The 288,358-nt window shown below is 44.0% G+C and overlaps 1 long non-coding RNA gene across 3 annotated transcripts; it reads right to left on the reverse strand.

Annotated features, from left to right (window-relative positions):
* Positions 1-67,037: 67,037 nt before the first annotated feature.
* Positions 67,038-199,413, reverse strand: LOC130358052 (uncharacterized). 3 transcript variants are annotated; one of them, XR_008889385.1, is made up of 6 exons: positions 199,294-199,413; positions 135,996-136,064; positions 135,715-135,892; positions 78,420-78,577; positions 76,506-76,604; positions 67,038-67,317 (listed from the first exon to the last, which is right to left on the reverse strand). It is a non-coding gene; the product is annotated as an uncharacterized LOC130358052 (long non-coding RNA). The 3 variants fall into 3 exon arrangements; XR_008889383.1 differs by having other exon boundaries at positions 67,038-67,324; XR_008889384.1 differs by lacking the exon at positions 199,294-199,413 and having other exon boundaries at positions 67,038-67,324; positions 135,996-136,079.
* Positions 199,414-288,358: the final 88,945 nt, after the last annotated feature.

Here is a 288,358-nt window from a genome sequence, read left to right on the forward strand (position 1 = left end):
TGAAACCCTCCAAAATTGGCTACATTGTGGTTTTCATTTAAATGTTCTCCCTAAAAATATTATTTTTTGGGTTTGCAATACATATTATGGTAAAATGAGAGGTGTCATTACAAATTACAATTGGTCATGCAAAAAAGTAAGCCCTTATATATAAATGTGTGGTAGCCCTTGGGGGGTGTTGGTAGTGGGGGTATTGTTTCGGTAAAGGAGGGGTTAATGTTAACCCTATAGTTCGTGACGCCAGGCTGAGGGCTAGTATGCTGAGGTAATTCTCCGGCCTATCGCCGCCCTTCCCAGTAACGATAGGTGCATGTAAGAAAATGACTGAAGATCCACAAAGTAGTTGAACTTGAACTTGAAGAACTTTACTTAGATGCTTGCGGTACATCCAATGAACAATAACAGTCTCAGGCAAACAGTCTCTATATTTCTCAATGACTGACAATTGTTGCGGACCTTGAATGAAATTAAAGTCTCTGAATTTAGGGTAATTATTGCAGATCAGTCCGGATTTAGGGGATAGATAAGGTCTGGTGATCCTGCAGACTGCTTAGGGATTGATACACTCACGATCCTGAATATATTAGCCGTTGCCGCAAGGCTCAGGCCTAACTCACTGCGATAGACAGCTGCGCAGATCCTGCTCGTTTGACAGCCTGGGAACAAGAGAGAACAATGGCCGCCGCTCCCTTATCTGGGCAGGGGAGGTGTGAATCTGATTGGTCCGAACATCCGTCATTCACTGTTACACAGTGTGATGGGATTGACTACGCCACAGGGACCTCCAAAGGTCCTTAAGCAGAAATACCATAGAGTTCACCTGGCCCCGTGACCCGAAGGTCCTACTACGCTACAGACAGGTAATTAACTATTTATAGACATTGATATCATATTTACATGCTTCCTAAATAAACTATTAGTGCAATAACTATCTGGATGAGAGGTGACCAGGGGTGAACTAGACAATGGGGACCCCAACGTCCTAGGGACTCTGGCCAAGGGGACCCACACACGCAGGTACCGGATAGGATACGGTACCGGGACACCACAAATGTGAATAAGCCCCTTCCTAATAAAAGTTTGAATCACCCCCATTTTCCCATTTTAAAAAAATGAAAACAAAAATAAACATAAACATTTGTAGTATCACTGAGTGTGTAAATGTCAGAACTATAAAATACGATTTTTATTAAACATTAAACTGTGTATACCCTTGTGTACTCCTAAATATATAAAAAGCGTAAAAAAATCCCAGCAAAACAAAAATGGTACCTGTAAAAATTACAGATCATGCGCGCAAAAAATGAGCCCTTACACATCACCGTACACACAAAAAAAAAAAGGGTTCAGAAGTGGATAATTTTAAACATACTAATTTTCGTACAAAAAGTAATCTTTTTTTTTTAAAAAAAACTGTTAAGGACCAAGGACATACGCGTACGTCATGGATAATTTCGGTCCCTGACGCGCGCCGGGCTGGGACCGGACCGGGGTGACTGCTGATATCGATCAGCAGGCACCCCGCGCAAATGCCCAGGGGGGTCATTAGACCTCTCCATGTCGGCGATCGGCGCAAATCACAAGTGAAATCACACTTGCGATTGTGCCTATTCCGGGTCATACGGGTCTATGGTGACCCGGTGACCCGAAATATAAGGGGGATCGCGGTTGTCTAAGACACCCACGATTCTCCTGAAGGGATAGGAGTGAGGTGGCAGGGGTGGCACCCCTCCTATCCCTGCTATTGGTCGTCAGAGGCGATGACCAATAGCAGATTGGGGACGGCGGGGTTAACTTTCGCTTTCCCCGTGACCCCATTTTGGAAACTACACCCCTCACTTAATGTAATAAGGGGTACAGTGAACATTTATGCCCCACAGGTGTCTGACAGATTTTTGGAACAGTTGTCTGTGAAAATGAAAAATTTAATTTTTCATTTGCACAGCCCACTATTCCAAGGATTTGTCAAATGCCAGTGGGGTGTAAATACTCACTGCACCCCTTATTAAATTCTGTGGGGAGTGTAGTTTCCAAAATGGGATTACATGTGGGGGTCCACTGTTCTGGCACTACGGGGGGCTTTGTAAACACACATGGCCCCTGACTCCCATTCCAAACAAATTCACTCTCCGAAAGCTCAATAGCGCTCCTCTTCTGAGCATTGTAGTGCGCCAGCAGAGCACTTGATGTCCACACATGGGGTATTTCCATACTCAGAAGAAATGGGGTTACAAATTTTGGGGGTCATTTACTCCTATTACCCTTTGTAAAAATGTAAAATTTGGGGGAAAAGCAGCATTTTAGTGAAAAAAATAATAATTCATTTACACATCCAACTTTAACGAAAAGTCGTCAAACACCTGTGGGGTGTTAAGACTCACTGGACCTCTTGTTACGTTCCTTGAGGGGTGTAGTTTCCAAAATAGTATGCCATGTGTTTTTTTTTTTTTTTTTTGCTGTCCTGGCACCATAGGGGCTTCCTAAATGTGACATGCCCCCCAAAAACAATTTCAGAAAAAATCACTCTCCAAAATCCCACTGTCGCTCCTTCCCTTCTGAGCCCTCTACTGCGCCCGCCGAACACTTTACATACACATATGAGGTATTTCCTTACTTGAGAGAAATTGGGTTACAAATTTTTGGAAGATTTTTCTCCTTTTATCACTTGTAAAAATTCAAAAACTGGGTTTACAAGAACATGCGAGTGTAAAAAATGAAGATTTTGAATTTTCTCCTTCACTTTGCTGCTTTTCCTGTGAAACAAATAAAGGGTTAACACACTTACTGATTGTCATTTTGAATACTTTGAGAGGTGCAGTTTTTATAATGGGATCATTTATTGGGTGTTTCTAATATGAAGGCCCTTCAAATCCACTTCAAAACTGAACTGATCCCTGAAAAATTCGGATTTTGAAAATGTTGGTAAATATTGGAAAATTGCTGCTGTACTTTGAAGCCCTCTAATGTTTTCAAAAAGTAAAAACATGTAAACTTTATGATGCAAACATAAAGTAGACATATTGTATATTTGAATCAATATATAATTTATTTGGAATGTCTATTTTCCTGATAAGCAGAGAGCTTCAAAGTTATAAACATGCAACATTTTAAATTTTTTCATCAAATTTTGGAATTTTTCACCAAGAAATGATGCAAATATCGATGAGATTTTACCACTAACATAAAGTAGAATATGTCACGAAAAAACAATCGGAATCAGAATGAAAGGTAAAAGCATCCCAGAGTTATTAATGCTTAAAGTGACAATGGTCAGATGTGCAAAAAACGCTCTGGTCCTTAAGGCTAAAATGGGGGGGGGGGGGGGGGGGTTGTGGTAGATTTTGTACTGAAATGATAGGGGATAAGATGTCTCATCGCGAGGGTCCCGGTACCGCCCCCCCCCCCTCCCAATCTCCTTGCAACATCCAGTTATTTTTAGTACGCTGGGTTTGGGCAGCCGTTGTCATCATGATGTCATGCCCCTTTGTGACATCCCACCATGTACCGTTCATGGGACATAGCATGGTGTGAAGTCAGGACCATGGCCTCCCAAACCCAGCGTTCTGAAAATGATTTTCAGAATGACGAGTGCCGCACAGAGGTCATGGGGGTTCCAACTATATGGATGTGGGCGGAGTTCCCCTTTAAGGCGGTGATATAATGTGGAATTAACTAAGTGGTTTTATCTGAAAATTCTTGCTAAAGAATCCTTTTTCTTCTAAATACTGTACCTGCTTAGAAATTTCTCTATAGTATGGGGGACTATGGTGCTTCATACAATGGATGACAAAGAACAATAGAAAAAAACTGTTCTAATATTTATCTGATGCTACAATGTCATCTGCCACAGATGGAGGTTCAGAACATAGCATGTCAATCAGCGGCATCAGCAATCTCCATCTGTAGTTGTTTACATGCAGACTCAGGCTGTGCGCCCTGAAGCATCATGGTGACTGAAAGAGCAATTAGCAATAAGGATTAATATCTCTCGGACCGTGTGGGCACCGGGAATGAGGGTTTTAATTAAAAAGAAAATACGAAAAAAAACTAATGGCATGAAGATTTTTTTTTTTTTTATTATTATTTTCCTTAAACATTCAGACTAGAGATTACATTTCAGTTTGTCATTACTGAAATTTGTAGCGCACATAAAATAAGTGACAGTATATAAATCACATTTCTACAATCCTAACTTTATAACATGTGCAGACTTTTTTTTTTTTTTACTTCCATTTGACAGACTGATTTAGAGAAATATTGTGCTTCCCAATAATGAACTGTCACTCGGAGATTGTCAACAACAATCGATTGGAAAAATTCCTCCTTAAGTAGTTACTTAATGTATTAGAAAATGGTTTAGGTTGTGGCATAATGCAATTTTGGTTTATTGATAATTTGCTGCAGCCTATAATTTATAACTAATATTAATCTATACAAACTTCATGGAAAATAAATAAATGATGTAAATATTTTTTTTTCATTAGCATAATACTCTACTGTATCTGAAAAACAATCAAAACAACTTTGCAAATGTTCTTTATTAACAATTTCCTATAGATCTGTGCCATGGTAACAGAATGCAAACCAACTCTATGTAGCCTGATTCCACAATCATAGGGAGAATTTATCATTTGTGATTCATTTCACCCCTCTTTACCTTTATGAACCTTCTCCCTTAGGCTAAGTTTCCACTTGTTTTTTTTTTTTTTTCTGGCAGTTTTTGGAAAACTACCACTGCTGTTTTTGAGCCAAAGTCAGAAGTGGATCCATAAGGGAGGAGAAGTGTAAATCCTTCCTTTATATTTCCTATTCCTTTTGAATACATTTCTGGCTTTGGCACAAAAACTGCAGTGGCAGTATTCCAAAAACTGCCAGAAAAAAAACCAAGTGGAAACTTAGTCTTATGAAAGTTTTAGTTGCACAAGATTATTGTATGATGAACCATCCATTGGGATGAGTGGAGCTGTGCAAAAAATTAGAAAATCAAATTTTTTGCATCTAAAAAAGCTTCAACACAAACCAGGCCCCTTAGTTTATAAGGTGAAGGAAGGGAGCCTGGACCATGCTATGATGCCCTATGATTCATAGTCACACTGTCTCTTTGTCTATCTATTTATCCTGACCTTTGGACATGAATTAGACCCATTCAATTAGGCTCATCCTTGTTCTGGCTGCCCGATACTTGTGGAATTAGAGACATAAAATCCTGCATATTACATGCAGCTTCAAGCATTTACCAACATGGAATACATATTGGAATACTTGTGAAAAATACATTGTGTGAAAAGTCTCCATGAAGGGAATCCAGCAACTGTATATTATGCTAAGAGCTGCTAAAATGGACAGAGAGCTGATAAAACAAAAAAATAAAATAAAAAACAAAGAAAGGGAGAAAAAACAAATACCAGACTCTTAGCTGTTGGCTGTTTGCAAAGTTACAAATTATGTTTTTCTTTTAAATGCTGTGATGAGCTGCAGCATAAGCACCCCCTCTCTCTTCCACTCCTCCTTGCACGATTTATGTACAGGGTTTGACTTCCAGACAATGGGTTGGCACTTTAAAGGGGTACTACACCCCTAGACATGTTATCCCCTATCCTTTGGATAGACGATAAGATGTCTGATCGCGGGGGTCCCGCCACTGGGGACCCCCGCAATATTGAATGCGGCACCCACCAGTTTCTGCTCCGGAAGTGCTGGAGGGTCTGGGTCCCGACCATCGGAGCGGAAGTCTGTGACGTCATGACTCTGCCTCCGTGACGGCCGCCATGCCCCCTCCCATAGGACGTCACACAGGGGCGAAGTCGTGATGTCAAGGACTTCAGTTTCGTTGGTCGGGACCCAGACCCTCCAGCGCTTCCGGAGCAGAAACAGGTGGATGCCGCATGCTATATTGCGGGGGTCCCCAGCGGCGGGACCCCTGCGATCAGACATCTTTGGATAGGGGATAAGATGTCTAGGGGTGGAGTACCCCTTTAAGGAATGAGTCTTGGTTGGCATAGCTGTAACAATTCACCTTAATTGGTAAGCAATGCATCTGTTATCTCTTGTCACATTGGTTCTTTACTCACCAGCTCAGTTTGTGACAGTCTTCTATTTATTAACCTCTTAAGGACCCAGGACGTATGGGTACGTCCTGGGTCCCGTTCCTGCGACATAACGCAGGGTCACACGGTGACCCCGCATCATATCGCGGCGGGCCCGACGTCATAGTGAAGCCGGGACCCACCTCTAATAGCGCGCGGCACTGATTGTGGCTGAAAACGAAAGTAAAAGTGCCCGGCTAGCTCAGGGAGCTGTTCGGGATCGCCGCGGTATAATCGCGGCATCCCGAACAGCTGTAGCACAGGAGGAGGTCTTATTACCTTCTCCTGTGCTGTCCGATCGCCGAATGAATGCTTCAAGCCTGAGATCCAGGCTTGAGCATTCAATCGCCGAAAACACTGATTGATCCATTCCTATGGAGATGAATCAACCAATGTAAAAGATCAGTTAATGCAATGTTATAGCCCCCTATAGGAGCTATAATATTGCATAAGAAAAGTGTAAAAAAAATCATTAACCCTTTCAATTATCCCTTCCCCTAATAAAAGTTTCAATCACCTGACATTTCCAAGAACAAAAAAAACAGTGTAAATAAAAATAAAAATAAACATATGTGGTATCGCATCATGCGGAAATATCCAAATTATTAAAATATACCGCTTTTTTAACCGCACGTTCAATGGCGTACGCGCAAAAAAATTCCAAAGTCCAAAATAGCGCATCTTTGATCACTTTTATACCACACAAATAAAATGAATAAAAAGTGATCAAAAAGTCTGATCAGAACAAAAATTGTACCGCTAAAAACTTCAGATCACAGCGCAAAAAAAGAGCCCTCATAGCGCCTTGAACACAGAAAACTAAAAAAGTTATAGGGGTCAGAAGATGACCATTTTAAACGTATACATTTACCTGCATGTATTCATGATTTTTTCTGAAGTGATACAAAATCAAACCTATACAAGTAGGGTATCATTTTAACTGTATGGACCTACAGAATAAAGATAACATGTCATTTTGGCCGAAGAATGTACTGCGTAAAAATGGAAGCCCCCAAAACTTACAAAATTGTGTTTTTTCATCAATTTTGTCACACATTTATTTTCTTTCCCGTTTCACCGTAGATTTTTGGTTAAAATGACTAATGTCATTACAAATTAGAATTAGTGACGCAAAAAAAAAGCCATCATATAGAATTTTAGGTGAAAATTTTAAATAGTTATGATTTTTTAAGTTAAGGAGGAAAAATTGAAAATGAAAAAACGGAAAAAGCCCGGGTCCTTAAGGGGTTAATATATATATTTTTTTTAACAGTGGGCATGAATACATCCCAAGGGACTGATTGAAACAACTTTAGCATTCTTTGTCTAGATATTTGCCTACTCGTCTCATTTACCTTTATGTCACTATGTAAACGACCATACTCTAGTCTTTTCTGCCATTGACATATCTTCATCCTATACTGACATTGACTACTGCTTCTATCTATAAAGACCGGCTGACACCCACTAACCCACTGACACTGTACTAACATCATTAGCATTATCATTCTTTATGTGCCTATATTTTTTGTAATATCTCTGTATTATCAATGCTCTTTGTACCCTATTGTGGTCTCCTTTCACTCCCTGATGAGCCCTGATAATCTTTGGGCGAAATGCGTTGGTAAGAGAGGTCCGCTAACCTGTGTATAATTGTATTATTTATGTTTTTCTCCCAACCCCATCCACACTTAAAATCAGGAGATTCCCACCTAGATAGGTAGGGACTCCAGTGTAGGCACTCACCTGTACCCCTATTCCCCCATTCTAGTACTGTTTTGTACACTCCCATTTTTGAGTAAAATTCAGTTCAAATCCAAAATAGATATTTTATCTGATATTGCACAGTACTGGGAAAAGTCTTTGAAGCTATCACATCTATCAAAATAGTCATTCTTGTAGAAAAATGTGGAAGGCCCCTTTAAGAATTCACTTAGATACGTGCCTTCAGAGAATTCTGACATTGTGCATCACAAAAGAGAAGTAACGCTGACAAAAGGTTCATTGATCTTTTTCCCTGCACAAATCTGCTGTATTCCAGAAAACCACTGGCCAGACACACACATCAGAAACTCATTTTCTACTTGAAGAATAATTGAATGTACCCCAGTACTTCATATAAGCATCATTGTACCTTACTTCAGTGTTTCCTAACCAGTGGGCTTCCAATTGTTGCAAAACTACAACTCCCAGCATGTCTGGGCATGCTGGGAGTTCTAGGTTTCCAACAGCTGGAGGCACCCTGTTTGGAAACCACTGCCTAAAGGTACGTTCACAAGGGCGGATTACCTGCAGAATTTCCGCAGCATATTTGCTGCGGAAAATTCGCAGCGTATTTTGCTACCAATGACTTCAGTGGGTCATCAGAAAATCCGCAATAGAGGCAGTTTTGCAGATTTTCCTTCAAACCCATTGAATTCAATGGTAGCAGATTATCTGCTGCAGATTTTCCGCAGCAATACGCTGCAGAAATTCTGCAGGTAATCTTCCATGTGAATGTACCCTTAGGGTATGTTCACACTGAGGAACTGACGCCGAAATGAGGAGGAATTTATGTGCATAATTCTGTGCCAGTAATCTGTTTTAATTCCGCCTTAAATAAAAAGTTCCATTTATTTTAATGGTCTTACCCGTGCTCTGTTCGCACTAAGGCTATGTTCACAATGCAGAAAAAAATCTGCTGGAAAAATTCTGCTAGGAAATTCTGCTAAATGTACTGCACATTGGGGGAGATTTATCAAAATCTGTGCAAAGGAAAAGTTGTCCAGTTGCCCATAGCAACCAATCAGATCACTTCTTTCATTTTGCAGAGGCCTTGTTAAAAATGAAAGAAGCAATCTGATTGGTTGCTATGGGCAACTGGACAACTTTTCCTATTGACATGTTTTAATAAATCTCCCCCATTATGTTGAATGGGAGTCCTGTTGTCCCATTCACACAGTGGAATTTCCTCTGCGGAAATTCTGCAGAGAAAGTTCTGCTTTCTGGATTCTGCAAAAACATTGAACAAGTCTTTAAATTTTGCAGAATTCCGGGCAAATTCCTAAGCCAATTGGGTTTTGAATTTCGTCAGAATTCTGTGTTTTAAGCACACAGAAATTCTACTCAAATTCTGCTCAAATCCTGCAAAACTGCACAAATTCTGCAGCAAGTTAATCCAAGGAGAAGTTAGAAGATTTTCTGAATTTCCTGACCAAAATTATTTCTGGTCAATTCCTCAGTGTGAACATACTCTTTACTGTAGGCCAAGCACTGCTTCAGGTTGAAGTCCTTGTCATCCAGGGCAATTATCAAGCAAACTGGCCAATTATTGCTCTGCGATCAGGCACAGTGTAGTGGACCACCAGTGTATGGCGAGACCACGGGTGTAGCGGTGTAGGTGGTGCGGCCAGATGGTGTTAACCCCTGGGGCAAGATGTTATTAAACCCTAGTGTTCGTGACGCCAGAGTGTTTTTTGGTACCCGAACCACACAAATGGTATCTCTGTTATTCCATTGGCTAGTTAAGGAAAGGAGAGTGCACAACCAGTTATGGATTAACTGAGGCTTTACTGAGTTCAAGACAGATGGAATTATCTTCACAGCTAGGCCAGATTCCTAGAGAGGTGGCCAGGAACCCAGAAGGACCTCGCAGCTTGCTGGGATCAATTATACTTTTAATAGACTTGAGACAATTATCTTGAGGCTTGACTATATGCAGGACTTGCATACTTGACTATTTGTAGTGACAGCATACATAGACTTTAGACTTACTGGAATGACGGTAGCTTTGTGGCCCTCTTAGATGCTGATCACTAGCACTGAGACATCTGTACTGGCTGGTTCTCAGTAAAGGAATAGAGAGAAGTGTAATGGCCACCCCTTTATATAGTGGGGGGGCTGAACTAAAGCCCATTGGGTAACATCATGTGACAACATAACATGTGACATTTCACAGGTCCTTTAGAGTAGCTATACATTGGGACACTGACTACACATAAAGTAGGATAAATAACATTATAGAAACAGCAGGGGAGCCCCAGGTCACTGAGGGACTCAATCTGGCAGGGCCTAACTGCAGTGCAGGACCATGTCCTGTACTGAGACATTACAACAGCAATCAGCAAATGCTCTGTGCTGATCACAGAGATTGTGGAAGCCCAGAAATCATTGTTTATTGTTGGCAGTGTGGTGACCCCGAGTTGTGGGGTGACCACGGGGCGTGAAAGGTGTAGGTGGATGGGGCAGATGGTATTAACCCCAGGGGCAAGATATTATTGACCCCTAGTGTTTGTGACGCCAGAGTGGTTTTTGGGGATCGCTAACCACCCAAACGATATCCCCGTTATCCCAAGGTTAGGCAGGGCAACAAGAGTCCACGACCAGGTTATGGTTAACGGAGGCTTTACTGAGGTCAGACAGTTGTTACAGTCTTTACAGCTAGGCCATAATCCCAGAGAGTCAGACAGTAACACAGAAAGGGCCCTGCAGCTTGCTTGGGGTTGCAATACTTTTGGATCAGACTTCCATGCAGCCACTCTGACTATAATTGACTTGACTGGTAACTTGGCTTGGTTGCAGGTAGAGACAGTAGACATAGATGGCTGGACTTACTGACATTTGCATGCTTGAGGCCTCCAGGTGTACTGGATGCTGGTTGTGAGGTAAAAGGTCGGCAAAGGTCTGGTGTAAGCGAGAGATTGTAATGGCTCCCCCTCTTATAAAGGGGGGCTGAGCAAGAACCCCACAGGTCAAGCTGCAGGTCATGTGTTTAACTGGTGCTCTCTGGATATCATGTGAATTCAGGTAGAAGAAACAGACATGGCCGAACATCTACAATCTTGTATAATGATCTAATTGCTTCTCAGCATAATTTCAAAAACTAACATGTTGTTAGTATACGTTTTGATCAAAAAGTACAAAGCCCACTCGCCACGTCAAGGCCACCTATTTAGAGTGGGTCCCTAACGTCCCTAGCTTAAAATGGCGTAGCACTGGGCGACGACCACCACCGCCGCGACACCAGTGCCCACAGGGGAAACGACCCACTGGCAGAGCGGCCCAAATGCCACTCAAACCAGTCTATGGGTCGCACCTCCCCACAGACATGGCGCCACGGCAGCAACAGACGCCGCACAGAACCACACCAGTGTAAACAGGGTGCAACAGCTCACTTACCATGCTCTCCCAGTCAGACTCTGCATATCATGTGATAACATAACATGTGATAACTCCAAAGGTCCTTTAGACATTTACATTGGTCCTCCAAAGGTCCTTTATACTCTATATACACATAATACATAATCTTGTACTGGCTAGACATATTAACATTAACTTCATTATGGGGTAGACACTGCAGGAGAGCCCCCAGGACACTGAGGGACTCATCCTGACAGAGCCTAAGTGTAGTACAGGACTATGTTCTGTACTGGAACATTACAGCAGCACATCTATGGGAGAGCCATTCGGCTATCTCCGTCTCTCCCATAGAGATACATGGAGAAGGCATGTTGGCCACGGCTTCATGCTAGGGGTTGACAAGCTTCCTAGAGCTGGGTTCCCATGCAGGAGATGGCGGGAGGTCCCAGAAGTTGGACTCCCGCGATCTAAAACGTATTCCCTAACCATTGGATAGGGGATACGTTATTTGCATGATACTTCTCCTATAAACAAGGCCATGCCAATTTCCCAATAGTCCTTGTCCCATTTATCGTTAAGACACAAAAGTGTATCAAATCTTTCTAAAATACATAAAACATGGGCTGTTTGTCTTTTTTACCATTTTTGGCTCACTTTACACCAGAATTTTGGAACCTTTTCAATAGTTAATTTTCCTCAGTGTATTTTTATTTAATTTCTTGATGCAAAGGATCCTTCTTAGCAGTTTCCTCTTTGCAGCAGCTCTACATTCTGGCTAATAAGGTTCTTCTTGACTTAAGGACTTTCATCTAATATGTCCTAATATTCATGGCAACATCTGCATTAAATGTTTTAGAGGTACTCCCATATGAAGACATTATTCCCAATCCACAGGATAGGGGATAACAAACTAAGGCTACTTTCACACTATGAAAGTGGCTCCGTTACAAATGGACATTAACCCCTTAAGGACTCAGCCCATTTTGGCCTTAAGGACAATTAAATTTTTACGTTTTCATTTTTTCCTCCTCGCCTTCTAAAAATCATAACTCTTTTATATTTTCATCCACAGACTAGTATGAGGGCTTGTTTTTTGCGCGACCAGTTGTCCTTTGTAATGACATCACTAATTATATCATAAAATGTATGGCGCAACCAAAAAACACTATTTTTGTGGGGAAATTAAAACGAAAAACGCAATTTTGCTAATTTTGGAAGGTTTTGTTTTCACGCCGTACAACTTATGGTAAAAATAACATGTGTTCTTTATTCTGAGGGTCAATACAATTAAAATGATACCCATTATTATATACTTTTATATTATTGTTGCGCTTAAAAAAAATCACAAACTTTTTAACCAAATTAGTACGTTTATAATCCCTTTATTTTGATGACCTCTAACTTTTTTATTTTTCCGTATAAGCGGCGGTATGGGGGCTCATTTTTTGCGCCATGATCTGTACTTTTTTTTTATACCACATTTGCATATAAAAAACTTTTAATACATTTTTTTATAATTTTTTTTTAAATAAAATGTATTAAAAAAGTAGGAATTTTGGACTTTTTTTTTTTTTTCGTTCACGCCGTTCACCGTACGGGATCATTAACATTTTATTTTAATAGTTCGGACATTTACGCACGCGGCGATACCAAATATGTCTATAAAAAATGTTTTTTACGCTTTTTGGGGGTAAAATAGGAAAAAACGGACGTTTTACTTTTTTATTGGGGGAGGGGATTTTTCACTTTGTTTTTACTCTTACTTTTACATTTTTTTACATTTTTTTTTACACTTGAATAGTCCCCATAGGGGACTATTCATAGCAATACCATGATTGCTAATACTGATCTGTTCTATGTATAGGACATAGAACAGATCAGTATTATCGGTCATCTCCTGCTCTGGTCTGCTCGATCACAGACCAGAGCAGGAGACGCCGGGAGCTGGACGGAGGAAGGAGAGGGGACCTCCGTCCGGCGTTCTGAATGATCGGATCCCCGCAGCAGCGCTGCGGGCGATCCGATCGTTCATTTAAATCGCGAACTCCCGCAGATGCCGGGATCTGTATTGATCCCGGCACCTGAGGGGTTAATGGCGGACGCCCGCGAGATCGCGGGCGTCGGCCATTGCCGGCGGGTCCCTGGCTGCGATCAGCAGCCGGGATCGGCCGCGCATGACACGGGCATCGCTCCGATGCCCACTGTTACGCCGAGCGCTCCGGGTCCCTGCTCCTCCCCGGAGCGCTCACGGCGTCTCTCTCCCTGCAGCGCCCTGGTCGGTCCCGCTGACCGGGAGCGCTGCACTGATATGGCCGACGGGGATGCGATTCGCACAGCGGGACGCGCCCGCTCGCGAATCGCATCCCAAGTCACTTACCCGTCCCGGTCCCCTGCTGTCATGTGCTGGCGCGCGCGGCTCCGCTCTCTAGGGCGCGCGCGCGCCAGCTCTCTGAGACTTAAAGGGCCAGTGCACCAATGATTGGTGCCTGGCCCAATTAGCTTAATTGGCTTCCACCTGCTCCCTGGCTTTATCACATCACTTCCCCTGCACTCCCTTGCCGGATCTTGTTGCCTTGTGCCAGTGAAAGCGTTTAGTGTTGTCCAAAGCCTGTGTTACCTGAACTCCTGCTATCCATCTTGACTACGAACCTTGCCGCCTGCCCCGACCTTCTGCTACGTCTGACCTTGCCTCTGCCTAGTCCTTCTGTCCCACGCCTTCTCAGCAGTCAGCGAGGTTGAGCCGTTGCTAGTGGATACGACCTGGTTGCTACTGCCGCAGCAAGACCATCCCGCTTTGCGGCGGGCTCTGGTGAACACCAGTAGCCTCTTAGAACCGGTCCACCAGCACGGTCCACGCCAATCCCTCGCTGACACAGAGGATCCACAACCTGTAAGCCGAATCGTAACTGTAGATCCGGCCATGGATCCCGCTGAGGTGCCGCTGCCAAGTCTCGCTGACCTTACCACGGTGGTCGCTCAGCAATCGCAGCAAATTGCCCAACAAGGACAGCAGCTGTCGCAGTTGACCGCCACGTTACAGCAACTTCTGCCTCTGCTACAGCAGCAACCATCTCCTCCGCCAGCTCCTGCACCTCCTCCGCAGCGAGTGGCCGCTCCTAGCCTCCGCTTGTCCCTGCCGGACAAATTTGATGGGGACTCTAGACTCTGCCGTGGATTTCTGTCTCAATGTTCCCTGCATATGGAGATGTTGTCGGACTTGTTTCCTACAGAACGGTCTAAGGTGGCGTTCGTAGTGAGCCTTCTTTCAGGAAAGGCCTTGTCTTGGGCCACACCGCTCTGGGACCGCAATGATCCTGCCACAGCCACAGTCCAGTCATTCTTCGCTGAAGTCCGTAGTGTCTTCGAGGAACCAGCCCGAGCTTCTTCTGCCGAGACTGCCCTGCTGAACCTGGTCCAGGGTAATTCTTCAGTGGGCGAGTACGCCATCCAATTTTGTACTCTTGCTTCCGAATTATCATGGAATAACGAGGCTCTCTGCGCGACCTTTAAAAAAGGCCTATCCAGTAGCATCAAGGATGTGCTGGCTGCACGAGAGATTCCTGCCAACCTGCAAGAACTTATCCATTTGGCCACCCGCATTGACATGCGTTTTTCTGAGAGACATCAGGAGCTCCGCCAGGAAAAAGACTTAGATCTCTGGGCACCTCTCCCACAGCATCCTTTGCAATCTACGCCTGGGCCTCCCGCCGAGGAGGCCATGCAAGTGGATCGGTCTCGCCTGACCCAGGAAGAGAGGAATCGCCGTAGGGAAGAAAATCTTTGTCTGTACTGTGCCAGTACCGAGCATTTCTTGGTGGATTGCCCTATTCGTCCTCCACGTCTGGGAAACGCACGCACGCACCCAGCTCACGTGGGTGTGGCGTCTCTTGGTTCAAAGTCTGCTTCTCCACGTCTCACGGTGCCCGTGCGGATTTCTCCTTCAGCCAATTCCTCCCTCTCAGCCGTGGCCTGCTTGGACTCTGGTGCCTCTGGGAATTTCATTTTGGAGTCTTTGGTGAATAAGTTCTGCATCCCGGTGACTCGTCTCGTCAAGCCGCTCTACATTTCCGCGGTCAACGGAGTTAGATTGGATTGCACCGTGCGTTACCGCACAAAACCCCTCTTAATGTGCATTGGACCCCACCACGAAAGGATTGAATTTTTCGTCCTCCCCAACTGCACCTCTGAGGTCCTCCTCGGTCTGCCATGGCTCCAGCTTCATTCTCCCACCCTTGACTGGACCACCGGGGAGATCAAGAACTGGGACTCTGCTTGCCACAAGAAATGCCTCTCCCCCCCTCCCAGTCCCGTCAGGCAAGCCTCAGTGCCTCCTCATGGCCCCCGTCCTGGTGTCACCCTGCCCCGTGCCAAGCTTCACCCTCTGCCCTCCCTCCCCATTCCCACTCCTGCTGTACTGCCTGCCGTTGAGGAAACCCTCCATTCTTTCCCGGTGTCCTCGTCCCAGGTAAAGCAGTTGTCGGACAAAAAAAGGGGGAGACCTAAGGGGGGGGGGGGTACTGTTACGCCGAGCGCTCCGGGTCCCTGCTCCTCCCCGGAGCGCTCACGGCGTCTCTCTCCCTGCAGCGCCCCGGTCGGTCCCGCTGACTGGGAGCGCTGCACTGATATGGCCGACGGGGATGCGATTCGCACAGCGGGACGCGCCCGCTCGCGAATCGCATCCCAAGTCACTTACCCGTCCCGGTCCCCTGCTGTCATGTGCTGGCGCGTGCGGCTCCGCTCTCTAGGGCGCGCGCGCGCCAGCTCTCTGAGACTTAAAGGGCCAGTGCACCAATGATTGGTGCCTGGCCCAATTAGCTTAATTGGCTTCCACCTGCTCCCTGGCTTTATCACATCACTTCCCCTGCACTCCCTTGCCGGATCTTGTTGCCTTGTGCCAGTGAAAGCGTTTAGTGTTGTCCAAAGCCTGTGTTACCTGAACTCCTGCTATCCATCTTGACTACGAACCTAGCCGCCTGCCCCGACCTTCTGCTACGTCTGACCTTGCCTCTGCCTAGTCCTTCTATCCCACGCCTTCTCAGCAGTCAGCGAGGTTGAGCCGTTGCTAGTGGATACGACCTGGCTGCTACTGCCGCAGCAAGACCATCCCGCTTTGCGGCGAGCTCTGGTGAACACCAGTAGCCTCTTAGAACCGGTCCACCAGCACGGTCCACGCCAATCCCTCGCTGACACAGAGGATCCACAACCTGTAAGCCGAATCGTGACACCCACGGTTATGCACAGGACGTAAATGTAAGTCCTGGTGCGTTAAGTACCACCTCACCAGGACGTACATTTACGTCCTGCGTCCTTAAGGGGTTAAGGTCTTTTTTTTTTTCACTTTGACCGCCCTCAACGTCCGTTTTTGTAACAGAGCCTAACAGTATTCATAACAGGGAAAGAGGATGCCATTCACTTGAATGGGATTCCTCTAACATCCGTTCTAACTCCCGTTATTGCAGCCGAAGATAGCTGGAGAATGAAGATAATGCTTGCTGTGCACGTGTGGTGTGGTCCGTTCTTTCAGGGGACAATTTTTTACTGTTGACAGTATTGGTTGGGACTCCAGGGGTCAGACAGTTACCGATTAGCTTTGAATAGGGGGATAACTTCTTCAGATGGGAATACCCCTTTAAACCCTTATTATTATATGAGAATAAAAAACTATACATTGTACAGTATATTCCATTTTTTTCCCATTGCAGTCTGCACCACTGAATAAGAAGCACACTTGTAATAGTCAGAAAAGTTAATGCAATGAGCGACACAGCTCATGTTTAACCTTTGTAAATCTTAGTAGCCCCTACTGTGCTTCCTCCTTCATATCGAAAGAACTTGTCATCTCCTTGTTACTCTGATATATTCTCGAGCAGCATTTTTAAACATTTATGTCTGCTTCCGCTTCCTTGCTGGATATTTGATACTTCTGTTAATTAAATATTAGGAATATTAGCAGGGAAACAGATTGAGCATTACAGTTTATGTAACAACATTACCTCATGTACTGTATCCTACTGACTCCACATTACAGTGTCACAGGGAGCAAATGCAGCACAGGCAAGTGGTCTAGGCCGGTTGCCTCCAAAAGTCACAATAGTTCATAGGGGAACTATAAGGGGGTTGGGGGATTAAAAACAGTATTCTTTCTACTATATTTATCACAGACAGTCGAATGTGTTTTAATTCTCACAAAGGAATATTATGTTGTCATGTTATACTAACAAGCAATGTAATTCTAGAGTGTAGCAAGAAAGCGATACCACACTGCTACTAATACAAAGTAAGGTGCCTGAGATGAGTCTTGTTCCAAACTGGTTCCAAACTTGTACAGATAAGGGGCACAAGTGCTAGTGCTCATTATTCCTGAAGCCTTTGGAAAATGACTGCAGTTACGTGATAGGTTTTGGGTAACTCTTCCACTTTTCCTGTGCAGAACCTTAATAAATCTCATGATCAACACTTCTCGTTTTGGCCTTGGTCTAATCTATCACCTATTATCTCTAAAGCAAAGCCATCATTTTTTATTGTGGGTCACAATAAAATAACTACACATTAAATATGATCAGTACGGCACGTTCATGGGCTTGTTATTACGTATTGTCCTAGAATAGGATTCCTCTTGGTACCTTTTTCCTATACTTGGTTCACACACAACACCTAAGTGATAAGATAATAATTTACTTAAAGAGGTACTTTGTCCCTAGGGACCCCCCGCAATCTCCAGCCTGGCACCCCAGTAATCTGCATGCACAGAGCGAACTATGCTCTGTGCCGAATTGCAAGCAACCACGGCCCCCTTCATGTAGACATTAATGGAGGGAGCATGACGACCACGGCACCCGAAGCCTATCACAGTTGGCGTTCTGAAGTCGGAGCTCGCTTGCAGTTAAAGACTAAAGATACAAACATTTAAAGACAAGATACAAACAAGCTGTGCACTTAGCTTAAAGGGGTATTCCAGGATTTTTTTTTATTTGACTATGCTACAGGGGCGGTAAAGTTAGTGTAGTTCATAATATAGTGTTTGTACCTGTGTGTGACGGTTTTCTCACAATTCTTCTGTGATTTTCACCCCACTATTTATTTTTAACAGCATACAAAATTACTGTTGTCTTGGATTTTTCCCAGCTTGCAATGTGTCCGAGACCTGACTCACTAGTTAGGTGATGACAGGGATGTCTGCTTCAATGGGTGGATGGATCAATATGCAACTAATTCAACAGCTGTAGGCACCCTGATAGAAAACCACAGGGCTTTTGTTTCAATGGGTGGGGTGGCTGATGTTTGGGAGGGAGGAAAATGGAATTGTGGGATTTGTAGTCGAAAAAAGAAAAGTCAAACAGGAAATACAAGTTCACAAAAAGCTAGCCACAGTGTTATGGTAATCTCATGACAGCCATTTAGCCCCAAGACAAGTCTCTTTATTGGAGACATATGCTCAGTGGACTAAGTCAAACTTTATCAATTGTGATGTAAAATAAAGGAGTACTCCAGGATAATTTTTTTTAAACAAATGTATCATTCTGTCAGGTATTTAAAAAAATGTTAAAAAATCTGCTTACCTTCCACTGCTCCCCGGGTGCCTCCGTTGTCCCGCTACGTTCCTTGGTGCGCTACCCTTCTGGGGTTCCCTGTAGTCAACACGCAGTGATGCCCCCCATTTGTCAGTGATTACTGAGCCGCAATCTGACATATAAAGCCTAGCCAAGATGGTACATTGTTTTGGCCAGCAATGTGCTGAGCAGCAGCATGACGTGTTGACCACAGGAAACCTGGAAAAGGAGCACACTAGGACAATGGAGTCACCAGGGGAGCAGAGGTTGGTAAATAGGTGTTTGTTTTTTATACGTGACAGAATGGTAAATTTGTTAAGCAAATACTCAACCCCGCCCCTTACCCCCAATCCCAGAGAACTCTGTTAATATGCAGGAAGCAAACTTGTTTTCTCCAGAACTATATAAGTTTATGGAGCAAAAATGTTACCAAGTCCTTATTAATCTGAAATATTCTAGCCTTGTATAGTTTCTTTATTACTGACTCGGTGAAGATCTGTCACTTCATCTGTTCAATCTTCCGTGAATTCTGCTTTTATTTCGCAACCTTTTCTAGCATATTTATTTGAATCCCCAAAAAGCCATCTGTGCAATATTTAACACTGGTTTTATACACTCTTTCTACATCTGCACATTTGTGCTAAGCCGCGTTGATGAATTACACCAGGATAGTCTCATTCACATTTACTTCTGATTCTTTGTCACTTGATTAATAGGTTAATTTCAGGATTCAAACTGGAGGAGAACTGAAGTGACCAGAGAAAATGTCACCATCTGAAGCGGCAAACTTCTCAAAAGGTAAAAGGTCATCATGGGAAATGAGATTATCTCTGCCTCCCCCCTCCCTTTTTCTAACATGTGAAAGTCTGAAATCTCTAAGGCCATATGCCATACAACCTTCCATCTTGAGTATATCGGACCTTACTGTACCTGCATTGTTTTTGATTTTATATGGAATTTTTTTCTGTTGGATATTGTATGAATATGACTAGAGATGAGCGAATCGAAGTTGATGAACCCAAATTCGTTACGAATTTCATGAAAAATTTGATTGACAACGAATACGAATATCGCCGTGATTCTATCACGCAAATCACTTCATTAAACTCCATTTACAGCGTTCCAGGCTATTGGAGACCTAAGATGGCGGATCCACATGCGAGTGAATGGGGAAGGGGATTATGGGAGGGCGGGAAACAGCGGCTGAAATGAAGTTAGGCGGGCTGACCCTGAATCACATGTGAGATGCAGCCTATCAGTGTTCACTGACCCCTGTGATGTCACAGCCCCTATATAATCGGCGGCCATCTTGCCTCTCTTCATTTCATCTATGCACTCAGATGGAGAGGACAGGACTACGTGTGTGTGAATAGCTCATACCACAGCGTTACACTGCAACTGCTAGTCACATCAGCATTAGGGAAAGGCAGGAGTGCAGAGTGCTGTGCTGTTACTCTGAGAAGGATCATTGATTGCTAAACCTCCTATTCACGTTATTGAGCATTGCAGCAGAGAGGGGCAGATAGCTGTCAGCTGATCTGTCATAAGAGATCTCCAAGCTGCCTGAACTTTCTGAAACATCTTATCTCCTCATTTTTCAGCCCAATTGAGTTTAATTTTATTTGCTCCACAAATCTTCTGCTGCTCAGAATTTTTTTTTTTTTGGTGGTGCTGCACTGTTGGGTCCTGCTGGTGTTCAGAAATAAGTCATATTAGTGTGGACTTTAGTGCCTTTTTACCATTTTTCACCTGTTACTCTGTCTCTGTGCTAGTTTCAGTGTTATACCACATGTTATACACCTGCCAGTGTATGAAAGAAAGAAAAAAGTTTTTCATGCGTACAAATACGCTTAACAGTGCCCTTATCATTGCAAATGGCCTACATACAAGCAAATAGCCTGCCATATACTAGCTTTTTTTCTGTCTCTGTGCTACATTCAGTGTTATACCACACGTTATACACCTGCCGGTGTATTAAAGAAAAAAAAAGTTTTTCCTGTGTACAAATACGCTAAACAGTGCGCTCATCATTGCAAAGGGCATACATACAACAAGATAGTGTACTATTTAGTACCTGTATTTCTGTCTCGGTGCTAAATTCAGTGCTATTCCACACATTAGTATACACCGGCTGGTGTATACAACAAAAAAAAGACTTTTTTTCTGCGTATAAATACGCTTAACAGTGCGCTCATCATTGCAAAGGGCATACATAGAACCAAGTAGTGTACTATTTACTACCTGTTATTCTGTCTCTGTGCTAAATTCAGTGCTATTCTACACATTAGTATACACCTGCTGGTGTATTTAAAAAAAAAAAGTGTTTTTTCTGCGTAGAAATACGCATACCAGTGCGCTCATCATGGCAAAGGGCATACATACAACAAAGGAGTGTATTATTTAGTACCTGTTAATCTGTCTAGGGCCTATATACTTTGAAAGGACAGCTGTAAATAATCGCCTGCTGCTGTTCTATACCCTCATAAACGCACTAAGTATGTCAGGCAGGGAAGTGCCAGGGCGTGCACAGAGAAGGGGCAGAGGCCTACATATGTCAGGCAGAGTTGGCAGCAGACTTGGGGCGAGTGGCAGCAGGAGTTGCAGCAATAGGCCTGAGCTCCCCTTAATACCCAGCGGTCGTGTCTCTCCATCTCTCCTCGTCAATTGGTTTTCACACTCATCCCCATCATCACAAGCGACATCTGACAACCCCAGTCAAGAGTCGGTGGGTTCCTCGGACACAACCGTCAGTTTGCATGGCCCGGGAGCAGTCCCCGTAATCCCATTACCTTTGTCCTATGCTGTTCCCTCTCCCAAAGAAGTATCTCATGCTTTGGGTTCAGCTCCACTATTTACTGAGGACGATCCAATAGAGGACAGTCAGCAGCTAATGGGCAGCCAAGAATGTGAGGAGACATGCATCGCTTGCTCCGCAAGGCAGGCAAGTATGTATGCGGAGAGTGACGTGGTAGGCGGTGTTTCAATTGTTCAGGGTCCTGAGGCAGACACTGTTGTGGAACACGAGGAGGACATCAGTGACGTGCACACATATTTGGATGATGATAAAGCCGATCGCAATTGGGAGCGGGGTGCAGAAGCCAGGGCTTCATCATCATCAGGAGAAGAGATTTGCTCTTTGTCTATGAGGCAGCAAGGTGGTAGCACGGTTGGCAATCAGCGTGGTGGTGGCAGTAGTGGAAATTCGGGAGCCAAACGTGCCAGGGGGAGACCACCTGCTTCGCGGCAAGCTACCATTCAGGAAAGTAGTGGAACAGGGGTTTCTGGAGACGGCACCAATAGCAGTGAAATAGTGAGGACTGCGGGTGGGAAAATCAGCTACTCTGCGGTGTGGTTGTTCTTCATAAAGAATCCGGAGGACCTTAACTTGGTCACATGCAAAATCTGTCGGCAGAAAGTGAAGCGTGGCCAGGGTCCCAATCTCGGCACCACGGCCCTGCGTCAACACATGATTCGCCACCATAAAGCGGCCTGGGATAACCGTGGCTCCGATGTAGTGGTCCAGCCTGCCGCATCACCCAGTGGCCATCCGCTCCCTCCGTCATCCAGCCAAGGCTCCACCACCTCAGCCGAAGGGAGCATTGTGTCAAACCCTCCTTCTTGCGCTCCTGCTTCTTCCGCTCGTAGTCAGTCATTCCGCCAACAATCGATGGGTGAAGCCATATCCAAGAGACAACAGTATGCGCCCACTCATCCAACGGCGCAAAAGTTGAATGAGCTCCTTGCCAAGTTGCTGGTGTTGCAGTCCCTCCCTTTCCAACTGGTGGACTCTGCAGCTTTCAGGGAATTGATGGCTTGTGCCGAGCTGAGGTGGATAGTCCCAAGCCGTCATTTCTTTTCGAAGAAGGCAGTACCAGCCCTGCATAAGTTTGTACAAGAGAAGGTGGGCCAGTCCTTGAGCCTGTCAGTGTGTTCAAAAGTGCATGGCAGCGCCGACGTGTGGAGCTGTTACAACGGGCAGGGACAATACATGTCAGCCACAACAGCCACAACAGCAACTTGGACAGGTCACACGGCTTCCTCCACGCTCTTGCTCCTAGGCAGTTGGTCCTTTTACAGTGTGCGCCTCCTTCTCCTCCCCCGTATCCTCGGCCTCCACTGCACGTCCAAATCTCGGTGGCCCTTCATCGTACCACATGTGTAGGGCACAGCGGAGTCAAGCCGTCCTTCACATGGTTTGCCTTGGCGAACGGAGTCACACAGGGGAGGAACTGCTAAAGTTCATTAGGGAAGAAATCCGAGTATGGCTTACTCCACGAAATCTGGAAATGGGAACCATGGCGACCGACAATGGGAAGAACATTGTGGTCACGCTGCGACAAGGACGTGTGAACCATTCGCCCTGCATGGCACACGTGTTGAATCTGGTTGTCAAGTAGTTCATCAAGTCTTCACCCCATTTGCAAGACCTCCTGACAATGGCAAGGAAACTGTGCATGCACTTCAGCTACTCGTACACTGCCAAGCACACTTTGCTTGAGCTGCAGTTTCAGAACGGTATCCCACAACATAGTCTCATTTATGACGTTGCCACACGTTGGAATTCCACCCTCCATATGTTGGACAGACTATACGAACAAAGAAAAGCCATCACAGATTTTTTGATGATACAAGCAGATAGGAGTACTCCCCTGTGTAACTTCAATGTGAATGAGTGGCAGCTCATACGTGACACCTGCCGTTTGCTGAGGCCCTTTGAGGAAGCCACCTTTTTTGTTAGTCGCTCGAATTACGCCATGAACGACGTAATTCCACTCCTACATTTACTCCAAAAAATGATTGAAAACATGGCTGGTCAAGGCAATGGAGAAGTTGCGCCTACATCAGAGGGCTACATGAGTCCTGTGGGGGATGAACTGGAGGAGGATGATGAGGGGCAGAGCGGAGCACAGTTTATGGTGGATGAGATGGCCGGTGTTTCTGGTCATTGGAATGGAGAGGAGGAGCAGGAGCAGCCAGAGGAGCAGGAGGGTTATTACGAGGGAGGCGAGACAGAGGAACCAGACACACCGTGGCAGTATGCAGTGGAGATGGAGGCAGGTAGTCCCAGCGAGTCACTGTCACAAATGGCACGATGCATGCTGAGTTGCTTGCGTAGTGACCCCCGAATTGTCAAAATTCGTCAGCGCGATGACTTCTGGATCTCCACTTTATTAGACCCTTGCTACCAGCCCAGAATGGGTGCCTTTTTTACACCCACTGAGAGGGAGGACAAACTGACCTACTTCAGGGAGCTTCTACGTAGTCGGTTGGCCGATGCCTATCGGCCACATGGTCCATCCACTCGCAGGTCTGACTCAGGGGGCCCTCTGCGCTCACCTTCCACTGCCACGGCTGCTGGGGAGGGGAGGGGTGGCAGGAGAAGTACTGGCTCAATCAGCAGCAGCCTGAGTCTACAGTCGCTGATGAGTAGCTTCCTTCAGCCACATAGTGAAGCTACTCATCAGCAGCAGGTGGACATGGAGCAGGACCTGAACCAGCAGATGGTGGCTTACCTCGACATGACCCTGCCAACAACTGTTGAAGATCCGCTGGACTTCTGGGCAGCCAAACTCGATTTATGGCCGCAACTAGCGGAGTTTGCCCTGGAAAAGGTGTCCTGCCCGGCCAGTAGTGTGCCATCAGAGCAGGTGTTTAGTGTGGCCGGGGCTATAGTCACCCCAAGGCAAACTCGTCTGTTCACTAAAAATGTGGAGAGACTGACGTTTGTCAAGATGAATCAGGGATGGATCAGCCAGGATTTCCAGCCACCAATGACAGATGGGTCTGAGTAGATTGACCATGCTCCTACAACAAAATTTTCTCTGTTGTGGTTGGTTATGAAACCCTCTGGGGCAGACCTGGGGATTGTATGGCCTGCTTGACACATACGGCCCTTTGATTGGCTCTGACCGGCCCGCGCTGATTGGGGGACAACTATGCTGACTAATCTGGGGGACAACTATGCTCCTAATCTGGGGGACATCTATGCTGCCTAATCTGAGTGACATCTATGCTGCCTAATCTGGGGGACATCTATGCTGCCTAATCTGGATGACATCTATGCTGCCTAATCTGGGGGACAACTATGCTCCTTATCTGGGGGACAACTATGCTCCTAATCTGGGGGACAACTAAGCTCCTAATCTGGTGGACATCTATGCTGCCTAATCTGGGGGACAAGTATGCTCCTAATCTGGGGGACATCTATGCTGCCTAATCTGGGTGGCATCTATGCTGCCTAATCTGGGGGAAAACGATGCTCCTAATCTGGGGGACATCTATGCTGCCTAATCTGGGGGACATCTATGCTGCCTAATCTGGGGGACATCTATGATGCCTAATCTGGATGACATCTATGCTGCCTAATCTGAGGGACAACTATGCTCCTTATCTGGGGAACAACTAAGCTCCTAATCTGGTGGACATCCATGCTGCCTAATCTGGGGGACAAGTATGCTCCTAATCTGGGGGACATCTATGTTGCCTACCCTGGGGACAAGTATGCTCCTAATCTGGGGGACATGTATGCTGTCTAATCTGGGTGACATCTATGCTGCCTAATCTGGGGGACAACTATGCTCCTAATATGGGGAAAACTGATGCTTCTGGCCTTGGGCCTATAATTTTTTGAATTTTAGCAGTAGCTAAATACATGCTTCATGCAAATGTCAACATTGATCTTTAAATGTAAGGGGTTATGAAACCCTCTTGGGTACTGCGAATGACTGCTCCAGACTCATTCTGTGTCTTTCACAAACTACTTGCCTCCCTGGTGCCTCAGGCCTTGGGCCTATAATTTTTTGAAGTTTAGCAGTAGCTAAATACATGCCTAATGCAAATGTAAACATTGATCTTTAAATGTAAAGGGTTATGAAAGCCTCTTGGGTACTGCAAATGCATGATCCAGACTCATTCTGTGTCTTTCAAAAACTACTTGCCTTCTCTGGCCTTGGGCCTTACATTTTTGGATGTTTAGCAGTAGCTAAATACATGCTTAATGCAAATTTCAACACTGATCGTTAAATTCTCGGCGCTCTGCCAGGGCCTTCTCCTACCCCGCTTGGGCCGATCCGAGGACCTCACTAACCAACTCACTAACTAATCCAATCACTTATAGTGAAGGGCAGTGTGTACAAAGGGGAGGGACTTAATCAACGCCAGTTTATGACCCTCACTTACTGGTAATTCCTTGTTTTAAGGTTAAATAATTGCAATCCCAGATCCCTATCACGAACTGGTTTCAGAGTGCAACACGCACCTGTCCTTGAAAGATAGAGACACGCTAATCCGTTCAGTGGAGCGCTGCTGCGGCCCCGGAAATCTGAGGGCATAACACACCAGGTATTGCTCGATCTCGCAATTGATCGTGCAAAGGTAAGGGGTTATCAAAGCCTCTTGGGTACTGCTGAGGCCTACGCCTGACTGCTCCTGGTGTAATGTATGGGGTAATTAAACACTCTTGGGTAGTGTTTTTTTTTTATTTACTGATAATTTTATCAGTAATAAAATTGAATTTTCCAGAATGCTAATCGTTACACAACGGAACTCTTGTTGCCTGTGATTTTTTAATGAAAAAAAAAATAAAAAATGCGGACAGGGATTAACTCTGCTTCATCATTTTGGGCGAAAAAAGTCCTTTGGTGATCTGATCTTTTGGAGACGGATGCACTTACACACATATTGAATTCGTTTTTGTAAAAAAAAATTCAAACATTGAGTGGTTTATTATTTTTGAGAAGAATGTCTTTGGGTGGTCCACAGTCCTGCATTATAGAGTCTTGTGAATTGTTGGATATGCGCTTGTTCTTACACAAAGGTATTTCTTTAAAAAATGTCTAAAATGTTGTTGTTTTTTGGAGGGGATTGTGAAGCCCGGGTGTGTACTGGTGCATCAGCCAACTCCAGGCTGTGTCCTTCAGGCACTATATGGGTTCCTGATGCCGCAGAGGTGGGGCCTGGGTCTGGAAATTTCTCATTTTTGGATACCTATGAGAAATCTTTGTCAAAAATTTCATATATTGTTTTTTTTTTTTTGGGGGGGGGGGATTGTGAAGCCCTGGTGTGTAGTGTACTAGTGCATCAGCCAACTCCATGCTGTGCCATTCAGCCACTAAATGGTCTCCTCTTGCTGCCAACATGTCTACGCTGTGGCTGTGCCATTTAGCCACTATATGGTGTCCTCATGCTGCCAACACCTTCACGCTGTGCCATTCAGCCACTATATGGCGTCCTCATGCTGTGCCTCCACGCTGTGCCATTCAGCCACTATATGGTGTCTCATGCTGCCAACACCTCCACACTGTGCCATTCAGCCACTATATGGTGTCCTCATGCTGCCAACACCTCCCCGCTGTGCCATTCCGCCACTATATGGTGTCCTCATGCTGCCAACACCTCCACACTGTGCCATTCAGCCACTATATGGTGTCCTAATGCTGCCAACACCTCCACGCTGTGCCATTCAGCCACTATATGGTGTCCTCATGCTGCCAACACCTCCAGGCTGTGCCATTCAGCCACTATATGGTGTCCTCATGCTGCCAACACCTCCACGCTATGTCATTCAGTCACTATATGGTCTCCTGACACTGATGCCACCACCAGGCTCTGTCATTGTGCTGCTGTGCGGCAGTGATTCTAAGAGCGATGCCGGTAATCTGCATGCTATTCTGAATAACAGTATCATTTCACTACCCCAGCACACTCCACATGCGTTTTAGGACACAGCAAAGTGTTCTATACCCCTATAGAGGTTGTATGTAGGCTAGAAATAGCATTTTTTAATATAGATTCGGCGCAAACAAATTCGGATCAAAACAAACTTTTCGGGAAAATTCGGTGAATCGGCCAAATCGAATTTTTGAAAAGTTCGCTCATCTCTAAATATGACAAAAAAAATTAATAAATCAGGTTCTCTCTACTTGAATTGATTCAGGTCCCAAATACTGTATAAGAACTCCTCTGGTACATTATAATGAACATCAGCTATTTTACAATGGATTTTCCAAACGTGTCATCACTTTTATGCTTCCTGAACCACTAGTCATCAGGCTGGTCCCTGGTGATTCTCCCCATCACACCATCCTTGATTGATAGATCTCTCCCTGTTTAGGGATAGAGAAAAATATATCAATCAAGGTCCATGGGGTGGAAAGAAGCTTTCAGGGGCCACCCTGATGACTTTTGGTTCAGGCAGCATGAAAGTCATGATACATTTAGAAAACCCATTGTCAAATAGCTGACGTTCATTATAATGTACCAAAGGAGTTTCCAGGTAACAGACTTTAAGAGGGGTATAAATTTACACTAGGAGGCTGTAACCTAGGTGTTAGAAGGTGGTGGGAGCAATAGTTATGTGAGGGCACGTATAAACAGTGAATAGGCCCTAAATAGTGCTGGCAGGCCACCATTAGGGAGGATTGTTTGATCTATCAACAAGCAGGAACAGTTCCCACAGTTTCCTTGCCCACCATACAGACACAGGTGACCCCTTCATTTCATACCCTGGTTTTTGTCTGGACCATTTCCAGGCTCTTGGCAGAAGCAAATTTGGTGTTGTGATGCAAATTAAGAATCCTACCATTGACAGACACCATCACTTTTACTTGCAGTGGTGTTGGGAATGAGAAACATTGACTGCTATGGACAGTAACTGTATCCAGCCTTTGCTGTGAAGCAACACACTGGCCCTCATTTACTATTGCAAACCCGACATGTTTTGTCGGGTTGTGCGCCAGATTCTGGCACATTGCACCAGGAATTCTGTCTGCGCCAGAATTTGCGCCAGAATTGAAAAAACCCGACTAACTCTCCATTTTGCTAAGAAAAGGGGACGCGGCCGTCTGGGAAAGGGGGCGTGGTCACCAAAAAGGGGCATGTTCCCGACATTTTTACAAAATCCCAATATATTTACTAAGATTTCCATAGAAATTGTGGTGGATTTCAGCTGAGGAAAACCCTACAGATCAGAGCATGTGTAAAAAAAAAAAAAAAAAGGAAAATGTAGGGAAAGTGGAAAATATAGGGAGACCTTAGTAAATACCATGAAAAATAAATTGTAGGGAATTAAAACCCACAAAGAAATCTACACCCCACTCTTAGTAAATAAGGGCCACTGTCTCAACTGCTGGTGTGATGATCGCATACAACAATAACCTCTTGTAGTGATACTGTACAAAGGACAGCTCAATGATAGGTGCAGGACACCCTGCATCCATATGTGTTGAACCTCATGGCTTCTAGGTGGCATTTGACAGCAGGATAATTGTTGCCCACACACAGCCATGGTTTCCCTGGAATGTCTCAGCCTAACTACAATTATCCCTTGACCTGTCCAGTCACCAGATTAATCTCCAATTACGCATTTATGGGACCAGTTTCTGCAACCTATGTGGGAAAGGTCTACAGGCCCAGCTACAAAATCTGTGGGCAAATGTCTTGGGGAATGCCATACGGAATCTGACTGCCTCCCTGCCCAACTGTATTGACTCTTGTATTCAGATAGAGGTGGCACAACATGATACTAACCCTTTACATTTTACAGTTTTCTCCCAAAAATGTATCCTTTCACTCCTTTTAATATTTTTACTATAACATATATATATATATATATATATATATATATATATATATATATATATATGTATATGTATACACATGTACACATCAGTGGAGTGTAATACTTAAATGTTCCTTGAGGGTAGGGTCACATGTGTACGCTGCATTTTTTGATTCTTTATTCTTTTTGCTGTATATTTTCTGCTGATTTTGAGACCCAATGACTTTGATGGGTAGGAAAATATGCATCAGCAAATATGCAGCAAAATACGCAGTGTATAGAGCATGTGTAACCCTACCCTAAATATTTTCATAAACAGTTAAAAATACAGGATTGATTGTCTTTAGTTTAACAGTTATTTAACATTTTAGTCATAGATTGATCTGCTCAATTTAGGAACCTCGATTCACAAAAATATATAAATTCTTTAAAAAACAGAGAAATTCAAGTCTCCAACTTTCTGCTTTCTATTCCGTAAACAATACATAATATTTGCTATAAAGCAAATTCTGCATATTATACTGATATACAAAGTATTATGCATAACTTGAGAGATATGTTTTATAACAATATTAGCAATAAGTGCACAATGATACATACTTGTGCTTGAGGGGTAATGGCACCCATTGAAATAATACAATTACCAGAATGACTCTACCAACAAACAGCAAACAACCTCAAACCCCCGTGGATTCAATTTACTAAGAATAGATTTTTTCATTTTATCCTTCCACTTCAGAATGACTGAATAAACTTTATTGACAACAGAGCGTGGCTTGTGCATTTGCCTGCTGAGTAAATAAAATGTTCCAAAATGAAAGCCGTGTTATATAATATTGTGACTGTAGTAATGCCGCCATGAAATGTTAACACAATTATCAGTATTTCCTTTCAGAGAATTTTTTATTTTAAATTTGTTTTATACGTAATAAAGTGTATAGGGCTCATTGAAGACAAAGACTTTGTTGTTCAGCATCATAATGAAGATAAGTGTGCACAATGAACATTTTATATCACAATACTCTAGTGTTTGAGGTATAAGGTATAAGTTCTATAAACCAAAGTAAAATGAAATGAACAAACATTATACTATTATAACTTTTGTTTAAACTCTCATCATGCACACAGCAGAGCGGTGAGGACAGAGGCAGGCATAGACGCTGGAACACTCTATATGCTGCTGTATGACTATTCTCCCCAAAAGCAACAATAATAGTAAAAATTTTAATAAAACTCTTTTATTTTGAATTTTTTTTTATATAAAATTGAAATATAAATTTGTTATTTGGCTTTAAATCTGGAAAGAACAGAGATCCTGCCGGGGGAGCGGGGGGATCAAGACCACTACACATCCAACAACAATTAAAAGCCAATTTAGAATCTGTCAACTTAGCCACATGCTGGCTGTTAGCATTGGACCCTAGCTACTAAAATCCGCGGGGCTGCCAGGTATGGAGCAGGATGGAGTCAGGATTCCACTCTATAAGTCATGGGGCAGGAAGGGGTTACACAAGTTCTGCCAGGGGGGACACAGAGGTGTTATCTGCTCTTATTTATCATAGAGATGTCAATAGTTCATAAATATTTATGTTTGTGTCTCTATTCTCCTGACCCCTTTTTTAATTTTTAATTTAGAAGGCAGGGACACAGATAGTCACTGCAGTAGCCCGTCTCAGCTGCAGGACCAGCAGGGAATAGGTTCTTTAGCAGCCTACCAGGTAAGATACAAAACTCCATAGAAGTAATAAAATTGCAAGAGTTTGATCAGTTGCAAAGGGTTTAAAGGGGTACTCCCGTGGAAACCTTTTTTTTTTTTTTTTAATCAACTGGTGCCAGATTTGTAAATCACTTCTATTAAAAAATCTTAACCCTTCCAGTACTTTTAGGGGCTGTATAGTAAAGAGAAATCCAAAAAAGAAATGCATTTCCTCTGATGTCATGACCACAGTGCTCTCTGCTGACCTCTGCCGTCCATTTTAGGAACTGTCCAGAGCTGAAGAAAATCCCCATAGCAAACATATGCTGCTCTGGACAGTTCCTAAAATGGACAGCAGAGGTCAGCAGAGAGCACTGTGGTCATGACATCAGAGGAAATGCATTTCTTTTTTGGATTTCTCTTTAGTATACAGCCCCTAAAAAGTACTGGGTTAAGATTTTTCAATAGAAGTGATTTACAAATCTGTTTAACTTTCTGGCACCAGTTGATTTTGAAAAAAAAAAAAAAGTTTTCCATGGGAGTATCCCTTTAAAAGCCAGAATGTCCATCTTACCAGCCAAGAAAATTGATAACAGAGGCTCAGGAGGTGATTTTTGAGAAGAATTAGCAACCCAGAGCGCCTTTGAGAGTCATGAAAGGATAAATACTAAAAAATGGAGCTGGCAGTATAATCCCGGATAGTGGGTTTACATTGTGTACAATTGTTCATCCAATCGCAGTACTTTGTTAAACAGCAAATTATCAGGTCCAGCTGATCGGCCATGAAGGAGTCTCATTCAATGGGCCAATATGTTGTTACTTTAGAGTTTGGCTATTTGAATCAGCTTTGTCGCTTTGTTTATGCTAGTTATTGTATCTTGTACTGTATCCTACCTGATACACTTTATTGTTAGTTCTGAATTCTGACCTCACTGTTGACCGACTACTCTCCAGGGTTAACCCTTACTGTTCTGTATTGGATTGGACCAATGGACTGCCTGATCTCCCTTTTACCTTCCATTCTAATACTCTGGTTCCTCATGGTTATTTTACTTAGTAATGTCCCTGTTTACAAATATATATTCCCTTCGGGTTTGATGTACAGCACATTGTGACTACCTGATATTGACCTTTGTCTCATTTGTGTTTCTCACTTGTCAGCTCCATCAGTAAGTAGCTACTCTACAGGCGCAACCTGGGGGTACATAGCAACAATGTCCAGATCCCTTATAGGCATTAAAGGGGTACTCCACTGGCAAGCATTTGGAACTAAATGTTCCGCATGCAGTTTTTGACCTGCGGGGGTCTGCCCCTCGTGACATCACGCCCCCCGGGGGCCCCAATGCAAGTCTATGGGAGGGGGCGTCATGCCCCCTCCCATAGACTTGCATTGAGGAGGCGTGACCATGATGTCACGAGGGGCGCGACCGACCCGCAGCACGAAAACAGGGTTCAGGACATTTAGTTCTGAATGCTGCATTTAGTTCTGAATACCTGCATTGCCTTAGACCAGTGTTTCCCAACAAGTGTGCCTCCAGCTTTTGCAAAACTACAACTCACAGCATGCTAACCAAAGGCATTCTTGGAGTCAACCGGAGGCACACCTTTTGAGAAACATTGCCTTAGACTCTTCTAACAAGAGTGTCCAGAGCCAAGACAGGCTGTGGAAGCCCAATTGCTTGACAGGTATACCCTAGCATTATATATACTTTGGATATCAATTCCTAAAATTTATAGATAACTGCTTGCTGTCTTTCATTTGGAACCTTCATTGTTTACTTCCAATGGATAAAAGTCTGTCTTGATGATATGATGGACACACAGGTGGATTGTTTGTTACATCTATTTAAATGGTATCATCACTTTTCATTAATGATCAGGACAGATTATTACCAACTGGAAAAGTGAATAGTAATGTTGAAACTTTTAAAATTGCAAAGTTAATAGAAAGGAAAACCAAAAAATATGAACTGGTAACATCCACTTAGAAAATGTTATTATTAGTAAATCTCTGGCGTATTTTTTTATTTTTATTTTTTTCATTTTTTTTTTTTAACCTCTTTAGTTTCCCCACCAAATACTTTTTTTTTGTTTAATGGAAAAGTTATCAGTGCTCAGTTGTCAGAGGCTCGCTGGGGAGATACAGTATTTCAGTCTCTGGCACAGTATCAAAAGTCAGATTGTGATGTTAACTTCAAAGGACCTCCTCATCCTTTGAAAAGCAAACATTATTGATCATTCAATTCACCACTGTATAGAGAGAATCACAAAATAGTGGCTTTTTTGTTGCCTGTGTTCTCTACAGAGTTTAGTTTCATGGCTTAGCAGCTGCAGAGAATGGGATATATGAAGCATCTCGAGATGCACATTGATTTTGTAACATAACAATGGTTTCATGTAGCACATAATTCATAGTAATCATTTCCGGGGACTGCAATACTCTCTACTGACATAACTGAGGCTGGAAAAAACTGAGGAGCCTCATTAAAGGACGAGAGGGCCACTGCTTATATTTTCTATGTATGCTTATATTGTATATTGTCTACAAAAACGTTTATGGACGTAAATATTTTATGTTTGAGTAACTTATTTAGCACCAGTACCCAAACCATATAACAAATGGATTATGAAGGATGACTTATGAACATAACAATATGAACCTCTATGTTCTATGAACTTGCATTGATATAGCTTGGAAGTAGGCTTTTGTGTGCTAAAAAGATATATAGAAGTTTAATGCTATATTTTGTATTTTTTCAGACTTCTGGCAGGGAATAGCTATGATAAGAGATCTTAGTATGACTATATGGTCTACTAGGGTTGTCTTAAAGCGTACCTATTATTTCAGGTAGCCTCTTAGTATAAACTGTTATGTGGTTGTACATGAGAAAAAGCAATACATCTGGCTATTAAGTAACTTGTGGTTAATATTCTTTACCAGATTTCTCTTCTGCAAGTTCCATCTCCATCCCATACATTGCACACACAAAAAAGAGGGGATCATGAGCTTATATGGGGGAGGCTCTGGTGGGGTCCCATTGGTCACCCCTAGGTCACCTGGTCACTGATACCTCCTGGGTAACAATCACGACATATCACATGGTAAACAGTTTTAACCTGTTAAGGACCAAGTATGTACCTGTACGCCCTGAGTCCGCTCCTGTTCCATTGCCGTTAGCTCAGGGGGCTGTTCGGGAGGTCCGCGGCAAAATCGCGGCATCCCAAACAACTGTGACACAGCAGGAGGGTCCCTTATCTTGCCTCCCGGTGTCCAATCGCCGAATGACTGCTCTGTGCCTGAGATCCAGGCATGAGCAGTCAAGCGGCAGAATCATTGATCAATAGTTTCCTATGAGAAACCATTGATCAATGTAAAAGATCAGTGTGTGCAGTGTTATAGAACTCTATGGTAGCTATAAAATTGCAAAAAAAAGTGAAAAACAAAAGGTTAATAAAGATCATTTAACCCCTTCCCTGATGAAAGTTTGAATCACCCCCTTTACCTATTGAAAAAAACAACTGTGTAAATAAAAATAAAAATAAACATATGTCGTATCACCGCATGCAGAAATGTTCGAATTATAAAAATATATCATTAATTAAACCGCACAGCCAAAGTCCAAAATTGCATATTTTTGGTCACTTTTTATATCATGAAAAAATGAATAAAACGTGATCAAAAAGTACGATCAATACAAAAATGGTACCGCTAAAAATTTCAGATCACGGCGCAAAAAATAAGCCCTCATACCACCCCATATGCAGAAAAAAAAAGTTATAGGGGTCAGAATATGACAATTTTAAACATATAAATTTGCCTACATGTAGTTATGATTTTTTATGACAAAATCAAACCTATAAAAGAAGGATATCATTTTAATCGTATGGGCATACAGAATAAGGGGAAGGTGTCATTTTTATCAAAAAATATACGGTGTAGAAACAGAAGCCTCCAAAAGTTACAAAATGGCGTTTTTTTTTTTTTTTTCAATTGTCTCACAATGATTTTTTTTCCATTTTGCCATAGATTTTTGGGTAAAATGACTGATGTAATTACACAGTAGAATTGGTGGCACAAAAAATACGCCATCATATGGATTTTTTGGTGCAAAATTGAAAGAGTTATGATGTTTTAAAGGTAAGGAGGAAAAAATGAAAGTGCAAAAACAGAAAAAACCCTGGTCCTTAAAGGGGTATTCCGCCCCTAGACATTTTATCCCCTATCCAAAGGATAGGGGATAAGATGTCAGATCGCCGCGGTGCAGCTGCTGGGGACCCCTGGGATCCCCGCTGCGGCACCGCGCTATCATTACAGCACAGAGCGAGTTCGCTCTGCACGTAATGATGGGCGGTACAGGGGCCGGAGCATCGTTACGTCACGGCTCCGCCCCTCGTGATGTCACAAGTCTACAAGTCTATGGGAGGGGGCGTGGCGGTCGTCACACCCCCTCCCATAGACTTGCATTAAGGGGACGGGCCGTGATGTCACGAGGGGCGGAGCCATGACGTCACGCTGCTCCGTCCCCCGTATCGCCCGTCTTTACGCACAGAGCGAACTCGCTCTGTGCTGTAATGATAACACGGTGCTGAAGCGGGGATCCCGGGGGTCCCCAGCAGCGGGACCGCGGTGATCTGACATTTTATCCCCTATCCTTTGGATAGGGGATAAAATGTCTAGGGGCGGAATGGCCCTTTAAGGGGTTGAAAGTATAAAACTCTTACATATACAGCGTAACTTAGGGATTATATACAATTACAATAAACAGATGTGGGGGGGGGGGCATGGGAAATTGCAGTAGGATACCTGACAGGGCAACAAGGGTACGGGGTAACACCTCCCGTACTGGGCCACCACAACATCAACCATCTAAGTCCACCTCATCTGAGGCTCAGGTTGCTACTGTGTTTCTACCTTGCGAAATGTGCTGCAGACAATTGATCCCATCAGGGGAAGAAAATTATTAACTAAGTTCCAAATATGAATGTAAGACATAATAAATCACTGTATAGATTATAGTATCATTTTGCATCTATTAATATTTATTAACCCCTCAAGGACCCAGCCGATTTCCCCTTAAGGACCCAAGCATTTTTTGCACATCTGACCACTTAATAACACTGGGATGCTTTTACTTTTCATTCTGATTCCGAGATTGTTTTTTCGTGACATATTCTACTTTAGAAAAGAAAAAAATGTGTGCAGCTCACAACCAGAAAAACCGAGGTATAAGTGGTTAAAAAGAGTTGATCCTCACCGACCAATTGATGAAAAAGAAATATTTAAAAATATTAACCACACCTCAAGGATTTTTGCCATACCAGATGGTACACAATGATAGATGGAAACATATTGTCTGAAACAAATGTGAAAATGTATTACAGAATAATAAAAATGGTTAATTATAAAATGAACACATGACAAAAAATAAAATGTTAAGATGTTAAAATATTGCAATACTTGACTATTTAATTACCATTGGGCCCTAATGGTAAATAATGATACACTGCTATTTTGGATTTACTTTCAGTTGATTATCCGGCAATACCGATTCTCCGGCACTTTGAGATGTATGAATGAATATTGGTAAAGTTCAGCAATGGTGTTAAATGCTAGATGGATATCAGAATGCCTGCCAGTCTGTTTTAGAATTATGATGAACCACACACAGTCTGTTTTAGAATTATGATGAACCACCCACAGTATACTCAGGCATTCTAAAACAGACTGTGGGTAGTTCATCATAACTCTAAAACAGACTGGCAGGCATTCTGATATCCATCTAGCATTTAACCCCATTGCTGAACTTTACCAAAATTCATTCATACATCTCAAAGTGCCGGAGAATCGGTATTGCCGGATAATCAACTGAAAATAAATCCAAAATAGCAGTATATCATTCTTTACCATTAGGGCCCAATGGTAATTATATAGTCAAGTATTGCAATATTTTAACTTCTTAACGGTTTATTTTTTGTCATGTGTTCATTTTATAATTAACCATTTTTATGATTGTGTAATAAATGTTCACATTTGTTTCAGACAATTTGTTTCCATCTATCATTGTGTACCATCTCGTATGGTAAAAATCCTTGAGGTGTGTTTAATATTTTTTAATATTCCACTTTATGTTATTGGTGAATTTTTGTCGATACTTGCATAATTTCTTGGTGAAAAATTCCAAAATTTGATGTAAAATTTGAAAATTTAGCGTTTTTTTTTACTTTGAAACTCTCTACTTAAAAGGAAAATGGACATCCCAAATGAATTATATATTGATTAACATATACAATGTGTCTACTTTATGATTGCATCATAAAGTTGACATGTATTTACTTTTGGAAGACATCAGAGGGCTTCAAAGTTCAGCAGCAATTTTCCAATTTTTCAAAAAATTTTCAAAATCTGAATTTTTCAAGGATCAGTTCAGTTTTTAAGTGGATTTGAAGGGCCTTCATATTAGAAATACCCCATAAATGACCCCATTATTAAAACTGCACCCATCTAAGTATTCAAAATGACATTCAGAAAGTGTGTCAACCCTTTAGGTGTTTCACAGGGATAGCAGCAAAGTGAAGGAAAAAATTCAAAACCTCATATGTGAACATAAAGTGTTCTGCAGGTGCAGTAGAGGGCTCAGAAGGGAAGGAGCGACAATGGGATTTTGGAGAGTGAGTTTTTCTGAAATGGTTTTTGGGGGGCATGTCGTTTTTAGGAAGCCCCTATGGTGCCAGAACAGCAAAAAAAAAAAAAAAAAAAACACATGGCATACTATTTTGGAAACTACACCCTCAAGGAACGTAACAAGGGGTCCAGTGAGCCTTAATACCCCACAGGTGTTTGATGACTTTTCATTAAAGTCGGATGTGTAAATTTATGATTTTTACAAGAAGTAATAGGAGAAAATTCCCCCCAAAATTTGTAACCCCATTTCTTCTAAGTATGGAAATACCCCTTGTGTGGACGTCAAGCGCTCTGCTGGCACACTACAATGCTCAGAAGAGAAGGAGTCACATTTGGCTTTTTGAAAGCAAATTTTGCTAAAATGGTTTTTTGGGGGGGCATGTCGTATTTAGGAAGCCCCTATGGTTCCATAACAGCAAAAAAAAACACATGGCATACTATTTTGGAAACTACACCCCTTAAGGCACGTAACAAGGGGTCCAGTGAGCCCTAACACCACACAGGCGTTTGACGACTTTTCGTTAAAGTCGGATGTGTAAATGAAAATATATATATATATATTTTTTTTAAATGCAGTTTTGTTCCCCCAAATTTACTATCTTTACAAGAGGTTATAGGAGAAAATGCGCCCCAAAATTTGTAACCCCATTTCTTCTGAGTATGGAAATACCCCATGTGTGGATGTAAAATGCTCTGCGGGCAAACTTTATTGCTCAGAAGAGAAAGAGTGCCATTGAGCTATTGGAGAGAGAATTTGTTTGGAATGGAAGTCGGGGGCCATTTTGCATTTGCAAAGCCCCCATGCTACCAGAACAATGGACCCCCCCCCCCCACATGTGACCCTATTTCGGAAACTACACCCCTCACGAAATGTAATATGGGATGCAGGGAGCATTTAAACCCCACTGGCATTTGATAGATCTTGGGAACAGTGGGCTGTGCAAATGAAAAATTAAATTTTTCATTTTTACGGACCACTGTTCCAAAAATCTGTCCGACACCTGTGTCATGTAAATGCTCACTGTAACCCTTATTACATTACGCGAGGGGAGTAGTTTCCAAAATGGGGTCACATGTGGGGGGACCACTGTTCTGGCACCATGGGGGCTTTGTAAACGCACATGGCCTTCAATTCCAGCCAAATTCTCTCTCCAAAAGCCCAATGGCACTCCTTCACCTCTGAGCCCTGTAGTGCGCCAGCAGAGCACTTTACGTCCACATATGGGGTATGTTCTTACTCAGAAGAAATGGGGTTACAAATTTTGGTGGGCTTTTTTCCTATTACCCCTTGTGAAAATGAAAAATTTAAGTTAACACCAGCATTTTAGTGAAAATATAAAGATTTTTCATTTTCATGTCCAAATTTAATAAAGATTCATCAAACACCTGTGGGTTGTTAAGGCTCACTATACCCCTTGTTATGTTCTATAAGGGGTGTAGTTTCCAAATTGGGGTCACATGTGAGTGTTTTTTTTGTGTGTTTATGTCAGAACCACTGTAACAATCAGACACCCCTGTGCAAATCACCTCAAATGTACATAGTGCGCTCTCACTCCTGAGCCTTGCTGTGCGCCCGCAGAGCTTTTTACATCCACATATGGGGTATTTCCATACTCATTACAAATTTTGGGGGTCTTTTTTACCTTTTACCTTTTGTGAAAATGAAAAGTATGGGGCAACACCAGCATGTTAGTGTAAAAAATGTAATTTTTACAATAACATACTGGAGTAGACCTCAACTTTACCTTTCCATTAGGAGTGAAAGGAGAAAAAGACCCCCAAAATTTGTTAGGCAATTTCTCCAGAACACGGAAATACCCATATGTGGCTCTAAACTGTTGCCTTGAAATACGACAGGGCTCTGAAGTGAGAGAGCGCATTTGAGGCCTAAATTAGGCATTTGCATAGGGGTATTCTATGCCAGTGTTTCCCAAACAGGGTGCCTCCAGCTGTTGTAAAACTCCCAGCATGCCTGGACAGTCAATGGCTGTCCGGCAATACTGGGAGTTGTTGTTTTGCAATGGCTGGAGGATCCGTTTTGGAAACACTGCCGTACCAGCCATTTTTATTGGGGGGGGGGGGGGGTGGTAGGGGACTGTGTAGGGGTATGTGTATAAGTAGTGTTTTTTATTTTTTATTTTGTGTAGGTGTAGTTTAGCGTAGCGTAGTGTTTTTAGGGTACATTCAAATGGGCTGGAGTTTACAGTGAGTTTCCCGCTAGGAGTTTGAGCAGCAGTGGAAACTTTTCTGGATCTCAAACTTGCTGTAAACTACATGGGGGGAGGGCAAACCTCCAGCTGTTGCAAAACTACAATAGATTTCCTATTGACCTGCAATGCAAGTCTTTGAGACTTCTGACTATTCGGTATACAGCTTGCTTTTAGAGGTGGAGAACAGAGTTGATGGAGTCTGGAGATGGAATGCTGCTGCCTACCTGAGATGATAGGTACCCTTTAAAGGAGAACTACGGGATTGAAAAATGTATCCCCTATCCTAAGGATAGGGGATAAGTTTCAGATCGCGGGGGGTCCAACCGCTGGGGCCCCCCGCGATCTCCCATACGGGGCCCCGGCTCTCTGGTTAGAGAGGGCGTGTTGACCACCGCACGAAGCAGCGGCCGACACGTCCCCTCCATACACTGCTATGGGAGAGCCGGAAATTGCCGAAGGCAGCGCTTCAACTCTCCCAGAGCAGTAAATGCAGGGCGCATGTCAGCCGCCGCCTCGTGCGGTGGTCGACACACGCTCTCTATGCAGAGAGCCGCGGCCCCGTACAGGAGATCGTGGGGGGCCCCAGCGGTCGGACCCCCCGCAATCTGAAATGTATCCCCTATCCTTAGGATAGGGGATACAATTTTCAATCCCGTAGTTCTCCTTTAATGCAGTTTTCTCCTAGGAAGATGTTGTCTTCAAAGCGAACAGGTAAACCACATATCTCAATATATAAGACAGTTTTCTAGAAGGAAAGATCTGTCCTACAGTTCATTGAAGCCTTAAATTTGTTACATTCATTGCACTATAATATCAAGAACATTTTGTCACATCACTTTTGCTCTTTATCACAGGATCCATCAGAGATAAGAGTTCCATATGGTGCACATATGGCCAGGTTTTTTGTAATATAACTTTGCTACTTTGGTAGGAAATGGAAGCATACAATTTGTTCCCTAAAGGGGTTGTCCAGTGAAAACTATTGAATCCCCTATCCACAGGATAGGGGATAAGTAGCTGATTGTGAGAGGTCCGACCACTAGGAGCACCCACGATCTCCGGAACAGGACTCCAGCTCTTAGTGAGGAATGTGTGCAGTAGACGCCACTTCAGTCATTTCTAAAGGAGTGCCAGTGATGCCTAAGTGCTGCACTCGGGTCATGTCAACGCTCCCATAGAAATTAATGGAGCAAGTGCCTACTACAGCAGGCACTCCTCACTGACAGTCCAATGGGCACAGCAGTTCCCTAAGCCCTTCGTTCTAGCTATTGGTGGAGGTCTAATGTATGCGGAGGTCTAATGTCTGTGTCATCTGAAACCATTCACTGTGACAAATGTGCAGATATAAAAGACATATAAAATGGTATATGGATGAATTTAAAGCATTAAAAATATATTGCATTATTGTTATTTTATTTCCTTGTTTCTAAAATTAAACTTATTTATTGTTATACATTGGAATAACAAAGCTTTGCTTCCCACAAAATCCTAAATAAAGTTGGATAGATGAATAATAAAGAAGCATTTGTCAGTCAATTTATTAAATCAGGAAAATGCTAATAACCCTGCCAGGAATAAAGTGGATAAAATAAGCAGCGCTTTCTTATTTGACCGTTCAGGTACAATTTACTAAAGTCCAGTTACTGGAACTTCTACAGTCGCAGAAGCATTTAAATGTACCAATATAATATGAAATATCCTTCCTGGTGACAGGAAATCAGTACCTTGGATTGCAAAGTGTTTTGTTTATTTTTTTTTCAATTATAGATATTCATTGCTTTACTCAAGATTATTATATTACATATATTATCATTACTACCATTACTAGTTTTGTCACAGAAGTCCTTGACATGCCCTTAATTTGTTAAATATTTTAGGCTACCATTTGTTTTTAAGGGAGTTTTCTCACAAACAACACCAAGCACAAGGGTGTATGAAAACTGTCTGATCAGTTGGGGGATCCGACCGATGGGACTCATACAATCAGGATAAAAGGGGTTTGTGTCCCTTCTGGTTGAATGAAGCTGCAGTTGGGCATGTACACTGGCACCCAGTTTAGCTCTGTGACCACTCACAGTGCCATACTCTTCTAATGTATCTCCACCAGTAAAGATGAGCAAATTGATTTGTCACAAATCAGATTCGGTCAGAATTTAACAAAAAATGTGATATGATAAAATCCAAACCTTAAGTGATTAGTTCCAGAATCCTATCTATCTTCCCTGCTTCTGTACACTGAGAAACCCAGAGTTAGGTGGTGATGCTGGATTTCAGCTTCCACTCACACTACATTCACTGGGCTGGGCACTCTGCACCCAGCCCAGCTTCACAGTGTATTGTACAGGAGCAGGGTCTCCAGCCTTTGACAATTGTCCCTGCTCAAGTACATAATTTAAGTGGGCAATTGCAGAGAAATTGGGGGCAATTATGAATCCAAATTGGCATTTAATCTGAAAGGAATTACCAAATTGGACCCAAAACTAACCCAAGGAGATACGCTCATCATTACCTATCAGTCTCATTTAATTCAATAGAGCAGAAGAAGACATGCACAACCACTGCCTTATTTAAAGGGGTATTCCAGGATTTTTTTTTATTTGACTATGCTACAGAGGCTGTAAAGTTAGTGTAGTTCATAATATAGTGTCTTTACCTGTGTGTGACAGTGGTCTCTCAATTCTTCTGTGATTTTAGCCCAAATATTTATTTTTAACAGCATACAAAATAACTCAGGTCTCGGGTTTTCCCAGGTTGAAGTGTGTTGAGATGTGACATTACTAGTCAAGTGATCAGAGGGAGTCTGTCCTGCTTCAATGGGTGGAGCGACTGATGGGTGAGATAATTTTGCAGCAGCTGTAGGCACCCTGGTTATAAAACACTGGTCTATTGAATGGAAGCAGCTCATTTGTGTTTCAGTGGGTGGGGTGACTTATGTGTGGGAGTGAGGAAAGTGACTTCATATTTACAAGCAAGGAACTATGGGATGTGTAATGTGTAGTTTAAGAGACAGAACTCCAACAGGAAATAGCCAGTTCACAAAAAAGATAACCACAGCGTTATGGTAATCTCACAACATAGCCATTTAGCCCCAATACAAGCACAGATCCTTCCTAAGCATGTCCATGACTGTCTGGTGGATAACTCCTTTAATCCCTTAAAGACAATGGACATAAATGTACGTCATGGTGCAGTGGTACTTAACGCATCATGACGTACATTTACGCTCCGCCATGATCGTGAGCACCGCACCGGTGCTCGCCCAATACGCGGCAGGTCTTGGCTGCTAACAGCAACCATTGACCTGCTGGTAATGGCAGACATCTGCGATAGCATGGATGCCTGCCATTAACACCTCAGATGCTGTGATCAAAACAGATCACGGAATTTGCAGCAGTGCGGTTCTTTAAATGGATGATCTGATCTCCCGCAGAGTGAAAAATCCCCTCACCCAATAAAAATGTAAATCATAAATTTTTCCCATTTTACCCCAAAAAAAGCATTAAAAAATAATTAATAAACATATTTGGTATCACCACGTAAGTAAAAGTCTGAAGTTTCAAAATTTATTGTTAACAGTGTAAACGTAAAAAAAAAAAAAAAAAAAGCCCAAATTGCTGCTTTTTTGTCACATTTTATTGAAAAAAATTTCTAAAAAATGTATGAAAAGTAAGAGTGGTACCAATAAAAACTACAGATCATGGCACAAAAAATTAGTCATCATACCACCCCATATACAAAAAAATTAGAAAGTTATAGGTGGTCAAAATAGGGCAATTTAAAACATACAAATTTTGTTAAAATAGTTTATAATTTTTTTTAAAGCGGTACAATTAAAAAAAAGGCATGTGACATGAGTAGTGTTGAGCGGCATAGGCCATATTCGAATTCGCGAATATTCGCGAATATATGGATGAATATTCGTCATATATTCGCGAATATTCGCATATTCGTAATATTCACGTTTTATTTTCGCATATGCGAAAATTCGCGTATGCGAAAATTAGCATATGCGAAAAGTAGCATATAAAAAATTAGCATAAGCAAAAGTTTGCATATGCGAAAATTTGCATATGCTAGTTTCGCATATGCGAAAATTCGCACACCAGTCTCACACAGTAGTATTAGAGCCTTCTTTACACCACACAAGCTAGAAGCAGAGAGGGATGATCACTGTGATGTGTACTGTGAAAAAAAAAACTAAAAAAAAAAACGAATATTCGTAATTACGAATATATAGCGCTATATTCGCGAATTCGCGAATATGCAATATTCGCGAATAAAATTCACATTGCGAATATTCGCGAGCAACACTAGACATGAGTATCATTTTAATCGTAACTATGTAGAAATAGCGATCGGTATTACCTAACTCCAGCCTGTATTAGCATATCAAGAGATGAAATATGAGTGTTGGACAATCTTCACAGTAGCTAACCACGAGCGGAGTACCAGTCACCAATATTCGGTGCTCTAACCCCTTATGGATAATGGATCAAATCAACAGTGGAAGTCAATAAGAGAAGGAAAGGTAGGGGGAGCACTTACGAACACCCGGTCTCAGTAGTGATGCAGGAAGTTCCTTTATTCAGGTGCTGTACATAAACGTGCGGGACACCAGGGACTCCGGTAAGACAGGTAAGCTTTCACGCCAACACAGGGCGCTTCTTAAGACCACACCTCTTCCGTCACCTGACTCAGGTAAATACACCTCCATGGTCACGTGACGGAAGGAGGTATTAACATAGATCAATTAAAAACAAACAGCTGGAATGCGGACAACTTGAAATATACAAAACTCTTGCTGTACTTAAAAACTTTATAGAAAAACGTTCATGTCCAACCTGTCATTGAGGCCAAGGCTGCCCTGGGCATTCGTCTTCAAAATCCAACGTCCTTCTTTTTGAAGAATAGTCTTCTTAGTGTCCGTCCCAGTTGCAGGGTGTATTCGTTCAATGCCAAACGACTTAATTGCCGCAATGTCGCCTTGATCTCTCCCAGCATCTTTTTCTGGAAGAGATCAAGGCCACTGCCGGGTGTCACCTGCAGGCCAAAAGTAGACTTTTTCCCCCCTGTGAATTCAGGGACCTCTATAACCTCAGACTCGACCTCCCCCTCATCGGGGAGGAAATCCATTAAGGCATACAGACAATCTAACTCAGATTGTGGGGCTTCTCTGAGAACACGGAATCCCAGTGTCCCAATACTAACAGGTAGATCACCCTCAGTACGCTGCTTAATGTTTTCTTTATTGGAGAAAAACTTCTTTATGTTGATCTTGCGTATCGCCCGAAAGAAGTCAATCTCGAATGCCACTTGATCAAACCCATCCACCAAACCAAAATTGAGCCCCTTAGATAGTAAAGAAACAGTAGCTTCGTCTAACTGATAATCTGAAAGGTTAATGATTTTTAAGTCCTGTCCATTGTCCATGGCCTTGATTCCATCTACGTTTTCCAGGTCACTCCCTTCCTTTTTGTTCCCAGACTTTTTTCCCCTTCTCCTGCCCCTTCACATTTTCCACCTAAAGGGGCGGTGGTAACGTCTGGACACGGTTTATGCTGCGGTTTCTCCTTTTGCCTTCTGTCGCTGTTCCCCTTTTCCTCCGATCCGCTGGACTCGGAGTCCATAGTCCAAATGTCCGATCTGCAGCGGCGGTTTCTGTTTTTCCTCTGTGGGCGTTTATTAGAAACCCTGGCAAAGGAGAAGACTCTGTTGGTGTCAAAGTCCAGCTTGTCCCTCAGGTATTTATCTTCTTTCAGGGTTATTTGCAACAGTGTTAATTTATTTTCCAATTTTTTGGTAAATGCCAGAAACTGCTGCTCTGAGAGTCTCACTTTTAGCTTCATTTTAGCCCTCATCAGGTCATTTGTGACTAGTGAGTGCTTTTTTTCGTTTTGTGTATTCGTTCAATGCCAAAAAACGTCATTGCCACGATGTCACTATTGTGACACTCGCGCATATGAGCAATCAGTCAGGGCGACCCTTTGCCTGTTCTGATTGAATTGTCATGCTCTATGAACCGTACATTGATCGCACGAGTCGTGCAACCGATGTAGAACCGATTGCAGATACAGCGTACACAATAGACTACATTCTTCGTTCTACAACAAATGAAATCCCTACAAATTATATCCACACCTCCTACATTAATGTATTTATCTGCGCAAAGAAATTTACACCAATTGAAACTACCGCACATAGAATTACCCTTCGGTCTATCTGCGCTTAACTAGTTAGTACTGGAAGAATTGCTTTTTAAGGTGCTGCTTCCTAGCACATTATTCGGATTTCTACATTTTTTGACTGATTGCTCATATACGCAAGTGTCACAATAGCGACATTGCTTCAATTAAGTTTTTTGGCATTGAACGAATACACCATGCAACTAAGAAGACTATTCTTCAAAAAGAAGGATGTTGGATTTTGAAGACAAATGCCCAGGGCAGCCTTTGCCTCAATGACACGTTGGACATGAGCATTTTTCTATAAAGTTTTTAAGTACAGCAAGGGTTTTGTATATTTTAAGTTGTCCGCATTCCAGCTGTTTGTTTTTAATTGATCTATGTTAACACCTCCTTCCGTCACGTGACCATAGAGGTGTATTTACCTGTATCAGGTGACGGAAGAGGTGTTGTCTGAAGAAGCGCCCAGTGTTGGCGTGAAAGCTTACCTGTCTTACCGCCGTCCCTGGCATCCAGCTCGTTTATGTACAGCACCTGAATAAAGGAACTTCCTGCACCGCTACTGAGACCGGGTGTTCGTGAGTGCTCCCCCTACTTTTCCTTCTCTTATTGACTTCCACTGTTCATTTTAATCGTATTGACCCACGGAATAAAGAAAACATGTAATTTTTGCCGTAAAGTATACAGCGTGGAACAAAACCTTCCAAAATTTGCTACATTGCAGTTTTCTTTTCAGTTTTCCCACATAAATAATATTTTTTTTGGTTGTGCCGTACATTTTATGGTAAAATAAGTGATGTCATTACAAAGTAATATTGGTGATGCAAAAAACAAGCCCTCATATGGGTCTGTGGATGGAAATATAAAAGAGTTATGATTTTTAAAAGGCGAGGAGGAAAAAACGAAAATGCAAAAATAAAATTGGCCCAGTCCTTAACCTATCAAGCAATAAAATGGAGGAAAAAAGCGGAGGTAGCGCTGGGTGCGGTGTAGGTCTTTATCCGGTATAGGTGGGTACCCAGGTGGGGGTAGTGTGTTCCTTGCCGGTGATGGTAGCTTGGTATGCAGGCCAGCAGCGTGAGGATGGAGCCCAGAGGAGAGTCCGTAGAGTAATGCAGAAGTATTGGAGGAAAAAAGCTGCATTGGCGCTCCCAAGGGGCCGGGCAATAAAGACCTAAATAATAAAACATATTCAAAGAAGGTGCATGAAAACCAAATAAAACATGTAAAAAATCATTGGTATAGTCTTTTACAGGAGTATTTGGAAGTTCAAACTGAACCGCGAGAATTGTCCGTAATGGCGACCAATCAGGAAGCTGCCGGCGTGGGTACAATCAGGAGGCAGTAGGATGAGGCTGTCATCGCTGTGCAGGGTTGCTGCTGTGGGGAAATGAATGGAGATGAGCCTCTTGAAGCTGATTGTCCGCTTTCTGCGAGAGGTGAGGAGGTGGCCAATCAGGAGTGAGCCGTAATACGCTGTGTACAGTTAGGATATATTAGGGGAACTTGAGCCATATGGGGATAAGTCCAAAGAGAGTGGGCGGGATGCTGATTGTCTGTCCGAGATATTAGATGAGCCAATCAGAGGGGCGGACGTAAAAGTCCGGGTTGCAAGTCTTTGTTGCTGGTGGCGGTGGAATAAAGTTAAAAAAAGTTCAAAAAAGTCAGCCAATCGCTGTTGGAACGGTCCGGGTGGTGTCCAATCAGAATGAAGACGTGTATATCCTCTACGGGAGATTCCTAGAGGCGTCGGCGGCAAATCCATTTTGAATAATACGACCAATAGCTGCTGTGCAGGACCCGGCGGAAACCAGTCATGAAGAAGGATGTGTTGTAGTACTGTCAAGATGCCGATGTCAGACTTTATCATCGTCCGGGCGGGCTGTCATCTGAACTCGAAGTCCGGAGCACCTGTAAGGGAGTAAAGAGGTAGACGGGGAAGGGAGAGACAGGAGGTATTGGCGGCGGCTTGCTGTCAGCTTGTCCCGCATTGAGGAGGCCTCTGGTACGGCTGTGAGGAGGCATCTGGTGTGGCTGTCATCGAAGCCCGGAACACACTTGGAACTTGTCATGGAGGAGCTGTAAACCTATAGGGGAGTAAAGAGGTAGAAGGGGAGGGGAGAGACAGGTGGTTCTGGATGCGGCTTGCTGTCAGCTTGTCCCGCAGTGAGGAGGCATCTGGTGCGGATGTCATTATGTCATCGGGACGTATGTATTAAGTGATGTTTTCGATGTATTCATTCAGAACAGAGGGTGTCAAAGTTTTGAGGGTGAAGATCCAGAAGTTTTCACGTTTCCTCAGTACTGCAAATCGGTGGGCGGTGTCAGCGGAGATGTGTTCGATGGGTGTGATGGTGTGACCCCTGAAGTCGCTGCTGTGCTTTTCCGCTGCATGCCTGGAGACCCTTTGGAGTTGGTACCCCTTGGTGACATTGGATCTGTGCTTGTTAATGCGCTGATTCAGTGGCTGGATGGTTTGCCCGACGTACTGAAGACCACAGGGGCACTCAAGGAGGTAGATCACGTAGGAGGTGCTGCAGTTGATGAAACTCCTGATGGGGTAAGTGATGTTGGTGATCTTGCAGGTGAACTTGGTGCATTTGTTTGCAATGTTGTTGCAGCATTTGCAGAGGGGTTTGTTGCACTTGTATGAGCCGGTGACAGGTGGGGTGTCCAGCAGGGTAGTTTGTTTCTTTGGTGCTTTGAGTTTACTGGGGGCCAGCATATTCTTGAGAGACTTGTTCTTCCTGAAAGTGATTTTAGGTCTGGGTGGCAAAATGTCTTTGAGGAAGGGGTCCAGCAGGAGAGTTTTCCAGTGGTCAGTGATGATTTTCTTGATGTTTTTGTGTCATTGTTGTAGGTAGTGATGAAGTTGAAGGAGTGGGTATGTTCAGGTGGGTCATTGTTGGTGACCTTAGGTTTTAAACACTCTTTCTGTGAAAATTTGCTAGCCTTGAGTTTGCTCTGGTTGATGAGTAGCCTTTGGATTTGAAACGCTGGTCCAGGATTCTACTTTGGTCCACAAAATCAGTGGGTTCGGTGCAGTTTCTTCTGATTCTTTTGTATTGACCAAAGGGGGATGTTCTGAGTCCACTTCTTAAAGTGGCAGCTGTCATAGTTGAGGTAGCTGTTCCCATTCACTGACTTGAAGTACGTCTTAGTCTGGACCTGGTTGTCCTCAGTGTGGTAGACAATGACATCCAGGTGTTAAATGGAGTCCCCTGAGTGGTTAGAGGTGAATTGGATGTTCCAGGAGTTTTCATTGAGGGGCGTGAGGAAGTTGTTAAGGTTTTCCTTGGAGCTGTCCCAGATGACAAAGATGTCATCTATGCATCTTTTGTGCAGTATGCAGTGTTTGAACAGTTCATGTCTGTACAGTACTGTATCTTCAAAGTGCCCCATGAAGAGGTTAGCGAGACTGGGTGTGCCACAGCACTGGTGGTAGATGCTGCCATTGAACTGAAATGTGTTGTTCTCCTGGATGAAGAGGATGCTGTCCAAGATGAATTGGCGTTGGAGTGGTGGCATGGTGGGATCACTTTGAAAAAAGTGGGATACTGAAGCAATCCCTAGTTGGTGGTCAATGATGGTATACAGTGATGTAATATCCATAGTCAGCAGGCTGTAGTGACTTTCCCACTTAAAGGAGTAGTCCGGCGCGCACTTTTTTAATTTTATCCCGTTCGGGCTGTAAAATAAAAGAAAACACACTTTCTCTTACCTGCCAACGAGCCCCCAGGAGCTTCGGTACACTCCGGTACAGGTGTTCGGTCCTCGGGCTGTATTCTTCTTACTTCCTGTTAGCCCGGAACGTCACACGGAGCTTCAGCCTATCACTGGCCGAGACAGGACATCGCTGTGACCGGTGATAGGCTGAAGCTCCGTGTGACCTGCCGGGATAACAGGAAGTAAGAAGAATACAGCCCGGGGACCGAACACCTGTACCGGAGTGTACCGGAGCTCCGGGGGCTCGTTGGCAGGTAAGAGAAAGTGTGTTTTCTTTTATTTTGCAGCCCGGGGGGGATAAAATGAAAAAAGTGCGTGCCGGACTACTCCTTTAACCTCGAGGATGGAGCTGATGAAGTCTGTGGTGTCCCTGGTGTAAGAGGGTAGCGCTTGGACGTATGGCTGTAGGATGATGTCCACGTACTGTGACATATTTGATGTCAAGGAGTTGATGCCGGCGATGATAGGTCTTCCGGGTGGGTTCTTTTGATCTTTGTGGACTTTTGGCAGGTAGTAGAACAGAGGGGTGTCTGGTTCTGTGATGTTAATATAGTTGTACTCCTGCTTTGTGATGATGCCCTCTGTCAGACCATTGTTGAGTAATTTGCTGAGTTCTTTCTGTTGGTCAGTGGTTTTGAACTTTATTCCACCGCCATCAGCGACAAAGACTTGCAACCCGGACTTATACGTCCCCCCCCACCCTCTTAATGGCTCGTCTAATATCTCGGACAGCCAATCAGCATCCCGCCCACTCTCTTTGGACTTATCCCCATACGGCTCATGTTCCCCTAATACATCGTAACTGTACTCAGCCAATCAGCTTCAAGAGGCTTGTCTCCATTCATTTCCCCACAGCGGCAACCCTGCACAGCGATGACAGCCTCCTCCTACTGCCTTCTGATTGGTCCCACTCCAGCAGCTTCCTGATTGGTCGCCACTACGGACAATTCTCGTGGTTCAGTTTGAACTTCCAAATACTCCTGCAAAAGACTATAATTATGATTTTTTACATTTTTTACATGTTTTATGTGGTTTTCATGCCCCTTCTTTGAATATGTTTTATTATTTAGGTCTTTAATGCCCGACCCCTACCTGGCCCCGGCATCTACCCCACATGATGTCACCAGCTCAACTGGTCTTGGCGCCATTTACTCATGTATTTAAACACATATATCTGTTACCTTGCCATACAGCAACCACCTGCAATTGAAAAAGGGAGCTGTGACTCCCGAAACGCGTCTTGCTTTATATTTATTTATTATTTTCTTTGATTTCTTATGCTGTAAGAATAAATTATTTTGCATCAATACCCACGACTTGGGTTACTTCCTTGGGAGCGCCAACGCACCTTTTTTCCTCCAATACTTCTGCATTAACCTGTTAAGGACCCATGACATACCGGTATGTCATGAGTCCGCTCCTGTACTATAACGTGGGGCCACGGCGTGGCTAATAGAGCGCAGCACTGATCGCCGTGCCGCGCGCTATTAACCCTTTATACGTTGTGTTCAAAGTTGATCGCCGCGTCTAAAGTGAAACTAAAACTTTGCCGATTAGCTCAGGTAGCTGTTCGGGATTGCCACGGCGAAATCATGGCATCCCGAACAGCTTACAGGACTGCCGGAGGGTCCCTACCTGCCTCTTTGCTGTCCGATCACTGAATGACTGCTCAGTGCCTGAGATCCAGACATGAGCAGTCAAGCAGCAGAATCATCGATCAATGGTTTCCTATGAGAAACCATTGAACGATGTAAAAGATCAGTGTGTGCAGTGTTATAGCCCCCTATAGGAGCTACAACTCTGCAAAAAAAGCGCAAAAAAAAGTGAATAAAGATCATTTAACCCCTTCCCTAATAAAAGTTTGAATCACCCACTTTTTCCCATTTAATAAAAAAAAACTGTGTAAATAAAAATAAACATATGTGGTATCGCCGTGCGGAAATTTCCAAATTATAAAAATATGTCATTAATTAAACCGAATGGTCAATGGCGTATGCGCAAAAAAATTCCAAAGTCCAAAATAGTGTATTTTTGGTCACTTTTTATATCATGAAAAAATGAATAAAAAATTCAAAAAGTTCGATCAATACAAAAATGGTACTGCTAAACACTTCAGATCACAAAAAATGAGCCCTCACACCACCCCATACGCGGAAAAATAAAAATGTTATAGAGGTCAGAAGATGACAATTTTAAACGTATAAATTTTCCTGCATGTAGTTATGATTTTTTCCAGAAGTACGACAAAATCAAACCTTCATAAGTAGGGTATCATTTTAATCGTATGGACCTACAGAATAAAGAGAAGGTGTCATTTTTACCGAAAAAATGTACTGTGTAGAAACGCAAGCCCCCAAAATTTACAAAATGGCGTATTTTTTTTGTTTGTTTTTTTGTCTCACAATTATTTTTATTTCCATTTTGCCGTAGATTTTTGGGTAACATGACTGATGTCATTACAAAGTTAGCCATCATATGGATTTTTAGGTCCAAAATTGAAAGAGTTATGATTTCTTAAAGGTAAGGAGGAAAAACGAAAATGCAAAAACAGAAAAACCCCGGGTCCTTAAGGGGTTAAGGCCAAAATGGGCCTGGTCCTTAAGGGGTTAAACACAGGGGAGAAAGGCCCCCATTCTCCTTATAACTTATCTATTAACTTGGTGCTATGCTATTTATGCAACAGCACATCAGCATTTGTTATATAGTGCTACTGCTAACATTCTGTTACAGAAATTCCCTGTATAGCCACATTCTACTGTATAGCCAGATGGACCTGCTAAAAGTACCACAGAGAAGAAGGACTATGAACAGTGGCTGTGAGACTCCAAGTCTAAAGGCAAACATCTTAATAATATAGCATTTAGAGAAACCTTGTTGTTTGGCACTGCTGCTAATCCACAACCCAGGATAGAAGTGACAATATATAGATAGGAAGCTGCAAACTTTCTGGGTGAAGTATATACTGTAGTGGTGCTCTGACTCCATATTAGGCAACAAATGAAACAAGGCTTGTTTGCTGTACACACCCTCTCTGTCCTCCCCTGAAGATGTATGTATGAGTATTTATAAATAAAGAAGATACTACCAAGACGTGGTGAGTGCCAACTTTCTATTTTCCTATTGAAAATGTCTGAACAACTACAGGAGCCACTGAACAGAGTGGGCTGTAGGAACTCTTGCGGTAGAAGGACCACAGAGTACTCAGTGGCGGGTTGCCCTGGGACCTACTCTACAGCTACACCTCCTGCACATAGTGAGTGTGCTTCTAGATCAAATAGATTCTAGTTGCATTATGTTGCTACAATTTTTTTATACTCCATTCCCTTCATCCAGCATATTATCTCCCCTCCCCCAGTCTTCACCTCCCTCTCAGCTTTTTCCCATACACCCTATATTTCTCTCTGACTTTCATCTGCATCCCTCACACTTTCTGTCATTGGTCCCTCTTATTCATCTCCCCCTTTATGTCCAGTCCATACCTCACTCTTCTCCCCTTTGCCCCTTTCCCACCTATCTGCCCATTCAGCTTTCTCTTTCTCCCTTTCCCTCACCTTTTTGCCCTCTCATTCTGTTCTATTTGCAAATTTTCTAATTTATACCCTTCCATATTCTCTCATTCTCTTCTCTTATTTGCTAATTTTCTCATTTATATCTTTCTTCTAACCATCCAGCTTTCCCTCTCTTCCCCAGCTGCACTACTCTGCCCTGGCAATCCCCTGTTTGTTCATACAGCATCATCCCGATACACACAGATTCCCTCCTCCTACACATGAGCGCACGACATTACACTGGGTGCGTTCAAACTGCGGAATCTCCGCTCACTGAATTCAGCGAGTGGAGATTCCGTCTGGCAGCCGCCAGCGAAAATACTTTGGCGCTAGGGCCGCGGGGCACTGAGCCATCACCATTGATGGCTGAGCAGTGCTCGCGGAATCCGCACAAAGAACGAATATGTTCTTTATTTGCGCAGAACAATTTAAACGGTGGAATTGTCTGGTGCTGAAATTCTGCAGTGTGAACAGGTCTCACAGAGACACATTCACGCTAATGTTAATTTCACACCGCGGAACTGTGCTGGGTTGATAATTGACACAGCACACTACTATAGATGACTTGTGGATCTATACACATGCAATGGGTTTACAGCAGCAGGATCACAGTAAGAATCACAGCATTTGTTGTTGCTGCTAATAAGAGTAGATAATATAGTATAAACTAGTATTTACACAAGGACAGCTGCCTTGTGCTTTATGTGTGGTGAAAGATCAAAGGGAAGCCTTGATTTACCTTTAAAACACATTGTAGATCATCTTTTGCAGGTAGACTCTCTGATCTTGAAGGCCCATAGCCCAGTATTTCGCAGTCTCTTTCTCCTGCACATAGCACAAGCAATATCCAATATCTTTTTTTTATTAAAACAAAGCTATTTTTGTATATTTGTATAACAGTGAAAGCTAAATACAATACAAGAAGTCATAATACAGTACAGACACTTATTGGCCAAAACTTTAAAGCCGTTTTTCTGAAGTTATTTTTGGTTAATAAAGGGATTTATAAATATGTTAGGAGGGATCACATTTTCTATCAAATAGAGGGAAGTTGTTTTAACCCCTTAAGAACCAAGCCCATTTTCACCTTAAGGACCAGAGCGTTTTTTGCACATCTGACCACTGTCACTTTAAACATTAATAACTCTGGGATGCTTTTACTTTTCCTTCTGATTCCGAGATAGTCTTTTCGTGACATATTGTAGTTTATGGTAGTGTAAAATTTTTGTCGATACTTGCGTCATTTCTTGGAGAAAAATTCAAAAATATTATGAAAAAATTGAAAATGTAGCATTTTTCTAAATTTGAAGCTCTCTGCTTGTAAGGAAAATAGACATTCCAAATTAATTATATATTGATTCAGATAAACAATATGTCTACTTTATCTTGACATCATAAAGTTGACATGTTTTTACTTTTGGAAGACATCAAAGGGCTTCAAAGTCCAGCAGCAATGTTCAAATTTTTCATGACATTTTCAAAATCTGAATTTTTCAGGGACCAGTTCAGTTTTGACAAGGATTTGAAGGGCCTTCACATTAGAAATGCCCCATAAATTACCCCATTATAGAAATTGAACCACTCAAAGTATTCAAAATTACATTCAGAAAGTTTTTTTAACCCTTAAGTTGTGTCACAGGAATAGCAGCAAAGTGAAGGAGAAAATTCAAAATCTTCATTTTTTACACTCACATGTTCTTGTAGACCCAGTTTTTTAATTTTTACAAGGGGTAATAGGAGAAAAAGCCCCACAAAATTTTTAACCCAATTTCTCTCCAGTAAGGAAATACCTCGTATGTGTATCTGAAGTGTTCAGTGGGCGCAGTAGAGGGCTCAGAAGGGAAGGAGCGACAATGGGATTTTGCAGAGTGAATTTTCTGAAGTGGTTTTTGGTGGGCATGTCGCATTTAGGAAGCCCATATTGTGCCAGAATATCAAAAAATAAAAAATAAATAAACACAAGGCATACCATTTTGGAAACTAGACCCCTCAAGGCACGTAAAAAGGGTTCCAGTGAGCCTTAACACCCCACAGGTGTTTGACGACTTTTCGTTAAAGTCAGATGTGTAAATGAAAAATTTGTTTTTTTCACAAAAGTGCAGTTTTTTCCCCCCAAATTTGAAATTTTTACAAAGGGTAATGAGGGAAAATGCCCTTCAAAAATTGTAATCCTATCTATTCTGAGTATGGAAATACCCCATGTTAGGACGTAAAATGCTCTGCGGGCGAACTACAATGCTCAAAGAAAAGGAGTCACATTTGGCTTTTGCAAAGCAAATTTTGCTGAAATAGTTTTTGGTGGGCATTTAGGAAGCCCCTATGGTTACAGAATAGCAAAAAAATAAAATAAAAAACCATGGCCTACTATTTTGGAAACTGCAACCCTTAAGGAATGTAACAAGGGGCGCAGTGAAACTTAATACCCCACAGGTGTTTGACGACTTTTTGTTAGATTCGGATGTGTAAATGAAAAAAAAATAACATTTTTCATTAGAAAATGTTTTTCCCCAAATTTTACATTTTTACAAGGGGTAATAGGAGAAAATGACCCCCAAAATTTGTAACCCCATTCTTCTGAGTATGGAAATATCCCATGTGTGGATGTCAAGTGCTCTGCTGGCGCACTACAATGCTCAGAAGAGGAGGAGCCCCATTGAGGTTTTGGAGAGAGAATTCGTCAGGGGCCATGTGCATTTACAAAGCCCCCCATGGTGCCAAACCAGTGGACACCCCCAACATATGACCCCTCACAGAATTTAATAAGGGGTGCAGTGAGCATTTTTAAAAGCATTAAAAAAATTTAATTTTTCATTATCACGGACCACTGTTCCAAAAATCTGTCAGACACCTGTGGGGCGTAAATGCTGACTGCATCCCTTATTACATTACGTGAGGGGTGTAGTTTCCAAAATGGGGTCACATGTGGGGGGTCCATTGTTCTGGCACAATGGGGGCTTTAATTCAATTTAATTCACGTGGCCTTCAATTCAGTTTTGGCAAATTTTCTCTCCAAAAACCCAATGGCGCTCCTCTTCTGAGCATTGTAGTTAACCCGCAGAGCACTTTACATCCACATATGGGGCATGTTCTTACTCAGAAGAAATGGGGATTCAAGTTTTTGGGGGCATTTTCCTATTTTTCCTAGGGAAAATGAAAAATTTAGAGTAACACCAGCATTTTAGTGAAATTTTATTTTTATTTTTTTAATTTTCCCATCCAACTTTAATGAAAATTCGTCAAACACCTGTGTGGTGTTATGGCTCACTATACCCCTTGCTACCTTGCGCGAGGGGTGTATTTTAAAAAAGGGGGTCACATGCTAGAACCACTGTAAAATCAGCCACCCCTGTGCAAATCACCAATTTAGGCCTCAAATGTACATGGTGCGCTCTCACTCCTGAGCCTTGTTGTGCGCCCGCAGAGCATTTTATGCCCATATATGGGGTATTTCCAACTCTTGTGAAAATAAAAAGTATGGGGCAACACCAGCATGTTAGTGTACTTTTTTTTTTTACACTAACAGGCTTGTGTAGACCCCAACTTTTCCTTTTCATAAGGTGTAAAAGGAGAAAAAGCCCCCAAACTTTGTAGTGCAATTGTTCCCGAGTATGGAAATACCCCATATGTGGCCCCAAACTTTTTCCTTGAAATACGACAGGACTCCGAAGTGAGAGAGCGCCATATGCATTTGAGGACTAAATTAGGGATTGCATAGGGGTTGACATAGGGGTATTCTACGCCAGTGATTCCAAAACAGGGTGCCTCCAGCTGTTGCTAAACTCCCAGCATGCCTGGACAGTCCGTGGCTGTCCAAAAATGATGGGAGTTGTTGTTTCGCAACAGCTGGAGGCTCCGTTTTGGAAACACTGCCGTATGATATGTTTTCATTTTTATTGGGGGACAGTGTAAGGGGGTGTATAAGTAGTGTTTTTCTCTTTATTATGTGTTAGTGTAGTGTTTTTAGTGTACATTCACATGAGCGGGGGTTTACAGTGAGTTTCCCTCTAGAAGTTTGCGCTGCGGCGGAAAATTTGCTGCAGCTCAAACTTGAAGCAGGAAACTTACTGTAAACACACCCGTGTGTATGTAACTTCACATGGGGGGGGGGGCAAACCTCCAGCTGTTGTAAAACTACAACTCCAAACATGCACTGACAGACCGTGCATGCTGGGAGTTGTACTTTTGCAACAGCTGGAGGCGCACTGGTTGGAAAACCTTCTGTTAGGTTCTGTTACCTAACTCAGTATTTTCCAATCAGTGTGCCTCCAGCTGTTGCAAAACTACAACTCCCAGCATGTACTGATTGTCAAAGGGCATGCTGGGAGATGTAGTTATGCAACAGCTGGAGGTATGCAACTACAACTCCCCGCATGTTGAGACAGCTGTTTGCTGTTTGGGCATGCTGGGAGTTGTAGTTTTGCAGGATCTGAAGGGCCACAGTTTAAAGACCACTGAACAGTGATCTCCAAACTGTGGCCCTCCAGATGTTGCAAAACTACAAATCCCAGCATGCCCAGACAGCAAACTGCTGTGTGGGCATACTGGGAGTTGTAGTTTTGCAAGATCTGGAGGACTACAGTTTAGAGACCACTGTATAATGGTCTCAAACTGTAGCCCTCCAGATGTTTCTAGGCAAGTCACCGGCTTCCATAGTCTGCACCAGGGAGCCAGCTGCGTGTCATCGCCGCCCGCTGCCCGCTCATCGACGGTTCCCCTGCTCTGCCTGGACAACAGTGGGTGGGCAGAGCAGGGGAACCGTGCCTTAACCCCGCCCCCAATCTGCTATTGGTCGGCCGCTTCTGACCGACCAATAGCAGGGATAGGAGTGGTGTCAACCCTCCCACCTAACTCCTATCCCTTCAGGGGGACTGGGGGTGTCTTGGACACCCCCAATCCCTCTTATTTTCTGGGTCACCGGAGACCCGTATGACCCGGAATCACCGCAAATCGCCGGTGTGAATTCACTGGCGATTTGCGGCAATCGCCAACATGGGGGGGGGTCAGGACCCCCCTGGGCATTGGCATGGAATGCCTGCTGATAGATATCAGCAGTCCTCCCAGTCCGGTCCCCACCGAAATGGGGACCGAAATTCCCATGGGCGTACAGGTATCTTTTTACTTTTTTGCTTACTCTTTTCCTTACTCCTACGTGGGCCTAAGCAATGTTTGCGCCTTTTGTGGGTACGCATAAAGTAGCAAAAAAAGCCTTACATTAAGCCTCACCTAAGCAACTTGCAGTTTTTAAGTTATGAAGCGCATATGTCGCATGCAGGAATAAAAAAGTTGCGAACGCCCCTTCAAAATGTTGGCCAGACCTGGCTTACAAAGCTGCCTTTGGAGGGCATTTTTTAAAAGTCTCACAAAAAGTCAAAAGAGAAGAAAGGAAGAAACATATAAAATGGTGTTCTGAAGTGATTAATTGTTTTTGCTTATGGGCGCCAAATTTAGCAACCCTCCTTGATATTATGATAAATATTTTGCACATTAGCAAAACCAAAGCAAACAAAAAAAATGACTTCAAAACTCACTTCTAAAGACAACAATGATAAATGCCACCCAAGTAGAGCATGGCAATATCATGCATGCAAATGTTGCTCTTAGGTTGCATGTATACTATGTTTTGGGCATACGACTGCTGGATCCGGCCTGGAAATGTAAAAAACGGCCACTGCTGTATCCCCGCCGGGCCCGCTCCGCATCCCAATCATTTAAATGAGCCGACCTGAGTCAGATTGTGACTCCGGTCGGCTCATCTTTGCACCGTATCCGGTTTTGTTGCTGGACTGAAACCCGTGGTATGCCACGGGTTTTCAGTCTGGCAATAAAACTGATATGATGCAAAAATGAGCCGACCGGTGTCACAATCTGACTCAGGTCGGCTCATTTAAAAGAATGGGATGCAGAGTGGGTCCAGCAGGGATACAGCAGCTACCGGTTTTTCAATTTCCCTGCCGGCAGCCGTATGCCCAAAACATAGTGTGAATGCAACCTAAGAGCAGCATTTGCATGCATGATATTGCCATGTTCTTATTTGGGGATCCTGTAGCCGTATGCCCAAATTGAAGTGTGAACCCAGCCTAATACAGATTGAAATTCAGGACACCAGTTCTGAAACCCAACACCAAACCACAAAAAAACAAAAAATGCCATGTGCCTCCATGCAAATTCAGTACTACACACAGGTACCTATGGCCTATGGCCTATATGGTAATTATTTTTTATTTCAAATAAAAGATGTAGTTGAGAATATTTAGTAATTTACCACAGATCACCCCATTTTTTGTGACTTTACATAGGACTGCAGGTAAGTATGCTTTACTACAATTAAATGCAGGATGCAAACTCATGGACTTAGATGAACTTGTCATAAGAAAGAAAAATCATATAGAGCATGACTTCAGAAGGCCACCATATAATGATATCACCCAGGAGCCTATTTTCTTCAATTTCAGTATTTTATTTGTGCTCTAGATAGAAATACTCCATCAACTTCTGCGCTTGGCATCTGATTTGCGCCTGCATGTCGATTTGCATGGTTGCACCTGCTCTTATCCACTCTCTTGAGGAACGGTAACCATTGTGGAATAGTGGGGAAGGGATGTTAGTTCTACTACACTACACCTGTCAGTCTTGCAAGAATAATATATCTCCCATAACAGTACTAAGATATATAAAATGTCATTTTTTTTTTCAGACATCATTGCCGCTCAATGAGAAATGGACTACAAGATTTTCCATTGTAAGGAGAGCGTTCTTGTTCAGTCGGCATAATACGAAAATCAATGTAACTCTTGAAACTCTGCAAACTTGAAAGGGGTCTCTACTATACATCTATGACAAATCCTAAGAGTAAATACTATATTAAGGAAAAGTGACATAATGAAGAGTGTCATCACTAGTGATGAGCGGCATATGCCATATTCGAATTCGTGATATTTTGCGAATATGAGGACGAATATTCGTGATGTTTTTTTTCCATTGCGAAATTTCGCCATTTCGAAATTTTGTTATTGCGAAATTTCGCTCGTCTGCGCATGCACGCTATGACATCATGCGAGAACGGAGATCATTTCCTGGATCTTTGCCAGTTGCTTTTCGCATCACGATTTTCTGCTGCCCTGCGAAGCGAAGATGGTGGGGAGTAACTTTTCACCAAGTGAGGAAAAACTGCTGATTTGTATAAGTAATTTCACCACTGTTATTTAATTATATTTAACTGCATTTTAGACTAGTTTAAAAGTTATGATATAAGATCAGATAGCAGTGTTTCCCAAACAGTGTGTCTCCAGCTGTTGCAAAACTTCAACTCCCAGCATGCACTGACAGACCATGCCTGCTGGGAGTTGTAGTTTTGCAACAGCTGTAGGCAGCTCAAACTCTCAGCGGGAAACTACTGTGAACCCCGCCCGTGTGACTGTACCCTAAAAACACTACGTTACACTACACTAACACAAAATAAAAAGTAAAAAACACTACATATACACATACCCTTACACAGCCCCCCTCCCCTCCCCAATAAAAATGAAAAATGTCTGGTACGGCACTGTTTCCTAAATGGAGCCTCCAGCTGTTGCAAAACAACTCCCCAGTATTACCGGACAGCCATTGACTGTCCAGGCATGCTGGGAGTTTAGCAACAGCTGGAGGCACCCTGTTTGGGAATCCCTAGCGTACAATACCCCTATGTCCACCCCTATGCAATTCCCTAATTTAGTCCTCAAATGCGCATGGCACTCTCACTTTGGAGCACTGTGTTATCTGTGGTATTACATAGGACTGCAGGTCACATCTACTACATTATCTGTACTCAGAGAGTTATCACGGTGTTATCTGTAGTGTTACATAGGACTGCAGGTCACATCTACTACATTATCTGTACTCAGAGAGTTATCACTGTGTTATCTGTGGTGTTACATAGGACTGCAGGTAATATCAACTACATTATCTGTACTCAGAGAGTTATCACTGTGTTATCTGTGGTGTTACATAGGACTGCAGGTCACATCTATACATTATATGTACTCAGAGAGTTATCACTGTGTTATCTGTGGTGTTACATAGGACTGCAGGTCACATCTATACATTATCTGTACTCAGAAGAGAGTTATCACTGTGTTATCTGTGGTGTTACATAGGACTGCAGGTCACATCTATACATTATCTGTACTCAGAAGAGAGTTAGCACTGTGTTATCTGTGGTGTTACATAGGACTGCAGGTAACATCAACTACATTATCTGTACTCAGAGAGTTATCACTGTGTTATCTGTGGTGTTACATAGGACTGCAGGTCACATCTACTACATTATCTGAATTCAGAGAGTTATCACTGTGTTATCTGTGGTGTTACATAGGACTGCAGGTCACATCCACTACATTATCTGTACTCAGAGAGTTATCACTGTGTTATCTGTGGTGTTACATAGGACTGCAGGTCACATCTACTACATTATCTGTACTCAGAGAGTTATCACTGTGTTATCAGTTGTGCTTCTTCTGTTTTTAAATAAACAATTGGGTTCTCTTCTGCTTTAAAAAAAGCAATTGGTTGTCACAGGATACAAAGCACAAAAGGACGCAAGCAAAAGCACAGAAACACTCTCCTCTCTAAACCACCATGTGAATCTGCAAAGGAGTGCTGGTGGGGAGTGATGTTATATACTGGTCATGCCAGCAAGTTTCTATTGGTTGCTAGGGATGTTGCTAAGCTCTGACAACTGTGCTTGCAGAACTCTCATTGGCTCACAGGCATAAGTAGGGCGGAATTTCCACGAATATTCGCATGCATAAACCTTTCGCCTCACAGTCTCATCCCTGGGTCTTTAATGATACAAGCATTGCATTTATCAGGCGAAGGAGATCCCTACAATGTGCTCAGTTTTTAAAACAGTTTGAAAAAAAGACGAATATTCGTAATAGCGAATTTTTTGTGCGAAATTCGTAATATTTGCTGTGAATATTCGAAATGCGAATATTCGTGAGCAACACTAGTCATCACTCAAGTATCACACTACACCGGTAAAGAGTTTTATGAGAAAGAAATATCTTTCCACAGCACCAAAGTGTGGCAAAAAATAGATTTATTCCATAAAGGGTGTAATTACAAACAGCACTATGAAAACAGGAAAAAAACGAGGAGCGGACACACCTGTCACTTCTAACCCAAATTGCAGATACACATTGTCGGTGCACTTACTTCACCGAGGGGAGCTAGGTCCGTATTGCTCCCCTCGTGCCGGTTCACTTGTAAGTCCACCTGGACAGCAAAGACAGTCGGTATTTCTTCTGTACTTCTCTTCGACTCTGAAGGCTCATATAGACTGCAAACACTTCTTAAAGGTACAGCATTTATTTTAACAATAAAAAAAACTATAAAACTGGATACATCCAACGCGTTGCGGAGTTGCCTCCTTCCTCAGGGAATGACTGGTGGTAATCCTATCCTGCTTTTTATATCCCGCCCTACTCCCTTCCCCCGGAACTAATTACAAAGAGCAAATTCCACACTTCTTATACTTAAAATTCTAAAATATATAATAAAAAAAAAATAACACAATAAATCATACACGCTCCAACATCTCATTAAAACCTTTTGGAGATAATGTATGTAGTGTGTTTGTCTTTGGAAGTGAACTGCAGCCGCTCCCCAGTGTATTTTTTTCCCAATTGATTTCATTACAAACAGCAGCAATGTTTCAGTCAGCTCTACCTGACCTTTCTGAAGCTGTATACAATCAGTGCAAACAACACACACATGTATATATATATATATATATATATATATATATATATATATATATATATAAGGGTATCAATTAAATAATACCATAAAGTGCAAAATAGTCATTAATCAATAAAGTGCATAATATACAGTACAAAAAAAAATCCACATAGCATTGCAACAAAGTGAAAATACATACAAAGTTAAAGGGGTTTTCAAGGGAAAAACTTTTTTTTTTATATCAACTGGCTACAGAAAGTTAAACAGATTTGTAAATTACATCTATTAAAAAAATCTTAATTCTTCCAATAATTATCAGCTGCTGAAGTTGAGTTGTTCTTTTCTGTCTGGCAACAGTGCTCTCTGCTGACATCTCTGCTTGTCTCGTGAACTGCACAGAGTAGAAGAGGTTTGCTATGGTGATTTGCTTCTACTCTAGATAGTTCCCGAGACAGGTGTTATCAGAGGGCACTTAGACAGAAAAGATCGAGTCAACTTCAGCAGCTCATAAGTACTGAAAGGATTAAGATTTAACTTTCTGGAGTGAGTTGATATATAAAAAAAAAAAGTTTTTTCCTGAATAACCCCTTTAATATACATCAAATGCAACAAAATCCACATACAATACAAGTATACCTATAAGATAAATGCATACTTGCATTTAATTACATCCATGTATCACATGTGTAAATATTAAAAAGGGGTTAAAAAGGTGGGGGGAGCCCACACTCACTGGATATCGTGTACAGAATCGCCATTACAATATTAAGCGTGCACGTCTAGTCCAGAGGGCAGTGTGTAGGAGCAAAGGAGCATGACCAATAAAATTACGGCATTCCGGTAACCATAGTGACGCACATCACCAACTGGCGCATGCGCACATCCCAATGAGTCACCATTCACCATCTTAGGTATGGGATTAGTAAAACAGCGCATCAACAGTGGTAGAATCAAGTCTGTCATGTGCATAATCTCACGGATTTAATAACTAATATGAGGAATAATGCACTTAGCCAAAAGTAATACCCTCTCGGTCCAATAACCATCCAAATTCAACCATACCAGTACAACAAGGGACCCCCTGAAACAAAAAAGGCAAAATACGAAAATGAAAAAAAAACTGAATAAAAAAATATTATAAAACTATGAAAATAAAAGTAAGAAAAATAAAAAATAATAAAAATAATAATAATAATACAAAGTAAAAAATGAAGAGATATCCCCATATAAGCCACGCCCCTACTCACTCCCACACAAATGTCATGAACAAAAATGTACAAAAATCATAATATGTATTCACAATAATTCTAATAAAGTCATCAGATGAGTGTTTCTCATTTTCCACCTAAAAACAAAAAATATATTTTTGGTGGTAACACTAAAAGTATAACAATACCAAGCACAAATAAATCCAGTTCAAGTTAATAAGTGAGGATTCTTTTCTGTGTGTCCCATAGCAGCAACATGACTGGACATTCCTTTTTACAAATTGTGTACCCAGGGCTGCCATCAGAAATTTCGGGGCCCCTCACACAGCTCAATGCCTGTACACCCCCTCTTATCCTCCCACCCCCCATAACCCCCTGCCAAACCTCTCCTCATTATTGCTATAACTCCCCCCCCCCTGCACCTCTCCTCATCACTACTATAACCAGGGGGGGTTATAGGGGGAGATGAGGAGAGGTGAGGGGGACATCTCTCGTCATCACCCCCATAACCCCCTGCACCTCTCATCACCCCCATAACCCCCTGCACCTCTCATCACCCCCATAACCCCCTGCACCTCTCATCACCCCCATAACCCCCTGCCCCTCTCATCACCCCCATAACCCCCTGCACCTCTCATCACCCCCATAACCCCCTGCACCTCTCATCACCCCCATAACCCCCCTGCACCTCTCATCACCACCACCCCACGGCACCTCTCATCACCCCCATAACACCCCCTGCACCTCTTATCACCCCCATAACACCCCCCTGCACCTCTTATCACCTACATAAGACCCCCCCCTGCACCTCTTATCACCCCCTGCACTTCTTATCACCCCCTGCACTTCTTATCACCCCCCCTGCACCTCTCATCACCCCCATAAGACCCCCCCTGAACCTCTTATCACCCCCATAACACCCCCCCCCCCTCCCTGCACCTCTCATTACCCCAACCCCCCCCCCCCCCCCCACACACACACACACCCCTCTCATCACCATTGTAGTCCCCTAACACCCCCCCTCCCCCCGGGCCCCCCGTGCCAGTTTACTTACCCTGCTTGGGATCGTTGCAGCGGCGTGAGGCCTGTCACTGCACGGGGAGGATGCTCTAGAGGCCGCGTGGGGAGGTAAGCAGGGACAGGTAAGGTGATTGAAGTAGACGTGTGTGCCTGCGCAGGGCACAAGACGTCTCTACTCCCATCAGCCCCTGACCTGTCCGGCCCTGCTACAATTCTTAAGGGGCCCGTGCCCCCCCCCCAATAAACGTAATTTTATTGAAATGTGCGGGCCCCCCGGACTATGAGGCCCCTGTCACTCACTGATAGGCCAATTAATTAAAAAATAAAAAAAGTCCTGGGACGTCCGGGCCTCCCTGAAGCTCCGGGCCCCATACAGGTGTATGGGTTGTACCCCCCTGATGGCGGCCCTGTGTGTACCTGTGTTGATTTATATGTGTCTTCAGATCCCATGTGGTCTCCCCAACATAAAGGAGACCACTAAACCTTCCAAAATTAGCTAAATTACAGTTTTCTTTTTTATTTCCCCACACAAATAGTATTTTTTTGGTTGTGCCATACATTTTATGGTAAAGTGAGTGATGGCATTACAACGGACAACTTTTTGCGCAAAAAACAAGCCCTCATTCTAGTCTGTGGATCAAAATATAAAAGAGTTATGATGTTTTGAAGGCGAGGAGGGAAAAATGAAAACGTAAAAAAAAAATTGTCTGAGTCCTTAAAGGGATACTCTGGTGAAAACGCTTTTTCTTTTAAATCAACTGGCTCCGGAAAGTTAAACAGATTTTTACATTATTTCTATTAAAAAATCTTAATCCTTCCTGTACTTATTAGCTGCTGAATACTACAGATGAACTTCTTTTCTTTTTGGAATGCTGTCTGATGACATCACGAGCACAGTGCTCTGTGCTGACGTTATTATAATAATAATAAGTCTTTATTTATTTTTTGTTGTCCTTAGTGGGATTTGAACCCAAGGCCCCACCTTTGCAAGGCAGCAGTGCTAACCACTGAGCCACCATGCTGCCCTTAGCATACATCTGCTATGCACGGTTGCTAAAATGGACAGAGATGTCAGCAGAGAGCACTGTGGTCGTGATGCCATCAGTGTTCCAAAAAGAAAGGAATTTCCTCTGTAGTATTCAGCAGCTTATAAGTACTGGAATGATTAAGATTTTTTAGTAGAAGTAATTTACAAATATGTTTAACTTTCTGGCACCAGTTGATTTAAAAGAAAAAAGGTTTTCACCGGAGTACCTCTTTAAGGCCCAAATGGGCTGAGTCCTTAAGGGGTTAAGTTGGAGAACTTGCACAATCGGTGGCTGACTTTTTTGCCCCACCGTGTGTGTGTGTGTGTATATATATATATATATATATATATATATATATATATATATATATATTTATGTTGTAGTATTATTAATCTTTCGAGATGAATGAATATTTTTATTGTTACTATTTACTATTTTAGGTGAACTATGTGTAATACATCTATGCATGAAGGTTTGTGTATTTTTTGTAGAGGCATCAGTATAATATACAGCAAATTCATTTTTAAGGACTCACACAGTGTTTGTTTAACTAGCCATTTATATAATCTAAGATATCATTTGTTTTTACTTAAAAAAAAAAGACCGGGCTGACAGCTTTTGAACACGAAATACATAATACATAAGTGATTTAATGCAGCAAGTACAATAGATGAGTCTGACAAACCTTTCTACAAAGCTCTTGTTTATTTATTTGCGCTTTAAATCTATGACAGGTCCAGGACATTGTGTTTCTCACACATTGTGACTGGTATATTTATTAAGTCTTCAATTATAGTTGAAACCCGATTTATTTTACATACATTATTAATGGCAGGTTTAGCCATAACTTTGTTTTAAATCTTCTGATTTGCTTGAAGGCTCATATATTGCAGGAGGTCAGTCGCTTCCAAAGACTTTCTGCTTCTAGAATGAATTTATTCTTTCTTCAAACAATCACTTTTGGAATCAACAATTGGTCATCTCCCTGTTATCTTAAAGAAGAAGCTAAAATTAGAAAAAAGTTGAAACTAAAATAGTGTTCACCAATGCCGAGCCATAGTTTTATGGAAACCAATGCTAGAACTGTTTTAATGGTTTTTGATGAGACCAAAGATAAGGTAATGTGGAGCTCACAATAGAAAACATGAGGTTAACTGAAATGCTCTCACCCTCAAAGAGAGACAAATCTAGGAATATCTAGAAATAATTATGTAATCAGTCCTCGGTGTGTAGCTCAATCCAAAACTAAATATATGACGGGTAGATGGATCATATCATGAAACTAGCTAAACAAATGGAACAACAACCTACAGGTGTGGAAGACCACACAATAAAATTGTGAATATACCCCAATTAGAAGTAACTTATGACAAGTATGATCATGTATAAAAGTGATTTTATTGAAATATATACAGTGGTCCCTCAACATACGATGGTAATTCGTTCCAAACGACCCATCGTTTGTCGAATCCATCGTATGTTGAGGGATCCGTGCAATGTAAAGTATAGGAAGTTATACTTACCTGTCCCCGCCGCTCCGCACCAGGTCCTCACCGCTCCCGCTGCTGTTCCAGGGGCTCCCGATGCTGTCCCGCTGCTCCGGTGTCTTCTTCGCAATCCTCCGGTGTCTTGCGCATCTTCTGCAGGGTCCGGGCCTCGCTTTCTGGTGACGTTATTACGCTGCTGTGCCGGCGCAGCGTGCGTAGTGACGTAATAACGACGCCGGAAAGCAAGGCCCGGACCCTGGAGAAGATGCGCAAGACACCGGAGGATCGCGAAGTGGACCCGGAGCATCGGGAATAGGTAAGTGAACCTGCTGGGGCACATTACACTGCTATCCGACAGCAGCTTAAGCATTTTGCGCTGTCGGATAGCAGTTAATGCGATGGCCCCGAAATATAAAAGCATCGTATGTCGACGCTGACATCGACAAGCGATGGCCTCTGAGAGGCCATCGTATGTCGATTTTATCATATGTCGGGGCCATCGTAGGTCTGGGGGTTACTGTAGTTTAAAAAATACATATATGTATATCTGAAATCACAGAATCAATTCATGAAGGGTAGTATAAAAATAAAGGATATATATACATAAAAGAATAAAATATAGGGTGGATACTGGGGTGAGAAAGCCTGTATGCCAATAGAATGGGTGAAGAGATAAAAAAAAGTTACTTGGGAAGTCACAGTGCTGATAGTGAGCTGTAATTAATGGCTATAAATAAATTAATGATTATAAATAAATTAATATCTATAGGGGTTGCATGCACAAGGTAAGGGAAAAAGGGGGGAAAAGGGCATCGTGCAGGATATGCGCAACAAATTGTGCAAAACTTGTGGAATTAAATACCACGCAATGGCCAGTGAGGACAAACAAATATGTGTGATAAAATTATTAGTTAATAACCAAAGCAGAAAAAAACAAATAAAGCACAGCACTCAAGTGAGTTAAAACAAGTGCAACAATTACCGTGCAGGTGAAGTGGGCAAGGACATGAACATGCAACCCAAAAAGAGAGAATGCTGCCTGGGTCACCCAGTATGGTGCTAACAATGAGCAATAACAACCAACAGGCAGATAGCAGCAATAATATGGATAGCAGCAGATAAATAGCAGCAAATTTGAGTAGTGACTAGCAGCAAAGAATGATATACAAAGAAAGACCGTTTGGTATAGGCTGGCACAGGACTCACCCCAGTCCACTTATGCAGCTCCGACGCGTTTCGCCAGAAGCGGCTTTGTCAAGGAGTGAGGTGGACTGGGATAGCCTCGCTATAAGTAGTATATGTGTGCCAATAGGGAGTGAGGAACACACCTGTTAGGAGACGCTAGGTCATGTAGACCGGAAGTTGCGTCAGGTCACGTGAGCGGGTCAGCTCATGTAAATGAAACCGGGATCTCGCGAGAGGAGGGCCTTATAAGCCGTCCTCGCCTAGAGTACACTACTGCGCATGTGTGCTGGCTCAACTTCCATACAGGGAGCCGGAAACACGCAAGAGTGGAGCTTTTGGCGCAGGCCACACCAACATGGCCGTGTGCCGTGGTATTGCGCATGTGCGCCGGATCCGGTCACTAGAGGCAAAAATGCCTGTGGCCTCACTAAAATGGCTGAGTGCCGACAGTGAAATGAGGAAATAAAATGAAGTGATGGGGAATAATTAATAAATAATAATTGATGGGGGGAATGGTAGGATCTAGATTGGATCGATCATATGGGATATATGTAATAAAGGAAATGTGTGAGGATGTGTGTGCGTGGGAATGAAGAACATTGAGCGAAATAGTGGAAGGGCAGGCAGAAAGTGAAGGAGGGGAGAAGAAGGGGAGGTATGGATAGGAAATATATAATGTGAAGAACCTGGTGTGCAGATGTGTGATGGGGATTTGTAACTATGCTATTCCCCTTTTTATTGTTTGTAATTTTCTCCTTTTTTTCATCCAATTGTCTCCTATCTATGTAGGGTCTACAATACATCTTGCTCCTCATCTCATCAACATGGCGGAAGACCCCTTTCCCCTCCCCCTCTTCCTGTTCCCCCCCCCCCCCTTTTTTTCCCTATGTTCCCCATCCCTATGTACCACTCTACATATTTTTAATGTATTGATTGCTATTGTTGTTAATAGTGTTGTCTAATTAATTATCTGTTCATGTATGCATGTTCACACATTATTGATTTGCTGCTCCTGTAATTTTTTTTTAAATTATGTCTAAAGCTATGTTGGGGGCCCCCCACCTTATCATGCATGTTTATTTATTTATAACCTATATGTTATTCATAACTACTAATATTTGGTTATTATATTATTATTTCTTGATGCATAGTCTCACTTATCACGCCCCTCTTTATTGATTCTACACCCCCTCACTTGATAATATCAATGTATTAATTGTCTCCTATATCTTTCACATTTCATTTATCTAATTTATCACTCCCACCCACTCACCCTCTCAGCATCATACCCCATCACACATCCGCACACCAGGTTCTTCACATTATATATTTCCTATCCATACCTCCCCTTCTTCTCCCCTCCTTCACTTTCTGCCTGCCCTTCCACTATTTCGCTCAATGTTCTTCATTCCCACGCACACACATCCTCACACATTTCCTTTATTACATATATCCCATATGATCGATCCAATCTAGATCCTACCATTCCCCCCATCAATTATTATTTATTAATTATTCCCCATCACTTCATTTTATTTCTTCATTTCACTGTCGGCACTCAGCCATTTTAGTGAGGCCACAGGCATTTTTGCCTCTAGTGACCGGATCCGGCGCACATGCGCACTACCACGGCACACGGTCATGTTGGTGTGGCCTGCGCCAATAGCTCCACTCTTGTGTGTTTCCGGCTCCCTGTATGGGAGTTGAGCCGGCACACATGTGCAGTAGTGTACTCTAGACGAGGACGGCTTATACGGCCCTCCTCTCGCGAGATCCCGGTTTCATTTACATGAGCTGACCCGCTCATGTGACCTGACGCAACTTCCGGTCTACATGACCTAGTGTCTCCTAACAGGTGTGTTACTCACTCCCTATTGGCACACATATACTACTTATAGCGAGGCTATCCCAGTCCACCTCACTCCTTGACAAAGCCGCTTCTGGCGAAACGCGTCGGAGCTGCATAGGTGGACTGGGGTGAGTCCTGTGCCAGCCTATACCAAACGGTCTTTCTTTGTATATCATTCTTTACTGCTAGTCACTACTCAAATTTGCTGCTATTTATCTGCTGCTATCCATATTATTGCTGCTATCTGCCTGTTGGTTGTTATTGCTCATTGTTAGCACCATACTGGGTGACCCAGGCAGCATTCTCTCTTTTTGGGTTGCATGTTCATGTCCTTGCCCACTTCACCTGCACGGTAATTGTTGCACTTGTTTTAACTCACTTGAGTGCTGTGCTTTATTTGTTTTTTTCTGCTTTGGTTATTAACTAATAATTTTATCACACATATTTGTTTGTCCTCACTGGCCATTGCGTGGTATTTAATTCCACAAGTTTTGCACAATTTGTTGCGCATATCCTGCACGATGCCCTTTTCCCCCCTTTTTCCCTTACCTTGTGAATGCAACCCCTATAGATATTAATTTATTTATAATCATTAATTTATTTATAACCATTAATTACAGCTCACTATCAGCACTGTGACTTCCCAAGTAACTTTTTTATCTCTTCACCCATTCTATTGGCATACAGGCTTTCTCACCCCAGTATCCACCCTATATTTTATTCTTTTATGTATATATATCCTTTATTTTTATACTACCCTTCATGAATTGATTCTGTGATTTCAGATATACATATATGTATTTTTTAAACTATATATTTCAATAAAATCACTTTTATACATGATCATACTTGTCATAAGTTACTTCTAACTGGGGTATATTCACAATTTTATTGTGTGGTCTTCCACACCTGTAGGTTGTTGTTTTAGTGGCTCTTTTAGAGAATAATAAACCCCCTACCCTATCTATATTATATTATTCTATTTGAGCCCTTGAGGAAAGTCTTTTTCAGTTACATAGCTATATAAATGGAGTAAAAATACAATGTTTACAAAAATAATGGGAACACTAAAATAACACATCCTAGATCTGAATGAATGAACTTATCGTATTAAATACTTTCTTCTTAACATAGTTGAATGTGCTGACAACAAAATCACACAAAAATTATCAACCCATGGGTGTCTGGATATGGAGTCACACTCAAAATCAAAGTGGAAAACCACACTCTGTGTTCTCTCCTGTCTGATAAAACTGTGATGTATTGTCCCTAAAACAAGTCAAAATGAGGCTCAGTAGTGTGTGTGGCCTCCATGTGCCCGTATGACCTCCATACAATGCCTGGGCATGCTCCTGATGAGGTGGCGAATGGTCTCCTGAAGGATGCCCTCCCAGACCTTTACTAAAGCATCCGCCAACTCCTGGACCGTCTGTGGTGCAACGTGGTGGATGGAGCAAGACATGATGTCCCAGATGTGCTCAATCGGATTCAGGTCTGGGGAATGGGCTGGCCAGTCCATAGCATCAATGCCTCGCTCTTGCAGGAACTGCTGAAACACTCCAGCCACATGAGGTCTAGCATTGTCTCGCATTAGGAGGAACCCACGGCCAACCACGCCAGCACATGGTCCCACAAGGGGTCTGAGGATCTAATCTTGGTACCTAATGGCAGTCAGGCTACCTCTGGCTAACACATGGAGAAAAGAAATGCCACCCCACACCATTACTTACCCACCGCCAAACCATGTACTGAAATATTTATTTATTGCATGTGGGCAGGCCATCTATGTCTGTATGGCTTACACATGGGTGGGCGCATGGGGAGCTCCATAATCCTCTATTGCCTGAGCGCCCCATAAATACTAAATAAAGGTAACAATATTAATTGAAACTATATTTGGAATAAGAAAAGGCCCTGACTCCTGAGTAAAAATTTTTTTATAATAATTTAAGAAAATATTTTGATTGGCTGTCTACTCGATGACTTAATTTTTAAAAATTTTACAGCAGTACATTAAATATGCCCCTCCCATTCATAACATTGTCAAGAAAAGGCGGAGCACTGATCACATTAAAATTATACCCCCTCCCCCCTCCCCCCCCCCCTGGAAAAATTTCTGCGGACGCCCATGCTGTCAATATCTCCCATACAGGGAAAACATTGTGGGGGGATTTATCAAAACCTGTGCAGAGGGGGCTCCCTGAGGAAGGAGCGAAAGCGTGCTCGGGGTCCAGGCGTACATCCAGCCATAGACATGGGTAAGTGATAACACATCCTTATTACCTAGCTGTAGTGACAGGAAGGGTAGCAGTTACCCCCATATGGGGATAGGATCATGTTACATGGTGCCTCCAATGATACCCAGTCATTGTGCTATATTTAATATATATAATTATCACTGTATATGGAGAGCTGCATACTTTTGGGTTACAATATTGCAGCTGGTTTTGTTCCTTGCATGTTTTATGTCTGTAATTCTGGCTTACATTTTCACTTTAATGAGATACCGATGTTTTTAAATGTTATTTAATAAAAGCAATTTTTTATAATTTACGTGGAGTCAACTTGGTTTATTGTGTAGTGTAAAGTGTTTGGTGATACCAAGTTGTTATTATATTAAATCAAAATGAGAGTCTAATTAGTTGCCGCACTGGCATATATGGGTGTAGAGGCAACAACAGGTATAGCTGGTTGGAGCCATATAGTGTAATATGTGAGGTATTGTAGGAAGGCAATCACTTAGTCATTTTCTCCTTTTTTCAGGAGCTCTTGTAAGCCAGAGATTGGGTCTTATTACACGGGTCGATTGAGTCTTATTTTCAGGTCTGGATTTTGATAGAATGAAAGGCAGGATTGGAAGTGGGGACATTCCGCTTTTTGGTCCACACCAGGTTTTTAGACAAGCCCAGATCAGCACAGGTGCTGCAGTTTGCTTTTCATTGGGCAACAAAAATAACTGATAGTCTGTCTGGGGAGGCTAAGGGAAACCTAGCCCTCTGATGGGACTTGTACTCATCAGAGCTGCAGCATCAAAAAACAACTTAGTGACTATTGCCAGTTGTGTAAGGTAACACATTTGGGGTTTGTTTTGTCTGGTGGCTGGTAGTAAGTACCTGTATAGTGAGGGAATGTTAAAGTGTTCAGTTATTGCTGGACAAGCAGGTTTATGTCTTGTTTTGTGCTAATGTGCACACGGTTGTGTCCTCTGTTAGAGCATAAAAAGAGCAGAAGTCCTGCATTAGACCTGAGCAACAGTCTCAGACATCTGTTTACTGCCATTTGCTAAACCCCAACATAGGATATATCAGCTGTCAAAGAATATGAGATCCACTCCAGCCATTTACCATTGTGTGCTTTGACATTTATACTCTACGTAATGGTTCCCTGATGAACCCGGCTCTATTAGACAGGAGAGTGGAGGGACTAGTACACAAGCAGAGTCTATTTTTTTTTTCCTACCATTTCTATCTATTTTCTTGATTTATCATTTTATCCCTCACTTATAGTTAAGGAGGTGGGTCCCTCAAAAGATGGGGCCAGAAGGGTGGAGGTCATAGAGACAGAGGGCACTCTACCCTAGCTCTCACTATGCATTGTACCCTCCTATAAGAGGTTTACTATACTTTGTATGTTCACATGTATTTTGAATTCTGTGACTTTTTATTGTCATCTTTTTTGGTCATTATTATTTAATTTTAGCAATCATATAATAAAGGTAATGTTTTAGATTCTAGCATACACTATTAATAAGAGGTCGTGATTACAACACATAAAAAAGAGGATTCAGTCTTCTTGTGATGTTTAGGAGCCAACAGGAAAATAGGCATCATTGGTCGCATCATTATCAAAATCTATTGGTTCCAATTTGACTAAAATCTACAGGATACTCCCTGAGAAACAGCTCCACACCTATCCACAGCTTTTATCTAGAATTTTAGCAAAGCTGCACATACCACGATGCATGATGTTGTGTTGCTGTATTGGAAGAAAGTTGACTTTTTTTCTGTAGACCCCCTTTAAAGAGGACAAGTGCTCAGATTCCAGCGATGTTTATATTTTCTTGCTGTTTCTTGCCCATATTCCTGACATATAAGGGTTTTACCATTTCATTGACTATCTGTGATTTTCACTAAATAGTCAGGTTAGGGAACTTTATATCAAAATAGGGTGTAAATGGCCGGCTAAGGGGGGGTGATTATGAGGTTGAGGGGGCATAACTAATGCTCAGAGGGTGTCATTATGATGTTGAGAGGATGTTTATAGTGCTCAGGGGAATGATTATGAAGCTCCTAATAACACCCCCGGGCATTCACATCCTATTTTTCAATAAAGTTCCTGCCCAACTGACTATTTAGTAAAAAGTATAAATAGTCAACCTAAAATTAAAATAGTCTTGCAATTCTTCTGTGATTTTTGCCCCACTATTTATTTTTAACAGCATACAAAATTACTCAGGTCTCGGATTTTCACAGGGTGCGTGTCGAGATGTGACATCGCTAGTCAGATGAAGACAGTTGAGCCTGCCTTCTTCAATGAGTGCAGCAACTGCTGAGTGGGAGAAAGATCATTTTGCAACAGCTGTAGGCACCCTGGTTAGAAAACACTGGTCTTTTGAATAGAATGCAACTCATTTGTGTTTTAATGGGTGGGGTGGCTGATGTGTGGGAGAGAGGAAAGTGACCTCAAACTTACAAGCATGGGATGTGTAGTTTGAGGATGAAATCCAACAGGAAATACCCAGTTCATAAAAAAAAAAAAATAGCCACAGTGTTATGGTAATCTCATAACATAGCCATTTAGCCCCAAGATAAGCACAGATCCTCCCTAAGCATGTCCATTACTGTCTGCCAGGTAAGAACTAAATCCCCTTATGGTGGATAACCCCTTTAAGGAAAAAAGTGTGTTTTATATCATAAAACCATGTCATAAAGGGGCCCTGGTGTATTGATCAGAATTTTGTATTATTGGAAATCTCTAAATCAATGTGCAGAGCAAAGTGCGAATTCATGGAACCGCACCAATATCATTTTCTGGTATTTCTATAAAACATGTCAGGAAATGAGCTTGGCTGGATATCCTCTCCAAGCATTGTTGCATAATATATGCAATATTCTAACCTATGTAGTGCTTTTCCGAGGCCTTAATCTCGATTAGCATATACATTGTATTATCAAAAAAGCACATTAGGGTTTCGTAGTGAACTAAGAGCTTAAACATGCAACTTTACAATCATCCATGGAATAATTAAGCGTAAAAATAAATACTGAAACACATATCTCTGATTAAATATGAAATGATATCCAGTAAAAAAGGAAACAAAGTGTAATTAGAATCACCAGCATAATGGAGCTCGTGGGATACACAATTATACGGAGAGGCAATATCATAAAACTGTTTGGAAAACTAAACTGTCCATACAAACATACACACATCTCACAAAATCAGAAATTGCAAAAAAGAAAACATAAATAAAAAAGAATTTGGCACAGTCACTCTAATTATGTCACGGTCATAATCCCCAAATGTGGCTGCCAAAGAACCTGGCACATGGTGGAAATTCAATGTGACTAGGCCAAATTCTCTTCACTTGTAAAATGAAAAAATATTGTCTGTGACAAGTCGAAACTCATCTGAAAAATTAGCAATGTCTACCTTGTTCTTACAGATGTAGCATAGCTGAGTTTGCCAATGCGGTAGCCTGTGATTTGGCGCCAATTTAATCACAGCGTGTTATTTTTGGTTTCCATTACCCTGCAGATAAAACCACTGAAGTGAGTTTTTGATGATGACAAATGCTCAGAAGAACAAATGAAAAACTAAAAGAATAATTTAATGAACTTCTTTATCCAAAACCATGCTTAAAAGAGGACATGTGGGCAGTCCAAAGAATTTTAGTTTTTATATCACATTTAGCTTCAAGTTCCCTGATATCAAGGACATTTATCACCGTTGCATCGTAGCAAGCGAGTTCTGTAGTCATACATTTTTTTTTTGCTTTTGGTTTTGCTTATTTGTGACATACTGTATTTTTCGCCCTATAGGACGCACCGGTGTATAAGACGCACCCAATTTATTGGTGCAAAATCGAAAAAAATAAAGATTCTGAACCCAACTTTGGTCTTCAACCTGCGGACCTCCAGATGTTGAAAAACTACAACTCCCAGCATGACCGGACAGCCGTTGGCTGTCCGGGCATGCTGGGAGTTGTAGTTTTGCAACATCTGGAGGTCGGCAGGTTGAAGACCACTGGATAGGAGGTAGTACTCCCCACAGCTCCGGACCCGTCACCACTGCCCTGGATGTCGCTCCATCGCTGTCGCCGCGTCCCCGTGGTGTCCACAACTCTCCGGACGTCTTCTTCCCCGGGATCCACGCTCTCCGTCGCCGTCATCACGTCGCTACGCACGCCGCTCCTATTGGATGACGGGACGGCGTGCGCGACAATGTGATGACGTCGAAGGAGAGCGCCGGCCAATCAGGGGATCCCGGCACGGAGCAGACACCGAGGAGGCAGATAAGGTCCCTCCCGGTGTCCTGTAAGGTGTTCGGGACCGCCGCGATTTCACCACGGCGGTCCCGAACAGCCCGACTGAGCAGCCAGGTTAGTGTCACTTTCCCTTCAGACGCGGCTGTCAGCTTTGATTGTCGCGTCTGTAGGGTTAATACAGGGCATCACCGCAATCGGTGATGTCCTGTATAAGCCGCGGGGCCCAGCCGTTGATGGCCGCAGGGACCGCCGCGATAGGCGTGTATTCACTCCCCCCCCCCCAGTTTTGGGGAAGAAAAGTGCATCTTATACAGCGAAAAATACAGTATTTATTATACTTTCAGAAGTGGTTGATACATTTGCTATATATATATATATATATATATATATATATATATATACATACATATATATATATATATATATATATATATATATATATATATAAACGTGTGTGTGTATGTGTGTTTTATTAAAAAATGTTACCACTTTTTTCACCCTAAATGTACTAACCCATTTTTTTCTCATTTCAGATCCGTGTATCCTGTGGCTTCTAAAGATTTGGTGGACTGCTTCGATGACCAGCATTTTTTTTTTTTGTTTTTGTTTAGTATTAATAAAATGGTTACTGAGGGCTTGTGGGGGAGGGTTTTTTAAAATAAAAGTTTTTTTTATGAAAGTGTTGTTTTTTATTTTATTTTACTTTACAGGCTTAGTAGTGGAAGCTGTCTTATAGATGGAATCCATTACTAAGCCAGGGCTTAACATTAGCCCCAAAAACAGCTAGTGCTAACCCCCAATTATTACCCCAGTACCCACGGCCACAGAGGTGCCGGGAAGAGCTGGTACCAACAGGCCCAGAGCATCAAAAATGGCGCTCCTGGGCCTAGGCAGTAACAGGCTGGCCTTATTTTGGCTCGGGAGGGCCAGTAACAATGGTCCTCGCCCACCCTGGTAATGTCAGACTGTTGCTGCTTAGTATGGGGAACCCCACACATTTTTTTCATAGACAATTCAATATAAATAAAATAAAATGCATAGGGTTCCCCCTATTTTCGTAAAGTACCAATGACCCCTACCTAAGCAATTTTCAGCTTTCACTTTGCAGTGGTCAGGAATTTATGTCCGCGCTGCACCACATCTCCTGCTTCCTGCGCTGCACCACTACAACTCCCAGCATGTCCTTACTCATAGTAGTAGTCTTCCGATTCAGAAGTAGTCCATAGGATACACGGATCTGAAATGAGAAGAAAAAAACACGGAAAATAGGTTAGTACATTGTTAGTGCATGTCCTCAAGGGCAAGCTGGAAGTTGTAGTCATGCGACGGTGGGCATGTGCATGCAGGTGACAAGCAAGTCAGGGAAGCTTGTCACCCACCCGCACATCTTCTGCCCACCCACCGCACAACTACAACTCCCAGCATGCCTTTACAGTAAGGACATACTGGGAGTTGTAGTGGTGCAGCGTGGAAGGCAGGAGATGTGGTGCAGCGCGGACATAAATTCCTGACCACTGCAAAGTGAAAACTGAAAATTGCTTAGGTAAGGGTGATTGGTACTTTATGCTTACACACAAAAATCGCACAATAAGTTGCTTACCCGCACATGCTTTGTACAACTTTTTTAAGCAAAAAAATCCTCTAAATTCTTTCATAAATCTCCTTCATAGGGTTTTACCATTTGATTGACTATCTATCTTTTTTTTTTATCTTTTTACTAAATTGTCAGATGAGTGGGCACTTTATTGCAAAATAGGCAGTGAATAGTAGGTTAAAGGAGTACTCCAGTGCAGTAAAACTTATCCTCTATTCCACCTGTTGAACCCTCTATGATCTCCTGCACGACGCCCCTGAAGTCCCCAAAAAGGGAAAATGTCGACCACTGCAACACTGCATGTATCTCTATGAGAGTGCCGGAGATATCCCCGAACACTGTATCTCCATCTCTCCCACAGAGATACATGGAGCGCGTCGACCGCTTCATGCATGGTCGACACGCCCCCTTCCTGGGGACTGCCAAGGTGCTGTGCAGAAGATCACGGGGAATACAAGCAGTCAGACCCCCACAATCTAAAACTTATCCCCATCCCTTGGATGTACTCTTTTAAATACTCCTTTAAGGAGGTGTGATTAGAAGGAGCAGGGGTGTGATTAAAAGCTTTATAATTTCACATCTCAACATACCCTCTCAGTCACTCATGTCAAAAGCTTTATTGATTGCTTATGATGATCCCTAGATATAGCTGGGAAAAAAGTGCATCAGCTCGTCTCACTCTCCGTCTCGGCACTCAATACAGGAAGCGGGCTCCATTATAGTCTACGGAGGTTGTCTACTGCAGTTGGAGCAGGTGCCAAGTCAGGGAGTGAAGCATATGCAGTGCGCTTCTCCCAGCTATATTTAGAGATCCTGGGGTTCTTAGCACTAAAAGTGCAAAACTATTTGAAGTTATCCATTAAAATCTGTATACCTTATTTACCCAATATAAAAAAAAAAAGTTTCTCTTTTTGGTTTGTGATATAGTTGTTAAAGGGGTATTCCAGGATTTTTTCTTATTTGACTATGCTACGTGGCTGTAAAGTTAGTGTAGTGTAGTTGTGGTCTCGCAATTCTTTCGTGATCTTTGTCTCGATGTTTATTTTTAACAGCATACAAAATTAGTGTTGTCTCAGGTTTTCCCAGGTTGCAGTGCGGCTGAGACATTACATCACTAGTCAGGTGTTCATAAGAGCCTGTCTGCTTCAATGGGTGGAGCAACTGCTGGAAGGGGAGAGATTATTATGCAGGAAATTGTAGTTTATAACATCTGGAGGCACCCTGGTTAGAAAACACTGGTCTATTGTTCACAGCACAGCATATAAGGCAGCTCACCTGTGCTTCAATATGTGGGGTGACTTATGTGTGGGAGGGAGAAAAATGACCTCACACTTACAAACAAGGGCCTTGAAGTTTGAGAGAGGAAACTCCAACAGGAAATTTCACAAAAAGAATCGTGGACTTACAACATGGCCATGTAGCTCCAAGACAAGCACAGATCCTGCCTAAGCATGTCCATTACTGACTGGCAGGTAAGTACTTAAATCACCTTATGGTAGATAACCCCTTTAAACGTTATCACAATGCCAGCCCTCCAGCAGTAACCTGGTTTGATATTGTTCCAATACAACATGAAGAGAAGACCAGTCTCCATCACATGGGTCATGTATCATAGTGTCATACTGTCATAGAGAAAATAACTTTAAATTTCCATAGTCATGTTGTAGTCTTGTCATACAAGGAATTGGTAACGTAAAAGAAGAAAAATAGTATCTAAGGTCATGATTGATGGACAATTTAACACTTCTGAAAACAAAAATAAAGGTACAACTCACTAGATCCCTGTTGGAAATGGCCATCTTGCTGTGCAGCTCTGTTTACAATGAGGCTGGCCAGGTGCACTGCCTCGGATAACCAGTAGGGGTGATTTAACCAAGGTAAGGGAGTTGGACAGCACTCTGTTAAAAGCAGTAACTTTATTAGAATACCATTAAAAATGTAATTAAGAATCAATTTTATAACTGATGCATTTCTAGCCTATCTGGCTTATAGTTGTAGTACTATGACTACTAGCCTGCAACTAAGAGCCAGGCTGGCTATAAAATAAGTCAAATCAGGAAACTTTATTTATTATTTAGTTTTTCAAGGTATTCTAATAAAGTTATTGGTTTCGGGGAATGTCTCACATACTTCATTTTGTATGTTTATTATTTCATATGGTGTAGTTAGTTCCCTGGGAATGGTCATAGACGATGCACACATCTCCTTCCCAGGCTGCCTGTGTAGATAGGGCACCAGGCTATGTTTGCTTTATGGCAGCTGCAATTATTGGGAGTCAATAGTCAGAGATATGTCAATAGGCTGTTACAGTCTCCAGGAAGAGAAAGATAAACATTCCCCTCTCCTAGTGACCATAGAGTGACAGATGAGATGCATACAGGACCCTATCTGTGTGTGTCACATTGATATCTTCCCTTATCTAAACCTCCACCAGTGCAAAAAGAGATAATATCTGCTTACAAGGAGATTAGTGTGAAAACAGGACCATAACAAGATTTATTGTTACATAAAACTTGGCATAAAACAAAAAATAAAAAACAAATATTATAGAGGTGCACCGAAATGGAAATTTCAGAACCGAAACGAAACCGAAATAAATAAAAATGTCCGGCCGAAACCGATACCGAAAATGACTTCTCCCCGTCTTCTGGTAAAATGCAGAGCTCCGCTCATTAGATTAGATTAGATTCCCCCACATTAGATTGCCAGCTCCCCCACATTAGGTCGGGAGTTCCCCCACATTAATAGGCAGCTCCCCCACAATAGTAGGCAGCTCCCCCACATTAATAGGCAGCTCCCCAACAATAGTAGGCAGCTCCCCCACAATAGTAGCAGTTCCCCCACAATAGTAGGCAGCTCCCCCACATTAGGTCAGCATTTCCCCCACAATATTAGGCAGCTCCCCCCAACAATATTAGGCAGCTCCCCCCAACAATATTAGGCAGCTCCCCCCACATTTGTAGGCAGCTCCCCCCCCCCACATTAGGTCAGCAGTTCCCCCACAATACTAGGCAGCTTCCCCCCACCCCACAGACATACAGCTTCCAGCCATATACAGTGTATGGCTGGAGGCTGTATGTCTGTACTGCTGCCCCCACAGTGATCTGGTCACCGCTCCTCCGGCCCGGGTCACATCTACTGCTATGGCCTATGGACCATAGTAGTAGGTGCCGGGACCGGAGGAGCGGTGACCAGAACACTGAAGAAGATAACGCGCCGCCGTTCACTTACCAGGCCCCGGCCAGCGCGCGTTCTCCTGCGACGATCCTGCGGTCCTCCTGCGTCTCTATGGTTGTACGCATGGGACGTCCCATGGTAAGTGACCGGCGGACATCCTTATGTCTCAAAAAGATTTTTCGGGACACAGGGATGTCCGGGATAGGAATACTTTTTTTTATGTGCCCGAGCTGGCTCCCGTGTGTGGCTGCAGGCGGGGGCCGACCAGAGCATATAAAAACGAATACTGTATACTAAAAACCAGGGGGCCTCCAGCTGTTGTGAAACTACATCTCCCAGCATGCCCGGACAGCCTTTACCGGTCCGGGCATGCTGGGAGTTGTAGTTTCACAACAGCTGGAGGCCCCCTGGTTTTTTAGTATACAGTATTAGTTTTTATATGCTCTGGCCGGCCCCTGCCTGCAGCCACACACGGGAGCCGGCCCGGGCACATAAAAAGAAGTATTCCTATCCCGGAGAGCGCGCCCCCCCCAGATGTTGCGCCCGATGCGGCCGGCCCCCCCTGCACCCCCTACGCTACGCCTCTGGCACTGGCAGTGTTTGTAACTTGTGCTGTGGGCAGGCAGGGGAGGTGGGTCATTATTGGCAAATTTTTGGTTGTTTCGGCATTTCCCCAAAATAGCTATTTTCGGCCGATATATCGGTGCATCCATACAAATATAAATCAGGGTTAAAATAAAACCTTGATTTGAATATATGATTATTGATGGTACATTACCCTTAACCTCTTCCCGACGCAGGGTGTATGCATACGCCCTGCATCCTGAGTCCTTAAAGTGGCAGGGGGGAATGATGAGCGGGGGGGGGGGGGGGGTTTGAGGGGGTATTGATGAGCAGGGGGGGTAATGATGAGCAGGGGGGGTTAATGATGAGCAGGGGGGTTAATGATGAGCAGCAGGGGTAATAATGAGCAGGGGGGAATGAGGAGCAAGGGGGGAATGATGAGCAGGGGGGAGAATGATGAGCAGGTGGGGTAATAATGAGCAGGGGGAGTAATAATGAGAAGGGGGGAGAATGATGAGCAGGGGGAGAAGGGGGGGGGATGATGAGCATGGGGGGGTAATAATGAGCAGGGGGGTAATGATGAGCAGGGGGGTAATAATGAGCAGGGGGGGGTAATAATGAGCAGGGGGGAGAATGATGAGCAGGGGGGTAATGATGAGCAGGGGGGGTAATGATGAGCAGGGGGAGAATGATGAGCAGGGGAGAGAATAATGAGCAGGGGGGGGAATGATGAGTAGGGGGGATGATGAGCAGGAGGAGGGAGAATGATGAGCAGGGGAAAACACGGGAAAGGAGGTGTGGGGGGGTTAAATATTGCACAGAGGCTGATAAAAGGGGGAGGAAGGAGGGGGAGCAAACTGAGGATCAAGGGGAATCAAAGTTGCGGGGATGAGGAGGCATATAGTTCAGAGCTATAGTCATTTATTTTTTTCCCCTCAAATTTTCCTGTGAAAATGAGGGTACGTGTTATATGCCAGTGCGTGTTATACGCAGATAAATACTGTAATCCCCCCCACCCTTACATTGAGCAGGTCATCCCTGTGTCCTGAAAGATCTTTTCGGGACACAAGGATGTCCTGGTTACCTTTCTGTGGCCCCGCAATAACTTTAAAAACGCAGGGGCCGCCGGGAGGTAGCGCACACAAGGACATCACTGACATCCCGTTCGTGCACCCATAGGAGTGGAGCAACGAGGATGTATGCATGGTAAGTTACCTAAACGTCGTCTTCAGTGCTCCGACCACCGCTCCTCCGGTCCCGGGACCTACTGCTATGGCCCCTAGGCCATAGCAGTAGATCATGACACCGGACCAGAGGACAGGTGGTCAGAGCACTGAAGTGGGGCAGTACACAGACATATAGTGGGAGATTTATCAAAACCTGTGCAAAGGAAAAGTTGCCTAGTTGCCCATAGCAACCAATCAGCTTGCTTCTTTCATTTTTAACAAGGCCTCTGCAAAAGGAAAGAAGCATTCGGATTGGTTGCTATGGGCAACTTTTCCTCTGCACAGGTTTTTATAAATCTCCCCCAAAGTCTCCAGCCATACACTGTATATGGCTGGAGGCTGTATGTCTGTGGGGGACACTGCTGATGTAATGTGGGGGGACTACAACCTAATGCGGGGGAACTGCAACCTACTGTGGGGGAACTACAACCTGGTGTGAGGGAACTGGGGGTGGGGTTGGTGGAGAAAAATGTAGTGGAGAAGGATCAGGAGGGCATGGGGGGCTGAAGTTAGGTTGTTTGGGGGGGTGAGGTAAGGTAAGTGTGGGTTTGGTAAAGGGGGCAGAGGAGTGTGAAGGGGACTGAGGGGGGGGGGTAGGGGGTGCAGAAAAGTGGAATAGTGGAGAAGGACCAGGAGTGTTGAAAGGGGGGACTTAAAGGGGTACTCCACCCCCAGATATCTTATCCCCTATCCTTTGGATAGGGGATAAGATGTCTAGGGGTGGAGTACCCCTTTAAGGACCAGGGGAGGACTAAGGCTAAGTTTCAAGAGAAGGCAAAAGCACAAGAAAAAAAATGCCATTACCATAACACAGGAAAAAGCAGTAGCAGTTTTTCTGTTTTTTTGCAAGTAAAAAAAAGGGGGAAACCTAGCCTTAGGGGTCTCTGGAAGCAGGAGTCTGGAGGAGGACTTAGGGGTCTGGGGGGCAGAGAGGTCTAGGGGAATTAGGGCTCGTCCACACTATTAACTTCCGCTCACAGCTATCAATCAAGGAAGTGTGTCCATGACATAGGTGATGACGCATGGACACAGCAGGAGTAGTATGTGTTCAAGCAGGCGGGGGGGGGGGGGGGCAGTTTTTTTACTTGCTTTTTCAGTATGAAATTCAGAATTTTTTTTAATGAAAGCAATTGTAAAACCTATTGTTTTTGCATGCTTTACAACATATCGATAGTTTTTGTATCTGACAGTGCCCATTTAAGGATGCAGGGTGTAAAGGTACACCCGTGGGTATTTCGGTGCCCACCGCTCACCGGGCGGGTACCGGACCAGGGTGCCTGGTAAAATCATTAAGCAGGCATCCCCGTACATCGCCGGAGGGGATCCTGAGACCACCCCATATCGGCGATCTGCAGCGATTCCGGGTCATGGGGGGTGCATTTTTTCGTGGGTTATGCGTTTTTAATTTTATTTTTCAGGTATTTTGTGTGGGGGTCTGTGAACATGCCCCCAGCCATTGTTCTGGGCTTAGTGGCCAGATACCCTACTGACTTCTGCACCCCCTGCTGCCACCAAGCGCTAATCACTACTGATTAGGTAAACGTTTTTATTTCCTTTTTTCCCTTTTTAGTTTATATTTTTTCTGTTAGGGCGGGTTTAGTTAGTTAGGTTAGGCGGGTTAGGGAGATAGTCTCGCACCACTCACAGCCTATACAAAAATTAAGTTTTCCTCACACACACATACACACACCCCAATCCCCATTAGAGTAGGGAAATGGCCTGCAGGGCATTTTCGGCGGAGGAGCAATATGCCACACTTGCCTACGACACTGAACATGTCACAGAGGACAAGAAAGACCCCACCTTCCTTATTTCCTCATCCTCCTCATCATCTGGTTCTGATCATAAGCCACCAAGGTGGCGGAGATGCCACCATGCAGGACAGCAAACCTCCTCTGCTCCTGACCCTGTGCCCCATGCCAGTATGAGTACCCCTGGTGCTCATACTAGTCAAGCCCCCCTGCCAAGTTCCCTGGTGCCCCGTAGGAGAACTTGTCTGGACTCAGCAAGCAGACCACCAGTCCGTGATTCTGTAAGTTTGTTGGCGACTCAGGAATCAAGACTGACATAGTCGGGTTCACTGAAATGGACTATTTTAGTTATTATTTCAGTGACGACTTTGTCAGTCTGATGGTTGAGAAGACGAATCTGTAAGCCCAACAGTTCATCGCCACAAAACCCGTGCTCACTTTTGGCTAGGCCTGGTGGCTGATTCCCAGTCGATGCAGCCGAAATGAGGAAATTTTGGGGCCTTGCGCTGCATATGGGCCTAGTAAAAAAACCCAGTGTTAGGCAATTTTGGAGTGGGGACGTCCTTTACCAGACCCCGCTCTACAACATGGCCCGTCCCCGGTTATTATTATGCTAATAATCCGGCATGTCCCCCCGAACTGATGCCGCGTATGACCGCCTATATAAAATCAGGCCAGTCATCAATCACTTAGGGGCCTAACTTTGGGAGGCCTATGTCCCTGGAAGGGAGGTCGCTATTGATGTGTCTCTCATCAGCTTTAAGGGGAGACTGAGCTTCCAGCCATTCATCCCATCCAAGCGGGCAAGGTATGGCATGAAGATGTGTAAACTTTGCGAGAGTACCTCAGGGTACACTTGCAAGTTTATGGTGTATGAGGGACGAGATTCCCTTATTGAACCCCCAGAATGTCCCTCCACTCTGGGTGTTAGCGGGATAATCTTTTGGGGCCTTTTGCACCCATTCCTAGATAAAGGTTACCACCTTGATAAATTTTATACTAGTATCCCTCTCTTCACATCCCTCGCTGCCAGATCCATGCTCACTTGTGGGCCACTCTGGAAGAATCAAAGAGGCCTTCCTTCCTATTCCCTCCAAATTCCTATCCCCCTTGATAACCCATGAAAACCTTTTGCTGGTCAGGAATAAGGACAAGAGGGATGTCCTTATGCTCACCACAATTCATGGGAATGGCAGCCCCCCTGTCCCTGTGCAAGGTACCGTGGGACTGGTCCTCAAACCCGATTGTATTCTGGACTACAATCGGTATATGGGGGAGTTGATCTTTTTGATCAAGTCCTCAAGCCATGAAATGCCATGCGGAAAACACGGCTATGGTACAAAATAGTTGCGGTCTACATGGTACAGGTTGCTATGTATGACTCTTTTGTACTGTCCCAGTACGCTGGGATCACAGGGACATACCTGCAGTTCCAAGAGGACTGCCAAAGAGCTGGTCAGAGCACCTCTGGAACTTTGGGCCCCCGCTAATCCCCAGCCAACAATTTCCAGGTGAGGTCCCCCACACTGGATAGAAGGGACAATCCCAGAAAAAATGCAGAGTGTGTCACAAGAGGGGGATTAAGAAGGACACCACCATTCAATGCGACACTTACCCTGATCATCTGGGCCTCTGTATTAAGAATTGCTTCAGGGAGTATCACACTTCCATGGAGATCTAAATTTTTTATCCTTTCACCTCATTTTAATTCCCCAGAATTTGACTCCAATGTACCAGTCCAGGGTACATTGTCTTCCAAATTTAAAACCAAAACACGCCAAATGGGCGATATCTTTTTTTTAACCCCCAAAAAATGGGTCATGGGACAGAGTCAACAGCATTGGGGGTTTCCAGTTGCCTCAAATGCGCAGAGCTCTCTCCCCACCTGAGCGGGGTGCACATTTGAGGTAACAGAATAGGGACGGCCACACACATCACATTCCCAGAATGATGAGTCAGAGCATAGGGTTTGGGGAGGGCATCATTTTTACAGCTATACTCTGGATCATCATTCCAGGAAAACAATTGACATATCAGTATTAAAATTGCAATTTTCATACCCCCCCCCCCCCCCCCCCATAGTGCACTTCCTCCATTCCTGGAAAATAAATTTAGGGAACACCCATCTGTTAAAAATCTCCACTTTACCCCTATACACCTTCCCTAGGGGGTGTACTGTTTGTAATTAGCTCACACGTGGGTGTTCCTTTCACGTATTTTCCTCTGAATGTATGTAACTGTTAGGTCCGTAACAAACATCCGCCTCAAATGCGAAGAGTTCTCGGTCATGAGCTCTGTCGTATTTCCAGGCGACAATTTGGAGTTACATCTTAGTTGTTCCCAGAAAGATGAAGCAGAGCAGAGGTTGAAAATTGCAATTTTCCAAAGCTACCCTTCATCTATTCCTGGAAAATAAATGTAGGAAACACCCGTGTGTTCAAAATGTCCTCTTTAGCCCTATACCAATTCCTCGGGTGGGTACTTTCTGTAATGGTGTCACATGTGGGTGTTTCATTTTTGTATTTTCCTCTGAATGTATGTAACCGTCAGCTACTAATTTGCCATAGGCCTTAAATGCAAACAGACCTCTATGACTTCTGAGCCTTCATGTGCGCCCGCCCAGCATGTTACCACATATGTGGATGTATTTCCATAGTCATGGGAAAAATCCCTCCAAAATTTGTAACCCAATTTCTCTCATTACCCCTAGTGAAAATGTTAAAAATTGGGTAACCCCAGCATTTTAGTGTAAAAAAATAAAAATTTTCAATTTATGGCCCACTGTCCAAAAAACCTGTGAGGTGTAAGTTCTCACGGTACCCCTTGTTACCTTCCTTGAGGGGTGTGGTTTCAAAATTGTGGTCACTTACGGGTTTTTATTTTTTATTTTATGTCAGAACCTTAACCAGTGCAAAGCACCACTTTAGGTTTCAAATCTCATTGGTGCTGTCTCATTCCTAAGCCCTGTTTTGCACCCGCATACTGCTTTACCACCTTATATGGGGTATTTCCTTATTCTGGAGAAATTGGACTACAAATTTTGTGGAGCTTTTCTTCTCTTATTGCTTGTGAAAAATTTTGGTTAATACCAGTAATTCTGTGTTAAAAATCAATTTTCACTTTTACGGCCCACTGTTCAAAAAACATGTGAGGTGTAAGTACTCACTAAAACCCTTGTTACATTCCTTGAGAGGTGTAGTTTCTAAAATGGTGTCACATATGTGGGGTTACTGCTGTTCTTGCATAACGGGGGCTTTGTAAACGCACATGGCCCCCGACTTCAGTTTCAACAAACGTTTCACTCCAAAAGCCCAATGGCACTCCTTCTATTCTGAGCATTGCAGTGCACCCGCAGAGCCCTTTACATCCACATATTGGGTATTTTCTTTCACTATCAATGTAGTGCGAAAAATCTAATTTTTCACTTTTACGGCCCACTGTTCAAAAAACCTGTGAGTACTCACTGTAATCCTTGTTACGTTCCTGGAGGGGTGAAGTTTCCAAAATGGTGTCAAATGTGTGTGGGAGGGGATGTTCTGCTGTTCTGGCTCCATGGGAGGTTCGTAAATGCACATGGCCCAGACTTCAATTTCAGCTAAATTCTCTCTCCAAAAGTCCAATGGCGCTCCTTCTGTTCTGAGACCTGTAGTGCTCCAGCAAAGCACTTAACGTCCACATATGGGCTGTTTTCTTAATCAGGATAAATTGAGCTTAAAATGTTGGGCTCCATTTTCTCCTATTACCCCTGGTGAAAAAGAAGAATTTGGGGTAACACCATCATTTTAGTGTTAAAAATCTAATTTTTCATTTTCACGTCCAACTTCAACACAAAATTGTCAAACACCTGTGAGGTGTTAAGGCTCACTATACCCCTTGTTACGTTCCTTGAGGGGTGTAATTTACCAAATAGTGTGCCATGTGGGTTGTTTTTGCTGTTCTGGCACCATGGGGGCTTCCTAAATGCAACATGGCCCCCAAAAACCATGTCAGCAAAATTTGTTTTAAAAAATCTGACAGTTATCTTTCCCTCTTGAGCCATGTTCTGTGCCTGCAGAGCACTTTTTCTCCTTATACTACTTGAAAATGAAAAAATGGGGCTACAAGAACATGTTAGTGTAAAAATGCAGATTTTAATTTTTCTTCTCCACTAAACCCTGCTAAAGGGTTAACCCTGCTAAAGGGTTAACAAACCTTCTGAATGTAATTTTGAATACTTTGAGTGAGTAGTTTCTATGATGGGGTCATTTATGGTGTATTTCTCACAGAAAGGCCCCTCAAATCCAATTCAAACTTAACTGGTCCCTGAAAAATTCAGATTTTGAAATTTTTGTGAAAATTTTGAAAATTGCTGCTATACTTTGAAGCCCTCTAATGTCTTCAAAAAGTAAAAGCATGTCAACTTTATGATGCCAACATAAATTAGACATATTGTATTTGTGAATCAATATATAATTTATTTGGAATATCCATTTTCCTTACAAGCAGAGAATTTCGAAGTTGGAAAAATGCAAAATTTTCTAAATGTTCATGAAATTTTGGGATTTTTCGCCAAGAAAGGACAACACAAAAAAGAAATTAAAAAAATAAAGAATTTCCTCTGTAGCATACAGCTGCTAAAAAGTACTAAAAGGATTAAGATTTTTTAATAGAAGTAATTTACAAATCTGTTTAACTTTCTGGCACCAGTTTATTTAAAAAAAAAAAAGTTTTCCACCGGAGTACCCCTTTAACCCCTTAATGACGCAGGACGTATATTTACGTCCTGCGCCGGCTCCCGCTATATGAAGCGGGATCGCGCCGCGATCCCGCATCATATCGCGTCGGTCCCGGCGCTAATCAACGGCCGGGACCCGCGGCTAATACCACACATCGCCGATCGCGGCGATGTGCGGTATTAACCCTTTAGAAGCGGCGGTCAAAGCTGACCGCCGCTTCTAAAGTGAAAGTGAAAGTGACCTGGCTGCTCAGTCGGGCTGTTCGGGACCGCCGCGGTGAAATCGCGGCGTCCCGAACAGCTGATCGGACACCGGGAGGGCTCTTACCTGCCTTCCCGGTGTCCGATCGACGAATGACTGCTCCGTGCCTGAGATCCAGGCAGGAGCAGTCAAGCGCCGATAATGCTGATCACAGGCGTGTTAATGCACGCCAGTGATCAGCATAGGAGATCAGTGTGTGCAGTGTTATAGGTCCCTATGGGACCTATAACACTGCAAAAAAAATGTAAAAAAAATGAGTTAATAAAGGTCATTTAACCCCTTCCCTAATAAAAGTTTGAATCACCCCCCTTTTCCCATAAAAAAAATAAAACAGTGTAAAAAAAATAAAAAATAAACATATGTGGTATCACCGCGTGCGTAAATGTCCGAACTATAAAAATATATCATTAATTAAGCCTTACGGTCAATGGCGTACGCGCCAAAAAATTCCAAAGTCCAAAAAAGCGTATTTTGGTCACTTTTTATACCATTAAAAAATGAATAAAAAGTGATCAAAAAGTCCGATCAAAACAAAAATCATACCGATAAAAACTTTAGATCACGGCGCAAAAAATGAGTCCTCATACCACCCCATACGTGGAAAAATAAAAAAGTTATAGGGGTCAGAAGATGACATTTTTAAACGAATAAATTTTCCTGCATGTAGTTATGATTTTTTCCAGAAGTGCGACAAAATCAAACCTATATAAGTAGGGTATCATTTTAACCGTATGGACCTACAGAATAATGATAAGGTGTAATTTTTACCGAAATATGCACTGCGTAGAAACGAAAGCCCCCAAAAGTTACAAAATGGCGTTTTTTTTTCGATTTTGTCGCACAATGATTTTTTTTCCCGTTTCGCCGTGCATTTTTGGGTAAAATGACTAATGTCACTGCAAAGTAGAATTGGCGACGCAAAAAATAAGCCATAATATGGATTTTTAGGTGGAAAATTGAAAGGGTTATGATTTTTAAAAGGTAAGGAGGAAAAAACGAAAGTGCAAAAACGGAAAAACCCTGAGTCCTTAAGGGGTTAAATATAAAGTGACAGTGGTCAGATTTGCAAAAAAAGGGCTGCGTCCTTAAGGGGAAAATGAGCTGCGTCCTTAAGGGGTTAAAGGATATCCATGAACATAGAAAGCAATGCCAAAGCACAGTCCACAAGCTACGGGGATATCAATAACAAGAAGATACAGAATTACAGGGAATGTCCACACTTAATAATAATTTATAATATGTACACTGAAACTATAACATTTGTATAGGGTTACGTTCACATTTCCTATGTAGTATATTACGTTCATATTTCCATAGACTGCTTGGTATATAATGATGCTCTTAGACAGACATTCTGGTCATTTCAATTACATTTTATCATTAACACTGTTCACCACCAGAAAATAGCAAAACACATAATAGCATTCAGAGATTAAGCCTCGGGTGTTAGGAAGTCAAGTGAGACTAGAAAGGGTTACTGAAGCAGAACAAGAGAAGGTGATGTTGTTAAGAAGTCAAGTTAAGCATGGCACATCTGCAGAGGACATTTTGTAAGAATTGGAGAATCACTGGGGTGCAGACAATTACTGTCTAGTTCCGAATCAGTAAATGAGGGAAAGATAGATGGCAGGTTGATAGATAGATAGATAGATAGATAGATTTTATTGTAGGGTGCCTGGAAACACAGCCATACAATACTCAACTTGCACAAAAAATTTAAAATTGCAGCACTCTCAAGGAATTATAAAAAAACAACAACATATACTTACCTTTCTCACTCCTGTCGGTGCTGCTGTTCACCAGGAGCTGGTCCCATTGGCCAATGTCCCCTGTGTTTGCAGTCCTGCCGCCTTTCCTGACAACAAACACAGTATCGTGCGATAAGACGCGTTCCAGGATAACTGCAGACAACTCGAATTACTCCTTTAATTGATCAACTTAACCCATGTCAATACAACATTACCTATTACAGGGCCTTTTTAAGCAGTGGCAAAGTTCAATAGGGGACAGTGACACAGTTTATTGGGGAGGGGGAGGGGAGCGGTGACACAGGTCATTGGGGGCAGTGGCACATTTCTTTAGGGTACACCACAATGGCACAGTTTATTAGGGGCACATTAGTATTATTCAAAATTTGAGGGGGCACAGGTAGGTGCATCTTTCCTTGTTTGAGAGGAAACAGGGGCATCATTCATTGTTTAAGGGGGCACAGGGGCATAATTATTTAGTTCAGGGCACAGTGAGTGGCAGTAGTGTATTCAGTGTATAAGTAAATGGCTATATTGTACTTCTTACATTTTTAAAGAGACCCATGAATAATTAAAGAACTGATCTGATTGGTTGCCATCGGCAACTGCACCACTCGTCCTCTACACAGGTTTTGATAAATCTCCCCCTATGTGATCTGTAGTGGGATAATGTCTGAGTCCTAGTTTTTAATGCCACATCTCCCAGTATATCCATAACATGTTCCTATCACACTGGATCCGATCACACTGGGTCTAATCACACTGAGTCCGATCACACTGGGTCTAATCACACTGGGTCCGATCACACTGGGTCCGATCACACTGGGCCCGATCACACTGGGTCCGATCACACTGGGTCCGATCACACTGGGTCTAATCACACTGGGTCTAATCACACTGGGTCTAATCACACTGGGTCCGATCACACTGGGTCCAATCACACTGGGACCGATCACACTGGGTCCGATCACACTGGGTCTAATCACACTGGGTCTAATCACACTGGGTCTAATCACACTGGGTCTAATCACACTGGGTCCGATCACACTGGGTCCGATCACACTGGGTCCGATCACACTGGGTCTAATCACACTGGGTCTAATCACACTGGGTCCGATCACACTGGGTCCGATCACACTGGGTCCAATCACACTGGGTCCGATCACACTGGGTCCGATCACACTGGGTCCAATCACACTGGGAGTTTTAGATTTACATCCTACACATGTCACCTCGGACCTCCACCTAAAAGTAATCCTGGATAAGTGGACCTAAACTAAAAATAATTGAGTAACCCATCTCTATGGGAATGACAGAGATAGCCAGATGCACTTGGTTTTCTTCAGCAGTCCAATAGCAAGTGAATGGAGAAGAAAAGTACATGCTTGACCACCACCCCACTCACATCGGAAGGGACTAGGGGTCCTGTTCTTTTTTCGGTGGGGTCCCAGTGGGGACCCCCACCAATCAGATATCATACGTCCTGTATAAGAATAAGAGGGGGAGTGTATCTTTAAAATATCATCCAGCATATTCTAATGCCCACAAAGTGTATGTATTTATAGGTATCTCTTTCAAGAAGCTCAAGAAAAGCATTATTATAAAACCCTGCACAGGGAATCTATAAAGATCTGAGGAGATTTACAGTGCACTTTTTGCTGTCAACCTTTTAATCCTAAGAGCAACTATTAAAAACATGAACAATTAACCTAATTAATCCACATTGGAAAGTCTACACCCCGTGCAAGTTGTGCATGAGTTCTCTGCTGCACAGCATCCATTTAACCTTATTATGTCATTCTTTGAGAAACCAGAGATAAACAGATCCCATGCGAAAGCTGATAAAATACTTCTTTTGTAATGTTAATACCACTGTCTAAGTAAATCCCTGATTTTATCCATAGTATAAGCTTTTTCTTTGCCTTTGATTTATGAGTTAGTTGACCTCAGACTAACCCCGTCAAGTTTATATCACAAACTTGCATGGATTATGGGGTTCTGCTATAGTAATTTGGACGACAAGATAATAATAATAAAAGTTGCTGAGTGCTGTCCATGGCAAGTGAACTAAAAATATTTATCTTTCTGCATAATATAGAAATAAAAAGTTAACTACAGAAAAAAAGGAAATTATTACTGACAAATAGAAAATAATATGTTAAAGGGGTTCTCCACCATAAGGGGATTTTAGTACGTACCTGGCAGACAGTAATGGACATGCTTAGGAAGGATTTGCGCTTGTCTTGGGGCTAAATGGCTATGTATTGAGATTACCATAACACTGTGGCTAGCTTTTTGTGAACTGGTATTTCCTGTTTCAGTTTTCTTTTTTTACTACAAATCCCATAATTCCCTTTTCCTCCCTCCCACACATCAGCCACCCCACCCATTGAAGCATAAAGGAGCTGCGTCCATTCAAAAGACCTGTGGTTTTCATTCAGGGTGCCTACAGCTGTTGCATTAGTGGCAGATTCATCTCTCTCCCACCAAGTGATCCCTCCACCCATTGAAGCAGACAGGCTCCCTGTCATCAGCCACATTGTCTCGGTCACATTGTCTCGGCCACATTGCAACCTGGTGGGAAAAATCTGAGACAACAGTCATTTTGTATGCTGTTAAAAATAAATATTGGAGTGAAAATCACAGAAGAATCACACAGGTACTGACACTATATTATTAACTACACTAGCTTTACAGCCCCTGTAGCATAGTCAAATAAAATACAATCCTGGAATACCCCTTTAATATTTTTTTTAAAAGGGGTACTCTTGCACAAACAATATATATATATATATATATATATATATATATATATATATATATATATATCCTGGTTGCCTGCATAAAAAAAACTGTACATACCAGCCTCGCATCCCTGTAGCCTTGGTTATCAGATCACCCAATTTCTGCTATTCTCCATTTACTGGTGCTAGATGTCAACACATCACATTGCTGCTTTAGCCAGTCACTGGACGCAGTGGTGTCCTGCCTCAACCTGTGATTGTCGGAGTAGCAATGTGACAAATTGACCACAGCACCAGGAAGTTAAGCACAGTGGTCACAAGGGCTATGGTCAATTTGTCACAATGATGCTCAGCCAATCACTGGCTGAGGCAGAACACTACTGTGACAAGTGATTGGCTGAGCATCAATTTGACATATTGACCCCAGTACCTGGAAGTGGAGCATGTTGCAGATTGGGCGCCGCAATAACTGAGGCTAAGGGGGAGCGAGGAAGGTTAGTACAGTTTTTTGCTGGAGAACTCCTCTAAAGGAAACCCCCAAAACAATTTTTATATTAGGCCTAAAATTTTGTGTGTACTAGTCCTATGCAGATATAGGTGTTTTTAAGTCAAAGGCTTGATTCAAACAGAATATATAAAAGGTTTTTCAGTCCTCAGCATACCAACTTTTACAGAATAGATGTATGATGGGATGTCTGTTCTCCATAGAAAAAATGTAGGGCTCACTAGACCAATCTTAAATTTGTATGATTTATTCTAAAATGTTAACAACATATGACAATATGATATAAAATGTTTTAGCACAGACCAAAGGGCCCTACGGTTGTGCACTTAAAATTAGATAACACTTAATACCCCTAATTGGTACACACACAAATACTCAATGATACATCCTAATAATGTCAGATTTTTTCTTACTCAAAAATGTCATATATAGTGAAATATGAAATTGAATGGCAGTTTTTAACCATATATTACATCAGATAAAATGGATGGCAATAGTAATGTATGATTTTGAAATGGAGGATAAACAATTATAGTTATTGCAATCTAGTAAATGAATCAATATTTATCCTGGAATAATAAATACAACAGATATTTTGTTACAATGAATTATGTTCCGTATATGCTGTAACAAATGAAGTCCAGCAAATAAGAACAATGTAGCGTTCTATATATTCAGTCTCATATGGCAGATAGATATTGATGCACTGCGAGTCCTGTAAAGAAAATGATAGTAGCAGGGGTCTGCTATCTTGTAGACTCACCATTCCACATTAGTTCTGTGTCTGTGTTTCCGCTCCAGCTGGAGGCGGTGATGGAATTGCTCACTCCAGCGAGCTTCCCGGTGGCGTGTGACGTGGGCAGTCAGCTGATCGGGTGAGACAGAGGGCGCGTTCTATTGTATTCCTTAAAGGGGTATTCCGGGCAAAAACATTTTATCCCCTATCCAAAGGATAGGGGATAAGATGACTGATCACTGCTGCTGAGACCCCCCGCGATCTCCCTGCATAGAATGCGGGTGCTGAATCTCCGGTTTTGGAAACCTCCGGGTTTCCGGGACTGGGGACGTGACTTCACACCACGCCCCCTCCATTCCTGTCTATGAATGGAGGGAGCGTAGCGTGACATCACTTCCCCAGTCCCGGAAACCCGGAGGTTTCCGAAACCGGAGATTCAGCACCCGCATAGAATGCGGGTGCTGCAGGGAGATCGCGGGGGGGTCTCAACAGTGGGCCCCCTGCGATCAGACATCTTTTCCCCTATCCTTTGGATAGGGGATAAAATGTTTTTGCCTGGAATACCCCTTTAAATAAAGTTTCTTGAAGTTCTTTGGCTCTTCACCTTAGTTAGTGAAGAGACTGGCACCAAGTTGTGAGCTGCCATTTAGGGCAGTTGTGCAAAGAGGGTTCTGGGATAAGCTTAGGGCTCACTCTTCCCTGCCCTACGAGACACATTGTTCATGAAAGATAGATAATCTAATATGATTTCAAGACTTTCTGAAACCAAATCCTCAGCATTTCAGATTTCTTCTGGATTTTTACTCCACCTTTGAAGTCAATGCATAATCCATGGTGTAACCACAGAATAAACTGACATACTGCAGACATCAGATCTCTGCCGCAAGACACATTCTGCATGGACTTTGCACAGATTTTTAAAAATTAAACCTTCGCTATTTTGCTGCTGCTATAAATGCAGAAAATCACAACCAAATAAACCACATGTGGATGTCCCCTATATTTTTATGACAGTGTTATGAATGTTGTGAAACATTCTAGTATCACAGTATATCATTTTGTTATAATAAAAGAGACTACATAGTACTGTTATGCATATTATTATAATTCATGCTCTTCCAAAATATCAAAATTTTAGTGAATGCTGTTTATTTGCTGTTCCTTAAATTGAGCAAATTATATAAAACATATATGGAAATAGCAGAGATTCTGATACAATTTTTATACACTGCTCAAAAAAATAAAGGGAACACTTAAACAACACAATGGCCCACATTTATCATTGTCTTTAGACTGTTTTTTGTGTCTAGAAAAGGGGCAAAAAAGGAGCAAGCAGGGTTTTTGCACCTTGTTTGCCCCTTTTTGTTTACAAATTTCTGCTGATTTTGAGCTGTAATCCACTGATTTTGGCAATACACATGAAATGGAAGGGTTTTATCAACTGCGCCTTTTTGTGAAAAGGAGCAAAAAAGGCACAAAGCCACTGAAAAGTCTCTAAAACTACACCAGCCCAGACTTAGCTTAGCTTTTTGGTGTATGTGAAGAGAGAAATTTCAGAAAATGTGACCTGCACAAAATTTATCAAATGCTCTTTGACCATTTAATAAATGTGGTGCTCCTACACATTACAGCACACAAAAAAAGGTGTAAAAAAATCCTTCACTTACACTACAAAGATAAATGTGGACCAATGTATCTACAAGCCAATCACACTTCTGTGAAATCACACTGTCCAAGGAAGCAACACTGATTGACAATCAATTTCACATGCTGTTGTGCAAATGGAACAGACAACAGGTGGAAATTATAGGCAATTAGCAAGACACCCCAAATAAAGGAGTAGTTCTGCAGGTGGTGACCACAGACCACTTCTCAGTTCCTATGCTTCCTTGCTGATGTTTTGGTCACTTTTGAATGCTGTCGGTGCTTTCCCTCTAGTGGTAGCATTAGACAGAGTCTACAACCCACACAAGTGGCTCAGGTAGCTCATCCAGGATGGCACATAAATGTGAGCTGTGGCAAGAAGGTTTGCTGTGTCTTAGTATCCATGGAGGATTAAGGTGCTACCAGGAGACAGGCCAGTATATCAGGAGATGTGGAGAAGGCTGTAGGAGGGCAACAACAGCAGGACCGTTACGTTCTGCTGCCTGCAACATCCTCCATCATGACCGGTTTGGTGGTGGGTCAGTAATGGTGTGGGGTGGCATTTCTTTGGGGGCCACACAGCCCTCCATGTGCTTACCAGAGGTAGCCTGACTGCCATTAGGTACCAAGATGAGATTCTCAGACCCCTTGTGAGACCATATGCTGGTGCGGTTGGCCCTGGGTTCCTCCTAATGAAAGACAATGCTAGACCTCATGTGGCTGGAGTGTGTCAGCAGTTCCTGCAAGAGAAAGGCATTGATGCTATGGACTGGCCCGCCCGTCCCCCAGACCTGAATCCGATTAAGCACATCTGGGACATCATGTCCCACTCCATCCACCAATACCACGTTGCACCACAAACTGTCCACCTCATCAGGAGCATGCCCAGGCATTGTAGGGAGGTCATATGAGCAAGTGGAGGCCACACACACACTACTGAGCCTCATTTTGACTTTTTTTAAGGACATTACATCAAAGTTGGATCAGCCTGTAGTGGGGTTTTCCACTTTGATTTTGAGTGTGACTCCATATCCAGACCTCCGTGGGTTGATAAATTTAATTTCCATTGATAATTTTTGTGTGATTCAACTATGTGAAGTATTTTATACGATTAGTTCATTCATTCAGATCTAGGATGTGTTTTCTTAGTGTTCCCTTTATTTATTTTTTTGAGTAGTGTACATTTCGCAGTATTGCAGATGTAACACTTCATTGGATGCCGTCCTGCAGCAGCTTGGAGACATATGCCAATATTTAAATATTTAATGAGTTTATTTTAATTATTTATATATTAGTTTTTTTTCCTATCCAGAGAGATTTCCTAGACAAATGACAACCTGTGACAGTTATACAGGGGCATCTCTATGGTGAGTATGATCTGTTGTAGACAATGACTGGAATGATAGCACATACTACAAAAGTCAAAAGAACACTTGAGTCCCCATTCTTGAGATTCTGTGCTCCCCAATTTGGGTGAAACTTGCTTATTAAAGGGTTGTTCTAGGATTTCTTTTTTTGACTGTGCAACAGAGGCTGTAAAGTTAGTGTAGATCATAATATAGTACAGTACCTGTGTTTATGGCTGGCCTCGCAATTCTTATGTGATTTTTGCCCCAATGTTCATTTTTAGCAGCAAACAAAATTAGTGTTGTCTCAGGTTTCCCCAGGTTGAAGTGCAGCCCAAGACATTACATCACTAGTCAGGTGTTGAAAGGGAGCCTGTCTGCATCAATGGTTGGAGTGAACGCTGGGTGGGAGGGACATCATTTTTCCACAGGGCTTCAGGGAATTGTACTTTCATGAACAGCACGCATGGAAGGGGGCCTATCTGTGCTTCAGTGGTCGGAGTGGCTGATGTGTGGGAGGGAGAGAAGTAACAAATTAGGGATCCTGGGACTTGTATTTGGAGGGAGGGAACTACAACAGCTATCACAAAAAGATAGCAGCAGCATTATGGTGGACACACAGCCATTTAGCCCAGACAAGTACGGATCTATCTCCAACAATCCCCATCAAGTCAATATGTAAGTAATGCTTAAACTTACTAATGCCACCTTCCCTATAAATTCATGATAATAATAAGTTTAATGTTTTATTTTTATTTTTTTATGCAGTCAGTGAAAAATTGACTGCAGATGTGTAAAGGGATATTCCAAAAGGAACAACACCTTGTAAAGCACAATGTATCTTTGATTAGATAGATTTACTTACTTTAAAATGCTGAAAAGAGATCTGTGAAGAGATCATGTTTCATAGCGCCAATGAGTTATGAAGCTTTCAGCTGAAGGGCTATTAACTGTAACTGAGCATTTAGGAAAGCTCTATAGACGTGGCAGAGGGACTTGCTGCGTGCATTCATATTGTCACATTCACAGCTAAAAAAACAGAATGAGTCATTTCTGCAGAGACTTACAGTAACTGGAGGAAGAGGATATTCTTGACTTCAGAGGTTTATATGGCCCATAAGGGAATAGAATGACTAAAAGAACTACAAATATATTTATTTATTTTTGTTACCAAACTAAGTTTTGATATATTTTAAGTCAATGCAAATTCAGTAACAGCCATTTAAACTACCATTTAAAATGCAATTTCTTCTTTGGCTTCTCCGATCTCTGCCAATGGCAGAGCTAGAGTGCATCCCCTATAGCTATTCCCATTATATAAATATTTTTGTGTAAAATAAGCAAATAAATTTAATAAATAAATAAATAAATAAAGCTGGATTTCTTATTGACTCTATAGATCCTAAGTTTCTAAACCAGTGGCTTCCGAACTATGGACCCCCTGCTGTTGCAAAACTACAACTCCTAGCATGCCCAAACAGCCGTTAGCTGTCCGGGCATGCTGGGAGTTGTAGTTATGCAACAGCTGGGGGTCCACAGTTTTGAGAGCACTGCCTTATACAATTATTTTGATGTGTAATATTTTTAATGAGTGACCCAAACACATGTGAGGTTTTGACTCGCAACAGATATTAAAGGGGTACTCCATAGGGGAAAACATTTTTTCAAATCAACTGGTACCCGAAAGTTATATAGATTTTTTTATTAATTCTATTTAAAAATCTTACCTGTCTATGCTGTCTATGTACCTGTGGATGAATATGCGATAAAAGCTACGTTTTAAGGGAGCTGCGCTGGACATCAATTCTTGCTTTCTTATCTACTCTACGGTGTAGTCCACACCGGTCCCAGCGCGCAGAGACATGGAGGGGAGCTGGACTCTTTGTATGCTACTTCTATTTCAAAATCTTAATACTTTCAGTATTATCAGCTGCTGTATGCTCCAGAGAAATTTTTGTAGTTCTTTCCAGACTGACCACAGTGCTCTATGCTGACTCCTCTGTCCATGTCAGGAACTGTCCAGAGCAGGAGCAAATTCCCATTGCAAACCTCTACTGCTCTGGACAGTTCCTGACGTGGCAGTCACGCCCCCTCCAATAGACATGAATGGAGGGGGTATGGTGTGACATCACAAGGGGGCTGCACGCTGATTGCGGCGGTCCTGTCGCTGGGACACCCCACGATCAGACATCGTATCCCCTATCCTTTGGATAGGGGATAAGATGTATAAGGCTGAAATCCCCTTTAACCCCTTAAGGACTCAGGGTTTTTCAGTTTTTGCACTTTCGTTTTTTCCTCCTTACCTTTTAAAAATCATAACCCTTTCAATTTTCCACCTGAAAATCCATATTATGGCTTATTTTTTGCGTCGCCAATTCTACTTTGCAGTGACATTAATCATTTTACCCAAAAATGCACGGCGAAACGGGAAAAAAAATCATTGTGCGACAAAATCGAAGAAAAAACGCCATTTTGTAACTTTTGGGAGCTTCCGTTTCTACGCAGTGCATATTTCGGTAAAAATTACACCTTACCATTATTCTGTAGGTCCATACGGTTAAAATGATACCCTACTTATATAGGTTTGAAATTGTCACACTTCTGGAAAAAATCATAACTACATGCAGGAAAATTTATACGTTTAAAAATGTCATCTTCTGACCCCTATAACTTTTTTATTTTTCCACGTACAGGGCGGTATTACCGGCGGTATTACATGTTCGCTCCGGGTCTGATCCGCCCCGTGTGACGTCACGCTCCGCCCCGTGTGATGTCACGCTCCGCCCCCCCTCAATGCAAGCCTACGGGAGGGGGCATGATAGCTGGGACCTCTTAAAAATGTAAAATAAAAAAGTAAAAAAAAATTGAAAAATTCCCTCCACCAATAAAAAAGTAAAACGTCCATTTTTCCCATTTTACCCCCAAAAAGCATAATAAAAATAATTAATACACATATTTGGTATCGCCGCGTGCGTAAAAGTCTGAACTATTAAAATATATTGGTGAACGGCGTAAACGTAAAAAAAAAAAAAATTCCAAAATTGCTGCTTTTTTGTCACATTTTATTCCCAAAAAATTTTATACAAAATTAATAAAAAGTAAAACCACAGCAAAAGTGGTACTGATAAAAACTACAGATCATGGCACAAAAAATGAGTCCTCATACCGCCCCATATATGGAAAAATGAGAACGTTATAGGTGGTCAAAATAGGGCTATTTCAAACATACAATTTTTTTTTAAATGGTTTGAGATTTTTTTTATGCGGTACAATTATAGAAAAGCACATAACATGGGTATCATTTTAATCGTATTGACCCACAAAATAAAGAAAACATGTCATTTTTACCGGAAATGTACAGCGTCAATGCAAAACCTTCCAAAATTTGATAAATTGCGTTTTTCTTTTCAATTTTCCCACATAAATAATATTTGATTGGTTGCGCCGTACATTTTATGGTAAAATAAGTGATATTATTACAAAGTACAATTGGTGACGCAAAAAACAAGCCCTCATATGGGTCTGTGGATGGGCATTTAAGAGAGTTATGATTTTTAGAAGGCGAGGAGGAAAAAACAAAAATTAAATTGGTCTGGTCCTTAAAGCCAAAATGGGCCTGGTCCTTAAAGGGTTAAAAATACTTAGCAAAATGATCATACTTGTACAGGAATCACAGGTTAGTAAGAAGAGCTAAAGGTAATTCAATGTATTTAGTGGGACTAAATACACATGAAGAAATGAATTCTGAGAGAAATAGCAAAAATATATTAATACTGAAAGTATTGATTGACTGCCAAAAACAGCACATGCTTCCCTCCCTAACAATGATGACAATATGTGGCATTTCTCTGGCTTAACTAATACAATTCATTCTTGTACAGGGAAGCGAGACAATCCATAATGATATTTCTACAGACCACGTCCATTGCTAAACTAGATTACATCAACTTAGAAAAAAGGCGAAATGTTTTGGCAAGCGCAGTCATAAATACAGGTGGTAAAACCAAGATATGTTCTATAGCGATTTATCTTCATCATGAAGTTATTACTTACCAAGAGTTTAGCATGTTCAGTCACAGGATTTTATTATAAAGATTCATTTGTGAAGAGTAAAGGTTATGTAACTGTAGGTTATTCACAAAGAAATGAGATATACTTATACTGTAGAATGAAGATGGAAAGTAGAAGTTGTATGCGCCACACAATACAGCAGCTCTGCCATGTTCAGGTGAGTTGCAGTATATTATTTTACTATTCAGAAAGTGGGTGCAAATTAAAAGAAAGAAAGAAAGCAACTATCCTGGAGGCAGGTAAAACACATTTAGAAACCAGAGGAAACTAATTTAAACATAATAATTATCATAAGATGTAAGCATGATAGAACAATTGTACTGCATCTGGCATTCCAGAAGACGCCAACTCTCATGTAAACAACACACTGGTCATTGCAGCCAATCACAGCAGAGAGGTCCTGCCATGTGACTCACAGTGCTAATCGCGCCTGCACGGAGTGTCTAAACGGTCTGTTGCACCATCTTGGAATCAGGCATGGATCAGGACAAACACAATTAATAACACAGAAGAACACTAGCAAGTATAGAAATGTAATGAGTGTTAATAATTAATAAACCAAGTGCAACAATGGTACTATGTACCCAGAAAATGAGACATCTATTGGGGCGATGTGATACAGAGCCCCGATAGACGTCTCATTTTCTGGGTACATAGTACCATTGTTGCATATGGATCAATTACTTGGAAGCCGGAGGGACCTGGAGGCCTTTATATATGCACTCTTAGGGTGCGTTCCCACAGGGCGTATACGCAGCGTTTTTGACGCTGCGCAAAATGTATGGCAGCAGCGGGAAATACGCTGCGTATCCCTTGCTCACTATACACACAGGGCTTTCCGGCGACAGCCCTATGTGTGTAGTGATTTTTGGAGGCGGGGCCGCGCGTCACAGATACGGCGGCACACGGCCCCGCCTCCAAAACTCACTACACACATAGGGCTGCCGCCGGAAAGCCCTGTGTGTATAGTGAGCAAGGGATACTCAGCGTATTTCCCGCTGCTGCCATACATTTTGCGCAGCGTCAAATACGCTGCGTATACGCCCTGTGGGAACGCACCCTTAGATATTATGCTCTCAGTATAACACTACTAGGTAAGGTGCCAACCATCTTACTCCCACATCAATATCTTCTCTTTTGACGATCTGCATGAGGTTTGCACTTTTTCTTTATCTCTTACTAATAATAATTAGTAGGGAAATCTTGAGTAAAATAAACAGGATAGGAGATAAGTGTCTGATCGCAGGGGGTTCGAACACCGGGATCCCCCGCAATCTCCTGCAACTGTGAATATTTATGAATTTGCACAATATAAAATGCACATTAGCACAGTCACTTTATTGTCAATTCTGTACTGTATTTAACATTTGATTTTAAATATTGCACTTTTGCACATTATTGATAATCATGTTCACTAATTGATTTAACGTGTATCCCATGTATGAAGTGTGGATAAACAGCCTCCCAAATATATTGTTGTTAGTTGAAAAAGATCCTGGAGAGGGTTGAAATGTTGCTGTTACACATTTTTCTTGATGGGATAAAAAAATTTTCCCCACCCTTTTCACCTACATGAAGTGCAACATTGATTTTAGATTTTCTTTCAAGTACAAGATTAAAGTGAACCTTTCCCTAGCAATTTCCTGCACCTGTCATCAACCTCTGATTATACTAGTGTGTTGCTGATCGTAGGATTTTAAATATATATATATATATATATATATATATATATATATATATATATATATATCTTAATTGTGGGGAATTTATCAATCTCTGCCCCAGAGCAGAGTTGCATAACTCTGAAGAGTTGGATATCTTTGGATATCTTTTGATGTCTCGTTTTTTTTTTCTTTTGGGGTTAGTATATTTGATGTACCATTATTTTCTGATTGAATTGGGTCCTACTGCTATGCCCTTTACCAATTATACAATTAAAAGTGCTGCAACATTTTCTAGTGCAATACCACCTTTATAGCTTTTCCTGGCACAGTCTTGGCAGTCAGTCACAACAGTGATGGCTAGAGATGAGAGAACTTTTGAAAAATTGGATTCATCCAATTCGCCGAATGTTCCGAATTTTTTTTGCTTTGGACCAAATTTATTTGCGGCTAATTTCTATTAAAAATGGCTATTTCTGACCTACAGAGAGCCTCAATAGGGGTGTAGAGCACTTTGCCTTGTCCTAACAGGCATAGGGAGTGTGCTGTGTTAGTGAAATAATACTGTTATTCAGTATGACATGCAGATTACAGGCATTGCTATTAGAATCACTGCTGCAGAGCATCGATGTGGCAGCAGGGAGACCATATGGTGTCAAAATTGAAGAGAATAAAGAGATTTTTTATGTCATTTTTATTTTATTTAAATTTTTTGAGGAGCCATTCTGGTGAGCATCAAGCGGGTGGTCCTCCGCCAGGAGAGACACCACCTGTTCCAGCCCCTGCCTCTCAGCGCCCCCCTGACTATGAAAGTGCAGATGTTTCATTTAATCAGTTATGGTTCATTGTTATCGCTCCAAGCTGTTCCATTGGATTCTTGTGATAATTCCACAGATAATATGACGTCGTAGATGACCATAAGTCCTCAGTCTTGAAAAGATTACATCGATTTTTTTAAATTTAAAATTTATATTAGATTCCCACGTTTAATGTCCTGGTGTTTACTTTGAACTAATACTGTATGACCACAAAACCCAGTGCAACAAGGAGTCACATGGCGGCACAATGAAAGAGCTTAGAGGTGGCAGCAGCATGATGAGACCATAATCTGGCAGAATAACACATTCTGGAATTGGTGGCAGCACAAGGAGACCATATAGTGGCAGAACGACCCAGTCTGGAGGTGGCAACAGCCTGACAGGACCATAGGGCCTCATAATAGAATAGATTAAACCCTTAAGGATGGACCCATTTTTTTTACCTCAATGACTAGGCTCTTTTTTTTTTATTTGACATCTGTCTCTTTAAATGGTAATAACTTCAGAACGCTTTTTCTGAGCAGAGCGATTCTACTTTTTTATTTTTCATCTGACGCCATTGAAAAAGGACTTATTTTTTGTGGGATGAGCTGTACTTTTTATTAGTATCATTTTTGTGCTATGTGCTACCTTTTGATCTTTTTTATTCCGCTATTTGTACCTAAATTGGCGAATTTTGTGCTTTTTTAATGTTTTTTTTTTACGGCGTTCACAGTGTGGGATAATTTACATTATACATTACATTATATTTTTATAGTACACATCATTACGGACATGGCAATACCTAATATATATATGATTTGTGTTTTTGATCTTTTCTGGTGATAATACAGGGCTTTGATTGGGAAAGGGGCAATTTTTTTTTTTTTTTTTACACTTTATACTTTTATTGAAGAACTTTTTATTTCATTTTTTACACTTTTTACAGGTTTTTACATTTGTACTGCAGCACAGTATGACCTGATGAGCTGCACACACTACAGCCTGTGCGATCCAGCCTCTGGCTGGATCTCACAGGCTTCCATAGCAGACATACAGGAGGTCATTATCTGACCTCCTGCTGCCATAGCAACCAACGGCAACCCGCTATATAGTGGCTGAATGGCACAGCCTGGAGGTGATGAAGCATGAGGAGACCATATAGTGGCTGAATGGCACAGTCCGGAGGTGAATGAAGCATGGAGACCATATAGTGGCTGAATGAGACAGCCTGGAGGTGGCAGCAGCAGCATCAGGAGTCCTGAAAGTGCCCTGGTGACAGAGTGGTGCGGTGGGTGGCAATACCAGTACCCGGTGATGAAGGTGGGTGAAAGAAGGAGAACTTGACATCAGATGTGTGGCATCAGGTGGGTGAAAGGATCAAAATAGTAGCAGAGGCAGATAGGCAGAAGAAAACAGTCTTTTTTTGTCAAAGTATTGGTGTGCACACGTAAGTATTGAGGATATGCATTACGTAAAACTTAACTTTTCTTAAGATAAAATATATGGACCAAATTTTTTTTTTTAAATCTAACAAAAGGAAAGGTGTGCAACAAACACCATGTGCCACCAATACTACCAAGTATTTATGTGATGCAAAGACCTCTAAAAGGTGGAAGAGAACAACGTATGGTCCATTGTAACAGGTGTGGGTAAAAACTTCCCCTGTAAGGCCCTACTCTCACACTATTAATTCCCTTATTGGCAAGTGTTACTCGTCCTAAAAAGGGTGGCCCCATACAGGAACCTCTTCCTATTTCCACCTAAAAACACTGACATTTCCCATGGTTTTTAGTTGGAAATAGGGAGAGGTTCCTGTTTGAGGCTGCCCTTTTTAGGAAGAGTAACACTTGCCAAGAAGGGAATTAATAGCATGAGAGTAGGGCCTTACAGGGGAAGTTTTTACCCTTACCGGTTACAATGGACCATACAATGTTCCCTTCCACCTTTTAGAGGTCTTTGCATCGCATAAATAGGAGCAGCTTCTCTAACCCTCCACTTCCTAAGCCTGCAGCATGCTGAATGATTCTAAAATGTCATCCGTTCAAGAGGTAGGAGGGTCTGGAAGGGAGGGACTGATGCTGATTGGCTGTAATGTGTCTGCTGACTCTGACTCACAGGGTCAAAGTTTACTGCAATGTTAAAGTATAGGGGGCGAATGGAACTTCACATATGTTTGCCCTGCGATGCGAAAGTGAACATGCTAAGTTCGCCGGGAACTGTTCGCGGGCGAAAAATTCACGACATCTCTAGTCCTATCTCTCTGCAGTGTAATGAATGAAGTGACTGGCCGCCATATGGCTACCAATTATATAGGGCTGTGACATAACAGGGGTGACTGGTTGCTGATAGGCTGCATCCTGCATGTGATTCAGGGTCATCCCGCCTTCCCGCATTGCCTTCCCGCCTTCCCCGAGTTCCTTGCCCCATGTCCTCACATGTGGATCCGCCATTTTAGATGCCCTGGAGCCTGGACCGCACTAAATGGAGTTTAATGAAGCGATTTGCGCAATATTCACATTCATTGCAAATCAAATATTTCATGAAATTCCTAAGGAATTCGGATTTGTTAGCTTCGATTTGCTCATCTCTAGTGACGGCACTACTTGGAAACCATGCTACAGGCAATCTGGTTGCTATAAGTAACTGTCCAACTTTTCCTCTGTACAGGTTTTGATAAATCTCCCTCTATATGACACATGATCACTACTTTAGAGAATGAGAGAGATGCAGACTTAGTTCTCTGAATCAAACCTGTTAAATGCCTTTTAAATGAAAGTTATAATCCTTATAATGGAGTGACATACCGTCTATGGAGGGACTACTAAGAAAGTAGTGGCATTAAATAAAAATAATATATGTGATGATATGTTGGAAAAATGGCATCACATTATGAAATGAGAAAACTCCTCTAAGACAAGATTATATTACTATAGTAATGGAAAGTCAAATAATGAAAAAAGTAAAAAAATAAATAAATACAATGAATAAATTGATAACAGCAACAGAACAGTTAAGTGGCCAGGGACGTGCAGAGATATTTTGAGGGAAAGGGGCTCAACTAGAAAACAGTTTGTAAAAACTTTGTCAGCTGAATGAGACCCGCATCACTCCACGGAGGTCCCAATCAGTGAGGGCATCATAGGGTAGATGCATTAAAAGGGCAGAGGTTCAAGCCCCTGTTTGATGTGTGCCCATCCCTGGAAGACGCCAAGGCACTATTAGCTGTATTCTAACTGCCGAAAGTGTAAGAAGAGTCACAGCCTAATCTAGCAATTTACTTTACGGCACATTTCTCTGTAAACAACAGTGATCCCTCCATGTACAATGGCCTCAGGTTATAATATATATATATATATATATATATTTTTTTTTTTAAAGACAATGGATTTTCTTGAGCCATTGTCACTTGAAATTATATTCAACTAACAATTAACAACAACTAACAATATTAGAGACACCGTAAATTTACAGAACATGTGATTTATTAAAACATCCAACCAATCAGCATAGGCTTTTAACTTTGTAAAACACTTAAATTGCTGAAGTGCATGTGCTCAATGGCTGTACAGTGTGGTAACTTGTCCTGTACTGATTAGGTGCAATATTTCATTCAAATACTTTTTATGGCTTATGACATTTACCCCATAAAAAATTATATAAAAAAATCATGCTTGTTCATAAGTAGAGAGCCATAATTGTTTCTAATTATTTATTTTATTTTTCATTGATTTTATTTTTTTATGATGGGGAAAGATTAATTGTGTATTTTTATTCATTTTTAAATTTTTCTTTATTGTGTTTATTTCTACATTTATTTGTTTTTCTTTTACTTTATTTTTACTTTTACTTTATTGTCCCACTTGGGGATTAGACTGTGAGAGATCCTATTTGCTAATTGCACATATAATATGTTGATTTACAGATCTGTCCGGCAGGGTATTATCCTGGCCAGTGCTTCACTGACAGACATAGCTGATCAGACTCTGCCTTGCCTCAGGTATCAGTTCCCAGAAAATCAGATCAACCTTCCCCTGTAACCCTACTAGATGCTGTGGTCACATTGACCCCAGCTTCTCAAGGGTTAACTGTCAGGATCAGAGCACAGCTCTTCTCTTGACAGTTGTTGCGAAAGCTGGTTTTTGCCACCAGGGCCAGCACCACCTATAGGTGAGGTAGGCTCCAGCCTAGAGTGCCCAGGATGTAAAGGCCCTGCTTGGGAATCCTGAGTGGGACCAAAGGGGCAGAGCCAGGGGGGCTGCAAAATGAGGTTTTGTCCAGGGTGGTAAAAATCCTTGTACCAGCCCTGTACACCACAGGTGACAAAGGTACCAATCTTAAATCTTTGTCATCCCGTGGGCATAATTGTAAGTCCATCTGCAGTAAGGGTTTGTGCTAAATTGGATGCACAGTTATGCCCATGCGCAGGAAGAGCATAACTGTCAATCAAATGTAGACTATAGAGTTAATTTTTACCTTGGCCTGTTTGCATGTTTTAGTCATATGTGAAAAAAATTGCAGTTGCTTTATCTTGCTAATTTTTTTTTATCTGATAATTCCTAAATTCAAATGAAAATAATATATGGCACTCTCTTGTATATAAGGTGCTCGAGTAGGGTCTAACTCCTCGATACACACTAGAAATAGACTCGGCACTCATATGCAATTAAGTAAGTGTAGTTTATTCTGCATATTCAGCAATCCAACAAATTATTAACACAGGATTTTTCCGTTTTTGCATTTTCATTTTTTCTTCATCACCTTCTAAAAATCATAAGGCTTTCAATTTTGCACCTAAAATTATTCCATATTATGGCTTATTTTTTGCGCCACCAATTCTACTTTGCAGGGACAATAGTCATTTTACCCAAAAATCCACAGCGAAACGGAAAAATAATTCATTGGGCGGGGGGCTTCCGTTTCTTCACAGTGCATTTTTCGGTAAAAATTACACCTTATCTTTATTCTGTAGGTCCATACGGTTAAAATGATACCCTAATTATATAGGTTTGATTTTGTCGTACTTCTGAAAAAAATCATAACTACATGCAGGAAAATTTATACGTTAAAAATTGTCATCTCCTGACCCCTATAACTTTTTTATTTTTCCACGTACGGGCCGGTATAAGGGCTCATTTTTTGCGCCATGATCTGAAGTTTTTTGCGCATACGCCATTGACCGTGTGGTTTAATTAACAATATATTTTTAGAATTTGGATATTTCCACACGCTGCGATACCACATATGTTTATTTTTATTTACACTGTTTTTTTTTTTAATGGGAAAAGGGGGGTGATTCAAACTTTTATTAGGGAAGTGGTTAAATAACCTTTATTCATATTTTTTTTTGTAGTGTTATAGCTCCCATAGGGGGCTATAACACTGCACACACTGATGTTTTACACTGATCCCTGCAAAACCATAGCTTTGCATTGATCAGTGTTATAGGTGGTCGATTGCTCAAGCCTGGATCTCAGGCTTGGAGCAATCAATCGCCGATCGGACGCGATGGAGGCAGGTAAGGGGACCTCCGCTCGCATCCTAGCTGATCGGATCATCGCAATTTTATCGCGATGGTCCCGATCAGCCCGACTGAGTTCCCTGGAAGCTTTCACTTTCATGTTACATGCGGCAATCAACTTTGATCGCTGCATCTAAAGGGTTAAAGCATGCGGCACAACGATCGGTGCCGCACGCAATTAGCCCAGGATCCCGGCTATCATTAGCCACCGGGACCAACCCGTATGATGCAGGGTCACGGTGTTACCCCGCGTTATATACAGGGACCAGGTGCAGGGCGTACAGGTATGCCCTGCATCGTTAAGGAGTTAACATGACGTTTCGATTCATGAAAGGATCTTCATCAGATATCTGTAAATTAGTCAATATACAAACAGTGAGAAAAGTGACCAAATCTATCTCTCTCTCTCTCTCTCTCTCTCTCACTCTCTCTCTCTCTCTCTATATATATATATATATATATATATATATATATATATATATAAAAAACTCAACGTGTGTGTGTATGTATGTGTGTATGTTCCAGCATCATATCCAAACTGCTAAAGATATTAACATGAAACTTGGCACACATGTTACTTACATGTCAACAACAAACATAGGATAGGTGATTTGACCCTTACTCACCCCCATTTGCCAGGGGCGGGGTTTATGTTTAAAGTCCCATACAAGTCAATGGGAAATATATGTTACTGCATAACTTCCAAAAGGCTGGAGATATTTCAATAATACTTGGTCACATGTTACTTATATGTCCACTTAAAATATAGGATAGTTGATTTAACCCTTAACTACCCCCATTTGTGAGGGTCAGAGTTTTTGTTTAAAGTCCCATGCAAATCAATGGGAAATGTATGTTCCCACATAACTTCCGTACGGCTGGAGATATTTCAATAACTGGTACACAAATTTCGGGTCGGGATAGGAGGTCCGGATAGGAGGTCATGGTATGAGGACGAGATAGAAGGACGGGATAGGAGGTCGGGATAGGAGGATGGGATAGGAGGACAGGATAGATGGACTGGATAGGAGGACGGGATAGGAGGACGGGATAGAAGGACAGAAAAGGAGGTCGAGATATGAGGACAGGAAAGGAGGATGGGAAAGGAGGACGGGATAGGAGGACGGGAAAGGAGGACGGGATAGGAGGACGGGATATGAGGACAGGATAGATGGACGGGATAGGAGGATGGGAAAGGAGGTCGAGATAGAAGGACTGGAAAGGAGGTCGAGATAGGAGGACAGGAAAGGAGGACGGGAAAGGAGGTCGAGATATGAGGACGGGATAGGAGGACGGGATAGGAGATTGGGATAGGAGGTCGGGATATGATGATGGGATAGGAGGTCGGCATATGACAACAATATATGAGGACGGGATATGAAGTCAAAAGCTTCCTCCTTTGTTTATTTTCCTCCCCAACAAGGATTAGGAAGGAAAAAGCGGGCAACGCCGGGTACTCAGCTAGTAAAACAATAAAACATGTTCACATATTTGTGCCAGGGCGAGGCAGGGATCTGGGTGTCAGAAAAAAGGCGAATTTAGCAACAAGTCGGAGTATGCATGTAAATAGCAGTATGGTAACATAAAATCCTGTCCTAAGGGAAGGCCCTCTTGGCACAAAAAAGGCAACTATGTCATGCAAAATATACAGTTGTTCTATTATTCTTTGTACAAGATTTGTAGCACATAGATACTGGAACAAAATTAGATAGTAACAGGGTATATACAGTCCACTGTAATTAAACCTGAGAAAAATATGTAAATTTGAGGAAACTGTAGCACAAGGGTGGCTCAGCATCATATGCAGAGTTGTGTATTGTATCAAAGCGTACTACAAACTGTATAGTGACATAGTGCAATATTGTAATGTAATGTACCCATATATTACCCTCTTAGAGGTAAAGCACATCCTATCAAAGGTTTTTTCACATGTGACTCATCCTACTTGGTTTACATGATCAAGTGCCCGAGCGGAGAAACCACCCAGCATGTCCGAGACCACATCTCACAACACAAGTCTACAATCAGGAGAAAGGACATGCTATTCCCCATCATTTTATTACGGCAGAGCAGACCATTTCACAGTTATGTTTTCAAGTTTTAGAAGTTTTGAGTCAACACACTCAAAAACAAGAAGATTTTTGGATACACACTTTCTAAACACTGGAACCTCAGACCTGAACAGAGAATATGAGATCACACACATGACATAGTTACTATCATTTCATTTGTGCCAATCTAACACTTTTCTTTTTTGATCCTAGGTTGCTTCATTTGGTGTGGAGGCCATCATTACCTGTCTAGATCACCATTTCCTTATAAAGGTATCCTCTGTCTATCTTTTCCCATCTTTCTTCTTGCATTTCAGCCTCTTCTTCTTCCCCCTTCCCTAATTTACCATATTTGTTTCTTCACCTTTGCTTCTTAGTTCATCCCAGTTTTTCCTTTTTTCTAACCCTCCTTTCCCCCTCTTCCTACTACATCCTCTTTTCCATTTACCAATTGACTTACCATCTTCTTGACTCATTTTTGACATACCCCTTATCCTTAATGTGATTTCAATCACATTAGTACACTAATTCTTAGAATGTATTACTATTCTTACATTTAGTCTAATTTTCCCCATACCAGTTAGCTCTACACATACTGTTTATCCATTCTTACATGCTTCCACATGCTGCCCATCTAACACATGTTCTTACATGCTGCCCAGCTATTGTCCGTTCTTTTCGCAATTTTTCATATTTTACCCCACTATCTATTTCTGTTATATTTATCTTTTGTATCTGCTCTATATAGTAAATTTTTCTCTTTTATGCTTATTTACATACTAATCTCTATATATCTTTCTTCTTTGGCTTATATGAGTACTTCCTGCCGATCCACGTGACATCCTCTGGAGCTCAAGCTTGCGTTCCACGGGACTCTCACACTGACAAATGCGCACTATGCCCTCCTTCTCGGGCCCACTTCGAATGCAGAGCACGGCATACCGGAAGTGGACCCCCATTACATCCGGCCGCGACGCTCTTAATAGACGGACCCTTCCTACTCCCGCCATCCACATTGCGATCATAGATTCCTGCACAGACCTTCCAATTATCCCTGCGTTAGGCCTTTTTCCAGCAATAGCCTCTGCAGCAATTATGGGTTAGTATGACAATGTTGTTGAAATATTCGCTGATCTTGTTTCCTCATATTTCTTTCCTTTACCCCTATACTACCTCAGATTCCTATACATCATAACTAGAGATGAGCGAATTTTAGAAAAATTTGATTCGGCCGATTAGCCGAATAAAAAAAAAATTGTTTTGAAAAAATTATCGGCAAATTTTTATTAGTAATGTATTTTAATAATGTGTTTAATAACGTGTTTGTGTGTGTTTCACTTTTGTTTTCTCAATTTTTTCACATTTTTAGGTAGTACTACTACTCCCAGCATGGAACAGACTGTTCCATGATGGGAGTAGTAGTACCTGTGCTAACAGACAGATCGCCCCGGGTGTCACTCCTGACACCCGCTGCGATCATCCTGCATAATGTACTGATGCGGGCGGCTTTCTCGCATCTAGATAGGACAATCGGGCATCAGGTGTCAGGAATGATACCTGCTGTGATCTGTCCTCAGTACCTGCATTAATAGACAGATCGCAGTGAGTTTCACTGTATTATGTATAGATGCGGGCGGGTGGCGAGCGCAGGAGAAAGCCGATCCTGTAGGGGCCCAGTGACGGCGATGTCGCTAGGGCCCTTGGACTGGACAGTAATACCAGCAGTTTATTTCCCCTTCAACCCTTGCAACAGTTAGCTATGTCAGCTTGGCTATAACTTCCCTACTCCTCCCCACCTTTGGGAGGGAGAGATCTCAGGGGGATGTGCAGCTTATCTCTGGCCAAAGTTCTCCCGCCGCTTCTTAGCCACCCCCCTATACCTTATCTGCTAGTCAGGATCTGCAGTGTCATTCCACCCCCCAGCTACGGGTCAGGAGGTTGTCCTGTCAGGAGGGGGGGGGGGGGGGGGGGGCAGACATATAGCACTATACATCTAGCCTCCCAGTGCATTTATGATATGCCCCCCCCGAAGCACACTTATAAAGATGTGACACATGCCTCCCCCCCCCCCCCCCCGGTGCATTTATAAATATATACCCCCCGCAGCGCATTGATAAAGATATGACCCCTCGCCAGAACATTTATAAACATATACCCTCCACATCGTATTTATAATGTCCCCCCCACAGTGTATTTGTCATAATATGCCACTGAAGCGCTATATGTGAAAAGTATTCTATGAGCAGTGCATCGGGCCAGCAGCCGGCCGGCCTGATGATGCTGATAGAATACTTTTTACACATAGTGCTGCAGGGGCATATGTATATAGATGCGCTAGGGGGGCAGACATATAGTGTCATCTGTCCCCCCCCCCCCCAGTTCTTATATATACATACAGTGGGGATCAAAAGTTTTGGCACCCCAGGTAAAAATTTGTATTAATGTGCATAAAGAAGCCAAAGAAAGATGGAAAAACCTCCAAAAGGCATCAAATTACAGATTATTCCTTCTTATAATATGTCAACAAAAGTTTGATTTTATTTCCATCATTTACTCTTTCAAAATAACAGAAAACAAAAAAATTGGTGTCTGCAAAAGTTTGGGCACCCTGCAGAATTTGTAGCATGCACTGCCCCCTTTGCAAAGCTGAGACCTGCCAGTGTCATGGATTGTTCTCAATCATCATCTGGGAAGACCAGGTGATGTCAATCTTAAAAGTTTTAAATACCCAGACTAGTCTGACCTTGCCCCAACAATCAGCACCATGGGTTCTTCTAAGCAGTTGTCTAGAAATCTGAATCTGAAAATAGTTGATACTAACAAAGCTGGAGAAGGCTATAAGAAGATAGCAAAACGTTTTCAGATGTCAATATCCTCTGTTCGGATGTAATTAAGAAATGGCAGTCATCAGGAACAGTGGAAGTTAAAGAAAGATCTGGAAGACCAAGAAAAATATCGGACAGAACAGCTCGCAGGATTGTGAGAAAAACAATTCAAAACCCACGTTTGACTGCACAATCCCTCCAGAAAGATTTGGCAGACACTGGAGTTGTGGTACACTATTCCACTATAAAGAGATACTTGTACAAATATGGTCTTCATGGAAGAGTCATCAGGAGAAAACCTCTTCTACATCCTCACCAAAAAAATCAACCTTTGAACTTTGCAAATTAACATATAGACAAGCCTGATGCATTTTGGAAACAAGTTCTGTGGACAGATGAGGTTAAAATTTAACTTTTTGGCCGGAATGAGCAAAGGTACGTTTCGGAGAAGAAGGGGAAAATAATTTAATGAAAAGAACCCCTGTCCAACTGTTAAGCATGGGGGTGGATCAATCATGCGTTGGGGTTGTATTGCAGCAAGTGGCACAGGGAACATCTCACGAGTAGAAGGAAAAATGGATTCAATAAATTTTCTGCAAATTTTGGATGCTAACTTGATGCCATCTGGGAAAATCTGAAGTTAAAGAGAAGATGGCTTCTACAAATGAATAGTGATCCTAAACACACCTCGAAATCCACGGGGGATTACATCAAGAGGCGTAAACTTAAGGTTTTGCCATGGCCTTCACAATCTCCTGACCTCAACATAATTGAAAATCTATGGATATACCTTAAAAGTGCAGTGCGTGACAGACAGCCCAGAAATCTCAAAGAACTAGAAAACTTTTGTAAGGAAGAATGGGCAAAGATACCTCAAACAAGAATTGAAAGACTCTTGGCTGGCTACAAAAAGTGTTTACAAGCTGTGATACTTGCCAAAGGGGGCAGTACAAAATATTAACTCTGTAGGGTGCCCAAACTTTTGCAGATGCCATTTTTTTGTTTTCTGTTATTTTGAAAGTGTAAATGATGGAAATAAAATCTAACTTTTGTTGACATATAATAAGAATGTTCAATCTGTAATTTGAGCCTTTTGGAGATTTTCCCATCTTTCCTTGGCTTCTTTATGCACATTAATACAATTTTTTACCTGGGGTGCCCAAACTTTTGATCCCCACTGTATGTTCTTGTAGCACTATGTGTGAAAAGTATTCTATCAGCATCATCGGGCTGGCCAGCTGCTGGAATACTTTTCACATATAGCTCGCAGTGGCATATTATGACAAATGCACTGCAAGGGGCACATTATAAATACGCTGCCGGGTATATATTCATAAATGCCCCGCCGGGGGTCATATTATAAATGACATGGGAGGCTAGGTATATAGTGCTCTATGTCTGCCTCCCTGCAGCGCTACATATCTTGCCCCCACAGCGCTTTTAATATACATATGGCCCCCGCTGCCACTCACAATGTTCACTTTGAAAACCCGCCGGAAGCCCTGAATGGCTCCTCGGTACCGACCATTCCGGGCTCCCGGTGGGGGATATAAAAATGAAAGTAAAAACACACGATAGATCACAAAAGAGTGCAGCATGCTGCCTGCTCCCCTGCTTAATAACTGTATAAAAAAATACAGAAGTGTGACCCGGTGCGATCAATCCCTCAGCCCCTGTACTATAACCCCCATCATAGAACAGAGTCTGTTCCATGATGGGGGTACTAGTACAAACACTAATGTAGCTTCCCCAGCCACCGGCAGACTCCAGCAGCCAGGGAACTACTACTCCCATCATGGAAAGAAGTATGTTCCATGATGGGAGTAGTAGTAGTCCCGGCTGCTGGAGTCTGCTGACGGCTGATACTAATGGATGAAAAACTGATGCAAACGAATGCCACTAAATGGCTTCCCTTTGCATCAGTTTGCATCCATTATTAGAATGGTCCTTTTAGGAGGCAATAACGGAGTATGAACTTGCGATCCAAAAAAGTGATGGAGATATCTTTTTTAATAAAATCCGTAGGGTACCATTAAAAAAATATATTAAAAAAGATACAGTAGTGATGGAAAAAATTGTATTTAACGAAATTTATCTTTAGTATAACTACATTTTAATAAATTTTTAAACAGCATCAATTTATGTGGGCAAACGGCACAAAAAATGTAGCCGACAATAATAAAAAAATTTGTGTGTGTGTGTTTCACTTTTTTTTTCTTACATTTTTTTAGGTAGTACTACTACTCCCAGCACGGAACACACTGTACTAGTAGAAGTACCTGTACTAATTTACAGATAGCCCGTGTCACTTCTGACACCCGTTGCGATCCTCCTGTATAATGTATAGATGCGGGCGGCCGCTCTTCTATGGTCCCCTGCACTGACATATATATACACCTATTCATATTTCCCACTGAGAGCTGTGATTGGCCAGATGGTTCCAGCCAATCACAGCTCTCTGTGGGAAATATGAATAATAGGTATATATATGGCATATACTCATATTACAGTGGGACCAGAGAAGAGCAGCCGGCCGCCCGCATCTATACATTATACAGGACGATCGCAGCGGGTGTCAGAAGTGACATCCGTTTCAATCTGTCTATTAATGCAGGCACTACAGCTCCCAGCATGGAGCAGAGTATGCTTCATGTTGGGAGCAGTAGTACCATCAGTTGAGGACAGATCATTCTATCTATTGCAGACATGCGAGCGATCGCAGTGGTGTCGCTAATGAAGAAATTTGTTATTTAGAATCAAGTTGAAGTTCAGATTCGGTCCAAAACAAATTTTTCATGAAATTCGTAACTAATTCGACTTTGTGAGATTCGATTCGTGACCACACAATAAGTTTTCATTTATCCAATAAGAGGATGTCTACTAGTGGGTCTAAAAAAACATTACACTTCAGGAAGGCCAATTTTCACCATCTGAGAGAGGACCTTGGTGACATGGATAGGGACCATGCCCTCAGTAATAAAGGTACACAGGCTAAATGGGACATTTTAAGAGCTTCCTAAATAGATCATGTGAACAACATATACCCTATGGAAACAAACATGTTAGAAATAGGAGAAGACCAATTTGGAAATAGGAAAGCGTTTGGATTACTAAAACAAGAAGGTAGTGGGGAGGCAGTAAAAAATTATAAATGGAAGAATAAATTCTGTAAACAAGAAATAAAATCAGCAAAAATTCAAACAGAGAGAATAATTGCCATAGAAAAAAAAAGTAACAAACTATTCTTCACCTACATAAATAATAAAAAACTAAAAACTGAGAATGTTGGCACCCTGAGAAATAATCTGGATGTAATACTGGAGAAATATGAGGAAAATGTCAATTTACTAAATGCCTTCTTCTCTACTGTATTCACACAGAAAATTGCAATGACAGATGACATGAGTAGGGACAATGTAAATTCTACTGATAATCTCACCTTAACCCAACAAAAAGTGCAGCTCCACCTTAACAACATTAAAACACACAAATCACCAGGACAAGATGGAATTAAACACCAGAGTTTTGTGGGAATTAAATACCGTGTTAGAAAGACCTTCTATTTATATTTAACCCCTTAAGGACCGGGGATTTTTCCGTTTTTGCACTTTCGTTTTTTGCTCCTTGCCTTTAAAAAATCATAACTCTTTAAATTTTGCACCTAAAAATCTAAAATCTACAATTCTACTTTGTAATGACATCAGTCATTTTGCCAAAAAATTTACAGTGAAACGGAAAAAAAAATCATTGTGAGACAAAATTGAAAAAAAAACCCGCTGTTTTGTAACATTTGGGGGCTTGCGTTTCTACGTAGTACATTTTTCAGTAAAAATGACACCTTATTTTTATTCTGTAGGTTCATACGATTAAAATGATACCCTACTTATATAGGTTTGACTTTGTCATATTTCTGGAAAAAATCATAACTTCATGCAGGAAAATTAATACGTTTAAAATTGTCATCTTCTGACCCCTATAACTTTTTAGTTTTTCTGGGTATGGGGCGGTATGAGGGCTAATTTTTTGCGCCGTGATCTGAAGTTTTTAACGGTACCATTTTTGCATTGATAGGACTTATTGATCTTTTTATTCATTTTTTCATGATATAAAAAGTGACCAAAAATGCACTATATTGGACTTTGGAATTTTTTTGCGCGCACGCCAGTGACCGTGCGGTTTAATTAACGATACACTTTTATAATTCGTACATTTACGCACGCGATGATACCATATATGTTTATTTTTATCTTTATTTACACTGTGTTTTTTTATGGGAAAAGGGGGGTGATTCAAACTTTTAATAAGGGAGGCATTAAATGATCTTTATTCACTTTTTTTTCCACTTTTTTTTGCAGTGTTATAGCTCCCATAGGGACCTCGCTGCGGCGGAACATCGCTGCGGCCAGTGATAGGCTGAAGCGCCGTGTGAGGTCCGGGCTAAAGGAAGTAGGAAGCAGGCCGCCCTGCGGACCGATCAGCTGTTGCAGAGCTCCAGGAGAAGTAGGAAGGTAAGTGAAAGTTTGTTTTCTCTATTTTTGCAGCCCAGAAAGGATGGAATAGGAATAGTCCGTACCGGACATCTCCTTTAAAGATTCTATAATGACAATAAATGTTCCACAGGACTGGCGCTTAGCAAATGTGGTACCAATGTATAAAAAGGGGTAAAAAAGGGATCCTTTGAACTATAGGCCTGTAAGTTTAACATCTGTTGTGGGTAAGGTTTTTGAGGGTTTTCTAAGAGACTTTATTCTGGGATATCTCAATGAAAATAAACTAATAATAAAGCAACAAAGTGGGTTTATGCAGGATGCTGGGACTAGGGGAGGATATATGTTAGCAACTGGCTCAGTGACAGGAAGCAGAGGATGGGGATCAATGGAACTTACTCTGGTTGGGTGACTAGTGGGATACCACAAAGGTCAGTACTGGGTCCACTTCTTTTTAATATGTTAATTAATTACCGTATTTATCGGGGTATACCACGCACCGGCCTATAACACGCACCCTCATTTTACCACGGATATTTGGGTAAAAAAAGTTTTTTACCCAAATATCCATGAAAAAATGAGGGTGCGTGTGTGCGCGTGTATACCCCGATATACCCCCAGGAAAGGCAGGGGGAGAGAGGCCGTCGCTGCCCGCTTCTCTCCCCCTGCCTTTCCTGGGGTCTAGAGCGCTGCTGTCGGCCCTTTTCACCCCCTGGTTATCGGCGCCGCTGCCCGTTCTGTCCCCCTGACTATCGGTGCCGGCGCCGATAGCCAGGGAGAGAGAAGCGGCGCCGACAGCCAGGGGGAGAGAAGGGGCAGCGGCACCCATTGCCGGCGCCGCTGCCCCGTTGCCTCCCCCCATCCCCGGTGGCATAATTACCTGAGTCCGGTCCGCGCTGCTCCAGGCCTCCGTCGTGCGTCCCCGGCGTCATTGCTATGCACAGCGCGGAGCATGACGTCAGAGCGCCGCGCCATTCAGCGCATAGCAATGACGCCGGGGACGCGCGACGGAGGCCTGGAGCAGCGGAGCAGCGCGGACCGGACTCAGGTAATTATGCCACCGGGGATGGGGGGAGGCAACGGGGCAGCGGCGCCGGCAATGGGTGCCGCTGCCCCTTCTCTCCCCCTGGCTGTCAGCGCCGCTTCTCTCTCCCTGGCTATCAGGGGGTGAAAAGGGCCGACAGCAGCGCTCTAGACCCCAGGAAAGGCAGGGGGAGAGAAGCGGGCAGCGACGGCCTCTCTCCCCCTGCCTTTCCTGGGGGTGTATCGGCGTATAACACGCACACAGACTTTAGGCTAAAAATTTTAGCCTAAAAAGTGCGTGTTATATGCCGATAAATACGGTACCTTGCCGATGACACTAAACTTGGTAAGGTGATCCCCACAGAGAAGGATAACTTAATATTACAGAGGGATCTGGGGAAGCTGGAGGCTTGGGCACAGGCATAGCAAATTAAGTTTAATGTGGATAAATGTAAGGTGATTCACTTGGGCCATAAAAACAACAAGTACAATTATGTGCTAAATCATAAAACATTAGGTAAAATTTTTACTGAAAAGATGTCTTGGGGGCAATCTGATCACAGTGTATAAATATATGAATGGACAGTACAGAGATCTTTCTAGTTATCTTTTTATACCTAGGCTGATAACCATGACAAGGAGGCATCCTCTATAGAGGAAAAAAGGTTTCACCATCATGATAGAGATTCTTTACTGTAAGAGCTGTGAGACAATTCATAACATATAAGTTGTGATGTTTTTCTGGAAAGCTATAATATTACATTTTACTAGATACTAGAATTATGGGGATAGGAAGATGATCCAGAAATTTGTTCGGATTGCCATATTGGAGTCAGGAAGGGATTTTTCCATACATGGGGCAATTGGCATCAGCCTCATGGGGGGGGGGGGGGGGATAGCCTTCCTTTGGATCAACACAGTAGGGATTTAGGTTGAACTTGATGGACTCTCGTCTTTTTTCAACAATATAAATGTATCAAATACGGTGGCAGGGCATTTTTAACCCTATTCTTAACCTTGCCCCTTAACTTTATGCCCCTATAAGGACCTCAAACATTTCCTTTATTATGTTCAAAAAAGTGTAAAAAATAAAAAAAAAACATTGCTCGCGAATGTAGAGTTGTTGACATCTAGAGACTACACCTGCAAAGGAGTTTTTATAATTCAGCGGCCCGTTTTTTCTTCCAGAGACTAGACTACATTCTAATTTTCAAACACTTAGTATAAATTGCTCTGTCTTCAGAGACTGAACCAATGACCCTGTAAGATCACTTTTCTGTCTTCCTCAGATTAGAAATGGAGAATCTTCCTCGCAAAGAATGGAACACTGTAAAACAGTGAAATACATTTCAAATACTTGACAGAATAACTCTTTTTGCCTTAAAGGGGTACTTTGGTGGAAAACTTTTTTTTTTTTAATCAACTGGTGCCAGAAAGTTAAACAGATTTGTGAATTACTTCTATTAAAAAATCTTAATCCTTCTAGTACTTATTAGCTGCTGAATACTACATAGGAAATTATTTTCTTTTTGGAACATAGAGCTCTCTGCTGACATCATGATCACAGTGCTCTCTGCTGACATCTATGTCCATTTTAGGAACTGTCCAGAGCAGCATATGTTTGCTATGGGGATTTTCTTCAACTCTTGACAGTTCTTAAAATGGACAGATATGTCCGCAGAGAGCACTGTGGTCCAAAAAATAATAATTTCCTCTGTATTATTCAGCAGCTAATAAGTACTAGAAGGATTACGATTTTTTAATAGAAGTAATATACAAATCTGTTTAACTTTCTGGCACCAGTTGATTTAAAAAAAAAAAAAAATGTTTTCCACCGGCGTACCCCTAAATCAATCCCTGAATGTCACCTCACGTCTTCTTTCTTGTATCAGAAAATTCTTGTTTAGTAAGTAGTTGTGAGAGAGTTAAATGAGAGAGTTAAAAATTCCACAAAACAGATACATAGCCCTCATTTACTAAGAGTGTTGTGTAGGTTTCTTTGTGGGTTTTAATTCCCTACAATTTTTTTCCACAGAATTTACTAAGGTTTCCCTACATTTTCCACTTTCCCTACATTTTGCTCTTTTTACACAGGTTCTAATCTGTCTGGTTTTTCTCAGCTCAAATCCACCACATTTTCTGTGGAAACCTTAGTAAATATGTTGGGTTTTTGTAAAAATGTAAGGAACACGCCCCTTTTCGGTGGCCACAGATTCTCTCCCAGCTGCCAAGCACCTTTTTCGTTTTTTTTCCAGTAAAATGGAGACTTAGTAAGGTTTTTTTTTTCGATTCTGGCAAAAATTCAGAAAAAATCCAGAATCTGGAGCACAACCCGACAAAACGTGTCGGGTTTACAATAGTAAATCAGGGCCACAATGTTCACCATGTACAATTGCATTAAGAACTTAAAGGAATTACCAGCCTTGAAAAAATTATACCTAAACTCAGGATCAGTTGTTTGAAGGGACTGTTGTCCTAGTCAAGGGAACAAGACACCACTACAGTACCCTGCATTGCCGCTACTAATGGTATGGAGACAAAAACCACTTGTACACAGTACAGAGGCTGCACTACTATGACCCTTTCAAACAACTGATTGTTGGGGGTGCTGTGAGTCGGACATCCATTAATCTTATCTAGAAATCCCCTTTAAAGTCAGAGTAGTTTTTCTTTTGAAGGTGATGTCCCATAATTAACCTCTTAAGGACCCAGGGCGTACGGGGACGTCCCCGCACCCTGGGCCTTAAGGACCCATGACGTCCCCGTACGTCCTGGCGTTTTCCGGTCTCTGCCGCGCGCCGTGCAGAGATCGGAACTGGATGCCTGCTGAAATCCTTCAGCAGGCATCCAGGGCAAACGCCGAGGGGGGCGATCTGCGGCGATACCGGGCTGATCGGGTCTCTGGGACCCGAACGCCCGGTAATTTCGCATGATCCCGGCTGTCGCAGACAGCCAGGACCATGCTAACGTATAGGAGCGAGGTGGCAAGCCTGCCACCTCCTCCTATACCCTGCGATCTGTCGGTTAGTTAACCGACCAATCGCAGGAGGGGGGGCGGTTACTTCCTCCCGTCCTGCCCGGCCCCTGAAAGTCCGGAGAGGACGGGAGGAAGACCGGAGGACGCGGCGGGGGACGGGGGAGTGCTGGGGACCGGCCCCGGTACTTACCTCGTCCCTGAAGACCCGGATCCCTGCGAGGAAGATGGCGGCGGCGGCGACAGGTGAGTAGATCTTCAGCCGCGGTCAGGCCCTTTACAGCAATGCACGTCGCCGTAAAGCGACATGCATTGCTGTAATGGGACCCTGTAAACTACAACTCCCAGCATGCCCAGACAGCCCTTGGCGTCTGGGCATGCTGGGAGTTGCAGTTTTGCAACATCTGGAGGTCCACAGTTTTTGGACCACTGTGCCCTTCCAGATGTTGCAAAACTACACATCCTCAGCATGCCCTTACTGTCCAGGCATGCTGGGAGTTGTAGTGCTGTAACATCTGGCCCTTCAGATGTTGCAGAACTACAAATCCCAGCATGGCTGGACAGTTTTGGCATACTGGGGGTTGTAGTTTTGCAACATCTGGAAGGGCACAGATTGGGAACCACTGTATTAGTGGTCTGCAAACTGTACTCCTCCAGATGTTGCAAAACTACAACTCCAAGCATGCTGGGGGTTGTAGTTCGGCAACATCTGGCTCTAAAGATGTTGCCGAACTACTACTCCCAGCATGCCTGAGAATGTTTGGGAGTTGTGGTTTTGCAACAGCTGGAGGCACAGTGGTTGGGAAACATTGTTTCCTAACTCAGTGTTTCCCAACCCGTGTGCCTCCAGCTGTTGCAAAACCACAACTCCCAAACATTCTCAGGCATGCTGGGAGTAGTAGTTTTGCAACAGCTGGAGGTCCCCCCCCTTTGAATGTACAGGGTACATTCACATGGGCAGGGGGCTTACAGTGAGTATCGGGCTGCAAGTTTGCAATGCAGCAAATTTTGCGCCGCAGCTCAAACTCGCTGTAATCCCCCGCCCATGTGACTGTACCCTAAAAACACTACACTAAACTAACACAAAATAAAATAAAAAGTAAAAAACACTACATATACACATACCCCTACACAGCCCCCCTCCCCTCCCCAATAAAAATGAAAAACGTCTGGTACGCCACTGTTTTCAAAATGGAGCCTCCAGCTGTTGCAAAACAACAACTCCCAGTATTGCCGGACAGCCGTTGACTGTCCAGGCATGCTGGGAGTTTTGCAACAGCTGGAGGCACCCTGTTTGGGAATCACTGGCGTAGAATACCCCTATGTCCACCCCTATGCAAATCCCTAATTCAGGCCTCAAATGCACATGGCGCTCTCACTTTGGAGCCCTGTCGTATTTCAAGGCAACAGTTTAGGGTCATATATGGGGTATCGCCGTACTTGGGAGAAATTGCCTAACAAATCTTGGGGGTCTTTTTCTCCTTTCACCCCTTATGAAAAGGTGAAGTTGGGGTCTACACCAGCATGTTAGTGTAAAAAAAATAAACTTTTTACACTAACATGCTGCTGTTGCCCTATACTTTTCATTTTGACAAGAGGTAAAGGGGAAAAAAGCCCCCCAAAATTTGTAACGCAATTTCTCCCGACTACGGAGATACCTCATATGTGGGCGCAAACTGCTCTGGGGGCGCACAACAAGGCCCAGAAGGGAGAGTGCGCCATGTACATTTGAGGTGATTTGCACAGGGGTGACTGATTGTTACAGCGGTTTTGACAAACGCAAAAAAAACGAAACCCCACATGTGACCCCATTTCGGAAACTACACCCCTCACGGAATGTAATGAGGGGTGCAGTGAGAATTTACACCCCACAGGTGTCTGACAGATCTTTGGAAGAGTGGGCTGTGCAAATTAAAAATGTTGTACAGCCCACTGTTCCAAAGATATGACAGACACCAGTGGGGGGTAAATGCTCACTTTATGCCTTCTTACGTTCCTCAAGGGGTCTAGTTTCCAAAATGGTATGCCATGTGGGGGTTATTTTGCTGTCCTGGCACCATATGGGCTTCCTAAATGCGACATGCCCCCCGAGCAAAATTTGCTCTCAAAAAGCCAAATATGACTCCTTCTCTTCTGAGCATTGTAGTTCGCCCGTAGTGCACTTCAGGTCAACTTATGGGGTACCTCCATACTCAGAAGAGATGGGGTTACCAATTTTGGGGGGTATTTTCTGCTATTAACCCTTGCAAAAATGTGAAATTTGGGGGGGAAACACACCTTTTAGTGAAATTTTATTTTTATTTTTTTACATATGCAAAAGTCATGAAACTCCTGTGGGGTATTAAGGCTCACTTTATTCCTTGTTACGTACCTCAAGGGGTCTAGTTTCCAAAATGGTATGCCATGTGGGGGATTTTTGCTGTCCTGGCACCATAGGGGCTTCCTAAATGCGACATGCCCCCGAGCAAAATTTGCTCTCAAAAAGCCAAATATGACTCCTTCTCTTCTGAGCATTGTAGTTCACCCATAGTACACCTCAGGTCAACTTATGGGGTACCGTCATACTCAGAAGAGATGGGGTTACAATGTTTGGGGGGTATTTTCTGCTATTAACCCTTGCAAAAATGTGAAATTTGGGGGGAAACACACATTTTAGCGAAATTTTATTTTTAATTTTTTACATATGCAAAAGTCGTGAAACTCCTGTGGGGTATTAAGGCTCACTTTATTCCTTGTTACGTACCTCAAGGGGTCTAGTTTCCAAAATGGTATGCCATGTGGGGGATTTTTGCTGTTCTGGCACCATAGGGGCTTCCTAAATGCAACATGCCCCCAAAAACCATTTAAAAAAAACGTACTCTCCGAAATCCCCTTGTCGCTCCTTCGCTTCTGAGCCCTCTACTGCGCCCGCCGAACACTTTACATAGACATATGAGGTATGTGCTAACTCGAGAGAAATTGGGCTACAAATATAAGTATACATTTTCTCCTTTTACCCCTTGTAAAAATAAAAAAATTGGGTCTACAAGAACATGCGAGTGTAAAAAATGGAGATTGTGAATTTTCTCCTTCACTTTGCTGCTATTCCTGTGAAACACCTAAAGGGTTAAAACGCGGACTGAATGTCATTTTGAACACTTTCGGGGGTGCAGTTTTTATAATGGGGTCATTTGTGGGGTATTTCCAAGATGAAGACCCTTCAAATCCACTTCAAACCTGAACTGGTCCATGAAAAATTGTGAGTTTGGAAATTTTGTGAAAAATTGGAAAATTGCTGCTGAACTTTGAAGCCCTCTGGTGTCTTCCAAAAGTAAAAACACGTCAATTTTATGATGCAAACATAAAGTAGACATATTGTATATGTGAATAAAAAAAAATATTTGGAATATCCATTTTCCTTACAAGCAGAGAGCTTCAAAGTTAGAAAAATGCAAAATTTTTAAATTTTTCATAAAATTTTGGGATTTTTCACCAAGAAAGGATGCAAGATACCACAAAATGTTACCACTATGTTAAAGTAGAATATGTCACGAAAAAACAATCTCGGAATCAGAATGATAACTAAAAGCATTCCAGAGTTATAAATGTTTAAAGTGACAGTGGTCAGATGTGCAAAAAATGGCCGGGTCCTGAGGTGTAAAATGGCTGGGTCCTTAAGGGGTTAAAACATTTTTTTTATTTATGACTAGGAGTGAGTTAAAATAAAAAATAAAAACAACCTATACTTTCCCTTTCTGATCCCGGCGTCCGATTGTTACCACTATTTCCTTTTTCCTAAAGAAGTGAACATTCAGCCAATCACTGGCAGAGGGTGGACACCACTGTTGTCAGTAATTGTCTGAGCTGGGAGGTTCCCATCATAACAACAAAAGTCCTCAGTAAGAAGCACTAGTGAGGACTGGGTACCAGGAGTGTTGGCGTGGCAGCTATACAGGATGGGGAGAGGTGAGTATAGGTTGCTTTTCTAATTTATTATCCAACAACTAGCCTTATATGATTTAAAAAAAAATTCTGGACAACCCCTTTAAACCATAAATAGTACCCATCACTTACAATGGAGCCTTAGAAATGCACCTACATGCCTTACCTTTCACCCCAATTTTTAACATATTTTGGCATATTTCAGATAGATTTTTATGATTGTCACACAATACTTCCATCTTTTAGGTAAAAAAAAAAGTTAGTAACTCTTATAAACAAAAGGAAAGCCATTCGCACTTATCTTAGGTAAAGGTTATTTTTTGCCTTTGGAAACCTCAGTGGATAAAGCCATGGCAGGTGTTAGTTATCTAATGTCAGATAAATAACAGCCCTCAATAATTATTGTACAATGCTGTTTGCAGGCATACAACACCTAGACTGGCACAAATCTGAACTGCCTTTAGCAGAACAAGGCACGCACAATGAGGTATTATTCGAACAGGTATTATTAGACGGCAAACGATGTCAAGAAGACATTTGAAAGGCAAAGTAATGCTGTTCAGTGAGAAATTGCCATGTAGAGCTTAGAGGAAGGTGACTGCAAACCTATTAAAAGCCCAAAAAACATCTAGTTGGGTACACTGAACTCAAAAGGAGCTATTTCAACTGAATAAGTCAAATGTTCATGTAGTTTAAATTACTTGAAATTTTCTGAGCCTCCATATTATCTTGCTATAGTAACATAAGGTTTACTGTGCTTTTATAAATCATAAAAGTTACATAAATTGAAATCTGGAGGCCATTTTAGTGAAATAAAACCATTGAACTGTTTAGGTGTGTGCTTCCCTTAAATGTGTATAGAAGTAGAAAAGAAAAAGGCCTGGGGAGGCACCTAGTGCATTACCCTAAGAGACAACAATAATATTCCCATATAAAGTGGGAGCAGATGGAGGGTCTATGATATGGCCGCTCAACTGGAGCGTATGGTATATACGCATATAGCCTCAAGAAGAGGTACAATACGAGGGGATCCCGTGCAGGCCTGCAGGTCTCAGGACATATCCAGATGGAGATCCTCTAGTCAGACTGAACAGAGCAAGGAAAAGGTGACCTTTGTGCAGGTGCTCAGGTATCCAAAGGAATTTCACAACCAAGTAATGGAGGTGAATTGGAGTTTCAAGTTTTATTGGATAAAACAGCAATAACGCGTTTCAGGGTGTACAAACCCCTTCTTCATATTGACAGATTAATCTGTCAATCTAAAGAAGGGGTTTGTACACCCCAAAACGCGTTATTGCTGTTTTATCCAATAAAACTTGAAACTCCAATTCACCTCCATGACTTGGTTGTGAAATTCCTTTGGATACCTGAGCACCTGCACAAAGGTCACCTCATTCGCTCTCTGCCATGTCAATCATGCAGGTCAGAGCAAATGCTGTGTTCAGGTGTGCTGCATGTCTGCACCGATCTCTCCCTCCTCTCTGCCATACATAGGCAGGGAGGAAGGGAGGGAGAACAGTCTGCAGCGATTGGTTGCCTCTTCTATGCTCCGCTCTGTAGTGGGAGCGCAGCATAGAAAAGTGAAGGCGGATGTTCACCCAGCACTGCTTTAGATAATGTTGCACCTGCCGGGAAACGCCCCCTCCCAATGGCCAGAACGCACACAGAGTGTAAGCCGAAAAAAGGCCCAAGAAGGTATTTTTAAAAAATTGGCTGGGAATGGGTTAGCACTGTGTGTGTGGGGGGGGGGGGGGGTGTACAGGGAGGGGTGGAGTACAGGGAGGAGTACTTGGTGACTGAAAGGTCCTGCCGCTGGGGACCCCCGCAATCTCGCATGCAGCACCCACCTGTGGAAACTGCACACAGCGCTGCAGCCTCCGAGTCTTCCGGGTCATGACTACGGGGCCGGAGTATCATGATGTTATGACTCAGCCCTCGCAATGCTATGGGAGGGGGCGTAACCGGAGGCTGCAGCCCTGCGTGCAGCTCCCGTTGGTGGGTGCTGCATGCAAGATTGCGGGGGGTCCCCAGCGGCGGGACCGCCACAATCAGACATCTTATTCACTATTCTTTGGATAGGGGATAAGATGTCTTCGGCCCATAGTACCCCTTTAAATGCAGGGATTGGGTGATTGACAGAGCCAAGAGCCATTGGCTCCTCGCCCTGTCAATCATTCTTGCGGCCGCCTGCAATATGTAGGCAGCCAACAAGAGGCCCGTGCGTCCGTCCTCTGTGCTTTTTTGCTTCGGCGCAGGAGTGATGTCATCATCATGCGCCATAGCACAGACCTGAGGAGAAGACAAGAAGAGGAGAGAAGCTATGCTGCTGAGGACTACGGGTGAACCAAGGGAACCAGGGGAGCATTTTTTTTCTTAACTTAACATTAGGGGCTGCTGCACTAAAGGGGGCCACTGCACTAAAGGAGGCCACTGCACTAAAGGAGGCTCCTGCACTAAAGGAGGCTGCTGCACTTAAGGGGGCTGCTGCACTAAAGTGGGTTGCTGCACTTCAACTACCTAAAGGGGCCTCCTGTGCTAGAACTACCTAAAGGAGGCTGCTGCACTACAACTACCTAAAGGGGTCTGCTGCATGTACATTTGCCTAAAGGGGGCGGCCGCACCTACATTTACCTAATGGGGGCTGCTGCACCTACATTTACCTAAAGGGGGCTGCTGCACTAAAGTGGGCTGTTGCACTAAATGGGGCTGCTGCACTAAAGGGGGGCTGCTGCACTACGAATATCTAAAGGGGACTGCTGCACTAAAACTATTTAAAGGGGGCTGCTGCACTACAACTACCTAAAGGGCGGTGCTGCACTTACGTTTATCTAAAGGGGGCTGCCGCATCTACATTTACCTAAAGGGGGCTGGTGCAACTACATTTACCTAAAGGGGGCTGCTGAACCTAAATTTACCTAAAAGGGGCTGTCACACCTACAACTATCTAAAGAAAAAGTGAAATGATTTTCCCATAGCAACCAATCACAGCTCAGCTTTCACTTTACCAGAGCTTGTTTGCTGAGTTGTGATTGGTTGCTATTGGAAAATCTCTCACTTTTTCTCTTACACAGTTTGAAAAATCTGGGTCTATATCTTCACTGTAAGGGGGGGGGGGGTATTTCCTCCTTGTATACTGTTGTTATTGGTATTATTAGTCTCAGTATAGTATACAGGATTTAGTCAGTAACAGTAGGATGGTAATATGTATGGTGATAACATTTCCTCCTTGTACCCTGGTATTATTGGTAATATTAGTCTCAGTATACAGCATCAGGTCAGTAACAGTATAATGATGATATGCATGGTGAAAATATTTCTTCCTGTATACTGGTATTATTGGTAATATTGGTCTCAGTATACAGGATTTGGTCAGGTACAGTATGGTGGTAAAGTGTATAGTGATAATATTCCTTCTTGTATACTGGTATTATTGGTAATATTGGTCTCAGTATACAGGATTTAGTCAGTAACAGTATGATGGTAATATGTATGGTGATAATATCCCTCCTTGTATACTGGTATTATTGGTAATATTGGTCTTAGTATACATGATTTTGTCAGCAACAATATGATGGTAATAATTATGGTGATAATATTCCTTCTTGTATAATGGTATTATTGGTAATATTGGTCTCAGTATACATGATTTGTTCAGCAACATTATGCTGGTAATATGTATGGTGATAATATTCCTCCTTATATACTGGCATTATTGGCAATATTGGCCTCAGTACGCAGGATTTGGTCAGTAACAGTGTGACGGTGATATGTATGGTGATAATATTCCTCTTGTATACTGGTATTATTGGTAATATCATTCTCAGTATACAGCATTAACTCAGTAACAATATAATGATGATATGTATGGTGATAATATTCCTCCTTGTATAATGGTATTATTTGTAATATTGGCTAGTATACAGGATTTGGTCAATAACAGTATGATGGTTATATGTATGGTAATAATATTCTTTCTTGTATACTGGTTATATTTGTTAAATATTATATTTATTTATAGAGGTTCATGTGTTTATAGTGGGGAATTCAATTTTGCCCTTCCCTTTGTGGCTCTGCCTTCACCTAGCTACACCCATGACAAAATGGGCTGCTTAGTTTAAAATGCCCGAGCCTATTTTTGGTTCCAGTCCGGCCCTGGTGATAACTATAAAAAAAAGTGGTCAGATACAGCAGTTGTTTTAATTTTTTTTTGGCCATCTCCTCAAGGAGTCTACACTCTAAGGCTGGGTTCATACTTGCGAAGCTCTGGACAGAAAATTTCCATCCGGAGCTTAAGAGCGCGGCGACTGAATCAGTCAGCACTAAGGAAATGTAGACATTTCCGTCCCCATAGCCAGCAATGTCTGTAGAGTGGATTTCATCAGAACACTGAGCAGGTTTTCTGTCAAAAATTCCGACCAGAATATTCTGCAGTGTGAATGGGTTCACAGAAAACCAATTCACCTGCAAGTTAAGTTTCATGCAGCAGAATTCCCATCCAAAATTCCTTAGCAGAATTCCAGTTGGAAATTTTGTAGTGTGAACCCGGTCTATTGGTAACAACTACATCTCTTTGCAGTAGTTATTGTGTGATCTTGTGGAATCTCATCACTCTTGCTATTCCATTCTTGTAAACTTTGTGTTGCTTTCCATTATCCGTCTAATAAAATCCCATCTGGCAGAGTGTCTTTTTTATTTATTTATTTTTTCATTTTTTTCACGTTTTTGAAAGTTTTCTTAGCACAAGATTGAGCAAAGTTATTTATTTGAAGATGATCCTGGTATAAATCTTTGTAAAGATGAACGCATAAGATGAAGTTATTGATTTCTTAGAAAGGTTTTTAAATGTTTTGCAACCAAAATATACACTTGTAGAGTATTAAGATATATTATCGGCTTTCAGGGTAAGACAAGCTTCGCTGCATTTCAGAATGCAGAAATCTTTAAGATTTTAAATATCATTGCTAAGCTAAACTTCAGCTCTTACTCAGAGCAGCTTGGCAAAGGATGCAAAGTCATTATGCTAATGGTGGGTGAAAGAATGCGGGTGGTTTTATAGGACTTAACAGTCCTTAGGGGAAGAGTATTGATGCATTTATTTGTAGGTATTTATGTGAAGACATAATTTGTTAGGTATTGCTATTTCTTCTGTGGTTAATGAACAAATACTGAAAAGTATTATTATGCACTTAAAAGAAGTATGCGTGACCATCAACATTGCAGCTATTGCTGTACTGTAAGTCCATTACCATGACCTTGCTTGACATCTTGTAATGCCAAATAGATGAGAAAATCCATCAGAATATTGTATTTAATTTCTAAAATATAGGGGGGAATCACTAAAGGAGTACTGTGTTACAGGAACAATTATCCAAAGGAAGATGCATGAACACTGTGTCTCCAGCTCTCCCATAAAGGTACATGGCCGCCAATTCGTGTGGGGGTTGATATGCTCTGTTCCTGGGGATACCTTGGTTCCATGCAGGAGCCCCAGACACAAAGCAGTGGTCAACACCATGCATCTCTATGGGAGAGCCAGAAATATAGTGTTAATGTATCTTCCTTAGGATAGGGGATAAATGTTCCTGTACCACAGTACTCCTTAAGCAAAAGGTATCAGAATCTGAGCACAAATAGGCACCTATCAAATTTGTGGAAAGAGCAGTTATAAAAATGCACCAAATTTAGTGACAACGTATGCCATTTCTTTGTGTAAAACATTGGGGTAGACTAGAGTATATCTGCCATGAGTTGGCAAAAGGGAACGCTCCAGAGATTCTCAGCCGAAATGTGTAGTGAATATCCAGGAAAGGCAAGGGAACCATTGTGGGCCACGGTTGTCTGACAGAGATCTTTAACGTGTTTGCGCTGACAGCCGATGGTGAGTACAATCTTTTTCTGAAAAAACTAAATGCAATGATGTTGTCAGTACTAGAAGAAATTTGTTTCACAGTTAAGCATGGACTATGGGGGGCACTTATTAAACCCCCTCCAGTGAACAGGCTCCGCTGCAAGCACACAGGTATGCTGGATTTATATAAAGGGGCACACCCATGCTGAAATCACTGCTACTGAGAGATTTCAACAACAGTTTACGCTGGTTTGCCACAAACTGCCATAACTCTCGTGAACAGAAGCGAAAATGCCCCCTTTGCCCGAAACCATGTCCTAGTGCAGATTTTGTGCAATAGTTTGCCATTTTTGCCAGGAGGCAAAATAATCGCAAATAATTAAATAAACTAATAATAATAATATCCTTTATGAACAGTTCTCATTTCCCAGCTTGCTGCTGTGTGGGATGTTGGTTGCGATGTATCCCTGGAAGACAACATGTGAAGGAGAGGGCGTATGGTCAAAGACAGGGTAAATCACCAATCATTCGTTGCTGTTCACTACTGTGAATTATACATTATACATTTTATACTATCATTATCATCGTCTAAAAGAAAATTTTACCTAAATGAATAGCTTAATAATGCAAGTTTGATAAACAAAACATGACGGACTGTATCTTTTTCTTGGACATCCACTAAGCCCTTAGGTCAATTTTGTATATCATGTATTAGACACTTTTTCTTAGAACTGCATTTTCATGGTATCTTATAGATAACAATAAACATAAAACTTCTTCATCTCATGTTGGAAAGCTGTGAGATCCCATCGGCAATACTGCGTACTGAAATACCCCCATTTTGTCTAAACTAGTCCGCTAGTATTTCCGTAGCGGACTAGTTTAGACAAAAGTTTAACCTTCTGACCAGGATTAGGCTGGTTCTTCATGACTTTTTTATTTTCTTAAATTATATAACACATGAGAAATGAGGTTACCCTATTCAAGGTAACAATTTAGCACTACATTGGCAAGATGACAGGTTATGGATTGTGCCCTCAATAGCTGTTAGAAAATTGCCCTTGAAACCTTGTACCATGTTAGTATTTAGTGAGCATATTTTTGTTCCCAATATAAATTAGGAGAAGCTGGAATTCATATAAACAGGTGAATAAAGTATTATAATATACTACATCTTGAAATACCTTTCCTTAATAGGTGTTTTCCCATTAGCGGTAAGGTTTATGTGACACTGCACAGGTAAATCTGTCATGTTCAAAAAGGTTTTCATTAATATCCACTCTGCAAAATGGTTTTCATCACGTTTATGGTTGGCAGGTAACTAGTGTATTTTCCTAAATCTCTTTGAGTGTGAAGGCCTTACTATACAAAAAAAAAAAAAAAGAGGTTAACCACATCTTCTCATATACATTCATTCAAACAACATCTCAAAGGGTAAACCAAGGATTTAATAAAACTGGCATACCTTTGTGTGCAATGTACTGTGTATTACTCAAATTTTTCCTGTGTTTAGCTTTCGTGGATTGTTTAGCTTCTATGGATTTAGAAAAAAACAAAACATGCATGATCAAAATAGGATACTTGTTACTAGGAATACCCCCTTGGGAAAATATACAATATAATGTAGAAGAAACTTTAGACCTCATTGGATATTATATATTAATCCGTAACCATCCTTAACCATGAACAATATCAATATTTACCTTTTCATTACCCAACATAACCAGGTGTTCTAGGTCATGACCATCAAGCTACCGTAGACCCTCAGGGTTGTTGCTTAAAACTTCTAACTTACTAACTGCTTAGCCACCTTATGTAAAAACTATGAGATGTAGGATGTGTACAAAGTTGTTAAAGTAGCATAGTTGAGGGAATGGAGTTCTGCCATTTCTTTCATTTGCACCAACTCATCTGATAACTTAATATTTGGCAATATTGGAATTCTCCATAAAGAATGGAACACTGGCTACACATACTTCCATCCGATTCAATCAGGGGACATTTGACCTCTGGGACAGGGGATAAGGTATTAGTGCTGGTCCAGTAATTGGTGGTGGTCCCTCAGGTCAGCTAGTTATCCTGTGAATAGTGCATCATTTTTGATGTTGGGACAACCACTTTAAGTTGAGTAATGACGGCAGTAAAGGGAAAAGGAGCTTGACAGAATGAAAATCATGCCATTATCTAAGCACGGGTTATTATAAATCACCGAAAAGGTTGAAGACATAGGAAAGAAAAGGAGAAGGGTAGGAAGAGAAGAGATGATGCTTCAGAGATTTTGTATGAGACTTATGGTGCGTTGACATGTGCGTATTTTTGCTGCAGATCTGCTTCAGTAGATTTTTCTGCCCGTTGAAATCAATGGGCAGCCAAATCTGCAGTAGCAAATCTGCAACAGATCTGCAGCAAAAATGCGCTCGTGTGAACGCACCCTAAAGCTGTAAGTGGGAAGGAAGAGCAGCCGAGGAGCCATCTGGTTAGTCAAATACTCCCCAGCTCAACACTAGGAAGAGCCCACCCATCAGACCCAAGTATAAAGAGAAAATTCAAATGATGAGACTTTTTTATAAAGGGAAGATAAAAACTATGCAGGTTACACAATGATCTAGTACAAATCTACAACTGCCTCAGGAGAGATTCTATAAAAGGACCTTCACTATAAACTGAACTGAGGGTCTGTTTTGTTGACCATGTCTCCACCTCAAACTCAAAGGACTAAAAGTATCTACCTGTCAACTCTATTTTAATCTTTTTTTTTTTTTTATAACACTCGTTTTTCTTCCCTGTCGCCAGTTTAATTAGATTGTGATGTTTATCATCTCCGCATACTAAGTTGATAATTAAATCTGATAGATGTGAATGGGTATCCGAGCCCCTTGGATATGAGTAATATGAGTAATTATGTTTTCAAGTTAAAAACTGTAATACATTGTTATCATCAAACTAAGAGTTTTAAATTACTTCTGATCTTGACTCCGAAATCCTACTTTATTGTCAAATATCTGATACCCTAATAGGTATTCATCAAGCTACTAAGCCATCAATCCATAATAGGAGCCAAAGCTGCATTTACTTTCTCTTCTTTAATCTCCCTGCTCTTAATTGCCATATTGACAAAAAAAGAAACAGTTGTTTACCCTCTAAAATCTCAGGAGTGCCTGCCAAATTAATCCTTCTGAGAAGTGATTCTTCGGCTCCAGAAACAAGTAGCATGCAAAACAGTAAGAGACTTCCTTAAGAGGCAATGAACAACTTAAAGTGTTCTTAAAAATTAACCTTCACCATGAATGCCAACTTAATGGAAAATTACAACAACAGGCTTGTTGTTTTTAGTTGAATTACATTCTGCAACAGCCACAATCAAATATATTGAACTGAAATGGAAACCCAAAGTAAATGAGGTGAAGGAACGTACTTGGTATCCGCTAATACTTTGGAAAATGGTCAATGAAGACATATCTTCGATGTGTATGTTCTGTGATATGATGTTTTACTACATAGGGACAGCATCATTATGTTTGAAATCTAAAAATATAGTTGTTTACCTCATGAATGTTTGAAATGTTGAATCTTTGAAATGTTGAAACCGTGAGAACTAAAAATTTATTGTAAGGGTGGGGTCAAACACAGTGCATCCACAGCGTATTTAACACTGCAGATGCGCTGCCAGCAGTCTCAGAGCAACAGCAGAATGAGCTCCTAGCTCGAGTAGCTCTGTGTGTCTGCTCATAGCACCAGATTTGCCACTGGCAGTCACAAGTGGACACACAGAGCTACCCGACCGCAGCAGGCAGCTCACTCTGTTGTCTCCCTGTGACTGCCAGCAGCGCATCCGCAGTGTGAAATATGCATTTAATGCGCTGTGTGTGATCCTACAACACAAATAGCACATTCAAACACACAAAGTATACACACACATTTAGTCTGCCACTCATACTGCAACTCACTGTTCCTATATTTGCTCTCTTTGTCATCACCTCCCATCGTCTTAACTGTACCTCACAGCAGCTGAGCCTGATGAAACTGCTTCACCGATTGCATATCCCTCTGAAGCTTAAGAATCCTTTACAGACCAGTCTGAGGTTCCTTCTGCTTATGGAACTGCTCAATGAATCCAGCCTAGATCTTTTCTCTAAGCTCAGCATAGAGAATGACCCACAGTCTGCTTACTCCATGGAAAACAGATCTATGTGTATAAATTGCTATTTGTTCTAATCCTTACACATCACATTGAATTATAGTCAAAAGGAAAGAACACAGCCTGAACTTGCACAATATGGTATATACCACATGTACACATAAAAATCTATGTTTACTATCTTTGTCATCACCTCCCATCGTCTTAACTGTACCTCACAGCAGCTAAGCCCAATGCAACGGCTTCACCAATAGCATATCCCTCTGCAGCTTAAGAATCCTTTACAGACCGGTCTGAGGTTCCCTCTACTTATGGAACTGCTCCATGCATCCAGCCTAGATCTTTCCACTAAGCTCAGCATAGAGAATGAGCCACAGTCTGCTTACTTCCTGGAAAACAGATCTACGTGTATCAATTGCTAAGTGTTCTAATCCTTACAAATTGAACTATAGTCAAAAGGATAGAACACAGCATGAACTTGCACAATATAGTATATACCATATGTACACATAAAACTCTACAGTCTTTTATGTAAGGGTGGATGAACAATATGAAGTTTACTCCCCTTTCACTAATCCTTGACTGAAACCAACCTTGTTTACTAACTTGGCAAACTAAGGGTATTGAAGATCAAGACTAGTCTCTAACTCTCCTTTCCCTACCAAACATTCTGTTCCTGAGCTCCATAGCAGTATGTTCTAATGGTTGTTCAATGACTGGATATACACTAGGTAGCATTGACACTTATAGGGGGAGATTAATCAAAACCTGTCCAGAGGAAAAGTTACTGAGTTGCCCATAGCAACCAATCAGATCGCTTCTTTCATTTTTGAAAAGGGCTCTGAAAAATTTAAGAAGCAATCTGCTTGGTTGCCATGGGCAACTCAGCAACTTTTCAAGGATAGGGTATAATATGTCTGATCGCGGGGGTCCAGTTCCTTGGTAAGCCTGTCCATTACTGTATGACACTTATTTATTAAAGTCACCTTATGTTGGACAACCCCTTTACGTGTTGGCTATTTTTTTCTGAAAGGTGTCTCCAGATAAGTTGCAAAGCTTTTGGAAACTTGAGATAATCTCATTCAGCACATGCTTAATCAAAGGTTGTTGTTTCTGCTCTTTCCTCCTCTCTGATTTACACTGTGGCATTACTTCAGCTGGAATAAGCCACTACAAATTTACCAGCAAAGGGAGTCATTTAGACTATAACAACTCAATTATTGCCACCCATATAAATTATTCTCATTAAAGGATGAGCATAAATATATTAGTTTACTTTAAAAAGATCTAAAACATTACTGTCTGTACAAATTATGGTGCCCGGAATTTTAATTTATTGGTTTGGGTTTTGTATTTATTTATTCATTATTTATTGATAGTTTGCTTCCGTTCAATGTGTACTGTAAAATCATTTATTTCCAGCTCAAGATTAAAAAGGGAATGAACTTTTACCTTGAAGAATCTCTTTAAAAACACACACACAAAAGTGAGAAGAGTAAAGTAAATTAACTTGAAATTGACTTGTGAGTTTGATGCTTTAATGTCATCTGAGTTGATGCGTAACGTCTTTGGTCTGAACTGTGCCTGTCTGTAATGGGATTTTGAAATCAAAGGTTTTTTTTTTTTCATATTGGTATTTCAGGCTTGTTCGACTCTATGTGATTTTCCTTCGCTACAATTTATTACTTCGAATTTGATTTCAAACATGGGAATTTCTATTTTTTTTTTATATATTTCCCTTTTATAGTTAGAGCAACAAGAATGCAAATGGAAAATTAGATAATATTTGACCATCTAATAAATAGTGTGTCTTATTGAAACTAGATTTAAGACTTATTTCATTTATTTTACCCGTTTTGTCATCCTTCCAGATCACATCAGTAAATGATTGTTATAGACTTGTGAAATTCTGAAAATGAAAACTGCATTCTACCAGGTCCCAGGATATCAATAATGAGATCAAAATCCTTGAGACTTAGAATATTATATTGGTATTATAAAGGTATAGATAGTAACATCTCCTTTTTATGTGATGCTCTGGGTAAGGGAAAAACACATTTCGGCATTGCAAGCTATATGGAAAACCAGTGGGTAGTAGTGACATAGAAAAGGCTTAGAGGGCAGCAAACTATACAATAGCAATTAGTGCTAGGCAGCTACTGCCAATGCAAATAATATAATGGAAGGCGTCAAAAAAGGTTTGTAAGCACATGATGTTGAGAACATAATTCTATGTCTATACCAATCACTAAGATAGAAAACACGGCAGCACTCCTAGAAGTACAGTGAATGGTGGCTTTATTATCACCAAAGTGTACATAAAGCCACCATTCACTGTACTTCCTGGAGTGCTGCTGTGTTTTCTATCTTGCTGTATCCAGTGGGGCCCAGGACCGGGGTCCAACCACAGCCTGCACCCACCTACATACCGCAGTGTGCTGCATCACCTATTGTTTTGTATACCAATCACTGGTTAGATAAAACATGAAATATTTGTTTATATATGTATGTCTAGTGCAGAGTTTATACCACTTTTTGCTTAAACAGGTTTGCCTGCGCTGCCTGGTAGAACAATTATAACATCACTAGAAAATCTCAGGAAACTGCTGCCAATGCTAATAATATCAAAGAATAGATTAAAAAAAAGTTTAGGTGCACATGATCAGAACATAATTCTATGTCTATATCAATCACTGGTTGACTCGGTCCCACGCCCCCTGATGATGCTGGGTGTCAGCTCAGTAAAACAGGTTGGATACACAGACTGTGATAACTAATATGCTGCTGTTTAAGTTTTTTATCCTTTGAGTGCAATAAAGTACACCATTGAAGTAATTCTAAACAATATTACTCAAGATCCCCTCTTTGTTTTTTAACCTTGCAAGCACATCTCTATGAGGATGGCAGGATCGTGAATCCCCATGAAGCCTAAGGTGCGTTAGCAGAGGAAGCGGCATGAGATGTCGTACAATAAGAGGAAAGTGTGGAAACTCCATGAAGAGTTTTAGAGCTCCAAGTCAATGGCACAACATGTGAGATGACAAGTTCCTAGGATCGGCATGTGATACAACAGATATCAGAGCAGAAGAGAGATTTCCAGCGAGGAGAAATCTCCCACATTTGTACTTTTTGGAACCTCTGGCTGCTCATAGATATTCAGGAGGATTGGAGTTGTGAACGTAATAGTAATTGCCCTTATTAATGACTGCAGTATACTGGTTACACGGTATTAGTACTATAGATTCTGAATACAATTTAAAGGGAAAACTAAGCTTTAACCCCTATAGGACCATTACTGTCTTACAGTGTAGGTGGAAGAATTTATAACCATATACCTTATAACCATGCACCAGTTGTTTAAAAAAAAAAAAAAATATATATATATATATATATATATATATATATATATATTCCATTGGAGTACCCATTTAAACTTGTATCTACCAAATTGCCCAAATTAACAGAAAGAACCAGATGCTCTAACTATTCTGCAAACTTTTAAGGTCACTTTCATAAAAAGGATATGACATTTCTCTCTATGTGCAGTCATTAAAAAGAAATTCAATATCTAATATCCAAGATAACATCAACTTGGCTCATGGTGACAAGTCACATCTATTAGAACGTGTGTGTTCCTCTCCCTCATGTAAATAATTGTTACCTGTGACTAATAGATGTGCCTGAACCATCTAGAGGGATCAGCTCTCTGTGACACCTATACCATGATATGTGATTAGAGTAGGCTCCCTTTATGTACATACAGTAGCAGTTATACTCCCAAGAGTAATTGAACTGACCTCTGAAAAAAGGCACAAGCTTATAAACAATGGGAAGCCCAGATGTAGTGGCCTGAATTATGGCTTGTAATTATTGGCAACGGTTACATTCAGCAGCAGTTCTATTCTGCAAACCTTCCTCAGTATTTACTGCCTAAAGCTAGAAAACATTTGTCTTTTTTTTACAATTTTTAATTACTCTTTCAGTTGCTTGTCTATTTATCTATCTATCTTTCTCATATCTATCTATCTATCTATCTATCTATCTTTCTATCTCATATCAATCTATCTATCTCCTATCTATCTATCTTTCTATCTATCTCCTATCTATCTATCGATCTCCTATCTATCTATCTTTCTATCTCATATCTATCTATCTATCTATCTTTCTATCTCATATCTATCTATCTATCTATCTCCTATCTATCTATCTATCTCATATCTATCTATCTATCTATCTATCTTTCTATCTCCTATCTATCTATCTTTCTCATATCTAGCTATCTTTCTATCTCATATCTATCTATCTATCTCCTATCTATCTCATATTTATCTATCTATCTCATATCTATCTATATCATATCTATCTATCTCCTATCTATCTATCTATCTATCTATCTCATATCTATCTATCTCATATCTATCTATATCATATCTATCTATCTCCTATCTATTTATCTATCTATCTCATATCTATCTATCTATCTATCTTCTATCTATCTATCTATCTAATATCTATCTATCTATCTATCTCATATCTATCTATCTCATATCTATCTATCTATCTCATATCTATCTATCTATCTATCTATATATCTCATATCTATCTATCTATCTCATATCTATCTACACAGGGTATGAAATGGCTTTGCAATAATATGTATAGATGTTTATCCCATGAATGTTATGCTATGCACTTTCTTTCGCCCTAATTGCACAAGGTGTAATATGTTTACTATGATATAGTGTAGCAGGTCTGTGACGCCCTTTCTGTCTAGTCCCCCTCTGTGCCAGCCTCCTCCCCCCCCCCTTTGTTTTGCTTGCAATCATTTTAATCATATCCAATAAAAATATATTTTACATTTCAACAAATGACTCCAAATTCTGGCGTTTGTATATAAGTTCAGGGAGGTGCTCACTGTAGATGGACTTGGTCCCAGAAGTTTCAAACGATGCCAATAGTAGAAAACAGCAGCACACAGTTGACTTGGTGAAGAATATGTGGCTTTATTCACCAAACAATGGCCACGTTTCGGCTGCCTCTCGCAGCCATTGGCTGCGAGAGGCAACCGAAATGTCGCCATTGTTTGTTGAATAAAGCCTGATATTCTTCACCAAGTCAACTGTGTGCTGCTGTTTTCTACTATTGGCATCTATCTATCTATCTTATATCTATCTCATATCTATCTATCTATCTATCTATCTATCTATTATCTACCTACAGTAGCTACCAAATTCAAAATTCACATCCAAAAAAGATTTATTGGTTGAACCAAACACAACTTAGTATTGCCAAAGTGAGTGAGATATTAGGGAATGAGGAACGGGGACCCATGGGGTCGGTGTATAGGAGTGTATGGTATATCATGACCTTCTCAGTCTATGGCAGACACTGACATATTGCCCTGAAATGCTGGCTGTGTTCTCTTCCTCCCTCAGCAGAATGCAAAGTTTCTCTTCCTCCATCATGGACCCAAAAAAGATCAGGCGTAGGAAATGTTCCCGTGTTAGATACAATCGAGGGTATAAAAGACTACTTTTTAGCCTCTTTTATTGAAGCTGAGAAGTTATGTTTCTATTTATCTAACATTTCATTTCTATCTATTTATCATCTTTCTGTTTATTTATTGTATATCTATCTATCTATTTCATATCTATCCATCTATCTATATCATATCTATCCATCTATCTATATCATATCTATATCATATCTATCTATCATCTCATGTCTATCTATCTCATATCTATCTATCTCATATCTGTCTCAGATCTATCAATCTATCTCATATCTATCTATTTATTTATTTATCTATCTCATATCTATCTATCTTTTTCATATCTATCTATCTATCTATCTATCTATCTCATATCTATCTCATATCTATCTCATATCTATCTCTCTATCTCATATCTATCTATCTATCGATCTATCTCATATCTATCTATTTAACTATCTATCATCTATGTATCATCCATGTATCTGCTTATTTTTGATCTATCTTTCTGTTTGTTTGTTTTGTTATGTATTTATTTATTTATAGTATATCAATCCATCTCATATCTATCTATCTCATATCTATCTCATATCTCTATCTCTCTCTCTCTTTCTCTCTCTCTCTCTCTCTCTCTCTCTCTCTCTATATATATATATATATATCTCATATCTATCTCTGTCTCTCATTCCAACTTCCACATAACAGAAGTGAAGGACTTAGCAGCACAGTCTGTTGAGGTGTTGTCACATTACAGTACCGACCATATGTCTTTCATGCATATTAATGGTCTAGGTAAAGAGTGCACAAAAAAAAAATAGAAAAGAAAAAAATCTGATACATTTCTTTTTCTCATTTTCCTTTATGGTTTTTCTGCTTCACTGTGTACATCTTTGCCCACAGAATGAACACAGAAATTATAGACTAGATGTATGGAGGAAGTTGCTTGCATTCATCACTGACAACATTTGTCAAAAAAAGAGACTTCAAGAAACTTCAAGTAAAACTGTGAAAAATAAGTTTTCTGGATTTTTTTTAAGGGATTGGCCACCTTTGCCATAACCTTTAACATAACCCTGCTGTGAGAATGATGTATAACTTACAAATACCACGATGCTTCTATGCGGCCCCGTTCTGTCACATCGGCAAGCTACTCTCCCGCTTGGTCTTCTGTCTCCATACATGACTGCTTATGGAGGAGCATGTAATGATACACATGCCTGTGCCACCTCCACTGTAGTGTACTGCTATGGAGGAGGCACAGGGACATGTATACTCACATGCTCCTCCATATGCAGCCATGTATAGATGATGAGCCATCCGGATGTGTGAGGGAAGAGAAGATCAAGCCTTGGATTATGAATAAGTGACACATCATACTCACCGCAGGATTATGTAAAAAGTCATGGCAAAGGTGATCAACCCCTTTAATTATTCACCAATAAAGCACAACAAATAATAAGTCAGCGACAAAAATGAGCATATAAAAGAATAATATTCTTAAGTAGCTTACAATGTTGAGGAGTTCCCAACAGGACCCCACATTCATACCCTGAATGTTCGGTTGGGTGGAGGCGCTGAGGCAGATATGTAACCCAGCTCCCGGGTAGTAGAGGCTCAGAATCAGTCTGCAGAGCTAGAAGAGGTAACTAGAGTGAAGAACCACAGGGATATAGGTGGACACCTCCAAAACCCTGTTACATACACAATAGCCCATGCCTTAAATTTTGGTCAAATAACAAACCAATGTTGTACGCAGTTTATATCCATCACTGATACTGTCGCCCTACTCATACTTGGGTCCCTTAACTTGGATTGACCTCTATAACAACTTGTGGGATGCAGTTCTGTGGTTTTTGGCTACAACTTAATAAAGGGCTTTTTTATCATTTGTGTTAAACCTTGCCTTTTCACAACAGCTACTTCTGTTTTGACATGCTGGAATGTGTGGTATGGGGTGTGATGCAAAGGGCAGATGGAATTACCCTCGGGCCAGATGGTATTAACCCCTTGTATTCATGATGCCAGGGCGTGGTTTATCCTCAATACCACCCAAAGGTATATCGCTGGATCCTGGGCTAGGCACGGGGGCAATAATGACTCAGATGCCAAGTTACGGATGACGGTTGCTTTACTGAGGTTAGACAGATGGTAAAGTCTATACAATTCAGCCAGGGCCACGGAGGTGACCAGTGACTCAGAGACCTTAAGAGTTTGCTAGGACTTGTAGTAGATGGGGTCAATTTAATGCAGGCCACGTTGACTTGACAAATTAGGACTGTGACTGACTTGACTTGTGACTGATGACTGCTAAGACTGTGACTGAGGCTTACTTGCAGGTTTGTAGCTTGTGGCTGCAGACTTGACTTGAGGCCTCCTATGTCTCTGGACACACACTTAGGCTCCACTTGACTGGACCTCAGCTGGAAGCAGGAGAGTGAGCAGAGGCTACACCCAGGGCTTTTATGGTAGAGGCTCTGGGGGGGATCCCATTGGCCACCTTTAAGTCACCTGGTCACTGATACCTCCTGGGTTACAATCACATGACAAAAAAGACACTAAACCCCAGGGCCAAAGCCCAGGGTAAAAAAAAACTATTGCTTACCCCTAAAAATGAACTTTTATTCAATACAAGTAAAAAGTCCCAAAACTGAAAAATTTTAAAACTGATACCAGGTGTACCTAGTGCTTATAGTATCAAAATAAAGAGAATAGTATCCACCATTTCTCCAGAGAAGTAGCCCTGCAGTGGCTAATCATGTGAAAGGTAACACACTGGTATCGCTTAAAAGCAAAACACTATTGCCACCTCTACATGTTTCGCCACCTCCGCGGATTTTTCAAGAGGCAATGGTGGCAATGGCAGCTGCCAAAATGGCGGAGGGGGTATTTATAAACCACCCTCCCCTTTGTCATCAATGTGCGTCCAGGTTCTCTCCAATGGAGTTGTCTTTTACATCTGTTATTATCCAGGTCACCAATAGAGTCTCTCCCACACTTAAACCCACCTGTGTGAGTAACCTACTCACCAATCACTTCGTGTTCAGGAGTCCGTCATGACCGCGTCATGACCGCATCACCTCTCATCATCCAGCGGTGCCCGTGTTTACTCCCTCCATCATATCGTTGCGCCGCGCATGTCTAATGCCGGCTTTCACGGTCTTAGTCTGTGCCAACGCTATCCAGTCTATTACGCATGCGTTAGAAATCTGCGCATGCGCTAGCACTTAAAAAATCTCAGCTGTCTAGGCTACTACATTGCCTGATGTATAGGGAGAATTTCATGTAGTGCAGCCTAAGTAATATTTTACAATTAGTGATGATGTCTATAAGGCAGTGATCAGCATCACTATAGTGATAGTCCATAATGTCAGAAGTATACACAATGTATCAGGCAATAATGACAATGCACTGAAAGTAATAATCTGTTATGACATAATAGGCAACAATATCTACCTGAGTCTAATGCTACCTACATTGTCAGAAGCTGATGGTATACCAGTTGACTCATTATTGTTCGTCACTATATGTGGCCAGCACGCAATAATGTATGTGGGTAACAAAAATGATAAAGAAATATATATATACATGACCTGGAGTCCCATAATAGCAGCTGCCAAATAATGAAAAAATATATCCTTGGGAAAAATTATGCAATTAATCAAGAATTAAAATGAAGGCATATCATAAAAAGGCTGCAAAAGAGAAGCCTTCATTCAAACCCCTTGGTGATTAACTATGCAGTCGCCAAATCCATCTCGCCTCCTCTTGTAGTAGGCGAGTGTCAAGAGGATTAGACATGCGCGGCGCAACGATATGATGGAGGGAGTAAACACGTGCACCGCCGGATAACGAAAGGTGACGCGGTCATGACGGACTCCTGAACACGAAGTGATTGGTGAGTAGGTTACTCACACAGGTGGGTTTAAGTGTTAACATTTTTCAGTTTTGGGACTTTTTACTTGTATTGAATAAAAGTTAATTTTTAGGGGTAAGCAATAGGGTTTTTTTTACCTAAGGTTTTCTACTAAGGGTATAAAATTGGAACATGTTAAATAACCTACTTATACAGAAATCTCTCCGGACAGCTGTTTCGGGTGATTGCCCCTTGTCAGTATAGGGTGTTGGCTGGCTAGTAGTGCATATCCTTTCTTCCCAGAATTCCCAGTGCAGTGTAAATGGCCTATAAGTCTCAAAATAGCTTTATAAAACTATCCTTAAAAATAAAAATGACCCCTTTAGTCCTATGATGATAGCCTTTAACTAGCTAGCCAATATATTCTTCACTACTGATTAAACAGCTGTATGCAAATGGTTATTTTTTTCTTCTAGAATCATCTCTGACTTAACATACATTTCTAGTCAGTTTCCAAGATTCCTAGTTGGAGTAAAACACAGATTTTTTAAGGAAAATCCCCTTAAAAACAGTGTGAGAGCTGTTGACAAATGCATTAATGTGATTATCTTACCATAGATATCAATAGGTGCATAGCCTTCTCTAAATTCAATCTCTACCTGCATGAGAATCAGGGTTCTGGGTACACTGTTCTCCTGACAGGTGTTTCCCCCACTTATCAGACATTTATTTGTCTGTGTATAGTATCTGTCTGTAAAAGGGTTTTGGGGGTGTCCACCTGTGTCTCTGGGGTGCCTTGCCCTTGTTACCTCTGCGCTTGACAATCTGATCCTGAGCCTCCCCTTCTTGGGAGCTGGTGTACACTGTTACGCCGAGCGCTCCGGCTCCCCGCTCCTCCCCGGAGCGCTCGCTACACTCTCGCTCCCGCAGCGCCCCGGTCAGATCCACTGACCGGGTGCGCTGCGATACCGCCTCCAGCCGGGATGCGATTCGCAATGCGGGTGGCGTCCGCTCGCGATGCGCACCCCGGCTCCCGTACCTGACTCGCTCTCCGTCGGTCCTGTCCCGGCGCGCGCGGCCCCGCTCCCTAGGGCGCGCGCGCGCCGGGTCTCTGCGATTTAAAGGGCCACTGCGCCGCTGATTGGCGCAGTGGTTCTAATCAGTGTGTTCACCTGTGCACTCCCTATGTATACCTCACTTCCCCTGCACTCCCTCGCCGGATCTTGTTGCCATTGTGCCAGTGAAAGTGTTCCCTTGTGTGTTCCTAGCCTGTGTTCCAGACCTCCTGCCGTTGCCCCTGACTACGATCCTTGCTGCCTGCCCCGACCTTCTGCTACGTCCGACCTTGCTTCTGTCTACTCCCTTGTACCGCGCCTATCTTCAGCAGTCAGAGAGGTTGAGCCGTTGCTAGTGGATACGACCTGGTCACTACAGCCGCAGCAAGTCCATCCCGCTTTGCGGCGGGCTCTGGTGAACACCAGTAGTGACTTAGAACCGGTCCACTAGCACGGTCCACGCCAATCCCTCTCTGGCACAGAGGATCCACCTCCTGCCAGCCGGCATCGTGACAGTAGATCCGGCCATGGATCCCGCTGAAGTTCCTCTGCCAGTTGTCGCCGACCTCACCACGGTGGTCGCCCAGCAGTCACAACAGATAGCGCAACAAGGCCACCAGCTGTCTCAACTGACCGTGATGCTACAGCAGCTACAACCCACAGCTTCAGCAATCATCTCCTCCGCCAGCTCCTGCACCTCCTCCGCAGCGAGTGGCCGCCTCAGGCCTACGACTATCCTTGCCGGATAAATTTGATGGGGACTCTAAGTTTTGCCGTGGCTTTCTTTCACAATGTTCCCTGCACTTGGAGATGATGTCGGACCAGTTTCCTACTGAAAGGTCTAAGGTGGCTTTCGTAGTCAGCCTTCTGTCTGGAAAAGCTCTGTCATGGGCCACACCGCTCTGGGACCGCAATGACCCCGTCACTGCCTCTGTACACTCCTTCTTCTCGGAAATTCGAAGTGTCTTTGAGGAACCTGCCCGAGCCTCTTCTGCTGAGACTGCCCTGCTGAACCTGGTCCAGGGTAATTCTTCCGTTGGCGAGTACGCCGTGCAATTCCGTACTCTTGCTTCAGAACTTTCCTGGAATAATGAGGCCCTCTGCGCGACCTTTAAAAAAGGCCTATCCAGCAACATTAAAGATGTTCTGGCCGCACGAGAAATTCCTGCTAACCTACATGAACTCATTCATCTAGCCACTCGCATTGACATGCGTTTTTCCGAAAGGCGTCAGGAGCTCCGCCAGGATATGGACTTTGTTCGCACGAGGCGTTTTTTCTCCCCGGCTCCTCTCTCCTCTGGTCCTCTGCAATCCGTTCCTGTGCCTCCCGCCGTGGAGGCTATGCAAGTTGACCGGTCTCGCCTGACACCTCAAGAGAGGACACGACGCCGCATGGAGAATCTCTGCCAGTACTGTGCCGGTACCGAACACTTCCTGAAGGATTGTCCTATCCGTCCTCCCCGCCTGGAAAGACGTACGCTGACTCCGCACAAAGGTGAAACAGTCCTTGATGTCAACTCTGCTTCTCCACGTCTTACTGTGCCTGTGCGGATATCTGCCTCTACCTTCTCCTTCTCCACTAAGGCCTTCTTGGATTCCGGATCTGCAGGAAACTTTATTTTGGCCTCTCTCATCAACAGGTTCAACATCCCTGTGACCAGTCTCGCCAGACCTCTTTACATCAATTGCGTTAACAATGAAAGATTGGACTGTGCCGTGCGTTACCGCACGGAACCCCTCCTAATGTGCATCGGACCTCATCACGAAAGAATTGAGTTTTTGGTCCTCTCCAATTGCACTTCCGAAATTCTCCTTGGACTACCCTGGCTTCAACACCATTCCCCAACCCTGGATTGGTCCACAGGGGAGATCAAGAGTTGGGGTACCTCTTGTTTCAAGGACTGCCTTAAACCGGTTACCAGTACTCCCTGCCGTGATCCTGTGGTTCCCCCTGTAACCGGTCTCCCTAAGGTCTATATGGACTTTGCTGATGTGTTTTGCAAAAAACAAGCTGAGACTCTTCCTCCTCACTGTTACGCCTAGCGCTCCGGGTCCCCGCTCCTCCCCGGAGCGCTTACGGCGTCTCTCTCTCCGCAGCGCCCCGGTCGGTCCCGCTGACCGGGAGCGCTGCACTGTCATGGCCGTCGGGGATGCGAATCGCACAGCGGGACGCGCCCGCTCGCGAATCGCATCCCAGGTCACTTACCCGTTCCCGTCCCCTGCTGTCATGTGCTGGCGCGCGCGGCTCCGCTCTCTAGGGCGCGCGCGCGCCAGCTCCCTGAGACTTAAAGGGCCAGTGCACCAATGATTGGTGCCTGGTCCAATTAGCTTAATTGGCTTCCACCTGCTCCCAGACTATATCTGACCTCTGCCCCTGCACTCCCCTGCCGGATCTTGTTGCCTTAGAGCCTAGTGAAAGCGTTACTGTGTTGTCCTTACTGTGTACTTGACCTCCTGCTATTACCTTACTGACTACGATCCTTGCTGCCTGCCCCGACCTTCTGCTACGTCCGACCTTGCTTTTGTCTACTCCCTTGTACCGCGCCTATCTTCAGCAGTCAGAGAGGTTGAGCCGTTGCTAGTGGATACGACCTGGTCACTACCGCCGCAGCAAGACCATCCCGCTTTGCGGCGGGCTCTGGTGAACACCAGTAGTGACTTAGAACCGGTCCACTAGCACGGTCCACGCCAATCCCTCTCTGGCACAGAGGATCCACCTCCTGCCAGCCGGCATCGTGACAGTAGATCCGGCCATGGATCCCGCTGAGGTTCCCCTGCCTTCTATCTCTGATCTCACCACGGTGGTCGCCCAGCAAGCCCGACAGATCGCCCATCTAACCCACCAGCTGTCGGAAGTGTCCACCATGGTGCAGCAATATCAGTCGCAACTTCTGCCTCTGCTACAGCAGCAACCATCTCCTCCGCCAGCTCCTGCACCCCTTCCGCAGCGAGTGGCCACTCCTAGCCTCCGCTTGTCCCTGCCGGATAAATTTGATGGGGACTCTAAGTTTTGCCGTGGCTTTCTTTCGCAATGTTCCCTGCACTTGGAGATGATGTCGGACCAGTTTCCTACTGAAAGGTCTAAGGTGGCTTTCGTAGTCAGCCTTCTGTCTGGAAAAGCCCTGTCATGGGCCACACCGCTCTGGGACCGCGATGACCCTGTCACTGCCTCTGTACACTCCTTCTTCTCGGAAATTCGAAGTGTCTTTGAGGAACCTGCCCGAGCCTCTTCTGCTGAGACTGCCCTGCTGAACCTGGTCCAGGGTAATTCTTCCGTTGGCGAGTACGCCATACAATTCCGTACTCTTGCTTCTGAACTATCCTGGAATAATGAGGCCCTCTGCGCAACCTTTAAAAAAGGCCTATCCAGCAACATTAAAGATGTTCTGGCCGCACGAGAAATTCCTGCTAACCTGCATGAACTCATTCATCTAGCCACTCGCATTGACATGCGTTTTTCTGAGAGACATCAAGAGCTCCGCCAGGAAAAAGACTTAGATCTCTGGGCACCTCTCCCACAGTCTCCGTTGCAATCTATGCCTAGGCCTCCCGCCGAGGAGGCCATGCAAGTGGATCGGTCTCGCCTGACCCAGGAGGAGAGGAATCGCCGTAGGGAAGAAAATCTTTGTCTGTACTGTGCCAGTACCGAACATTTTTTGGTGGATTGCCCTATCCATCCTCCACGTCTGGGAAACGCACGCTCGCACCCAGCTCTCATGGGTGTGGCGTCTCTTGATGCTAAGTCGGCTTCTCCACGTCTCACGGTGTCTGTACGGATTTCTCCTTCAGCCAACTCTTCCCTCTCAGCCGTGGCCTGCCTGGACTCTGGTGCCTCTGGGAATTTTATTCGGGAGTCCTTGGTGAATAAATTCCGCATCCCGGTGACCCGTCTCGTCAAGCCACTCTACATTTCCGCGGTCAACGGAGTCAGGTTGGATTGCACCGTGCGTTACCGCACGGAGCCCCTCCTAATGTGCATCGGACCTCATCACGAAAAAATTGAGTTTTTGGTCCTCTCCAATTGCACTTCCGAAATTCTCCTTGGACTACCCTGGCTTCAACACCATTCCCCAACCCTGGATTGGTCCACAGGGGAGATCAAGAGCTGGGGTACCTCTTGTTTCAAGGACTGCCTTAAACCGGTGCCCAGTACTCCCTGCCGTGACCCTGTGGTTCCCCCTGTATCCGGTCTCCCTAAGGTCTTTATGGACTCTGCCTGCCACAAGAAGTGCCTCTCCCCCCCTCCCAGTCCAGTCAGGCAAGCCTCGGTGCCTCCTCATGGCCCCCGTCCTGGTGTCACACTGCCCCGTGCCAGGCCTCGCCCTCTGCCCTCCCTCCCCATTCCCACTCCTGCTGTACTGCCTGCCGTTGAGGAATCCCTCCATTCTTTCCCGGTGTCCTCATCCCAGGGGAGGCAGTTACCGGACAAAGAGAAGGGGAGACCTAAGGGGGGGGGTACTGTTACGCCTAGCGCTCCGGGTCCCCGCTCCTCCCCGGAGCGCTTACGGCGTCTCTCTCTCCGCAGCGCCCCGGTCGGTCCCGCTGACCAGGAGCGCTGCACTGTCATGGCCGTCGGGGATGCGATTCGCACAGCGGGACGCGCCCGCTCGCGAATCGCATCCCAGGTCACTTACCCGTTCCCGTCCCCTGCTGTCATGTGCTGGCGCGCGCGGCTCCGCTCTCTAGGGCGCGCGCGCGCCAGCTCCCTGAGACTTAAAGGGCCAGTGCACCAATGATTGGTGCCTGGTCCAATTAGCTTAATTGGCTTCCACCTGCTCCCAGACTATATCTGACCTCTGCCCCTGCACTCCCCTGCCGGATCTTGTTGCCTTAGAGCCTAGTGAAAGCGTTACTGTGTTGTCCTTACTGTGTACTTGACCTCCTGCTATTACCTTACTGACTACGATCCTTGCTGCCTGCCCCGACCTTCTGCTACGTCCGACCTTGCTTTTGTCTACTCCCTTGTACCGCGCCTATCTTCAGCAGTCAGAGAGGTTGAGCCGTTGCTAGTGGATACGACCTGGTCACTACCGCCGCAGCAAGACCATCCCGCTTTGCGGCGGGCTCTGGTGAACACCAGTAGTGACTTAGAACCGGTCCACTAGCACGGTCCACGCCAATCCCTCTCTGGCACAGAGGATCCACCTCCTGCCAGCCGGCATCGTGACACTCACAGGCCTTATGACTGTCCTATTGACCTCCTCCCGGGCACTACTCCACCCCGGGGCAGAATTTATCCTCTGTCCGCCCCAGAGACTCTTGCTATGTCTGAGTACATCCAGGAAAATTTAAAAAAGGGCTTTATCCGCAAATCCTCCTCTCCTGCCGGAGCAGGATTTTTCTTTGTGTCCAAAAAAGATGGCTCCCTACGCCATTGCATTGACTACCGCGGTCTTAACAAAATCACGGTAAAGAACCGCTACCCTCTACCTCTTATCTCTGAACTCTTTGATCGCCTCCAAGGTGCCCACATCTTTACCAAACTGGACTTAAGAGGTGCTTATAATCTCATCCGCATCAGAGAGGGGGATGAATGGAAAACGGCATTTAACACTAGAGATGGACACTTTGAGTATCTGGTCATGCCCTTTGGCCTGTGCAACACCCCTGCCGTCTTCCAAGACTTTGTTAATGAAATTTTTCGTGATCTCTTATATTCCTGTGTTGTTGTGTATCTGGACGATATCCTGATTTTTTCTGCCAACCTAGAAGAACACCGCCAGCATGTCCGCATGGTTCTTCAGAGACTTCGTGACAATCAACTTTATGCCAAGATGGAGAAATGTCTGTTTGAATGTCAATCTCTTCCTTTCCTAGGATACTTGGTCTCTGGCCAGGGACTACAAATGGATCCAGACAAACTCTCTGCCGTCTTAGATTGGCCACGCCCCTCCGGACTCCGTGCTATCCAACGTTTTTTGGGGTTCGCCAATTATTACAGACAATTTATTCCACATTTTTCCACCATTGTGGCTCCTATCGTGGCTTTAACCAAAAAGAATGCCAATCCTAAGTCATGGCCTCCTCAAGCGGAAGACGCCTTTAAACAGCTCAAGTCTGCCTTTTCTTCTGCTCCCGTGCTCTCCAGACCTGACCCATCTAAACCCTTCCTATTGGAGGTAGATGCCTCCTCAGTAGGAGCGGGAGCGGTCCTTCTACAAAAAAATTCTTCCGGGCATGCTGTTACTTGTGGGTTTTTTTCTAGGACCTTCTCTCCGGCGGAGAGGAACTACTCCATCGGGGATCGAGAGCTACTAGCCATTAAATTAGCACTTGAGGAATGGAGGCATCTGCTGGAGGGATCAAGATTTCCAGTTATTATTTACACCGATCACAAAAATCTCTCCTATCTCCAGTCTGCCCAACGGCTGAATCCTCGCCAGGCCAGGTGGTCTCTGTTCTTTGCCCGATTTAATTTTGAAATTCACTTTCGGCCTGCCGATAAGAACATCAGGGCCGATGCTCTCTCTCGTTCCTCGGATGCCTCGGAAGTAGAGCTCTCTCCGCAACACATCATTCCTCCTGACTGCCTGATCTCCACTTCTCCAGCCTCCATCAGGCAAACTCCTCCAGGGAAGACCTTCGTCACTCCACGCCAACGCCTCGGAATCCTCAAATGGGGTCACTCCTCCCATCTCGCAGGCCATGCGGGCATCAAGAAATCCGTGCAACTCATCTCTCGTTTCTATTGGTGGCCGACTCTGGAGACGGATGTTGTTGATTTTGTGCGGGCCTGCACTGTCTGTGCCCGGGATAAGACTCCTCGCCAGAAGCCCGCTGGTCTTCTCCATCCTCTGCCTGTTCCCGAACAACCTTGGTCTCTGATTGGTATGGACTTTATTACAGACTTACCCTCATCCCGTGGCAACACTGTTGTTTGGGTGGTCGTTGATCGATTCTCCAAGATGGCACATTTCATCCCTCTTCCTGGTCTTCCTTCTGCGCCTCAGTTGGCAAAACAATTTTTTGTTCACATTTTTCGTCTTCACGGGTTGCCCACGCAGATCGTCTCGGATAGAGGCGTCCAATTCGTGTCAAAATTCTGGAGGGCTCTCTGTAAACAACTCAAGATTAAATTAAACTTTTCTTCTGCTTATCATCCTCAATCCAATGGGCAAGTAGAAAGAATTAACCAGGTCCTGGGTGATTATTTACGGCATTTTGTTTCCTCCCGCCAGGATGACTGGGCAGATCTTCTACCATGGGCCGAATTCTCGTATAACTTCAGAGTTTCTGAAACTTCTTCCAAATCCCCATTTTTCGTGGTGTACGGCCGTCACCCTCTTCCCCCCCTCCCTACTCCCTTGCCCTCTGGTTTGCCCGCTGTGGATGAAATAACTCGTGATCTTTCCACCATATGGAAAGAGACCCAAAATTCTCTCTTACAGGCTTCATCACGCATGAAGAAGTTTGCTGATAAGAAAAGAAGAGCTCCCCCCATTTTTTCTCCCGGAGACAAGGTATGGCTCTCCGCTAAATATGTCCGCTTCTGTGTTCCCAGCTACAAATTGGGACCACGCTATCTTGGTCCTTTCAAAATTTTGTGCCAGATTAATCCTGTCTCTTATAAACTTCTTCTCCCTCCTTCTCTTCGTATTCCTAATGCCTTTCACGTTTCTCTTTTTAAACCACTCATCATCAACCGTTTCTCTCCTAAACTTATCTCTCCCACTCCTGTCTCCGGTTCTTCAGAAATTTTTCCTGTAAAGGAGATACTGGCCTCCAAAAAGGTCAGAGGAAAAACCTTCTTTTTGGTTGACTGGGAGGGCTGTGGTCCTGAAGAGAGATCCTGGGAACCTGAGGACAATATCCTAGATAAAAGTCTGGTCCTCAGGTTCTCAGGCTCCAAGAAGAGGGGGAGACCCAAGGGGGGGGTACTGTTACGCCGAGCGCTCCGGGTCCCCGCTCCTCCCCGGAGCGCTCGCTACACTCTCGCTCCCGCAGCGCCCCGGTCAGATCCACTGACCGGGTGCGCTGCGATACCGCCTCCAGCCGGGATGCGATTCGCGATGCGGGTGGCGCCCGCTCGCGATGCGCACCCCGGCTCCTGTACCTGACTCGCTCTCCGTCGGTCCTGTCCCGGCGCGCGCGGCCCCGCTCCCTAGGGCGCGCGCGCGCCGGGTCTCTGCGATTTAAAGGGCCACTGCGCCGCTGATTGGCGCAGTGGTTCTAATCAGTGTGTTCACCTGTGCACTCCCTATGTATACCTCACTTCCCCTGCACTCCCTCGCCGGATCTTGTTGCCATTGTGCCAGTGAAAGCGTTCCCTTGTGTGTTCCTAGCCTGTGTTCCAGACCTCCTGCCGTTGCCCCTGACTACGATCCTTGCTGCCTGCCCCGACCTTCTGCTACGTCCGACCTTGCTTCTGTCTACTCCCTTGTACCGCGCCTATCTTCAGCAGTCAGAGAGGTTGAGCCGTTGCTAGTGGATACGACCTGGTCACTACCGCCGCAGCAAGTCCTTCCCGCTTTGCGGCGGGCTCTGGTGAACACCAGTAGTGACTTAGAACCGGTCCACTAGCACGGTCCACTCCAATCCCTCTCTGGCACAGAGGATCCACCTCCTGCCAGCCGGCATCGTGACATACATTTCTGCGGCAGTGCCTTCACCCATTGGAACATCAGGGGTAGGAATGTGAGGTCCTGTTGGGAACATCTTAGACATGATTATACTCATACAACTTAACTTAAACTAATTTAATATTGCATAAAGAAAAGGAAAAACCATGCATAACATAAAATCAACATCAAAAAGTATACCGTAAACAAGGAAATTTGGATATTGGTTTTCCTTACCCACACACGCACACCTGCGGCCCACCCCAATCTTCGCCCTATCAGCTGTTGGAGCTCATTCAAGAGATGGGGGCCATACAAAGTCCTGCTTTGCAGCATCACTTGGATTTGGAAGAATTCTTACAATTTCTGCCATTGGACCTTAAGGCCTTTACTCTGTGTATGAAGATGGGGTGCCCTGTTGTAGTAGAAAGGCTTTTGGCTTACACTTATGCTGACAGTAGTCAGGTCAGTCCAGCTGCAGTTTCTCTTAACTGTTCACACAGGCTGTAGTGGAATCAGTTCTGATCTCTCCAGCTCTGCAGTAGATCTCTCTTAGCCACTGCTGCACTCTTTGGGAGCAGATCCTTGTAACCTCTTCCCTGCACATCCTTTCATTTAGCTTTTCCTTGCTGGACCGAGGATCTCTCGTAATAGCTGTCACCATGTGATCACAAAACCCCACCTTCCAGTTTTTTAGTCACTGCTCAGTTCATTTGTGGGTACAGTCCGCCATCTACTAAACACTGCAGGTGTTGCAGGGCAATAATAACAAAAATCCCAAGGGTTACATGTCTATAAAGGGAAAGCACAATTAAAGAGCACCTATCGTAACAGAAAAAAAATAATGCTCTTTTTTATGTGTACAGTTTCTGTATTTGGCTCACAAATCCCTCTGTTCTGTTGCTTACTCATTCTGACATCCTGTGCTCAGGAAAGGGCATGTCCGAGGCAAGCACTTAGCCTGCCCTCACTCACCATGCATTTACTTCCTCCCTTAGTCTGCTGTGCTGGGTTTCTTCATTTAATCATTGCAGGCTGCTCTGTAACCCCCTCCTCCCTGTTTTCATACAGGAGTCTGATAAACAGGACAGGAGTGAGCAAAGCGAATTGCTTGTCCCGCACTCACTTATTGGACTTTGTCCCAGCCTGTCCTTCAGCTTGAACAAAGATGATGTTGTAGCCGGATAGGATTACGTTCTAAATAGTAGGGGGACCCCTAGTGGTCTTTTTTATAAGCCATGATTTCTATAAAAAGATATTTTTTATGCAGTATATTAGAAAGGTTTATTTTTTGCCAAGATGAACAACATATAAAAGGTTTTTGATTCTAACAGTTTCCATTTAATATCTCCAGCTCACAACTGTAAATAAATAAATGGTATTATTTAAAAGTGAAATGTCTCAAAGAATAGAACAACTCAGAACTGCAGATTCTCAACTTTTAACATGGAGTTTACATTAGGTATAATAATAAGAATAATGAAGCCGTTCTAAGATAGTTCCTTATATCAGGAACATTGCCTACCAGAAGAAAAGACTTTATCCCCTGCATACCAGAAATAAAGGTAATATTTGATTCTAATAAGGAATAAGTCATCACTTCTTCCTGCTATAAATATTCATTTATCTGATGCGACTGCTAATTGGCAAAGTGGACGCGGTTCCTGCTGACAATTATCTCGCCTGCCGCTAAGGTTAGAGAAGAGTTAGAGAACGCCAACATATTTAGCAGGTGCTGCTTCAAGTAGATCATGGAGAAAAGCCAATGCAAATGATCACAGAAATGCTCTGGCATCCATCATTTGTAATAATAAATGCAGACCGTGCGCACATTCGAGAGGTTTCTGTGCACTATAAATCTCTGGCATCTCTTTGGTCCTAAAAAGTTTGCTGAAACAATATAATAATTCTGCTAACTCTTTTTGTGCCACCATCTTAGATTTGTTTTCTGTGACACCTTTCTGCTCTCTTCCCAAAAAATAGATGATGATAACAGAATTATATTGTCCTGTCAGATTTCAATGGCTTCTAGCCAATGAGTTCTGCCGTGATAAGACACACATTGTATTTTAATTGGATATGTTAGGCAGCAGATGGCAGAAAAAAGCAATACATCCACTTTACTTTACGGATACCTTGTTTAATCAAGCATTTCCACTTGTTTGGGGCTGTTTAGCTACAGCTGCATCAATGTAAAAAAAATTCCAAAAAGAAACAGCACAATTCACTATATATTACTCATTACTTCAGTACATAAAGCTATAGCGCTACTACCATACTTTGTTGTATCGGTTTCTAAAGAGCTTGCCTGAACAGATGTGCTATGATGCTACTTGCCAATTGTATGCTTGTTTTGAACCATTTGCTTTAAATAGAAGACCACAAGAAGGCGGCTATATAGGCTTAGCTTACGGTAAAAGCAAATTGTTCTTCTTGATAAAGCCCTTTGTGGGCACAATCAGGCAGGAAGCTGATAGTCTTATCATAACGGTTAGCGTTCTGCTCCATTATGTTCTACTATCGAGATGATTCATAAATGTCTACGTTTGTTGTATTGTGTAGTATAAGAGGGTATAACTACACATAGTTACATAGTTATATAGTTCATAAGGTTGAAAACAAACCAGAATCTATCGAGTTCAATGTATATCACTTTTGTTTTCCTACTGTGTTGATCCAGAGAAAATAAAAAAATCTCTATGAGACCTATGTCATTTGCCCCATTCTAGGCATCAGAATTAAAGGCGTTATCCACAATAAGGTTGTCTCTGGAATACCCCTTTAATCCCTGGATCAATTTTCTGTCCCTATAAATCTAGTATCTTGTAGTTATTCCTTCAGATGTTCACTATGGCTTAATAATTCAAATAAGGATCTGAAAAGCACCATTGTGTGCAGAGGTTAGCAAATTCAAGATGCAGATATTATACTTGTAATTGTAAAGTGAGAATGACTGGAGGCTATTCTCATTCTGCAGGAATGTCTCAGCACTTAATTAATTACTCTGGATTAAAAAATACAGTTATGGGAGGGACTGCTCCATGTCCATGTATGTAGTCATGGGAGGGACTGCTCCATGTCCATATATGTAGTCATGGGAGGGACTGCTCCATGTATGTAGTCATGGGAGGGACTGCTCCATGTCCATATATGTAGTCATGGGAGGGACTGCTCCATGTCCATACATGTAGTCATGGGAGGGACTGCGCCATGTCCATGTATATAGTCATGGGAGGGACCACACCATGTCCATGTATATAGTCATGGAAGGGACTGCTCCATGTCCATGTATGTAGTCATGGGAGGGACTGCTCCATGTCCATATATGTAGTCATGGGAGGGACTGCTCCATGTATGTAGTCATGGGAGGGACTGCTCCATGTCCATATATGTAGTCATGGGAGGGACTGCTCCATGTCCATACATGTAGTCATGGGAGGGACTGCGCCATGTCCATGTATATAGTCATGGGAGGGACCACACCATGTCCATGTATATAGTCATGGAAGGGACTGCACCATGTCCATGTATATAGTCATGGGAGAGACCGCACCATGTCCATGTATATAGTCATGGGAGGGACCGCACCATGTCCATGTATATAGTCATGGGAGAGACTGCACCATGTCCATGTATGTAGTCATGGGAGGGACCACACCATGTCCATGTATATAGTCATGGGAGGGACCACACCATGTCCATGTATGTAGTCATGGGAGGGACTGCACCATGTCCATGTATATAGTCATGGGAGGGACCGCACCATGTCCATGTATATAGTCATGGGAGGGACCGCGTCATGTCCATGTGTGTAGTCATGGGAGTCATTTTTCTATGGGGAAAGGTAGTATTTATATCTCTGTGTGTATATAGTTGATACAGTCCTGATTTTTGCAGCTCCGGGAACTGATTACAAATGTGGTGCCACGTGCAAGATCCCGGGGGTCCCCAGCAGCGGGACTCCCACGATCAGGCATCTTATACCCTATCCTTTGGATAGGGGATAAGATGTCTAAGCATAGGAGAACCCCTTTAAGTGTGTGTATCATGCCAAGATTAAGGGTCTTGTTGACCCTAACTGTGTCAGAATTTGGTGTCCTTATGTCTCTCACTTGTTGAATGAAGCAATAAACAAATAATTTTACTGCACCGAAGAGCTAGATTTTCCTCTTTGTATATGCACTTCCTTTGGGTTGGAGACGCTGCCACCCTTTCCAAACTCAGGGAGTCAGGAGTGGAGGTGGAAACCGAGATCCTGTTACCCATGCCCAAGTGGCCACTACAATGTGAAACACTGCTGAACAGTTCAAGTCCACTCTTGCATCTCAGTCTGGCTACAAATGATGCATAAACTCGTACCCCATCCAGTCCACACTGCTATAAACCCCAATGCTGCCATCACTGATCTCGAGTCCCCCCCTAAATAACACATACACAAAACAAACTTACTGGTACCAACTGGTATCTATCAGAGATACTTAGGGTTCTTGAACCACTTCCTGACATTGGACATACAAATATGGCAAAGTTGCCTGGGGCATAACACAACATGACGGACATTTATGTCTCAGCTGTATTCTGAGCTGAGCTCGCTTTACAGAGTATGAATGACTGCTGCTGTCGGGCTGCAATGAAGGCAATGTCTGTTATTTCACCACTTAAAGTTGTTAGAAAAAACTTTTTATGCAATGTAGATAATACCATTATTTGTCCATTTGTAATATTTGTACATGTCCGTTGTTTTGTAAATAAAGAATATTGCATTGAGCCTGCTGGACTTCTACTTTCATTGCAGTGGGCTTTAGGGAGGGATTGGAGTATCCAGGTCTGAGATGCAGAGGAGGCCCTTGGCTTGTCAATCAGCCTGATGTGTGAGTGGGGAGTGTGTAATAGAGCATCAGTGTACAGAGCCCTGCTTGTCCTCAGTGCACAGAGCCCTGCTTGTCCTCAGTGTACAGAGCCCTGCTTGTCCTCAGTGTACAGAGCCTTGCTTGTCATCAGTGTACAGAGACCCGCTTGTCCTCAGTGTACAGAGCCCTGCTTGTCCTCAGTGTACAGAGCCCTGCTTGTCCTCAGTGTACAGAGCCTTGCTTGTCCTCAGTGTACAGAGACCCGCTTGTCCTCAGTGTACAGAGCCCTGCTTGTCCTCAGTGTACAGAGCCCTGCTTGTCCTCAGTGTACAGAGCCCTGCTTGTCCTCAGTGTACAGAGCCCTGCTTGTCCACATTGTACAGAGCCCTACTTGTCCTCAGTGTTCAGAGAACTGCTTGCACTCAGTGCAAAGAGCACTGCTTGTTCTTAGTGTACAGAGCCCTGCTTGTCCTTAGTGTACAGAGCCCTGCTTGTCCTCAGTGCACAGAGCCTTGCTTGTCCTCAGTGTACAGAGCCCTGCTTGTCCTCCGTGTAAAGAGCCCTGCTTGTCCTCAGTGTACAGAGCCCTGCTTGTCCTCAGTGTACAGAGCCCTGCTTGTCCTAAGTGCACAGAGCCCAGCTTGTCCTAAGTGCACAGAGCCCTGCTTGTCCTCAGTGTACATAGCCCTGCTTGTCCTCAGTGTACAGAGCCCTGCTTGTCCTAAGTGCACAGAGACCTGCTTGTCCTCAGTACACAGAGCCCTGTTTGTCCTCAGTGTACAGAGCCCTGCTTGTCCTCAGTGTACAGAGCCATGCTTGTCCTAAGTGCACAGAGCCCTGCTTGTCCTCAGTGTACAGAGCCCTGCTTGTCCTTAGTGTACAGAGCCCTGCTTGTCCTCAGTGTACACAGCCCTGCTTGTCCTCAGTGTACAGAGCCCTGCTTGTCCTCAGTGTACAGAGCCCTGCTTGTCCTTAGTGTACAGAGCCCTGCTTGTCCTCAGTGTACAGAGCCCTGCTTGTCCTCAGTGTACAGAGTCCTGTTTGTACAAAGGGCGCACAGAGCCCTACTTGTCCACCCACACTTCCTGTATTTTGTCTCTGCAAAACACAGGTATTAGCTGCAGGAACAAAAATATACACATATTTTAAATAAAGTATATTACAAATATACAGATAGGCTCAGATTTATGAAAGAATGTCTATGGCAGAGTTATTTTCCCACGTTTGTTTGGCTGGTGGGTTTGACTAGCGTGCATCTTAAGAAGGTGCAGCAGGATGATGAATTTTGCGCAGCTCTGCTGTGGTGGGAAAAGCTCAACCACATGTACTTTTTCTAGAGACACTTTCCCGGGACCTGGATTTGGCAGGTTAGGTGTTTTTACTTAATTTCACAGAGCTGCCTGGACATTTTTACTTGCATTTTAGACGCTACTGTGGTGTCCCGGCACCATATTTCATACTGTGCCTTAGTTATTAGTCCCCAAAGTTAGAGTCCCTAGGACTGTCAGGGTTCGCTTCCCTAATTAACCCCTATTCACCCCCTAGTAACTTGATATTCATAAATATTATTTATATAAATATATGTATATGTGTTACTCACTTGTTTTAGTGTAGCAGGACCTGCGGGTCATGTGACCCAGTTCACAAAACTCTATGGTTTGCTAAAAGACCTTTGGTGGTTCCAGTCAGGTGATCACCCAAAATCCATTTTAACGGTGAGTGACAGCTGATATGGACCAATCCAAAACGGCCAGCCCCTGCCCATATAAGGGAGCTGTGCCATTTTGTTGCTCTCTTGTTCCTGCGCAGCAAAGCAAGCAGCATCATAGCTCTGGGATTGCTGACTCTGGACGAGGTAGGACCTCCGCAGCTTTCAAGACAATTACTAGGCCAAAGCCTAGTTCTTACAATTCCCCTCTATCTCCTAATCCAACCCCTAAATCCAGTGGATCTATGCAAATTCAATCCTCCTAATCTTAAAGGGGTATTCCAGGCAAAAGCTTTTTTATATATATCAAGTGGCTCCAGAAAGTTAAACAGATTTGTAAATGACTTCTATTAAAAAATCTTGATCCTTTCAGTACTTATGAGCTTCTGAAGTTAAGGCTGTTCTTTTCTGTCTAAGTGCTCTCTGATGACACCTATCTCAGGAAATGCCCAGTTTAGAAGAGGTTTGCTATGGGGATTTTCTTCTAAACTGAGCATTTCCCGATACAGGTGTCATCAGAGAGGATTTAGACAGAAAAGAACAACCCTAACTTCCGAAGCTCATAAGTACTGAAAGGATTAAGATTTTTTAATAGATGTAATTTACAAATCTGTTTAACTTTCTGGAGTCAGTTGATATATATAAAAAAGTTTTTGCCTGGAATACCCCTTTAAGAGAACTTTCCGGTCCTAAGCAACTGTCAGTCACTGCTGTGCTGTTTATATAGACTCTGTTATCTGGACTGTTGCTGATACTGCATGTACAGAAAATCTTCAGTAAAGTTCCAGCAAGTTTTAAGTTCAGCACTGCTGTGGACAATCCATTTATTTTACACTCAACTATCGCTCTTGGGAAGGGTGGCGATAGACCCAGCATCACTACAGAGTTTTAACCCTCACCCTGGCGTCACGAGTGACAAGGGTTAAGTTAACCCCTCATATACTAAAGCAACACCCCAACTACTCTACAGCCCCACCAGGCTACCACACTACAATCAAATTTGATTGCGGTGTCTAAGGGGTTAAAGCCGGACATCACCGTGATCGGTGACGTCTGGCATTAGAGATGGGTCCTGGTGGCAGATAGCCACTAGGACCACCTGGCTATGACCCACGCTCAGCTCCTGAGCACGTGTCATAGAAGGGGAGTGGGAGGCTGTCATCCACAAGAGGATAAAGGCTGAATTGTGGAAGGTAGAAGTGATTCTCACTGGTAGGTGGTGTAGCTTTGCACCTAAAAATGTACCTTTGTGCACAAAATAGCGACTTTTGACAAAAGTCGCAAATGATAAATACGTGACCACTGCATGGTCAAAAAGAAAAAGTTCTACGGGTAGGCAAAAAGAGTAAAACTGTCTATATCAAAAGACGCATAAAAGTCTCAAAATATGCTGCTTGCGCCTGAACTGCGCCTAAACATAGACAAAAAAAATGCTCGAAAAGCAATGATAAATCTCCCCCATAATGTTATTTTCTACATTATATCAAAAGTTTTTGCTAATGACCGGTACACTTTAAGTACTGTTATCAATAGTGATTACAACACTTGAGAGCCTGATTGACAGCTCTGGTGCCCAATTGACACCTTTGCAACATATTTGAGGGGCTTCTATGGCAGCTGAAGGCCTTCACTAGGCCTCTGTGCCTGCCACTCTGTGATCCACTAATACTCAACTACAGTGTGTTCCATCCAGGAGGTTGTCCAGGCATGCTGGTAGTTGTAGTTTTGCAACAGCTGGAGGCACCCTGATCGGTAAACGCTGCTCTACTAACAAAGCACAGATTGAACTGATTATTGCTAACCAACAGCATCGTTATGATTATTATAATCATTGCAAGCATTCCTTCTCTCAGTTCACTCCCCCATCATGATAAACCACCACCTGCCTTCATTTTTTTTATTTTTCTACATTGATATTGTTCTGCTCACTCTCACTGAGCTCCACAGACTGGGAAGGGGTGTTCCCCAGCAGATGCCCTGCTGTGGAGAACATTCTCCCTTGTTACATACAACCTAACCTACAAATTTGATTGTAGTGTCTAAAATGCAAGTAAAAATGTCCCGGTAGCTCTGTGAAAATAAGTAAAAACACCTAACCATCCAAATTCAGGACCTGGGAAAGTGTCTAGTTCCCTCCCTCACAAGCGTCTAGGAAAAAGTGTATGTAGTAGAGCTTTTCCCAACATAGCAGAGCTGCGCAAAATTCATCATCCTGCTGCACCTTCTTGATAAATAAGATGCACGCTAGTCAAACCTACCACTCAAATAAACGTGGGAAAATAGCTCTACCGTAGACATTCTTTCATAAATCTGGGCCTCTATGTCTTGTTGATTTTTTACCAAACATCATTATTATGCGTACTATATTTGTAATTTTTTTAAGTGGTATTTAATTTTTCTTTAATAAGAATTGTATTTTATGTGAAAGGCTATATTGACTCTGATGTTTTTGAGGTATATAGTATACTAGCTTTTTCCCGCGGCTTCACTCCCGTTAAATTTGGGGTAACATAGATTTACTTTTTACGATCCTATAGTAATGAGGCCACTCTGAGTAAAATCTACGGGCATCCAAACAACCCGAAACATTACATCTGCTGTTTCATGGAATTGAAGATCGACATCCTTTGAGGACTTTTACCAAGTCTGCGCGCAGGGGAACCCGCCTTTTCGCGCTGCTTATATACTGCCAACAGTCCTCATGTCCCATCCTCATATCCCGTCCTCCTATCCCGTCTTCCTATCTCGACCTCCTATCCCAACCTCCTATCCCGACCTCCTATCCTGACCTCCTATCCCGTCCTCCTATCCCGTTCTCCTATCTCGACCTCCTAACCCGACCTCCTATCCCGTCCTCCTATCCCGTCCTCCTATCTCAACCTCCTATACCATCCTCCTATCCCGACCTCCTATCTCGACCTCCTATCCTGACCCCCTATCCAGACCTTCTATCCCAACCTCCTATCTCGACCTCCTACCCCGTCCTACTTTCCCCTCCTCCTATCCTGTTCTCCTATCTCGACCTCCTATCTCCACCTCCTATCCCGACCATCCTGTCCTCCTATCTCGACCTCCTATCTTGACCTCCTATCCCGACCTCCTATGCCGACCTCCTATCCCGACCTCCTATCCCGACCTCCTATCCCGTCCTCCTATCCCGTCCTCCTATCCCGTCCTCCTATCCCGACCTCCTATCCCGACCTCCTATCCCGACCTCCTATCCCGACCTCCTATCCCGAACTCCTATCCTGACCTCCTATCCTGACCTCCTATCCCATCCTCCTATCCCGATCTCCTATCCCGATCTCCTATCCCGTCCTCCTATCACGTCCTCCTATCCCGTCCTCCTATCCCGTCCTCCTAACTCGACCTCCTACCCTGATATCCTATCCCGACCTCCTATCCCGACTTCCTATCCCGTCCTCCTATCCCGACATCCTATCCCGACATCCTATCCCATCCTCCTATCTCGACCTCCTATCCTGTCCTATCTCAACCTCCTATCCCGACCATCCCGTCCTGCTATCTCGACCTCCTATCTCAACCTCCTATCCCGACCTCCTATCCTGACCTCCTATCCCGCCCTCCTATATCGACCTCCTATCCCGACCTACTATCCCGTCCTCCTAACTCTACCTCCTATCCCAACCTCCTATCCTGTCTTCCTATCTCGACCTCATATCCCATCCTCCTAACTCAACCTCCTATCTCAACCTCCTATCTTGACCTCCTATCCCGACCTCCCATCACGCACGACCTCCTATCCCGATCATCCCGTCCTCCTATCTAGACCTCCTGTTTCGACCTGCTATCTCGACCTCTTTTCCCGACTTCATATCCCGACCTCCCATCCCGTCCTCATATCCAGACCTGTAATATGTGTACCAGGTATTGAAATATCTCCAGCCGTACGGAAGTTATGTGGGAAAATACAGTTCCCATTGATTTGCATGGGACTTTAAACAAAAACACAGACCCTCACAAATGGGGGTAGTTAAGGGTTAAATTAACTATCCTATTTTTTTAAGTGGTCATATAAGTAACATGTGACCAAGTATTATTGAAATATCTCCAGCCGTACGGAAGTTATGTGGGAATATACATTTCCCTTTGATTTGCATGGGACTTTAAACAAAAACCCTGACCCTCACAAATGGGGGTAGTTACGGGTTAAATTAACTATCATAAACAACACTTAAGAAGCTTATTTTAACAATTTACTAAAGTCTTACAGCTTGGATTGGCAGCTGTTGCATCGTATATCATCAGTTTTTGTGGATCAGGGATTTGCTTTATATATGTAGCTATCTGTACATAACAGGAGAAGTTTAGGAGGTGTGGATATAAATCTTGGACGCTAATATTAACTATATCGTTTAAGGGATTCTTATATGCCTTGGAGAAACATTGATTCACTTAAGATTTACACCTCCTGTGGTTTCGGCATAATTGTTGGAGCCTGTGATAACAACCTAGCTGAGATACTTGGTCAGTGCTGGATTAAGCAATTTATACCAGGATAATTATATCAACAAAGCACAGAAAAAACTTTTCGGGAGCAGTCCAAGAATTTTTCACCAAAAAACGCAGACTTAAAAAAGCAGAGTGTTCTTGACAAACGACTCACAATCTTAAAACTCCTTTTTCACTATGCCCTGTGGTTCCTTCCACTTTGGTCGGTGCAGAAGCCCCTCCGAATACAGCAATGGGAAAATAAAAAAATAAAATAAAAAATAGGAGAGCGGACATGTTCCACTATAAAGTGCATACATAAAATATGATATTCCAAATGCACTTACTTCACTGAGGAGGGTTCTTACGTCCTAAACCCTCCTCAATCCTGCATGCCTTCAAACACTAGATCTGAACACCGTTTTATGAAGCCGGGCGTTCCCCTCGTTTTCTCTTTCTTTCCACTCCAAAGTTTTTTTTTTTAAGAGATTTCAAATACAGCCGAGAATTCAGAAATTCTCATTCCTTTATCAAATATGAATTTATTATACTAAAACATGCATAAAAAAATATATATAAAAGAGTACTAGTACAAACATCCGACGCATTGAGGGGATCATTCCCCTTCCTCAGGGATATACTTAAATAACTCAGTGAGTTCCTTATATACTCCTTAACTTCCAGGTTACCCCGGATACAGATTCCTATTGGGCCACACCAACACCTGATTTTTTAACCAAAATATTTTTTTAAAACCATTCAAAAGAAAAATTTATAAAATGGAAAATTGATTCTTTCATATTCTAAGGACGTTCAATATTTTCATTAAAACCATTCGGGGATAACGTGTTCAATTTAAAAATATAGAAACTTTCTCGTTTACATAAAGTAGCAAATCGCCGGAGCCCTTCTGTTATCCCTTCTGTTCAATATTAGTGATGAGCACATTCCATCTCGGTATGTGGTACTACCATAACTCCCGGGCAGCAGGCTCGCTGTCTTGGAGTTATACTTGACTCTGATCTGTCTTTCACTCCCCATATTCAGTCTCTTTCACGTTCTTGTCACCTGCATCTCAAAAACATTTCCAGAATCCGACCATTTCTCACTACTGAAACTGCTAAAACTCTCATTATTGCTTTGATTCACTCCCGCCTCGACTACTGTAGCTCTTTACTAATAGGCCTTCCTTTCTCCAAACTCTCTCCTCTCCAGTCCATCCTTAATGCCGCAGCCAGACTCATCCTCCTCTCCAGCCGCTACACCGACGCCTCCTCCCTGTGCCAGTCACTACACTGGTTACCAATTCAGTCCAAAATACAGTACAAAATCCTCAGTCTCACACACAAAGCTCTCCACAATGCTGCACCTTCCTACATCTCCTCTCTCATCTCATCTACCATCCTACACGTTCTCTCCGATCTGCTAATGACCTCACACTAACATCTTCTATAATCCGAACTTCTCACTCCCATCTCCAAGACTTCACTCGTGCTTCACCGGTTCTCTGGAATGCTATCCCTCAATCCCTCAGACTCAACAACAACATCCATAGTTTCAAACGTGGCCTAAAAACACATCTCTTCAGACAGGCCTATAACAGTCTCTAATTGGCCTCAACATATTCCCAACATATCCCCAACATATCCCCAACATATACCCAACATATCCTCAATATATCCTCACACCTCTTGTTTGAATAGTTATTGTGTAATTTTATGTCTGATACTTGTCTTTGTTTGTACCCCATAATTGTAAGCGCTGCGGAATCTGTAGGCGCTATATAAATAAATAAATAAAAATGAGCGGCATAGGCCATATTCGAATTCGCAATATTTTGTGAATATATGGACAAATATTCGTCATATAGTCGCGAAATTCGCATATTCGTTATATTCATTCTTTTTGTGCATATGAGAAAATATAAGCGCATATTTGCGAATATTGAGCCCTCCATTCTTTAATGGTATACGGAACTATGACTGGTGCATTAACTCTGTGATTTTTTTGCCAATTGAAACCAATAGGCACATTGGGGTCTATGGGCATCTTGTGGCATGTAAAACAGTAAGATAAGCAGGACTGTCTTGGCAACACAGTGCAATGGGAAACCACCACTGGTTTGAATCCCGAGTTGGGACAGAGTGTTGCAGTTTTGTGGTTAACCTTTACTTTCCTGGAAAAGCTGCTGAGTTGTCCATAGCAACCAATCAGATTGCGTCCTTCCTTTTTCAGAGGCCTTTTCAAAAATGAAAGAAGCAATCTGATTGGTTACTATGAGCAACTCAGAAACTTTTCCTCTGGACAGGTTTTGATAAATCTCCCTCTATGGGGGAGATTCATCAACACCAGTATAGAGGAAGAGTTGTGCAGTTGCTCATAGCAACCAATCAGATTGCTTCTTTCATTTTTGAAAAGGCCTCTGAAAAATGAAGGAAGCAATCTGATTGGTTGCTCTGGGCAACTCAGAAACTTTTCCAAGAAAGTAAAGTTTAACCACAACACTGTGTCCCACCTTGGGACTCGAACTAGTGGTGGTTTCCCATTCCACTGTGATGCCAAGCCAGTTCTGCTCATTTTACTGTTTAACATGCTGTGAGATCCCCATAGACCACAATAGGCCTATTGGTTTCAATGGGCAAAAAATCTCAGAGTTAATGCACTAGTCATAGCTGCCTAAACCATAAAAGAAGGGGGGGCTCAATAGTCGCGAATATGCGCAAACATTTTCGCATATGCGCAAAAAAAGCAAATATTTGTAATTACGAATATATAGTGCTATATTCGTAATATTTGCGAATTTGCGAATTTGCGATATTCCCGATTAAAATTCGAATTGTGAATATTCGCGAGCAACACTATTCAATATAAAGCATAAATATCTAAAACATAGTGTATCTCGGCATTTTGCCCTATATCATAATGCTGATCCTGAGTTGCTACGGGTTACTCCCGTAGAACAAATAACAGAAGGGCTCCGACGATTTGCTACTTTATGTAAACGAGAAAGTTTTTATATTTTTAAATTGAACATGTTATCCCCGATTGGTTTTAATGAAAATATTGAATGTCCTTAGAAAATTTTCAATTTTATAAATTTTACTTTTGAATGTTTTTTTAAAAATATATTGGTTAAAAAATCAGGTGTTGGTGTGGCCCAATAGGAATCTGTATCCGGGGTAACCTGGAAGTTAAGAAGTATATAAGGAACTCACTGAGTTATTTAAGTATATCCCTGAGCAAGGGGAATGATCCCAGCAACTCGTCGGGTGTTTGTACTAGTACTCTTTTATATTTTTTATGCATGTTTTAGTATAATAAATTCGTATTTGATAAAGGACTGAGAATTTCGGAATTATCGGCTGTATTTGAAATCTTTAAAAAAAAAACCTTTGGAGTGGAAAGAAAGAGAAAACAAGGGGAATGCCCGGCTTCATAAAACGGTGTTCAGACCTAGTGTTTGAAGGCATGCAGGATTGAGGAGGGTTTAGGACGTAAGAACCCTCCTCAGTGAAGTAAGTGCATTTGGAATATCATATTTTATGTATGCACTTTATAGTGGAACATGTCCGCTCTCCTATTTTGAGTTTTTTTTTTCTTTTTCCATGCCAGGATAATATCATCCAATAGCCCTACATAGTATCTAAAGGATTCACAGTCAGATTATACTACAAGCAAAACTCCAAGACCCTAATTTATGAACACACCACCTGCTTTATGTTATGCTGTGTCTGTCTAGCTACTGTTAATGTTTGCATATTCTGCTAAATTCATGTTTTTGATCTATACTTAGCTCCATATATTGACATATTGCTTACATTATCACTGATCTTATAGTATTATGTTTTTTGTATATGGAAATCTCCTGAGGAACCGCTGTATGTTATTTGATACACGAGGAAACACGTAAGGATATGGGATATACAGGTGTTCATCATTGGAGAATTATACTGTCTTTTGATTTATGCAACTGGTGTTTTGAATATTATGTAGCTATAAGGTTTTTTAAGAATTTAATAAATTGTTAAAATTAGCTTCTTAAGTGTTGTTTATAGTCTGATAAATTGAAGCTATCGATACGTTGTGTCGAGTTGTCAGTGATAGGTGTTAAATTAACTATCTTATATTTTAAGTGGACATATAAGTAACATGTGACCCAGTATTATCGAAATATCTCCAGCCGTTTGGAAGTTATGTATATTTCCCATAGATTGTATGGGACTTTAAAAAAAAAAAAAAAAAAACTTTTTCACCCCCTTAAGGGTGGAATTTCGAAAAAATCCTTTCTTATTCCTTGTCTACGTCCTAAAAACAATACATGTGCAAAAATTCAGGTTTCTAGGTCCAAGGGTTTAGGCTGGGCGTTGATGAGTCAGTGAGTCAGGTCTTCTCCCTTTATATATAAGATTATTGAGAGTGGCCTCTATATAACGATATAGAATGATGACAGATGCTGAATTTACTTTAACAATATGAGTATTAAAGGGGAACTCCGGTGGAATTTTTTTTTTTGACAAATCAACTGGTGACAGAAAGTTAAACAGATTTGTAAATTACTTCTATTAAAAAATCTTAATCCTTCTAGGACATATTAGCTGCTATATAAAACAGAGAAATTTGTGAATTTATTTTCTGCCTGACAACAGTGCTCTCTGCTGACACCTCTGTTCGTGTCAGGAACTGCCCAGATTAGAAGCAAATCCCCATAAATAAACCTCCTGTTCTGGACAGTCCTGACATGGACAGAGGTGTCAGCAGAGAGCACTGTTGTCAGGCTAAAAAGAACTACACAACTTCCTCTGTAGTATATCTGTAGTATACAGCAGCTGATAAGTACTAGAAGGGTTAAGATTTTTAAATAGAAGTAATTTACAAATTTGTTTAACTTTCTGGCACCAACTGATTCAAAAAAAATAATAATAATAATTCCACCAGAGTTCCCCTTTAAATACTAGTAGCAATGGCCAGTGTGCATCTGTATAGAACTAGAGTGTATTTCATTTACAAATCTGTTTAACTTTCTGGCACCAGTTAATTAAAAAAAAATATTTATCCTACCGGAGTACCCCTTTAAAGCCAGCAGCTTCTCATAACTTATTTTAATGATCATGGTGGTCCAAACGCCCTGACGCTCACTGATCGAAACTTGACAGGAACACTTTAAAGTGGTATTCTGGGATTTTTCTTTATTTGACTGTGCTACATGGGCTGTAAAGTTAGTGTAGTCCCTAATATAGTGTCTGTACCTGTGTTTCTTGGTGGTCTCTCAATTCATCTGTGATTTTTGCCCCAATTTTTATTTTTAACAGCATACAAAATTACTAGAGATGAGCGAACTTACAGTAAATTCGACTCGTCACAAACTTCTCAGTTCGGCGGTTGCTGACTTTAGCCTGCATAAATTAGTTCAGCTTTCACGTGCTCCGGTGGGCTGGAAAAGGTGGATACAGTCCTAGGAGACTCTTTCCTTGGACTGTATCCACCTTTTCCAGCCCACCGGAGCACCTGAAAGCTGAACTAATTTATGCAGGAAAAGTCATCAACTGCCGAGCCGAGAAGTTCGTGACGAATCTAATTTACTGTAAGTTCGCTCATCTCTAAAAATTACGTGTGGCTGAGACATTGCATCACTAGTCAGGTGATGACAGGCAGCCTGTCTTTGCAGCATTGGGTAGAGCAACCGCTGGGTGGGACATTATTCTGCAAGAATTTGCAACACCCTGGTCAAAAAACACAGGTCTATTGCATTGAAAGCTGCACAGAGGTGTTTCAGTGGGTGGGGTGGCTAATGTGTGAGAGTAAGAAAAATGACCTCACACTTACAAACAAGGAAATATGAGATTTGAATTTTGAGAGAACAAACTCCAACAGGAAATAGTCAGTTCAAAAAAAGATAGCCACAGTGTTATGGTAATCTCATGACATAGCCATTTATCTACAAGACAAGCGCAGATCCTTCCTAAGCATGTCCATTACTGTCTGGCAGCTACGTACTAAAATCACCTTATGGTGCTCCCTGCTCCCTCTCTGCCCTTAGTTTGTGCTTTTTTTTCTTACTGTTACCTGGGTTTCGATCCTTATACACTTTGATGTATTAATTCCATTTTTTCTTTGCATATGACATGTATTGTACTTTATTCTTGAGTTTGAATAAACTTACTCCATTTGCCACTAAAATCACCTTATGGTGAATGACCCCTTAAAATGCTTCCAGTGATGTCAGTGATTGGGGTTGAGCACCTCCTGCCATTCGAGACCACTTCTTTGTTGTTGTTTAAATCTTATACTTGAGGTGTATAAACTCCATTTAATGTGCTTTGATAACTATTAAGGCAGCATTAAGGTTCACCTGTGAGGCCGGCACACATCAGCCAACTCGGGTGGGGCTTATAGTCTGTCCCCCTCCTCCCATTGTATGTGTGCTAAGCCACACTGGAGGTAACCTGGGAGCAGACTGTAAGTCGGCCTAATGCTGCTGTAATTGCCCACTGGTCCCTGGTTTTGCTTATCACGCACAAGTAGGTTTAGTGTTAGGTCCGATAGGTCCTTCATCTAAGGATATACTGGCGAATGTCTCAATTTTAACATCAGTTTTGAGGGATAACCAATGTCATTGTATACATCTACCACAGTAGTTGTCACGATTCGGCTGGCTGGAGGTGGATCCTCTGTGCCAGAGAGGGATTGGCGTGGACCGTGTTGGTGGACCGGTTCTAAGTTGCTACTGGTATTCACCAGAGCCCGCCGCAAAGCGGGATGGTCTTGCAGCGGCGGTAGCAACCAGGTCGTATCCACCAGCAACGACTCAACCTCTCTGACTGCTGAAGATAGGCGCGGTACAAGGGAGTAGACAAGAGCAAGGTCGGACGTAGCAGAAGGTCAGGGCAGGCAGCAAGGATCGTAGTCAGGGGCAACGGCAGGAGGTCTGGAACACAGGCTAGGAACACACAAGGGAACGCTTTCACTGGCACAATGGCAACAAGATCCGGCGAGGGAGTGCAGGGGAAGTGAGGTATAAGTAGGGAGTGCACAGGTGATAACACTGATTAGGCCTGCTGCGCCAATCAGTGGCGCAGTGGCCCTTTAAATTGCAGAGACCCGGCGCGCGCGCGCCCTAAGGAGCGGGGCCGCGCGCGCCGGGACAAGACAGATGGGGAACGGGTCAGGTACGGGAGCCGGGACGCGCATCGCGAGCGGGCGCCTCCCGCGTCGCAAATCGCATCCCGGCTGGGAGAGATATTGCAGCGCACCCGGTCAGCAGGTCTGACCGGGGCGCTGCGAATGAGAGGATGCTGCGAGCGCTCCGGGGAGGAGCGGGGACCCGGAGCGCTCGGCGTAACAGTACCCCCCCCCCCCCCTTGGGTCTCCCCCTCTTCTTAGAGCCTGAGAACCTGAGGATAAGACTTTTGTCTAGAATGTTGTCCTCAGGTTCCCAAGATCTCTCCTCTGGGCCACAGTTCTCCCAATCCACCCAAAAATTTTTTTTACCTGTAACAATCTTGGAGGCTAGAATCTCCTTCACAGAGAAGACGTCAGACGAACCGGAAACAGGAGTAGGAGAAACAACTTTGGGAGAGAAGCGGTTAAGGATGAGTGGTTTAAGGAGAAAAACATGGAAGGCATTGGGAATACGGAGAGAAGGAGGAAGAAGGAGTTTATAAGAGACAGGGTTAATCTGGCACAAGATTTTAAAAGGACCAAGATAGCGTGGTCCCAGTTTGTAACTGGGGACACGAAAGCGGACATACTTAGCGGAGAGCCATACCTTGTCTCCGGGAGCAAAAATGGGGGGAGTTCTTCTTCTTTTTTTATCAGCAAATTTTTTCATCCGGGATGAAGCCTGTAAAAGAGAATTTTGGATCTCTTTCCATATGGTGGAAAGATCACGAGTCACTTCATCCACAGTGGGCAAACCAGAGGGCAAGGGAGTAGGGAGGGGAGGAAGAGGGTGACGGCCGTACACCACGAAAAATGGGGATTTAGCAGAAGATTCGGAGTCTCTGAAGTTGTATGAGAATTGGGCCCATGGTAGAAGATCTGCCCAGTCATCCTGGTGGGAGGAAACAAAATGCCATAAATAGGCCCCCCGACCTGATTAATTCTTTCTACTTGCCCATTGGATTGGGGATGATAAGAAGAAGAGAAGTTTAATTTGATCTTGAGCTGTTTACAGAGGGCCCTCCAGAATTTAGACACGAATTGGACGCCTCTATCCGAGACGATATGCGTGGGCAAACCGTGAAGGCGAAAAATGTGTATAAAAAATTGCTTTGCAAACTGAGGCGCTGAAGGAAGGCCAGGAAGAGGAATAAAATGTGCCATCTTGGAGAATCGATCAACGACCACCCAAACAACTGTGTTGCCACGGGATGAGGGCAAGTCCGTAATAAAGTCCATACCAATCTGTGACCAAGGCTGTTCAGGAACGGGCAGAGGATGAAGGAGACCAGCAGGCTTCTGGCGAGGAGTCTTATCCCGGGCACAGACAGTACAGGCCCGCACAAAATCAACCACATCAGTCTCCAGAGTCGACCACCAATAAAATCGAGAGATGAGTTGAAAGGATTTTTTGATGCCCGCATGGCCTGCGAGGTGGGAGAAGTGTCCCCACTTGAGAATCCCGAGACGCTGGCGTGGAGAAACGAAGGTCTTCCCTGGAGGAGTTTGCCTGATGGAAGCTGGAGAAGTGGAGATCAGACAGTCCGGAGGAATGATGTGTTGCGGAGAGGCCTCTACTTCAGAGGCATCAGAAGAACGAGAGAGGGCATCGGCCCTAATGTTCTTGTCAGCAGGGCGAAAATGGATTTCAAAGTTAAAACGGGCAAAGAGCAACGACCACCTAGCCTGGCGAGGGTTCAGTCGTTGGGCAGACTGGAAATAGGAGAGATTCTTGTGGTCATTGTATATAGTAACTGGATATTTTGATTCCTCCAGCAGGTGCCTCCATTCCTCAAGCGCCAATTTAATGGCCAGTAGTTCTCGATCACCAATGGAATAGTTTTTCTCCGCCGGAGAGAAGGTCCTAGAAAAAAAACCACAAGTAACAGCATACCCGGAATAATTTTTTTGTAGAAGAACTGCTCCAGCTCCCACTGAGGAGGCATCTACCTCCAATAGGAAGGGTTTAGATGGGTCAGGTCTGGAGAGCACGGGAGCAGAAGAAAAGGCCTACTTTAGATGTTTAAATGCGTCTTCCGCTTGGGGAGACCAGGACTTAGGATTGGCATTTTTCTTGGTTAGAGCCATGATAGGGGCCACAATAGTGGAGAAGTGTGGAATGAATTGTCTGTAATAATTGGCGAACCCCAAAAAACGTTGGATAGCACAGAGTCCGGAGGGGCGTGGCCAATCTAACACGGCAGATAATTTATCTGGGTCCATTTGTAGTCCCTGGCCAGAGACCAAGTATCCTAGGAAAGGAAGGGATTGACATTCAAAGAGACATTTTTACATTTTGGCATAAAGTTGATTGTCCCGAAGTCTCTGAAGAACCATGCGGACATGCTGGCGGTGTTCTTCTAAGTTGGCAGAAAAAATCAGAATATCGTCCAGGTAAACCACAACACAGGTATATAGGAGATCACGAAAAATTTCATTAACAAAGTCTTGGAAGACGGCAGGGGCGTTGCACAGGCCAAAGGGCATGACCAGATACTCAAAGTGTCCATCTCTGGTGTGAAATGCAGTCTTCCATTCGTCCCCCTCCCTGATGCGGATGAGATTATAAGCACCTCTTAAGTCCAGTTTGGTAAAGATGTGGGCGCCTTGTAGGCGATCAAAGAGTTCCGAGATAAGAGGTAAGGGGTAGCGTTTTTTTACCGTGATTTTATTAAGTCCGCGGCAATCAATGCAAGGGCGTAGGGAGCCATCTTTTTTGGACACAAAAAAAAATCCAGCTCCGGCAGGAGAGGAGGACTTGCGGATAAACCCCTTTTTTAAATTCTCCTGGATGTACTCCGACATGGCTTGGGTTTCTGGAGCAGACAGAGGATAGATTCTGCCCCGGGGTGGAGTAGTACCCGGGAGGAGGTCAATAGGACAGTCATAAGGCCTGTGAGGAAGCAAAGTCTCTGCTTGTTTTTTGCAAAAAACATCAGCATAGTCCAGATAGGCCTTAGGAAGACCAGATACCAGGGGAACCACAGGATCACGGCTGTGAGTATTGGGAACCGGTTTAAGACAGTCCTTGTGACAAGAAAGTTCTTGATTTCTCCTGTGGACCAATCAAGGGTTGGGGAATGGCGTTGAAGCCACGGTAATCCAAGAAGAATTTCTGAAGTGCAGTTAGAAAGGACCAAAAATTCTATTTTTTCGTGATGGTGTCCGATGCACATTAGGAGAGGTTCCGTGCGGTAACGCACGGTACAGTCCAATCTTTAATTGTTAACAGAATTGATGTAGAGGGGTCTGGCGAGACTGGTCACCGGGATGTTGAACCTGTTGATGAGAGAGGCCAAAATAAAATTTCCTGCAGATCCGGAATCCAAGAAGGCCATAGCAGAGAAGGAGAAGGTAGAAGAAGATATCCGCACAGGCACAGTAAGGCGTGGAGAAGCAGAGTTCACATCAAGAGCTGTCTCACCTTTGTGCCGAGTCAGCGTACGTCTTTCCTGGCGGGGTGGACGGATAGGACAATCCTTCAAGAAATGTTCGGTACCGGCACAGTACAGGCAAAGATTCTCCATGCGGCGTCGTGTCCTCTCTTGAGGTGTCAAGCGAGACCGGTCAACTTGCATATCCTCCACGGCGGGAGGCACAGGAACGGATTGCAGAGGACCAGAGGAGAGAGGAGCCGGGGAGAGAAACCGCCTCGTGCGAACAAAGTCCATATCCTGGAGGAGCTCCTGACGCCTTTCGGAAAAACGCATGTCAATGCGGGTGGCAAGATGAATAAGTTCATGCAGGTTAGCAGGAATTTCTCGTGCGGCCAGCACATCTTTAATGTTACTGGATAGGCCTTTTTTAAAGGTCGCGCAGAGGGCCTCGTTATTCCAGGATAACTCGGAGGCAAGAGTACGGAATTGGATGGCGTACTCGCCAACAGGACCAGGTTCAGCAGGGCAGTCTCAGCAGAAGAGGCTCGGGCAGGTTCCTCAAAGACACTTCGAATCTCCGTGAAGAAGGAGTGTACAGAGGCAGTGACAGGGTAATTGCGGTCCCAGAGCGGTGTGGCCCATGACAGAGCTTTCCCAGACAGAAGGCTGACTACGAAAGCCAACTTAGACCTTTCAGTAGGAAACTGGTCCGACATCATCTCCAAGTGAAGGGAACATTGCGAAAGGAAACCACGGCAAAACTTAGAGTCCCCATCAAATTTATCCGGCAAGGATAATCGAAGGCTGGAAGCGGCCACTCGCTGCGGAGGAGGTGCAGGAGCTGGCGGAAGAGAAGCTTGCTGGAGCTGTGGTAATAGCTGCTGTAGCATCACGGTCAGTTGAGATAGCTGGTGGCCTTGTTGCGACTGCTGGGCGACCACCGTGGTGAGGTCGGCGACAACTGGCAGCGGGACTTCAGCGGGATCCATGGCCGGATCTACTGTCACGATTCGGCTGGCTGGAGGTGGATCCTCTGTGCCAGAGAGGGATTGGCGTAGACCGTTTTGGTGGACCGGTTCTAAGTTGCTACTGGTATTCACCAGAGCCCGCCGCAAAGCGGGATGGTCTTGCAGCGGCGGTAGCAACCAGGTCGTATCCACCAGCAACGGCTCAACCTCTCTGACTGCTGAAGATAGGCGCGGTACAAGGGAGTAGACAAGAGCAAGGTCGGACGTAGCAGAAGGTCAGGGCAGGCAGCAAGGATCGTAGTCAGGGGCAACGGCAGGAGGTCTGGAACACAGGCTAGGAACACACAAGGGAACGCTTTCACTGGCACAATGGCAACAAGATCCGGCGAGGGAGTGCAGGGGAAGTGAGGTATAAGTAGGGAGTGCACAGGTGATAACACTGATTAGGCCTGCTGCGCCAATCAGTGGCGCAGTGGCCCTTTAAATTGCAGAGACCTGGCGCGCGCGCCCTAAGGAGCGGGGCCGCGTGCGCCGGAACAAGACAGACGGGGAACGGGTCAGGTACGGGAGCCGGGACGCGCATCGCGAGCGGGCGCCTCCCGCGTCGCGAATCGCATCCCGGCTGGGAGAGATATTGCAGCATGAGATATTGCAAAATGAGAGAATGCTGCGAACGCTCCGTGTGATATCACAGAAGAGATAATGCACACTATAATACAATGTATTCAGTGTTGTCACGTTATAAGTAATCACTGGTTCCATACTGCCAAAATAGAGTACAAGACAGGTGTTTGTTGTTTTCATTTTTTATTTTTTTTTATTGAAAATAACCTTATTCTCAATCAAGGGTCATAAATATACAAGGACGGGTGATGTCTCAGTACAGGAATAATTCCACATAGGAATAATATACACAGTATTGTAGCAGTACTCACAGTAAATAAAAGGCACATGGTGATGTCACATGTCATAGATCATGGAGACAGTTATACTACTGTGCATAAACAATACAGTCACTGATGTCACAGCAAATGTATAATGCAAAAAGTGGGTCTCAATTCAGGGAATAAAATAGAGTGATGAAGGAGGAATAGTTAACACAGGGGCGTCACATTACAAAGAAAATGCAAAGTGTCTGTCATAGGACAAGAAAAATGTACACAGTGCCAACAGGGCTAAGAAATAATGGGTAATGTGATGTCCCAGCACAGGAACATAGGTAAATTGTGTCACTGCGCAGACATATATCGCAACACAAGAATAATGCACATATTGATAACACCGCACAAGGAAAATGCACAAAACAATATCACAACATAGAAATAAACATATACAGTGGATGTCACAGATAAAGAATCATGCAGAGTCCTCTACATGTACAAGAAGAAAATGTGATGCCACAGCCCCCATAAAGTATATACAGTAATGGAAAGGATAAAGTATATATAGTGATAGCACAGATACAGTATATACAGTGATGGCGCAGATAAAGTGTATACAGTAATGGAAAAGATAAAGTATATACAGTGATAGCACAGATAAAGTATATACAGTAATGGAAAAGATAAAGTATATACAGTAATGGCACAGATAAAGTATATACAGTAATGGAAAAGATAAAGTATATACAGTGATAGCACAGATAAAGTATATACAGTAAAGGAAAAGATAAAGTATATACAGTGATGGCACAGATAAAGTATATACAGTAATGGAAAAGATAAAGTATATACAGTAATGGAAAAGATAAAGTATATACAGTGATGGCACAGATAAAGTATATACAGTAATGGAAAAGATAAAGTATATACAGTGATGGCACAGATAAAGTATATACAGTGATGGCACAGATAAAGTATATACAGTAATGGAAAAGATAAAGTATATACAGTGATGGCACAGATAAAGTATATACAGTGATGGCACAGATAAAGTATATACAGCAATGGAAAAGATAAAGTATATACAGTGATAGCACAGATAAAGTATATACAGTGATGGAAAATATAAAGTATATACAGTAATGGAAAAGATAAAGTATATACAGTAATGGAAAAGATAAAGTATATACAGTGATGGCACAGATAAAGTATATACAGTAATGGAAAAGAAAGTATATACAGTAATGGAAAAGATAAAGTATATACAGTAATGGAAAAGATAAAGTATATACAGTGATGGAAAAGATAAAGTATATACAGTGATAGCACAGATAAAGTATATACAGTAATGGAAAAGATAAAGTATATACAGTGATAGCACAGATAAAGTATATACAGTAATGGAAAAGATAAAGTATATACAGTGATAGCACAGATAAAGTATATACAGTGATAGCACAGATAAAGTATATACAATAATGGAAAAGATAAAGTATATACAGTGATAGCACAGATAAAGTATATACAGTAATGGAAAAGATAAAGTATATACAGTGATGGCACAGATAAAGTATATACAGTAATGGAAAAGATAAAGTATATACAGTGATGGCACAGATAAAGTATATACAGTAATGGAAAAGATAAACTATATACAGTGATAGCACAGATAAAGTATATACAGTAATGGAAAAGATAAAATAAATACAGTGATAGCACAGATAAAGTATATACAGTGATGGAAAAGATAAAGTATATACAGTAATGGAAAAGATAAAGTATATACAGTAATGGAAAAGATAAACTATATACAGTGATAGCACAGATAAAGTATATACAGTAATGGAAAAGATAAAATAAATACAGTGATAGCACAGATAAAGTATATACAGTGATGGAAAAGATAAAGTATATACAGTAATGGAAAAGATAAAGTATATACAGTGATGGCACAGATAAAGTATATACAGTAATGGAAAAGAAAGTATATACAGTAATGGAAAAGATAAAGTATATACAGTAATGGAAAAGATAAAGTATATACAGTGATGGCACAGATAAAGTATATACAGTAATGGAAAAGATAAAGTATATACAGTGATAGCACAGATAAAGTATATACAATAATGGAAAAGATAAAGTATATACAGTGATAGCACAGATAAAGTATATACAGTAATGGAAAAGATAAAGTATATACAGTAATGGAAAAGATAAAGTATATACAGTGATGTCACAGATAAAGTATATACAGTAATGGAAAAGATAAAGTATATACAGTGATGTCACAGATAAAGTATATACAGTAATGGAAAAGATAAAGTATATACAGTGATGTCACAGATAAAGTATATACAGTAATGGAAAAGATAAAGTATATACAGTAATGGAAAAGATAAAGTATATACAGTGATGGCACAGATAAAGTATATACAGTAATGGAAAAGATAAAGTATATACAGTAATGGAAAAGATCAAGTATATACAGTGATAGCACAGATAAAGTATATACAGTAATGGAAAAGATAAAGTATATACAGTGATAGCACAGATAAAGTATATACAGTAATGGAAAAGATAAAGTATATACAGTGATAGCACAGATAAAGTATATACAGTAATGGAAAAGATCAAGTATATACAGTGATAGCACAGATAAAGTATATACAGTAATGGAAAAGATAAAGTATATACAGTGATAGCACAGATAAAGTATATACAGTAATGGAAAAGATAAAGTATATACAGTGATAGCACAGATAAAGTATATACAGTAATGGAAAAGATAAAGTATATACAGTAATGGAAAAGATAAAGTATATACAGTGATGTCACAGATAAAGTATATACAGTAATGGAAAAGATAAAGTATATACAGTAATGGAAAAGATAAAGTATATACAGTGATAGCACAGATAAAGTATATACAGTAATGGAAAAGATAAAGTATATACAGTGATGTCACAGATAAAGTATATACAGTGATGGAAAAGATAAAGTATATACAGTGATAGCACAGATAAAGTATATACAGTGATAGCACAGATAAAGTATATACAGTGATAGCACAGATAAAGTATATACAGTGATAGCACAGATAAAGTATATACAGTGATAGCACAGATAAAGTATATACAGTGATAGCACAGATAAAGTATATACAGTGATAGCACAGATAAAGTATATACAGTGATAGCACAGATAAAGTATATACAGTGATAGCACAGGAATAGGCAGAAGTAATGCAAAGAGTAAAATCTGAATAAATGTACAAAATGATGTCAGAGTACAGAAATGATATACACAACAGGGACAGTACAACAGTAAATTACACAAATGGCGTAGCCCCACAGGCTACTCTGGTTACCTAACTTCTGGAGTTAAATATACAACATAGTTTACGTCTCTACGCCATTTGCTTAACCTCTTAAGGACCACAGGTTTTTCTGTTTTAGCACTTTTGTTTTTTCCTCATCACCTTCTAAAAATCATAACGCTTTCAATTTTGCACCTACAGACTCATATGAGCGCTTATTGTTTGCACCACCAATTGTAATGACATCAATCATTTCACCCAAAAATTTATGATGAACCCAGAAAAAAAATATTTGTGGAGGAAAATTGGAAAAAAAATGCCAATTTGTAAGTTTTGGGGCTTCCGATTCTACGCACTGCAATTTATATAGGTTTTTATTTATTTTACTACTTTAAAAAAATTATAACTACATGCACCAAAATTAGTATGTCTAAAATTGTCCACTTCTGACCCCTATAACTTTTATATATATATACGAGGTGGTATGAGGGCTCATTTATTGCGCCGTGATCTGAAGTTTTTATCGGTACCATGACTGTTTTGATAAGACTTTTTGATCACTTTTTATCCTTTTTTCTTTAAGGTATACAAAGTGACCAAAAATACGCAATTTTGGATTTTGGAATTTTTTTACATGTACGCCATTGAAGTGTAGTTTAATTAGCATTATATTTTTATAGTTTGGACATTTATGCACACGGCGATACCACATATGTTAGTTTTATTTATTTTTTGCAAATTATTTTTTTTACATGGGAAAAGGGTGATTCAAAGTTTTTTATTTTTACTTTTTTTATTTAACTTTTTTTTTTTTAGCCCCCATAGGGTACTATTACTTGCAATACTTTGATTGCATACACTGTTAAATGCTATGCCATAGCATAGATCATTGTAATCTGTGCTTGGTTGCTCAAGCCTGGATCTCAGGCTTGGAGCAATCAAATGACGATCGGACCGGGTGGAGTGAGGTAAGGCACCTCCCACTGTCCTCTCAGCTGTTTGGTATACCACGGCAGTCCCAAACAGCTCCAATGAACTAACAGGCAGTGATTTCTCCCGGTTTAGATGCTGTGATCAACTTTGATCGTGGCTTCTAAAGGGTTAATACCGGACATCAGCCCAAACAGCGATGTCTGGTATTAGCCGCGGGTCCTGGTTGCCGATAGCAACCGGGACCCAGCAGATACGAAGCGTGCTTAGCCTCTGAGCGCGCTTCACATTACAGGAGCTGGCCGCGGATGTAAATATACTTCCGTTGTTGTTAAGGGGAGGAGTTCTGTAGGGAAACATAACTTATCCCCTATCTAAAGGAAAGCAATCTCCTGAATGGGGCCCCTGCAGTCTGCTGGAAGGGGGCGTGCCCACCCTGCACAGAGCGGTGGCTGACACGCCCCCTTCATGTATCCCATAGAGATACATGAAGGGGGGTGTCGGCCGCAGCTTCCTGCAGGGGTCGGAATGGCCACTTCTGGCAAACTGCTTGAGCCCAGTTCAGGAGATCGCGGGGGTCCCAGCGGTTGTCCCCCCTGTGATCTATAACTTATCCCCTTTCCAATTGTTTGTTGCACTTGCTTTTGTAACATTAGTATATAAGTAGGTACAAGTACATCTTACTAACGGCTGTGATTAAGAGCTTGTTGCTCAAAACACATCAGCATTTACTTCATTTTTATTGACAGGTCACGGGGGTTATTTTTCGTATTTTAACATGGATTTTTTTTCTTTGGAGCTGGATTGTTTTCATCTATCAGTTTTACAAAGAATTTTACCATTAACTCGTTTATTTTCTTGATGTTCTTAGGGGGAGATTTATCAAAACCTGTCCAGAAGAAAAGTTACCCAATTGCCCTTAGCAACCAATCAGATTGCTTCTTTCATTTTACAGAGGCCTTGTTAAAAATTTAAGAAGCGAGCTGACTGGATGCTATGGGCAACAGGGCAACTTTTCCTCTGCATTGGTTTTAATAAATCTCCCCCTTAGTGTTAGTTTTATGCCGTTTTTAATATCACATTTATTGTTTAAATTCGACTTCCATGTAGTACCAAAACAAATTGAAATATTTGTGTTCCCTGAAAAATAACATCTTTGATAATTCATTTACCAAATGCAATTATTTAATCATCCATTTCATGGAAAAGATGGGAAATAAGCAGTTTGTCAGCTGTGTCAAATGTGACATATTTACTCCGGTGCACCTGCACTGTGTTTTCTCTAAATCGGACCACTGGGGAATTTTCTGATAATTTTCCTTGGGTCGATGGTTCGGAAAACGCAACAATAGCTAAAATAACAAGTGAATGAGAATCCTGGTGTTTAGGACTGTTGTCCTTTTTGCAGTACTGAGCCTGTAGATCAATGACAAATAATATTATAGTAAAATAAAATAGAACTACTAATATGTAATGTAATAAGTTGCCCTGAACCCAAAACACTACATATGAATTGTTAAGTCACTTATGGGCTCTTCTGGACATTCTATAGTGGTCTGAGCAAGAAGGAAAAGTGGGGGAAGTTTAAATGATTTTTGCTAAAAACTTTAGGTGGAAAATCATAAAAACAGAAAATCTATGTCAAAAGTTTTGATATGTCGGGCACTCAGTGCTGAGACCCCCACCGTTCATTAGATACAGAAAGATAATAAGCATGTGGCTGGTACCCTTTTCCATCTATCTGCAGGAGGCTGTCTCCATTATAAGACAATTTTCTGCAGTGAAACCAAGATGACAGAAGTTTAAGGCACAGTCACTCACTTCTTCCTGTTGTATCCTGTAAACAGTGGGGGTCAAAAGTCACTGGGACACTTTAAAGGTGCTCAAACAGAAATGCCAGTTCACTGGCCAGTTGATGACCCTCAAGGTTTGGAAGGATTTTCACTCCAACCAAGAGTTTACAGTCTAAGAAAAATCTGTTGATGCAACTTTTGGAGCTAAAATGATGTAATTTGAAGTAGGTTAATGAGCAGGGTCGTCTTTCCAGTGCACTAGATAAACATTGTCATTTAAGAGGAGACTCTGCTAATAAACTTTGTGTTTTATCATGTTTAAATAAAAGTAACATTTTAGCTAAAGATAAAAATGTAAAAAAAACACTTAGATTTGGCATTTCAGGAATTTTCACCCAAGAACTGTCTATATGTCCATGCTGAGAGGGTATTCCTGCTCAAAGAGGGAGAACTGTCTAGCTAGAAGAGAGTAGCTGTACAAAGGCTCTTCTGCCAACATTGAACTGCAGCTTGCGCGCGCAGTGAGTGCTCCCTGCATTTCTTGTCACAAATTTTTCACCATATGCCTTGTGTAAGGGAATTGTGCAGCAACCGAGATTATGTGTGAAGAACCTCCTCAGTAGAGTGGGCTTTGTAGACTGTATCTGTATCACCTTTGAAAAGTCCAAGAGTTGAAAGCATAATCAGAAACTTTCCTTTGGTATAACTGCTAATAAAGTAACTAAAGGAAACTGTGTCTAAATCTCATGCATCCATCCTAAAGACTGTATAATTTCTCTACCCTATGCTGCAGGGAGTTTATGCTGTATGGAAATCGCACATAGGATCTTAAGGAAGGTTCATCTCAAATTATCCACGTGTTTGGATTGAGTTACCTGCACACACCAACATGGGTGTCTACCCCCCCAGACACCTCCCCATAGAGTACCCCAGAGCCCAGAACTTTCTGCTATTGTGCAGTAGTGTTTGGCGCGAATATTCGCATTTCAAATTTTAATAGCAAATTCACAAATTTGCGAATATTGTGAATATATTCGCTATATATTCGAAATTGCGAATATTTGCTTTTTCCGCATATGCGCATATGTGAATATTCGCATATTTCTTCTTTCCACTTGTGGTCCAATTAGAATGATGCAAATACACTTGTCAGAGGTTATCAACACCATCGCTATCAACCAATAGTAAAGTTGCCCACCCCCTCACTGTTTTCTTCCTCGAATATGCGAATATAACGAATAAACGAAATTCGGAAATATAGGACGAATATTCACCTATATATTCGCGAAATATCGCTAATTCGAAAATGGGTAATGCCGCTCATCACTATTATACAGACCCCCAATTATAAAAAAAAAATAAAATAAAAAATACCCAGGTCCACAGTGCTACATACAGGGTCCAAAAAGCTACCATGACCACATAAGAGACTTTGTTAGAGGAACTATTACCCCCAGCCATTGTATAGTTCTTTCTAGGTAACCAGCAACTACATGACATATACAATATATGTTCAATATTTTTTTTCATCCTCCCTCTGAATGAATATGCCGAACCTCTAGATGGCGCAAAACTACAACTCCCAGCATGCCCGGACAGCCAAAGGCTGTCCGGGCATGCTGGGATTTGTAGTTTTGCAACATCTTGATGACCACAGTTTGGAGACCAGTAGAGCATAAGACCATATTGTTCTCATATGACCATACAATTTTATGTACGCTTTTCTGTTGTTGACATTTATCATTATACGACTTTTAGTCAAAGGGCAATGGTGAGACGGGAAAACTGCTTAAAATCCATTATTTCCTCTCATATTGTTTGACTGCGCACCCAAGGGCAACAGAGGCAACAGAGGGCACATAATAAATGTGATGGAGATAAAGAAGAGATGGAAGTTGTCAGGGTCTCAAAGATATATATATATATATATATATATATACATATATATATATATATATATTTTATAATATAATATATATATATATATATGTATATATATGAAAATTATATGTATTATATATATATATATATATATATATATATATATATATATTTATTTTTATATTTAATAAATATTTGATATTTATTATTTTATTTAAAAAAATGTAAAGGTATTTATTTACTTTTTTTGCATGATTTTTCTTTTGCTTGAGGACTATACCGATTCTGATCGAAATGACTAGTTTGCAGATTTGCTGTGAAATTGACAGTGTTTTTACTAATAACGTAGATAGAGATCATACAAATTCATCTCAATTTAGCTCATTCCGGATAAAGCTGCCAAGCTTAGCATAAGTATAGCCCCTAGGTAAAGTTAATATAAGTCTTTATTATCTAAGTAAACGCTGGCATTGAATTCTATCAGGATGTGAAGGTCTTCCAGGTCACTTAGTTTATTATTTGGTTATTTTGATAAAAATCTATGGGTAATATTTTTTTTTTCTTTCTCTCTATTAATATACTGTGTTGGCGTTTAAAGTTAAAGAGGGGATCAGGTGAAGAAACATGATATGCTGACAAATATAAAAAGTTGTTTTATTCCATTTTTCCAACAATTTGGGTTTGCGTAGAGTAATTTTTACTCAAAATAAAAGATGTTTAAATTTAATTGGTGGTTGCCACCAAGTGGTCAGAACGAGTAATGCGCTTAGAAAAATATTTTTGTAAATCGTTTTCAAACTAAAAGAAACATTGAAGTGACAATGTATATTTCCAACAGATTTCCGAATTCGGTCTATGCTTTTTTTTTTCCTGATCATAAAGAAAAAAGGGGAACGGAGGATCCACCGCAGATCACGTATTGTCTCCACAAGGTCGCTTGTAATTAAAGTGGAAAACAGATTGTAAAGCTAATTAAAACTTCCTGACATTGAATGCATGAATTGATCAATCTGTTCTTCATTGACCTTAAAGGGATTTTCAAGAATTTTGAAATCTTGGCAATAAGGCTTAAAATATAAGATCGTTGCAAACAGTGCAATACATGCATGTAACCCTGCCACTGACCTTGTGACCCTGATGCTTCTGGTGTTCCTCCATGAGGGCTAGCATGACATCCACTGTATGACTGGTGACAGTGATGATGTTTCTTAATTTCGGATAGTAGAAATGGTGGGGGATGCTCAAGAATAGTGGCTGAGGAATGAGGTTCATGACTAATTTTGTAAAGTCTATGTAGTGAAGAGGGGGTCGAGCACACATGATTTTCCATTTGCCTATAGGGCTTGCCTCTACATAGATATAACTTAGCATATTTGCATTTCAGGAAAAGAGGGGGACAACATACTTGGGGGGCTGTAACGGTAGGCACACATCCTAGGAACATATGTGTTAAGTAAAGCTGATATTCGAGAAATGCATAAATACAAACTCCAAGGAGCAGCTAAATAATATCCCTGCAGGGCTTGTGGTCAGTTTAACTTTATTATTTCTTGAATCCTGCAACCCAAAAATGTACATTCATTTTTTTTTGTGGTAATTGCGCAGCTTTCACTTGCACAATTATTACCCTATGTTGTTGAGCTTTCACATGGCACAATTTGCCCTATAGCATATTAAAGGGGCACTCCGGTGGAATTTATTTTTTTATTTTTTTTAAAATCAACTGGTAGCAGAAAGTTACAGATTTGTAATTTACTTCTGATAAAAAAATCTTAATCCTTCCAGTACTTATTAGCTGCTGAATACTACAGAGGAAATTATTTTCTTTTTGGAACAAAGTGCTCTCTGCTGACATCATGACCACAGTGCTCTCTGCTGACATCTCTGTCCATTTTAGGAACTGTCCAGAACAGCATATGTTTTCTATGGGGATTTTCTCTTACTCTGGACAGTTCTTAAAATGGACAAAGATGTCAGCAGAGAGCACTGTGCTCCTGATGTCAGCAGAGAGCTCTGTGTTCCAAAAAGAAAAGAATTTCCTCTGTAGTATTCAGCAGCTACCGTATATCCCGGCGTATAAGACGACTTTTTAACCCCGAATTTTCTTCTGAAAAGTCGGGGTTTGTCTTATACGCCGGGTATTGGGGTCCGGCATAGGAATACTTATGATTATCTTCCCGGCTACTGTGTGCGGCTGCAGGCGGGGGCCGGCCAGAGCATGTACAAACTAATAACTGTACAGTATATTTAAAAACCAGGGTGCCTCCAGCTGTTGTGGAACTACAACTCCCAGTATGCCCGGACCTGCAAAGGCTGTCCGGGAATGCTGGTAGTTGTAGTTTCACAACAGCTGGAGGCACCCTGGTTTTTAGTATACATGAATTAAGTTTTTACATGCTCTGGCCGGCCCCCGCCTGCAGCCGCACACAGGAGCCGGGCAGATAATCATAAGTATTCCTATGCCGAACATCCCTGTGTCCTGAAAAATCTTTTTGGAACATAAGGATGTCTACGGGTCACTTACCAAACCCCGACCGCCACGCGTCCTCCTCCAGTCCTCCTGCAGTCTTCCTACGGTCCTTCTGCGCTTCTCCACCTCTCTATGGTTGTACGCACGTGATGTCAGTGACGTCCCCTGCATACAACCATAGAGGCGCAGGAGGACGAGCGCTGGCCGGGGCCTGGTGAGTGACCGGCGGCGCGTCATTTACAGTGTTCCGATCACCGCTCCTCCGGTCCCGGGAATGCTGCTATGGCTATGGCAGTAGATTGTGACCCCGGGCCGGAGGAGAGATGACTGTAACACTGTGGGGGGCAGTACACAGATATACAGCCTCCAGCCATACACTCTATATGGCTGGAAGTTGTATGTCTGTGGGGGGAGCTGCCTACTATAGTGTGGGGGGGGGGAGCTGCCTACTATTGTGGGGGGGGGGGGAACTGCCGACTATTGTGGGGGGGAGCTGCCGACTATTGGGGGGGGAGCTGCCTACTATTGGGGGGGGGAGCTGCCTACTATTGGGGGGGGGAGCTGCCTACTATTGTGGGGGGGGGAGCTGCCTACTATTGTGGGGGAGGGAGCTGCCTACTATTGTGGGGGGGAGCTGCCTACTATTGTGGGGGGGGAGCTGCCTACTATTGTGGGGGGGAGCTGCCTACTATTGTGGGGGGGGGACTACCTACTATTGTGTGGGGGGGGAAGCTGCCGACTATTGTGGGGGGGAGCTGCTGACTATTGTGGGGGGGAGCTGCTGACTATTGTGGGGGGGAGCTGCTGACCTAATGTGGGGGGGAGCTGCTGACCTAATGTGGGGGGGAGCTGCTGACCTAATGTGGGGGAGCTGCCTACTATTGTGGGGGAACTGCTGACCTAATGTGGGGGAGTTGCTGACCTAATGTGGGAGAGCTGCCTACTATTGTGGGGTAACTATTCTGCCTACTTATTATGGGGGGAACTACAAGGTACTGTACATCGCGGTAGGAGGGGTAGTCTTATACGGCAAGTATATCCCAAACTCTATATTTTAACTGTGAAAGTTGGGGGTTGTCTTATACGCCGGCATATACGGTAAGTACTGGAAGGATTGAGATTTTTTAATAGAAGTCATTTACAAATCTGTAACTCTGGACAGTTCCTAACAGAGACAAAGGTGTCAGCAGAGAGCACTGTGGACAAGACAAACAAGAAATTCAAAAAGAAAAGAATTGACTCTGTAGCATACAGCTGCTAATAAGTACTGAAAGGATTGAGATTTTTAAACAGAAGTCATTTCCAAATCTGTTTAACTTTCTGGCACCAGTTGATTAAAAAAAAAAAAAAATTTTCACCGGAATACCCCTTTAAGGCGTAGAACATGGCATCATAATCCCCAAATGCTGTGATCTGCCCACTATGGCTGAGCTCTGTGCACTATTGTAGAGAATAGTTGGAGATTTCACGTACATCACTAAATGAATCAACGTGATTAGCTGTCGGCTGGAAACTGCTGAGGGCCCATCGCTGAGCGGTCACCTTTACACATAACAGGACAGGAAAATTACAACTGAAAGAAATGTTCACCACGTAGACTAAAATAGCAAAGCCAGTGATTTTCATGAGAGTAACTTAACACAATATAATAGTCTCTCAACCTTGCCAAGCAGCGCTTGTTATTTCTAATTCTTGACATGGATAATGCAAATGATAAAATCAAGTTACACTGACATGAACAATGCCTATTGCAAGCCCTTTGTACTCTTGGTTGTTGGAAGGAAGAAAAAGAGACCATGTATGCTTTGAAGTAACAGGGGTCGTGGACAACGTTTAGCATAGTTTATAAGCTGTTGTTAGAGGCCATAGATACAAAGTGTACTAGGACAAAGGTTCCCAGAATGTTCACCACTAATCCTTATAAGGCACATATATATTGTTCTAGGTTCTTCAAATCATCCAGTAATCTGTAATTTGTTGTTAGCAAGGTAAAAACATCCATGACGAGGGGATTGTATGGATCTGCTTGACCATCTTGACCATTTTACCTAAATCTCAATCCCCCCTATACAAACTCATGGTTGTCTGCAACTAATAGAAGTACTAGACCAACAGCAGGTGTACTATCTCAATGGCCTTTCGAGTGTGAGACACCTGTCTAGCGGTATTAAAGCATTGGTGGTGCGTACCAACTCAAAGTTTACATGAATGTTGTTACGCCGAGCGCTCCGGGTTCCCGCTCCTCCCCGGAGCGCTCGCTTCACCTCCTCCGCTGCAGCGCCCCGGTCACGTCCTCTGACCCGGGGCGCTGCGATCCTGCTGCTAGCCGGGATGCGATTCGCGATGCGGGTAGCGCCCGCTCGCGATGCGCACCCCGGCTCTCCTACCTGACTCGCTCCCCGTCTGTTCTGTCCCGGCGCGCGCGGCCCCGCTCCCTAGGGCGCGCGCGCGCCGGGTCTCTGCGATTTAAAGGGCCACTGCGCCGCTGATTGGCGCAGTGGTTCCAATTAGAGTTATCACCTGTGCACTCCCTATATTACCTCACTTCCCTTGCACTCCCTTGCCGGATCTTGTTGCCTTAGTGCCAGTGAAAGCGTTCCTTGTGTGTCCCTTGCCAGTGTTTCCAGACCTTCTGCCGTTGCCCCTGACTACGATCCTTGCTGCCTGCCCCGACCTTCTGCTACGTCCGACCTTGCTTCTGCCTACTCCCTTGTACCGCGCCTATCTTCAGCAGCCAGAGAGGTGAGCCGTTGCTAGTGGATACGACCTGGTCACTACCGCCGCAGCAAGACCATCCCGCTTTGCGGCGGGCTCTGGTGAAAACCAGTAGTGGCTTAGAACCGGTCCACTAGCACGGTCCACGCCAATCCCTCTCTGGCACAGAGGGTCCACTACCTGCCAGCCGGCATCGTGACAGTAGATCCGGCCATGGATCCCGCTGAAGTTCCTCTGCCAGTTGTCGCTGACCTCACCACGGTGGTCGCCCAGCAGTCACAACAGATTGCGCAACAAGGCCAACAGCTGTCTCAACTGACCGTTATGCTACAACAGTTGCTACCACAGCTTCAGCAGTCATCTCCTCCGCCAGCTCCTGCACCTCCTCCGCAGCGAGTGGCCGCTCCTGGGATACGCTTATCCTTGCCGGATAAGTTTGATGGGGACTCTAAGTTTTGCCGTGGCTTCCTTTCCCAATGTTCCCTGCATCTGGAGATGATGTCGGACCTGTTTCCCACTGAAAGGTCTAAGGTGGCTTTCGTAGTCAGTCTTCTGTCCGGAAAAGCCCTGTCATGGGCCACACCGCTCTGGGACCGCAATGACCCCGTCACTGCCTCAGTACACTCCTTCTTCTCGGAAATCCGAAGTGTCTTTGAGGAACCTGCCCGAGCCTCTTCTGCTGAGACTGCCCTGTTGAACCTGGTCCAGGGTAATTCTTCCGTTGGCGAGTATGCCGTACAATTCCGTACACTTGCTTCAGAATTGTCCTGGAATAATGAGGCCCTCTGCGCGACCTTCAAAAAAGGCCTATCCAGCAACATTAAAGATGTTCTGGCCGCACGAGAAATTCCTGCTAATCTACATGAACTTATTCACCTAGCCACTCGCATTGACATGCGTTTTTCTGAAAGGCGTCAGGAACTCCGCCAAGATATGGACTCTGTTCGCACGAGGCGTTTCGTCTCCTCGGCTCCTCTCTCCTCTGGTCCCCTGCAATCTGTTCCTGTGCCTCCCGCCGTGGAGGCTATGCAGGTCGACCGATCTCGCCTGACACCTCAAGAGAGGACACGACGCCGTATGGAGAACCTCTGCCTGTACTGTGCTAGTACCGAACACTTCCTGAGGGATTGTCCTATCCGTCCTCCCCGCCTGGAAAGACGTACGCTGACTCCGCACAAAGGTGAGACAGTCCTTGATGTCTACTCTGCTTCCCCACGTCTTACTGTGCCTGTGCGGATGTCTGCTTCTGCCTTCTCCTTCTCTACAGTGGCCTTCTTGGACTCTGGTTCTGCAGGAAATTTTATTTTGGCCTCTCTCGTCAACAGGTTCAACATCCCAGTGACCTGTCTCGCCAGACCCCTCTACATCAATTGTGTAAATAATGAAAGATTGGACTGTACCATACGTTTCCGCACGGAGCCCCTTCTTATGAGCATCGGATCTCATCATGAGAGGATTGAACTTTTGGTCCTCCCCAATTGCACCTCGGAGATTCTCCTTGGACTTCCCTGGCTTCAACTTCATTCCCCAACCCTGGATTGGTCCACTGGGGAGATCAAGAGTTGGGGGTCCTCTTGTTCCAAGAACTGTCTAAAACCGGTTCCCAGTAACCCTTGCCGTAACTCTGTGGTTCCTCCTGTAACCGGTCTCCCCAAGGCCTATATGGACTTCGCGGATGTTTTCTGCAAAAAACAAGCTGAGACTCTACCTCCTCACAGGCCTTATGATTGCCCTATCGACCTCCTCCCGGGTACTACTCCACCCCGGGGCAGAATTTATCCTCTCTCTGCTCCAGAGACTCTTGCCATGTCCGAATACGTCCAGGAGAATCTAAAAAGGGGCTTTATCCGTAAATCCTCCTCTCCTGTCGGAGCCGGATTTTTCTTTGTCTCCAAAAAAGATGGCTCCCTACGTCCTTGCATTGACTACCGCGGTCTTAATAAAATCACGGTTAAGAACCGCTACCCCTTACCCCTCATCTCTGAACTCTTTGATCGCCTCCAAGGTGCCCACATCTTCACTAAATTGGACTTAAGAGGCGCCTATAACCTCATCCGCATCAGAGAGGGGGACGAGTGGAAAACGGCATTTAACACCAGAGATGGACACTTTGAGTATCTGGTCATGCCCTTTGGACTGTGCAATGCCCCTGCCGTCTTCCAAGACTTTGTCAATGAAATTTTTCGTGATCTATTATACTCCTGTGTTGTGGTATATCTGGACGATATCCTAATTTTTTCTGCCAATCTAGAGGAACACCGCCGGCATGTCCGTATGGTTCTTCAGAGACTTCGTGACAACCAACTCTATGCCAAAATTGAGAAATGTCTGTTTGAATGCCAATCTCTTCCTTTTCTAGGATATTTGGTCTCTGGCCAGGGACTACAGATGGATCCAGACAAACTCTCTGCCGTCTTAAATTGGCCACGCCCCTCCGGACTCCGTGCTATCCAACGCTTTTTGGGGTTCGCCAATTATTACAGGCAATTTATTCCACATTTTTCTACCATTGTGGCTCCTATCGTGGCTTTAACCAAGAAAAATGCTGATCCCAAGTCCTGGCCTCCTCAAGCAGAAGACTCCTTTAAACAACTCAAGTCCGCCTTTTCTTCGGCTCCCGTGCTCTCCAGACCTGACCCTTCCAAACCCTTCCTATTGGAGGTTGATGCCTCCTCAGTAGGAGCTGGAGCTGTTCTTCTACAAAAAAATCCTTCCGGGCATGCTGTCACTTGTGGTTTTTTCTCTAGGACCTTCTCTCCAGCGGAGAGGAACTACTCCATCGGGGATCGAGAGCTTCTAGCCATTAAATTAGCACTTGAGGAATGGAGGCATCTGCTGGAGGGATCAAGATTTCCTGTTATTATCTACACCGACCACAAGAACCTCTCCTACCTCCAGTCGGCCCAACGGCTGAATCCTCGCCAGGCCCGGTGGTCTCTGTTCTTTGCCCGATTTAATTTTGAGATTCACTTTCGTCCTGCCGATAAGAACATTAGAGCCGATGCTCTCTCTCGTTCCTCGGATGCCTCAGAAGTTGATCTCCCTCCGCAACACATCATTCCACCTGACTGCCTGATCTCCACTTCTCCTGCCTCCATCAGACAGACTCCTCCAGGAAAGACCTTTGTTTCTCCACGCCAACGCCTCGGAATCCTCAAATGGGGTCACTCCTCCCATCTCGCAGGTCATGCGGGCATCAAGAAATCTGTGCAACTCATCTCCCGCTTCTATTGGTGGCCGACTCTGGAGACGGATGTTGGGGACTTTGTGCGAGCCTGCACTATCTGTGCCCGGGATAAGACTCCTCGCCAGAAGCCCGCTGGTTTTCTTCATCCTCTGCCTGTCCCCGAACAGCCTTGGTCTCTGATTGGTATGGATTTTATTACTGATTTACCCCCTTCCCGTGGCAACACCGTTATTTGGGTGGTCGTTGATCGATTCTCCAAAATGGCACATTTCATTCCTCTTCCTGGTCTTCCTTCTGCGCCTCAGTTGGCTAAACAATTTTTTGTACACATTTTTCGCCTTCACGGGTTGCCTACGCAGATTGTCTCGGATAGAGGGGTCCAATTCGTGTCTAAATTCTGGAGAGCTCTCTGTAAACAACTCAAGATTAAATTAAATTTTTCCTCTGCATATCATCCCCAGTCCAATGGACAAGTAGAAAGAATTAACCAGATCCTGGGTGATTATTTGCGACATTTTGTTTCCTCCCGCCAGGATGACTGGGCAGATCTCCTTCCATGGGCCGAATTCTCGTATAACTTCAGGGTCTCTGAATCTTCCTCCAAATCCCCATTTTTCGTGGTGTACGGCCGTCACCCTCTTCCCCCCCTCCCTACCCCCTTGCCCTCTGGTCTGCCCGCTGTGGATGAAATTTCTCGTGACCTTTCCATTATATGGAGAGAGACCCAAAATTCTCTCTTACAGGCTTCTTCACGCATGAAGAGGTTCGCGGATAAGAAAAGAAGAGCTCCCCCCGTTTTTTCCCCTGGAGACAAGGTATGGCTCTCCGCTAAATATGTCCGCTTCCGTGTCCCTAGCTACAAGTTGGGACCACGCTATCTTGGTCCTTTCAAAATTCTGTGTCAAATTAATCCTGTCTCTTATAAACTTCTTCTTCCTCCTTCTCTTCGTATCCCTAATGCCTTTCACGTCTCTCTTCTCAAACCACTCATCCTCAACCGTTTTTCTCCCAAATCTGTTCCTCCCACTCCTGTTTCCGGCTCCTCGGACGTCTTCTCGGTCAAGGAGATTTTGGCTACCAAAAAGGTCAGAGGAAAAAATTTTTTTTTAGTAGACTGGGAGGGTTGTGGTCCTGAAGAGAGATCCTGGGAACCTGAGGACAACATCCTTGACAAAAGTCTGCTCCTCAGGTTCTCAGGCTCCAAGAAGAGGGGGAGACCCAAGGGGGGGGGTACTGTTACGCCGAGCGCTCCGGGTTCCCGCTCCTCCCCGGAGCGCTCGCTTCACCTCCTCTGCTGCAGCGCCCCGGTCACGTCCTCTGACCCGGGGCGCTGCGATCCTGCTGCTAGCCGGGATGCGATTCGCGATGCGGGTAGCGCCCGCTCGCGATGCGCACCCCGGCTCTCCTACCTGACTCGCTCCCCGTCTGTTCTGTCCCGGCGCGCGCGGCCCCGCTCCCTAGGGCGCGCGCGCGCCGGGTCTCTGCGATTTAAAGGGCCACTGCGCCGCTGATTGGCGCAGTGGTTCCAATTAGAGTTATCACCTGTGCACTCCCTATATTACCTCACTTCCCTTGCACTCCCTTGCCGGATCTTGTTGCCTTAGTGCCAGTGAAAGCGTTCCTTGTGTGTCCCTTGCCAGTGTTTCCAGACCTTCTGCCGTTGCCCCTGACTACGATCCTTGCTGCCTGCCCCGACCTTCTGCTACGTCCGACCTTGCTTCTGCCTACTCCCTTGTACCGCGCCTATCTTCAGCAGCCAGAGAGGTGAGCCGTTGCTAGTGGATACGACCTGGTCACTACCGCCGCAGCAAGACCATCCCGCTTTGCGGCGGGCTCTGGTGAAAACCAGTAGTGGCTTAGAACCGGTCCACTAGCACGGTCCACGCCAATCCCTCTCTGGCACAGAGGGTCCACTACCTGCCAGCCGGCATCGTGACAAATGTCTACAATATCCACAAGAGAAGAAATCAGATAGCACTCACCACTGGCCTCTGAAAGAAGCGTCAACTGGCGTGAAACAGGCTTGTAGTCTTGTCACACACCCCTGCACCTTACCTGCATCCCCTGGCGCCCGAGCTGCATGACATTTCTTCTAAACATCTGAAAGAAACCCCAAAGCCAATGTTTTATTGAAGACTTTTGTTGTAAGTGCGATCTGATTTATTCTCTTGTGGATATTGTAGACTCATGGTTGTGGTGCAAAGGCCACAGCAGACCCACTGTTATTAACAAAACAGTAATAAATATGAATATGCCAACATGAACATCAATAATAAATAAACCAGGTAAACATTACCTCCATAACATTTTTAACAGTGCAAACACATCATGACCTTAAGCTTGAGATACTTATTGACAGGAGGGGGACTTCAAGGCATCTTATCTCCATTTGATCTCCTACTCCTACTGCCCTTGATCGTCCAGCACCTGACCTAAGGTCACCTCATTCGGAGACTACATTGCCCCTTATGCACAGGGATCCACCCTAACCAGCTGTGTACCATCCCAGCTTCATTATGTCTGGTATAACCAGGCCAATGTCCACAGATCTCCTAAAGTACCATCATATCCCCCTTTAGCTCTTGCCAACAAAATAGCCCCATCTTCCCAAGGTACCTCACAGCCACTAACCAAGAAAACAGGGCGAGTCGGGAAACTCCTTCCCCTTCCTTTCCCCAACTGACCCCTCACATTCTAATCCCCTCCTGATAACTGCTCCTAAACTCACCCCTTCAGCTATTGTGTCCTTAATCTCCCCACTGCCGCTCAAGGATTGTATAGGATTAGAAACACACGACTGTTTTCTATTCGCAAAAAAAAGGTTCTGACTCCAATACCACAAATGGTGTAGTATCATTTTTGGAAGAGGCAGTGATGTTTTTCTAATATTGCACAACCCCTTTAAAAATTATCTTCTATTGATTATTTAAAATGCAAATCCCTCTGGGTATGGCCACCAGATAAGGGGGACAAAATGTAAGGGTAGGTTCACACAACACATTTTTTCCATCTGAAATGGATTTTAAGGAATTTTAAAAATCAAAAACATAAAGTAGACACAGATTTGGTGACAATTTAACCCAATTCAATTGGGCTGGTCCGTATGAGGATGTCAATTTTCTCATCCCACAATAAACATAGCCTTATCCTCTAGGAATCTTAAAGGGGTGATATATAGATAGATTGGAGGTAGATATATATGGAATAGATACATAGATACATAGATAGATAGATAGATAGATAGATAGATAGATAGATATGAGATAGACAGATAGATAGATAGGTAATAGATATAGGCAGCACACTAAATTAGTGTAAAAAAAGAAGTGTGTTTTTATTCCATGATGAGGTTGACAGCCGCGGTGAGAGATCGCCGAAACGTTGTCAACCCCCTCATGGAAAAAAAACACAGGTTTTTTTTACACTAATTTGGTGTGCTGCCTATATCTATTACCTATCAAGAAGAACCGGAGCACCGAGGTTCCAGTGTGCCTGCGCCCACCTTCCTTTGTCTGGATGTGCTGCTTTACAAGGACTGTTTATACTTAGACAGACAGACAGACAGACAGATAGATAGATAGACAGATAGATAAATATGAAATAGATAGATAGATATGAAATAGATAGATAGACATATGATAGATAGCTGTATAGATCCGTGTTTCCAAATCAGGGTGCCTCCAGCTGTTGCAAAACTACAACTCCCAGCATGCCTGGACAGCGAAAGGCATGCTGGGAGTTGAAGTTTGCAACAGCTGGTGGCACCCTGATTTGGAAACATTGCTCAGTTGCCCATTTACCTCCCACTGACTCCTTAACAGCAATGTTTCCCCTTTCCTCTTTCCTTTTAGAAAGTTACCTTGTTGATGGGTGGCCTCGGGTTGGGCAGGGGAAGTCTTTCTTTTCCGGGCGGTGCGGGCGGGTGTCGGAGTCCGCGGTGGGGCCGGAAGCAAAGCATGCTCCCGCTCCAATAGTTCTGCAGCCTGCATGCAGAGGAGCATGGGAGGAAAGGGGAGGAGGAGCATCTCTGTGCTCGATTCCCAAAGAGTCAGTGTGGCCGTGGCCACAGCCCCTGTACTGACATATCAGAGGCGGCTCCCTAATTAGGCGATTTAGGCGGCTGCCTAAGGCCTCGCGCTAAATGGGGCCTCGCGGCCGCCTAAATCGTATAGTTTGAGCAGTGATTTTGGCGTAATTTTTTTTTTCCACAAATGTCCCGCTCCGGCCTGCGCGCGCACATCGTCCTCCTGCGTGACTCTCCCCCTCCCATTTGCGGCGCAGTGAGCCGAAAATGGTGTCCGACGGTGGAGCGAGCTGAATTTGCGCCGGACTGCTGTGGAACTGCAAACTGCACGGGCCGGCTTGCTTATTGTACCGTACATTTTCCACCCCTGTTACCCTTCTCAACCCTGTCCAAACCCCCCCGCCATCACCCAGGTCCACCCTCTGCCCCCACCCCGTCACACATGTCCACCCCCCCTGTCATCCATGTCCGCCTTGTTTACATCCCTGCCTCCAGCTGTTGCAAAACTACAACTCCCAGCATGATCCGGTCCATACTCCATACCACACCATGGCCAGTTAGGATGTCAGGTGTGTACACTGTCCGTAATAATGTTATAAAACATGTTCACCCCCCTGTCGCCCCTGTCACCCCTGTTCAACTCCCTTTCATCCCTGTTCACCCCCTTATCACCCCTGTTCACCCTCCTGTTACCCCTGTCCACCCCCCTGTCACCCATGTCCACCCCCCTATCACCCATGTTCACCCCCCTGTCACCCCTGTTCACCCCCCCTGTCACCCATGTCCACCCTGCTGTCACCCCTGTCCACCCCCCCCTGTCACCCCTGTTCACCCCCCTGTCACCCCTGTTCACCTCGTCACCCCTGTTCACCCCCCTGTCACCCATGTCCACCCCCCTGTCACCCATGTCCACCCCCCTGTCACTCATGTCCACCCCCTGTCACCCCTGTTCACCCTCCTGTCACCCCTGTTCACCCCCCTGTCACCCCTGTTCACCCCGTGTCACCCCTGTTCACCCCCCTGTCACCCATGTCCACCCTCTTGTCACCCATGTCCACCCTCCTGTTACCCCTGTCCACCCCCCTGTCACTCATGTCCTCCCCCCTGTCACCCCTGTTCACCCCCTCTCACCCCTGTTCACCCCCTGTCACCCCTGTTCACCCCCCTGTCACCCCTGTTCACCCTCCTGTCACCCCTGTTCACCCCCCTGTCACCCATGTCCATCCCCCCTGTCACCCATGTCCACCCCTCCTGTCACCCCTGTTCACCCTCCTGTCACCCCTGTTCACCCCCCTGTCACCCCTGTTCACCCCCCTGTCACCCCTGTTCACGCCCCTGTCACCCATGTCCACCCCCTGTCACCCATGTCCACCCTCCTGTCACCCATGTTCACCCCCCTGTCACCCATGTTCACCCCTCTGTCACCCCTGTTCAACCCCCTATCACCCCTGTTCACCTGTCCCTGTCACCCCTGTTCACCCGTCCCTGTCACCCCTGTTCACCCGTCCCTGTCACCCCTGTTCACCCCCCTGTCACCCATGTTCACCACCCTGTCACCCCTGTTCACCCCCCTGTCACCCCTGTTCACCCCCCTGTCACCCCTGTTCACCCCCCTGTCACCCATGTTCACCCCCCTGTCACCCCTGTTCACCCCCCCTGTCACCCATGTCGACCCCCCCTCTCACCCATGTCCACCCCCTGTCACCCCTGTTCACCCTCCAGTCACCCCTGTTCACCCCCCTGTCACCCCTGTTCACCCCGTGTCACCCCTGTTCACCCCGTGTCACCCCTGTTCACCCCCCTGTCACCCATGTCCACCCTCTTGTCACCCATGTCCACCCTCCTGTTACCCCTGTCCACCCCCCTGTCACTCATGTCCTCCCCCCTGTCACCCCTGTTCACCCCCTCTCACCCCTGTTCACCCCTGTCACCCCTGTTCACCCCCCTGTCACCCCTGTTCACCCTCCTGTCACCCCTGTTCACCCTCCTGTCACCCCTGTTCACCCCCCTGTCACCCATGTCCATCCCCCCTGTCACCCCTGTTCACCCTCCTGTCACCCCTGTTCACCCTCCTGTCACCCCTGTTCACCCCCCTGTCACCCCTGTTCACCCCCCTGTCACCCATGTCCACCCCCCTGTCACCCATGTCCACCCTCCTGTCACCCATGTTCACCCCCCTGTCACCCATGTTCACCCCTCTGTCACCCCTGTTCAACCCCCTATCACCCCTGTTCACCTGTCCCTGTCACCCCTGTTCACCCGTCCCTGTAACCCCTGTTCACCCGTCCCTGTCACCCCTGTTCACCCCCCTGTCACCCCTGTTCACCCCCCTGTCACCCCTGTTCACCCCCCTGTCACCCATGTTCACCCCCCTGTCACCCCTGTTCACCCCCCCTGTCACCCATGTCGACCCCCCTCTCACCCATGTCCACCCCCCTGCCACCCATGACCACCCCCCTGTCACCCATGTCCACTGCTTCCCCTGCGTGACTCTCCCCCTCCCATTTGCGGCGCAGTGAGACGAAAATGGTGCCCGACGGTGGAGCCAGCTGAATTTGCGCCGGACTGCTGTGGAACTGCAAACTGCACGGGCCGGCTTGCTTATGGTACCGTACATTTTCCACCCCCCTGTTACCTTTCTCAACCCTGTCCAAACCCCCCCACCGTCACCCAGGTCCACCCTCTGCCCCCCCGTCACACATGTCCACCCCCCCTGTCATCCATGTCCGCCTTGTCTACACCCCTGTCCATCCCTGTCACCCAAGTCTAACCCCCCCTCTGTCACCCATGTCTAGCCCCCCTCAAACCCCCGCCAGTCCAGTGTTTCCCAACCAGGGTGCCTCCAGCTGTTGCAAAATTACAACTCCCAGCATGCCCGGACAGCCTAAGTCTGTCCAGGCATGCTGGGAGTTGTAGTTTTGCAACAGCTGGAGGCACCCTGGTTGGGAAACACTGATCCGGTCCATACTCCATCCCACACCATGGCCAGTTAGGATGTCAGGTGTGAACACTGTCCGTAATAATGTTATAAAACATGTTCACCCCCCTGTCGCCCCTGTCCACCCCCCTCTGTCACCCTTGTTCACCCCCTGTCATCTCTGTTCACCCCCCTGTCACCCCTGTTCACCCTCTTGTTACCCCTGTCCACCCCCCTGTCACCCATGTCCACCCCCCCTGTCACCCATGTTCACCCCCCTGTCACCCCTGTTCACCCCCCTTGTCACCCATGTCCACCCTCCTGTCACCCCTGTCACCCCTGTTCACCCCCCTGTCACCCCTGTTGACCCCCCTGTCACCCCTGTTCACCCCGTCACCCCTGTTCACCCCCCTGTCACCCCTGTTCACCCCCTGTCACCCATGTCCACTCCCCTGTCACCCATGTCCACCCCCCTGTCACCCATGTCCACCCCCCTGTCACCGATGTCCACCCCCTGTCACCCATGTCTACCCCCCTGTCACCCATGTCCACCCTCCTGTCACCCATGCCCACCCTCCTGTTACCCCTGTCCACCCCCGTGTCACCCATGTCCTCCCCCCTGTCACCCTTGTTCACCCCCCTGTCACCACTGTTCACCCTCTTGTCACCCCTGTTCACCCTCCTGTCACCCCTGTTCACCCCCTGTCACCCCTGTTCACCCCCTGTCACCCCTGTTCACCTCATGTCACCCCTGTTCACCCCCCCTGTCACCCATGTCCACCCCTCTGTCACCCATGTCCACCCTCCTGTCACCCATGTTCACCCCCCTGTCACCCATGTCTACCCCCCTCTCACCCATGTCCACCCCCCTTTCACCCATGTCCACACCCCTGTCACCCATGTCCTCCCCCCTGTCACCCATGTCCTCCCCCCTGTCACCCCTGTTCACCCTCCTGTCACCCATTTCCACCCCCCGTCACCCGTGTTTACCCCCCCCCGTCACCCATGTTCACCCTCCTGTCACCCCTGTTCACCCCCCTGTCACCCCTGTTCACCCCCCCTGTCACCCATGTTCACCCCCCTGTCCACCCCCTTGTGACCCATGTCCACCCCCTGTCATCCCTGTTCACCCTCCTGTCACCCCTGTTCACCCCCGCTGTCACCCATGTCTACCCTCCCCCCCCCCCCCTGTCACCCATGGCCATTCATTTTGTGGTGTTGGGAAACCCCTTGGAGCCCTGCTGGCTCATCGAGGATCAGGGGCCCTTTAAGTGGTGTTACTCTGATAGCTCTGGATGTAAATATAGCAATATACTCAATGATATAAGTATCCAGTCCAGTGTTTCCCAACCAGGGTGCCTCCAGCTGTTGTAAAACTACAACTCCCAGCATGCCCAGAGCCTAAGTTTGTCCAGGCATGCTGGTAGTTATAGTTTTGCAACAGCTGGAGGCACCCTGGTTGGGAAACACTGATCCGGTCCATACTCCATCCCACACCATGGCCAGTTAGGATGTCAGGTGTGTACACTGTCTGTAATAATGTTATTAAACATGTCCACCCCCTGTCGCCCCTGTTCACCCTCCTGTCATCCCTGTTCACCCCCCTGTCATCCCTGTTCATCCCCCTGTCAACCATGTCCACCCCCCTGTCACCCATGTGCTCCCCCCTGTCACCCATTTTCACCCCCCTGTCACCCCTGTTCACCCCCCTGTCACCCATGTTCACCCTCCTGTCACCCCTGTTCACCCCCCTGTCAACCATGTCCACCCTCCTGTCACCCATGTCCTCCCCCCTGTCACCCCTGTTCACCCCCCTGTCACCCATGTCCACCCTCTGTCACCCATGTACACTCCTCTACACCCCTCTGTACACTCCTGTGTCACCCATGTACACTCCTTTACACCCCCCTGTCACCCATGTACACTCCTCTATACCCCTCTGTCACCCATGTACACTCCTCTACACCTCTGTCACTCATGTACACTCCTCTACACCCCTCTGTCACCCATGTACACTCCTCTACACCCCCTGTCACCCATGTACACTCCTCTATACCCCTCTGTCACCCATGTACACTCCTCTACACCCCTATGTCACTCATGTACACTCCTCCACACCCCTCTGTCACCCATGTACACTCCTCCACACCCCTCTGTTACCCACGTGCACTCCTCTACACCTCTCTGTCACCCATGTACACTCCTCTACACCCCTCTGTCACCCATGTACACACCTCTACACCCCTCTGTCACCCATGTACACTCCTCTATACCCCTCTGTCACCCATGTACACTCCTCTACACCCCTCTGTCACTCATGTACACTCCTCTACACCCCTCTGCCACCCATGTACACTCCTCTTCACCCCTCTGTCACCCATGTACACTCCTCTATACCCCTCTGTCACCCATGTACACTCCTCTACACCCCTGTCACTCATGTACACTCCTCTACATCCCTCTGTCACCCATGTACACTCCTCTACACCCCCCTGTCACCCATGTACACTCCTCTACACCCCTGTCACTCATGTACACTCCTCTACATCCCTCTGTCACCCATGTACACTCCTCTACACCCCCCTGTCACCCATGTACACTCCACTATACCCCTCTGTCACTCATGTACACTCCTCTACACCCCTCTGTCACACATGTACACTCCTCTACACCCCTCTGTTACCCACGTGCACTCCTCTACACCTCTCTGTCACCCATGTACACTCCTCTACACCCCTCTGTCACCCATGTACACTCCTCTACACCCCTCTGTCACCCATGTACACTCTTCTACACCCCTCTGTCACTCATGTACACTCCTCTACACCCCTCTGCCACGCATGTACACTCCTCTTCACCCCTCTGTCACCCACGTACACTCCTCTACACCCCTCTGTTACCCATGTACACTCCTCTACACCCCTCTTTCATCCATGTACACTCCTCTACACCCCTCTTTCATCCATGTACACTCCTCTACACCCCTCTTTCACCCATGTACACTCCTCTACCCCCCTCTGTCACCCATGTACACTCCTCTACACCCCTCTTTCATCCATGTACACTCCTCTACACCCCTCTTTCACCCATGTACACTCCTCTACACCCCTCGGTCACCCATGTACACTGCTCTACACCCCTCTGTTACCCACGTGCACTCCTCTACACCTCTCTGTCACCCATGTACACTCCTCTACACCCCTCTGTCACCCATGCACACTCCTCTACACCCCTCTGTCACCCATGTACACTCCTCTACACCCCTCTGTCACCCATGTACACTCCTCTACACCCCTCGGTCACCCATGTACACTCCTCTACACCCCTCTGTCACCCATGTACACTCCTCTACACCCCTCTGTCACCCATGTACACTCCTCTACACCCCTCTGTCACACATGTACACTCCTCTTCACCCCTCTGTCACCCATGTACACTCCTCTACACCCCTCTGTCACACATGTACACTCCTCTACACCCCTGTCACCCATGTACACTCCTCTACACCCCTCTGTACACCCCTCTGTAACCCATGCGGAGCCTGATAGTTTTGTTTTGCAGGTTTAACGGTGAAGAATTGTGGAAGAAATTGTCATGATGGCCCGGACCAAATGGAGAAGAGAAGGCAACGAAGCAAATTAGAGAAGACGTCATTGGTGAGTTGCTGTATAACGCAGCACTTTAAACTACATACCCACTGATAAATAGATATAGCGCATTGCATTTTCTTTATTTATTTTACCATTTTATCCTTTTTTTTTTTTTGCTCTTCAACCTCGGTAGGGGAGCACCGCGTAATAAAAATGTTTAAAATATTTTTTTTTAACTTTATTTATTTTTTCTTCTTTTTTATCGTGCTCGGGGGGCCTCAGATATATTTTTACCTAAGGCCTCAAAAAGTCTAGAGCCGCCTCTGCTGACATTACAGGGCTGCAGGCTGCATATTTTATAGGAAAATGGTGTTGCAGCGGTGAGCCCCCCCCCCCCACCTACATCAGTCTGGCCCGTCTGTGCTTTGTCAGCTGCAGGGGGGTACAGTGGGGGACGGACCCCTCTGGGAGCCCGGGCCCCTCTCTGGGTTACTGGCTGTACCCCCCTGACGGTGGCCCTGAATATAAGATACCATATCCCATTGTAACTGCACATGTGATTGAAACATAGTAACATAGTTCATAAGGTTGAAAAAAAAACAGAGTCCATCAAGTTCAACCTATATCCCTAATGAGTCACTACTGGGTATACAGAAAAGAAGGTTGCAGCAGCACTGTTGGTCAAAAAATGGAGGCTCTTAGCGCACTTTTTGATTATAACGTGTCCCCATCCACCATTCGGAGGTGGCCTCATTTTGGATGGGACCCTAACACTCATTTCACTCATCTCTGCTGGGCATATAGCCTCTGACTGGGTGACATGCTGGATCCACTATCAATTTAAAAACCTCCTGTGAAAAAGGGGAGGGGTGCACGGCTAGAGAGGGTGCCACACCCCCTAAATTGCACAGCAAAAAGAAACATAGCCAGCACAACTACCTAATACACGGGTGCACGCTGCTGTGGCAAATACAGAGTTTACAAAAGAAGAAGGTTGCAGCAGCACTCTTGGTCAAAAAATGGAGGTTCTTAGCACACTTTTTGATCAAAACGTGTCCCACATCCACCATGCGGTGTCCCTACTGAGTTTATCCAGAGGAAGGCAAAACAAAAAAATCATACTAGAGGTAAAAATTCCTTCCCGACTCCAAATATGGCATCAGAATAAATCCCTGGATCAACATTCTTTCCCTATAAATCAGTACACATAACCAGCAATGTTATTATTCTCCAAAAATGCATCCATCCCCTTTTGAACTCTTTTACAGAGTTCACCATGACCACCTCCGCAGGCAGAGAATTCCACAGTCTCACTGCTCTTACAGTAAAGAACCCCCGTCTGTGCTTGTGTAGAAACCTTCTTTCCTCTAGACGTAGGATGCCCCCTTGTTATAGATACAGTCCTGGGTATAAAAAGATCATGGGAGAGATCTTTGTACTGCCCCCTGATATGTTTATACATAGTTATTAGGTCTCCCCTAAGCCTTCTATTTTCTAAACTAAATAACCCCAATTCTGATAATCTTTCTGGGTACTGTAGTCCTCCCATTCCCCATATTACTCTGGTTGCCCGTCTTTGAACCCTCTCCAGCTCCACTATATCTTTCTTGTACACTAGTGCCCAGGACTGTACACAGTATTCTATGTGTGGTCTGATTAGTGATTTGTACAGTGGTAGAATTATTTCCTTGTGGTGGGCATATATGCCCCTATTGATGCACTCCATGATTTTATTTGCCTTTGCAGCAGTTGCCCTGATACTGGTCACTACAGCTAAATTTACTGTTAACTAAGACTCCCAAGTCCTTTTCCATTTCAGTCGTCCCAAGTGTTCTCCCATTTAATACATAATCCCAGCCCGGATTTTTCCTCCCCATGTGCATTACCTTATATTTATCAGTGTTGAACCTCATTTGCCACTTCCCAGCCCAAACCTCCAACCTATCCAGAGCAGTTTGTAACAGTGCACTGTCCTCTATAGTGTTTACCGCTTTACAGAGTTTAGTATCATCTGCAAAGATTGCTACTTTACTATTCAACCCCTCTACAAGGTCATTAATAAATATATTAAATAGAACAGGACCCAAGGCTGACCCCTGCGGTACCCCACTAGTAACAGTCATCCAACCAGAATAAGTACCATTAATAACCACCCTCTGTTTCCTATCACTGTGCCAGTTACTTACCCACTTACACACATTCTCCCCCAGTCCAATCCTTCTCATTTTATGCATCAACCTTTTATGAGGCACCGTATCAAATGCTTTGGAAGAATCCAGATATATGATATCCAGTGATTCCCCCTGTTCCAGTCTGGAGCTCACCTCCTCATAAAAGCTGATCAGGTTAGTTTGACAGGACCGATCCCTCATAAAGCCATGCTGATATGGAGTCATACATTTATTTTTTATCAAGATACTCCAAAGTAGCATCCCTTAGAAAACCCTCAAACTATTTACATACAACGGAGGTTAAACTAATTGAGTATTCATTTCAATTACACTTTGAACTCCCTGATTTCTGTATAGTAGCACTAGTTTGTTTCCCACTTGATAAAAACCCTATGTAAGGGCTGAAACACAAACTCTAAATTCTACATCTGGAGTGCTGCTGTTACTGCTTTGTGGATTTAAGATAAGGCATCCAGTTCAATCCCTGAAGCTTTAATCTGGTTTGTTAAAGGGGTATTCCCATTAACCCCTTAAGGACAACCCCTGTTTTTACCTTAATGACCTATGTCTCTTTAAGTGTTAATATCTCTTACATGCTTTTATTTATTGACGCCATTCTGAGACTGTTTTTTCATTACATATCTTACTTTATATTAGTGGTAAATCTTTGTTGATTCATCCTGCATTTTTTGTGAAAAACTCCAAAATTATGTGAAAATGTGAAAATTTCTGGCATTTTTTTAAATGGAATTCACTGTATGGTAGAAATTATGTTATTTATATTCTGTGGGTCGGTACGATTATAGCAATACCCAATTTATATAGCTTTTTTGTTCTTTTTCCCTTTTCTCAACAAGATCCTTTTTTCCCCTTTTTCGTGTTGTAATGTCCTGACAGCCATAAGTTTTTAATTTTTCGTCCAACACCATTGTGTGAGGACTTACTTTTTGCAAGATAAGCTGTAAAATGTATTGGTACCATTTTGAGATTCATTCTACCTTTTGATCTTTTTTATTCAACGTTTTGGACTACAATTTGCGTTTTTTGCTTTTTGGTTTTTGTTGTTTTTTTATGGCCTTCACCGTGCAGGATAGATACAATTAACAATTTGTTGCAAAAGTCATTATGAATGTGGCAATACCTATTATGTATTGGTTTGGGTGTTTTTTATGGGGGGGTGATAATGTATGGTTTTATTGGGAAAGGGGTATTTCTTATTTTGTTTACACTTTATTAATTTAAAACCTTTTTATTTTTATTTTTTTACTTTTCTCTTTTTACCTGTTATACTATGCTGCAGTACATCTGTTTTACAGTGCTAATTACATCCCTGTAATGCAACCACAGCCCATTATCAGACAAAATGTCCCCAGGCCACAACCACTATGGGGGAGATTTGTCAAAACCTGTGGAAAGGAAAAATTGCCCAGTTGCCCATAGCAAACAATCTGATCACTTTTTTCATTTTCAGAGGTCTTTTTAAAAATTAAAGAAGCAATCTGACTGGTTGCTATGGGCAACTGGGCAACTTTTCCTTTGCACAGGATTTGATAAATCTCCCCCTATGTTGTTACAACCTCTGTTTTGTGATCTTCTTCCCTGTCTCTGCCTAGATATATATGATCATATCATCTATCGCTACAAACCTATATCTTCCTATTTCAGGACGGAGCTCATGATGGAAGGAGGAATTTCACGTAGTCATAACCTGGAACAGATTGGCGTTTCCCATATAATCAATGACTTCTTATGTTAGAATGCAAAAATTACACAAATATTAATTACAGACACTATAGACAATATCCATTAGCATTAATTATTATGGCAATTAAATTTCATATCTATACTATTGACCGCTGCTCAGAAAAAGGTGTCACACTGGACAGAATTATCAGGGGTGAACATTGTACAGTTATGAATGTTAAGATTATTTTTAAACTAAGAACATTTTTTTATTTTACTAAATAATAAGGAATCCACTCAAGATTATTTTCAGCTTAAGTCATTTTCAGGGTAATGTTCCAAGACCAATTTCAAGTCTTGAATTTGAATAGGAATGAATAAAATTCCCACGGCTTCCTTCACAGGACAATTCGCATTATTGGGCTCTACTTAGTTTCTGGAAAATAGATTCATAAGCCCCTTATATTTTATGTAATCCAGACAGTCAATCAAAAAACTCACTAACAGCATCCAAAGTATAAGGTCAATTCTATATTCTATATATTTTGTTTTAGGAATTTTTAAAGCATACATGTCATTTCAGGTGACTTTTCAGGATAATCAGTCCTGTATGTGTACATAAGGTACAGTATAGCACTATTTCTGTTCATTCTATGAGGTGAATATATCATGTTTTACCAGCTGGCTCATCTGTAATTTTCATTTGTCGCTGAGTTGGTGGGTGGAGGCTGGCTACAATGATGTCCACCATACACTGTACATACACAATATAGGGGTCACTGTTCTCCTGTCTCTTTATCATAGACCTTTAGAAGCAGCAGCAACACATGAGATATTATAGAGCAGCAGTGAACAGTCTTAGCTGTGAATCAAGTCCTAGGGTGAGATGGAATACTTACTATAAACTCCTGCAATCTCTCTGTCTGCTTCTGGCACTTATCAGTCGTTTGGACATTCAACTCAATCTCCCCCCAGAGATATTCTGGGTGGATTCCATCTGCTGCAGGTGCCACCAAAATACTTTGACACTAGGACTGTGATGACATATATCCCACTGAATCCCACTGAAGACAAGTGGTATGTTGTGTGAACAAACCCTAACTCTGGTGGATCAGGACATGCATAAATTTCATGGTTGGACCCTCTAAAGGTTTCATATTCCAGACTTCACTCTGATGCCCGCTTTTAAGCCTTCAGATGCCATGATCAATAGTGATCACTGTATGTGAGCATTGAGAGATTCATCGGACCACCTACGGAGCGATCACAAGGGTCCGATAAGTCAGGATGGCACCTGGAGCTCCACTCACCAGCATCATGGCTGCTCAAGTGATTTTCTACTATGATCTGCCTTCTGGAAGACGACAGAAGTAGAACACAGATTACATTGATCAGTGCTATGCCTTTGCATAGCACTGAACAGTGTTAGCGATCAAAAGATTAGTATAAACAACCCCCTGGCAACCCCCTCGAGCCCTGGCACTTAAGGATCAAGGACGTCCATGTACACTCTGGTCCCATTTACCAGGTTTAAACCATTCTCAGCAGCAGAGAACGGGTTAAACCTGGTGGGTCCCGGTTGCTACGGGCAGCCAGGACCCACGGCTAATGTCAGGCTCCGCCGATGGGGCTGATGCCCGTCATTGACCCTTTAGACGCTGAAATCAAAGTTTATAGTGGCGTCTAAAATGAAAGTGTACCGGCAGCTCAGCGGAGCTGATCGGGACTATCGCGACAAAATCGCAATGTCCTGATCAGCTTACCATGAGAGGGTCCTCACCTGCCTCTTTGTCATTTGATTCGGCAAACTTGGCCAAGCCTGCTCAGCAGGATAGAGCAGCAGAGCGCCGGGAACACTGATCAATGCTATTCTATGGCATCAGTATATGCAACCTATGAGGGCTAAAAAAAAAGTGTAAAAAAAAAAAGTTAGTAAAAGTGAATTAAGCCCTTCCCAATTAAAAGTTTAAATCCCCCCCTTTTCCCATTTTATAAATAAAATAATATAATTAAAAAAAATTATTATATGTGATACCGCCACCTGTGTAAATGTCCAAACTATTAACCCCTTAAGGACTCAGGGTTTTTCCGTTTTTGCACTTTCGTTTTTTCCTCCTTACCTTTTAAAAATCATAACCCTTTCAATTTTCCACCTAAAAATCCATATTATGGCTTATTTTTTGTGTCGCCAATTCTACTTTGCAGTGACATTAGTCATTTTACCCAAAAATGCACGGCGAAACGGAAAGAAAAATCATTGTGCGACAAAATCGAAAAAAAACGCCATTTTGTAACTTTTGGGGGCTTTCGTTTCTACGCAGTGCATATTTCGGTAAAAATTACACCTTATCATTATTCTGTAGATCCATACGGTTAAAATGATACCCTACTTATATAGGTTTGATTTTGTCGCACTTCTGGAAAAAATCATAACTACATGCAGGAAAATTTATACGTTTAAAAATGTCATCTTCTTACCCCTATAACTTTTTTATTTTTCCATGTACAGGGCAGTATGATGACTCATTTTTTGCGCCGTGATCTGAAGTTTTTATCGGTATGATTTTTGTTTTGATCGGACTTTTTGATCACTTTTTATTCATTTTTTAATGGTATAAAAAGTGACCAAAATACGCTTTTTTGGACTTTGGAATTTTTTTGCGCGTACGCCATTGACCGTACGGCTTAATTAATGATATATTTTTATAGTTCGTACATTTACGCACGTGGCGATACCACATATGTTTATTTATTTTTTTACACTGTTTTATTTTTTTATGGGAAAAGGGGGGTGATTCAAACTTTTATTAGGGAAGGGGTTAAATGACCTTTATTAACACTTTTTTTTTACATTTTTTTTGCAGTGTTATAGGTCCCATAGGGACCTATAACACTGCACACACTGATTTCCTATGCTGATCACTGGCGTGCATTAACACAGTGATCAGCATTATCGGCGCTTGACTGCTCCTGCTTGGATCTCAGGCACGGAGCAGTCATTCGTCGATCGGACACCGGGGAGGCAGGTAAGAGCCCTCCCGGTGTCCGATCAGCTGTTCGGGACGCCGTGATTTCACTGCGTATTAGCCGCGGGTCCCGGCCGTTAATTAGCGCCGGGACCGACGCGATATGATGCGGGATCACGGCGCGATCCCGCTTCATATCGCGGGAGCCGGCGCAGGACGTAAATATACGTCCTGCGTCGTTAAGGGGTTAAAATATAAGGTTAGCTAAACTGCATGGTCGCTAGCGTACACGTAAAAAAATACCAAAGTCCAAAATTGTGCATTTCTGGTCACTTCATATACCATAAAAAACTAATAAAGTGATCAAAAAGTCCCATCAAAACAAAAATGGTTCAGATAAAAACTAAAGACCACGGGGTAAAAAATTAGCCCTAATATAGCCCCGTATGCGGAAAAATAAAAAAGTTATATAGGTCAGAAGATTTTGAAACATCCTAATTTTGGTGCATGTAGTTAAGATTTTTTTTAAAGTAGTAAAATAAAATCAAACCTACTTAAAAATGGTATCTGTGTAACCATATAGACCTACAGAATAAAGATAAGGTGTCATTTTTACTGAAAATTGCACTGTGTAGAAACAGAAGCCCCCAAAAGTTACAAAATTTTGTTTTTTATTTTCAATTTCACCCCACGAATATATTAATTTTGGTTTTGTGGTAAATTTTGTTATTAAATGATTGATGTCATTACAAAGTACAATTGGTGGTGCAAAAAACAAGGCCTTATATGGGTCTGTAGGTGCAAAATTGAAAGCAGTATGATTTGTAGAAGGAGAGGAGGAAAAAAACTAAAGTGCAAAAATGAAAATTGGCCTGGTCTTTAACCTCTTAAGGACCCATGACGTATGCATACGTCATGGTCTTTTCCTGGTCTCCGCCGCTCACCCGGCGGAGATCGGAAGCGGACCCCTGCTGAAATTCTTCAGCAGGGATCCAGGGCAAACGCCGAGGGGGGCCATGTAGGACTCCCATGTCGGTGATCGCCACAAATCGCAAGGGAAATCGCCCTTGCGATCTGCGGCGATACCGGGCTGATCGGGTCTCTGGGACCCGACCGCCCGGTAATTTTGCATGATCCCGGCTGTCACAGACAGCCAGGACCATGCTGAAGTATAGGAGCGAGGTGGCAAGCCTGCCACCTCCTCCGATCCCCTGCGATTCTTCGGTTAGTTAACCGACCAATCGCAGGGGGGGCGGTTACTTCCTCCCGTCCTGCCTGGCCCCTGGAAGTCCGGAGAGGATGGGAGGAAGACCGGAGGACGCGGCGGGGGACGGGGGAGTGCTGGGGCCCGGCCCCGGTACTTACCTCGTCCCTGAAGACCCAGATCCCGGAGAGGAAGATGGCGGCGGCGGCGACAGGGGAGTGGATCTTCAGCCGCGGTCGGGCCCTTTACAGCAATGCACGTCGCCGTAAAGCGACATGCATTGCTGTATTGGGACCCTGTATACTACAACTTCCAGCATGCCCAGACAGCCCTTGGCATCTGGGCATGCTGGGAGTTGCAGTTTTGCAACATCTGGAGGTCTGCAGTTTTGGGACCACTGTGCCCTTCCAGATATTGCAAAACTACACATCCTCAGCATGCCCTTACTGTCCAGGCATGCTGGGAGTTGTAGTTCTGTAACATCTGGCCCTTCAGATGTTGCAGAACTACAACTCCCAGCATGCCTGGACAGTTTTGGCATACTGGGAGTTGTAGTTTTGCAACATCTGGAAGGGCACAGATTGGGAACAACTGTATTAGTGGTCTGCAAACTGTAGTCCTCCAGATGTTGCAAACTACAACTCCAAGCATGCTGGGAGTTGTAGTTCGGCAACATCTGGCTCTAAAGATGTTGCCGAACTACTACTTCCAGCATGCCTGAGAATGTTTGGGAGTTGTGGTTTTGCAACAACAGGAGGCACACTGGTTGGGAAACATTGTCTGTTTCCTAACTCAGTGTTTCCCAACCCGTGTGCCTCCAGCTGTTGCAAAACTATAACTACCAGCATGCACTGATAGACTGTGCATGCTGGGAGTTGTAGTTTTGCAACAGCTGGAGGTCCCATCCCCCCCCCTGTGAATGTACAGGGTACATTCACATGGGCAGGGGCTTACAGTGAGTATCAGGCTGCAAGTTTGCGATGCAGCAAATTTTGCGCGGCAGCTCAAACTCGCAGCGGGAAACTCGCTGTAATCCCCCGCCCGTGTGACTGTACCCTAAAAACACTACACTACACTAACACAAAATAAAATAAAAAGTAAAAAACACTACATATACACATACCCCTACACAGTCCCCCTCCCCTCCCCAATAAAAATGAAAAACGTCTGGTATGCCACTGTTTTCAAAATGGAGCCTCCAGCTGTTGCAAAACAACAACTCCCAGTATTGCCGGACAGCCGTCGACTGTCCAAGCATGCTGGGAGTTTTGCAACAGCTGGAGGCACCCTGTTTGGGAATCACTGGCGTATAATTCCCCTAGGTCCACCCCTATGCAAATCCCTAATTCAGGCCTCAAATGCGCATGGCGCTCTCACTTTGGAGCCCTGTCGTATTTCAAGGCAACAGTTTAGGGCCACATATGGGGTATCGCCGTACTTGGGAGAAATTGCCTTACAAATTTTGGGGTGAAGTTGGGGTCTACACCAGCATGTTAGTGTAAAAGGTGAAGAGGTGAAGTTGGGGTCTACACCAGCATGTTAGTGTAAAAAAATAATTTTTTTACACTAACATGCTGATGTTGCCCTATACTTTTCATTTTGACAAGAGGTAAAAGGGAAAAAAGCCCCCCAAAATTTGTAATGCAATTTCTCTCGACTATGGAGATACCCCATATGTGGGCGCAAAGTGCTCTGGGGGCGCACAACAAGGCCCAGAAGGGAGAGTGCTCCATGTACATTTGAGGTGATTTGCACAGGGGTGGCTGATTGTTACAGCGGTTTTGACAAATGCAAAAAAAACAAAACCCACACGTGACCCCATTTCGGAAACTACACCCCTCACGGAATGTAATGAGGGGTGCAGTGAGAATTTACACCACACTGGTGTCTGACAGATCTTTGGAACAGTGGGCTGCGCAAACTAAAAATTTTGTACAGCCCACTGTTTCAAAGATCTGACAGACACCAGTGGGGGTAAATGCTCACTGTACCCCTTGTTACGTTCCTCAAGGGGTCTAGTTTCCAAAATGGTATGCCATGTAGGGGTTATTTTGCTGTTCTGGCACCATAGGGGCTTCCTAAATGCGACATGCCCCCCGAGCAAAATTTGCTCTCAAAAAGCCAAATATGACTCCTTCTCTTCTGAGCATTGTAGTTCGCCCGTAGTGCGCTTCAGGTCAACTTATGGGGTACCTCCATACTCAGAAGAGATGGGGTAACAAATTTTGGGGGGTATTTTCTGCTATTAACCCTTGCAAAAATGTGAAATTTGGGGGGGAAACACACACATTTTAGTGAAATTTTTTATTTTTTTTTACGTATGCAAAAGTCGTGAAACCCCTGTGGGGTATTAAGGCTCACTTTATTCCTTGTTACGTTCCTCAAGGGGTCTAGTTTCCAAAATGGTATGCCATGTGTTGTTTTTTTTCCTGTTCTGGCACCATAGGGGCTTCCTAAATGCAACATGCCCCCCAAAAACCATTTCAGAAAAACGTACGCTCCAAAATCCCCTTGTCGCTCCTTCCCTTCTGAGCCCTCTACTGCGCCCGCCGAACACTTTACATAGACATATGAGGTATGTGCTTACTCGAGAGCAATTGGGCTACAAATATAAGTATACATTTTCTCCTTTTACCCCTTGTAAAAATTCAAAAATTGGGTCTACAATAACATGCGAGTGTAAAAAATGAAGATTGTGAATTTTCTCCTTCACTTTGCTGCTATTCCTGTGAAACACCTAAAGGGTTAAAATGCTGACTGAATGTCATTTTCAATACTTTGGGGGGTGCAGTTTTTATAATGGGGTCATTTGTGGGGTATTTCTAATATGAAGACCCTTCAAATCTACTTCAAACTTGAACTGGTCCCTGAAAAATTGTGATTTTGGAAATTTTGTGAAAAATTGGAAAATTGCTGCTGAACTTTGAAGCCCTCTGGTGTCTTCCAAAAGTAAAAACTCGTCAATTTTATGATGCAAATATAAAGTAGACATATTGTATATGTGAATAAAAAATAATAATATTTGGAATATCCATTTTCCTTACAAGCAGAGAGCTTCAAAGTTAGAAAAATGCAAAATTTTCAAATTTTTCATCAAATTTGGAGATTTTTCACCAAGAAAGGATGCAAGTTACCAAAAAAATTTTACCACTAAGTTAAAGTAGAATATGTCACGAAAAAAAAATCTCAGAATCAGAATGATAACTAAAAGCATTCCAGAGTTATTAATGTTTAAAATGACAGTGGTCAGATGTGCAAAAAATGGCCGGGTCCTAAGGTGTAAAATGGCTGGGTCCTTAAGGGGTTAAGGTGAAAATGGGCTTGGTCCTTAAGGGGCTAAAAAATGTAAAAAACAAAAAGTGTTAATAAATGTGAATAATCCTCTCCCCAATAAAAAAAAAATATATAATAATAATAATCCCACATTTTCTCATTTTACAAATAAAAAAAAATTAATCAATATTAAGTTCACAGTCATAAATGTCCAAACTATTAAAACAAAATGTTAATGATCCCCTACTGTGTATATCATAAATGTAAATAAATACCAAAGTCCAAAATTGGTGATTTTTGGACACATCCCAAAAATCCCTGATCCGAGAGAAAAAAAGGAATAAAAAGTGGTCAAAAATAAAACATTAGCAAAAGTAGTACCGATAAAAACTACAGATCATGGCGCAAAAAAAATTACCCTCATACAGCAATGTATATGGATTAGTAAGAAAGTTATAGGGGTTAGAAAACCTTCTCTTTTTTTAAGAGTGGTATAATAATAGAAAATGTGAAACTATAGATATAATTTGAATTGTATTGATCCGAAGAATAAAGACAACATAAATTGCACTACGTAAAAACGAAAAAATAAACAAAAGTAGCAAAATTGAGGATTTCCTGCCACAATAAATATTATTTTGGTTTCACCGTATATTTTTATGGTAAAATGAAAGGTGTCATTACAAAGTATAAATGGTCCTGCAAAGAATATCATATGCGTCTGTGGATGTAAAAAATAAAAGACACGCCCCCTCAATGCAAGTCTATGGGAGGGGGTGTGACGGGTGTGTGGTGACATCACTAAGGGGGCATGGCCGGTGGCCCCAGCATGAGCACAGCGTTCGGAACTAAATGTTCCAAACGCAGCCGGAAGGCTGGCCAGTGGAGTAGACCTTTAAGGAAAAGGTTAATCAAAAATGTTTTTAATTCAAATTATAAAATATAAATAAAACAATGACAAAGTAACACATTAAACTGGCACTGTCTAGTGAAAATCCCACTGGGCCCTAGTGGGATATCCAAAATAGAATATAAAAAATATAAAAATGATGAATTAATGTTCCAATAAGTCCATAAATCTGCAAATAAAAAATAATAAAATCTGCAAAGAGTATGGATAGATATTCAGTTTTGTGGCAAAATAGACTTGTAACATAAAGTCAATGTACTTGTAACTGAAAGGAGTACTCCGGTGAAAACCTTTTTTCTTTTAAATCAACTGGTGGCAGAAAGATAAATGTATTTGTAAATTACTTCTATTAAAAAATCTTAATCCTTCCTGTACTTATTAGCTGCTGAATACTACAGAGGAAATTCTTTTCTTTTTGGAATGCTCTCTGATGACATCACGAGCACAGTTCTCTCTGCTGACATTATTATAATAATAATAACGCTTTATTTATTGTTATTTGAACCCAAGTTCCCAGCACTGCAAGGCAGCAGTGCTAACCACTGAGCCACCATGCTGCCCTATGCATGGTTGCTAAAATGGACAGAGATGTCAGCAGAGAGCACTGTGCTCGTGATGTCATCAGTGTCCCAAAAAGAAAGGAAATTCCTCTGTAGCATTCAGCAGCTAATAAGTACTGGAAGGATTAAGATTTTTTAATAGAAGTAATTTACAAATATGTTTAACTTTCTGCCACCAGTTGATTTAAAAGAAAAAAGGTTTTCACTGGAGTACCCCTTTAAAGTCAATAATCAAAAAAATGAATGATACAGAGTATCTCTCACCACTGCTTCTGGCTTGATGGATTTTTTGAGAATGAATCGCAGCCTTGTATTCCTCGCATGCCCCAATATGGAGAGGGGGGCACTGGTTTTCACGTCTCCCTAGCAGCCCCGTAATATCTATCCATACTCTTTGCGGATTTTATTATTTTTTATTTGCAGATTTATGAACTTATTGGAACATTAATTCATCATTTTAATATTTTTTATATTCTATTTTGGATATCCCACTAGGGCCCAGTGGGATTTTCACTAGACAGTGCCAGTTTAATGTGTTACTTTGTCATTGTTTTATTTACAATATTTATCGACGTATAACACGCACTTTTTAGGCTAAAATTTTTAGCCTAAAGTCTATACGCATGTTATACGCCGATAAGCAACTGCAGTTCAATGATTTAAAGCGGGCGCTTTAAATCAATGAACTGCAGCGGCTTTGCAGGTGCAGAGATAGCCAGCGCTGCCGGCTTCTCTGCCCCTGCCTGCCCTGGGGTCTAGAGCCCTGCTGCCGGCCCTTCTCTCCCCCTGGCTATCGGCGTCGCTGCCCGTTCTCTCCCCCTGACTATTGGTGCCGGCGATCCATTGCCGGCGCCGATAGCCAGGGGGAGAGAAGCGGCACCGGCAATGGGGCAGCGGCGCCGACAGCCAGGGAGAGAGAAGGGGCAGCGGCACCCATTGCCGGCGCCGCTGCCCCGTTGCCTCCCCCCATCCCCGGTTGCATAATTACCTATTGCCGGGGTCGGATCCGCGCTGCTTCAGGCCTCTGGTGTGCGTCCCCTGCGTCGTTGCTATGCGCTGCACGGTGCGGCGCATGACGTCAGTGCGCCGCGCCGTGCAGTGCATAGCACCGGCGCAGGGGACGCACACCGGAGGCCTGAAGCAGCGCGGACCCGACCCCGGCAACAGGTAATTATGCAACCGGGGATGGGGGGAGGCAACGGGGCAGCTCTGCCTTTCCTGGGGGTGTATCAGGGTATACACGCGCACACACACGCACCCTCCTTTTACCATGGATATTTGGGTAAAAAACTTTTTTTACCCAAATATCCTTGGTAAAATGAGGGTGCGTGTTATAGGCCGGTGCGTGGTATACCCCGATAAATACGGTATATTTTATAATTTGAATTAAAAACAATTTTTGATTAACGCTGCCACAATTTACTATTGCCCACATCATTATGCACCATTGGTGAGGTCCTAGAGGCATAAGCTATATATTCCAATTGATATTTATTATTGTTGCCGGTGGGGTCCGGCTTTAGCTTTGATTGCCTCGGTCCTTCTGTTGTGAGCTGCACCTAATTTTAAGTTTTCCTTTAAAGTAAGCTTTATATTTGGATAAGCAAATTTTTCTCTGTTGACTTTGGGGGTTGACACAGGTGGATAGATATTGGGGAAAAAACCTCCTGACCTGTTAAATGGCTGATCATTGGCTGAATAGTGCCCTCTCCTGGTTATTCACTTTCTCAGAATATTAAAGGGTTGTGAGTACATTGGAATATAGAAGAAACATCACAAAACTATAGACTTCATGATGGGGAAAGCGGTCTGTCTTATGCCTCCATGCAATCATTTTTGTAACAATTAAGATCTGTTCACTATTTGTTATTTTTTGATTTTTTATTTCCATTAATGCCCCTTATTATTTCAGTAGGAAACCATATCACCATATCTTTTAATAGATTGTGCATGGTATTGTAGTTCAGCCACATTTACTTTAATGGAGTTGAGCTGCAATACCAAATAAAACCCATAAATGGGTGTGGAAAAGAGGTACAGGGGTATTCTGCTCCTAAACATCTTATCTCATATGCAAATGATAGGCTATAGGATGTCTGATCACGGGGGTCTGGTCGCTGGGACCCCTGCGATCTCCGGGGTGGCACCCCAATCATCCAATGCACTGAGCAAACTCAGCTCTGGGTGACCACAGCCGTCCCACCCCTCCATTCTTGTCTATGGGAGGAGACGTGATGGCTATGTACTAACCGTCACTTCCCCTCCCATAGACAAAAATGGAGGGGAGTGACATGATGTCACAAACACCTAAGCTCCAAGGTTTCATAATCTGAACACAGTGGTAACCGGCCTGGAGATTGCAGACCCCCCCCCCCCCCCATGATCAGACATCTTATCCCCTATCCTTTAGATAGCAGATAAGATGTTTAGGAGTGGAGTACCCCTTTAACCCCTAACTCTATGCAATAAAAGTTGTAACTATAATATAGACCAGGGTATGAAATCATAGGTTATTTTTTAACCAATGCCGAGACACAACTTAGCAGGAAATTTCCAATAACTATGTAGAAGGGATATAAGCAAGGTAAAATAGAAATGATTTCTAATGAGAAATATTAACTTGACAGCTAAATGGAGCAGGTTTGTGATGGTTATGAAACAGGCAGCCAAGAAATTTGCGACATTGCAGCATACAGTGTCTATACATCTATCATTGCCAAACTACAATGTAATAGCCCAATAAATGTTTTGCATAGCAGACAAGGCCCCCTGGTCTATTTGAGGGAATTAAAGCTAATCAAAAAGTGTTGTTTGCAATGGATTATAAAACAGAAAAACCGTAAAATCTGCTTTGTTAATATACTCATTGGAATCCAATGAGTGGAGCATATGTTGCAGAGAGCTACTGCTGTGTCTTCCGTTTAAAGTATGGAGATAAAAGAAGCTACGCGACAATTGTGAATCCATACAAATGCAGGACTTGTGTGTTGTGTCACCTAGGGTGGACATGTCCTTATCGAGTGCCTAGTAATAAGCAGTACAGTAAAATCTCTCTTAGCAGACACCTCCCGATAGGGGACACCTCCCAATAGCAGACAGTTTTTAATTCCCCAGCAGAGTCCCATAAGACTTAATGTATTTGCCCCCTCCGAATAGGGGACACTCCCAATAGAGGACGCAGACACACCCAAAAGGGGACAAAACCCTTCCATTAGGGGACAACATACTCCCAATAGGGGACAAAAGGGGACAAATCACTCTCATTAGGGGACAGAACACTCCCAATAGGGGACAACCAGGCTCATGTGCCAGCCCTACCTTGTACAAAGGGCCGACATCAGGGGTACAGCCAATACCCCAGTAAGGGACCCAGGGCCCTGCTACACCCCCCTGAAGAAGCCCCAATACAGAAGCAAAATACCGTTGTTTAACCCCTTAACGACCACGGACGTAAATGTACGTCCTGGTTTGGCGGGACTTCCCGCACCAGGACGTACATTTACATCCTGTGTATGACCGCGAGCATCGGAAGGGTGCTCCCGTCATACACGGCAGGTTCTAGCAGCAGCCGGGGACCCGCCCGTAATTGCCGACATCCGCGATCGCGTGGATGTCCGCCCTTAACCCCTCAGATGCCGGGATCAATACATTGCGGCACTTTGGATGATCGGATCGCCCGCAGCGCTGCCACGGGGATACGATCATCCAGCATGACAGCCGGAGGTCCACTTACCCGATCGAGCAGACCAGAGCAGAAGATCACCGATAATACTGAGCAGTGCTGTGTCCTATGCATAGCGCTGCACAGTATTAGCAATCAAAGTATTGCTATAGATAGTCAACTATGGGGACATAAAAAGTGTAAAAAAAAAAAAAGTAGAAAAATGTAAAAATAAAAAGTAAAAAAAAAAGTGAAAAATCCCCTCCCCCCGATAAAAATGAAAATTGTCTGCTTTTCCCATTTTACCCCCAAAAAGCATAAACATTTTTTTAAATAAACATATTTGGTATCGCCGCGTGTGTAAATGTCCGAACTATCAAAATATAATGTTAATGATCCCGTATGGTGAATGGCGTAAACATAAAAAATAAAAAAGTCAAAAAATGCAGCTTTTTTGTCACATTTTATTTTAAAAAAATTAATAAAAAATGATTTAAAAGTTTTATATATGCAACTGTGGTATTTAAAAAAAATTACAGATGATGACGCAAAAAATGTGCCCTCATAGTGCCCTATATACAGAAAAATGAAAACGTTATAGGTGGTCATAATAGGGCGATTTTAGATTACTGATTTTGTACAAAAAGTTTTAGATTTTTTTTAAGCGGTACAAAAATATAAAAGTATCTAGCCATGGATATCATTTTAATTGTATTGACCCACAGAATAAAGAACACATGTCATTTTTACCGTAAAGAGTACAGTGTGAAAACAAAACCCTCCAAAATGTGCAAAATTTCGGTGTTCATTTAAATTTTCTCCTTAAAAATATATTTTTTGGGGTTCGCCGTACATTGTATGGTAAAATGAGAGGTTTCATTACAAAGTAAAATTGATCACGCAAAAAACAAGCCCTTATATGGGTCTGTAGATAGAAATATAAAAGAGTTATGGATTTTAGAAGGAGAGGAGGAAAAATGAAAACGCAAAAATAAAATTGGCCTGGTCCTTAACCCCTTAAGGACCAAGGGCGTACAGGTACGCCCTTGGTCCTGCTCTCCTGATATAACGCGGGGTTACACAGTAACCCCGCGTCATATCGCGGCGGGCCCGGCGTCATAGTGAAGCCGGGACCCGCCTCTAATAGCGTGCAGTGCCGATCGCGGCACCGCGCGCTATTAACCCTTTAGCCACGCGCTCAGAGCTGAGCCGCGCGGCTAAAAGTGAAACCGAAAGTGGCCGGCTAGCTCAGTCGGGCTGTTCGGGATAGCCGCGGCTAATCGCGGCATCCCGAACAGCTGACAGGACAGCGGGAGGGCCCCTACCTGCCTCCTCGCTGTCCGATCGCCGAATGACTGCTCAGTGCCTGAGATCCAGGCATGAGCAGTCATGCGGCAGAATCGTTGATCACTGGTTTCTTATGAGAAACCAGTGATCAGCATAGAAGATCAGTGTGTGCAGCATTATAGGTCCCTATGGGACCTATAACACTGCAAAAAAAAAGTGAAAAAAAAAAGTGAATAAATATCATTTAACTCCTCCCCTATTAAAAGTTTGAATCACCCCCCTTTTCCAATAAAAAAAAACACAGTGTAAATAAAAAGAAAAATGAACATATATGGTATCACCGCGTGCGGAAATGTCCGAATTATAAAAATATATCATTAATTAAACCGCTCGGTCAATGGCGTGCGCGCAAAAAAATTCCAAAGTCCAAAATAGTGCTTTTTTGGTCACTTTTTATATCATTTAAAAATGAATAAAAAGCGATCAATAAGTCCTATCAATGCAAAAATTGTACCGTTAAAAACTTCAGATCACGGCGCAAAAAATGAGCCCTCATACCGCCCCATACACGGAAAAATAAAAAAGTTATAGGGGTCAGAAGATGACAATTTTAAACGTATTAATTTTCCTGCATGTAGTTATGATTTTTTCCAGAAGTCTTAAAAAATCAAATCTATATAAGTAGGGTATCATTTTAATTGTATGGACCTACAGAATAAAGATAAGGTGTCATTTTTACCGAAAAATGTACTACGTAGAAACGGAAGCCCCCAAAAGTTACAAAACTGCGTTTTTTTTTCAATTTTGTCGCACAATGATTTTTTTTTCCGTTTCACCGTAGATTTTTGGGCAAAATGACTGACGTCATTACAAATTAGAATTGGTGGCGCAAAAAATAAGCCATCATATGGATTTTTAGGTGCAAAATTGAAAGAGTTATGATTTTTTAAAGGCAAGGAGCAAAAAACGAAAATGCAAAAACGGAAAAAACCCCGGTCCTTAAGGGGTTAAGGTGAAAATGGGCTTGGTCATTAACTGCACAGAGTAGAAGAGGTGGGGATTTGCTTCTACTCTGGACAGTTCCCGAGACAGGTGTCATCAGAGTTTTTTTCCTGAATAATCCCTTTAATGAAACAAAATATGGCGGATTTCTTTTTTTTTTTTTTTTTTATAAGAACAAAACTTTTTTAATTACATCACTTTCCTCTTCAAACTTAGGCCACTCTCTAACAGTTACTATCCGGCAAGAATGTTATGACCTTTTTCATTGCCAATAGTAACTCATTTCTTCATTTCATTTCCCATTTTCAACCTTTGTGAATATGAAGAAATGAAGAATGAAGTAAATGAATGCAAGAAAAAAAAAACCTTACAGGAACGGTTGGTTATCTATAGAGTTAGAGCATAACACATGGTTTTTAATAAGTAGCAGATAAAACTTTATTTCATTGCAAAACAGAAACACTTCATTAGCCTTGATTGGAAATTATAACAAAGTACTCATTAGCATTAAGATCTGTTTAGCGCTGTTGTGAGGTTAAGATCAAGTCAGCAGTAAAATATTTAAGCCTAATTATGCAAATTTCAAACATCGCGCCGCGGCTCAAATAAACAGTGTTACAATTAATACATTTGCACTCGGTTTCATAGACCGTGCATAGTTTATTGTTCTGTAATAATGTGTCAAAGATGCCTTACCTAATGATGTGAGTGGAGCCTATTAACTGCAACTTTTACAGTTGTTTAGAGAATAAAAAACACATAAACATTATACCCATATTTGAAAGTCGGTTTTAATGAAGAGGCAGAATTGTCCATCATTCATAAGACTGTCCAAGAGTTACACTAAGTAATTTAAATAATGAAGTAGCTTTAAAGGGTAATTACTATCACAATCTCATTGGTGGGGGGTCAGACGCACTTTTTCTTCCCCAAAACTGGGGGGAAAAAGTCGGTGCGTCTTGTACGGCGAATACACCCCTATCGCGGTGGTCCCTGCGGCCATCAACGGCCAGGACCTGCGGCTATTACAGGACATCACCGATCGCGGTGATGCCCTATATTAACCCTTCAGACGCGGCGATCAAACCTGACCGCTGCGTCTGAAGGGAAAGTGACACTAACCGCGGCGGTCCCGAACAGCCCGACTGAATAGCCAGGTTAGTGCTTACAGGACACCGGGGGGGACCTTACCTGCCTCCTCGGTGTCTTTTCTGTTCAGGGATCCCCTGTATGCCGGCGCTCTCCTTCCTCGTCATGACGTCATCGCGTACGTGCGTCGGCGTGCATAACGACGTGATGGCGGCGACGGAGAGCGAGAATACCCGGCCGGCAGCAGAGACGTTCCAGAGCGACGGGGACACGGCGACAGCGATGGAGCGACACCCAGGGCAGCGGTGACGGGTCCGGAGCGGCAGGGACACATAAATATTACCTCCTCCCGCAGTGGTCTTCAATCTGCGGACCTCCAGATGTTGCAAAACTAGAACTCCCAGCATGCCCGGACAGCCAACGGCTGTCCGGGCATGCTGGGAGTTGTAGTTTTGCAGCATCTGGAGGTCCGCAGGTTGAAGACCACTATTGGGTTCAAAATCTTTATTTTTTTAGATTTTGCCCCTAAAAATTGGGTGCGTCTTATACGCCGGTGCGTCCTATAGGACGAAAAATACCGTACATAGTCCCCCTGGCTAGCTTCTGGAACCATTTACTGTTCCAGACAGGTGTGGACTGACACCACTCAGGGCCGCCAGACCAAATAAAGCAAGGGCCCCCAGCAAGACTCCACCCCTGGCCCTACCTTTGCCCCGTCCCTATTCCTGCCCAGTATGTATATGAATATTTGCCATAGAAAGGAATAGGGGGTGCAGTGCGCTTGAGGCTATGGTGTACTTTGAGGGAGGGCAAATGCTAATCACCTAAGGGGTACTGCACTGGAAAAAAAAAATCTAAATCAACTGGTGCCAGAAAGTTAACCAGATTTGTAAATTACTTCTATTTAAAAATCTTAATCTTCTAGTACTTATAAGCTTCTGTATGCTACACAGGAGTTCTTTTCTTTTTGAATTTCCTTTCTGTCGGACCACAGTGCTCTCTGCTGACACCTCTGTCCATTTTAGGAACTGTCCAGAGCAGGAAAGGTTTGCTATAGGGATTTGCTTCTACTCTGGACAGTTCCTTAAATGGACAGAGGTGTCAGCAGAGAGCACTGTGGCAGACAGAAAGGAACTTCCTGTGGAACATAAAGCAGCTGATAAGTACTGGAAGGATTAAGATTTTTGAATAGAAGTAATTTACAAATCTGTTTAATTCTCTGGCACCAGTTGATTTAGAAAAAAATGTTTTCCAATGGAGTACCCCTTTAACTACATCGAGTGCTTAAAAACACTGAACCATCCTCCTCCTTTTTATGCCAACTTGGGATCTCTGTCTGTGATACCCTGTCCAACTTGGCTCCAGCCTCAACTCACTTTAAAGGGGTACTCCAGTGGAAACCAATTTTTTTTTTTTATCACCTGGTGCCAGAAAGTTAAACAGATTTGTAAATTAATTCTATTAAAAATTCTAAATCCTTCGAGTACTTATTAGCAGCAATTCTTTTCTATTTGGATTTCTTTTCTGTCATGAGCACAGTGCTCTCTGCTGACACCTCTGTCCATTTTATGAAATGTCCAGAGCAGCAAATGTTTGCTATGGGGATTTTCTCCTGCTTTGGACAGTTCCTAAAATGGACAGATGTGTCAGCAGAGAGCACTGTGGTCAGACAGAAAAGAAATCCACAAAGAAAAGAATTTCCTCTGTAGTATACAGCCACAAATAAGTACTGGAAGGATTAGGATATTTTAATAGAAGTAATTTACAAATCTGTTAAACTTTCTGGCATCAGATGATTTAAAAAAAAAAAAAAAAAAAAGGTTTTCCACCGGATTACCTGCATTTCACCGCTCACTACATGATGGCACAGTCAGATACTGTATATAACTCATATCTCTGACTGTTACATCATATAGTGAGCGGTGAAAGGCAGGTAGAAAATAGCAACTAGTCCATTCATAAGCCACACACTTTGGCCGACATTTATCATTGTGTTTACACAGTTTTTTGTGTCTACAAAAGGCACAAAAAGGCGCAAGCAGGGTTTATTTGTGCCTTTTTTGTGCTTTTTGGTTTACACATTTCTGCTGATTTTGAGTTGCAATCCACTGATTTTGGCAATACGTATGATATGATATCAACTGCACCTTTTTGTAAAAAGGCGCAAAAAAGGAGCAAAGTCACTGAAAAGTCTCTAAAACTACACCAGCCCAGACTTAGCTTAGCTTTTTTGTGTATGTGAAGAGAGAAATTTCAGAAAATGTGACCTGCACAAAATTTATCAAATGCTCTGTGACCAATTAATAAATTTGGTGCTCCTACACATTATCAGCACACAAAAAAAGGTGTAAGAAATGCTTCACTTACACCTACAATGATAAATGCCGGCCTATACCTTTTTGCCACCTGCTTGGGTGAAGCTGAGGCCTCTTAGATTTATTACAGAAATAGCACAGCAGCACAGAGTATCTCTGGAGGGAACTGTAGTGAGGCAGACTGTCTGCCAGAAATACTCTGTGCTGCTGGGAAACCTACTCCATCTTTTACCTGCCTTTCACCTCCCCCTACATGACGGCACAGTCAGAGATATAAGTTATATTTCAATCCAGTGGTAGAAATGAAAAGGCTGCACTCACTGCTCTGTTTCATCAGTGCTTTATTGTTAATCCATGATGGGGGTACACATAGCGGGTGCTTTCAATGGCTAGAGCTCTAGCCAGTGAAAGCACCCGCTATGTGTACCCCCATCCTGGATTAACAATAAAGCACTAATGAAATGGAGCGGTGAGTGCAGCCTTTTCATTTCTACCACTGGATTGATTGCATATGTTTGCGGTAGGATTTGCACCACCGCCATAGTGCTGTATATTGTACGCATACCGCCACTGTAAGGGGACCTTTGAAATTGGACATTGTGTACTTTCACAAGTAGTACCAGCTTCTTCTCCACTTATGTAAGTTATATTTCACATATACATTTCACATCTCAGACTGTGCCATCATGTAGGGAGCGGTGAAAGGCAGGTAGAAGATACATATAACTAAACAATTCATAAGCCATCCACCCACCTGTTTTTGGGTCCATGCAGATGTCAACTGAGAAACCCGGCAGAGAGATAAGGGCACTTCTTCGGCAAGGGTCTGTACATCGAGGACAAGCAGGGCTCTGTACACTGAGGACAAGCAGGGCTCTGTACACTGAGGACAAGCAGGGCTCTGTACACTGAGGACAAGCAGGGCTCTGTACACTGAGAACAAGCGGGGCTCTGTACACTGAGAACAAGCGGGACTCTGTGCACTGAAGACAAGTAGGGCTCTGTACACTGAGGACAAGTGGGGTTCCGTACACTGAGGACAAGCAGGGGGGGGGGGCGTACCGGTCTTCGGCGGTGGCAGCAGTGAACTCCAGTACTGCTGCGCTTAGACGTGAAGTTCACATTACCATGAGGCTTGACCTAAGCACCTCTCTCAGGCATCTCTCCAAGGCATCCACTGCAGTTCTCTGACATTGGAGCCGCATAGACCTAACGGCTGCGGCGGGCCCTTTCTCTATGCCGGGCCCTGCTATTTAAAAAAAAATTATACATTTATATATATATATATATATATATATATGACAGGCGGCGGGCCCTTTTCCAGGCCAGGCCTTCGAACAATGTGCCAAATGGACTGGCCAGTCAGTCTGCCCCTGGTTCCAGATACACCGTCATCCTCTGACCACTGCTCCGTTTTCTTTCTCCTCCTTTTTCCTCCACATCCTATTAAGGGTAGGGTCACATGCAGGGGTGTAGCTATAGAGGTAGCAGTTGCAATGGGGCCCTGGTACCTTTGGCCCCATAAGAGACCAGTATTATAATTGCCAGTAGGTCCCACGCCATTTTGAGAAACCTTGGCGTTGGTGTGCGGGCTCTGGTATGTCCTTCATATGAGGATATGCTGGTGAATGTCTCAATTTTAACATCAGTGTTGAGGGATTAGCCAATGTCATTGTATACATCTAACACAGTAGTGCACCCATATTCCTGTATTGTATTATTCTAATTATTACACATCCACAACGTCTATCTGGTGTAGGATTCTATTGTGGCACTTGTAGTCCACTGAAGGCATCCTCCATTGTATGCATTTTTATGCTGGGGATCGCCCCTAGCAACGGACTACAAGGGCAGGATCTGCTCCCCCAGTATAAATGCACAACCGCATTTGGGGTTGAGCACCTCCAGCCATTTGAGACCACGTTTTTTGTTGTTTGTTTAAATTTTATACTTGGAGATGTGTAAACTCTATAGTTAATGCGCCTTGAATATCTTCCAAACAGCATTAGGGTAGAACCTGTGAGGCCATGCACCTATATTAGCCAACTCAGATGGGGCTTGTAGCTTGCCTCCCCCTCCCATTGTATGTGTGCTCAGTCACGCTGGAGGGTACCTGGGAGGAGGCTGTGAGTTGACCGAATGCTGCCGTAATTGCCCACTGGCCCCTGTTTTGCTTATCACACACAGGTAGGATTAGCGTTAGGTCCCGCGCCATTTTGAGAAACCTTGGCATTGGTGTTTGGGCTCTGGTATGTCCTTCATATGAGGATATACTGGCGAATGTCTCAATTTTAACATCAGTGTTGAGGGATAGCCAATGTCATTGTATACATCTAACACAGTAGTGCACCCATATTCCTGTATTGTATAATTGGCATATGGGACCCTGTTTCTCATTTTGCATCGGGGCCCAGAAGCTACAAGCTTGGCCTCTGGTCACACACGCCATAGTTTGCTGCTTATTTTCCGCTGCATATTTTTCTAGTTATTGAAGCTGATTTTGCTAACCATTGACTTCAAAGGGTAGAAAATATGCAGCAGCAAATATGCAGAAAAATACAGCACATGTGACCCTTCCCTTAAACTACATTTTCCAGCAGTCCTCACTACCGAGACCAGTAAAAAAGGGGGGTGGCTTGCCATTACAATGTCAGAAGAGGTGAGACTTGTCAAGCTATGTTAGAGAGGGGGTGGCTTGGTTGGACAATTCTAGAAAAGGGGGTGTGGCTTGTCGGTAAGATGCTAGAAAGGGGTGTGGCTTGCAAGGTGAGGACACTGAAAGTGAGGACAAAGTGTCACAAGATCCCTGTCTCTGTAGTGGGGGGGGGGGGGGGGAGAGAGGAGACAAAGAGGACAGAGGATAGCAGATGTTTCCTCTCTTGCTGCCTGTCATAGCATATTCCAACAGGGAAAAGGCCCATTGAAAAAGTGTGGATTATAATACAACTCACAAATAGAGAAACAGAACATGGCCGCACATCCACAACTTGTACAATGATCTAATTGCTTCTCAGCATTAAAAAAAAAAAACTAACAGGTTGTTATCGTACCTTTTGAGGTATGTTACAATACAGTCAGTCTGGCCGTGAGGGGACAAAATATGAATAATTTTTGCTATCCGGAATACCCTTTTAAGTTCCATTGGTATTAACACTCTAGGTCTAGTGGGTTTAAATGTACTCACTGGTTTAGCACTCTTGTAATGCAATTATTTATTGGGCCTTTTTTTACAGACACGCTTTAATGAAAGGATTACAATCGTCTTAAAACCTGCTCAACAAAATGAACCACCTCAGAATAACTTCTAAAATATGATTTTTTCCTCATGCATGATTTGTACTTTACACGCGCATTTCTCATGTCTTACTTTTCTGACGCAACACACACAGATCTGGCAGCCATACAGCTTTTAAAATTGTGCAAGTTGCCTTTCAGCCGATTCTCTTGGGATTTTTTTCCTGAGGAAGTGTCATACTGTAAGTATTTTTCATTTGCAGCTAGAACTCATGCCAGCTACTCAATTACCTAGCAGTCTATTTGATACTTAGTAAATGACACATTATTATCTCACCTAGCAAGAGTTAGAAACTTCCTCTCTAGATTAATGGGTAGAGCAGCTGCAAGATTATTATTAATGTTACTGTATTTTACTTTACTTCATAGTGATTTGTTTCCCTATGCAAAGTTATAAATCTCTTTGACTTTATATAAAGTTTTGATAGTAGGGAGTAGGAAAGTTAGGCCGTCATCATGGAAAAATCAGGATTAACTGTTTAAAGATACCGCTGAGTTCTGAAAGTGCCTCTGACACCAATACATTTCTATACACTTATAATCATGAAACATTAAAGAAGATTCAAAAAGAATATTTGGGAAACATAATTTCTGAATATTCTGACCATATAAAGAAGCAAAAGATACAGGGGGAGATTTATCAACAATGGTCTTGGCTAGATCATTTTTGGGGTTTGTCTAGATGCGTTTTTTTTGGCAGTGCTGCTCCGAAATTATCATATTGTCGCAGAGACCATGATAAATTTTGCGCAGATCAGCACCTAGATCATTTTCTACCCTTCTTTCAGATCATGTTTATCCTGCTTCTAAGGCTAGGATTCAGGTTTTTTTTCCGGCGTCTTTTCACTGAAAAAAAAACGCCAGAAAAAACGCCAGTGCAATTTCCTACATCTGACGTTTTTGCATTTGAGTGGAAAATGCATTTCTGGGTTTAAAGAAATATATATAAAAAAAATAAAGGATGCAGTAGGGATAAGAAAAACGCATTTAACGGAAAAAAAAAATTTAAACAAAATTTTTATAAATTTTTAATAAAGTGTGTTTGTGTTTCACTTTTCTCTCTCTCTCAATTTTTTTTTTTTTTTAGGTAGTACTACTACTCCCAGCATGGAACACACTGTTCCATGATGGGAGTAGTTGTACTTGTACTAATAGACATATCGCCCCGGGTGTGCGATGTCCATAATATAGCAGAAATGCGGAGCGGCTCTATACAGCGCTCACATCTCTGCACTATACTCCGGCCAGTGATGTGAGTAGAACATCACTCATTCATATTTTCCGCCCAGAGTGGGGATTGGCCGGATGGTGGCAGCCAATCACAGCTCTAAGAGGGAAATATGAATGAGTGGCCGGCCAGAGTACAGAGCAGAGATGTGAGCGCTGTACAGAGCCGCTCTGCATCTCTGCAATAGATAGGAAGATCGCAGCAGGTGTCAGAAGTGACACTTGCTGTGATCTGTCCCTTACTGCAGGTACTACTACTCCCAACATGGATCACACTCTGCTCCATGCTGGGAGCTGTAGTACCTGCATTAATAGACAGATCACAGCGAGTGTAACTTCTGACACCTGTTGCGATCTGTCTATTAATGCAGGTACTACAGCTCCCAGCATGGAGCAGAGTGTGCTCCATGTTGAGAGTAGAAGTACTTGCAGTTAAGGAAAGATCACAGCGAATGTCACTCCTCACACCCGCTGTGATCCTCCTGTATAATGTATAGATGCAGCCGGCCGCTCTTCTATGGTCCCCTGCACTGACATATATATACACATATTCATATTTCCCACAGAGAGTTGTGATTGGCTGGAACCATCTGGCCAATTACAGCTCTCAGCGGGAAATATGAATAGGTCTATATATACGGCAGTGCAGGGGACCATAGAGGAGCGGCCACTCGCATCTATACATTATACAGAAGGATTTCAACGGACTTGAGGCGATCTGTCAATTAATACAGGTACTACTACTCCCATCATGGCACAGTGTGTTCCGTGCTGGGAGTAGTCGATGAGTCACCGTGCGGAGATGGTGCACGATCAAATAAAAAACGCGGTCGAGCGTCATGAAAGGCACAAGCTTACGGCCTGATGGGAAACCGAGGAGAAGTCCCGGAAGAAGACGATATGGACAAGTTGAGTACATTACAATGTAATATAACTTTTAATCATGCTTCTTTTCACAGGTAAAAGTTTTGCGTCGGAGTACTCCTTTAAGGTAGGACTGGCTCCCTCTGATCACCTGACTAGTGATGAAATGTCTTGGCTGCATTGCAATGTGGGAAAACCTGAGACAACAGTAATTTTGTATGCTGTTAAAAATAAATATTGGGGAAGGAAAACACAGAAGAATTGTGAGAAAACTACACCAACTTTACAGCCCCTGTAGTATACTCGAGTGAACTCTCCGCCTGTCAATACCTTCATCAGTGGTCTTCAACCTGCGGACTTCCAGATGTTGCAAAACTACAACTTCCAGTATGCCCCGACAGCCATCGGCTGTCCGGGCATACTGGGAGTTGTAGTTTTGAAACATCTGGAGGTCCGCAGGTTGAAGACCACTGCGGCCTTCGTCATCATCCAGACCCCCTTTAGTTTTCTACTTACCTCCCCTCGGTGGGAAGGAAGGGTGAGCTGTTCCGGGCCATCTATGCTGCAGGGACCGTCTGGTGGGGAGGGTTAGTCGATCCGGGCTGTCCATTTTCACCTGGAGGCACTCTTCTCCGCTCCGGACCCAGCCCCGGACTAGTGACGTTGCCTTGACGACAACGCCAAGGGATGTCCCTGCGCATGAAAGTCTGTGCGTCGTCGTCAAGGCAGCGTCACTATTTCGGGGCCGGGCCCAGAGCGGAGAAGAGGGCCTCCCGGTGAAAATGGACAGCCAGGAACGACAAACCCTCCCCACCAGACGGTCCCTGCAGCATAGATGGCCCGGAACAGCTCACCCTTCCTTCCCACCGAGGGGAGGTGAATAGAAAACTAAACGGGGGTCTGGATGATGATGAAGGCCGCAGTGGTCTTCAACCTGCGGACCTCCAGATGTTTCAAAACTACAATTCCCAGCATGCCCGGACAGCCGATGGTTGTCCGGGCATGCTGGGAGTTGTAGTTTTGCAACATCTGGAGGTCCGTAGGTTGAAGACCACTGAAGGGATTGACAGGCGGTGATGATGAAGGGGGTGGATGATGACGAGGGTGATGATTACGAGGGTGATGATGACGAGGGTGATGATGACGAGGGTGATGATGACGGGGTGATGATGACGAGGGTGATGATGACGGGGGGATGATGACGGGGGTGATGATGACAAGGGTGATGATGACGGGGGTGATGATGACGGGGGTGATGATGAGGGGGTGATGATGAGGGGGTGATGATGACAGGGGTGTTAATGACGGGGTGATAATGACGGGGGTCTGGATGATGACAGGGGGGGGGGATGATGACATGGGGGGATGATGTATTTCCCACTCTAGGTTTTTAGTCGAGTCAATAACTTTTCCTGGGTTTTTGGGGTGAAATTAGGGGCCGCGGCTTATATTCGGGGCGGCTTATACTCGAGTATATAGGGTACTCCTTTAAATACTGATATATTTTATATTCTGCTTAGCGTTTTTTCTAGTTTTCCAACTGGCTGAAGTTAATAAACAGAGAATGGTCTCAGAATTTAATACAGAATTACATATCTGTATATAAATTATTCAATGGAGTTCAAATAAAATGTACAGGTCAGTATTAGTTTATTTATAAAAGCTCATGTATAAAACCTTCAGCAATCTCTAGTAGAGGAAGGAAATATCAGTATTTACTGTAATACAATGTACCTAGAAGAGAAATGAAAAAGGAGGATAACATACAGAATATATATGACATTATAGCAGAGATTAGAGATGAGCGAACTTTTCAAAAATTCAATTTGGCCGGCTCGCTGAATTTTCCAAAAAAGTTTGTTCCGATCCGAATTTGTTCGCGGCGAATCGATATTAAAAAAGGCTATTTCTAGCCTACATACAGCCTCTATAGGGGTATAGAACACTTTGCTGTGTTCTAAAACGCATATGGAGTGTGCTGGGGTAGTGAAATAATATTGTTATTCAGAATAACATGCAGATTACCGGCATCTCTCTTAGAATCACTGCCGCACAGCAGCACAATTACAGAGCCTGGTGGTGGCATCAGTGTCAGGAGACCATATAGTGACTGAATGGCACAGCGAGGAGGTGTTGGCAGAATGAGGACACCAAATAGTGGCTGAATGGCACAGCGTGGAAGTGTTAGCAGCATGAGGAGACCATATAGTGGCAGAATGACACAGCGTGGAGGTGTTTGCAGCATGAGGACACGATATAGTGGCAGAATGACACAGCGTGGAGGTGTTAGCAGCATGAGGAGACCATATAGTGGCAGAATGGCACAGCGTGGAGGTGTTTGCAGCATGAGGACACGATATAGTGGCAGAATGACACAGCGTGGAGGTATTTGCAGCATGAGGACACCATATAGTGGGTGAATGGCACAGCGTGGAGGTGTTGGCAGCATGAGGACACCATATAGTGGGTGAATGGCACAGCGTGGAGGTGTTGGCAGCATGAGGACACCATATAGTGGTTGAATGGCACAGCGTGGAGGTGTTGGCAGCATGAGGACACCATATAGTGGGTGAATGGCACAGCGTGGAAGTGTTGGCAGCATGAGGATACCATATAGTGGCTGAATGGCACAGCATGGAGGTGTTGGCAGCATGAGGACACCATATAGTGGCTGAATGGCATAGCGTGGAGGTGTTAGCAGCATGAGGAAGCGACAAGCGAAAACGCGTTCGGGGTAGGTGAGCTGTCCCAAGATAGGGTGCATGACCAGAATTTGTTTATTATTTTCATTTTTGTTTACCCTGTCTTCTTTCTTCATATTGATTCCTGTTCTTTATAGTCTCATTCTCATATATATTGTGTGTTTGCATATTGACATACCCCATGTGCTAGGCCACCATATTGAATGAGACTTTTTGTACCATGTGTATCCTGTTTATTCATAGGGGACATTCTCATCACTTTCTTGCAGTGTGTGTTGTATGACCACCGATTTAATATTGTATTGTAATTTTTTAGTACAAGTTTCTACTGTATTTTCAATAAAATATATGAATTTTTTCCATATTTGGCCTCATTGTTTTTGGTGAGAGTATGTTATAGTGGCCTATGGTACTATTATTATCTAGATAGTTCTTTGGCTAACATGAGGACACCATATAGTGGCTGAATGGCACAGCGTGGAGGTGTTGGCAGCATGAGGACACATATAGTGGCTGAATGGCACAGCGTGGAGTTGGCTGTTGCACGAGTACACTACACACCAGGGCTTCACAATCCCCCCCAAAACAAAACAATATGAGAAATGTTTGACAAAGATTTCTCATAGGTAGCACTCGCTATCCAAAAATTTTAAATTCCCAGACCCAGGCCCCACTTCTGCAGCATCAGGAACCCATTTATTGCCTGAAGGACACAGCCTGGAGTTGGCTGATGCCCCAGTACACACAGGGCTTCACAGTTCGCCCCAAAATCAACAAAATTGTATAATAAAAAATAAAAAAAAGGTATACCTTTGTGTAAGAACAAGTGCATATCCAACATTTCAAAAGACTCCATAAGGCAGGACGGTGGACCACCCAAAGACTTTCTTCTCAAAAATAATAAACCACACAATTTTTGAATAAAAAAAAATAAATTAAATTCCTAGACCCAGGCCCCACCTCTGCTGCATCAGTAACCGATAGATTGCCTGAAAGACCCAGCCTGGAGTTGGCTGATGCACGAGTACACAGCAGGGCTTCACAATCCACCCCAAAAAACAGCAACATTTTTTTAAAATTGTCTGAAGAAATACCTTTGTGTAAAAACAAGATTTAACGATCATTGTTGAAATTTGCATTAAGCATGTATTTAGCTACTGCTAAACATCCAAAAATGTAAGGCCCAAGGCCAGAGGCACAAGGGAGGCAAGTAGTTTGTGAAAGACACAGAATGAGTCTGGAGCAGTCATTCGCAGTACCCAAGAGGGTTTCATAACCCCTTACATTTAAAGATCAATGTTTACATTTGCATTAAGCATGTATTTAGCTACTGCTAAACTTCAAAAAATGATAGACCCAAGGCCAAAAGCATCAATTTCCCCCATATTAGGAGCATAGATGTCCCCCAGATTAGGCAGCATAGATGTCCCCCAGATTAGGAGCATAATTGTCCCCCAGATTGGGCAGCATAGATGTCCCCCAGATTAGGAGCATAGTTGTCCCCCAGATTAGGCAGCATAGATGTCCCCCAGATTAGGCAGCATAGATGTCCCCCAGATTAGGAGCATCATTGTCCCCCAGATTAGGATGTATAGATGTCCCCCCAGATTAGGAGCATAATTGTCCCCCAGATTAGGCAGCATAGATGTCCCCCAGATTAGGAGCATAGTTGTCCCCCAGATTAGGCAGCATAGATGTCCCCCAGATTAGGCAGCATAGATGTCCCCCAGATTAGGAGCATAGTTGTCCACCAGATTAGGCAGCATAGATGTCCCCCAGATTAGGAGCATAGTTGTCCCCCAGATTAGGCAGCATAGATGTCCCCCAGATTAGGAGCATCATTTTCCCCCATATTAGGCAGCATAGATGTCCTCCAGATTAGGAGCATAGTTTTCCCCCAGATTAGGCAGCGTAGATGTCCCCCAGATTAAGCAGCATAGATGTCCCCCAGATTAGGCAGCATAGATGTCCCCCAGATTAGGAGCATAGTTGTCCCCCAGATTAGGCAGCATAGATGTCCCCCAGATTAGGCAACATAGATGTCCCCCAGATTAGGAGCATAATTGTCCCTCAGATTAGGCAGCATAGATGTCCCCCAGATTAGGAGCATAATTGTCCCCCAGATTAGGCAGCAGAGATGTCCCCCAGATTAGGAGCATAGTTGTCCCGCAGATTAGGCAGCATAGATGTCCCCCAGATTAGGCAGCATAGATGTCCCCCAGATTAGGCAGCATAGATGTCCCCCAGATTAGGAGCATAATTGTCCCCCAGATTAGGCAGCATAGATGTCCCCCAGATTAGGAGCATAGTTGTCCCCCAGATTAGGCAGCATAGATGTCCCCCAGATTAGGCAGCATAGATGTCCCCCAGATTAGGCAGCATAGATGTCCCCCATGTAGGAGCATAGTTGTCCCCCAGATTAGGAGCATAGTTATCCCCCAGATTAGGCAGCATAGATGTCCCCCAGATTAGGAGCATACTTGTCCCCCAGATTAGGCAGCATAGATGTCCCCCAGATTAGGAGCATAGTTGTCCCCCAGATTAGGAGCATAGTTGTCCCCCAGATTAGGCAGCATAGTTGTCCCCTAGTCAGCGCGGGCCGGTCAGAGCCAATCAAAGGGCCGTATGTGGCAAGCGAGCTGTATGATGCCCAGGTCTGCCCCAGAGGGTTTCATAACCAACCATAATAGAGAAAATGTTGTTGTAGGAGCATGGTCAATCTACTCAGACCCATCTGTCATTGGTGGCTGGAAATCCTGGCTGATCCATCCCTGATTCATCTTGACAAACATCAGTTTGACAAACGTCAGTCATTTTTAGTGGACAGACGAGTTCGCCTTAGGGTGACTATGGCCCCGGCCGCACTAAACACCTGCTCTGATGGCACACTACTGGCCAGGCAGGACAGCTTTTCCAGGGCAAACTCCACTAGTTGCGGCCATAAATCAAGTTTGGCTGCCCAGAAGTCCAGCGGATCTTCAACGGTTGTTGGCACGGTCATGTCGAGGTAAGCCACCACCTGCTGGTTCAGGTCCTGCTCCATGTCCACCTGCTGCTGATGAGTAGCTTCACTATGCAGCTGAAGGAAGCTACTCATCAGCGACTGTAGACTCAGGCTGCTGTTGATTGAGCCGGTACTGCTCCTGCCACCCCTCCCCTCCCCAGCAGCCGTGGCAGTGGAAGGTGAGCGCAGAGGGCCCCCCCGAGTTAGAACTGCGAGTGGATGGACCATGTGGCCGATAGGCATCGGCCAACAGACTACATAGAAGCTCTATGTAGTAGGTCAGTTTTTCCTCCCTCTTAGTGGGTGTTAAAAAGGCCCCCATTCTGGGCCGTTAGGGAGGTCTAATAAGGTGGAGATCCAGAAGTCATTGCGCTGACGAATTTTGATAATTCGGGGGTCACTACGCAAGCAACTCAGCATGCATTGTGCCATTTGTGACAGTGACTCGCTGGGACTACCTACCTCCATCTCCACTGCATACTGCCACGGTGTGTCTGAGTCTCGCCTCCCTCGTAATAACCCTCCAGCTCCTCTGGCTGCTCCTGCTCCTCCTCTCCTGTTCAATGACTAGAAACACCGGCCATCTCATCCACCGTAAACTGTGCTCCGCTCGGCCCCTCATCATCCTCCTCCTCCTCCAGTTCATCCCCCACAGGACTCATGTAGCCTTCTGATGTAGGCGCAACGTCTCCATTGCCGTGACCAGCCATGTTTTCAATAATTTTTTGGAGTAAATGTAGGAATGGAATTACGTCGTTCATGGCGTAATTCGAGCAACTAACAAAAAATGTGGCTTCCTCAAAGGGCCTCAGCAAACGGCAGGTGTCACGTATGAGCTGCCACCCGTTCACATTGAAGTTATCCAGGGGAGTACTCCTATCTGCTTGGATCATCAAAAAATCGGTGATGGCTTTTCTTTGTTGGGATAGTCTGTCCAACATATGGAGGGTGGAATTCCAACGTGTGGCAACGTCACAAATGAGACTATGTTGTGGGATACCGTTCTGATGCTGCAGCTCAAGCAAAGTGTGCTTGGCGGTGTACGAGTGGCTGAAGTGCATGCACAGTTTCCTTGCCATTGTCAGGATGTCTTGCAAATGGGGTGAAGACTTGATGAACTTCTTGACAACCAGATTCAACACGTGTGCCATGCAGGGCGAATGGTTCACACTTCCTTGTCGCAGCGCGGCCACGATGTTCTTCTCATTGTCGGTCACCATGGTTCCCATTTCCAGATTTCGTGGAGTAAACCATACTCGGATTTCTTCATGAATGAACTTTAGCAGTTCCTCCCCTGTGTGACTCCGTTCGCCAAGGTAAACCATGTGAAGGACGGCTTGACACCGCTGTGCCCTACACACATGGTACAATGAAGGGCCACCGAGATTTGGATGTGCAGTGGAGGCCGAGGACACGGGGGAGGAGGAGGAACACACTGTAAAAGGACCAACTGCCTGGGAGCGAGAGCGTGGAGGAGGAAGCGGTGTGACCTGTCCAAGTTGCTGTTGTGGCTGTGCAGGAAAAACATTTACCCAGTGGGCCGTAAAAGACATGTATTGTCCCTGACCATAGTTACAGCTCCACACGTCAGCGCTGCCGTGCACTTTTGAACACACCGACAGGTGCAAGGACTTTCCCACCTTCTCTTGTACAAACCTATGCAGGGCTGGTACTGCCTTCTTCACAAAGAAATGACGGCTTGGGACTCTCCACCTGGGCTCGGCACAAGCCATCAATTCCCTGAAAGCTGCAGAGTCCACCAGTTGGAAAGGGAGGGACTGCAACACCAGAAACTTGGACAGGAGCACATTCAACTTCTGTGCCGTTGGATGAGTGGGCGCATACTGTTGTCTCTTGGACATGGCTTCGCCTATCGATTGTTGGCGGAATGGCTGACTAAATGCGGAAGAAGCAGGAGCGCCAGAAGGAGGGTTTGACACAATGCTCCCTTCGGTTGAGGTGGTGGAGCCTTGGCTGGATGACGGAGGGAGCGGATGGCCACTGGGTGATGCGGCAGGCTGGACCACTATATCGGACCCACGGTTATCCCAGGCCGTTTTATGGTGGCGAATCATGTGTTGACGCAGGGCCGTGGTGCCGAGATTGGGACCCTGGCCACGCTTCACTTTCTGCCGACAGATTTTGCATGTGGCTACGCTAAGGTCCTCCAGATTCTTTATGAAGAACAACCACACCGCAGAGTAGCTGATTTTCCCACCCGCAGTCCGCACTATTTGACTGCTATTGGCGCCGTCTCCGGGAACCCCTGTTCCACTACCTCCCAGAATGGTAGCTTGCCGCAAAGCAGGTGGTCTCCCCTGGCAAGTTTGGCTCCTGAATTTCCACTACTGCCACCACCACGCTGATTGCCAACCATGCTACCGCCTTGCTGCCTTATAGACAAAGAGCAAATCTCTTCTTCTGATGATGATAAAGCCCCGGCTTCTGCACCCGGCTCCCAATTGCGATCGGCTTCATCATCATCAAAAGATGTGTGCATGTCACTGATGTCCTCCTCGTGTTCCACAACAGTGTCTGCCTCTGAGCAATTGAAACACCGCCTCCCACGTCACTCTCCGCATCACTATTTGGCCACCTTGCGGAGCAAGGGACGCATGTCTCCTCACATTCTTGGCTTCCCATTAGATGCTGACTGTCCTCTATTACATCGTCCTCGCTAAATAGTGGAGCTGAACCCAAAGCATGAGATACTTCTTTGGGAGAGGGAACAGCATAGGACAAAGGCAATGGGATTACAGGGACTGCTCCCGGGCCATGCCAACTGAGGGTTGTGTCTGAGGAACCCACAGACTCTTGACTGGGGTTGTCAGATGTTGCTTGTGATGATGCGGATGAGTGTGCAAACCAATTGATGAGGAGAGATGGGTCGATGACACGACCGCTGGGTGTTAATGGGAGCTCAGGCCTATTGCTGCAACTCCTGCTGCCACTCGCCCCAAGCCTGCTGCCAACTCCACCTGACATATGTAGGCCTCTGCCCCTTCTCTGTGCACGCCCTGGCACTTCCCTGCCTGACATACTTAGTGCGTTTATGAAGGTATAGAACAGCAGCAGGCGATTACTTACGGCTGTCCTTTCAAAGTATATAGGCCCTAGACAGAATAACAGTTACTAAATAATACACTCCTTTGTTGTATGTATGCCCTTTGCAATGATGAGCGCACTGGTATGCATATTTCTACGCAGAAAAAATGCTTTTTTTTGTTTAATACACCAGCAGGTGTATACTAATGTGTGGAATAGCACTGAATTTAGCACAGAGACAGAATAACAGGTAGTAAATAGTACACTACTTGATTCTATGTATGCCCTTTGCAATGATGAGCGCACTGTTAAGCATATTTATACGCAGAAATAAACTTTTTTTTTTGTTGTATACACTAGCCGGTGTATACTAATGTGTGGAATAGCACTGAATTTAGCACCGAGACAGACATACAGGTAGTAAATAGTACACTACTTGGTTGTATGTATGCCCTTTGTAATGATGAGTGCACTGTTAAGCGTATTTATATGCAGAAAAAACTTTTTTTTTTTTTTTCATACACCAGCAGGTGTATACTGTGTGGTATAGCACTGAATTTAGTACAGAGACAGAAAAAAGGTAGTATATGGTACGCTATTTGCTTGTATTTAGACCCTTTGCAATGATGAGCGCACTGTTAAGCCTATTTATATGCAGAAAAAACTTTTTTTTTTTCTTTCATACACCGGCAGGTGTATAACGTGTGGTATAACACTGAATTTAGCACAGAGACAGATTAACAGGTGAAAAATGGTAAAAAGGCACTAAAGTCCACACTAATATGACTTCTTTCTGAACAGCAGCAGGACCCAACTGGGCAGCACCACAGACATTTTTTTTTATACAGGGATTAAACCCTAAATTGAACTTTGTCACACAATTGTGAGAATCAGATTTGTGGAGCAACAGAAAAAACTCAATTGGGCTGAAAAAAGAGGAGATTAGATGCTCCATACAGGTAAAATAGCTGTGAGATCTATGACGCAGGTGACTGCTATGCAGTACCTCTATGCCTGCTATATTGAGTAAGGAGAATACGAGGTTTTGCTAGAATCGTTCTCGGTCAGAACAGAAGAAACACTGTGCCCTGTGTTTTTCCCTAATGCTGATGTCACCGCTGCATATATGCTGTATAACGCCGTTGTATGCGATCAGCACACAGACGTGCAGTCACTTGCTTTCCCTATCTCGTGCATAGAAGAAATGACCAGAGGGAAGATGGCCGCCAATTATATAGGGCTGTGACATCACAGGGGTCAGTGAACACTGATAGGCTGCATCTGACATGTGATTCAGGGTCAGCCCGCCTACCTTGATTGCCGCGCCAGCTTCCCGTCCTCCCATTGTGCCTTGCCCCATGTACTGACATGTGGAGCCGCCATCTTAGGTCTAAAACAGCCTAGAACGCAGGAAAACTGAGTTTAATAAAGCGATTCGTGTTCGTATTCGATCAGAATCAAATTTTTCCTGAAATTCGTAACGAATTCGGGTTCGTCAGATTCGATTCGCTCATCTCTAGCAGAGATGTTTGCTACATGTGTGGTAAAAAAAAAAAAAAAAATCTCTCCACAGAACAGAAAGAATAAAGAAACATTCCAGTTGTCAGAAATATTTTACAAGTAATTGAAATCTTGTTAAACCTCAGACCCTTCATAAATGAAAGAAGCGGAATTATTCTGAGGCTGAAACATTCATATAATATGTCAGATATTCTAATAATTCATTGGAGATTCTGCATCAAAGGAAAAATGGCATTTTATTTCATCAGAATTAAGAGAAATCTTCATAGAGTACATCAATGCATACAAAACATATAAATATATTCACATTTGAACCTTCTGTGAACTTGGATGAATACATTAGGGAATTGCATACGCAACAATACGCTCATTTTCCAGTGGACGCTCTCTGATCAAACAGATTCACAACTGAGAAGGGAGCAGAACTGTAGGCACAGGAAACAGCACTTCATTGCAGCACTATGAGAAGCCCACACTTACCAGGAGGTATAGTATTGGGTGCCCTGCTGGGGCACAACTTCAAGGTCAGGTGGGTGGAGCACATTTTGGTTGCTTGTGGACAAAGGATTGGTGGGCTGATGGTACAGCGATTGGTATGAGGCCTTTTATATTTATAGCTTGTATTACAGCCTGTGCGATTATTAGTTTAGCTTTCTTTTTTCGTAGACTACAACCCTAGTCTTGTATCCAATTTTCTTAGTAAAAGCAGAGTGGCTTTTGGTACCTTCTGGCACACACCGACCAGGATGTATAATGCTCAAAAAAATAAAGGGAACACTTAAACAACACAATGTAACTCCAAGTCAATCACACTTCTGTGAAATCACACTGTCCACTCAGGAAGCAACACTGATTGACAATCAATTTCACATGCTGTTGTGCAAATGGAACAGACAACAGGTGGAAATTATAAGCAATGAGCAAGACACCCCCAATAAAAGAATGGTTCTGCAGATGGTGACCACAGACCACTTCTCAGTTCCTATGCTTCCTGGCTGATGTTTTTGTCACTTTTGAATGCTGGCGGTGCTTTCACTCCAGTGGTAGCATGAGAGGGAGTCTACAACCCACACAAGTGGCTCAGGTAGTGCAGCTCATTCAGGATGGCACATCAATGCAAGCTGTGGCAAGAAGGTTTGCTGTGTCTGTCAGCGTAGTGTCCAGAGCACGGAGGAGGAACCAGGAGACAGGCCAGTACATCAGGAGACGTGGAGGAGGCCGTAGGAGGGCAACAACCCAGCAGCAGGACCGCTACCTCTGCCTTTGTGCAAGGAGGAGCAGGAGGAGTACTGCCAGACACACAAATGTGCATGTGTCCACTCAAACGGTCAGAAACAGACTCCATGAGGGTGGTATAAGGGCCCGATGTCCACAGGTGGGGGTTGTGCTTACAGGCCAACACCATGCAGGACGTTTGCCATTTGCCAGAGAACAACAAGATTGGCAAATTCACCTCTGCCGCCCTGTGCTCTTCCCAGATGAAAGCAGGTTCACACTGAGCACATGTGACAGACGTTACAGATTATGGAGATGCAGTGGAGAATGTTCTGCTGCTTGCAACATCCTCCAGCATGACCAGTTTGGCAGTGGGTCAGTAATGGTGTGGGGTGGCACTTCTTTGGGGGGCTGAACAGCCCTCCATGTGCTTGCCAGAGGTAGCCTGACTGCCATTAGGTACCGAGATGTCATCCTCAGACCCCTTGTGAGACCATATGATGGTGCGGTTGGCCCTGGGTTCCTCCTAATGCAAGACAATGCTAGACCTCATGTGGCTGGAGTGTGTGAGCAGTTCCTGCAAGAGGAAGGCATTGATGCTATGGACTGGCCCGCCCCTTCCCCAGACCTGAATCCGATTGAGCATATTTGGGACATCATGTCTTGTTCCATCCACCAATGCCACGTTGCACCACAGACTGTCCATGAGCCACCTTATCAGGAGTATGCCCAGGCATTGTAGGGAGGTCATACGGGCACGTGGAGGCCACACACACTACTGAGCCTCATTTTGACTTGTCTTAAGGACATTACATCAAAGTTGGATCAGCCTGTAGTGTGGTTTTCCACTTTGATTTTGAGTGTGACTCCATATCCAGACCTCCATGGGTTGATAAATTTGATTTCCATTGATATTTGTGTGATTTTGTTGTCAGTACATTCAACTATGTAAAGTTAAATCAGTGGTACTGCCTGGTAGTATGGGTAACACTGAGAAAAACAATGTGTTATCTTAGTGTTCCCTTTATTTTTTGAGCAGTGCATTTCCCATAAGCACCTCCCCTCTTGATAGCTAACCTTAAAGTGGTTTAGAGGCAGATTTTCACACCAGTCAGGTGTAAACGGAAGAGGGATATTTCTCAGCACTGTCCACAAGCCAGGTAAGTAAAATTACTTTTATTTAGTACATGTAACACGTTTCAAGGACGCTCCATCCTTTTCCTCAGACATGTCTGAGGAAAAGGACAGAGCGTCCTTGAAACGCGTTACATGTACTAAATAAAAGTAATTTTATTTACCTGGCTTGTGGACAGCGCTGAGAAATATCCCTCTTCCGTTTACACCTGACTGGTGGGAAAATCTGCCTCTTCTGTTTCCCACGCTTTTGCCTGGGCGGGATAAGCTGCAGTCCACATCGGATCCATCATTACCTCCGAAAGGAGACCATGCTTATGAGCGTTATGCCTCTGTCTATAGCACAACTAAATCTGGTGACTCCTTTCTAATTAAAGGGGCCCCCCTTTTTTATATTCGTTCTACACATTGGAGCGCTCTGTTCTTTTTCTCTTCTTTAAAGTGGTTTAGTCATCTCAGCTGCTTGATAGGAGCTCTATTTTTGATTGTTAGGAGCTTTGTCAGCTTACACTGATTTATAATTTTGGCATTTGATCACATTTTTACCTCATATAGAAATATGTATTAACACCTTAAAGGGGTACTCTGATGGAAAGCTATTTTTTTTTCTAATCAACTGGTACCAGAAAGTTATACAGATTAGTAAATTACTTCTATTTAAAAATATTAATCATTTCAGTACTTATCAGTTGCTGTATGCTACAGAGGAAGTTGTATAGTTATTTTCTGTCTGACCACATGTATGCCTGGTCATGGTCTTGGTGTACGAAGCGGGCTCACATGCTATCATCAGCCAGGACTCACTGCTAATGCCAGACATCGGCATGATAACTGATGTCTGGGACCACCATGGCATGATTGTGGGATCAGGATCAGAAATGTTTTGTTTTGTTTTAATTTCATCCCCCAAAAATGTTTTTTGTTGACTTCACTGTAAATTTTGTAGTAAAATGAGTGATGTCATTACAAAGTACAATTGGTCCTACACAAAACAAGTCCTCATATGGCCGTATAGGTAGAAAATTGAAAGACGACTATTAAAAAGAAAGGACGAAAAAATTAGAATTAAAAAAAATATTGCTAATTCCTCAAAAGTTTAATATATTTGCTTACTTGTTTATAATGTAGGACCCTTTTAAAATTTTTAAAATGTGGTCCATAGAAGGTCTTATATTTAGGTAAATGCAACCTCAGATGAAGAAAAACACACTACAGATTACACCATATCATGATTTCTTTAAAGGAAAACTGTCAGAATAGTCACCAGCACAAATCAGTGGTACTGCCTGGTAGTACAGGTAACACTGAGAAAAACAATGCTTACAATGCCTGGATCCGTTGCTCCGTTCATCTGATATCTGCTTCTTTCTGAATATGCAAATTAGCAGTAAGTGGCACGGGTGGGATTACTATGCAGCACCGTAGAAACAGCACTGTGATGTCAGCGCTGTTTCTACGGCTCACGGCCTGGCTAATCATTATTCACTGCCTCCCTCCGCCTCTTCCCCTCCTCCCCGCTCTGTAATGGTGTTTACTGCGCATGTGCAGCTTCCTGGCTAAACCCCGAAGTGGCCTCAGCGTGGTTATGAAGCCTGTTATGAAGCCGCTCTGAGGCTGCTTCATGATGTAGCCAGGAAGCTGCACATGCACAGTAAACACCATGACAGAGCGGGGAGGAAGGGGAGAGGCGGAGGGAGGCAGTGAATAATGATTAGCCGGGCCGAGAGCCGTAGAAACAGCGCTGACATCACAGTGCCCGAAGGCTGCATAGTAATCCCACCCATGCCACTTACTGCTAATTTGCATATTTAGAAAGAAGGAGATGAATGGAGCAACGGATCCAGGCATTGTAAGCATCATTTTTCTCAGTGTTACCCTGACAGTTTTCCTTTAACAAAAACTAGGCCAAAACGAAAAAGCCATATGTGAAAAGTAGACTTTTACTGCTTCCGTGGGAATTAAGAAGGTAAGTAGCCACCAGGTGCTAATAATCACATACCCTTAAGTAACTGATCATCAGCAAATGTGAACACCTCTATCAATGCAGAAGCTTTGGCACTTTAGAAGAAGCAGATTTAAAGGCATACTCTGGTGGAAAACAAATGTTTTCAAATCAAATGTTGCCAGAAAGTTATACGGATTTGTAAATTACTTCTATTTAAAAATCTTAATCCTTCCAGTACTTATCAGCTGCTGTATGCTCCAGATGAAGTTGTATAGTTTTTTCCAGTCTGACTACAGTGCTTTCTGCTGACCCCTGTGCATGTCAGGAACTGTCCAGAGTGGGAGCAAATCCCCATAGCAAACCTCTCCTGCTCTGAGCTGTTCCTCACACAGACAGAGGTGGCAGCAGAGAGCACTGTGGTCAGACTGGAAAGAACTACACAACTTCTTCTGGCGCATACAGCAGCTGATAAGTACTGGAAGGGTTAAGAAATATATACTTTTTTGGGCAGAATATTTTTAAAATATAAACTATGGTAGTGAGGATATATTCAGTTAAGGGCAAAACCTAGGTTAGTTTTACATTTAAGAGTAATATCGAGAACCTAGAATACCATATTTTACTCATTAAAAAAGGGATTCTTCTCAGGGGTGAGACAAGATCAAAAAATCTTTAGGACCATTAAGAAGTTTAAACCCCATACTGATGGACGTAGAGCAAATACCCTTTAGCACCTTTATAAAAAAAATGAATTGAAATCAAACAAAAAGTTAGCAGTAAAGAATTCATCATATGTTCTCATTATTCGTATAATTCTTTTCACCACCAGGAGCAGAAGTTATCCCTGGGTCACCACACGCCTCATCTGTCTGTGGGACCTTATAAAAATGTATGCTGCTAACATTTGTGTCAATTTACATGGCTATATTTCGGAAATGCTAGAAAGTCCTACGGTACTTAGTTTTGCAGTGAAATAAAAGCAAAAAATAAAAATAAAATTACAATGTCAAGTAAAACATCCTTGAAACAATCTAACCAATGTCTATGTTATTATTATGGGGCCAGTTGTGCCTAATAAAATAAATGCCAGGGTCATGCATTTTATGTGATTTATCAGTCGTTTGCAAAAACTTTTGATATTATGTAGATAATACTAGTATACATATATTTATAAAATACACTTGTAAAAAAAAATTGCCTGTGTGTCTCTGTGCAGAGACAAAATACAGGAAGTGTGGACAGGACAAGCAGGGCCCTGTGCAGGCTCCTGACTTGTCAATCAGCCTGCTGTGTGAGCCTGGAGAATGTCACAGAGCCTCAGTGTACAGAGCCCTGCTTGTCCTCAGTGTACAGAGCCCTGCTTGTCCTCAGTGTACAGAACTCTGCTTGTCATCAGTGTACAGAGCCCTGCTTGTCTTCAGTGCACAGAGCCCTGCTTGTCATTGGTGCACAGAGCCCTGCTTGTCCTCAGTTTACAGAGCCCTGCTTGTCCACGGTGTACAGAGCCCTGCTTGTCCTCAGTGTACGGAGCCCTGCTTGTCATCGGTGCACAGAGCCCTGCTTGTCTACAGTGTACAGAGTCCTGCTTGTCTTCTGTGCACAGAGCAGTGTACAGAGCTCTGCTTGTCCTCGGTGCACAGAGCCCTGCTGGTCCTCGGTGCACAGAGCCCTGCTTGTCCTCAGCGTACAGAGCCCTGCTTGTCCTCAGCGTACAGAGCCCTGCTTGTCCTCAGCATACAGAGCCCTGCTTGTCCTCAGCGTACAGAGCCCTGCTTGTCCTCAGTGTACAGAGCCCTGATTGTTCTCAGTGCACAGAGCCCTGCTTGTCCTCAGTGCACAGAGTCCTGCTTGTCCTCGGTGCAAAGAGCAGTGTACAGAGCTCTGCTTGTCCTCGGTGCACAGAGCCCTGCTTGTCCTCGGTGCACAGAGCCCTGATTGTCCTCAGCGTACAGAGCCATGCTTGTCCTCAGTGTACAGAGCCCTGCTAGTCCTCAGTGTACAGAGCCCTGCTTGTCCTCAGTGTACAGAGCCCTGCTTGTCCCCAGTGTACAGAGCCCTGCTTGTCCTCAGTGTACAGAGTCCTGCTTGTCATCGGTTCACAGAGCCCTGCTTGTTCTCAGTCTACAGAGTCCTGCTTGTCCTCGGTGCACAGAGCAGTGTACAGAGCTCTGCTTGTCCTCCGTGCACAGAGCCCTGCTTGTCCTCAGCGTACAGAGCCCTGCTTGTCCTCAGCGTACAGAGCCCTGCTTGTCCTCAGCGTACAGAGCCCTGCCTGTCCTCAGTGTACAGAGCCCTGCTTGTCCTCAGTTTACAGAGCCCTGATTGTCCTCAGTGCACAGAGCCCTGCTTCTCCTCAGTGTACAGAGCCCTGCTTGTCCTCAGTGTACAGAGCCATGCTTGTCCCCAGTGTACAGAACCCTGCTTGTGTGGTAGGCCTCTGGGGTAGGGGTAATGTAGTCAGGGTATTGCTTCAGTATATCAGGGGTTAAGGTGGACCTTCAGTCATTTTATTACATGCACCTATCGTTTCTGGGAAGGGCGGCGATAGGCCGGAGAATTACCTCAGCATACTAGCCCTCAGCCGGGCGTCACAAACTATAGGGTTAACATTAACCCCTTATCTACTACAACATCCCAACTACCCTACACCCCCCAAGGCATACCACACTTCAGTATATCAGGGGTTAAGGATAACCTTATAGTTCATGATGCCAGGCTGAGGGCTAGTATGCTGAGGTAATTCTCCGGCCTATCGCCGCCCTTCCCAGTAACGATAGGTGCTTGCAAATAATGACTGAAGGTCCACCAGATAGTTGAACTTGAACTTGGATAAACTTTACTGAAAGACTTGTGGTACATCCAATGAACAGTAACAGTCTCATTCAAACAGTCTCTATACACTTCAGTGACTGACAGTTGTTGCAGACCTTGACTTGTGTTATAAGTCTCTGAATTTAGGGTTAATTGCGAAGATCCGTCAGGATTTAGGGGATAGATAAGGTCCGGTGATCTTGCAGAGTGCTTAGGGATTGATACACTCACCGTTTAGAAGAGACCAGCCGTCGCCGGAAGGCTTGGGCCTAAACTCACTGATGACAGCAGCGCAGATCCTTCCCTGTCAACAGCGCAGGAACAAGAGATGCTTACTGCTCGGTCCCGCTACAAACCGTACAGGTAATTAATCGTTTATATACATTTGTACAATTGTACTTATATAAATCCTGAATAAACTGTTAGATTAACTAATACCTAGATGAGAAGTTACAAGGGGCGGACTAGATAAGAAGGACCCCGACGTCCTAGGGACTCTGGCGACCTCTATATAGGTACCATATAGGATGCGATACCAGGACACCACAAACCCCTTTACTTAAGATAAGTCAATCTCGACACCTGTCCCCTAAGGCAGAGGAACTAGGACTAGACCAGGATGATACTTATAAATTTTCTATACATCCTAAGTAAACATTGAACACATTTACATCTCTGATACTCCTACTAGTATCTGGACTAGACAATAGAAATCTTTCTAGACATTGGTACTATCTAGACATTAATGCTATCTAGACATGAATGAAGCTATCTAACCTTTAGTCTCTAGCTTTTCAGACATTTTTATTAAGCTTACTATACATTTTAAAGCTTACTAGACAATTAGGCAGCTATCTAACATGTAGTTGCTAGCTCCTAAGACATTTTATTAGCTCTCTACACATCTTTATGAGGCTAACTAGACATTAGTACAGCTTTATATACCTTTAGCGTCAAGCTGACTAGACATTTTTATTATCTCACACATTTTATTCGCCAACAATGAGTTACCTGTTAGTACACATAAGGTATACTGGCTAGCCGCAAGCTAGGTCACAGTAAGATTGGCTGTTAGGGTCTATCGGCTACACGCTACTTACCCCTAGAGCACTTCACATAACCTACCTAGGTTACTTTAAGCATTACGTGTTTCATTTGTTAGCTCGCAAGAGCACCTAATGACCAGGTAGAGCATCTCACACACGCAAAGAAGGAGAAGAAGAAGTGTACCTAACAGTGGCAGGAATTGGATTTCAATATGCTACAATCCCTAAAGTGTTTTCTTAAGTGAGATATTTACTTTGGTGTATGTACTAGAGAAACTTGAGGTAATACATTTAAGTCAGTAAGTTAAGGTACTATGTGTACAAGTACTATTTTAAGGGCAATCTTCCCTATTATTTTTGTTGAGACAGTTGCTAGCGATTGGCGACAGCAATACTACTACCCTTGGAGGAGCCGGGGTGTCACCTATTTAGCAACTACTAAACACCTTTAGCATTCTACACATTTGTTTGTACAGGGATAATTTACGTTTTTAGTGTTGAGTGTACACGTGTAACACACTGACATTTTCTGTGTACAGCTCTGACTCACTTTTTATGTACATAGACATTAGACTATCTTTCTATATACAACCCTTACCTATTTTTTATGTACACAGACACGAGGATATCTTTCTGTGTACAAGAACCATATACATATTTACTACACAATTTACACAATTATCAACACTCCAACATGGTTCAGGCACATTCACCTGATAAGTGCAACATTTAGCATAAGAGTTCTTATGAAGCTGCTGGTATATATATAAAACAGATGTGTAAGGATCAGCTGTCCACCTACACTAGGAGTCCAATTAAAGGGAAATATACAAAGTGGCGTGTAAGGATCAGCAGTCCACCTACACTAAGAGTTCATGGAAGGGAAAGGTAAACACGGCCTTAACCACAACTCAACCGGGTACAGTCCTTAATGAATCTCCTACAGGCTAGAAGTCTCTTGACTTAATAGTCAGGCACAAGCTTAGTGGTTACGTTGCTGAACTTTGAACTGGAACAATCTTAGCACAGTCCTGCTAGGCACAATTCTTGAACTTGGTTACAGCAAAATAAAAGTGGTTAACACAAGAAATAATCTGACATTCTTCTACTGCCTCTTTGGGTTCCTCTGTATCTGCCAACATCAGTTGCAGGTATGGAATTGACATAGCTTTGCCACACCACATTGGTGAGGATGGAGTGGTGGATGGCAGCATTAGAAGGGGACACAGGCTTTCTAGCCAGGATCAAAGTGGGGCAATAGGGCTTGAGTACCATCTCCAAACTAGGATGGACCCATGACTCTTTTGTTGGTACCCTGGAAGCAGGCAAACTCTCACTGCTCCGAGAGGGTCTAGGTATGGTCTTTGGTGCCCGCAATTTGGGCTTACTTTCCTGAACTTGAGCAGGACTTGACCTTCGACGGTATGTAAAAGATGAAGAACTTGACTCTTTGCTGTACATAGAAGATGATGAACTTGGCTGTTGAGGCTCCTCCTCCTTGGGTACGCTGGTGGAGGCATTAGGAGCAGACCTTTTTGGCCTTAAGTTGAAGGGATCAGACTCCCAATCAGTTGATGGAAAATATTTGAAGGGAAGCTGTGTTGGGGCTGTTGGTCTGGTGACCGCTGCAGCCCATTCTCCACGAAGGTTTTGGACGGGGGTGTACTCTACAATTTCACCCACCTCCAAGGTGTAGAACTTCTTATGGAGATAGGGCCTTTGCACTGCTCGCCGGTTTACGAGGATGGTCTGCCCAGTGTGGCAGTAAAGGAGTGTCCCATAACCTCTGACCTTGTCGAACTTGGCCACAGTTGCTCTTCTTCTTTCTAATGGCTCCTCCCCTTCTTGGGGGTGATCCCATTTACGAATATACAATACCTCCATTTCTTTGGTGTTTTCTTGCCACCTCACTTTCTCTTCATGGGGCAAATGCACGTGCTTTGGGGGATAGAGTTCTTTGTGTCGGTCTTTAGCTTTTCCATCAATTCGGCCAGGTCGGCTTCTTGACGGGCCCTTTCTTTTTCTGCAGTTTGGATTGGTGGGAGTGGCTTCCTAGGTAATGGTAGAAGTACTCTGTGCATGTACTCGATCAGCTCCAGCTCATCTCCGAACACCCATTGCGGCAATTTTGGTGAGCACGGTCGTGCACTTGGCAAGCTTGATCGAGGTATGACCTCAGAGCTGGAGGAGGAAGAATAGGCCGCTTCTGGCGGGGTACTCACTGCAGACTCCTCCGATGGGATCTCGGCCCACGAGCCCCAAGTTCTGTGGTGAGGGGACAGTCTCACTGGCGATGCACCTCCAGGAGTCCCAGCGCTCTCCGCTGGAGGTGTCTCTGGCCAATCGTCGTCATCATCAGGCAGTGGGGGAAGATTGCAGGCTAATCTAATGACAACCGCTGCAGACGGTCAGCAAGTTCTTGGAGAAGTCGGGCTGCGACTGCCACAAATTTACGTTTTTTATCCGCCATTTTGCTAACTTCACAACGTGGAACACTGCTCTGCGCCATGTCTGTACTCTCCGGCTCTCTGTGCAGACTGAAGAGGTTGCTGTGCGTGGTGTCTTTTGTAGTGGGCTTCCCCAAAATGGCGGCCGGCAGGAAGTACGTTATCGGTGCAGCCCCAACTTCCGGTCCCTCCAGAGACGACTCCTGCATCTCCAAGTTCCCTTTTGGCTGCCACGTGCAGGGGCGGGGCGTGGCGCAGCGCGGGCTTTATTCGTGCGGTTTTCCGGCAGCAGTTCGGCTCCGCCTGTGTCGACCGGACCAGAGGATCGCAGCATGAACTCATTGCGCAGTTTACACATCTTAGTTGTAGATTAATTTTCACCTCCCCCCTTACTTTTCTCGTGGCCCCCTTGTATGGTGCACCACGGACACCGCTCCCGTACACAGCAACACGGTTTACAGCACATGAATAAAGTTCGTTGTCTGGGGGGGGGGAGTACACTTTCACTAGTGGCGACTGTAGTAGGCACACACCCGAATCCTGTTCGTGCGACGCCAAAAAGGCTTTGTGGTAGGCCTCTGGGGTAGGGGTAATGTAGTCAGGGTATTGCTTCTGTGGTGTCCCGGAACTATATCCTGTCCGGTACCTTTTATTGTGGGTCCCCATAGCCAGAGTCCCTAGGATGTCGGGTCCCAATTGTCTAGTTCACCCCTAGTCACCTCTCATTCAGTTGGTAATTGTCCAGTAACCACTTAGGATTTGGATGTATAAGATTGTATAAATGTAAATAAATAGTTACTTACCTGGCCCATAGCGTAGAAGGACCTACGGGTCACGTGGTCAGGTGAACTCTATGGTATTTCTGCTTGAGGACCTTTGGAGGTCCCTGTGACATAGTCAATCCCAACACACTGTGTAACAGTGAGTGACAGAGGTTTGGACCAATCAGATTAGCCCATATAAGGGAGTGGCGCCATGTTCTCGCACTCTTGTTCCTGTGCATGCAAGCAAGAAGCATCTGCGCTGCTGAGATCAGTGAGTCTGGGCCTGAACCTTGCGGCGACAGCCAATAACTGTCACGATTCGGCTGGCTGGAGGTGGATCCTCTGTGCCAGAGAGGGATTGGCGTGGACCGTGTTGGTGGACCGGTTCTAAGTTGCTACTGGTATTCACCAGAGCCCACCGCAAAGCGGGATGGTCTTGCAGCGGCGGTAGCAACCAGGTCATATCCACCAGCAACGGCTCAACCTCTCTGACTGCTGAAGATAGGCGCGGTACAAGGGAGTAGACAAGAGCAAGGTCGGACGTAGCAGAAGGTCAGGGCAGGCAGCAAGGATCGTAGTCAGGGGCAACGGCAGGAGGTCTGGAACACAGGCTAGGAACACACAAGGAAACGCTTTCACTGGCACAATGGCAACAAGATCCGGCGAGGGAGTGCAGGGGAAGTGAGGTATAAGTAGGGAGTGCACAGGTGAACACACTAATTAAGCCTGCTGCGCCAATCAGTGGCGCAGTGGCCCTTTAAATTGCAGAGACCCGGCGCGTGCGCGCCCTAAGGAGCGGGGCCGCGCGCGCCGGGACAAGACCGACGGGGAACGAGTCAGGTACGGGAGCCGGGATGCGCATCGCGAGCGGGCGCCTCCCGCATCGCGAATCGCATCCCGGCTGAGAGAGATATTGCAGCGCACCCGGTCAGCAGGTCTGACCGGGGCGCTGCAAATGCGAGGATGTTGCGAGCGCTCCGGGGAGGAGCGGGGACCCGGAGCGCTCGGCGTAACAGTACCCCCCCCCCCCTTGGGTCTCCCCCTCTTCTTGGAGCCTGAGAACCTGAGGATAAGACTTTTGTCTAGGATGTTGTCCTCAGGTTCCCAGGATCTCTCTTCGGGGCCACAGCCTTCCCAATCCACCCAAAAAAATGTCTTTCCTCTGACCATCTTGGAGGCCAGAATCTCCTTCACGGAGAAGATGTCAGAAGAACCGGAAACAGGAGTGGGAGAAACAAGTTTGGGAGAGAAGCGGTTAATGATGAGTGGTTTAAGGAGAGAGACATGGAAGGCATTGGGAATACGAAGAGAAGGAGGAAGAAGGAGTTTGTAAGAGACAGGGTTAATCTGGCACAAGACTTTGAAAGGACCAAGATAGCGTGGTCCCAGTTTGTAACTGGGGACACGAAAGCGGACATATTTAGCGGAGAGCCATACCTTGTCTCCGGGAGCAAAAATTCGGGGAGTTCTTCTTTTCTTATCGGCAAATCTTTTCATCCGGGATGAAGCCTGTAAAGGAGAATTTTGGGTCTCTTTCCATATGGTGGAAAGATCACGAGTCACTTCATCCACAGCGGGCAAACCAGAGGGCAAGGGAGTAGGGAGGGGGGGAAGAGGGTGACGGCCGTACACCACGAAAAATGGGGACTTAGCAGAAGATTCGGAGACTCTGAAGTTATATGAGAATTCGGCCCATGGTAGAAGATCTGCCCAGTCATCCTGTCGGGAGGAAACAAAATGCCGTAAATAGTCACCCAGGACCTGATTAATTCTTTCTACTTGCCCATTGGATTGGGGATGATAAGAAGAGAAGTTTAATTTAATCTTGAGCTGTTTACAGAGGGCCCTCCAGAATTTAGACACGAATTGGACGCCTCTCTCCGAGACGATATGCGTGGGCAAACCGTGAAGGCGAAAAATGTGTACAAAAAATTGCTTTGCCAACTGAGGCGCTGAAGGAAGACCAGGAAGAGGAATAAAATGTGCCATCTTGGAAAATCGATCAACGACCACCGAAACAACTGTGTTGCCACGGGATGAGGGCAAGTCTGTAATAAAGTCCATACCAATCTGTGACCAAGGCTGTTCGGGGACAGGCAGAGGATGAAGGAGGCCAGCAGGCTTCTGGCGAGGAGTCTTATCCCGGGCACAGACAGTACAGGCCCGCACAAAATCAACAACATCCGTCTCCAGAGTCGGCCACCAATAAAAACGAGAGATGAGTTGCAAGGATTTTTTGATGCCCGCATGGCCTGCGAGGTTGGAGGAGTGTCCCCATTTGAGAATCCCGAGACGCTGGCGTGGAGAAACGAAGGTCTTCCCTGGAGGAGTTTGCCTGATGGAGGCTGGAGAAGTGGAGATCAGACAGTCAGGAGGAATGATGTGTTGCGGAGAGACCTCTACTTCAGAGGCGTCCGAAGAACGAGAGAGGGCATTGGCCCTAATGTTCTTGTCGGCAGGGAGAAAATGAATTTCAAAGTTAAAACGGGCAAAGAACAACGACCACCTGGCCTGGCGAGGGTTCAGTCGTTGGGCAGACTGGAGATAGGAGAGATTCTTGTGATCAGTGTATATGATAACTGGAAATTTTGATCCCTCCAGCAGATGCCTCCATTCCTCAAGCGCCAATTTAATGGCCAGTAGTTCTCGATCCCCGATGGAGTAGTTTCTCTCCGCCAGAGAGAAGGTCCTAGAAAAAAAACCACAAGTAACAGCATGCCCGGAAGAATTTTTTTGTAGAAGGACAGCTCCAGCTCCCACTGAGGAGGCATCTACCTCCAATAGGAAGGGTTTAGATGGGTCAGGTCTGGAGAGCAAGGGAGCAGAAGAAAAGGCAGACTTGAGATGTTTAAATGCGTCTTCCGCTTGGGGAGACCAGGACTTGGGATTGGCATTTTTCTTGGTTAAAGCCACGATAGGAGCCACAATAGTGGAAAAGTGTGGAATAAATTGTCTGTAATAATTGGCGAACCCCAAAAAACGTTGGATAGCACGGAGTCCGGAGGGGCGTGGCCAATCTAAGACGGCAGAGAGTTTATCTGGGTCCATCTGTAGTCCCTGGCCAGAGACCAAGTATCCTAGGAAAGGAAGAGATTGACATTCAAAGAGACATTTCTCCATTTTGGCATAAAGTTGATTGTCCCGAAGTCTCTGAAAAACCATGCGGACATGCTGGCGGTGTTCTTCTAAGTTGGCAGAAAAAATCAGAATATCGTCCAGATAAACCACAACACAGGAATATAAGAGATCACGAAAAATTTCATTAACAAAGTCTTGGAAGACGGCAGGGGCGTTGCACAGGCCAAAGGGCATGACCAGATACTCAAAGTGTCCATCTCTGGTGTTAAATGCAGTCTTCCATTCGTCCCCCTCCCTGATGTGGATGAGATTATAAGCCCCTCTTAAGTCCAGTTTGGTAAAGATGTGGGCACCTTGTAGGCGATCAAAGAGTTCAGAGATAAGAGGTAAGGGGTAGCGTTTTTTTACCGTGATTTTATTAAGTCCGCGGTAATCAATGCAAGGACGTAGGGAGCCATCTTTTTTGGACACAAAAAAAAATCCAGCTCCGGCAGGAGGGGAGGATTTGCGGATAAACCCCTTTTTTAAATTTTCCTGGATGTACTCTGACATGGCAAGAGTCTCTGGAGCAGACAGAGGATAGATTCTGCCCCGGGGTGGAGTAGTACCCGGGAGGAGGTCAATAGGACAGTCATAAGGCCTGTGAGGAGGTAAAGTCTTAGCTTGCTTTTTGCAAAAGACGTCAGCATAGTCCATATAAGCCTTAGGAAGACCGGATACAGGGGGAACCACAGGGTCACGGCAGGGAGTACTGGGAATCGGTTTAAGACAGTCCTTGAGACAAGAAGTACCCCAGTTCTTTATTTATCCTGTGGACCAATCAAGGGTTGGGGAATGGCATTGAAGCCACGGTAATCCAAGAAGAATTTCAGAAGTGCAGTTGGAGAGCTCCTGACACCTTTCGGGAAAACGCATGTCAATGCGGGTGGCCAGATGAATAAGTTCATGCAGGTTAGCAGGAATTTCTTGTGCGGCCAGCACATCTTCAATGTTGCTGGATAGGCCTTTTTTAAAGGTCGCGCAGAGGGCCTCATTATTCCATGATAATTCGGAGGCAAGAGTACGGAATTGGATGGCGTACTCGCCAACAGAAGAATTACCCTGGACCAGGTTCAGCAGGGCAGTCTCAGCAGAAGAGGCTCGGGCAGGTTCCTCAAAGACACTTCGAATCTCCGTGAAGAAGGAGTGTACAGAGGCAGTGACAGGGTCATTGCGGTCCCAGAGCGGTGTGGCCCATGACAGAGCTTTCCCAGACAGAAGGCTGACTACGAAAGCCACCTTAGACCTTTCAGTAGGAAACTGGTCCGACATCATCTCCAAGTGCAGGGAGTCCCCATCAAATTTATCCGGCAAGGATAATCGTAGGCCAGAAGCGGCCACTCGCTGCGGAGGAGGTGCAGGAGCTGGCGGAGGAGATTGTTGCTGGAGTTGTGGTAATAGCTGCTGTGGCATCACGGTCAGTTGAGACAGCTGGTGGCCTTGTTGCGCTATCTGTTGCGACTGCTGGGCGACCACCGTGGTGAGGTCGGCGACAACTGGCAGTGGGACTTCAGCGGGATCCATGGCCGGATCTACTGTCTCGATTCGGCTGGCTGGAGGTGGATCCTCTGTGCCAGAGAGGGATTGGCGTGGACCGTGTTGGTGGACCGGTTCTAAGTTGCTACTGGTATTCACCAGAGCCCGCCGCAAAGCGGGATGGTCTTGCAGCGGCGGTAGCAACCAGGTCGTATCCACCAGCAACGGCTCAACCTCTCTGACTGCTGAAGATAGGCGCGGTACAAGGGAGTAGACAAGAGCAAGGTCGGACGTAGCAGAAGGTCAGGGCAGGCAGCAAGGATCGTAGTCAGGGGCAACGGCAGGAGGTCTGGAACACAGGCTAGGAACACACAAGGAAACGCTTTCACTGGCACAATGGCAACAAGATCCGGCGAGGGAGTGCAGGGGAAGTGAGATATAAGTAGGGAGTGCACAGGTGAACACACTAATTAAGCCTGCTGCGCCAATCAGTGGCGCAGTGGCCCTTTAAATTGCAGAGACCCGGCGCGCGCGCGCCCTAAGGAGCGGGGCCGCGCGCGCCGGGACAAGACCGACGGGGAACGAGTCAGGTACGGGAGCCGGGATGCGCATCGCGAGCGGGCGCCTCCCGCATCGCGAATCGCATCCCGGCTGAGAGAGATATTGCAGCGCACCCGGTCAGCAGGTCTGACCGGGGCGCTGCAAATGCGAGGATGTTGCGAGCGCTCCGGGGAGGAGCGGGGACCGGAGCGCTCGGCGTAACAATAACTTCTAATTTCTGAGTGTATCAATCCCCAGGATCATCGGACCTTATCACTCTGCAGGATCATCGGACCTTATCTATTCCCTAAATCCGAACGGATCTGCAATAACTACCCTAAAATCAGAGACTTTTAATATCATTCAAGGTCCGCAACAATTGTCAGTCATTGAGATATATAGAGACTGTTTGCCTGAGACTGTCATTGTTCATTGGATGTACTGCAAGCACTTAAGTAAAGTTTGTTCAATTTCAAGTACCTTGTGGACCTTCAGTCATTTTCTTACATGCACCTATCGTTTCTGGGAAGGGCGGCGATAGGCTGGAGAATTACCTCAGCATACTAGCCCTCAGCTGGGCGTCACGAACTATAGGGTTAACATTAACCCCTTATCTACTACAACATCCCAACTACCCTACCATCCCAACTATCCTCAATGTACAGAGCCCTGCTTGTCCTCAGTGTACAGAGCCCTGATTGTCCTCAGTGCACAGAGCCCTGCTTGTCCTCAGTGTACAGAGCCCTGCTTGTCCCCAGTGTACAGAACCCTGCTTGTGTGGTAGGCCTCTGGGGTAGGGGTAATGTAGTCAGGGTATTGCTTCAGTATATCAGGGGTTAAGGTGGACCTTCAGTCATTTTATTACATGCACCTATTGTTTCTGGGAAGGGCGGCGATAGGCCGGAGAATTACTTCAGCATTCTAGCCCTCAGCCAAGCGTCACGAACTATAGGGTTAACATTAACCCCTTATCTACTACAACATCCCAACTACCCTACACCCCCCAAGGCATACCACACTTCAGTATATCAGGGGTTAAGGATAACCCTATAGTTCATGATGCCAGGCTGAGGGCTAGTATGCTGAGGTAATTCTCCGGCCTATCGCCGCCCTTCCCAGTAATGATAGGTGCTTGCAAATAATGACTGAAGGTCCACCAGATATTTGAACTTGAACTTGGATAAACTTTACTGAAAGACTTGCGGTACATCCAATGAACAGTAACAGTCTCATTCAAACAGTCTCTATACACTTCAGTGACTGACAGTTGTTGCGGACCTTGACTTGTGTTATAAGTCTCTGAATTTAGGGTTAATTGCGAAGATCCGTCCGGATTTAGGGGATAGATAAGGTTTGGTGATCTTGCAGAGTGCTTAGGGATTGATACACTTAGAAGAGATCAGCCATCGCTTGAAGGCTCGGGCCTAAACTCACTGATGACAGCAGCGCAGATCCTTCCCTGTCAACAGCCCAGGAACAAGAGATGCTTACTGCTTGGCAGCACAGGAACAAGAGAGCTTGTAATGGCCACCGCTCCCTTATATGGACAGGGGCAGGGCCGTTTTAATTAGTCCGAATATTTGTCACTCACCGTTACAAGGAATGATGGGTGCAATACGTCATAGGGACCTCCAAAGGTCCTTAAGCAAAAACCATAGAGTTTACCTGATCACGTGACCCGCAGGTCCCGCTACGCTCCGTACAGGTAATTAACCATTTATATACATTTGTACAATTATACTTATATAAATCCTGAATAAACTTTTAGATTAACTAATACCTAGATGAGAGGTGACAAGGGGCGGACTAGATAAGAAGGACCCCAACGTCCTAGGGACTCTGGCTATGGGGACCTCTATATAGGTACCATATAGGATGCGGTACCGGGACACCACACTTGTCTTAGGTATACAGAGCCCTTTTAGTCTGCCCACACTTCCTTTTTTTGTTTTTGTCTCTGCGCAGGCAATAATTGCAGGGACAAGCCAGGATTTTTTCACCCAAAAATAAACACATATTTAAACCAATGTATATTACAAATATACATATAATGTAATTACCTGCATTATAAAAAATGTTTTTGCAAATGACAGGTAAACTTTAAAGCATTTTGATCAGTTGGGGTCTCAGTGCCAAGACCTCCACCAATCGTTATATATATAAACAAGGATAAGTTGGCCAGCACATACTGATACCAAACTATTGCATGGACCTGCATGCAAGTGCATGCTGCTAGACTAAATATACATAAACAGGAGAATACAGTAGCACACTGCTAGCACAAAAATACATATAAAACATGGAATGCTATATTGCTATAATGCAAAAAATGAAAAAATTGAGGTGCTTTGCTCACCATTTGGCGGCCAAATAGTTTGGACTATCCCACCACGATAAGGTGACCTCAAATGGTGAGCAATGGTGAGCACCTAATTCTTTTATTTTTTGCATTTTAGCATTGTATCTGTATTTTTGTGCTAGCAGTGTGCTGCTGTATTCTCCTGTTTATGTATATTTAGCCTAGCAGCGTGCACCTGTATGCCAGGTCCATGCAGTAGTTTGGTATCAGTATGTGCTGGCCAACTTATCCTTGTTTGTGTTATACATATGTGAGAGTGCCTACCTCCATGTTGGCTCTTGCACCCCACCCATCTTTATAAGGTTCTGGATGTTCCAGACCTTACAAGCCTGGTAACTGATTGCACAGAGGCATATTCACAGTGCAGGGTCCGTCCCAGTGAGGTCACCTTATGGTGGTGGGATGGTCCAAACTATTTGGCCGCCAAATGGTGAGCAAAGCACCTAAATGTTTTGCATTATAGCAATATAGCATTTCATGTTTTATCTATATTTTTGTTCTAGCAGTGTGCTGCTGTATTCTCCTGTGTGTATATATATATATATATATATATATATATATATATATATATATATCCGAGTGAAGCAGACATTATCACACTGCACTCCCTGGCTCAAGGCTCCATTATTGTCTATGAAAGGGGTCACCTGCAAAGTAACAGATTGAGCACCAAGCCGGAGAGTGAAGTGAGCTGCCATGTGCTTTATATCTAAAAATCGGTGGAGCAGGAAGGGTTTAACAGAGTACCAGGGCATGGAAATTGTTCTGCCACTGTGCAGTGGCATACGTTTCTATTTTAGGAGGTTCTAAATAGCTTAAATGCTCTCCTGGATTGTGACAGGGTTTCCCATCATCTGTTATCTGCTCTCACTTCATATTCCTTACTCTCTCAGGGTTGTGTGAACAGAGACAAGCTGTTTAGGACTATCAGCACAGCGCTGAGTCTCTGACATTGGCAGCTGATCAGGGATGTCTGTGATATGCTGAAACCTTTCAAGGAGGACGACCAATTTATCAGCAAAGCGGAGAACCGCATCAATTATGCTCCTCTTGTTTTCTTGGCGTAGCGTCTTACTTTGATGCAGTTGAATAGGAAGGAACTCAGCATTCCTAGTCTGACTCCATGCTGCCCTACTCTTAGAAAACAGAATGTAGTCTGAGACAAGGAACCTAGTAAATGAATGGTCACAGTCTGGCGTCACAATGATCAGACAGTAATGGAGAAAATTCCAATTAGTCAATAGGAGACCAACAAGTAACCTACCTATCACTGACTATACACACATACCTGTCACTGACTATACACACATACCTATCACTGACTATACACACCTACCTATCACTGACTATACACACCTACCTATCACTGACTATACACACCTACCTATCACTGACTATACACACATACCTGTCACTGACTATACATACCTACCTATGACTGACTACACACACATACCTATCACTGACTATACACACCTACCTTTCACTGACTACACACACATACCTATCACTAACTATACACACCTACCTATCACTGACTATACACACATACCTATCACTGACTATACACACATACCTATTAGTGTTGAGCGGCATAGGCCATATTCGAATTCGCGAATATTCGCGAATATATGGACGATTATTCGTCATATATTCGCGTATATTCGCATATTCGTTATATTCTCGTTTTATTTTCGCATATGCGACATTTTGCGCATGCGAAAATTAACATATGTGAAAATTAGCATATAGAAAATTCGCATATGCGAAAATTAGCATATCCTAATTTTCGTATATGCGAATTTTTGCACGCCAGTCTCACACAGTAGTATTACAGCCTTCTTTACACCACACAAGCTGGAAGCAGAGAGGGGTGATCACTGTGATGTGTACTGTGAAGAAAAAAAATTAAAAAAAAAAAAAAAATGAAAATTCGTAATTACGAATATATAGCGCTATATTCGCGAAATTCGCGAATTCGCGAATATGCGATATTCGCGAATAATATTCGAATTGCGAATATTCGCGAGCAACACTAATACCTATCACTGACTATACACACATACCTATCACTGACTATACACACATACCTATCACTGACTATACACACTTACCTATCACTGACTATACACACATACCTATCACTGACTATACACACTTACCAATCACTGACTATACACACGTACCTATCACTGACTATACACACGTACCTATCACTGACTATACACATGTACCTATCACTGACTATACACATGTACCTATCACTGACTATACACATGTACCTATCACTGACTATACACATGTACCTATCACTGACTATACACATACCTATCACTGACTATACACACATACCTATCACTGACTATACACACATACCTATCACTGACTATACACATGTACCTATCACTGACTATACACATGTACCTATCACTGACTATACACATACCTATCACTGACTATACACACATACCTATCACTGACTATACACATACCTGTCACTGACTACACACACATACCTATCACTGACTATACACACTTACCTATCACTGACTACACACACATACCTATCAATGACTATACACAGATACCGATCACTGACTATACACACATACCTATCACTGACTAGTGTTGAGTGGCATAGGCCATATTCGAATTCGCGAATATTCGCGAATATATGGACGAATATTCGTCATATTCGCGAATATTCGCATATTCGTAATATTCTCGTTATATTTTCGCATATGTGAATATTCGCATGTGCGAAAATTCGCATATGTGAATATTCGCATGTGCGAAAATTGCATATGTACATTTTCGCATATGCGAAGATTCGCACACCGGCCTCACACAGTAGTATTAGAGCCTTCTTTACACCACAAGATGGAAGCAGAGAGGGATGATCACTGTGATGTGTACTGTGAAAAAAAAATAAAATAAAAAAAAAATAAAAAAAAAGAATATTCGTAATTACGAATATATGGCGCTATATTCGCGAATATTCGCGAATTCGCGAATATACGATATTCGCGAATAAAATTCGAATTGTGAATATTCGCAAGCAACACTATCACTGACTATACACATACCTGTCACTGACTACACACACATACCTATCACTGACTATACACACATACCTATCACTGACTATACACACATACCTATCACTGACTATACACATACCTGTCACTGACTACACACACATACCTGTCACTGACTATACACACATACCAATCACTGACTATACACACGTACCTATCACTGACTATACACACGTACCTATCACTGACTATACACATGTACCTATCACTGACTATACACATGTACCTATCACTGACTATACACATACCTATCACTGACTATACACACTTACCTATCACTGACTATACACACATACCTATCACTGACTATACACATACCTGTCACTGACTACACACACATACCTATCACTGACTATACACACTTACCTATCACTGACTACACACACATACCTATCAATGACTATACACAGATACCGATCACTGACTATACACACTTACCTATCACTGACTATACACACATACCTATCACTGACTATACACATACCTGTCACTGACTACACACACATACCTATCACTGACTATACACACATACCTATCACTGACTATACACACATACCTATCACTGACTATACACATACCTGTCACTGACTACACACACATACCTGTCACTGACTATACACACATACCTATCACTGACTATACACACATACCTATCACTGACTATACACACATACCTCTCACTGACTACACACACATACCTATTACTGACTATACACACTTACCTATCAGTGACTATACACACTTACCTATCACTGACTATACACACTTACCTATCACTGACTATACACACCTACCTATCACTGACTGAAGGGATTTAATCAATCTAATTCCTTGTAGTCTGGACACACAAAGTGCTTATACATAGGAGAAGCTTGTCAATGCCAACTTTTTGCTGCTTTGCATTCCAAAGGAGATTTTGGGACTTCAGAGACAAAGTGTTCCAACAATGATTCTGCCTGTTATTGATTACTAAGCAGGGGCATACAGAGAGAATAAGGGACCCTGTAACAATAATTGCAATATCTTTAAAACCTGTGTGTAAGATCCATGAAAAGGAAATGTCCACCATAATCCAGCAATATTCAATAAGTAAAGAATAATGGCACTTGTATGCGGAAATCTTTATATCTTTATTTCTATAGCACAGGTAAAGACATGCAGGAGGAGGACATATAATCAGCCAGTGGGAGTAATATATAGCGGCTAGGTATCGCCCCCGCTGTCTAAGTACATGTCCTCCCACAGTATATCTATATCTGTACTATTGAAATAAACCCTTTTTATTTAGAGATCTACGGAGAGGGTGGCACTAGGCAGGTTACCTTGCATATAGTTGTAGAAAGCTGAGATAAGACATTTGTTTGACTCTATAATAGTTAAAGGGGTGACATCTGTGGTCATTACAACCTTGCTGCAAACATTCACATATTACTATAAAGATATTGTCACGATTCGGCTTCCAGGTAGTGGATCCTCTGTGTCAGCGAGGGATTGGCGTGGACCGTGCTAGTGGACCGGTTCTAAGAGGCTACTGGTTTTCACCAGAGCCCGCCGCAAAGCGGGATGGTCTTGCTGCGGCAGTAGCAACCAGGTCGTATCCACTAGCAACGGCTCTACCTCGCTGACTGCTGAGAAGGCGTGGGACCGAAGGACTAGGCAGAGGCAAGGTCAGACGTAGCAGAAGGTCGGGGGCAGGCGGCAAGGTTCGTAGTCAGGATGGGTAGCAGAAGTTCAGGTACACAGGCTTTGGACACACTAAACGCTTTCACTGGCACAAGGCAACAAGATCCGGCAAGGGAGTGCATGGGAGGAGGTCAGATATAGTCAGGGAGCAGGTGGAAGCCAATTAAGCTAATTGGGCCAGGCACCAATCATTGGTGCACTGGCCCTTTAAGTCTCAGAGAGCTGGCGCGCGCGCGCCCTAGAGAGCGGAGCCGCGCGCGCCAGCACATGACAGCAGGGGACCGGGACGGGTAAGTGACCTGGGATGCGATTCGCGAGCGGGCGCGTCCCGCTGTGCGAATCGCATCCCCAACGGCCATGACAGTGCAGCGCTCCCGGTCAGCGGGACTGACCGGGGCGCTGCAGGGAGAAAGACGCCGTGAGCGCTCCGGGGAGGAGCGGGGACCCGGAGCGCTAGGCGTAACAGTACCCCCCCCCCTTAGGTCTCCCTTTCTCTTTGTCCGGTAACTGCCTCCCCTGGGATGAGGACACCGGGAAAGAATGGAGGGTTTCCTCAACGGCAGGCAGTACAGCAGGAGTGGGAATGGGGAGGGAGGGCAGAGGGCGAGGCCTGGCACGGGGCAGTGTGACACCAGGACGGGGGCCATGGGGAGGCACAGAGGCTTGCCTGACGGGACTGGGAGGGGGGGAGAGGCACTTCCTGTGGCAGGCAGAGTCCCAGTTCCTGATCTCCCCGGTGGTCCAATCAATGGTGGGGGAATGAAGCCGGAGCCAAGGCAGACCGAGGAGGACCTCAGAGGTACAGTTGGGGAGAATGAAGAACTCAATCCTCTCAAGGTGGGGTCCAATAGACATGAGGAGGGGCTCTGTGCGGTAACGCACGGTGCAGTCCAATCTGGCTCCGTTGACCGCGGAAATGTAGAGCGGCTTGACGAGACGGGTCACCGGGATGCTGAATTTATTAACAAACGACTCCAAAATAAAATTTCCAGAGGCACCGGAGTCCAAGCAGGCCACGGCTGAGAGGGAGGAGTTGGCTGAAGAAGAAATCCGCACGGGTACCGTGAGACGTGGAGGAGCAGACTTGGAACCAAGAGACGCCACACCCACGTGAGCTGGGTGCGTGCGTGCGTTTCCCAGGTGTGGAGGACGGATAGGGCAATCCACTAAGAAATGCTCGGTACTGGCACAGTAAAGACAGAGATTTTCTTCTCTACGGCGATTCCTCTCTTCCTGGGTCAGGCGAGACCGATCCACTTGCATGGCCTCCTCGGCGGGAGGCCCAGGCGAAGACTGCAAAGGATGCTGTGGGAGAGGTGCCCAGAGATCTAAGTCTTTTTCCTGGCGGAGCTCTTGGTGTCGCTCAGAAAAACGCATGTCAATGCGGGTAGCCAAATGGATGAGTTCTTGGAGGTTGGCAGGAATCTCTCGTGCGGCCAGCACATCCTTGATGCGACTGGATAGGCCTTTTTTAAAGGTCGCGCAGAGAGCCTCATTATTCCAGGATAGTTCAGAAGCAAAAGTACGGAATTGTATGGCGTACTCGCCAACGGAAGAATTACCCTGGACCAGGTTCAACAGGGCAGTCTCGGCAGAAGAAGCTCGGGCTGGCTCCTCGAAGACACTCCGGAGTTCAGCGAAGAAGGCCTGGACTGTGGCTGTGGCAGGATCATTGCGGTCCCAGAGCGGTGTGGCCCAAGACAAGGCCTTTCCTGAAAGAAGGCTTACTACGAACGCCACCTTAGACCGTTCTGAAGGAAACAAGTCCGACAACATCTCCATATGCAGGGAACACTGAGACAAAAATCCACGGCAGAGTTTAGAGTCCCCATCAAATTTGTCCGGCAGGGACAAGCGGAGGTTAGGAGCGGCCACTCGCTGCGGAGGAGGTGCAGGAGCTGGCGGAGGAGATGGTTGCTGCTGTAGCAGAGGCAGAAGTTGCTGTAACATGGCGGTCAACTGCGACAGCTGCTGTCCTTGTTGGGCAATCTGCTGCGATTGCTGAGCGACCACCGTGGGAAGATCAGCGAGACTTGGCAGCGGCACCTCAGCGGGATCCATGGCCGGATCTACTGTCACGATTCGGCTTCCAGGTAGTGGATCCTCTGTGTCAGCGAGGGATTGGCGTGGACCGTGCTAGTGGACCGGTTCTAAGAGGCTACTGGTTTTCACCAGAGCCCGCCGCAAAGCGGGATGGTCTTGCTGCGGCAGTAGCAACCAGGTCGTATCCACTAGCAACGGCTCTACCTCGCTGACTGCTGAGAAGGCGTGGGACCGAAGGACTAGGCAGAGGCAAGGTCAGACGTAGCAGAAGGTCGGGGGCAGGCGGCAAGGTTCGTAGTCAGGATGGGTAGCAGAAGTTCAGGTACACAGGCTTTGGACACACTAAACGCTTTCACTGGCACAAGGCAACAAGATCCGGCAAGGGAGTGCATGGGAGGAGGTCAGATATAGTCAGGGAGCAGGTGGAAGCCAATTAAGCTAATTGGGCCAGGCACCAATCATTGGTGCACTGGCCCTTTAAGTCTCAGAGAGCTGGCGCGCGCGCGCCCTAGAGAGCGGAGCCGCGCGCGCCAGCACATGACAGCAGGGGACCGGGACGGGTAAGTGACCTGGGATGCGATTCGCGAGCGGGCGCGTCCCGCTGTGCGAATCGCATCCCCAACGGCCATGACAGTGCAGCGCTCCCGGTCAGCGGGACTGACCGGGGCGCTGCAGGGAGAAAGACGCCGTGAGCGCTCCGGGGAGGAGCGGGGACCCGGAGCGCTAGGCGTAACAGATATGAGTACTAGAGATGAGCGAATCAAAGTTGACGAACCCGAATTCATTACGAATTTCATGAAAAATTTGATTTGCAACGAATCCGAATATTGCCGCAATTCGATTGCGCAAATCTCTTCATTAAACTCCATTTTACAGCGTTCCAGGCTATTGGAGACCTAAGATGGCGGATTCACATGTGAGTACATGGGGCAGGGGATTATGGGAGGGCGGGAAACAGCGGCGGGAATGAAGGTAGGCGGGCTGACCCTGAATCACATGTGAGATGCAGCCTATCAGTGTTCACTGACCCCTGTGATGTCACAGCCCCTATATAATCGGCGGCCATCTTGATTGTGTGTGTGAATAGCTCATACCACAGCGTTACACTGCAACTGCTAGTCACATCAGCATTAGGGAAAGGCAGGAGTGCAGAGTGCTTTGCTGTTACTCTGAGAAGGATCATTGATAGCTAAACCTCCTATTCACATTATTGAGCATTGCAGCAGAGAGGGGCAGATAGCTGTCAGCTGCCTCATACAGATCTCCAAGCTGCCTGAACTTTCTGAAGCATCTTATCTCCTCATTTTTCAGCCCAATTGAGTTTTTTTTTTTTTGCTCCACAAATCTTCTGCTGCTCAGAATTCTGTGACAGAGTGAAATTTAGGATTTAATCCCTGGATTTTTTTTTTTTGTGGTGCTGCACTGTTGGGTTCAGAAATACGTGATTGTTCAGTGGACTGTAGTGCATTTGTACCATTTTGTACCTGTTAATCTGTCAAGGGGCTACATACTGTGCAAGTCCAAACAATAGTATTCACCGGCTGTTTTTTTTATTTTTTTTAATAGTTTTTTCTGCGTATAGTTAGGCATATTAGCTGTATGACTAAGGTCCAGCTTTAGGACCGAAACGCGTCACCTTGTCATGTACTCCTGGTCTTTTTGGCTTTTATTGGAATAAAACATCCTGTTCCTTGATACTCGCGCTGGACATTTTGCTTCTGTTTGTTACATCCAAGTATTGTACCATTTAGTACCTGTTAAGCTGTCAAGGTGCTCCATACAGTCAAAACAATAGTATCCACCAGATGTTGTTTTACAAAAATACAGATTTTTTTCTGCGTATAGTTAGGCATATTACTGCCCTCACCAGTGCATACCGCATATGTACATCCAAGTATTGTACCATTTAGTACCTGTTAAGCTGTCAAGGTGCTCCATACCGTCAAAGTCCAAACAATAGTATCCACCGGCTAGTGTTTTACAAAAATACAGATTTTTTTCTGCGTATAGTTAGGCATATTACTGCCCTCATCAGTGCATACCACATAGGTACATCCAAGTATTGTACCATTTAGTACCTGTTAATCTGTCAAGGGCCTACATACTTTGAAAGGACAGCCGTAAGTAATCACCTGCTGCTGTTCTAGACAAATACTGTTTAAAGAGTAGTGTAGCGTATTGTAATACCCTCATAAATGCACTAAGTATGTCAGGCAGAGAAGTGCCAGGACATGCACAGAGGAGTGGCAGAGGCCAAAATACTTCAGGCAGAGTTGGCAGCAGACTTGGGGCGAGTGGCAGCAGGAGTCGCAGCGAGAGGCCTGAGCTCCCGTTATCAGCCAGCAGTCGTGTCTCCACCAGCAACCCATCTGCCGTCGTCGATTGGTTAACACGCTCATCCACATCATCACAAGTGACATCTGACACCCCCAGTCAGCAGTCGGTGGGTCCTTCAGACACAACCCTCAGTTGGCATGGCCCGGGAGCAGTCCCTGTCCTCCCATTGCCTATGTCCTATGTTGTTCCCTTTCCTAAAGAAGTATCTTATGCTGTGGGTTCAGCTCCACTATTTACTGAGGACGATCTAATAGAGGACAGTCAGCAGCTACTGGACAGCCAAGAAGGGGAGGAGACATGCGCTGCTTGCTCCGCTAGGCGGCCAAGTAGTGATGCAGAGAGTGACGTGGGTGGCGGTGTTGCAAGGGTTTAGTGTCCTGAAACAGACACTGTTGGGGAACCTGAGGAGGACATCAGTGACGTGTGCACACACCTGTGGATGATGATGAAGCCGATCGCAATTGGGAGACGGGTGCAGAAGGGGCTTCATCATCATCAGGAGAAGAGAGTTGCAAGTTGCCCTTGAGGCAGCAAGGCGGTAGCACGGTTGGCAGTCAGCGTGGTGGCAGTAGTGGAAAATCAGGAGCCAAACATGTCCGGGGGAGACCACCTGCTTCGCAGCAGCCTAACTTTCCGGGAGGTAGTGGAACAGGGGTTCCTGGAGACGTCACCAGTAGCAGTCAATTAGTGCAGACTGCGGGTGGGAAAATCAGCTACTCGGTGGTGTGGAAGTTTTTCATAAGGCATCCGGAGGAGGTTCACGTAGCCACATGCAAGATCTGTCGGCAGAAGGTGAGGCCGAAGGGAGCTGTATGTCAAACCCTCCTTCTGTCGCTCCTGCTTCTCCCGCTTTTAGTTAGCCATTCCGCCAACAATCCATCGGCGAAGCTATGTCCAAGAGACAACAGTATGCGCCCACTCATCCAACGGCGCAGAAGTTGAATGTGCTCCTGTCCAAGTTGCTGGTGTTGCAGTCCCTCCCTTTTCAAGTGGTGAACTCGGCACCTTTCAGAGAATTGATGGCTTGTGCCGAGCCGAGGTGGAGAGTCCCAAGCCGTCATTTATTTGCGAAGAAGGCAGTACCAGCCCTGCATAAGTTTGTACAAGACAAGGTGGGCCAGTCCTTGAGCCTGTCGGTGTGTTCAAAAGTGCACGGCAGCGCCGACATGTGGAGCTGTAAACTACGGGCAGGGACAATACTTGTCTTTTACGGCCCACTGGGTAAATGTGGTTCCTGCACAGCCACAACAGCAACTAGGACAGGTCCCACCGCTTCCTCCTCCACGCTCTCGCTCCCAGGCTGTTGGTCCTGTTACAGTTTGCGATGCCGCCTCCTCATCCTCCACCATGTCCTCAGCCTCCACTGCACGTCCAAATCTCGGTGGCCCTTCATCGTACCATGTGTATAGGGCACGGCGGTGTCAAGCTGTTCTTCACATGGTTTGCCTTGGCGAACGGAGTCACACAGGGGAGGAACTGCTAAAGTTCATTCGTAAAGAAATCCGAGTATGGCTTACTCCACGAAATCTGGAAATGGGAACCATGGTGACCGACAATGGGAAGAACATCGTGTCCGCGCTGCGACAAGGAAGTGTGAAACATGCGCCCTGCATGGCACACGTGTTGAATCTGGTTGTCAAGCACTTCCTCAAGTCTTCACCCCATTTGCAAAACAACCTGAAAATGGCAAGGAAACTGTGCATGCACTTCAGCCACTCATACATCGCCAAGCACACCTTCCTTGAGCTGCAGCATCAGAACGATATCCCACAACATAGTCTTATTTGTGATGTTGCCACACGTTGGAATTCCACCCTCCATATGTTGGACAGACTATACGAACAAAGAATAGCCATCACCGATTTCTTGATGATCCAAGCAGATAGGAGTACTCCCCTGTGTAATTTCAATGGGAACCAGTGGCAGCTCATACGTGACACCTGCCGTTTGCTGAGGCCCTTTGAGGAAGCCAAATTATTTGTGAGTCGCCTGGATTACGCCATGAACGACGTAATTCCACTCCTACATTTCCAACAACAAATTATTGAAACCATGGCTGGTCACGGCAATGGAGACGTTGCACCCACATCTCAAGGCTACATGAGCCCTGTGGGGGCTGAATTGGAGGAGGAGGATGATGAGGGGTAGAGCGGAGCACAGTTTAGGTTGGATGAGATGGCCGGTGTTTCAAGTCTTCGGACAGGAGGAGCAGGAGCAGCCAGAGAAGCTGGAGGGTTATGAGGAAGTTGAGACAGAGGACCCAGACACACCGTGGCAGTATGCAGTGGAGATGGAGGCAGGTAGTCTCTCCGAGTCACTGGCGCAAATGGCAGGATGCATGCTCAGTTGCTTGCGTAGTGACCCCCGAATTGTCAAAATTCGTCAGCGGGATGACTTCTAGATCTCCACCTTATTAGACACTCGCTACCGTCCCAAAATGGGGGCCTTTTTTACACCCACTGAGAGGGGTGACAAACTGACCTACTACAGAGAGATTCTACATAGTCAGTTGGCTGATGCCTATCGGCCACATGGTCCATCCACTCGCAGGTCTGACTCGGGGGGCCCTCTGCGCTCTCCTTCCACTTCAATGGCTGCTGGGGAGGGGAGGGGTGGCAGGAGCAGTACCAGCTCAATCAGCAGCAGCCTGAGTCTACAGTCGCTGATGAGTAGCTTTCTTCACCCACATAGTGAAGCAACTCATCAGCAGCAGGTAGACATGGAGCAGGACCTGAACCAGCAGGTGGTGGCATACCTTGACATGGCCATGCCAACAACCATTGAAGATCCGCTGAACTTCTGGGCAGCCAAACTTGATTTATGGCCACAACTAGCAGAGTTTGCCCTGGAAAACTGTCCTGCCCGGCCAGTAGTGTGCCATCAGAGCGGGTGTTTAGTGCGGACGGGGCCATAGTCACCCAAGGCGATCTCGTCTGTCCACTGGAGAGACTGACATTTGTCAAGATGAATCAGCGATGGATCTGCCAGGATTTCCAGCCACCAATGCCAGATGCCTCAGAGTAGATTGACCATGCTGCTACACCAACATTTCCCAATTATGGTTGGTTATGAAACCCTCTTGGGTTATCAATTAGGGTTATGAAACCCTCTTTGGTACTGCCATTGCCTGCTCCTGGCTCATCCTGTGTCTTTCAGGAACTACTTGCCTCACTGATGCTTCTGGCCTTTGGAAGTTTAGCAGTAGCTAAATACTGTATTTGTCGGGGTATACCACGCACCGGCCTATAACACACACCCTCATTTTACCAAGGATATTTGGGTAAAAAAAGTTTTTACCCAAATATCCATGGTAAAATGAGGGTGCGTGTGTGTGGCGTGTATACCCCGATACACCCCCAGGAAAGGCAGGGGGAGAGAGGACGTCGCTGCCCGCTTCTCTCCCCCTGCCTTTCCTGGGGTCTAGAGCCCTGCTGCCGGCCTTTCTCTCCCCCTGGCTATCTGCGCCGCTGCCCATTCTCTCCCCCTGACTATCGGTGCCAGCGCCCCATTGCCGGCGCCGATAGCCAGGGGGAGAGAAGTGGCGCCGACAGCCAGGGGGAGAGAAGGGGCAGTGGCACCCATTGCCGGCGCCGATGCCCCGTTGCCTCCCCCCACGTCATGCGCCGCGCCGTGCAGCGCATAGCAACGACGCAGGGGACGCACGCTGGAGGCCTGAAGCAGCACGGACCCGACCCCGGCAACAGGTAATTATGCAACCGGGGATGGGGGGAGGCAACGGGGCAGCGACGCCGACAATGGGTGCCGCTGCCCCTTCTCTCCCCCTGGCTGTCGGCGCCGCTGCCCCATTGCCGGCGCCGCTTCTCTCCCCCTGGCTATCTGTGCCGGCAATGGGACGCCAGCACCGATAGTCAGGGGGAGAGAACGGGCAGCGGCGCCGATATCCAGGGAGAGAGAAGGGCCGGCAGCAGGGCTCTAGACCCCAGGGCAGGCAGGGGCAGATAAGCCGGCAGTGCTGGCTGTCTCTGCATCTGCAAAGCCGCTGCAGTTTATTGATTTAAAGCGCCCGCTTTAAATCATTGAACTGCAGCGGCTTATCGGCGTATAACACGCACATAGACTTTAGGCAAAAAATTTTAGCCTAAAAAGTGCGTGTTATACGCCGATAAATACGGTACATGCTTAATGCTAATGTCAACACTGATCTTTAAATGTAAGGGGTTGGTTATGAAACCCTCTTGGGTATTGCGAATGACTGCTCCTGACTCATTCGGTTTCTATCAGGAAATAATTGCCTCCCTGATTCCTCAGGCCTTGGGCCTTAAATTTTTGGATGTTTAGCAGTAGCTAATACATGCTTAATGCAAATTTCAACAATGATCTTTAAATTCTCGGCGCTCTGTGAGGGCCTTCTCCTACCCCGCCGGGGCCGATCTGAGGACCTCACTAAACCATCCAATCGGTAGTAGAGACATGCGGTGTGTACAAAGGGCAGGGACTTAATGAACCCGAGCTTATGACCCGCGCTTAGTTGTGATTCTTCTTTCCTGGCAATTAATTGCAATCCCTGATCCCTATCTGTCGGTGAAAGATAGACACACGCTGGTCCATTCAGTGTAGCGCGTGTACAGCCTTGGACATCTGAGGGCATAACACACCTGTTATTGCTCGATCTCGCTAGTGATCGTGCAATGTAAAGGGTTATTAAAGCCTCTTTGGTACTGCTAATGCCTACTCCTGACTGCTCCTGTGTCTTTCAGGAACTACTTGACTTCATGATGCTTCTGGGCTTGGGCCTTTAATTTTAGGATTTTTGAAATACAGTGGTCCCTCAGCATATGATGGTAATTGGTTCCGAGAGGACCATCATATGTTGAAACCATCATATGTTGAGTACATATGTCTATGGAAAACTGGTAATTGGTTCCGAAGCCCAGAGACCATCATATGTTGAGTATATATGTCTATGGAAAACTGGTAATTGGTTCCTGAGTCCATGAAATTTCAACCCACAGTAAGTAAAAATAACCACACAAAGTACAGATGGGGTGGGGGGCTTTGTGCCCAGGCCTGGGGTGGGGGGATTTCTGCCCAGGCCTGGGGTGGGGGAGATTTGTGCCCAGATCTGGGGTGGGGGGCTTTGTGCCCAGGCCTGGGGTGGGGGGCTTTGTGCCCAGGCCTGGGGTGGGGGGATTTGTGCCCAGGCCTGGAGGGGATTTGTGCCCAGGCCTGGGGTGGGGGAGATTTGTGCCCAGGCCTGGGGTGGGGGAGATTTGTTCCCAAGGCTGGGGTGGGGGAGATTTGTGCCCAGGCCTGGGGTGCTTTGTGCCCAGGCCTGGGGTGGGGGATATATGTGCCGAGGCCTGGGGTGCTTTGTGCCCAGGCCTGGGGGGCTTTGTGCCCAGGCCTGGGGGGCTTTGTGCCCAGGCCTGGGGGGCTTTGTGCCCAGGCCTGGGGTGGGGGGCTTTGTGCCCAGGCCTGGGGTGGGGGGAATTTGTGCCCAGGCCTGGGGTGGGGAGAAGTTGTGCCCAGGCCTGGGATGGGGGGGAATTTATGCCCAGGCCTGGGGTGGGGGGATTTGTGCCCAGGCCTGGGGGTCCTTTGCCCAGGCCTGGGGGTCCTTTGCCCTGGCCTGGGGAGTTTTGGCCCAGGCCTGGGGTGGGGGACTTTGTGCCCAGGCCCGGGGGTCTTTTGCCCAGGCCTGGGGGTCCTTGCTGTTATGTCCTGGGGAGAGGGGATTATCACTGCCGCTGCCATTGAGTGAGGGGTTAAGTTAACCCCTCACCCCATGGCAGCGGTAGCGTTAACCCCTCACCCCGCGGCAGCATTAACGCTGCCGCGGGGTGAGGGGTTAACGACTCGTGAGTGAGCTACTAAGCCAGTGGTCTTCAACCTGCGGACCTCCAGATGTTGCAAAAACACAACTCCCAGCATGCCCGGACAGCCGTTGGCTGTCCGGGCATTCTGGGAGTTGTAGTTTTGCAACATCTGGAGGTCCGCAGGTTGAAGACCACTGTTAGAGAAAGTTGTACCTGTCCCCGCCGCTCCGGACCGTCACCGCTGCCGTCCCAGGGGCTCCCGATGCTGTCACACTGCTCCGGGTCCACTTCGCGATCCTCCGGCATCTTCTGCATGTTCTCCGGTGTCCAGGTCTCGCTTTCTGGTGACATAATAAAGACGCCAGAAAGCGAGGCCCGGACGCCGGAGAAGATACAGAAGACGCCGGAGGATCGCGAAGTGGACCCGGGGATAGGTAAGTGAGTCTGTCAGGGATCCTTAAACTGCTATCCGACAGCAGCTTAAGCATTTTGCGCTGTCGGATAGCAGTTAATGCGATGGTCCCGACATATAAAAGCATTGTATATCGATGCTGACATCGACATGCGATGGCCTCTGAGAGGCCATCGTATGTCGATTAGATCATATGTCGGGGCCATCGCATGTCGGGGGGTTACTGTACATGCATACATGCTTAATTTAAATTTCAACATTTATGGTGCAATATATGGGGTTATTAAACACTCTTGGGTAGTGTTTTTTTCAAATTTTCTCATAATTATCACAGTAATAAACTAGAATTTTCCACAATAATAACCATTACACCATTGAACAATTGTTGCGTGTGATTTATTAAGTACAATTTTCAAAAAAAATACGCAGAGGAATGAACTCTGCTTCTTTATTTCATAAAAAATTATTTTATAAAAGAATGTCTTTTGGTGGTCCACCGTCCTGCATTATAGAGTCTTCTGGACTCTTGGATATGCGCTTGTTATTAAACAAAGGTACAAAAACCAAAAATGGCCGGTCAGGGCTATGGAGACGGTGCGCCTACATCTTACGGCCACATAAGCCCTGTGGGTGCTTGTGGGATTAGGTCCTTTGTACCCACACGGCGGGGTCCGGGACACAAATTTTGATTTAAATTTCAAATAACAAAATCACACATTTCAATGGTCTCCTCATGCTGCAGCCAACTCCAGTCTGCGTCATTCTGGTAATATATAGAGAGCACTCGCTGTCCTAAATTTTCGTTAAAATTTATCGTAAAAAATGTTTGTCTTTTTTATTAGGGATTGTGAAGCTTTGGTGCGTACTCATGCATCAGCCAACTCCAGCCTGTGTCATTCAGGCAATATATGGTTTACTGATGGCGCTGCTGGGCCACCCGCTATCCAAAAGTCTTCTTCATAAATTTCTACAATTGTTGTGTATTTTTGGAGGGAATGTGAAGCCCTAGTGTGTACTCATGCATCAGCCAACTCCAGGCTGTGTCACTCAGGCAATATATAGGTAGCACCCGCTGTCCTAAATATTCTAAAAAAATTTTTAAAAATGGTTGCTTTTTCTTTGGGATTCTGAAGCCCTGGTGTTTACTCAATGCTGCTTCCTGCTACACTCTGTCAGCCCGTTGGTCCTGTGACTGTGTGCTACTCCACCTCCACATCCTCCACTGTGTCTTAAGCCTCCACTGCCCGAACAAGTTTCAGTGGCCCTTCAACATACCATGCATGCTGGTCACGGTGGTGTCACACTGTTCTTCATATGGTTTGCCTTGTGGCCGGTCAGGGCAATGGAGACGTTGCGCCTAAATCTAACGGCCACATGAGCCCTGTGGAGGCTCGTTGGATTTGGTCCTTCGTACCCACACGCTGGGGTCCGGGACACGCAAAGGTTGTTTTAAATTTCAAATCAAAAAATGATGGCGCTGCTGGGCCTGGATCTTTTTCAAAAATTTCTAAACTTGTGGCATTTTTTGGGGGGGATTGTGAAGCCCTGCTGTGTATTCGTGCATCAGCCTACTCCAGGCTGTGTCATTCAGGCAATATATGGGTTACTGATGTCGCTGTGGGGCTTGGGTCTGGTAATTTCAAATTTTCTCATAGGTAGCACCTGCTATCCAAAATCTTTTTCAAAAATTTCTAAAATTGTGGTGTTTTTTGGGGGTGATTGTGAAGCCCTGCTGTGTACTCGTGCATCAGCCAACTCCAGGCTGTGTCATTCAGGCAAAATATGGGTTACTGATGCCGCTGTGGGGTCTGGGTCTGGTAATTTCAAATTTTCTCATAGGTAGCACCGGTTTTCAAAAATCTTTTTCAAAAATTACTAAAATTGTAATTTTTTTTTTGGGGGGGGGGGATTGTGAAGCCCTGCTGTGTACTCATGCATCAACCAACTCCAGGCTGTGTCATTCAGGCAATATATGGGTTACTGATGCCGCTGTGGGGTCTGGGTCTGGTAATTTCACATTTTCTCATAGGTAGCACCCGCTGTCCAAAATCTTTTTCAAAAATTTCTAAAATTGTGGTGTTTTTTGGGGGGGGTTGCGAAGCCCTGCTGTGTACTTGTGCATCAGCCAACTCCAAGCTGTGTCATTCAGGCAATATATGGGTTACTGATGCCACTGTGGGGCCTGGGTCTGGTAATTTCAAATTTTCTCATAGGTAGCACCCGCTATCCAAAATCTTTTTCAAAAATTTCTAAAATTGTGGTGTTTTTTGGGGGGGGGATTGTTAAGCCCTGCTGTGTACTTGTGCATCAGCCAACTCCAGGCTGTGTCATTCAGGCAATATATGGGTTACTGACGCCGCTGTGGGGCCTGGGTCTGGGAATTTCAAATTTTCTCATAGGTAGCACCCGCTATCCAAAATCTTTTTCAAAAATTTCTAAAATTGTGGTGTTTTTTGGGGGGGATTGTGAAGCCCTGCTATGTACTCGTGCATCAGCCAACTCCAGGCTGTGTCATTCATGCAATATATGGGTTACTGATGCCGCTGTGGGGCCTGGGTCTGTGAATTTAACATTTTCTCATAGGTAGCACCCACTATCCAAAATCTTTTTCAAAAATTTCTAAAATTGTGGTGTTTTTTGGGGGGGATTGTGAAGCCCTGCTGTGTACTCATGCATCAGCCAACTCCAGGCTGTGTCATTCAGGCAATATATGGGTTACTGATGCCGCTGTGGGGCCTGGGTCTGGGAATTTAAAATTTTCTCATAGGTAGCACCCACTATCCAAAATCTTTTTCAAAAATTTCTAAAATTGTGGTGTTTTTTGGGGGGGATTGTGAAGCCATGCTGTGTACTCGTGCATCAGCCAACTCCAGGCTGTGTCATTCAGGCAATATATGGGTTACTGATGCCGCTCTGGGGCCTGGGTCTGGTAATTTAAAATTTTCTCATAGGTAGCACCCGCTATCCAAATCTTTTTCAAAAATTTCTAAAATTGAGGTGTTTATTGGGGGGGATTGTGAAGCCCTGCTGTGTACTCGTGCATCAGCCAACTCCAGGCTGTGTCATTCAGGCAATATATGGGTTACTGATGCCGCTGTGGGGCCTGTGTCTGGGAATTTCAAATTTTCTCATAAATAGCACCTGCTATCCAAAATCTTTTTCAAAAATGTCTAAAATTGTGGTGTTTTTTGGGGGGGATTGTGAAGCCCTGCTGTGTACTCGTGCATCAGCCAACTCCAGGCTGTGTCATTCAGGCAAAATATGGGTTACTGATGCCGCTGTGGGGTCTGGGTCTGGTAATTTCACATTTTCTCATAGGTAGCACCCGCTATCCAAAATCATTTTCAAAAATTTCTAAAATTGTGGTGTTTTTTGGGGGGGATTGTGAAGCCCTGCTATGTACTCGTGCATCAGCCAACTCCAGGCTGTGTCATTCAGGCAATATATGGGTTACTGATGCCGCTGTGGGGCCTGGGTCTGGGAATTTAACATTTTCTCATAGGTAGCACCCACTATCCAAAATCTTTTTCAAAAATTTCAAAAATTGTGGTGTTTTTTGGGGGGGATTGTGAAGCCCTGCTGTGTACTCATGCATCAGCCAACTCCAGGCTGTGTCATTCAGGCAATATATGGGTTACTGATGCCGCTGTGGGGCCTGGGTCTGGGAATTTAACATTTTCTCATAGGTAGCACCCACTATCCAAAATCTTTTTCAAAAATTTCTAAAATTGTGGTGTTTTTTGGGGGGGATTGTGAAGCCCTGCTGTGTACTCGTGCATCAGCCAACTCCAGGCTGTGTCATTCAGGCAATATATGGGTTACTGATGCCGCTCTGGGGCCTGGGTCTGGTAATTTCAAATTTTCTCATAGGTAGCACCCGCTATCCAAATCTTTTTCAAAAATTTCTAAAATTGAGGTGTTTATTGGGGGGGATTGTGAAGCCCTGCTGTGTACTCGTGCATCAGCCAACTCCAGGCTGTGTCATTCAGGCAATATATGGGTTACTGATGCCGCTGTGGGGCCTGTGTCTGGGAATTTCAAATTTTCTCATAAATAGCACCTGCTCTCCAAAATCTTTTTCAAAAATGTCTAAAATTGTGGTGTTTTTTGGGGGGGATTGTGAAGCCCTGCTGTGTACTCGTGCATCAGCCAACTCCAGGCTGTGTCATTCAGGCAATATATGGGTTACTGATGCCGCTGTGGGGCCTGTGTCTGGTAATTTCAAATTTTCTCATAGGTAGCACCCGCTATCCAAATCTTTTTCAAAAATTTCTAAAATTGTGGTGTTTTTTGGGGGGGATTGTGAAGCCCTGCTGTGTACTCACGCATCAGCCAACTCCAGGCTGTGTCATTCTGGCAATATATGGGTTATTGATGCCGCTGTGGGGCCTGGGTCTGGGAATTTCACATTTTCTCATAGATAGCACCCGCTATCCAAAATCTTTTTAAAAAATTTCTAAAATTGTGGTGTTTTTTGGGGGGGATTGTGAAGGCCTGCTGTGTACTCGTGCATCAGCCAACTCCAGGCTGTGTCATTCAGCCACTATATGGTGTCCTCATGCTGCCAACACCTCCACGCTGTGCCATTCAGCCACTATATGGTCTCCTCATGCTGCCAACACCTCCACGCTGTATCATTCAGCCACTATATGGTGTCCTCATGCTGCCAACACCTCCACGCTGTGCCATTCACCCACTATATGGTCTCCTCATGCTTCAGCCTCATCCAAGCTGTGTCATTCAGCCACTATATGGTGTCCTCATGCTGCCAACACCTCCACACTGTGCCATTCAGCCACTAAATTGTCTCCTCAAGCTGCCAACACCTCCACGCTATGTCATTCAGTCACTATATGGTCTCCTGACACTGATACCACCACCAGGCTCTGTAATTGTGCTGCTGTGCGGCAGTGATTCTAAAAGCAATGCCGGTAATCTGCATGTTATTCTGAATAACAGTATTATTTCACTACCCCAGCACACTCCATATGCGTTTTAGAACACAGCAAAGTGTTCTATACCCCTATAGAGGCTGTATGTAGGCTAGAAAAAGCTTTTTTTAATATAGATTCACCGCGGAAAAAAATTGTGTCGAAACAAACTTTTTCGGAAGATTCGGCGAATCGGCCGAATCCAAATTTTTGAAGCGTTCGCTCATCTCTAATGAGTACATACACAGAATTTATGTCCTCATATGTATACCTGAAGAAGTGGCCTGACGAAGCGCGAACTCGCGCGAACACGGTCCGTTTGCCCAACCCCCCACGCCAACCCTCTCTCCTGCACTGTGTTTGTTACCTGCTCCAATTCTGAATAAAGCCTGAAGATTTTGCATACTTCTACTGGGTGAGTGCTCCGATTCATTCTTCTCTACATGCTATACCTGAAGAAACATTAAAGTGGTACTCCAGAGGAAAATGAATGTTTTCAAATCAACTGGTGGCAGAACATTATACAGATTTGTAAATTACTTCTATTTAAAAATCTTAATCCTTTCAGTACTTATCAGCTGCTGTATGCTCCAGATGAAGTTGTATAGTTCTTTCCAGTCTGACCACAGTGCTTTCTGCTGACACATCTGTCTATGTCAGGAGCTGTCTGGAGGAGGGGAGCTTTGGTATGGTGATGTGCTCCTGCTCTCAACACCACACCCCCAACATAGGAGCAATATCAAATAAGGCAAGTTCATTGGCACTAGACTAGCCAGGATCAGGTTATCAAAAACTGCCACCCTTGAGGAGTTTTCTTATGCAACAATGTTTTAAGCATCCGGAGTGATGTTATCAAGGAAGAACATCCTACAAAAGGGGATCCTGTAGATATAACTCTCTCCATGCTGATAAGAGGGTTATAATTTGGCACCAGTAAGTTTTCACTTGTTCAGGTTAGGGAAGCGGAGGGGATATAATGGTGTGGGGAATGTTTTCTTGGCACACTCTGGGCCTTCTTATATGAAGATGCATTGTAAGACAGTAGATTAAGCATTGTAACCAACCAGGTTCAGACCTTCATGATAGTTAACGCACAAGGAGAAGCGTCCTGGCACCGTTGTTGATTCGCTATCTCGCACAATGTGTCTCCTGCTGGCAGGCAGGTGACGTGCAGCCTATACTGTGTTCACTCGGTGTCTGTGGTGCTTCACAATGCCAAATATAGTTCAATCATAGCACAAGTAGAAGAGGATATTCATCAGAGCACTCACCTCGGACACCAGGTTCGTTGTGCAGGAAAAACCTTTTATTGTATATATCCAAGCTGGATACAATAGCAGGGAGGAGGAGATGTAGGAGGAGATGTAAACACCTGGTGTCCGAGGTGAGTGCTCCGATGAATATCCCCTTCATGATAGTTGTTTACTCTATAGAGGAAGGACACTTCAAGCAAACACCCTGTCCCAGGGTTGTATAGTCATCTATTGGTTCTAGGAACATTAAAAAGAAAATCCCCTTGCTTCATTGGCCTTCATAGCCCCCAGATCTTAATCCTATAAAGCATCTCAGGGATGAGGGTTGCACAGAGCATGCCAATGTCTCTACTATACCTCAACTGCGATACACTATCTTGTCTGCATGAGCCAATATTCCAATTTCAACACTTAGTGGATTATATGCCATGACTAATAGCTGCCATATTAGAAGCCAAAGGAGGTCCAATACTCTACTAGATGGTTGTCTGTAATAAAGTGGCCTTTCGGTGCATGTAAACCTGAGTTAGATGATCACAGTTCCACAAAAGCCAGACTAATTTCTACTGAAAGAAAAGACAAGAAAGTAAACTATACAGTCTATACAGCCCTGGCGTCCAGTGCTGACATGCAGCTGATAAGGCGTGTTTTTCTTTCTGGATGAATGCTTTGCCATCAATTTCTGGGGTCATTACATATCCAATAGTATTTCATGCAGGCAAATTTTTCCAACAAAAAAAAAGACAATTAACATAGGCGGAATATGGTAGTTAGAGTCCATAGAAGAGGAGTGAACCCTCGGTGGCTAACAAATTACTGCTAGTTAGTCTTTATTGTCTACATTTTTGATTCACATCATTGAGTGTATTTGAATTACAGTATATTGTCATTTTTCTTTTCCATAAGCAAAATATTTCAGCTGAAAACATGAAAATAAAGTAGCAGGAACTGCGAGAGGTCGAGATTACTATTCCCCGTACAACTCATCAAATCGCGCAGCTGTGCAATCTTTATATGTGATACTGTTTCCCACATTACAATAACACTAACAAACTCTAGGGCTCGTGTAAATTGTCAATTTAAGCACTTCTTGGACGGCTTAATAGAGACACACAAACAATGCACTTGGGGAATTTAAAAGGACTCATTTAAACATACAGTTTCATGACTCATTGCTTAATTTCAATGATATGAGAACTTGTTGGGGTGAAATGAGGATTTTTTTTATTTTATTTAGCTTAAACCATCAACTTGTGTTAAAATTTCTGTCCTAATGAGTAAACATCTAAATAAAACTTACTTTATTAAGCCTATAGATCTGTCCAGGAAGTAGAAATACAGTAATAAATGTTACATAATTAAAACAAGCTTGGATAATACACTTACTAGAGGAGAGGGGGGGGGTTCTTATCAGCAGAAACGATAAAGAATAAAAGAAAATTACGTCTTAGATTTCTTTTCAATGATCTTTTTATTAACAAATGAAGAAAGTGATACAATTTATCCATAAACAGAAGTCCATAAAATCAAGGTATTTAAAGCCCAGTATAGCATGGAGAATCGACAAAGGAGTAATAATGTGTATTGAGTAGGCAAACAGATAGGAATACAATACAATAAGTCATCACTGTTTGTTAAAATGCCACGCTCCAGAAAATAAAGAACACCATGTCCACTAAATGGGGGAAGAGCATAATTCTGTGCAGTTTTAGCCCTTTTTTTATTTTTAGATGGGGTTTCTTGATACAGAGTAACATGTTACTAACAGTGCTTATAACTAACTAGATGGAATGAGGTGGGTGGGTTAGGGAGCTAGGTTAGGTGGAAACTATGAATAAATCTAATTTCATTAGTATTTTGGTGCTTTGCAGGTAGCTCCTTGCCCTTTAGAGAAATATGCAGAATATTAATAGATACATTGGTGAGTTGTGGAAGCTTTGTCATGATTTCCAGATGAGTTGACAGAGAAGAGATTGTGTCGAGTAAAAGCTGTCAGTTCTTCCAGGTGGTACAATTGGTCAACTTTGTTTATCAATGAGGACCTACCTATTCATCTCAAAAGGGTTGGGATGAGGAATTATTTATTTATTTGTTAAACTTTTTGGGGGTAAAATGGGACGATTTACAATTTTATTGGGGTAGGGGATTTTTCACATTTTAAATTTTTTTTTTAATTTTTTTAACACTTTTTATGTTCCCATTGGGGACTATTTACTGCAATCATCTGATTGCTAATACTGTTCAGTGCTATGAATAGGGCATAATGGGAAAGGCTTCAGTATGGGTGCAGGCTTTGAAAGGCGCAGGACACAGGACATCAACAGGTACGTTGAAAAGAATAAACTACCTC

Source organism: Hyla sarda, chromosome 2 (genome assembly GCF_029499605.1).
Source record: "Hyla sarda isolate aHylSar1 chromosome 2, aHylSar1.hap1, whole genome shotgun sequence".
NCBI classification, from domain to species: Eukaryota; Metazoa; Chordata; class Amphibia; order Anura; family Hylidae; genus Hyla; species Hyla sarda.